Source organism: Gobio gobio (assembly GCF_949357685.1).
Source record: "Gobio gobio genome assembly, chromosome: 22".
Classification (NCBI taxonomy): Eukaryota; Metazoa; Chordata; class Actinopteri; order Cypriniformes; family Gobionidae; genus Gobio; species Gobio gobio.
Genome location: NC_137118.1, coordinates 19,862,277 through 20,101,476, shown reverse-complemented (window position 1 = coordinate 20,101,476; position 239,200 = coordinate 19,862,277). Strand labels below are relative to the sequence as shown.

Here is a 239,200-nt window from a genome sequence, read left to right as displayed (position 1 = left end):
AGAGGTTCTGCAATGGAACTGAAGCCTCGAATAAATCTCCTATAAAAGTTGGCAAAACCCAGGAAGCGTTGGACTTGTTTCAATGAATCAGGGCGGGGCCACTCCAGGACTGCACGAACCTTGCTGGGATCCATCTGCACACTGCCACATGAAAGGATGAAACCCAAGAAAGAGACAGTAGTGACACGAAACTCACTTTTCTCCAGCTTAACAAAGAGGTTGTTCATGAGCAGACGAGATAGAACTTGCCGAACGTGTTGAATGTGGTCTTCGTAACTCTGGGAAAATATTAAGATATCATCGAGATAAACAAACACACATTGGTTCAACATCTCTCTCAGGACATCATTAATAAGGGCTTGGAAGACGGCTGGGGCATTAGCTAGCCCGAAGGGCATTACCTGATACTCGTAATGCCCAGTAGGGGTGTTGAAAGCCGTCTTCCATTCATCCCCCTCCCGGATTCTCACCAGGTGGTACGCATTCCGGAGGTCCAACTTAGTGAAGATGGTAGCGCCCTGGAGGAGTTCGAAAGCTGTGGCCATCAGTGGCAGTGGATATCGATTCTTTACGGTGATGTTGTTTAGGCCACGATAGTCAATGCATGGCCGAAGACCTCCATCCTTTTTACCCACGAAAAAGAAGCCAGCCCCTGCAGGTGACATGGAAGGCCGAATAAATCCATTCTCTAGTGCCTTCTGAATGTACTCATCCATTGCCGACCTCTCTGGAGCTGACAACGAGAAAAGTCTACCTCTTGGAGGGCAAGTTCCTGGCAGCAACTCAATGGCGCAATCATAGGGTCGGTGAGGAGGAAGAGTATCGGCCCGCGACTTACTAAACACATCCTGGAGATCAACATATTCCTGAGGAACTCGAGATAGGTCAGGAGAAGGAACAACCAGAGCAGGGGGTGTAAGTTTGACCTGAGGAACGGCTAGTACCTTAGTTCTTGGCATATTAGACTCATGCTGGATCCCGAGTTGTCGTTTAGGCCCCAAAATAGAATCAGGAGATGAACGAATTCCAGCCGTTGGACATGCACACCTCCATCTGGTGAAACGGCTAGTTGGCCAGTCAATCTGAGGATTGTGGGAAATTAGCCAAGGGTAACCAAGAATAACTGGGAACTCGGGTGTGTCAATGATAAAAAAAAAGTGATTCTTGATGAGAGTCTACTTCAACTGAAACGGGAATGGTACGGTGTGTTACCTGGCCGGACCCCAGAGGTCTGTTGTCTAAGGAGGTTATCGTGAGCCGATCCTGGAGAGTTGTGAGTGGTACCTTCCAGCTCTTGGCCAGAGTACTGTCCATGAAATTGCCAGCAGCACCTGAGTCGATGAATGCAGAACTCTTGTGCCAACCATTACCCCAGGAGAAGTGCATCACCGTCGAAAAGCCAGCTGAAGATCGGGGGTCAGTTATTTCTCTCGTCTCAGCCCCCCTCTCTCTGGACGAGAAATCTCTTTTCCCACAAGCTCAAGGCAATTTGTTCGAAAATGCCCCAGTTCTCCACAATACAGGCAGCGCCGCTCCCGCATACGTTTGTCCCGTTCAGATTGTGATAAGCGGTTTTTGCCAAGCTGCATGGGTTCCTCTGTGCAAAGAGTTTGGAATGCAGGTTGAACTGGACTGAAGTTGCTTTGGGCTGTGAGTCGGTCTTGTTGTCTTTCAGACCTCCTATCCCTAATTCGGTTATCCACTCGGATGGCAACATCAATGAGAGAATCTAAGTTAGATGCAGGATCTCGGAAGGCCAATTCATCTTTTAACTCCGGTGCAAGGGCCTGATGAAATGCTGCTTGAAGAGCCTGCTCATTCCAGCCACTCTCCGCTGCCAGGGTACGGAACTCAATAGCCATTTCTGCTACACTGCGCGTTCCTTGAGTGAGTTGAAGTAATCGTTGGTCATTTCCGACTCCTCCTCCTGGATGATGGAATACCCTCCTCATCTCTGCTAGGAATTGCTCAGAGTTAGAAGTAAATGGTGAACAACGTTCCAAGAGAGCTGTAGCCCATTCCAACGCTCTTCCAGTCAGTAAGGTGATGATATAAGCCACTCGACTGCTGTCAGTAGGAAAACTACTGGGTTGAAGTTGGAAGGCTAGGGCACACTGAGTGATAAAGCCCCGACAGCCCCTGGTATTTCCATCGTATCTCTCAGGAGGTGGAAGCCTGGGCTCGAGAAGAGGAACTGCCGGAATAGGTTGAGGTTGGGGAAAAATTGGAGGTACCAGAGGTGGCGTGGGTAACTCAGAGACCTCCTGGGATGGAGGATTTTGAGGCAAAGCTAGAAGGTTCAACCGCTGAAGAATCTCTGCGAGCATCTGTTCATGATGCTGAATAGCGGTTGCTTGATTGGTGAGCTCAGATAGTATTCTCTCCACATTTGATGAAGGGCCTTGACTCTCTGCTGGGTCCATCGTTTGGTTCAGTCTTGCTGTAATGATACAGAAGCAGGAACTATAGAATGTTGTTTTTAACAGGATTAGAACCCCGGTCTCCTGGACTCAGAGCTGATGTTCTTCCTGAGTGAGCTAACTCAAGGTTGAGGATTTTGAGACCCAAGTGCAGAGGAATAACAAAAATATCAAGGAGACGAGCGGTATAAACTCAAAGTAGCTTTTACTTTGTAGAATGATAAAGAAACAAAGTACAAACAAAAAAAACTAGCATCAAAGCTTTCAATGGTCACAAAAAGGAAAACAAAACAAGCACAATGGCTCACAAAAGACTCACGGAATGCACTGGGATACACAGGTAGGTAGGCTCAAGACTGAACAAAAAACAATGACTGAAGGCAAACTTAAATAGGGCCCAACACAGGTGAGTATCATCAACACTGATTGTTAGGTACAACTGAGAGTCCTTGCCAATGGTTTCCCCCTGGCAACTGGGAGGAGGATTGCAGGCAAAAGACCTCCTGCGCCCCCTTGTGACTGGGAGCCATACCGCTGATCATGGCAGGAGTGTGACCCCTAGCGGATGGAGGTAGTATTGCTGGGTAAAGTCTTACACTTACCTAGCCGTCATCTCCCTTCCTTGTAACGTTACTTGTGATGCATTACATCCTTGCCAAAAAGTTAAATCCATGTAATTCCTCTCTTGTTATTCCAAGCATGCTTAATTCACTCATCATTTCAGCTTTAAAAGTTTAATAGATTGGGACCCGACCCAGACCCGGCTGATCATTTAAAATATAGACCCGTACGGGTCCCGGGTCGGGTCCCAGGTCCACGGGTCTCGGGGGCTCCGTGAAGACCTCTACCTCAAGGTCACATCGCCAGGAGTTTCTTGGACAGCATCTTCTCCGCATTCCTTGGGGGTTCCGCTTCCATTCCTGCCTGTTGATGTAATTTGGCGGGTTACAAAGGGTGTGCCCTATCCAGTCACATCTTCTCTTCCTGATTTCTTCTTCATCTGGGAGTTGGTGTGTCCTTTCCCATAGGTAGGTAATGCTGATGGTGTCAGGCCAGCAGATCTGGAGAATCCTTCTGAGACAGCTGTTGATGAAGGTTTGGATTTTCCTGATGATCAGCTTGGTCATCCTCCAGGTTTCAGCTCCATAGAGCAACACTGACTTCACTTTAGAGTTGAATAGGCAGATCTTTGTTGCCAAGGACATGTCTCTGGAGCTCCAGATGTTATTTAGGTGTATGAAGGCCACTCTTGCTTTGCCAATCCTTGCTTTGACATGTTGAGGCCAATGTTGAGGTGAGATGACATTGTTGTCACTACATCTGCCTTCTCTTGCATCTGCTATTTATTGTGGGAGAGAAGTACAAAGTCGTCAGCAAAGTCCAGGTCCTTGAGCTGGATACACGAGGTCCACTGGATTCCATTCCTTTTCTCTCTAGTGGATTACTTCATATACCAGTCAATGGCAAAAAGAAACAGGAAGGGAGACAACAGGCATCCTTGTCTAACTCCTGTTTTCACCTGGAAGCTGTTGTGAGCTGCCCTTCATGGATGATTCTACAAGCCATTCCATCTTAAGATTTTCCAATCAGGTTAACCAACTTGATTGGGATGCCATAGTGTCGAAGGAGCTTCCAAAAGGGTCTCTGGATCCAAGCAGTCCAAAGCCTTCTTATACTCAACAAAGTTGATATACAAGGAGGAATTCCACTCCAGAGACTGTTCAACTATGATGCATGACCTATTCTGCCGGAAACCTGCTTGTTTATCTTGAAACTGTGGGTCGACAATGTCCTTAATTCTCTCCTGGAGGATCCAATTGAAAACCTTTCCTGGTACAGACAGGAGTGTGATGCCTCTATAGTTGTCACAATTGCTGAGGTCACCTTTCTTGGGTATCCCTCCTTCCAATCTGTCAGAACCTCATCTTCTTCCCAGATCCTCTCAAACAGGGGATACAGCATCTCCACTGATCCATCCAAGTCTGCTTTCAGGGCCTCTGCTGGGATGTCATCAGATCCAGCCCATTCCCATTCTTCAACAGGGTGATGGCTTTCCTGATTTCCTCTCTGGTCGGCTTGTTACAGTTGATGGGTAGGTCTGAGATGGCTTGGTCTATGTCTAGTGGATTTGGTGGAGCTGGTCTATTCAAGAGTTCTCTGAAGTGCTTGGCACACCTGTTTATCTGCTGCTCTATCCCTTTGATGGTCTTTCCCTGTTTGTTCCTGACAGGCCACTCTGGCATGGTGAACTTTCCAGACAGTTGCTTGGTGATGCCATACATTTGTTTCATATTGCCGCTATATGATGCTTGTTCTGCTTCATCTGCCAGTCCATTCACATAATCTTTTTTATCCTTCTTAATGCTCCTCTTCACTGCTTTGTGGACTTTTGCGTGGTCTGTTTGAGCCTTGAAATTTGGTGCTCTAGTCCTACTGCTATTTACTGCTGCTATCTTCTTCTTCCTATCTTCTATCTTGGTCAAGGCCTCAGCTGTAATCTACTCTTTTTGCTGGTATTTTCTACAGGTCTGGGCATGAAGACAGACAGAAACAACACAACAATAATAACATAACTTGTGCTTCTCAGGGCCGTCCTTAGGGCTAGGGTTAGGGTTAGTTTGTTTGGTTTTGGAACCTTTTTGTGTCAGAAGCAGGAGGACCGTACCAATATCAGGTTCTTCCATTCGGCATAGTCTCCTCGAATCTTCACCCAATGCATGGATGCTGCTCTGGCCCCTCTGTGACTTCAGCGCATTCAGATGCTAAACTAGATCAAGAACTGGCTCATTTTAGCCAGATCACAAGAGCTGACATCAAGGTGTAGTTCTCGCTTATATCTAGAAATTATATTTGAGACTAAATCTAAAAAAAGAGCAATCGTCACCATGTCAGAGAACTACGTTCTGGGTGGCTTGGGATTCAACCATGATGCAGGTGCAATTGTCCCCCACTTGGGTGGATTCTATTCACACCATGGTAAGCAGTCTGATAGGGCTGGGCGATATGGAGCAAAAAATATATCTCGATATACGATATATATATCGATATCTTTACAGGAAAAATAACCCCCCAAAAACTACTGCAAAAACAAATATGCCAAATACCACAAAGTCTTTTTTTTTTATTGAAGTGCAAAGAGGTAGGCATTTCATGTAGGAACAAAGTGCTTTTGCGACATTTAAAAAAAAAAATCCCTGTATACAAAAATAATAATTTAACTGTAAAATAAAGGAAGAAATAATACATAATGCCTTCTTTTCATTCAAAAATAAAAACTAATCTCAAGTTGGCAGTGCATATAGGAACAAAGTGCTTCTGCGACATTTAAGATAAAAAAAAAATCCCTGATTACATAAATAATAATTTAACTGTAAAATAAAAGAAATAATACGTATAAAGCCACGTTGTTCAACGACGGAAATGGGTGCCATGTCCACCGCTATGAAATGCCACGAACTCGGTGATGCTACACCACCTTCTGCTCTTTCTTTATTCTACACTCCACGTTAAAGATTTGTGGAGTGTTGTCTGTGTAGTGTTTGTAGTGTGTGCAGTGTTGCCAGAGCTAGTGGGTTTAGTGGCCGGGATCCTTAGTCTGGTGCACTCCTCGTATGCGAGCTTGTGCCTTGTCTGTAAATGATGGAAAAGGTTTGTGGTGCTAGAAGCTTTGGTTGGCACCAACTTTCGGCATTCACGGTAGTAGACATCTGTCTGCTGTTCGTCCGACGCCTTAAAACCGAAGTATCTCCATAAAATGGAGCCAGTTGTAATTTTTTTGAGACGAGTTCTGTAGCCTCTGGGCTGGTTGCGGACGCCGCCATGTTCAATGAGACAACACGCGAGGGGAGGGGGAACAAAAGCAAGGAGGCGGGGGGCGAGCGAGCGGGGGCGAGCACAGCACAGAGAAGGCAAACAAGCAAAGTGGCTGAATCAGAATTAAATATAAACAATATATCAATATATATACACGATATGTCAAAATCCATATCGTGTTTAAAAAATATCTTGATACATTTTAAATATCGAGATATCGCCCACCCCTACAGTCTGAGGATAGGCCAGGAGCTTTCTGCCCGTCAATGCCAGGTTCTGACGGGTCTTATGGCTGCAGCCGCCAACGTGATTCAGTTGGGCTTGCTGCACAGAGGCCCTTCCAGTATTAAAACCCATGTTTATGGTAAGGGCCAAGCGCAGAGCACTTTGTGCCCTTTCTATCTGGAGGAGTCACTGATTTCTCACCTAGGGTCCCTCTCTCGGAGTGTGTTTCTATCTCAAGATCATCACGATGGACAACTCGCTTACGGGCTGGGGAGCAGTCATGGAAGGCCATCCAGTCTTTGGGAGGGCCCTCATCTGCACTACAACACTTCCTCCTAGACCTTTGGGGCTGTCATGTGTTGGTGCGGACGGACAGCACATCTGTAGTTTTCTAACTAAATCACCAGGGTGGACTGCCCAAAGTGATTGGGCAAACCGGTGCGATGACGGCTTGGTAATACTGTGTGGATTATCGCAAGGTGAATGCTGTGTCGAAATTCGATGCATATGCAATGCAGCAGGTTGACGAATTGCTTGATTGGCTTAGTACAGCTCGGTTTTATTCGACACTAGATTTAACAAAGAGTATTAGCAGATCCCCTTATCGCTTATATCCAAAGAAAAAATAGCCCTCACAACGCCGTTTGGATTGCACCAATTTGTTACGTTTCCTTTTGGGTTGTTTGGGGCTCTGGCCACTTTGCAGCATCTCATGGAGAGGAATCTCTGGCCGCATGCTGCATATGCCACTGCCTTTCTGGATGACATTATCATCTATAGTAATGACTTGCAGCGTCATATGGTGCATCTACAAGCCGTCCTAAGGGCGCTGAGAGTGGCTAGGCCAACCCGAAGAAGTGTGCAGTTGGGCGTGTGGAGATCAGGTATCTGGGTATCAACATGGGTACAGACAGGTTCATCCCTAAGTTAGTAAGACGGCAGCAGTTGCAACCTGCCCAAGACCGAAGACCAAAAAGGAGATGAGGCAGTTCCTGAGCTGGCGGATATTACAGAAGGTTTGTGCCTAATTATTCAGGCCTCACCAGCCCGCTGACTGACCTCACTAAAAAGGAAGCACCAGATCTGGTCCAGTGGATGGAGCTGTGTCAGCAGGCTTTTACCCAGGTAAAGGCTGCTTTGTGTGGTGGGCCGCTATTACACTCCTGACTTTTCTCTCCCCTATTTGTTGCAGACTGACACATCGTAAAGGGGGCTTGGAGTGGTCTTGTCCCAGGAGATAGAGGGAGAGTAGTGACCAGTGCTGTACATCAGTTGCAAGCTCTCCAAGAGAAAGCACAATAAAAAAAGTGTGTGGAGTGTTTGGTGATTCAATGAGCCGTTCTCACCCTGTGCTATTATCTCCTGGGACGGGAATTCACTCTCTGTTTGGACCATGCACCCCACTACATGAAAGATACCAACGTGCGGATCACCCCGGATCACCCGTTGGTATCTGGCATTACAACCCTTTACATTTCAGGTAGCCCACAGGCTGGGGGCACAGATGGCTGTTTCAAATGAGGTCGGTCTGACCTATGAGGTGCGTGGGGTGGCTTCACATCTAGGAGTCAGAGTCTGTCGCACTGTGTTATTCCAAACACATTTTGCCATCGCGCTGTGTTATTCCGAACACATTTTTGCGCATGTGAAAGATGCTGTTTTTAAGTGGATTTTGGGGCACTGTAGGCTTGCTACGATAGTCGGTGTTGCCGGTGTTACTGGTGTTCAGACTCAATACCGGTTACATCACTTGCCCACCGTGGCACCGCCCCACCGTCATTTAGATTTTTTTATAGGAATAAAATAATTTACTTCAGTTAGAGAACAGACAATACAAATAAAAACTTAACGTGTCTGCTTAATAAAGCATGATCCGACCGTGAGTCTCAGCAGGAGTCATTCATCAGGAGCTGAGATGATGGCGGAAGATTTGGTTTCAAGGCAAAACATAAAAGTGCCTATTTAAGGGAGTTTGACCGATCAATGCCTGATCAGTGCCCTGACTACTGAACTAGGGAGCTGATTAAGACGCACCCATGGCCTCACAGAGCACGCATTTACAGACGAGCTGTCATTCACGGTGTGTGCGCGCTGGGGCATTTTCAGTTCAGTTTTCAGTTGCGTTATGAAAGCCAGAGCGGTCATGTGCATGTTACTTTCGGTTAGACAGAATTAGTGATTTAAAAGCCCCCGCAGGTGATACCGGTATTAACGGTGTTGTCACACGTAGATTAACCAGTGGGAAAATTTCCTCACCATCACATCCCTAGGGCACAGGTGAAGTACAATGCCTTGTTTATGTAATAAATAATACTTTAGCATCCAAATACATGTGAATATGGAAACATTTGGATTTGTGTCAAATGAGAGAGCCGTCCAATGCCAGTTTCAGTTTAGCTTTAAATCAATTTGTTTAGGCTTTAGAATAAACGTTGTTTGTAATAAATGTCACTATAATTTGTTTATTTTATAGGTTACTTTTTTTCATTTTTGTTTTGTTCTGAATAGGCTACCGTTAAATTCAAATGATTTGTTGTGGAGTGATGGGAACTTACATGTTTATAATGTTTGTAAACATTTTGTTTGGACCGGTATTTTACATAATTTTTTTAACATAATAGCCTAGTAAAATGCGACTGAAAATCCAGTTTAATTTTACTGTTACGAAATACTTTTATGATTTATCTGTTGTTTTCTCTCAACAATGGTGCGACATATTCAGGTGCAAGTTCTTTTCCAGCAAATAAAGTCACTAACAAAATTGGTCCTTATAATTAAAAAGTGTTTTTCACTGATAAACTGTTCAGCAACTAACTCCAGAGCAGCTAAAAGGGTGGTGTCTTCACCACGTGACCAGATTTTTACCTCTTAGATGATCTTTCAGGATGGTATAAAGGGATCCTCCCGTCCTTGATACTTTCTTTTTCAGACAGTGCTCTTTCAGTTGTGTTTTTGTGTTATTGAATGATCATTTTCATTTACAATGCCACCTTACTTTACCACTGATTACCTAAAGGAACTTTTTGTACCAGCCGGCAGTGCATTTATTGCCTTTTTGTTTTGGATTATTTTCCAGTTTGTGTTTAAACTGGATTTTCAATGTCCTTGCGACCCTGGGGAAAATACTCATGTCTGTGTAGTTTTCATGACTTTTCCCGCCATCTCACTTTTCATTATAGTGATGATTGCTGACAGGCGCATGAGGAGTATTTTTTGCAGCAATGGAAAAGGAATACAATGCAAGAGCATTATTCTTTTAATGTCAATAATTAAGGCATTCACTGTAGCGTGCCTATGGATATCTACAGTACTGATTGATGGGGACTGGTATGTGTGCCTTGCAACAACTAATTCTACCTTGCCTTCTTATGAGCAAAGTTTTTGCAAAATACTCAAAACCCCAGCAGAAGCTGCAGATATCCGAACCAAACAAAGTTTGTCACGAGTAAGTATGCTTTTTATTTATTTTAAACAGAGTATATTAGGTTTGCCACGGTAGAAGGTTATACTGGTTATGAGGGAAGATATAATAGGGTAAATATTTATATTAACTCTTACTTGCCAACAACAGTTGCTATATCTATATTCTAACAAACATCACCATTTCCTTTTAGGGGCTCCAGAGCCCCTCATGTGATCTACAACAAAAACAAACAAATATACATGCTCTAGTGAACAGCATATTCCAGGGGCCAGTTTTGTGGCGGGGCCTCTCTCTGACTGCAACAGTGGGGAAGGCTTGCTACATTTTGATTGGATCTTGATGGACTAGCACAAATTTCCAATACCATCAGATAAGGATGCTAGCAAAACTGACAGACCAGCCTGGTCTCATTGTCAATATGTAGGTATTAGTATGTAACATTTACAAGTACAAAACATAGATGTATGTGCGTTTGGGTAAATGCTGAAACTTACAATATGGAAATATTGACAACAACTAAAGCATAATCATTATTACATATCTACAGCTAAAGAAACATATTGTATAGTTGTATACAATTGTAAGTTGAAACATATTGTACACTTGTTTAGTTGCACTGTATCCATTTCATAGATACATTTTTGATCTCTTGACCCTACCCCATAAACTCAAATATACAGTAACATTTACAGTTTTTCTCAGTCGCTTTGGTACATTTCTCGAATCATCCTCGACATTTGCAAAACAGTAAGTGCATTTCTCAAAACAATTCGTACAAATAGCAGTCTCTTGCTCAAAATCCTTAGTTCATCTCTCAAAAGTAAATATTTGTGTCAATGAACATGTCAGTGCCATCAGAATGACAAGTCCTTGTGTCATTGTGTACGGATAAGACAGTCAAATTGCTTAGTCATGTTGTCAAAAACAGTGTACACTGGAGGGATGTTCTGATGTAAACTATGGCGAAAGTTTTGATGACAATTAAAGTTTTTCTCAGTTGCTTTGGTTCATTTTTTTAATCATCCTCGACATTTGCAAAATAGTAAGTGCATTTCTCAAAACAATTCGTACAAATAGCTAAACACCATGATTTACCTGCAAACGCTAGTCTCTTGCTCAAAATCCTTAGTACATCTCTCAAAAGTAAATATCTGTGTCAATGAACATGTCAGTGCCATCAGAATGACAAGTCCTTGTGTCATTGTGTACGGATAAGACGGTCAAATTGCTTAGTCATGTTGTCAATATAACTGTGTACACTGGAGGGATGTTCTGATGTAAATATGGCTAAAGTTTTGATGACAATTATTGTAAATTGTAGGTTACACCTTAGTGTATGTGGGAGTTTGATTGCAAGAGACTGGACAAGATTCACATTTACGCTTTTACTGTTTGTACTGTAATTTGTTGACAGACCATGTCATTGCGATACAGAAAGGAAAAGACAGCACTGCATAGCACAAAGAGAAAAAAAAAAAAAGTAGAAATGTGAACGTCTAATGGAAATGTATAGAAATATGCTTGACATATTATGACAACTTGTTCAACCATTTTGCATGTAAAGACTTATGCTATGAACTAATGCCTAAATGTTGTGGGGGGTGAGACTATTCAACAGAGACCCATTATAATACATTTTGATCAACATGACATAAGCAATTGATAATGTAGGAAACAGCAGAGAATTGTACATAATCATTTGCATGGATGTACCAAAGTATTTGCAACTTGTTCAAAGAAATGAGAAACTACTTTTTTGATGTGCACAAGTGACACAATGATATGAAGATTGAACAAGTAGTTTTGAACGACTGAGAAAAACTGTAATAGAGAATATAAAAGAATATATAAAACATAATGGACAGAAATATGCAGGCCCACAATGACAATTTTAGTAACAATATAATTACCATTGTCTATTTTCTAGCTGTTGTAACATACTGTAATCTATCTGCTGTAACCTGTATTTCTGTTCCTGCCAAGTCTTCCTGTGCCACGTTAATATGAAATTAAGACTGTTCTGTATTATGTTTTTGTCACTTTGTTGCTCTTTAAATAAACTGAACATGGGTTCTCAACTACAACTCACCTCAATAGACTACATTACAGAAAGTTAGACCTAACCATGAACCCAGCAGTTGCCCTCCTTCGTCAGCACCAGGGGAATTGTTCCGTCAAGGATTATATGGAGGAGTTTTGCAGACTTTGCTGCCAGATTGGCTATAGTTTTGCGTAGCCAGACCTTCAGACTAACGGCAGAAGGTCTGGACTCTATCGCAGATTTAATTGGCCAAGGACCGCCTAGAGGCTGTCTTACTGACATGTAATTCAACCAATCACAGTTTGTTTTTTTCTATGTCATGCTTAGGGGTGTGAAAATGTTAAGTCGATGTCCCTTCAATAACAGACCGGCCTGCATCTATGAATTATTAATTCAAGAATGTTGTGCAAATTTACTGCAACAATGGAGCTGTGATTTCCCCATACTTTTGAAAATCCAGCGTTTAGTTGATCCTGGTAAGTGCTCATTGTCACAGTTGTAAACATGACGCCGCTCTTCTTCCACGAGGGAGTTTGGCATCAGGGCTTTGTTTCCAGGCGGACCGTTAAATAACGCAACACACATGTCTTGCAGACATCCTGTAGAATTCAACCAATTAGATGACGACTTGAAGTGTTTCCAGATAAGTGTGCCATATGTACAAGACATTCAGCTAACAGTCCGTGGGTGTGACGTTTGAGGCTGAGACTAGGTTGGCTATAATGATGTTGGCCTCAAAGGCATTTTTAGATATGGCCTAAATTACTTTTTGAATTATCTGATGCCTGAGAGCAACATTCCGGTAACCCTCGCTGCATACATTGACTATGCACTTTTGCTGAGCGGTTCTTCGTTTACTGTGTGAATTGTGGATAAGTCTAAATTTTAAATCGTAAAAATCGGCTGCAGGGCGGCAATGGCCTGGCCTCTGACGTCACACTTGGATGTGGGCCGGGTTGGACATCCACCGCAGGCTGCAGCGAGCCCCTTCTCGCTACACCAGGGTCCGTTCACGTAATGTCTGCCACACCAGGGTCCGTTCACGTAATGCCTGCCACACCAGGGTCCGTTCACGTCATGCCTGCCAAGCCAGAGTCTGTTTACGTCATACCTGCCAAGCCTGAGCCTCTTCATGTCATGTCCGCCAAAGCCTGAGTCTCGAGCCATCATGGTCGCCACGGCAGAGTCTCTAGCCATCCTCCAGTCGTCATGGCCGCCTTGCTGGAGTCTTCAGCCATCTTGGCCACCATGCCAGAGTCTCGAGCCGTCATGGCCTCCACGCCAGAGTCTCCAGCTGTCATGGCCGCTACGCCAGAGCCAAGTCACGTCCTGGCCACCATGCCAGAGCCCCCTCACATCATGAACACTCAAGTTTCCCCTGGAGATTTTTTTTTTTTTTTTTGTACCAGCGAATGCGGAGCTTGGCCCTCCACTGCACCAAGGACTAAGTCTGCCAGTGCTCCACGGCCCAGGCCTACCACTGCTCTACTCAATTTGGGTACTGAGAAGCCCCCTTCTGATGCCAGCAGCCAATCACAGCACTGGAATGGAGAAGTGCCAAATTACAATCTCCTCGTCGGAAAGGGATAAATGTACCCTTTCAACAGACACTCCTTGCTCTGACTCTCTGGTTCATACAGTGAGACATTAACAGATACACCAAATTCTAAATCTTCAGCCTGCAAAGATGAGAAAATAGCAGACAACCCGTTCTGAGTCTCCGGCCTGCAAAGGTGAGACAATAGCAGATACAACGTCCTGAATCTCTGGCCTGCAAAGGTGAGACAATAGCAGATACAATGTTCTGAGTCTCTGGCCTGCAGTGAGACAATAGCAGATCCAACGTTCTGAGTCTCCGGCCTGCAAAGGTGAGACAATAGCAGATACAACGTCCTGAATCTCTGGCCTGCAAAGGTGAGACAATAGCAGATCCAACTTCCTGAATCTCAGGCCTGCAAAGGTGAGACAATAGCAGATACAACGTTCTGAGTCTCTGGCCTGCAAAGGTGAGACAATAGCAGATCCAACGTCCTTAATCTCTGGCCTGCAAAGGTGAGTCAATAGCAGATACAATGTTCTGAGTCTCTGGCCTGAAAAGGTGAGACAATAGCAGATCCAACGTTCTGAGTCTCCGGCCTGCAAAGGTGAGACAATAGCAGATAAACCATTCTGAGTTTCCGGCCTGCAAAGATGAGACAGTAGCAGATACAACGTTCTGAATCTCTGGCCTGCAAAGGTGAGACAGTAGCAGATATAATTTTCTGAGTCTCCAGCCTGCAAAGGTGAGACAATAGCAGGTACAACGTTCTGAGTCTCCGGCCTGCAAAGGTGAGACAATAGCAGGTACAACTTCCTGAATCTCTGGCCTGCAAAGGTGAGACAATAGCAGATCCAACGTCCTGAATCTCTGGCCTGCAAAGGTGAGACAATAGCAGATACAACGTTCTGAGTCTCTGGCCTGCAAAGGTGAGACAATAGCAGATCCAACATCCTGAATCTCTGGCCTGCAAAGGTGAGAAGGTGAGACAATAGCAGATACAATGTTCTGAGTCTCTGGCCTGAAAAGGTGAGACAATAGCAGATCCAACGTTCTGAGTCTCCGGCCTGCAAAGGTGAGACAAGAGCAGATACAACGTTCTGAGTGTCTGGCTTGCAAAGGTAAGACAATAGCAGATAAACCGTTCTGAGTCTCCGGCCTGCAAAGATGAGACAGTAGCAGATTCAACGTTCTGAGTCTCCGGCCTGTAAAGGTGAGACAGTAGCAGATACAACGTTCTGAGTTTCTGGCTTGCAAAAGTGAGACAATAGCAGATAAACCGTTCTGAGTCTCTGGCCTGCAAAGGTGAGACAATAGCAGATACAACGTTCTGAATCTCTGGCCTGCAAAGGTGAGACAGTAGCAGATACAATGTTCTGAGTCTCTGACCTGCAAAGGTAAGACAAAAGCAGATATAATGTTCTGAATCTCTGGCCTGCAAAGGTAAGACAAAAGCAGATAAACCGTTCTGAGTCTCTGGCTTGCAAAGGTAAGACAATAGCAGATACAAATTTATCTCCAGCCTGTGAAGGAAGAGACATAAACAAACAGTCTTCATCCAGTGAGACAATAAGAAATGCAGCACCTCCTGAGTCTCCATGCCAGAGAGAAAAAAGTGGATTGACCCAGTTCTGAGTGACATTTGCAATAAGGTTGCTGGGGCAACTTTGTACACGGCTCTTCACAGCGGTTATAAATAGTGTTATTAGGCCTATAGCGTATAAATTACGCACACCGTTAGATGAGCCACATTACTTTAACCCCACATTCTCTTGATATATACTTCACATACGCGCAGAAAATGCATGTTACATTATTGCCTGACAAATGTATCAAATGCTCACTGGATTCCATGAAGGATCCAAGAGGACGCATGTGCAAGTCACTGATCTTTCAACACAGGCATTACTCTAATGTGTTTCCTTCATTTTGGATGAACTATTCCTGTAAGTGTGAATTAAAAATGTCCTTCATTTTTTCAGTTTCATATTTAATTAATTAACATTTAGATTTAAATAATTGAGTTCAGAATTAAGCTGTGTTGCATTATGGCAATTATTATATCGTGGCAAATCTAGTGTACATTGTAAAAAAAACAAACTAAGACCAAATGAAATATTGTGGTAGTGTTTTGATTGTAAAATCTAAATAATAACGTCATAATAAGCACATGATTTATATGTATGTTTTTAAGTTAAATATAATATAACATTACAGAAAGTATAGCTGTAGTAACTCAACTTGTGCCTGTGTTATCTCGCAATTAATTCACATTAATTTCTTTTTAAGGAGATCGCCATTTTAGTTTTATTCGGAGTAAGTGCAATTTGGACATTCTCAGCAATAAGACAATCTCACTGCATGCAACCACTTGCATATCAGTATAATAAGTTTCTGCTGGAGGAGACGGACCTCTATATAACAATGGAATTGAAAAACCTGGCTGAAGACGAGGCAAAGATAAGAGGACGGGAACAAATGGACAACATCAAATCATTTTTACATCTTAATTCTCAGCAGGAGTGTGTTGTGCTTGTTTCCCAAACATCAGAACCACAGCAGCTGGCAACCTCACAACACAATGTTGCAGAAACAAAGCAACAGCAGCCGGAAGGGGTTCCGTCAAAAATCTTGCGATCATCATTACAGGCCGCATCTGATCAAGCAAACCCAGAGCAACAAGATTGATTTTCAGACATGTATATATCGTCAGAGAATTATGAAGATACAGCTGACACTTCACCTCTACTACACGGAAAAAAGTGAAAAGATCATGTCATTTATTTAAAGTGCATTATAATGTCTAATCGGAAATCAACATGTTTAGTTCAATTTGACTAAAAGCAAATTACACTCCCAATATAGAAAAAAAATGTAAATGAACAATTTTGTTTACATCAGAGTGTAAAACATACTGGCGATTTACTGATCAGCAAAAATATTTGTTTGTTTGCGTTGGTACAGTGCATAACAGAAAATATGATGCATGTTTCCTTTGAAGTTTTTATCTATAGTAAGTAAACTAATTAAAAAATTGACTAACAAAATACTTCATAGCCTAAGTGAACATTCCACTTTCGTATTATAGCTAATTTAGCTTTTGTTTATGGTGAAATTAAGTTGTAAAAAGCCTAGAAAATATGTATTATATTGACCATTTTGGCTTATGTCTAAAGGAAATACATTGATTAGGGCCCGGTTTCACAGACAGGGCTTAGATTATGCCAGGATTAGGCCTTAGTTCAGTTAGGACATAGCTTTTATAAACATGCATCTGAGAAGTGACTGAGGGTATATCTGCTCAAGTTTACGTGTATTAAAGTTTATTATTTCTTTTATTTTTGTCATTGTTTACAATCCTTTTTTCATGTTCTCTGTGTTTGTTCCTGAACATATGATACTTCCTGTTTTCTGTTCTGTCTGCCATCTTTGTGGTCCATTTGTAGTTTTTTTTTTTTTTTTTATCCTCTTGATTATCTCCCCCATGTGTGTCTTGTCTCCAAACCCTATTCTCTGAACCAAATGCTTAATGGCCTAAACATTGTCGAATAAATCACTCTGCAAAACCTCAAAGCGGTGGTAAAACACATTCTTTTGAAGGCTTGATTGTGTTTGTGGGGTGCACTGTAACATGTGTTCATGCTTCGTTTTTAAAAAAAATCATTATTTTTCATATATTTGACCTTTATTCTACACTGCTCTGTCCCTCCTTGTAAAACGGTCTGATGCTTTCCGGGTTGTATGAAGCCAGTCCCTCAAAAATACGCAATGGGCTCAGATTGGTTAGCTGGCCCAGTGTGTTGTGATTCGCTAACCGCAGTGCACGTTTATCGGAAACGCCACACCCCTTACCTGGAGGCTGTGCTTTGGTCAGTATTAGAAACAGTGGCGTCAATAAAACCATACCAATCTGAGCCCGAATCAGACCCAGAACATTTTAGTGAAGATGATCGAGCAGAACCTGTTCAGTCCTCAAGAGTAAAGACTGCGGATCTATAGTGATCGCTACTGAATGGCACTTTTACTTTTGTATTTTTAGAACGATTATAGCCAAATATCTGTCGCAAGAACTAACCCAAAACGAACACTAAACACTGGCTTTACTTGTAAGTTAGCCAAATCACACACAGAACCATGTTTAGCATGCCTGTAGATAAATAATACATAAAAGCTCTAATCAAAGAATCATTTACACTAATGCCAAGTTCGCTGTTGAGATTTTAACGTTAGTGTTTGTAACGTTAGGTGTTCGTCGGATAACGTTAAGTATGAATGAGCATTTAACAGACTCGTTTGCAGAACAGCGTTGTCATCTGTTTACTTCCTTGCTACAACCTATTACAAGAAAACACATCGATGAAATATAAATCAGACTTACAGGTTGTGGCCCGTAAACAGCTTCTGTTTGTAAATCCAGCTTTCAGGACAAGCCGTGGTGCATATCCTGCATTGAACTCGCGAAGATGGTGGAAGTTTTCCTCTGTGAAATGTGCAGCGCGCGCGTCGTGCATCCACGCACTGGCAGTGTTTGTCTTACGCAGCTCACGTTGTGCAAATCCGGCATTGAACTCGCGAAGATGGTGGAAGTTTGTGATGTGCTGCGGGAGCCCCGCTCGCGCCTGTTCCCCTCAGTCTCAAACACACATGTGCATATAAAATGTTGCATTTTAAACGCTCTGCAACGCACCCCCGTCCCACACGGAAGGCTGAACAAAGCAAGTACCCCAGACCTGCAATCCGGATGAAAATAACAGCGTTTCCTTGGCATCGCAGCAACAACACTCCAGCCTAACTATACCACAACAGCGCCGCGATACAAAATGTCCCCCCCCCTTATTTAATATTCTCAGAGGAGGGGTTTATGTAAATATTGAGTCTGGTGATGTCACCAACCCTGGAGGAATGTCTGTAGTCGCCTGCTGGCCGTTTGTTGTAGTCCTTAGAAACTGATTTCTTTAATAGCAAATATCTCCCTTTGCTTTAAAGCTACACTGTGTGATATTTTCCCCCATCTAGTGGTGAAAAGGTATATGACCATCCAGTGAATTTTAGTTTCTGTTCCTCTCAATTCCGATTTCGTTTCAACTCCTACGGTGTCCGATTTAGTCCAAGATTAACATGGCTTCCAGGTCGACCTCGTCCACATTCGACACGGTGCCTGTGGGATATTCTGTGCGCAGTGGGATGGTTGGAACTCAACTGGCCTAATTATTCGGCTAGAAAGAACTGCAGCTAATCCAGAGTGAACTTTGATGATAGTAATGTTTATTCAGTCATCCAATTGCAAGGCATAAACAGGTTTGCGTAGATATGTACATAAATGTGGTTTCTGTGAGAGAACAAATAAGGATGGTAAATATACATACACAGTTAAGAACTGTATAACTATACTTATAAGTTACATTTGTATAATGTAACCGTAAACCAGAGCTTATTGTACCATATATAGGCGCTAAATGCAGCTGCATTAAAAGGAGCGGAGCTGCCGCTGCTGCTGCTAACAAGCAGTGTCCGGTTACAAAAGTGTGTGCGCCGCTTTAACGTTAGCACTGCAGTGCGCTCTGTATAACAATTGTTAATATGCCGATCAGACCTGATACATATTTCCATCAACATACATTACAAGCAAATATTTTCTATAAACGAATAAACATTGTTGATAACAAAATAACTGAATGATTATTCAAATAGGTGAGCATTACGCTATTGTATGTTGACACAAAAATACTTCTGAGGTGATATCAACTGAATTACGCGATGACACACTCTGAAACACATCTACAATGACAATAACTATTATTACTTACGGAGTTATTAATGCACAGAAATACCACACAAGGAAAAACAGACTTTTGAGGAATAAACAAGCCAGGAAAAATCTGTATAACTCTGTTACTGGAGCTGCTGAGATGAAAACTCTCTGCACATGCACCAGACAAGTCTGAACAAGTTGACGCGCACATGCGCGAGGCAGAGAATTTTGTACAGAGCCATTGAGTATTAAAACCGGTTTAAACGCGAAAGGCGAAGCTTGAATTTACGGGTATGTCCCTCTTTGGCTAATGTACTTTCAAGATGGAGGGGCAACATGGCGACCACCTTTAGATCCCATTACCTTATGTATTTTCAATGGCATATTATAAACTTACGAGAATACTTTATTACTTGAAAGAAGTAAATATACATTAATGAGCACATATATTTTTGAAAGAACTAAGTGTTTTTAGCTAAGAATAGACTAAAAAAGTTACACAGTGTAGCTTTAAACTTTGAACGTTGTAACTTTGCAGATGTTGTTTATGCTCAAGCAGCAACATTACACGCTAGCTAAAGTTAGAATAGTGAAATCGTGGTTTACCACCCCTTTAAACAAGTTCAGGCAATTAAACATTATCTGCAAATCTCATGCACATTCTCCCTCACTAAAACACATTTTGCGATGCACCTGTGTTGCAAAACGGTACACACAAGCGGCAAACGTCAATAAAAAACGTCAATACTCACGCTCTGCCAGCATCCTTTACCCATCTTCACGGTCTCCTCATGGTGACACCACAAAGACTCTGTTATTATTCAATCAACCATCTAGAACCTGCTATATTGCCATACTCATCTGATTGTCTTTCCCGCACATCTGCTAATAAAGACACTGCTGTGGTTTATCTGTCTCTGAGTCTGATGTTCCCTGACAGTAGCCAGTGCACGAAGTATAATCCCAGCAGATCAGGATCCATTTAAGAAGATTGTTGATTTACTTCGGCGAGTTCTCTCCACCCCAGCATCCACTACTGCACCCATAACTGCACCAACTACCTCTTCCTGTCCTGTCTATGTTGCCGGTCCCATGGTCAATCCTGCACTCTTCTCTGGCCCGGCGAAGGACTGCAGTTATTCTTACTCTAATGTTCGCTCACCCAAGAGATGGAGCCACATCAATTTCCCACCGAGAGAGCAAAGATATTCTTCATCCTCTCCTTGTTGACAGGATGAGTGCTACAATGCTACATTCTGGCAGTAGGCAGGTCCTGCAACCCAGTCACTTGACGACTGCCCATTTCAGAGAGGTCTTCAGTCGACCCATAGGGGTCTTCAGTTGGTGAGCAATTATACAATTTACATCAAGGCAAAAGTTGACTATGCTATGAAGTTTTGTAGCCCAGTGGCAACCAGTGGATGAATGATTGGAGCCAGCTCTGGGGCTGCATCTCACGGCATACAATGACTCCTTTGGGCTTGAGCGTTTCATTCAAATGTCCATCTGAGTTGCCAACCGATTAAGACTTTGTATGAAAGAGCAACAGTGCCAGCAGTCCTCTTTATACCATCTCCAGCCAGAGTTTGCCAGCACACCAGTGCCAGATCATAAGCCCATGCAAATTGATCATTCACAACTTTCACCGGCTGAGTCACAATGAAGGCTGAACCAGAAGCTCTGTTTGTATTGCGGTGCTGGAGGACATCATTCTGGCATGTCCATTCTGACCTCGTTGTGCCATGATGACTTTCATTCACAGTCCAAATGTTGAATATAGTCCACTCGCCACTATTGTACACCTTATTGATGTTTTTGTTCCAATTATCGACTTCAATGACTCTGGGTCAGCTGGCAACTTCATATCAGGAGACCTCTTTTTCCAGCTCAACCTCAAAAAGAGGTCTAACAAACCACCTATCAAGTCCAGTCAGTAACTGGAAAACCGCTCAGTCTGGGCCATGTTTGGCCATTTTCACTAAGCTAGACCTCTGAAATGCTTATAACCTCATATGGATAGGGGACGAGTGGAAGACCACCTTTGTGACACCTACTGGCCATGGCCAAGCATCGCCAGCATGTTTCAGATCTTCCTGAAGGTACTTTCCATCAGTCTTCCATTCAGTTCCTTGGATATAACATCAGTGAAAACAGAATCCAGATGGACGGTGGGATAGTGGATGCAGTAAGCACGTGGCCCATTCAGTAAAGGAACTACAGCGATTCCTGGGAATTCCATTGCCTCTCCACTCACAGGCCCAGGTCTCTGTCCTGGAACCCAGAGGCCAAACAAGCCATGCAGAAACTTAAGGATACCTTTACCAGCGCTCAGCTTCTTATCCATTCTGACCCTGAGACACCATTTGTAGTGGAAGTAGATGCATTTACAATCAGGATAGGAGCAGTCCTATTGCAGCAGTAGGGGAAACCATCAGAACTCAATCCATGTGCCACCTTCTTCAGAAAGATCACCCCAGCAGAACGTAGTTATGATGTCGCCTTCGGAACCTAGAATACCTCTGTGAGGCTAAAAAACTGAATCCCTGCCAGGCTAAATGGACCTTATTCTTCACACATTTTGATTTCAAGATTTCCTAACGCCCAGGAACCAAGAACGTAAAGGCAAATGCACTATCAGGACAACTCCTCCAGATGAGACTCCAGAGAATCCTGAACCAGTTATTCCATCTAGCCTCATAATCAGCCAATCCCGTGGTCCCTGAATGAAATGATTAATTCAGTGGGCACTAGCCACCCAGGGACCAATCAAACTCTCTGGCTGCTACAGGATCACTTCTGGTGGCCAGGCACTAGGCTTCCAGCCTCCCATTCCTGTGATATGGGGAACCATCTGAGGTACCATCAATCACCCATTGGTTCTGGGAGAGCAACAGGGTCTGAGATGCAGATCACCATCATCAGCGGGCAATGCACTGCCAGAAGGACCATGCCGATGCCTGGTGGACCTATACTCCCACCTACCAGCCCAGGCAGGTGTGGCTCTCCACACGGGACATCAAGCTGCACCTGACCAGCAAGAAACTTAGTCCCAGATACATTGGTCCCTTCCCTGCTTTCTGTCAAGTCAATCCAGTCACCTATAAATTAGTTACCCTCACAATATACAAATCATCCCACCTTTCATGTCTCACTCCTTAAGCCTGATCCCATGGAGGAACCCCCCCTTGAAGTTCATCTACATGCTCTCTTGACCCCCTAAAGTTATATCCTAGGAACTGAACAGAAGACTGAGGGAAAGTACACTTCTCTGGCTTCAGGAAGAGCTGGAACTCATGTAGGCGTTGAAGGACCTCTGAAACGTGCTGCCGATGTTAGGCCATGGCCCAGTATTTGTAATGACCAGTAGATGTGAACTCATAGACTACCAAATTTTGAAATGTTTAATGTTCAATTAATCACAGTAACAACGTTGGAAAAGAAAACAAGATAGATCAAGTCCCATTAGGCATTCTGCCCATTAGAAAACATCATTAACAGTTGCTATACAAAACCCTGGGAACATTAGTTTGTGGTCAAAAAATGATTTAAACTAACAAAACGTTTCAGGTTTGAATACCGTTCAGTGCATTTTCTTTTTTTCACGAAAATAAGACCAGTGATGGTACCTCAAAATACTTACCTCGGATCAGGATATTATTATAATATTAAACCTTTTTTTTCTCAATGAAAACCATTTGCATTTTAATAAATAAGCAAATGTTTAGAAGCATTTATTTTTTTTCATTATAAGCATTGTTTATCTCTGCTGTCAGAATCACTGGTCTAGTGCAAGTTCCCCCGGCCCACTTTTTTTTTTGCCAACTTTTGTTGGACCTGAGGCCTATGTGAAGTTACCTACTGTATTCACAAGGTTTGTAGTATTTCACTATACAATGATTTTATCTTTTATCAAATCTGAAATCAAACATGAAATATGGGGGCATTTTGGTTAATGGTTGTTTATAGCAGCAAATCTATGAAGCAAATTGGAGACAACATTGTTGAGGCACAAAGAAATTTTCACGTTTATTGGATACTCACAGACTGTAAATATGGAAATATTAACCTCAAGCAGAAAGGTGAAGCTTAACAGAACATTAATATATGCGCCATGAGTCTTTTCAGTTGTCACCAATGAAAGGATAGAAAGCTAAGTGTTGTAGACCAAAGAGTCTCAACAGGTTTATTGTGTCATCTGTGCCTCGATGGCTTGTGCCGTCCACTCCGGTGCTGCCAGACTGATCTTCTCCAGGAGATTGTTTACCTGGAAGCACAGTGACTGAATCTGCTTGTCCCAGGTGGGCAACGGCTCTCGCGCTGTTAGAAATAAGAGATGTCATATTTGTAAGCCTCTTAAATTGTATTAATGGCTATTCAGTCAAAAACCAAACTTACTTTCAAAATGGACAATACCATCTATCTGGTCAATGAATCCATTCATGCGGCCCTCAGTAATCATTTGTGACGCTATCTTTTCTGCCTGTGAAAATATGTTTATAACAGCATGAAATCCATAGAATATTACTAAAGCTCATCCTTTTCTCTATATATAAATGTTTTGAACATGTAGTTATGTATTAGAAGTTTCCTAACAAAGTCAGTCAACGCAGCTGTACCTTTGCAGGTGGAATCTCCAAAAGCGCTCCTAACTCTTCAAACGTGATATTATTGTACAGTTTGCTAGCAGACAGGAGGTTGTGCTCAATGACTGCTCGGTCTAGGATGCTTGAACCTGAAAGAATTAGGCAAGTATTATTCATTGCCTTTGCCTAGAAAAGACCACAAATGAATTGCAGTACTAAAGTAATAATCGTTCAGATTCCCAATAATAAGTAATACCATCGGCTGTGGTGGCTTTCTGATGTGGCATCAGCATGGCAGCAAACTCCTGCAGCTGGTTTCCCCGAATAATTCGATCCAGGTACATTTTTTCCAGGATGCCATAGGCGGCAAGTTGCTGACAGCGCTCATCCTTGAAGAGAGTAGCCAACATACGAGAGCGCTGCTGACCTTAAGAACACATTAAAAACTGATTAGATAATGCGACCAGCTTCAAATGAGGTTGAAACTTCAAATGAGGATTAACGGTACCTGCAGAGGCCAGTATAGTACAGTGAAGCGCATGCTTCAAGGCTTCCAGACGCTCGGTCTCATGAACGATGGATTTGTACGAAAGCTCATTGTAGCGCTGAGCTGCCTCAATGAACTTCCTCCGATAATCCAGAACCCTGGCATAGCATACCTGCAAAACATGATGGAATATATTACAGTTTCACAATAATCATAAAGCAGCCAAATATTATAGAATCACACACTGTCAAGTTAGTGATTTACAGAACTTAATTATTTGGGATAATGCAATAAAATTTTATTTTATTTTTTATATGTAAATAAAACATATAAAATGGGGGGGGGGGGTATTTAAATCACTTAAACCACTATTGCCAAATAGATTACAGTAACATCAAGTGAAGTAACTATATACGTTTAAGCATAATATATTTATATTTTAATGTTTTTATTTATTTTAATTTACCTAGTACATTTCATTTTTATTTAAAAATATTTTTATAAATATGTAAATAATTATCTATATATTTTTTTTTCTATAATTTTAAATAAATATATTTTAAAATATTTTAAATAAATATATTTGTAATACCTAATATTTAATATATACATTTTATTTATATAAATAACATTTTAAAATGTTTTCATTAATTAATAAATTATTATTCATATATTTATACTGTGTAAGTTTTCTTATTTAAAAAAATATTTTCAAAATATATATTCAAAATATATATATGTATGTGCTTATTTATTTTAATTATATTATTATAAATATATATTTAGATAAATAAAAAGACATACATTATATATATATATATATATATATATATATATATATATATATATATATATATATATATATATATATATATATATGTGCTTATTTATTTTAATTATATTATTATAAATATATTTAGATAAATGAAAAGACTTGTATATGTATATATATATGCTTATTTATTTTAATTATATTATTATAAATATATATTTAGATAAATAAAAAGACATACATTATATATATATATATATATATATATATATATATATATATATATATATATATATATATATGTATATATATATATATATATATATATATATATATATATATATATATATATATATATATATATATATATATGTATATATATATATATATATATATATATATGCTTATTTATTTTAATTATATTATTATAAATATATTTAGATAAATGAAAAGACTTGTATATATATATATATATGCTTATTTATTTTAATTATATTATTATAAATATATATTTAGATAAATAAAAAGACATACATTATATATATATATATATATATATATATATATATATATATATATATATATATATATATACATATATATATATATACATGCATACATACAGGGAGTGCAGAATTATTAGGCACGTTGATTTTCTGATCATATTTTTTTTCCAGGCACATTTGACCAATTCCAAACCACAGTAATCCTAATAAGATTGGTGAGATGGTGGTCCAGTGGGATAAACCATGGAACTGATATGCAGAAGGTTGCTGGTTCGATCCCAGCGGTCACCACCAGTGTGTACTTGAGCAAGGCACTTTACTCCATGTTGCTCCAGGGGGATTGTCCCTGTAATAAGTGCACTGTAAGTCGCTTTGGATAAAAGCGTCTGCCAAATGCATAAAATGTAAAATGTAATAACTACTATTGATTTAGTATTTAATAATGTATAAGTGATATATAATTGTTCATGAAGGCTGGAAATGAAAATCACCTTATATTCAGGTGTGCAGAATTATTAGGCATGTTTTCTTTTACAGATAAATTGAGCCAAAAAAGAGATTTAACTCAGACTGAAAAGTCAAAAAGTATTAAATGCCCATGAGAAGGATGCAATACTAATGCAATACTAGACATTGCAGTTAAGGCATGACCATTGGACAGTGAAATGCTCGTTGGGTCAGCAGGATCTGACAAAAACAGGTGGTGAAGAAAAGACACCTGTTAACTGCAAAAGAATTAAGAATTAAGGTGAAGAATTATGGGTGAAACCATCAGGAACCCTTTAGTCTCCAGCGCCACCATTTTCCAAAGCTGTAACCTACCTGGAGTCTCCAGAAGTGCAAGGTGTCAGGATCTCAGAGACTTCAGTTAGGTAAAGAATCCTAAAAAATGACCCCCACTAGATAAGAATCACAAGCTGAAGTGTTGTAAAATACATGAAGAAGGTTTTTTTATAGGCTTTATGGACAGATAGGTTGAGAGTGACTCTTGAAGGACCAGCACCACATCCTCTAGTACCACTGTTTGAAGAATTCATCTTCCAGAATCTGGCAGTACGTTTTGGGAGTTCATTTTTAGTCCATCTCTGCAAAACGGACTTCAGGATGGACTAAAATGAACTCCCAAAACATACTGCCAGATTCTGGAAGATGAATTCTTTAAACAGTGGTACTAGAGGATGTGGTGCTGGTCCTTCAAGAGTCACTCTCAACCTATAAAACCTATAAAGCCTATAAAAAAGCAGGCTATTTTACAACACTTCAGCTTATGATTCTTATTTAGTGGGGGTCATTTTTTAGGATTCTTTACCTAACTGAAGTCTCTGAGATCCTGACACCTTGCACTTCTGGAGACTCCAGGTAGGTTGCAGCTTTGGAAAATGGTGGCGCTGGAGACTAAAGGGTTCCTGATGGTTTCACCCTTAATTCTTCACCTTAATTCTTAATTCTTTTGCAGTTAACAGGTGTCTTTTCTTCACCACCTGTTTTTGTCAGATCCTGCTGACCCAACGAGCATTTCACTGTCCAATGGTCATGCCTTAACTGCAATGTCTAGTATTGCATTAGTATTGCATCCTTCTCATGGGCATTTAATAATTTTTGACTTTTCAGTCTGAGTTAAATCTCTTTTTTGGCTCAATTTATCTGTAAAAGAAAACATGCCTAATAATTCTGCACACCTGAATATAAGGTGATTTTCATTTCCAGCCTTCATGAACAATTATATATCACTTATACATTATTAAATACTAAATCAATAGTAGTTATTAGGATTACTGTGGTTTGGAATTGGTCAAATGTGCCTGGAAAAAAAATATGATCAGAAAATCAACGTGCCTAATAATTCTGCACTCCCTGTACACTATATGTATCCCTGTATGTATATATATGTGTGTGTGTGTGTGTGTGTGTGTGTGTGTGTGTGTGTGTGTGAAATGTTTTAAAAATATGACAACTGTATAAGTTTATTATTAAGCTTTAAGGAGAAATAAAAGCCATTGGACAAAATCAGATAATTGATGGTGCACCTTGTAGTGAATCTGCAGCTGTTCATTGGTGGATTCGTTCTGAAGTAAAGATGCTCGATTGATGTAGGCCTCGGCCTGTACTGGGTCGTCGTCCTCTAAATACAGACGAGCAATTTTCAGGTAAGTGTCCAATTTGTAGTCCACATTGTACTGTCTATAAAATCAGAAAAACAGACAATAAGAACATAATATTTCATCATCATTTTTGGGTGACTTGCAAACGAAAACAACGAGTTTGTTCCAAGAGAAAAGTGAGCTTACTTTTGACCTGTCTCCAATGGGATACCCACGAGAACTTGAGCGGCGTTCCTCCAATCCTCCTCTTTCTCATAGATTGTGGCTAGATGCTGTCTGATCGAAGCTACCTGCAAGTGCATGAGATTTGCTTATACATGATTCATATGCTTCCAGCACTCGGTTGAGAGCATTTGTCATGACACATACCTGTTCTTCAAATGAGATTACTCTGGGCTGAATCTTCTCCAGAGTGAAGTGACACACAGCTTTTGCCGTACCTTCTGGTAGGTTTGGAAGGTGTGAGCAAAAGTCTGTCAACAGCTGTCTGGATATAACCAGGCTGACGTTTTCATTGACCACTGTGTGAAATGGGGCACTCATCAGTTTAAACAATGTAATAGAGCAGTTCCATACAAAAACAATTTAAGATGATTCTATTCCGATTTATATTATCAGACTAGCGTACTTGAATACTAGTGTACTTACTCGCTTCAACAAACGCTTTCATTGCCTCAAGTTGTTCTGCATCAGTAAACTGAAAAGCCTTTTCTAATATTTGACGGTATCTGTCAGAAGAAACGCATTCATCAGAATATTAATTAGACGATTTTTTGGAAGACAACACAGACATATTTTTACTCATAAAAAAATAAGTTTGTAATAAAAATTATATATATTTGGCTGCCGATGTGTTACTTGCTACTGGCTAGTCAGAGGCAGGTGGTGCTGGGGGCGGGGCATGCTCATTCTAGAACATTTGATAGGACAAAACTGTAGATACGCCCCTGAATGTAAGATTAGTCATCAGTATTTTGGGGTCTTTTTCTACCAGAAAAGAATAGACTTTAAAATGTTGCGTTTGTCAGACGATATATCATATTGTCAACCTTTAGGTGCACACAAGGATATAAATAACCTCAAACATAAAAGACGTCCAATTTTGATTTCATATGGTCTTTAATTTAGTAATTAAGTGCTTCTTAAATTAACTTATTGTCATTACTCCAGCGGCCAGCACTTGCAAAATGTGCCAATAAATCCTTAAATACACTATCATACGACTATTTAGATTGTTATCAAACAAATGTAGGCATTTTGACAGGTCTCATCTGTACTGCACGCTAGCTAATGTTAGCCTGGAGTCATCTCATCTGCAGCATCACATCTTTCATATGGGAAAAACCTTCACAATAATACATCCACGCAACAGACATATAGTAAGTAAGAATACAGGTAATGACTTGAAAATACATACTTCCCAGCTAGATCTTTATGAGACCCACTAGAGTTCATCAGCTGAGCGAGCTCCTGCCTCACGCCGGACGCCATTTTCCTCGTCACTCAAACAACAACACATGCATGCGGCGGACCACCAGATGGCGCCACTCAATCACCCTGAGGGAAACTACACATCACTGACCAGTAGAGGGCCATGGTAGAGGGTCATTGTTTGCATTTTGTTAACCAAAAATGTATGTAAATTTAAATTGCAAGTTTTTTCTTTTCTTTTAGAGTTTGGGTCCTTTAATGTGCCCAGAACAGCGATTTTCGACCTTTACACCTTCCCACTCAGACTGTCAGCCAACCCAGGGTCCCCAATATAAAATATATAGATTTCCCAGTAATGCTTTTATATACCTTTCAATAATATTTTATATTAATATAATTATATAAATCTAATTCTAAAACTGTATTACTGTACAGTGATGATACCATTGTATTTTGAGCAATAAAGCTGTGAGCAATAAAGTACAAAAAAAATCTTACTCTGAAGAATCAAAATAACTGCTCTTTGGTGCCAGAGACTATTCCCGTTTTCAGACGTCGGATCATTAATCTCCTTGAGCACTGGGCTTTCTGTCTGAAACAGTTAAATGGTATAGGCCTACTTAAACCATAGTCTACCCATTTCACGTCTATGAATGATATCAAACATAAAGACCAGTGCCAAAATGCAAGTGGGCAGAGAAGGGAAACTGCAGCAGACTATAATATAATATAATATAATATAATTAATATAATATAATATAATATAATATAATATAATATAATATAATATAATATAATATAATATAATATAATATAATATAATATAATATAATATAATATAATATAATATAATATAATAATCTCTAAATTTTATTCCAACAACATGTGATACTATATTTTATCTACAAAAAAAATTATAACATTTCATATGAATTAAATCAAATACATTTGAATATATATGGTGACAATATAATTAATATAATATAATTAACATAATAATGTCTAAATTTTATGACAACATGTGATACTATATTTTATTTACACAAATAATATAATACAATTATATCGTATATGAATTAAATCAAATAAATGTTAATATATATGGTGATAATATAATTCATATAATCGAATTAATATAATAAATTAATGTTTAAATTTTATGCCAACAACATGTGATGCTATATTTTATTTACACAAATAATATAATAAAATTATATTGTATATGGATTAAATCAAATAAATGTTAATATATATGGTGATAATATAATGAATATAATATAATTAATATAATAAATGAATGTTTAAATTTTATGCCAACAACATGTGATGTTATATTTTTATTTACTCAAATATAATATAATAATATTTTATATAAATTAAATCAAATAAATATATATGGTGAAATGAATCACTTGCTGATCATTTGTCATTGTTTTTAAAATATGATACATATGGCTACATCAATATATATATATAATATAGCCTAATATAATATAATAAATATAATGTCTAAAGGTTATGCAACAACATCTGATGCTATATTTTATTTACACAAATAATATAATATAATAATATTTTATATGAATTAAATAAAATAAATGTTAATATATATGGTGATAATAAATATAATATAATATAATATAATATAATATAATATAATTAATATAATATAATATAATATAATATAATATAATATAATATAATATAATATAATATAATATAATATAATAAGCTCTAGATAATTAAACAGCCTAATTTTTTGTGGCAACAACGTCATGTGATGCTATATTTTTATTTACTCAAATATAATATAATAATATTTTATATAAATTAAATCAAATAAATGTTAATATATTTGATGAAATGAGTCACTGTCTGATCATTTACAAATGGCTACATCAATATTTCTGTTGCACTCTTCGTCCTAACACAAGTTTATTGTTTACTGTATATTTAATACTTTATGTAGGCTATAAGCTACATTGTTTGCTGATGTCATATCTTAACTCATTTGATACGGCATGTTAACTGGGCTTTTTGTGTCGTTTACTCGAACAATAACCCCGAATTTTTATTCAGATTGAAAATAAACAGCCTGACATGGTAACGCAATTTTTGGCCATAATCCGTTTAATTTTCTGCGTGCTTTTGTAGGATCCTGCACGGACGGAAGTTGTGGCCTGACGTCATTTGTTGTTTCCTTTGAAGGCGTGGCTTGATTATGGGATGTTAGAGGTGAAATGGCGCTCGGCGCGGTATTTTAAACAATCGTCTTCGTCTGAGAGCGGATGATCGACACAATGCAGCATCGAGTTGGATCTAACAGTGCGTGATCGAGTGGAAAGCGTTGAGGATTTCAGAAGAGCGTCTCGACACTCATCTCGAGCAAGTGTAAGAAGTGCTTTAAGCTCGGGTGGGTGTTCAGCGAGGGGCAATATGATCGCAGCTAGTTAGCCGAGCTGCTAACAGTGTAGTGTCAGCTGATGGCCGTCCGCGTCACTCACACACACACACACACACACACCCAGCTGTGCTCACAAACGAGCGCTGTTAATGTTTGCTGATCTTCTGCATCATCAACCAAATATAGCCAAAGGTTACTACTAGGGTTGAAGCGTTGCAGGAGTTAATAGTGGCTAAATGGTTAGCACCTGAGGCTACTAACGTTATACCTGACAGTGAATGACAGCGAGCTCCTGGCCCGACGCGCCTGTCATCTTCATCTTGTATGGATACATAGCCTCTGGTTTATTAGTACATTATTAGCACTATATTAGTGGAAGTGACTTTTTTTTATATATATTTGAATTTAATTTTTTTGTTGTTGCTTAGGACACTTCTTTTATGTTTTATGTTTGCACTGTGCAATGATTCAAATAATGAAAAGTATTTATTTACTTGGTTTTCTAAGCTCTCTTTTTTATATAAGTAGTCCTACTGTATAAATATCTTCGCCATTTAAGACTAAGAGATTAGATTAGTGTCTTTTGTTTGTTTTGGGAAACTCTTTAATATCACATTTTTATTTCACATAGAATGAAAATGTAAACTTTTACTCTAGTTGTTCAAAACCTCTATGGAATTTTCTTTTTTCCCTTTGTCCAGGCAGAATGACAGCTTCAGTCACGATTCATTTTCATTGTATATGCAGTGATAGTGAATGGTGAGGCTGTCATTCTGACAAATAACTTTTTTTGTTTCAATGAAGAACGAGTTATACGGGTTTGAATCGAACAGTGACAGATTAATAGTTTTAATTATCAAATAACGTCATTTGTTTATACTTTGCTCCCCTTTGTGCTCTAACTGTGACAAAACAATAAATCAAGTTATTTTTTTCTTCTTCTGTGTCTCGAGTCCGAACTGATGACGAGATGAAAATGGCGGATCTTTCGAAATCCAACCCGGCCTGAAATAGAAACGCAACGTGTGTTAAACTCCCTTTAACAGGACTCCGTTCAAGAGGCAAACATCCCAGTCTACAATAACTCTCGTGCTGCGCTCTATGTCTTGTAAATATCGATATTTCTATGGTAACAGAATAGACAGGAAAGCAGGCGCGTCGAATATCAACAAACTCCACCTGACGTGAAACTGACAGTCTTTCACAGAATTAACTGTTGAGGTAAAGGATTAATCACGTATTGTTATTCTCAGGCATGCACAAAGAGGCCTGTTGTTGTTTCACGGTGTTTAAAACGGCTGTAAATGTCACGTTTAACGATTAAACACATGCATAAAAGTGTTGTTTCATTGTGGTTGTTTAAGCCACAATATTTGAAGCTTATAACTGCGGTCATAATTTGAAGATTGTCCGTTTTATGTCTAGTTAATGTTAGCTGTGACAGCTGTTCTTAATATGTAACTGCTGGTTAGCTCTTGTGCTAGTTAGCCACATAGCAACTGAGCATAAACAGCTCGTCTACACTGGACGCGACGCGATGAACGCCGTCAACAGTGGAGACTGTAGAGGGATTGGAATGGGAGCGGTCGCGTCGCGTCACTCGCAGTGTGTACAGCGTTTAGTAAACATGGGCATTTGAATGGCCCGCCAGCTGACTAGCAAAATATGTGACATAACTATTAGTGATAGTGCTTGATACGATATATTGGACAAAATGCACATTTTATTCCAAAGTGCTGCGGTCTTTGTGTGGGTATTGTAATGTAATGCCATGTGAAAATGTATATTATTAACAAAGCTGGTCATTTTTTAATACTCCGTACAGTACTTTTCAGTTTTTATAAATTCTGTCTAGACATGTTTATAATGCTGAAGTGGTCCTGTTTATTATTGCATGAATGGCAAAAAAGGCATTAGTCCTGTGAAATTCAGTGGGCCTTTTCACTTTTAGAAATGTAGATCTGAATGTAAATTATGACTTACTATTTTAGTTTCCTTTTTTTAGTTAGTTCACCCCCCCCAAAAAGTTAAACATGGCTCCCTCTCACAAACTCTGTATTTCAGGGAATTTTTACAATTTGTTTTCCATGCCCATAAAATTATTCTGTAGTGCATATTTGTATTTTCCCTCAACTCTAAAATATATAGATATTATCAGTCACTTTTTATTATTTTCTTCTTCATTAAATCCGTATATATCAGGGGTCGCGTTAGGATTGTTAAAATTCCGTCATAATCTTTTTTTTTTTAATAAGACATTTAGCTTAGCTTCTGTTTTCATTCACATTTTTTATTCACAAACTTGCAGAACAAGCATAATAGGATATTTTATTTATATTATGAAAAGAAAGTCTTTGTGAATGAACACACAAGCTTCATGTCATGTCACGCCATGATTTATGCATTATCTTATGTTGTGTTTGGGCTTATTTGAGACCACCTGCTATAAATAAAAATGTGATTGATCTACTGTGGTTTACTCCTAAAGTTACAAAACGTGGCCCAAAAGCATCATGTGTATACTGTTTACACATGCGTCTGGGGCTGGGCCGATTTCATATTTTTCCTACTAATACTTGGTATAATTTGGTCTCTAACTGAAACAAAGGTAACACTTTAGTATGCGGAACACATATTCACTATTAACTCTGACTTTTGCCTCAATCTTAATTTACAGCTTATTAATAGTTAGTAAAGTAGTTGTTGTAGCGTTTAAGTATTGGGTAGGATTAAGGGATGCAGAATAAGGTGTTAATATGTGCTTTGTAAGTACTAATAAACAGACAATATCATAGTAATAGGCATGCTAATAAGCAACTAGTTAGTGAGAATTGAACCCTAAAATAAAGTGTTACTGAAACAAATATGGTTGTTGTATTCTGCTAGTTGAGACCTTTTCAACAATATTTGACAAGTCCATCTGTTATGTACTATGATTTTACAGATCACATTTTCATATAAAGTAGTTGTTTTTTCACGCTATGAAAATTGAGCTCTTAATATGTCTGCAAATTTAAAGCACTTGTTAAGTGATGGTCATATTCCCTATACTCACTGTAAAGCCAAGCTTCTAAGCTTTAAAACGACACATATTTTGTGTTGGTTAAGCAAGTGGTTAAGTAAGTGATAACTTAGGGTGTTTACATGACACCATTTTCATCTGAAAACACGTCAACGGTGTTTGGGGGCCTGAAAACAGGTTTCAAAGTGCAAGGTTTTGATGCCGATGCTTTTGCCTTTTAATTTGTGAAAACTGTGAGGTCATGCGTGTATTACAGGTTTTGTTCACACATGCGTATGGCGTGTTTACGGGGTGTTTCTTGACTAAGTGAAATCGCCACCTACTGGCATTTTTAGTAATTTTCGCAGATCTGTGCGAACGGTATTGGTTTTGACAATGTTTCTGTGTAAACATACCCTTAGCATTTAAAAGGTTAATGATTAATTGATCGTTAATTTAAACATCGATTGATTTATGGGAATTTATGCAAATTGAAGCTACACTACTGCTCAAATTTGGGATTGGTTAAAATTGCCCCCCCCCCCCTTTTTTTTGAAAGACAGAAATTGCTAATTAAATTTGACACATTGTTGTCAAAATATTTTTTAAAAATTGTTCTTCTGAACTTTCTATTCATCAAATAATCCATAATGTATCAGATTTTAAAATGTTAAAATAGAAAATTATTTTAAATTGTAGTAATATTTCATAAAATTAATTTCTATTTTTACTGTATTTTTAAATTGAATAAATGCTGCTTTGGTGAGCATAAGAGACATAAAAAGATCTTACCTCCTCCAAACGTTTGAATGGTTGTTTACTTAGTACTTCCTGTAAATTTTTACTTTAGCAGTGCTTTTTATTGTCTTTATTGCTTGTGAATGTTTCTGTTCTTTTTATACATTTTAAGAATGTTTTTTTTTTTTCCCCTCTAGTGTGTTTTGAGTATCTTTGTGCACAATGGATGTGGTGTCACCTGAGCTCAACAGCATCCTGCCTGATGAGATTATGGATACGGAAGCTATCCCGATGGAAGAGGAACTCCCTGCCGAGCACCTCGCTATTCCTCCGCCTCCTCCCCCTCCCCAATCTGAACCAGAGCCAGCACATGTTCCTATGGAAACAGAGGTGCCTGAAATTGTCAGCCTATGTCCCGCCACCACGTCTATGCAGATGACCTCCACCTCCACTGATGCTCGGTGTAGCACCAGCACGGGAACTCAACTCCTCCTCGCCCCCTCTGGCCTCATAGCTGGCACCGCCACAACCACCACCACCCTTGCCAAAACCACCAGTCCTGCAGTGACTCAAAACCTCCCCAAAATCTCCACTGTTACGGTCCCAGCCAACCACCAGCTCATCATCAACAAAGTGGCCAGCTCCCCTGCTGCGGATGGCAAGCCTCCAGGCACTGCTGTGCTCAAGCCAGAGGGCCAAAAACTCTTGGTTGCCGGCCTCAGTAAAACAGGGCAGCCCATTATGTTAGCTCTGCCCCACACTTGGAACAAGCCCGCCACTACCCAGGGCACAGGGGATGCCAAGGCCCAGCCGACGCAGATCAAAATGGTGACGGCAGTAGGGAAGCCTGTGATCGCTGTGAGCTCAGCCAGTCAGCTGATGGGCTCCTCAACAACACTGCAGGCCCAGCAGCTGAAGACACTTCAGGTGGGTGTTTATCAACCTCTCATTATTATACTGCGAATGCAGACATTGCATAACTGAAGTGGCAGACCACACTGTTTGGTGGGTGTGATATTGGCATTTTATTTTAAGACCCTAAAGAGAAACATTAATTGCAAAGATCGTTACTTTGGCTACAGTTTCTTGTTTTTCGTGGGATTTATATATTATACATAACACCGAGGTGTTAACTAATATAGAAAGTGTAACGGCTGCAGCTGAATGGTTATTAGTGAAAATACTGATTACACTTATTTTATGGTCCATGTTACTGTATATATTAACTACATGTACTTACTATAGGGTTAGGATTAGGGTGTGATTTAGGTTTAGTTAGAAGTTGCATGTAATTACGCATAATTTATAGTTATTACTACAGTAACTATGTAACCTGTTACAAAGACACTATAAAATTGAAATTTATACAAAATGTTATGCACTTTCAGGCATGGAAAGTATAGAAAAATCTTCAAATTTCAAAATGTTTTCTTTTTTTTACTATATTTAAAAAAATGTATTATTGCTGCTGTTGTTGTTAATAATTATAATAATATTTATTTATAGTGGTCATATTTTTAAATGTTTTCTATAATAACATGCTTTTTATTACTGTATTTTACATTAACTTATTATTATAATTATTTAAAGCCATTTGTAAATGCCTTTTTATTTTTATGACTTATTTTTATTATATAAATTTTTAATAAGGTTAATAATACTATAAACATGAAATATAATTTTTTATTAATATTTTTTTTTAGAAAATCTAATCTATAAGGAAATGTATTTTAAAATGAGATATTAGATTAGATTAGATTAGATTCAACTTTATTGTCATTACACAAGTACAAGTACAAGGCAACGAAATGCAGTTTAGGTCTAACCAGAAGTGCAATAGGAGCAAGTGCAGGATATACAACGGTTGCATAAGTGCAGGACATGGATATGTACTGAATATATATATATAAATAAGTATAAATAGAGAGATGGTTATTACTATACACAGAACTGAATTTACAGGTGAATATGTACAGTGAATAAATATACAGATGGCTATTACTATAAACAGAATTTACAGGTGAATATGTACTATGAATATAATATACAGATGGCTATTACAATAAACAGAATTTTACAGATAGAGGTATACAATGATATGTTAGGCTAAGATGAGGAATATAGCATTGGATTAAGGTAGTGCAATAAATTAAGATCAAAATAAATTATGATCTTTACTATAAAGCCATATTTCTAAATGTTTGTGTGTATATATATATATATATATATATATTATTTTTTTTTTTTTATAAGAATCATCAATTATTATTTTTATTGTTAATGATTATAATAGAATATTTATTTATTAATGTATTTTTAAATTGGCTGTTGTTATTATTATTTTAATATTTAGTCATGTTTTTAAATGTTTTTTTTCTACGTTTTCCACGTCTTTAAAATTCAAACACATTGTTTTCTATGACTGTACACACACCGGCAGCACCATTTGCCTTCTGTCATTTGCCATCCAGCTACGACTCAGGATGCTTTTCAAAATCCAGCCGTGCCATTTACCTAGTTTTATATTAAATTTACATTATAATTGTTTCAAATTGTGGTTAATGTACATACCGGTACTTATTTCGCCCTGTGCTGCAAAATATCTTTACCTTTTACTATTATAGTTTAACTGCTTGAATAAAGCCTAAACATAGACCTAGAGGAAAAATCTAATGAATAAACCACTTCAGCTGGACACTAGGCTATTGCTGAAAATAGTGTAGAAAAACTCAATGCAACTGGGAAATACCTTTTAATTATCTTTGACAAACCACTGATTCTGAGAGATAAAATAAAGAAATCAGCTGTGTGGATGAAGATTGCCGATGTTTTTGGATTTTCAGGTGAGATTGCGAAGTTACGCCCTGAAGTAAAATGTTCAGGCTGCAGACTTTGCAATGATTGTATTTAATTGTACAGGACAATCATAACATAGTATAGACATTTATCTTAATTTCATTATGCCTTTAAACATAACTATTGCTGACCATAAACTGATCATCATAGAATGTGCGTGTCCGGTGTGTATACCTGTGAGTTGTCCGAGGTAGTGCGCTGCGCTTCTCGTCTGGTGTGCGACCCCCTTTAATAATAAGTAACGCTTGATTAACTGTTATAATATGGTTAAACGGATAGTTCACCCAAAAATTTATGAATTTCTTTATGAACTGTATGAATTTTTCTTCTGTTGAACTCAAAAGGACATATTTTGAAGAATGTTGGTAACCAGACAGTTGATGGTAGCATTCTTCAAAATATCATCTTTTGTGTTCAACAGAATAAAGAAATTCATACAGGTTTGGAACAACATGAGGGTGAGTGAATGATGACATCATTTTCATTTTTGTTTGAACAATCCCTTTAAAGGTCCCCTTCTTCACGATTCCATTGTTCAAACTTTAGTTAGTGTGTAATGTTGCTGTTAGAGCATAAATAATACCTGTAAAATTATAAAGCTCAAAGTTCAATGCCAAGCGAGATATTTTATTTAACAGAAGTTCCCTTTCAAAGCCTACAGCGAACGGCTGGCTTGGACTACATCCTGGTACTTCCTTCTTTAATTACGTCAGTAGAGCAGTAGAACAGACTAACCTCCGCCCACAAAGAAACGCGAAAAAGGGGGCGCGGTCTTGTTGCTGTCCCACGTGGAGAAGCGGACGGTCGCGTGGAGAAAAGGAACTGTTGCGTTGAGTGTGTTTATGGCCATGTCATCGAGACGCTGTTATTTTCATCCAGGAGTCAAATCACCTTTGTTTGGCTTTCCCAGGGACGCTGTAGAGATTATTGAACGTATACATCGCTCCGTTAAGAGGCGTGACCTTTCCAACGTGCGCTAAACTGCTGTCAAATTACAACACAGGAACCGCTTTCACGTGCGCTAAGCTGTGGTCGAATCACAGCACAGGAACCGCTTGCACAATCAGAACTCGTTACGTGTTTCTGAAGGAGGGACTTCATAGCACAAGGAAATCACCAGCCGTTTTTAGGACAGTGGAAACAGCGGTACACAGATAAGTAAATTGTGTGAAAAATACTGTGTTTTTTTACACGCGAAACATGAACACATGTTATATTGCACACTGTAAACACAATCAAAGCTTCAAAAAAACACGAAGAACGGGACCTTTAATATTAATATAATGATATAAGTACCATCTTGTTTCCGGTTCAGTGTCTATTAGTATTAAGTATTGTTTCTCCTCACAGATCACAAAGAAACCACCAGTATCTACAGCTGGACCAATGATAACAAAGCTTATCATCACAAAGGCCCTGAACAGTAAAGGACTGACCAACGCAACTTCAGTGTCTCCTGTAGTGACTGGTAATCTTCTGTCTGTATTTATAAGATGAGCAAAAGTGTAGTTGTCTTATCAGCATGATTGTGAAATCTTAATTTAAATAAATAAAAAAATTTGCCAACAGGGCGCGTTGTTACCCAGAGTACCCCAGGGACACCTCCACGCACCATTACCATTGGTGAGACCGTCAGCACTGTGCAACAGAATGCGTCTGGTAACAGCAAGGTCGCCATCTCGCCTCTCAAGTCTCCCAGCAAGGTCTTGAATCTTTTAAATTTTAAAAACTGGCATCGCAACTACGTCTTTGTGATGACAGTTTATTTTTCGATGATGGCCACACTCTGGTTTCTGATGTCACCCTCTGCCTCATGTTTCTCCTCTGTCTGTAGCTGACTGTGGTTTCGGTGGCCAGTCAGTCTCCAAACTCACCCCAGAAGTCTATGACGCTGCCGATCAATGTTGCTCTAGGCCAGCAGATCCTCACGGTTCAACAGTCTGCCACCACTTCTCCAGCTAAAGCAGGAACCAGCCAGTCCACCACACAGGTACGCCCATCTACAGCCCTCAAAAAACCAAACTAGTTTGCTGTCTTGTCAGATATAGATTTGAACTGCCCCATCGTTCAATAACCTCTTTACACTGCATTAAAATTTAATTTGGTGTACAACAACACTACAAAACGACGTTTTTATGCTGTTTTCATGTGCAGACTGTAAAGCCCATGCAGACGGTTACAGTCGGAGGGGTGGGAGGATCCCAGTTTAAGACCATCATCCCACTCACCACACCTCCCAACGTGCAGCAGATCCAGGTGCCGGGCAGTCGCTTTCATTATGTGCGGTTGGTAACGGCCACCACCGGCAGCAGCACCGTACAGACGGGTGCCAGCACCAACACCAACCCCTCCATCCAAACAGGTCAGTATATCACAGGCAAACCCATGTGTAGAGATGGGAAACAAAAGAATTTAACAGTTCTGGTTTCTCTTTAATATTCTGTTTTCAATTAAGAATCATTTAGTACTTTTATGGAATAAATAATTGGGGGAAAAATGCAATTCCATTGCCTAAAAGGTCAAGTCACCTTTATTTATATAGCGCTTTTTACAATGCCGATTGTTTCAAAGCAGCTTCACAGTGTTAAACAGGAAAATATTGCAACAGAATTTGATTCGGCTGTACAGACTCTCTGGAGAAAACGGTTATGTCATCCAGCTCATTTCAATTATCATATAGTGATCAGTAATTTAGTTGAAAATGTATTTGAATATTTAGTTGAAAATGTAGTGTCCCCAACTGAGCAAGCTAAGCCAAAGGCGACAGTGGCAAAACTCCATCAGGTGGCATAATGGAGAAAAATAAACCTTGGTAGAAACCAGGCTTGGGAGAAAGAAGTTCTGCGTAATAAATCGATATATATATATATATATATATATATATATGAGTCATTTTTTTTATATATATATATAAAATGCACATCTGCTGTGTTCAGACTTAAGTTGTGTTTGATGTTTGCTACATTCAGGAAGTGTACTTTCTTTGAGCAGGCAAAATAAAAAAAGTAGTTTGTATATCTGACTGCTTGCATCGCAGTATCGGATCAAATCATTGACATGATAATCGTAATGTAATTGAATTGAATTGTGAGACCAGTGACGATTCACACCCCTAAAGCTTATTTTATATAATATCATAGAATATCATACAGCCAAGATGTTTTTTTTAGGGTGCTTTCACACCTGCCTCATTTAGTTCAGTTGAATCGTACTAGAGTTCGTTCTCCCCTTTGGTGCGGTTCGCTTGGTCAGGTGTGAAAGCAGCAATCGCACTCGGGTGCGCACCAAAAGCGGACCAAACAAGCGTACTGAGACCTCCTTGAAGAGGTGAGAACGTGATCTGACCTCGAACAGACCCAACTGCAAAAAATACAGATCAGTTTTGGACTAAGCCAGCTGCCGTAGTCAGCTGCGCTGTGCATTATGGGATGAGGAAGTGTTTGTTGACAGTTTGCACTTTAGCATGGCAGCTCGCGGACAAAGTTGGAGTAGTGAGGAGGTGCGGAGCCTCATAGAAATTTGGTCTGATGACCATTTTAGGTCCCAACTTTTGAAAACTCACAAGAACAGCGCAATCTTCGCTTGAAGTGACGAGCGATGTGCGCTCACCGTTTGCAGTGCATTAGAACGTTGTTTTCAAGCCGCATCCTCGCTTCATTATAGAAATGTATTGTTTGCATATTGTGGTGTATACAAACAATTAGGGGTGCTCCGATTGATCGGCAACCGATCTCTATCGGCCGTTAATTGCTTTGGGATGATTGATTGGCGGTCTCTAAAAAGGCCGATCTCATGAACCGATCGCATGCTGATGACACATAAAAAAACGTGCCTGCCGTGAGAGCTAGGGCATGACATGCAGCGACACCGTCTCATTCTCTTTCCGGCGCGGGTAAATAATTATAATGCTAAAGGTGAGGTACAATTCATATTTCTATATTAAATAACTTACGCAGTCATTTGAAAACTTTCTGTGAGACGTAAGTTCACAAACAGCGCGAGTGAATCACCGCATGCGCGCGCTCCCTCTTTCCCTCTCCCTCTCAAAATGCTCAAATGGCTTCACATCAGCGCATCGCATCTGCACTAAAATCAAGCTGCACAGTTGACACAGGATTTGCCACTTGCACAATCGAGGCAGTGTCGCATCGTCACTAAAGTTTATCATTTGCATTTATTTTTAAGTCTTGCCAGTGTTCAAACCGCTCAGCACTCGCGCGCTCTCCAGACCGTGAGCGCGTGCGCACACACACACACACAGGCCATCTCACAAAAAGCTTGCGAGTACAAATTGCGCTGAAATGGTCAGATACACACAAATGTATGTACTAAATTACCGTCTTGACGAGTATGCACGTAAACCCCGTCGTGACTCGCAAGTGAACGTTTGTGCAACTGCATGTAACCGTATCAGTGTTCGCTCTTAAAGTGACAGCTGTCGAATAAACTGCTGCTGTCTCTGAGTTTCTCTTTGTCTTGTGTTGTTTGTTGAACCTTTATGACACTCACTGCTCTTGAATGACTAACTTTTGCAACCTTAAGTGTAAGGATTAATCTACAACCCCAAATCAGAAAAATTTGGGACAGTATGGAAAACGCAAAAAAAAAGAAAAAAGAAGTGATTTCTAAATTTACTTTGACTTGTATTTCATTGCAGACAATATGAAAAAAAAATGTCATGTTTTGTCTGGTCAACTTCATGTCATTTGTAAATATGCATCCTTTCCTGTCATTCAGACCTGCAACACATTTCAAAAAAAGTTGGGACAGTAAAGCATTTACCACTTTGTAATGTTGCCATTCCTTTTCACAACACTTAAAAGACGTTTAGGGACTGAAGACACCAAGTGATGAAGTGTATCAGGTGTAATTTTGTCCCATTCTTCCTGCAAACAAGTCTTAAGGTGGCCAACAGTACGTGGTCTTCGTTGTCGCATTTTGCGCTTCAAAATGCGCCACACATTCTCTATTGGAGACAGGTCGGGACTGCAGGCAGGCCAGTCAAGTACCCGTACCCTCTTCCTCCGCAGCCAGGACTTTGTAATGTGTGCAGAATGTGGTTTTGCATTGTCTTGTTGAAATATGCATGGACGTCCCTGGAAAAGATGTCTTCTTGAAGGCAGCATATTATGCTCCAAAATCTCTATGTACTTTTCAGCATTAATGGTGCCTTCACAGAAGTGCAATTTACCTTTGCCAAGGGCACTGACACAATCCCATACCATGACAGACCCTGGCTTTTGGACTTGTTGCTGGTAACAGTCTGGATGATCCTTTTCTTCTTTGGTCCGGAGAACACGGTGTCCATTCCTCCCAAAAAATACTTCAAAATACTGATTCATCTGACCACAGTACACGTTTCCACTGTGTGATGGTCCATCCCAGATGCCTCCGAGCCCAGAGAAGTCGACGACGCTTCTGGACACTGTTAACATAGGGCTTCCTTTTGGCACAGTACAGTTTTAACTGGCATTTGTGGATGTAACTACGTATTGTGGTACTTGACAAAGGTTTGCCAAAGTAGTCCTGAGCCCATGTGGTGATATCGCTTATAGATGAATGACGATTCTTGATGCAGTGCCGCCTGAGGGATCGGAGATCATGGTTGTTCAGCTTAGGCTTGCGCCCTTGTCCTTTATGCACTGAAATTCCTCCAGATTCCTTGAATCTTTTAATTATGTTATGCACTGTTGAATGTGAAATATCCAAATCTCTTCCTATCTTTCTTTGAGGAACATTGTTTTTAAACATTTCAATAATTTTCTCACGTATTTGTTGGCAAACTGGCGATCCTCTGCCCATCTTTGCTCCTGAAGGATTAGACCTTTCTTGGATGCTGCTTTTGTACCAAATCATAATTACAATCACCTGTTGACATCACCTGTTTCAAATCACATCATTATTTAACCATTTTACCTCATTACTAGCCCTAAATTGCTCATGTCCCAACTTTTTTTGAAATGTGTTGCAGGTCTGAATGACAGGAAAGGATGCATATTTACAAATGACATGAAGTTGACCAGACAAAACATGAAATATTTTGTGTTCATATTGTCTGCAATGAAATACAAGTCAAAGTAAATGTAGAAATCACTTTTTTTTATTTTTTTATTTGCGTTTTCCATACTGTCCCAAATTTTTCTGATTTGGGGTTGTAATTGAATTTATTCAGGGAAGACCAATATTAATTTACATTTGATTTCTTATTAAATGTCTTTAGTATTTCTTACCTCAATACTAATGTTAGACCTACCTGAAAATTTGTCTTTAAAAACAAAAATGCACTGCATGATCAAATATTTAGGTAATATAATTATATACATTTATATACAAGAGTCACCTAAGGGGGTGATTCCCCCATTGTCAGAAATAAAATTCAGGCCCTGAATGAATGTCTGTAAAATTCCCTATAAATAATTCTACATGATAAAAAGAAGGCTTCAAATAGATTGGTATCGGTGATCGTATCTGCAGATACTGCTTCCTGTGATCGGCTCCAAAAATCCTGATTGGAGCACCCTTAATAACAGAAAAAAAACTTGCATTGTTTTGTCCTTTGTGGCAGTAGCCAGTTTTGGTGTAACAAGTTTTACATATAGCTGCCAATTATTAAATGTAATTCTAATTTTAGTTTTAAGAGGCTACATCCCATTAAGCTGATCTGATGTGTGTTGGTCAAATACAAAATAACAAAATAATTTTGTTACTCTGCCTTATTTGGGAAAGATGGCCTACATTATCCTTAAGTTATCTAATTTTCTAAAATAAACACTTGGTGGTTCTTCAAGATCTTGACTTGTCTATTTCTACAGTTTTTTTCCTCAATACAGTTAATTTAGAGTTAGTTTCATTTCTACAAATGGTGCCAACTCTGCAAGATTATAGATAAAAGATTCCCATTCCCCTGCCATTCTGTGATCGGCAATCGGCAGATCATGGTCTTGGTAATCGGTGATCGGCCCCAAAAATGCTGATCGGAGCATCTCTACAAACAATGTAATAGATTATGGCCAGGGACAAAACCAGCCCGCGCAGTCGCAGTTTAGGAAATACGCCATGGCCAATGAGTGATGTGGATGTTATGTGACTGCATTTTGGTTCGGACCAAACTAATCAGTGTGGTGTGAAAAGGAACCAAAAAAGCTGAAACATGCTCCAATGTATAATTTTTTGCCCTTGGTTTGGACCAAATGAACCGAACTAGAGATGTGAAAGCACCCTTAATCCGCTTTCGTTTATACAGTATATAAGTTCTGTTGTGTCTCACCAGATTTCATTAAAAAAAGTATTTAGAGGTGTAATTTATAAAACTCATTAATTACTTAACGACCCTAATGTCGTTGGACACCCGTAAGACCTTTGTTCATCTTCGGAACACAAATTAAGATATTTTTGTTGAAATCCGATGGCTCAGAAAGGCCTCCATTGGCAGTAATGTAACATGCACTCTCAAGACCCATAAAAGGTACTAAAGATGTCGTTACAAAGTCCATCTCACTACAGTGGTTCAATATTAATATTATAAAGCGACGAGAATAGTTTGTGCGCAAAAAAAACCCAAATAACGACTTGTATAGTGAGGACCGATTTCAAAACACGGCATCATGAAGCTTCGAAGCACTATGAATCAGCGAGTCGATTCAGCAGTTTGGATCGCCAAAGTCACGTGATTTCAGCAGTTTGTCGGTGACGCGTGATCCGAATCATGATTCGATTCGCTGATTCATAGCGCTTCGAAGCTTCATGATGCAGTGTTTTGCAACTTCATTTGTGTTCCAAAGATGAAAAAAGGTCTTACGGGTGTCCAACGACATGAGGGTAAGTAATTAATGACAGGCCAAATGTTGGATTGCATTTATGCCAAATCTTAAACCTTTTTTTTTTTTTAAGTGGAAAAAAAAGGGAATCATTCAAGACATTTAAGGGGTTAGTTCACCCAAAAATTCAAATTTGCCCGTGATTTACTCAAGTCATCCTAAGTGCATATGACGTTATTCTTCCAGACAAAGTTATATATATCTGAGTTTTATTCAAATGTCCTGGCTCTTCCTAGTTTTATAATGGCAGCGAATGTTAGTTTCTCTCTGTGTTTGTTTTTAAAGTCTATAAAAGTGCATCTGTCCATCATAAAAGTAATCCACACGGCTCCCGGGGGTTAATAAAGGCCTTCTGAAGCGAATTGATGCGTAGGTGTCAGGAAAAAATCCATATTTAAAATGTTAAGTAAAATAACTATCTTCCAGCAGGCAGCGAAAGTATAACTGAACTTTGCTCCATCCTCTGCGCATGCGACAGTTCAGTTGTTATTTTTTTTAAATATAACTCTGATTGTATTCGTCTGAAAGAAGAATGTCATATAGGATGACTTGAGGTTGAGTAAATCATGGGCTAATTTTCATTTTTGGGTAAACTATCCCCTTAAATGTCTTGAATGATTCCCTTTTTTTTCCACTTAAAAAAAAAAAAGGTTTAAGATTTGGCATAAATGCAATTCAACATTTGGCCTTAACTGTATGTTAAATAAAAATACAAAAAATGGTTAACATTTCATTTATTTTTCTGAAATAGTTAAAATGCATCATGTGTAAATAATACACTTTGAATATGAAATTGAGCGTATCAGTGACTTCAAGTCTACAGTATACAGTGAGCATATCGGCAACTTCAAGTCTCTGAGCTGTTCTCTAGAACAGTGTTTCCCAACCGGGATGCCGTGTTAAAGTCCTTAAAAAAAAAAAAAAAAAAATGTATTTCAAATAATTCTCTCTTTGTAAACTTTGTTCAATGCATGGTAGTGCTGCCGTATGTTCGAATATGACCAGTCATTTTCGCAGTCATCACCCAGGTGTAGTGCCAGAAAACGCGAATGAGAAGTCGCGCGCGCTGTGAGAAAATGTGTCTCTGTGCACTCATCCGAAAGCGCGCACACGTCTCACAGCGCGCAAATATTGAGTTCTCTTTCAAGTCTTGCTCTTGAACGGACAAACTCACACAAAAAGTATGTCAACATGTCCATGTTGATGAGTGTTCAAGCAGACATAGTCTGTATAGGTCTAAGTAAACTTTATACAGTCGAGAAAGACAACGCATATGCATTAGGTCTTAAAGGGGCAGTAGCCTTTACTGCTGTCTGTTTAATGTCAAACAACAAAAGACAAGGACATCACTCACTGCTCTTGATTGAATAGCTTTTGTAAGTTTAATAGGATTAATCTTTAATTTATACAGTCAAACATGCAATGTTATTTTACATTTGATCAATTTCTGTACCTGAAAAACCTGAAAAGCATAGTTTATTTTATTAGTATCTTTGCTCAAAAGTATTTATTGCTGCTTGTATTTAAATTATTTGTTCTTATTATTTTCTTTATTTTTCTTTGACAGTAGTCCTTTTTTCCCTGAACATAGCAAATACTGAACCGTACCGAAACCGTGAACCTAAAACCCTGATACAAACCAAACTGTGAGCAATCTGTACCGTTATACCCCTAGCGTGACGTATGCGAGGGGGTGCCACAAAATGGAGAACATTTTCAAAGGGTGCCATGACTGAAAAAAGGTTGGGAAACACTGCTCTAGAAGAACGAATTGGACTACATAGATCACACTGTATATTTCGATTCAATAAAGAAATTGGCTCATAGGAGTCATTCTGTGATCATACTACATTTCATGATAGATTAATTTAAAAATATATTATTATTGAATCAGTTGTGTTTTCGGTTCCCAACTGTACCCTGTCTTTCATAATATTCAGTTAAATATTGCCCTTTTTAGGCAGTGGTCCTTCAATATGCTGTTATCTTGTCATGCAGTATTGTTTATAGTAAATGCACTGCAGCGATCAATTTAAGATTTTGATGCTAGAATTGTATATGAATTGGCTTATATATATATATATATATATATATATATATATATATATATATGGGAATTTAAGAAAATCTAATAACATTTATTTACTATTGTATTGTTTGCAAAGCCAAGCCAGTGATGATGAACGCTGCAGTACGGATGTCTGTACCCATCGTCCCAGCACAGACCGTGAAACAGGTACACAGTGAAATGCCTAGTTCACTGCTACAGCAGTTCTGCACATACAACATTTCACACATCTTTAATTATATATATATATATATATATATATATATATATATATATATATATATATATATATATAATTATTACTTTTTTTTTTTTTGCACAGGTTGTACCCAAACCCTTGACGTCAGCAGCTCAGGTGGTGACCACCAATCAGACTCCCCAGCGTCTCATCATGCCAGCCACACATCTGCCTCAGATCCAGCCCAACCTCACCAACCTGCCGCCGGGGACTGTGCTCGCCCCCGCCCACGGCTCTGGAAACATGGGCTACGCTGTGTTGCCGGCCCCATACGTTACGCAGGTCCGTATGTCAGTGGTGGAGCAGGACGGCTGAGTTTGGTTGCTTGTTTTTGTTGGATTCTTACCTTGCTTTTTCCCATAGATCCCCCAGCCTGCGTTTGTGACTTTGACCAGCAGCTCCACCTTCTCAACGGCCACTCCCATACAGACTCAAGCCAGGCTTTCACTCAACGGGTGAGCTGAACGCCACATGCCTTGATATTACATGTTTATCAGTTGCATCAAACCAAAGATGTCATTATCTCTCAGGTTACATTCTTCATGTGCTTTATTACAGTTTATCAACGTCAGAAGCAGCGTCAAGGCAGAGAAAACCCTGCAACTGCACACGGTCACAGTGTCTGAAATTGTATGTTCCCCAGCCTTTGTTTACATTCTCTGAAAATGTAATCTGTTTCAGCTGCTACATTTGGCAATCACTTTCATAGTCTCTAAATCCAATTGTGTGATTTTTACAACAACTTCCTTCCTTTTTAACAACCTGCTATTCAGTTCTCATACTGTCAAATTCATCAGCAAGGACAGTTAATTCTGACAGACAGGAAGGTGATTATCAGAGGTGCAAATATAATTTTACATTTTTATTGCTCAAGCACTACCTGTCAAGCAGTTTAAATATTGACAAAAATATTTTTTTTAAGCTTTGCCTGTAGCATTTTTTTGTGCTACCATTCAAAGGTTTGGGGTCAGTAAGATAAAAACAATTATTTGATTCAGCAATGATGCATTAAATTGATATAAAGTGTCAGTAAAACATTTATAATATTACAAAAGATTTGTTTTTGTTTGTTACATTGAACCTTTTAATTGACAAATCTTGAAAAAACTGCATCATGGTTTCCACAAATGTGCTGCACAACATTGATAATTATAAACGTTTCTTGAGAATCAAATCATCACATTAGACTGATTTCTGAAGGATCATGTGACACTGAAGACTGGAGTAATGATGCTGAGAATTCAGCTGTGATCACGGCAATAAATAACATTTTAAATTTTATAAAAAAAAGAAAAAGATGTATTAGAAAACTGTTTTTTAAAATTGTAATTTCACAATAAGCGATGCATCAACATATCAGCCGGTTGAAAACATTAGCATATCAGCTATAGCATGAAAAGATATTAAAAAAATCTATATTTTATTATAGAACTGTGTGAAGGCACTGAGTTGCACAATATATGACTATTTGTTAAATAAATGTATAATGTTCTTTAATAAAGTCAAATATAAGTTAATGTTAAGAAAGTTTTTATGGCAAACAACCAAAATAACCTCTGAATGTTTATATATATATATATATATTATTATTTATTTATTTTTTTTTTAAATCTTTGTTCCTCTCTTATGTTGAATGTTAAATGGATCCAATCCATGTTAAAGGAAAATGATTTAATGCAGCAATAAACTAGCTAGTACACTTTAATGCATGCATTTTTATTTTTTTTACTTTGCTCATTTAAAACATGATCAAAACCGTAATCTGTAATGACAGATTAAAACAGTAATTTTAATGAGCGTACAGAGTGAGCAAGTAACAAATCTCGGTATCGGCCAATAGTTGTTTGTTAACTGGTACTGGCCAAAAAAAAATCCTATAGGTGCAACCCTATTCACAATATCTCTGTTTCTACTGGGTTTTTGATCAAATCAATGCAGCCATGGTGAAAAGAGACTTTACCGTTCCCAAACTTTTGAGCTGTAGTGTAACTCTTGGGCAGCTGAAGTTCTTTTATGAATTTAATTTTGCATTTACTCTAAAATGTCTCTTGTCTCACAGGTATTGTGATTGCTTTGCCAATGGGGAGTTCTGTAGTAACTGTAACTGTGTTAACTGCTTCAACAACCTTGATCATGAGAGTGAAAGACTGAAGGCCATCAAGGTAACAAACTACTGCCTTTCTGTAGATCTCCATTGTATCTCCCTTTTGTCTCGCTGATCAGGAAATTCTTCTGTAATGCTTTGAAGTGCATGGGCATCAAATGAAGTGTGAAGTAATGTGTTTTTTCCCAGGCATGTTTAGACAGAAACCCTGTGGCTTTCAAGCCTAAGATTGGTAAAGGCAAAGAAGGAGAGTCGGACAGGAGACACAGCAAAGGCTGCAATTGTAAGAAATCTGGCTGTCTGAAAAACTACTGCGAGTGTTATGAGGTGAGTGTTTTCACAGGTCAAAGGGCAAACACTGTGGAAGTGCTCAAGCCCTTGTCATATAGAAGATATGGTTAGTTTTCAGTTGTGTTGAGGACCAGATATAATTCTGATGTCCGTTCGCATTAGGCAAAGATCATGTGTTCGTCCATCTGCAAATGTATGGGCTGCAAGAACTTTGAGGAGAGTCCTGAGAGGAAGACGCTGATGCACCTGGCCGACGCTGCAGAGGTGCGGGTCCAGCAGCAAACCGCAGCCAAAACCAAACTGTCCTCACAGATCTCAGATCTGCTCACCAGAACCACACCAGCCATCACCAGTGGAGGCGGAAAGTAAGTCTTTGCTTTAAAGGCACAATATGTACGATGTTTGGATTTAAAATCTCCAAAAACCACTAGAACAATGTTATATTTTGTTGACTTGTGTACTTTCACTATCCCAAATGTTTCCAACAATGTTAAAATATAGAGAAATCTGCCATGTTAACCAGTGTAACGGACCGTGTTATTAGCCCCTTTCACACAGCAATCCCGGTAATTTCACGGAAAATTACTAGAAAGACTTTACTGCTAAATACACAAATATGCTGTTCACACAAGCAATATATACCGGTAAATTCTGTGATGTCAGTCATCAGAAGTTATCTTTAAACGCTGCATTGTTGTCTTCATTCACTCGCATGAGAAGCACTTTAGTTTCACTGTCTGTTCAATTTGACTGCGTCTGAGTGAAAGACATAAGGGGATGATCAAACAGAAAATGTTTTTGCTCTTAACATGAGACGTGCATTATAGTATCCAACTGCAGAGCCGCAGAGCTGATGAATGGAAAAGAAGGCTGGGTCTCGAGCGTGATGCATTGTACAAGTCGCAAGAAGTGGCACAGCGGTCAAAGATGATCATTTAGCACATATTTACATAGAAAAACTATTAAAAAGCTTTCTGTAAACAGCTGCGCAGAGTTAGGCATGTGCCGGTATCACATTTTCATGTTGCGACTAATTGCTGAATGCCAAACATTTAAATACAATACACAAATATTTAAAACCGATTAAAGTGCTAAAGAATTATAAAGAACAATAGGTAACACTTTACAATAATGTCTCACCAGTTAATGCATTAACATTAACAAAGAGCGAATAGCTAAATTACAGAAGTTATTATTCTTTGATAATGTTAGTTATATAAAGCAACTGTTAGTTAGTGTTAGCTCAGGTCCATTAAATAATACAGTTACAACTTTTGATTTGAATGTGTTAGTTAAATGTAAATTTCAGCATTTAATAAGATTAATACATGCTTTTGAAGTATTTTTCATTGTCAGTTTGTTAATGAACGAACTAATGTTAAATAATAGAGCCTTATTGTAAAGTGTGTGTGACTGAACAACAATCAGAACATATTCAAACAATATCTAGGGCATGTAATTTCGTCCAGATTAAAATATAAAATGTTTAAGTTTGAAAATGAATAGCCTTAAAGGGTTAGTTCACCCAAAAATTAATTACTTACCCACCCTCATGTCGTTCGACACCCGTAAGACCTCCGTTCATCTTCGGAACACAAATGAAGATATTTTAGTTGAAATCTGATGGCTCTGAAAGGCCTCCATTGGCACAATGCACGGTTCACTCTCAAGACCATTAAAAGGTACTAAAGACGTCATTACAAAGTCCATCTCACTACAGTGGTTCTACAATAACTTTATGGAGTGACGAGAATAGTTTTTGTGCGCAAAAAAACCCTAAATAGCGACTTATATAGTGATGACGATTTCAAAACACTGTACGATTTCAGCAGTTTGGATCGCCAAATTTCAGCAGTTTGGCGGTTTGACACGCGATCCGAATCATGATCATGAATCATTCAAAAATCTCACTTACTGTATGCGATCTCACTGTTTGAAGCACCAGTCAGGAAAATGCCAATCAATGCGTGCTGTCATAAAATAAGCAACGCGTCTTCTCATCAGATAAGGGCACGCAGTCTCATGAATAATTATGAGACACCGATGAGTCATCGCCATACTATAGTACGAGAAACATGTAAATGAAGACAAATTTAAACCTGGAAGTTGAAAATGGAGCGCAAAGGTTTAAAATGAACTATTTTTTTCCATCATTCCAAACTAACAGGTAACATTGACTTCTGTGTTCAACACGCATAACTCTTGTTAAAATCTTAGGGTTTCATGACCCTTTGACAACACGCCTTGTGTTCTTTTAGTGTTAGAAAATTGTGTTCCTGTAATGTCTCAAATGTAACTGAATTTCTCTCTAGGTTGCCGTACACGTTCGTAACAAAGGAAGTGGCCGAGGCGACGTGTGACTGTTTGCTGGAGCAGGCCGAGCAGTCGGAGCTGGCCAACCAGCCTCAGGCCGTGGCGGAGCGCCTCATTCTGGAGGAGTTTGGGCGCTGCCTCAGGAGAATCATCAGTTTTGCTGGCAAAGCCAAGACGGACTGCCCCATTAACTGCTAGATACGGGCCTGGCACAGCTGTGACTGAGAACCCTCCCTCCTGCCCGCATGGGCCCCGCGGCCCAGTGTGCTGCCGAACCTAGAGTGGGCGTCCACTGAGGGCACTTCTGCCGGCCCCTCACATGGACACATGGGGCCTTCTAATAAAGAGAGACAAAACAGAACTTCCCATTGGCCTCTATTGTGTGTCCGTCGAGCCGGAGGAACACTATATTCAGTAGGAGGACTACAGTACATGATTGTAGCCCCCCTGCAAGTGGACTTGCACTGTTTGCTTTCCTGGAAGGGGGTTTATTTTAGAACAATCGATGCAATTTTAAGGTAGTTTTGTTTTGTTTGGCAACGTTTTCCACTTTTAAATGTGTAATCATGGTATTTGTTTGTGTTTTAAAACTGGATTTTCATATTAACATTCACTGTCGTCAGAAAGCCCTTTTTTCTTGCTGGTAATATCCTCAGGATACGGCCGGACGCGGAAGGAACTTCCCTGCACATGTCATTAGCCGTCTGATCATGACTTGTATACAGTAAGTAGCCTGTACTGTAGCTTCATTTTATTTGCTTGCAGCAGATTTTGTTCCCTGAGCAGAATCAGATTCCGTCTTCACCGTTGCGTTTGTGTTCCAAGCATGCAAACATTCAGCCGGGTCAGTCTGAGGGAGGCCGTGCTTCATTCCAGACAGGACGAGGCTGAAGCAGAGCATGAAGCTGCTGATCGCGGTACAGATATCCTGTGCTCCCAAAAGTGCTTACAGCCCATATATATATGATAAGATTAGATTTAAATCTTTACTAATGAAAAAAAAAAAATTCAACTAAATAATAATCAATCTTAACTTATTTCTTCATCTCAGTCTAGAGATAAATTCCGGAACTCCTCAATGATTGTAGAAATTTGTTTGTGTTTTTGGCAGTTGATGAGCTCTGTCAGGACTCAATTAAACCAAACCTTTCCCTACATGAGTTGACGCATGTAGTCGCTGAAATGCTTTATGAAGAACATGTCCAGTCCATTTTATTACATCCCAAAATAACATTTATATTAATGAAAATGATGCATATTTTAGGACCCATTACGTTTTCTTTGTTTTTTCATTTTCACCCTATATTAATGATTTTAAAGCATTTCCCTCCAATTATCATTATGCATAAAACCAGAAAAATCGTATTACTGTAATTATAATTAGTTTATAAAGTTTTTGTTTGTAAACAATTTTCATAAACAGTTTATAATGATTCTGTATGTTGAAAATAAATGCTATATTTCTGTGCTTCTAATTACTTGGATTAAAATAATTTTATTAGTTTACTTTTTAGTACCATAAAAATTAATTTACTGTAATGAATTAAAAATGAGTTTATTTTCTTGTTTGTAAAGAATTTTTTTAATATATGATCCTCATTACTGTAGGATAATTACATTTATTAGTTTTTTTTTTTTTTTTACAGTTTAAAATGATTTTACAGTAACAAGAAACGACATATATAGGAAGTCTTTATGGCCCTAAGAAAATTAGTACAATGTTTTTTTTATCTTTTTGATTTTGGGGTGAAATATGATGTGAACATGTTCTCTTTGTGATTTCATTCTTTATGGCATAATGTTGTCTATATTAATTGTCTTTTTTTTTTTGATGGCAAGTAACAGAAACACAATATATAAAATTAAAAAAAACCCTGAACAGAAGGAAGGCCGTCTGTAGGTTTGGGGTGCATCTCAATCAGCTCCCTTGTTCAGTAGTCAGGGCACTGATCAGGGAGTCAGCCCATTGACTTATGTCCTGATCAGTGCCCTGACTACTGAACTAGGGAGCTGATTGAGACGCACTCTTGGTTTTAAGTCATGATTTGGTTGGCACAGGTGTTTAATACAGACTCTCCCGCATCATTATGAAGAATGAAGTCCATGTCTCTATTCTCAGTGCCTTCTCCCATAACCGCTTGAACCATTCTTCACTGTGCTTACTGGAAGTCATGCATTCTTAAAGGCATGACCCTAGAGGAATAATGAAAAATCTGTTGCGTGTAATCTGCCATAAATAGTTTTTAATCTGCTTTTATTCCTTTTTTTTGTAATATGCAGACAGCTAACTTTGGACAAACGTAATAATCACATCTTGCCCAGACTCAAATATGCTTGTTGAATGCAACTTTTATTTCAGTAAACAGACCATCACACTGTCATAAAGCCGTGTGTTTCTTTGACATGTTTCTGATCTCATGCAATGCATTTCACAGCTTATGTATTTATATTTCACTATTAAACAGCTGGTTAAGCGAGTCTGTGCAAGCGGTTTAATAAAAGTGTTCAATACACCTTATGCCTTAATAACCACCTCTCAGGGCTTTTTATGTACAGTATTTATCTTCATAACTAGTGTGTTAACTTAGCTGCATGACTTCAAGCGATTTAATAAGCTCTGCTAAACTACCCCTGAATCACACGTTATTGCATTATAATCTTTCAGCAGCTATACTGGCTATAGCTTCTTTGATTTTTAATATTGTTATAACTGCATCTTCCAAATAATGCATATGCCCACAATATATTTAAACACTTCTGCTAGCATTGCTTTGCTGTAGAGAAGTCTCAAAGACATGAAGATGCAGGGTTCCACTTCCTCACCTGTGCCATCCAAAACGTTCATATTTCATTTGTTTTAGTTGTTTATAGCTCATCCTTGTTCATATTTTATGCTGATGAACATATTGTGTATATATAGACCCTTTCCTCCACTATATTTCTGACATGCAAATGATTTTCAGGTTGTACTTTTGTCAAAAAAAGATAATGAACAATGAGTTCATTGTATCTTTGTATGTAGCCAGTTAATGTTATCTTGTATAAATGTAAATGAACATTAATGTTCCTTTGTACCTTTTCTGAAAATTGCTGTTTTTTTTGTTTCATAAAGTAAGCCCTTGACTAATGTGTAAATGTTTTCCTGTTTGATTTCCATATGATGAGATGCATAACGCAGGGGTGTTGTGGAGTGTTGGAGTTACTAATATTTTTTTCTGTTTGTCCTTTTCTTTTCTGTTTAACATATACCATGTCTATCCATGATTAAAACCACGCATCACTCAGAATTAAAATCCTTCTGACGATACATGGGAAAGTTGATTTTCGGTGCATTGTTCTACTCAATAAAAGACTGATGAGAACTTTAACATTTAATGCTTAAAATACGTTACATTTTTAATATTTATTATTTAACAATATTAGGCTATTACTTGCATTTGCTGTGAGGTTTCTGATATCGCTCACTTCAGTTATTTCCTTACATTTACAATGTATACTGACTCTAAAAATGAATCATTTAAATTCATCATGAAACAGAAGTTGTGCTAGTCTTTTATTTCCTGCTTTTCTAACAAGAAACGAATTAGGGCGGGACTTAATTTTGTTTATTGAATGGTTGAGGTTTGCTATTGGTTGATATCATGTGACTGACAGATCACATCATCAGAGGTGAGCTGCAAGAGGGAGGGGAAGTTATTTTGATTAAAGAATGCAAGGGCACAAAATAATTTAATAATGATGTGTCACAGATAAATCGTTAAAAAGATAAGAATTAGGCCAATCGATTTTTTTATTTCATGGTGACTTTAAAGGGATAGTTCACCCAAAATGAATTTATTGTCATCATTTACACACCCTCAAGTTGTTCTAAACCTTTATGAGTTTTTTTGTTCTGTTGAACACAAAATAATATATTTTGACGACTGGGTAGCCAAACAGTTGCTGGTCCCCATTGACTTCCATAGTAGTAAAAATAAACACTATGGAAGTCAATGGGGGACCAGAAACCAAAAGTCTTCAAAATATATTTTGTGTTCAGCAGAAGAAAAAAATTCATACATGTTTAGAACAACTTGAGGGTGTGTAAATGATGACAATAAATTCATTTTTGGGTGAACTATCCCTTTAAGAAAGGAAGAGACCCATATTGTGTTCCCCAAATGTTTTTATGTAATATTAGCTAGTATTTGCTCTGAAATGTCTAATGTATACGTCGTTCGGCTTTATATTTGCTTGCATTTACAATGTATACCGACCAACGTGCAGTTGCTCCAATACTCAAGATGGCGCTGTTCACACTAAAACCGTTGCAGCGCTACAAACTCTTACCGAAGAAAAGAAGAGAGTTGCTTTATTTATCAGAGGAGACCATGCATCCGTTTTAGGTTCAATTTATTGTTTTTACGCAAATATTTAGAAGTAGTTTCTTCTGTTCAATATTTAGATTTAGAGCAAAATGGCCGCAAATCCGCCCGGACAAGGTAAATATTGCTGTATACCAGTTGCCACTGTCAGTTCTGATATTAAGATCGATGAATATGAATATACTGTTTAAATAATTTTCATTGTAACTCCCTAAATATATCAACGTTAAGGTATACAGTGCGATGAGGCCTATCAAACATGTACAAATAAAGCTTGAATTAGACGCTGTGTCAGTAACCCACAGTGTTTATAAGATTGGCTTTAAATATTGTTATTATAAATAACATGTATTTGCTTGCTTGCTGTATATGAACTATTATATCTGTGCATGTGTTCTCGATAGGATTTCAAAACAAAAACAGGGTTGCTATTCTAGCTGAGCTGGATAAGGAGAAGAGACGCCTGCTTCAGAGTCAGTCTATGAATAATCCAGGAGCCAGGTACTGTTTCAAAAACATCACTGTAAAAATACTATTTGTATTTTGCTATATTTTTTTTTCTAAAGAATCCCTATGTTAAGTCAGTATATGTATTGTAAGATTGTCAATATTTTTTTCCATACTCAGAAAGTCATAACATATGCAATATATAATGTGTTTCCCCAGCATTCCACTCTCTAGACCAGCCGTAAATAAAGAGTTCAGGGATCAGGCCGAGCAGCAGCACATTGCAGCACAGCAGAAAGCAGCTTTACAGGTACCATAAGCGTCATGTTTAGAGTTTAAGTATTTGTTTATTATTGATAATGTCCATCAGATGAGTATTTTTCTCTGGTTTGGTTTCAGCATGCACATGCACACTCGTCCGGCTTCTTCATCACTCAGGATTCCTCCTTTGGTAACCTTATACTGCCTGTGTTACCAAGACTCGACCCGGAGTAAATTAACATCAGCTAGGAATGTATTACTGTTTTGATCAAATTTGCTACTCTGACATGGACTAGATGACTTTCATTTTTCATGGTTTTATTTTTTACATAAAATGGAGAAAAGATAACCATTATTGTGTTGTCATTTTTAATACATGATCCCACTGTAATTGTCCGTCCAATACAATTTAATGACTATACTGCACAATTCCAACTGCAAAACTCAATAATACAGCAAAATAGAGTTGTAATGCAGTTTTTATTGTGAGTATTTGCAAGCATGTAGTACAGAGTAATCATTGGAGCTGTAAAAAAATCAAACACTTTTTGTTATTCTGGTTGGAACTCTAACCTAGCAGGCAATAATAGAAGTGGTCTAAATATAAAAAAAAATTGCACATCTTCTGTGGAAGTCTCAGGACCATAAAATGTTCATTCAGTCATTGCATTTTGTCCATGTCCATTTAAAGATTATGAGGCACATGAAAAAAATAATTTATAATAAATACTGCAATATTCCATAACAATTGGAATTTGATTTATAAACTGAGACGTGAGATAAAAACCAAAAAGTAATAAAGAAATATGACTACTCTTTTTACAGGGTTGCTTTATTCGTGGTAGTATATTTTTTTCTCAGCTGATTCCTCTCATGCCTCAAACACCTTGATTTGTAACCATTTCTGTTCATAACCTAATGGTTTGTTAGTATGTTTAAGAATAAATAATATTATATCAGGCACATATGTTGAACAGGCACATATCTGTAATATATCTAACACAAACAGTATCTAACAATGTAACATCTGATAAGTGCTTACCATTTAAGAGAACAGCTACACCAACACAGAACATTTCCAAGACTGGAATAAATGAAGGATAGCAGGATTAGTTCCACTATACATTCATATGTATACGACATGTACGGAATAACTTGACTGACATTTTAACTTCATCAAATGCGTAATAGTTGCCATACACAGTAAAAACATCCAAATGCCTTTGTAATGTAATTGACTTAATACTGCACTGGATAATGAATATTTTGCAAAGACAACTGTAGTTACAATATAAACTTGATTATTTTATACATAGTTTCATACACATTGACAGAAACCACAATTAAGACTTTGCTCACCGAATAGAACAGAGCGTTGAGACAAAACAAGATGGCCTAAGTCAGTCATACAATTGAATTTAAAGCTGACGTGTGTTCAAAATACTTTCTCCTATCCTAGCTTAATGTGCCATTTGTAGACGTGTAAACACAGTGGCCCCTTCCTTGGTTGATTTGAGCCATACCTAAAGAGCGATAGCCATTAGCATTCCCAATTATCCAAATGCCAGTTGCTCAGCTGACGCAAGTATGGATGTATGCAACTTGAATTCCACTATCTTTGCACATAGGCACTCAGTTATGGAAACCGATTTGTTTCCAGATCCAATCACCTTAGCCGCAAATGCCATGTGACTAATAACTCTGGGGCAACTGGAAAATTACATTGTGACATGCTGACAACACTGCCTGGCTGATGGAACCACAAGAACCTTCACAAGCAACTATCCTGAGTGGTGACTCAAAAGGCAGCAGACGGGGGCAAATATGAGTCCATTTGAGGCTTTGAAGAGCCCTTTAAAAAGTCACTTGGCAAAGACAAAGTTATCAGAATACACAGCTTATTTTAAATGAATAAATTAAAAATTGCACTTCATATAGAAAAGATCTTTTAGCAGGGGCTAGCTGGACCCTCCTAATCATAAGAACCTAGACTCTTTTGTTTGAGCAGTCTGACACTCAACAAATGATGTGCATTTGGAGTGGGAACAACTCTTTGTCCAAAAAAAATGGAAGACGTGTTTGAGAAACTTGTTTGGAAACAGCAGATCCATTTGGTGCTACTAGTGGCTCCAAAATTACTCCTCAGCTTTAAGCAGAGTCAGTAGAGTCAAAAGAACCAGCAATGACAAAGTTGGTGCTGCCAGGATGGGAACTCCCAGACTGGGCGGCTTGTTGCCTAAGGTCATTGCAGATCAGGACTAGCTGATTGCTCTGGGCTTCGGACAAGGAGCTGCAACTCTGGTAAACACTGAAATTGGTCTTTCTCCCTGGAATGTTGCCTTTCTCACACATGGTCTTCACCATCTTTGCTAATTTGTTCTTTCCCAGAGCTTGGCAGTTGTACCAGTGCAGGGCAGCCAGGTTGACCACAGGCTTGATGGACAGATAAAAGGGGGCATCTTCATAGAGCATTGCTTGAGGTCTGCGTTGAGCAAAATCCTTGTAGTCCTGCACCGGGCAGGTATGAGGAGCATGCGGGGTAGCGTAGATGCGGAACTCAGTCGTGGACCTTCTGTTCCTGGCATTAGGGTCACTAAAATCCTGGTAGGTCCACTCCAGACACTCTAGTCCTGTTTCTGTGGTGAGCAAGCGCACATCGCCCCATTTGAGTGTGGAGCTATGGAAACCTGTGCAGTGGCCAAAAGCCTTGGTGTTGTTGAGCCACACCAGGTTGAGTAGACCCTCAGGATTGAAGCGACTTAGGAGCCCCCGTTTCCTTAAGAGCAACTCGTCAGCAAGGGTCAGCTTCATTGACTTGTGAGGTTTGTTGCCTTTCCCTTTGAACTTGAGCTCCAACTGCTTTTGCTTGAGGGCATCTTGGGATCTCTGGAACTCCCGGTCTCTTGTAATGCTGTAGGCGTAGCGATGCTCCTTTAGATAGCGTTCCAGGCCACACTGATAGTTGGCCAGGCTGTTGGGCTCATACTCCGAGCCATCCCTTTGGCGAGCATCCACAAAGAAGGAGGCCAAGTAGATGTCCAACTCTTGGCAGGGGATGAAGTATATCTCTCTGGTCTCGTTTGGATACTTAGAAACCAGGAAGTCCCGAAAGTTGCGTAGAGCTGTTTGGGTGCTGCGAATGGTCTTCTCATTCTGTTCTCGATATGCTCTCTCATCCATGTCTGCTGAAAGGGAAGAAGGTAGTGTTTTCATATATCACAAACTTTATTGCTTTGAAAACAATTACCCAATGGACCTTGGACTAATGGATGGCATATTTGATATGAGTGGAAATTTCTTTTTGAGGGATACACATGCAGTTACTATTGAGTTACTGGTTAGACCAGTAATGGTCTAAGGCAGGGGTCTCCAAACTTGGTCCTGCAGAGTTTAACTCCAACCCCAATTAAACACACCTGAACCAGCTAATCAGTGGCTGAATCCGAAAACGCCCCCTATGCCCTTAAATAGGGCACTATTTGAAGGGACAGCCATTTGTAGTGGTGTCCGAAACCATAGTGAACGTTAATGAGTGCACTCATTCTATCCCACATTGCGCTACAATAACGAGTGTACAGCCGATGAACACACATCGGCTGTCCGAATTCGCTCACTTGTTTTCATTCGCTCCTTCAAGTGAACTGTATTAGTGGACTAAAGTAGGGAATAGTGATTGAGGGTTTAGGGGGTGATTTCGGATTCAGCCAGTGTCTTACTTGGGCCTAGTGTGTTTAATTGGGGTTGGAACTAAACTCTGCAGGACAATGACCCTCCAGAACCGAGTTTGGAGACCCCTGGTCTAAGGTAACCATGCAGTGGATTTTTGTCCACTGGATTTTAAGGGCCAAAGTTTTTCATGGTACAATCCATTAAATGAACTGTTCTTATTTTGATTTGTGCTGTATGAAATATGAGGTCCATTGCCTGGTAGCAAACAGAAAATCTGCTCAGGTACTGTCTAATCTTTAGGTAAAGATTTATAATCCCAGATTCTGTATTGAATGTATTGCCTTTTGAGTTATCCCTTGTCGACATAATGGCATATTTCCAACAAAATACACAAGCATCAAGGTTGTTTGAGGTTGTGATTTTCCATTTATTTTTCACAATAACAGTCATTAAACCCACTGGTTCATACAATGCAGTGTAAGATCATTAAGCACTTTTTTCACAGTCTACACCCTGGCAATCTTGTCACATGACACTGGTATTCAGAGAGGAAGAGGTGTCCTGTCACAAAATAAAATCATGCACTGTAGTTTGTGATGGAAGTGAGCATAATAATAACTATCATTATTTAACTAATGTTTAACACTGAAGTAAATACTAGTCAGGAAAAAGGATACGGATACAAGGCATTCAAAACAATTATTTCATTTCATTTAAAAGCCAAATTGGCCAAGAACAATCACGACAACTGATTGAAAGTTTCCAAGAAGTGTGTTGCCATAAATCACTCACTTTGTGATGGATCATGGCAAAAAGGAAAGAAGAACAAGGCCAAAATGTGATGGAGAAATACAAATTGTTCATTTAGAGTGGTCCATGTCCACTGTGAATCAGATAAGGTAAATGTCATTTTCTCGTTTTATTTGCTGACAATTGGTAGAAGTTCCCCCTTTGTTTTCATGCTTTTAATCTTGGCTTTGATGCTGTCATCCATGGCCTGTCGGCATCTGACTGCATAGTGGGCCAACGTTTCCTCCTTCTCATCCCATGGAGGCAGGGCGTGGAAGACTTCAGGGGCCGCCAAGCTGAGTTCAGCAATGGCTGCTGTCCTGGAAATGGTATTGCGGTCCACACCGACTCTGTCAAAAGCCACTTTCATGGATACACTACGTCGAAACTCTTGAAGTGCAGCCATATATCGAGCAATCACACCCACAACGTTTTTCACTGAAAAATAGTAACATCCTTCTTTAGTGAAACAAAATGTTACTTGAATGACAATCAAAATCTACACCAATGTTATTAATTACCTAGAACAGGAGTTCTCAACTCTGGCCTCCGAGATCCACTTTCCTGAAGAGTTTACCTCCAACCTTGATCAAACTCATCTGCCTATAACTTTCTAGGGCTTCGTTTATGTCCTATATTTTATGCCCTTCCCTCACTAACTTCTCTTCGTCTCGTTTACTCTGATGTACGTCATTGCTTATATTGCACGAGTGCCCACTGCTGGCGGAACCCTTGCAATGTGTTTAAATGGAATACCCTAAGCCCTTGATCACTTGGAATCTGCTATGGAGCTGATTTATTATTTACAGTGTTTTTCCTTATAAATTAGTTTTACATACCATTCTATAGGCCTGTATGTATGTATAGCCGCGGAACTAGGGACTTCGGGGTGGTACTCGGTGTGTTTTGACCGCAGGAACCACTGTCTAATGAAGTTCTGGGGTAAAAATGTCCCCCTCAAAACTTCCCTGCTCGCGAGGTAGTACGTTTTCAAAGTTCAGGAACTTTCGGGGGTGGGACTTGTGCGCTGAACATGCTGATTGGTTGAGTTCACGCAACATTTTGATTGGCTGACTCCACGCAGCATTTTATTTCAACAACAACAAGTCTTTTGTGGCGTCAATAAGTCAATAAACAATGAAGTTGAAAAAATACGACCGATGGAACGACGACGAGGTTCAGGCTTTATTAAGCTTATATGCGGAGGACGAAATCCAGCGGGAACTGGAAAGTCGTGCGCAGTCCTACGTCACTGGACTAATCTTTAGGGTACTTTAGACCGCGATGGAAACGCAGACAGCAACATGTCTGGGGGGAAAAAGTTCCTGGGAAAAATTGTTCTGGGCAATTTCGGCAGAAACTGGGCATATGTATGCATGTATGCTTGGGCTGTTGGTGGCAGGGATTCCCCCGAGGGGAAGTGCTTAGGAAAGTTTGCCAGTGTGTCTAAAAGTGGAGTTAAACGCAGCCTAGTAATCCTTAAAACCTAGATTAGCTTGTTCAGGTGTGTTTGATTAGGGTTGGAGCAATACTGCAAGAAAGTGGACCTTGAGATTTCAAATTTACTTACTTCGGACACGTGTGTTCTCGCCATCTCTGCTTCTCTTTGATGAAATCTTGATGGCCCTTTGCCTGTCCAATGGGTGCAACTCCACTTCCTCAAAGGAGTCGAAGAGGGCTGGTGAGTCAAACGGAGCGCCCTCTTCAGGAATGGAGGAAATAATCTGATGCGAGCTGCCTGCCTCCATTTGACTTGAAGGAAGTGTCCTTCTTTTATCTACCAATCAGAGAAAACAAGACAGTTCTTATCCTCCTAAGTCACAACCTACTTTCTGATCTCCATGCTTCCCTTCATATCATCCAAAATAGTAATTCTCTAGAAACGGAATATATACGATTGTAGATTGCAAGGAATAGTCACCTGGGCGTAGTTGTTCTTGTAGGAAGTCACAGATGAGCTCAGCCTTCTTAGTGAGTTCCTGTTGCAGAAGCTCTTTGTCTTGTTTCAGGCTGCTGATGGTTTCACCCATCAACTCACTTTTGCTTCTCTCAGCCTGTAGTAGAGCTTTCAGTCTCTCTATTTCATACACAGCTGGAGATACTGTTTGAGATAGAAACAAAGCTTTACCTCAGGAGTTCCTACTACCACGGGAAAGATAGGTTACACTTTATTTTAAGGTGACGTAGTTACATCGTACTTACTCAAATAAGTACTGAGTAATATTACTGAACTACATGCACTTACTATAGAGTTAGGGTTTGTCACTTTGCAATTATGCATAATTTACTGTTATTACTATAGTAAGTACATGTAGTAACATGCAACTACTTCACTTTACAATAAAGTGTTACCGAAAGATATATCTAAATGTTTTTTTTTGTGTGTGCTAATCTGAGAAGTCATCTGAAATCTGATGAAAAATAAATACTTCACATAGAAAACAGAGCAATAATATAAATTAGAAAACAGAAGAGATATACGTTGCTGGTGGTGAACAGCCAATTCAAAATTTTAAATGAATCAATTACATGTTGATTAATTAGTCAAATGATTAATTGCATTACATATCTGTGGTAGACCTTGAAGCCATTTACGCAAGACATGTTTTTTATTCCATCTGCAATGTCTGTCATATTTCATGTGACATCTTGCTGTTTCCATAATGATTGTTTTTTTTTTTAGCCATTTGATTTTCTGCACTTTAACAGACAGTAAGTTATTGTATATAGGCAAATCTTGCTATTATTAACACCACAGTGTCATTTGGCATATCATGTAAATTTATATTGCGTATAATCTAACATTTTTGTTTTTATCACAGCACAAAGATGATGCTTAGTATGATTAAAGGAAAAGGATATTTTTAACTCAATTGCAAATCGCTTAGCTTGACAAAGGGGTCCAAAATATCTTTTCAGTATAGTAACATCTCAGAACACTTTTCTTTCCAGTGTTGGGGAAAGTTACTTTTAAAAGAAATGCTACAATATTACTTTACTCCCTAAAAAAGTAACTGATTGTGGTACTTAGTTACTTTTTATGGAAAGTAATCCAACTTGACGTTACTTATTCATACTTAGATATTTTGTTGTAAAAGTAATGCGTTACTTATTACTTGAAAAAGTAATCTGATTACATAACCTTACTTGTAATGCTACCCCCAACACGGTTTCCAGTAAAAGTTATTCTGATTGATTGCCATGTCATATCTTGAAATGTGATCCATTTATCATTGCTTTTGTTGTTATTTGTTGTTACTTGATGATAACTACACTGTTAAAAAATATTGTTGGTTTAACTTAAAAAAGTAACTAACCTGGTTGCCTTAAAATTTTGAGTACATTGAAATTAAAAATACAATGAAGGAATTTGGTTTTATTAATAGAAACTCAAAATATTATTGTATCTGAACCACATAAATAAATAAAAAATGTTGTGATAAATCATGAAAATAGCACAATTTGGCATGTTTCGCTGCATTATTACAAATAAAACACACAATTATGCAATATGGTTACAAAATCGTTTAATAATATTTGAATAAAGGGTGATGTTGATTCTCAAATGTTCATTGTATTAACTCAAATTTTTTATTTCAATGAACTCAATTTTGAGGCAACCAGGTAACTTACTTTTTAAATATTTTTCTTTTTTTTACAGTGTACCCTTTTTAAGGGGGAGATTTCTTTGCCTTTGTTTGGGGTAGTTTCAATTTAAGTCATCTTTATAATACTTATTTAAATGCCTTTACTTTTAGTAGGCTTTTTTATGCTACTTCTATCATGACCTCCTCAAATATATTATGCGATAACAAAAAAAACCAACATAATTTCTAAGAGGAAAAAACTAAATTGACCGCACCACCTCAAATGAATGCCAGCAAACCAGATGCAGACTGTCAAAAACAAAATTAAGAAATAAAATACACTGAATTAATAAGAAAGAAGAAAACCAGCTTAATTACAGCAATTTAGTCATACGCAAAAATGGATCACAGACAACATTTGGTCATTGATTTTATTGTAACGCATAATAAAATGACAAATAAGACCACTTAAGACACACCAGGATGATTGAGTATTTACACACTTGAAAATAAACATCAGTCAGTCTTTGTAGAAGTGCTAAGATAAGGACAAGTTCAGCATCGAGTAGGTACAAAAACAAAACACTTTTGAAACTGGCCAGATGAAGACTTCCTAACCGTTATGAAAGGATTGAAATGTTTTTTCTTTTATACTGAACATTTGTGGACAATGGGATATACCTACTAAAGTTCATAAGAAACGTAATACTTGGTTGTGAAAGGTGATCGACCTTACTGAGCCATTCAATGTTTTAAAGCCTGCTTTACTAAGCTGCTTTACATCCAAAGAATGTCAACATATATCAGAAGTTTGTGAGCCCTTGAGTGACCTTTTCACTATAGACTCATTTCAGCACCTCACAGACAGTAAGAAATGTTTGGGAATATCTTTAACACAGAAATTGTTAATTGTCTGGTTGTTTATACTGAATAAACAAATCTCACATTTCTGGCAGTCATTTTATATACCGTTATATGCGAAGTGGCCTATCCACCTTATCTTTGACGTAATGGTGGCCGCGTCCATTTGTGAATTGAATGTGTTGAGACTTCCGGGCTCATCAGCGTCAAGATATTTTTAGCTGTACAAAACAGCTTGTTATGCTGCTTGATATTGCAAATTGGTGTTACTTACCATATTATTTTAAAGGGGCTATATTTACAATTCAGAAACCCTTGTTATTAACGCCAGGCACAACGCAAGTATTTTCAGCCCGGCAGTTATCATTTTCACATCCAGCACCACATTGTTAAAAAAGCAAATGCACTCGCTTCCATCTGTTCACCCATGGTGCATTCTTGGTGCGTCGCTATTTTGAGGTAACTGAAAACGACTGCACCATTGACCAACAGAAACCTGGTCTAAAGTCAATAGCGCAGTATTTTTTGTGTTATTTAAAGGGCGCGTTAGTAATATGCGCCTATAGGCATGTGCACAACGCACATACACTCTGCTTATTACACACACAGCACACAAACATTTTTAAATATTAAAAATAAGGATTCCTCTCTGGAGAAGCGTTCAGTCTTTCCGCTCTCAAATTCTGCCATGTAAATAGCAAATCCGCCATGGTGCAAGCGTAACTGGCTTTTAAAGGGAATGGGAGATGAGACTCTGATTGGTTTACTGCACGTTACGCCCAAAAAACACCCATGACTCATTAAGAGACTAGGTACAACCTTTTGGACTATGTGCCTGGCGCGCCGTTTTTTTTTTTTCCATTGTTAAACTAGCAAAAGTGGATTCAGACATGCCCTAAGTGCACCTGCGCTTCAGACCATGCACTCAGATCGTTAAAATAGGGCCCTATTAAACCTCATTAAACCCTTTTCTTTGCATGACACATTGACATTTCTGTACAGAATAGCTCTTTCGGCATTATCCTGAACGTAAACATTATTTTCATGTGTTATAGAACGGAAGAGAGGCTCTCGGGAGTGCAAGTAAATGTCACACGCTTTCAGGAAGTCAGGGAAGGTCTTGTTTTTTAAATTTCGTTACAAGCTGTCACAAAAAAAGTGATAAATACCTAAATTCTTTCATATAGCCCCTTTAATGTATTGTCGCAATTATGAGCACTCTGGTTTGTGGCGCAAATAGTTTGACCATTTACTGCACTTTGTTATTCTTCTAGTTCTTTATCTATAGCAGCTAATGAATCGGAAGTCTCACACATTCACAGAAAACAGCAAAATAAGGTGGATAGGCAGTGACCTAGATAAAAAATTACAAATGTACGAAACATATGGAGTAATAAAACTTTGTGGGATGGTATTAAATGAGTTTCCTGTCAGTCATGCACAAGCATGTAATGAGGCTATCATCAATTTAGTGGGATGTTGGTTGATGAATCAGAGGGAAAAGGAAGAAAAAAAGGCAATTAAATAAAGTTTAAGCTGGTTCTGATAAGGTGATATTTCACATTTGTATATTGAAAAATATTGGGTACGAGTAAAAACCATCCAAACGGTTTGACAAAACTCAAAATATCTTGTTTTGATTGTTACAATGCTACATGACTAACATGAATAAGCACTAGACTATTCTAAAGTTATTATAAACAGGTTTGTGTTGTTGACTAAACGAGTCAATAGTCAGTAACTATCACAGTATAGATAATGTTGGTTTTGTTGAAACGAAAGAAATGGAAATAGTTCATTTGTCTGACCGTGAATCTTTCATCTTTTAGTGCTGTAGCTGAACTGAATCAGCTTGTAACGATTCCAAACTGAATCGTTCATGTCCAAGACACCGATCGGCAGCTTCCATTCAATCACTGGGCAAAACAGTGTTTCCTTTCAACGGTATAATAGCATTTGCCTGCGAATGGACATTTTTGGGGATCAGCAATTAGATATAAGTAGGGTCATTTTTGCCCGATGATTGTTCGTCACAAAAAATAAAGGACTCTTGAGAAGATTCTTGCTTCTTTTTCTGACCGATTCGAAGCCTGCATTTATTAATACAGGCCTTCTTCAGTTTAGATGATTCCACAGGTGTCCATCCGTCTATAGTAGAACAACGCAGAACATATGCTACAAGAGAAAAAAAAAGAAATTCTTTTTTTAATAAAAAACATTTTATGTTTTAGGAAATTAGAAAAAAAATGAAGGCTCTGAGACGAACAATAGTCACAATATAAAGTTCCAATATAAAGTATGCACTTTTTATTAAAATCAAAGTAATGTTATTTTAAATAGTTTTAATAATGTCAGATTTAAATTTCAGTAGCAACATTTTTTTATTAAAATTTAATCAGTCTTTCAATGAAATTATTAAAAATCTTCACTCGTGGTGAAATTATTTGTTTGCATCACCACTCAAAAATATCAATGCCATGTGGCATTTCACATGTATTATTTGATGAAAAATAAAAATATAATTATGTAAATATTACTGTTTATAGCTATTGTGCATCGTTATATCAGTGTAATTTAATTGTCATTCATTGTAATACATTGTTTATGGGAAAACAGTGTAGAACATCCTTGATTATTTGTTTTAAAAAAAAAATTTAAATTAAGATTTTTTTCTTTCATAAGCCATTCAGAGTGCACAGGCATACATATATATAGTTTGGGATAAGTCTGCATTGATTTGATCAAAACTACAGTAAAAGATACAGAGATAAAAGCAATATTGTGAAATATTTTTACAATTTAAAATAACTGTTTTCTATTTGAACATATTATAAAATGTAATTTATTCCTGTGATCAAAGCTGAATTTTCAGTATCATTACTCCAGTCTTCAGTGTCACATGATCCTTCAGAAATCATTCTGATATGCTGATTTGATTAAACATTTATTCTTATTATCAATGTTGAAAAAAAGTGTGCTTTTAATTTTTAAAAACTTGGATTCTTTAATGAATATAAAGTAAAAAAAAAAAAAAAAATTGTAATGTAAATGTCTTTTTTGATTAACTTTATTTTTAAAAACAAAAATCATCAGTAAGAGTGGGCCGTCCAATTTCAAATACTCACACATAATCCCATCCACTCTTCTTCTGTCCAGGATCTTTTTGCCATCAGGTACTTTTCCCCTCTTCCCAAAAGCGACCGCCCCGTTAAGATCCTCCTCGCTGAAGAAGTGCTCGAACAGCAGGTGGAAGAGTCTCATGCTGTCCTGCCGTGACTCCTGCAGCATGGACGCTAGTTTGTAGTGTGGCAGGTAAAGTCCGCTTCCTGGAAACAACTCCTGCTCTCCCAGTCTGGCCGGACTAGACAGAGGCATCTGCGTTCGCTCGTGAAAGACGAGGATCCGATCAATGACTGTCTGCAGGTTTTGTAGGGTTATAGTATCTGCAATACATTAAAAAAATTTACCTGTTGACATAACTGATGGTCCAATCAATCACAATTACATTCAACTGACATAGATGAGGTTGAATTTGCTACTATGCATTTTTTATTGGACTGCTAGCTCACCTATGCTTGTTATAAACTCTTCCAGGTGTTTTCTCTCTTCAAAATACCTCTCACTGTTTGGACTGAGATCTGATGGGCAGAACTGCTCTTCTGAACTGTGTGCAGCAGGAACCAGATGCTCTGTAATACATCAAATAAGCATTTAAGAAGCGGACGAACTTCCCTCGCGATCATTCTATTGCAATCAGCGGGCAGAACCACAACACACAACACTTCAAACCAAACGCTTTTCCCACACAACATCACAGTTCATACAATTGGCAAGTCCACAGACAATAAAGGCATTTTCATCAGAGAAATTTTATTTTATTTGCCATGATGCAAAGTTTCCTCCAAATTCATTTGCCTCATGCAAATTCATCATTATAAAAATAAATACAGAGGGAAAATTCTACTATTGTAGAGTGAATCTCACAAAACCTGTCAATAGGAAATGTATAGATTGCGCTCAAAAGAACCAAGACTGTTTGCATTGTGACATTAATTTCAGGAAAAATAAGCACGTGTTCCTCCCATATTCTCAGATCTTTTTTCTAACAATTCTCAAAAAAAAGAAAGAAATCTCATTACTATAACAGTAATGTTTTACTGAATTAAAGTAAAACTATTTTATTTTGGTAATATAATGAGTTTTTTTTTTTTATCAGTAAAAATTCAAATCCAGTACAACACACTTATTATATTTTTTATAATAATTTATTTTTATTTTATAATATAAATCTTGTGTGATATTAAAACATTTATTTTTTACTGAGAATGGGATTTATTGTTACACTTTAATAAGTATGTTGGAGGAAATGTGTTTACTTCTCATGAAAATGTCACATTGCCACAAAAAATCATTGAGGTTCTTAAAAAAGTTTATGCGAAATACAATTTCGTATTTGTTTTAATTTGGGGTAAATATGAGCTGGATATGTTATTGACGGGTTTCATGGGATTTACCCATTAATAAAGTATAATATATAATATAGTTATATAATATAAAACAGCAATACGTTTGGATCGTAACAAGTTCTTGCACAAAAAACTAACCATGGAGGGCTTTCAAAATCACAGCATAATCCATCTTCTCGTGTGAACCTGTAAACAGAATAAAATTATAGTTTGTCCACAAACAAGAGATATGAATATTATCTTTTAAGCATTTTTTAATGCATGCTTATGATAAAACACATACTCATAATCACACTTTAACAACATTAAATCTACTGACATCCATTTTTTCTCTCAGTAAAGAGAGAAAGTGTCAAGAAAACTCACCTGTTATTTTCGTTCGGTTTATTTGGAGTTAAAGAAATAACAGCATCATCCATTTCCATCTTGACTGAAATGTCAAATATCCCCAGAGTCTCTTGGGAAAACAGCTTAATGCCTTATTGCAGAATGGGAGAGGACGCGATCTCATTAACTATCTTACTAAGACCAAACAACTGCCTGTGTGATATTGAATCCATTCATAATGCCGAGAGATACCCACTTCCCCGAAAATGGGATTTTATCTTAAAATGTACTCAGAATGAAGCACCAATCTAGAATTTTAAAAACTCAGACATTGAAAAACAATATAGAGTATTGTTTATAAAGATGAAATGACAAAAAGAAACTGCATCGCAATTATTGCTCATGACTTCTTGTTATTTAGGGGCACTGGCCCCAAGCTCAAAAAATAATTACGTTTAATGAACACAGGGTTTGTTCACACTTGTAGTTTGGTTCTCTTGGTTTGTTTGTTCTGGATTTTAAAAAATAATAAAGAGTATATTTCACGACGGAACTTAATACCGAACATCCAAAACAATGCTGTGTTCTGGGCTAAAAGCACTTGTTGTATGAGCGTAGCTTACATATGATGGTATTTTGAACAGCTGAGAACTTATAAAGCTTATAATATGTGTAAAGGAGTCAAAACAGCGGCAGGAATCCCTACGTCACACACACAAATGAAGATCTGCAAGGAGACGTGGTTCTGATGCCTTTACTGAACTGTGATGGACAACATTGCAAATACGATGAGAAAAAAAAGGTATGCTTGAGCATTCTGTCCTTTTTAGGGTCGCATCTTGTGATATGTCCCGTTTTTGGTTTGTTTACCTGTCTTTGGTCCTGTGTTGCGTATATATTTCATTAGTTTGAAATACCTTTGCAGCGATATACTGTTAACGAATATCCTGATGCCGTCCATATTGACGAGAGCCGCGTTTAATTGAATGTAAATCTAAACAAGTTGTGTTCCAAATTTCAGGTTGATAGCTCAATTTCATTTTCAAGCTTTCATTTTGTCTGGGCGCAGTACCAAACATTTCCACTAGATAAAATTTGTCTTCCATTAATTTCCAATGCAGTAATTTTTAACCACGAGGAGTACAAGTGTAACACAGAATGCATTTTTGCGGTTAAAAATGCAAGACACGGGTCAGTGTTAAGAAAAAAAACTATTGAAATGCGTTTTTTTTATTTATTTAACTTCTTTTAACTTGCGTGCCGCATTTTTAGAATGCTGCGTCATGCAAAAGACACTGCAAAAGATGCGAGCATAACAGTTGAACACGTCCATCTAGCTTTTGTTTACATTGAAAAACAATGGAAAATTAGCGCAGTGGAATGGAAAAACGTGTTCTGTATGAATGACACCTTAGTCACACTTTCTAGAATTTCAGATGCTTTCTTAACTGCTGTTTTCTCACCACCCAGGGGCGCACCCGTGGGGCCCACACTTTTCCCGGTGAGAGGGTTCAACACCTGCACTTTTTCTGCAGTTTTTCCGCAGTTTTGCACAAGCGCCTTACAGCAGTCGCTTCTCCGTTTCTCTGGCCGCTCTGTGTCTGTGCTCGCTGCGGCTGCCTCCTCTCCCCACCCTCTCAAACATGACACCGGCTTTGAGTGTGACCGGCTGATGATTGGCTGTTCTGCCTTAAGTCCCGCCTCTCTTGGTGTGTTAGATTTATCGGTCAGCTCGGGCCGAGGAGGCGGGAACTTATGGATATGGTTATAGGCAAAATCGTAAGAAAAGCTTGTCGTGTACTGAAAATTGCTGAAAATCATCCAATTGTATAAAATACTTCACAGACACATTTTTTTTAATAAAAATTGTATTGTATTTAACAATTGTATGCATTTGAAATATAGAGATGGATTCTGTTTTAATGTACCCGAGTGTACCAAAAAAAAAAAAAAAAAAAAGAGTTTAATATAGACCTACATGTTTGTGGCTCTTCATTTCTTTTTAATTACCCACTTGTAAACTTATGTTCACTGTTCTTTTTTTATAAATACCTATAGTATTTGTATTAAATCTATATTCATTGAGTTGAATCGAGAATCAAAATCGAATCGGAATTGAATTGGAACATCTAAATCGATACCCAGCCCTAATTTATATAGTTATATATATATATTTTGTTCTTAATATATGTTGTTTGTATATCTGGAGTTTGTAACAAAAATAATTTCCCCCTGGGATTATTAAAGTATTTCTGATTCTGATTCTTTAGCAAGTCTACTGTTGTGTATTTTCACAACAGAAAATTTCTGTGTTCAGAGGGAGTTTTTATACTTTTCTTGTATCACTCATTTAAATGGAAAGCTTATTATATCTTGTATATTATACTTTTTGTACCCTTCTGTCATTGTATTCATCGTTTTTATTGTTAACAAGCAAACCAAATCATCACCCGCACTTTTGAAAAGCTTGCTACGCCCGTCACCACCGTTATTTTCTGTTGTATGTTTCCTTTGTTATTGAGAGGAAAGCGCGCAGCACATATTTACATTCAATTAAACAATCAGTGTGGACGACATCAGCATATTCGTTAACAGTATATCGCTGAAAAGGTATTTCAAACTTTATGAACCAGAACTTAGTTATGAATAGATCACAAAATACATGTAATTATGCATCATTTACTATTATTACTATAGTAAGTACATGTAGTAATGTGTAACTACGTCACCATAAAATAAAGGGTTTCCCTAATTATATTTATGCAGTAGTAACAATCCATTTATTCACCTTTTGAGCATAGACCTGAAAATAATATTTCCAACTTAACTGTCATAAATCTTGAATGCTTTGGAGCACATACTGAAGTTTGTTCTCTTTTTAATGACGACACATGACAGATTATTATATAGGGGGGAAAAAGCGGACTTAAAATGATAGAAGTTTAAGTTTATTGTTATGAAAAATATTTTCAATTTTATGAAATATATATTTTCCCAAGCATATTTTATTCTAAAACTGTGAGACAATCAAAGCCATACATCTAAACAAGTTGTGCTCCAAATTTGAGGTTGATATCTCAAAAAATTTGCTTTCAGTAATATTTTGTTTGGGCGCAGTACCAAACATTTCCACTAGATCAAATTTGTCTTCCATTGATTTCCAATGCATTAATTTTTTAACCGCAAGGAGTACAAGTGTATTTTTTTCAGGACCATTGAACCCTTTTTGAATCATGTCCATGACTTTTTGTGTGTTCACATAGCTATTGCCAAAACCTTTATTAAGTTTTGTACCATTCCTATGAATTAAAAAATTAAGTGTAAAACATAAAAATGTTTGTTTCCTTAGGGCCGGTTCACACAGAATGTGTTTTTGCGGTTAAAAAGGCAAGACACAGGTCAGTGTTAAGAAGAAAAAAAAAAATCGCGAAAAAGTTGCACTTCTTTTAACTTGAGCGCCGCATTTTTAGAACGCTGCGTCATACGAAAAGATGCGAGTGTAACAGTTGAACACGTCCATCTAGCTTTTGTTTACATTGAAAAACAAAGGAAAATTAGCAGTGGAATGGAAAAATGTGCTCTGTATGAATGACACCTTAGTCAATCTTTCCTTTTTAAAGAAAATATGCAGGCAGTTTTTTTTCACCCCTAGCCCATATCATTCCTTGAACACAGCATTTTTCTTTTTGGCCATACTTGAATTGCATCTAGGGTTTAAGCAACACCCAGTGTTTCATCATGTCCATTGTGTAGTGTTGGGTTACACTTCTGCGGTGTGATAAATCTAATTTATGGCCTTGACTGAGACAACGTCATAAATGTAATTAAGAAGATCAATATAAGCCAGCACTCCACCCACAGGCTCGCTCACAAATATCACACGCACAGCACTCACAGAAATACATTTAGAATATACTAACCTTTTGTGTTTGTTTGGGATTTCTATGCAAGTACATTATAAGTATGGATTTTTGTTCAGGCTATTTAAGACGCTTCTGTTTTTCACTGGGTGTGTGGTTGCGGTTAGGGCACAAAAGTGGCTTGCCTGATTAAATAATTATGCAGAACCATTCAATTTGCATTAAGCAATGTTCAAAGCAAACTGAATGTACACTTGAAGAGGTGCCGGTTTTGCTTTGCTTCTGAAGCTCTGATCTATTGAGCAATATTGCAATTTCACTTTTTACTATCATTTATAGCACCCGCATGTTCACTATGAGATCATTAAGTGGTTTTATGTTCATTTCAAGCACACAAAGGTTCAACAGACACTCATAATAATACAATGGATTCAAACACTGTACAAGTATTGTATGCCATTGCTTTAGATAACAAAATGTAAATCCAAGAGTCATTTATCAACTAACCTTGCCATGTCATAAAAATGTCAAATAATCTGACATTTTAGGAAATTTACTGTCCTTGGCACACAGTTATTGAAGGTCTGCAGGGGTCTATAATATCCTATTTTATGTTTTTCTGTATGTTGGTAACCTTGTGACTCTGCAGCAGTGCAGTTGTCATTGTTTAACTAAAACTATTAAAGGGTTAGTTTACCCAAAAATAAAAATTCTGTTATTAATTATAATTACTCACCCTCATGTCGTTCCAAACCCGTAAGACCTTCGTTCATCTTCGGGAAAAAAATTAAGATATTTTTGATGAAACCCCTCCATAGACAGCAATTTAATTACCACTTTCAAGGCCCAAAAAGGTAGTAAAAAATGGCGGCTCACCATTGGCTAGCTCCTGCGTCAGACTCAGCATTACACACATGCGTCGCCCAATGGTGAGCCGCCGTTCTGATGTAGAACTCGGAAGCGATGCACTGTATTTACAACATAAACTGGTAGGAGAGTGACGAGAAATAATTGTTGAAGTTATTATTTTTGTTTGTTTTTTGCGCACAAAAAGTATTCTCGTCGCTTCATAAAATTAAGGTTGAACCACTGGAGTCACATGGACTATTTTAACAATGTTTTTACTAACTTTCTGGGCCTTGAAAGTGGTAAATAAATTGCTGTCTATGAAGGGATCTGAGAGCTCATGGACTTCATCAAAAATATCTTCATTTGTGTTACAACGATGAACAAAGGTCTTACGGGTTTGGAACGGCATGAGGGTGAGTAATTAATGACATCATTTTCATTTTTGGGTGATCTAACCCTTTAACAGTTTTAGTTAACAATAACAACACTGCTGCAAAGTTGAGGTGTACCATCATACAGAAAAACATAAAATAGGAAATTATATCATAGACCTTCATAACTGCGTGTCAAGGAGGACGACATAACATTTGGAAAGACATGATGGTGAGTAATTAATGACAGAATTGTCATTTTTGGGTGAACTAACCCTTTAAAATCATTGTTGTTGATTGATATAAAGTTGAAAAAATACATAAAACAAATACAAACTTTTAAAAAACTAATTAAAATAAAATAAATATAAGTTGAAGTACTAAAATGACTCAAACTAAAATAAAGCTAAATAGAAAAAAAAACGAAGCAAATAAAATGACAAAAGCACAATTACTAAACATTTAAACATAATTTGAAACTGAAATTATGGAAATAAAAGCTAATAAATACTATACTAGTATATAAATAATACTAAAATAACAGTTTTGTTGATAATGTTTTGTTAGTGTGGAGAGACGTTTTTCAAATATTAAAGGAACACTCCACTTTTTTTGAAAATAGGCTCATTTTACAAGTCCCCTAGAGTTAAATAGTTGAGTTTTACCGTTTTTGAATCCATTCTGCCGAACTTTGTATCTGGCAGTAGCACTTTTAGCATAGCTTAGCATACATCATTGATTCTAATCAGTCTATTAGCCTCTCATTCAAAAAATGACCAAAGACACTTTCAATATTTTTCCTATTTAAAACTTGACTCTTCTACAGTTACATCGTGTGCTAAGATAAACTGAAAATGAAAAGTTGCGATTTTCTACACCTATATGGCTAGGAACTACTTTCTCATTCCTGCGTAATAGTTGCGGATCTTCACAGCAGTACCATGGCTGCATTATTACGCAGGAATGAGAACGTAGTTCCTAGCCATATAGGTGTAGAAAATCGCAACTTTTCATTTTCAGTTTGTCTTAGCACACGATGTAACTGTAGAAGAGTCAAGTTTTAAATAGGAAAAAATATTGAAAGTGTCTTTGGTCATTTTTTGAATGAGATGCTAATGGACTGTTTAGAACTATTTTTTTACAGTCTATGGTTTAGAATCAATGATGTATGCTAAGCTATGCTAAAAGTGCTACCGCCAGATACAAAGATCGGCTGAATGGATTAAAAAACTATTTAACTCTAGGGGACTTGTAAAATGAGTGTTCCTTTAAGTGTAGCAGTATTATTAAAAAAAAAAATTCTAAGAAATAATAAGTAGTTCGACATAATCTTTTACGGTTGTATTAAGAATTGCATTCTTTTAAAGAGGCTTTTGTCCTTTATTAGGACAGTTGTATCACAGTGGCATTTTTTTTACTTTAGGCCCCTTTCATATGCTTTTATTCATATCAAAATGAATTTTAATTCAGAAATTAAAAACACACCTAGGAGGTGTATTCTTGTATATATGAATTGCATTTATAACGAATACTTGTTTTGATTAAATTAATAGTCATGTAACTGACCCAGCAACAGACAACTACTAAAAATCACCAGTTATTTAAAGAGGCCATATTATGCCCTTTTACAGTATTGACTTAGTTTTTGGGCTCTACTAGAATCAATTTTCACATATTTGGCATTGTTGCAGCACCTGTCTTCCCAGTCTGTCAGTAACGCTCTGTTTAGTTCCTGCCTCTATGAAACCCCTCCTTCTGAAAAGGACAATGTGCTCTGATTAGTCTGCTGGATCAGTGCGTTATGATTGGTCAGTTGCTTCGAGCCTGTTTGGAAAATCTCAGCCCCTTATCATAGCCTTCAGTTTCAACACACTACTAACTAACTCAACCAGGCCTCACCCCTATATTTTTCTTATGTCTTATGAATTATTTAAATGGGAATATATTGTGACCTACTGTGAGCTAATATTGAAATATTGTTTATTGTCATTTCAGTGAGTTCAGAAACGGTGCGCACTGATATAGAGAATAGCTTGCTATGGAGTGACTTTGTGCTGACCTTTTTCATGTTCAAACAGCCACAAGGTTGCACTTTATTTTACAGTACATGCACTTACAGTGTACTTACCTAAGAAAGTACTGGTAATATAAGGTAACTACATGGGTTAAGGTTAGGTTTAGGGGTTGGTTCAGTGTTAGTACCTAGTTATTACCCAGTTATTGTAATAACTATAATAAGTACATAGTATGTACATGGGGAACATGACTGTAAAATAAAGAGCTACCAGCAACATTACACACTGATACTGATTCTGATTCTAAAGAAAGTTGAACACACATGTAAACAAACATAATAGGTGCTTTTTAAAAGCAACCACGAGGATGGCTCAAAAAAGGGACGTTCTGAGAAAAGCTTTTGCTGGATTTGTTTGCAGATGTTGCTTGCGTATGATGTTGCGTTATCTAATGCAATGACATTCAGACATTAAGTGTGACAACAACATTCTCAACCATCTCTCATCACAAACTTAAAAGACATTTCTTGTAGATAAGGGTCTTTACCTGTGTTGTCTGCTCTAACTTCTGTACTAAGTGCCTGCGTTGCTAGAAGATCCATTTCAGGGTTTACACCAATCGACGCCTCTCCGTAAGACAAAGAAGACCTGGGATATTCGTCCCGGTGTAGAACCCCCATAGCGTCAATCCTTCCAGAATGGGGTACGGCTGCCAAACTTTGACTGCATGCTGGGTTCGAGTTCATGTGCATTTTGTTCTGAGTGACGTGGAAAGGCGCACGCAAGGGTTTGATCATGGATGACGGGGAGTTGTCCAACGGCGACGAGGACACCGCCATGGAATCGCCGTCTACCGAGGAAAGCTTCTGGGACATTGAAGAACTAGATGACGGTCTGTTCTGGAGGATTGGCTTGGGCGACTGCGTAACGCCGCCAGTAGAGCGGTTCCCCTCCGAGCTGCTAGGCATCTGTGGGTTGGCCACACTGTAATAGTCTTCACCCCTCTCTTGTTTGATTTTCTTCAACGCCGGGTCAGTGCTGTCCTCAGGTCCTGGTCCTTTGCCGGCTCTTTTCCTGTGTGTGACGGAGGTGTGGTTGAACTCTGAGTCGCCATCTTCATCGGTGGCCGACGACTCGCAGACGATGTCGTACAGGTTGCTATTGTACTCCTCGCCGTTGTCGTCCATCTCGGAAGGTTCGCTGCAGTTGGAGATGTCGCAAGAGTCGTGGATCTGACTGGAATCGCCTTGGCTGGAACCGCCCTTGTTTTTTCCGGCATTGCCGAGGAAGCGTTCTGCCGAGGTGTTTTGCATGACGGCAGCTGCCTGAATCATACTGTCCGTGTTGATGCTTCGGCTTTCTTGATAGCACATCCGTTCCTTGTTTCCCGTTTTGCAGGTGGTATTGAGTGGCCAGTGGTAGGCGTGACCGGCGCTGCAGCCCCACAGGGCCGTGAGGGTGCCGTGAGAGCCCTCGTTGAGCATGTGTTTTAGGTTGGGGATTAAGGTGCAGATCGTTCCATGACTGTGGGCCCATTTCACCAGTTTAGCGAGGTTGTCGGAGGAAGTGTGCAAGCAGTCCTCCATGTTGAGCCTCCTCCCCTTGGGATGATAAACATGTGATAAACTTAAAGTCAACAAAAAAGGCAGTTGCAACTCATTTTACTTCCATAAAATCATTATAAGATACATTTAGAAAATAGGGTGAATTTTAATTTAATGCCGACTTACACAAAAGTGTAACATATCAAATAGAGTGCAACAGTGCCCACCCACTTTTTTTTAGCAGCGCTGTTTCTGAAATTATTTTTTCCATTAATTTCTCCCATAGGGATTTCAAAAAAGTCTTCATTTGCCATGAAGTCATCCTACATTTTCCAAACTTTGATTTGAAGCGAAAATCAGACAAAATGACAAAGGTACAAGACTGGGTAGCTTTAGTGAGGGAAAGAACTACAATCCAATTAAGCATTGCGAACAGCATCGAATTGAAAACGATGGAGAAATATAAAACTACGCATTTAAAAATGTTAATGACATATATATTTATACAGCAGTTAAGGTTCTGGAATCTGATTGGCTGAGAGTCTTTTCCAGCCATGCGATATTCCCCCAGTATCAGCACTGGAACTTGTATCACTCCACTTGCGGCGACTTGTCATGGCGGTCGAGCAAACCAACCATATTTTTAACAAATAGGCTACTACTGTTGTTGTGTCAGTTAACTTCAATGTAGTTTAAATAGTTTTTTAGGCGAGAATGTAGTTATTTACATCTCAAAAATGTGACTCATATAAACATAGTGCCCATTTTACAATTTGTAAAATGCTTTCGCAGATATGAGCTCCAGGCCATCAGCAGCCGCTCAAAACTGATTTTTTAAAATGGGTATATTATAATAGACATTGGGCTCAACTGTTAAACTGTCAACTTAAGATTTGAATCTGTGGCGGAAGGAAGTAGTTCTGCACAAAAGAGGGGTTTTAAAGACACTCTGTTGTTGTTTCTTATGCATTTACTTGCTTGTGCCATCGAACTGTTGTATAAACGCAATATCACACTTGTAGCCTAGCGATATGGCACTCAGGCCGCCTACGGCCAAATCACATCCGTGCTGATATACATCTATATCGCAGGCTACTTGTGTGATATTGCTCATATAACAATATAGTTAATTGCAAAATATGCAATATGTATTGAAATATTTAAATATTTTGAGTGTAGGAAGGATCGTCATCCGCATTGCTTCATGGGAGTGGGCGGGGCTAAAGAGATCTTTTGCCGTGTTTTGCTTATTTAGACTTTGATTGGTGGAATTTTCTGTGCAGCATCATGGTTAATGTAGTTTTTCACCAGGAATTCCGCTGTTATACATGATTATTTTAAAACTAAGTTGAAATAATGCAGGCTGACGACTTCAATAGAAGCAAATACCATCGATTAACAACCTCATAGCTCACAGTAGGTCTGTCTTTAAAGGTTTATAAGTTATCATTAAAACTCAATTCCCTATGGAGAAAAAGAATGGACTTCTGGAACCCGAATGTTGCACTCTATAAGATATTCATATTAAAATTTGTCTAGTTGTCATGTCAAAAAATAGAATATAATAAATAAGAAAATAGAAGCATGAACACATGTGTCTGTATATCAACATTATTTTTATCCAGTAAATTACACACTTTACTAGTGTGATCAGCTAGTCCCGTACAATAAAGTACTGTGATATTATGGTGTCACGTCATAAAATTCATATGATCAACTTAAAGTCAACATGAAATGGCAGCTGCAGCACATTTTACTTTCATGATGTTCACAATAAGATCATTAAGATGCATTTAGAAAATAGTAATAGAGTGAATCTTCATGTCATGCTGGCTTTAAAGCCAAAGGGTGACATATCAAATACTAACATATTCATGTAAAAAAAAATGTAATTCATCTTTTCACTTTAATCTTAAATTGTTAGGCTGATAATATGATTAGTTGTCAACTTGTCATACTAAAATAAATGTTTAATCGGCTAGCCACTTACAATGAAGTACTGTGACATTATGGTATAGCTTGATCAAATGAATTATTTTTAGACAAACAAAAGTCAACATAAAAAGGTTGTTGTAAAAAAAAATACTTTTATAATATGGTGTAAAAAAAGGGTCAGATTTCTAAGCAGCCAATTAAAAGCATTTTGATATAATAAATAAATGTTATAGGTTTCAATAGCTATATTTTGTATTCTATGCATGTGCGATGATTAATGTTTAAATGTGAATAAATCTGTTAATCATCTAATATGATCGAGTCTCCTCAGAATACTTGGATGAATATTCAGTTAATTCATATGGATCCTTTTTATGATGTCTTTAGGAATGTATTTTTGAAGTGTCAAAGTTATGATGGAATGGGACAGAAATCACTGGTTTCATTAAAATGTTTATCTGTGTTTCGAAGATGAACAAAAGTCGGGTTTGGAACGACATGGGGATGAGTAAATAATGACAGAATTTAATAATATTAATAATAAAGTAGGCTATCTTTTTAAATAAAAAAGCTAAATAAAAGCATTTTCTCAGGCGAACACTTGTGTATATCAACATTATTGTATCCAATAGATTACTAAACTTGTGTGTGATTGGCTTGTCACTTACAATAAAGTACAGTGACATTATGGTATAGTGATGGTTTTGAATGATTTGCATATTCATTCACCACAATATATGTACATGGCATTACAAAGTACTTCTACGAACACCATAGAATCGCCATGGTTAATGTTATAAAACAAAACAAAAACACGGAATTACTTTTTTATTAGTGAAATAACCTGAAGACACACCCCTGTCAACAACAACACCGCCCACAAGCATTGTTTACCACATTAGCTCTGTTGTGGTCAGTTTTGTGACACATTAAGCCATCGATGTCCATGTTTATGTTTTAAAACAATACGGCTGTCTGAATCCAGATCGCGCTGCCTATACAGCCCGCCGTTTTGGTCATCATAGTCGCGTTAATAACGCAGATATTCGAATGCACAGTAAAATAAATCCCAGAAATGTTGTGTCTGCAGACAGCTGACTTGGTTTGACACAGAGCCCATGCGTCTGATAATCTGCATAAACACAAAGAGCCCGACAAAAGCATCATGTACCTTCATATGGGAGAACCAACTCCGATGTCCACTCACGTATACAGCTCGCTGCCTCTTTGTTCGATAGCAAACATCATTTGTTAAAGCAAACTCTTAATTTCTCCGCGGTTCTTCAAAATTTGACAGCATTTTATACAAAAGCCATTAATTTTGCTTTTAATGGACGTGCAGCGGGTACTTCCGCCACCACCGGAAGTACGTGTCCGAGATATATGATATGGCAGGCAGTGTGCATTTATTTGTATTTCATTTGTATTTCATGTCACACAATCATAGATGGCTAAATATTTTCGTCAAAGTATGCATTCAACAATATACTAGTGGCGAAAAAGTGAACGTTGCGTAATATCTGAACGTCAATCTGACGTTTAAAATGTGTCCAAAGACCCTGTAGCAAAATTGAAACACGTGTTTAAAGCAATTTTTTTAAAAAAATGTTATTTTTGTATTAATTCCAAAGATGTTAAATGAAAAAAGAAAACCAGCTTACATAATTTGAGCCTGTTTTTATAAGATAAATGGAAGCAAAAATGCATTTTACTATAGGATCATCACACTTTAGTTTAGAGAATAACAGGCTGTTCTGACACTAATTTTAGTGTGAGGGCAGAAAGCAGAAGTCAAAAAGATCAAATAATATGTACTTTAATTATACTGTAGTTGTGCTTAAAAACATGGTTTTATAACCAGTGGCTTCCTAAAACCACTTTCAAGAAGGATACATCAAAATACATAATTAGTGTCAATGCTAGAGTTAAACCTCCATCCCTCAAATACTAGAATTATGATAGTAAAAAAATAAATAAATAGAAATGGCAGATTCTCAAAAGCTCTTGCATGAGCTCCTGTATTACTTTGGTTAATTGGTTAATTATGGTATTACTGTAGCTATAGTCATTATGGTATGTTGGTGGAAACTATGGTTATCATGGTAATTTCTGCTTTTTAGAATGATGTTGCAATAACAGTACTATTAAATAACATGCAGTGAAGAAAATGTAACTAAAGGAAAATCCTTTATTAAAATTAGTGTCAGCTGAACAACAAATGGTTTAATGAAAACAGTGATATAGAAACAAGATCATGTACATCATGTAAGGCAGCAGATTGAGTGATCATATCACAGCTTGGACTTCATCATGGCCATCATCTTCTCCAGCTTGATGGCAAGGCCCATGTCACCCTTAATCTTCAGCTTTCCAGACATGAAGGCCATTGTCGGCTTTAATTTCCCTATTGATAAAGAGCATGGTTTTCATCAATTTTTTGAAACTTCCTCTATGATCCGGTTATGTCAGTTTAGTGTGTGAAGTGCATCAACAACACATTTTATACCTCCGAACATCTTGACGAAGTCTGCACTGTCCAATGACATGATGACGTCAGCTTTGACAGGTGGTTCCCCGCTGCCGGCACTTCCTGCGGCATTCTTCAGGTCAATGAACCAGACTCCAGCATGCTCGCCTGTCGATCCAGCCAGTAAACTTTGTTAATAGAGTGATGCAGGTATGACATCAATTTGTAGGCCAAACGCGGAAGCGAGTTAGCATTTTAGCACTTCTGGTTCCCTCGTCTCAAAGTCAATGGGTTTTTATTTAAATGGCTGAAATAAGGTCTGTGGTGAACACAAGCTCCAGACACTTTCATGTTTTATTCTAAGACATAAAATACATCAATTACCCCACTCGTGATTTTTTAAAGGTGTTATGCGTCTTGAAAAAGCTAGTTGCTAACAAGTGGCTAAATGGGACTACAGAGGCTGTCGTCATTACGCAGAACAGGTCAGCTCAGTCTGCTTTTACAGCCCCATTATGCTTATAATTGTGCTCTTATAAACTATTCTATGTTCTGAGAAAATGGTAGCTTAGTGATGGTGACGTTGAAGTCGAGTGACCGTGGTGTCGTTTGTTTATAGCCTACCTTTAGCTTTTTACTTCAGGCGACTGCATTTAGACTTCATTAAAGTTGTGTTCATCTGTGATAATTATCTTGATGGACAAAACGTGTCAGTATCATAAACTTTTGTTGATCACAGAGCTTGTTTTTAGCGATAATCCAAAAGCCTATGCGAAAATCCTATTGGGTTTATCTTGAGGGAACCAGGGCGATGCTAACTGCAGGTTGGCCTACAAAATGACGTCATACCTGCACCACTCTATACAGCACAGGTGTAACGTTAAAAGTTATATTTCCTGTTAAAACAGGAAGTTGAGGTAGTACATATACGGCTTGTATCTTTTTTATTATTATTATTATACAGTTGCAAGAAAAAGTATGTGAACCACTTGCAGAATCTGTGAAAATGTAATAAGATTTTACATAATTTTTTTTTACATAAAGTCCACAAGACAAAAAATAGCTGAATTTATTAAAATAACCCTGTTCAAAAGTTTATGAACCATTGATTCTCAATACTATGTGTCGTTCCCTGGATGATCCATGGCTGTTTTTTTTGTTTTGTGATGGTTGTTCATGAGTCTCGTGTTTGTCCTGAGCAGTTAAACTGCCCAATGTTCTTCAGAAAAACCCTCCAGGTCCTGCAAATTCTTCAGTTTTTGCATATTTGAACCCTCTCCAGCAGTGACTGTATGATTTTTTGAGATCCATCTTTTCACAGTAAGGACAATTGAGGGACTCAAACACAACTACTAAAAAAGGTTGAAACATTCACTGATGCGCCAAAAGGAAACACAACGCATAAAGAGCTGGGGGGTGAAAACTTTTGAACAGGATGAAGATGTCCAAATGTTTCTTATTTTGTTTAAATATATATTTTTTTCATTTAGTACTGCCCTTCAGAAGCAACAGAAGATACTTGCATGTTTCCCAGAAGACAAATTAAGTACAATTTGTCTTTTTTACCTAAGTTTTCACAGGCTCCTAATGCGTTGTGTTTCCTTCTGGAGCTTCAGTGAAAGTTTCAACCTTTTTTAATAGTTGTGCTTGAGTCCCTCAATTGTCCTTACTGTGAAAAGATGGATCTCAAAATCATACGGTCACTGCTGAAGAGGGTTCAAATATGCAAAAGATGCTGGAAGAATTTGCAGGACCTTGAGGATTTTTCTGAAGAACATTTGGCAGTTTAACTGCTCAGGACAAACAAGAGACTCATGAACAACCATCACAAAACAAAAAAAACAGCCATAGGTCATCCAGGGAACGACATTCAGTATTGAGAATTAATGGTTCATAAACTTTTGAACGGGGTTAATTTAATAATTCAGCTATTTTTTTGTCTTGTTGACTATATGTAAATATTTTTCTTATCTTATTCAGGACAGTACTAAATAAAAAATAACATGCATTTTGTATGATCCCTCTTATTTATTTAATATTATTCACATTTTCACAGATTTTGCAAGTGGTTAACATACTTTTTCTCGCAACTGAATATAATTCCCATTTATGTTGTTATTATTATCACTGTTTGTGATAATTATAATTTACCAAAGCATGTTTTTTTCTTATGTGGCAGAAATGGTCTTCCAAAGCCTATTGTTTATTATTCAGCAGAGGAAAAAAAAAAAAAGAAAGCTACAAAACTTCAAAGGCACTCAAATGGTTTAATGTGATTTCATAACTACCTGTTAAATCAAATCTGTACACTCCTTGTGTGGTTTTCACTATATCTGGACTGAGAATTCCTCTGATTACGTTGAACATGTCAGAAATAGGTCCCGCAGCAGAATCTTTTCCACTTTCACTTTTGAAAACCGGAGAGGCACCTGAAGAGAGAGTTAAAATATCGGCACTAAATGAGTAGTCTGCTGAAGTATGCTTAAAATGAAAGTCAATCCCCAAGAAGAACAAAAATGGATGAAATGTGTTGGTTATGCCTCATAACTCACCATGCTGCTCCATTTGCTTGGCTAGATCCTCTGGCTGTAGATCCAAGAAAAAATCAGGAAGCAAAGGATGACCTAAAAAAAGGGAGATACATTTTATGTGCCGTGTCGACATTCAAAGTTTCCTGTAATATGTCATAACTGTCAAGTTATTATATACAAGGTCTAAAAAAAAAAAAAAAAAAACTAGCTTTTATACAAACAAATAAATAAAGTTATTAAAAAAAAATTTACTTTACAATTTTAACATTTACCAACCTGGCTCAACAGCATATATATCCATGTCCTTAATGCCCTCCTTTTTGAGAATGTCTTCATCAATAACAAACTGTCCTGTGAAGCTGGAGGGTTTTTTCAAGATGGCGTAGGCTGCATCAGCCATGATCTCCACCTTCCTGCACTGTTTACCAATCTTAGAACCACCCAACATTTCCATGGCAGCCGTCTGGATGGCTGAAGGTTAATTATGAATAAAAAGTAATTTAGTTGTCATTGTCAAATTTTGACTTAGGATGTGTTCACACTTGTAGTTTTTTTCGCTTGGTTCATTTGGTCCGGACCAAAAATAAGTCCTGGTCCGCTTAGAGTCCACAATGGTATTTTAACACTGAACCTAAAGATACCGAACTTACATAGGGATATGTTCACAACCTGATTGGTCAGCTTTTATTATGCATATTTCTCAATGGAACATCCAAAACAATGGTGTGTGCTGGGCTAAATGCACTTGTTGTATGTGCGTAGCCTACATATGATGGTATTTTGACCAGCTGAGAACTTGTGAAGAGCATATAAAATGTGAAAAAAACAGCGGCAGTAATCCCTCCGTCACACACACAAACGAAAATCTGGTTCTGATGGCTGTACCGAACTATGATGGGCAACATTGCGAGAAAAAACAGGTATGCTTGGGCATTCTGTCCTTTTTAGTAGGGATGCATGATATATCGGCCAACATATCAGTATCGGCCGATATATGGTAATTTTTGATGTTATCGTTATCGGCCCGATAAGAAAATTATATAGCATATTAAACCTGCTATATAATGTATTATTTCTTTCAGCTGAGACACTTCAGATGCGAACTTTTCGCCATGATGGTTTTGAATTGCTTTAAATATGATTGAAATCACTTCAAAAAGGTGCAGCACAAGTCTGTCATGTAGGCTACATAAAATTATAATGAGAACATCATATTTGTGTGCTTGGGACATGGCTTTTAATAGTGACACATGGTGTTTTTGTAATCACTACTAATCAGACTTTATTCAAATTATATAATATTTTGGATTTAGATTTATCAGCCAATATATCGGCAATTGGCTTTCAAATATATAGAATTATCAGTTATCGTATCGGTGCATCCCTACTTTTTAGGGTCGCATCTCATGACATCACATCCTGTTTTTGGTTCGTTTACATGTCTTTGGTCCATGTTGCGCACATATTTCAGTCAAACCGCACCAGAGTTTGTTTGGAAGTGGACCGAGACCCATCTTTTCAGCCGTCTCTGTCCGCTTTGTGCACTCCAGGGTTCAGATGGCAGCGTTCACACTTATTCAAATGAACCGCACTAACAGAGCAATCGAACCAAACCTGCCTAGTGTGAACACACCCTTATATTTAATTCCACAGCAAGTTTACAATATTTATCAATACATGTTGAATATCAATAAAAAGGTCCAGCATGCAACTTTGAAACAATGATACGTGTGCACCATTTGAATGGCTGCTTTCACAGAATATCTATTCAAGTTTCCTATTGTTCCTGTGCATTAAAAGCCACAAACACAGTCATCTCTTTAAAGGCACAATTCACCATTGCTGAAACACTGTCACATGGATTTACCTCAGAAGCTAATAACAAACCATGGGTCATGGAGTACATATATATTTTAAACGTAATTTCAGACATTGTATTACATCAATTATGTTATTAAGAGTCTAATTGAAACAGCAATGAGTGAAAGTGTGAAAAAAAATATTTTTAACAAGATAAAAATGGTGATGGGACATGATTTTATTCTCTGAAAATTGGATTATAAAAGTGTCTTTTATATATCCCTATAGTCTGATATTCAGTGAAACAAAATTGTCTTACTATTGCTGCGTCCCAATTTGCATACTATCCATCCTAAATAGTATTCAAAATAGTGTCTCAAATCGTAGTAAGTTAAAATGAGTATTCCAAAGATACCCGGATTATCTACTTTTTCCGGTTAGAATCCAAAGTGCAGATCCATGCACTCTAAAGACTAATATTGCCCACAAACCATTGCACGTCGGACGAGGATTTGATTAGAACTACAAACACGGATAAAAAGTATTAAACCACAAACGTGGTGGATGACCGACGGTTAAGCAGAGAAGAGTGATTAATAATCAGTATTTAAACTGACAAAAATACATTTATTCAATGTTATCCACATTGTATTTCATCAGCAACAGGATTGGAAGCTTTTATAAAATACGTTTGGTCATTAACGTTTAAATGCATCATTATGCAAACACACGAGGAGAGACTTCATAGACTGCGGTGGCAGTGGCTCAGTGGTTCATGTAGGTTGTCTACAAACCGGAAGTCGATCCCCGGTTCCACCTGACCAAGTGCCGAGGTGTCCATGAGCAAGACACCTAACTCCAGCTGCTCCCGACGAGCTGGATGGCGCCTTGCATGGCTGACACCGCCGTCGATGTGTGAATGAGTGTATGAATGGGTGAATGTAACGAAAATGTAAAACGCTTTGGATGGCCGTAGGTCTGTTAAAAGCGCTATATAAATGCAGTCCATTTACCATTTCCATTCCATATGAAAGACCCACAACTGGCAGTTCAATGATATGGTAGGAAATACAATTTAATTGAATGTTGAATCGAATATGTAGATATACATTATACAGAAGACAGAGTCAGCAATAGCTACTTGTGCATTATTCATTATTTAATTATTATTTAACTCAATTATTTAATGACTGAAGTATGAAACCCATTACCTGTCTTGGGCCATAATGCATTAACGGCAATAGATCCCCTGAACTCTTCGGCCATTCCAAGTACACACATGGACATGCCATACTTTGCCATGGTATACGCTACACAGACATAACGGAAAACAAGATTAGTGGCATTATTTGTAACCATTGTCGAATAAATGTTCAATGGTACTTTAAATCCAAAGGCCTTAAGCACAGAATGTGAGAACGCTCTTCCACTCACCTGTGTGGTTTTTGAACCAGACGGGATTAAGGTTGAGAGGTGGGCTGAGGTTAAGTATGTGAGGGTTTTTGCTCTTCAGAAGATGTGGAATACACATTTTAGACCTGTAAAGAAAACAGAATATTGCGTGTTCAAAACAAGTTATGGTTATCTGACATGATCTGTGACACAATAAAATAGCGATTTATTACAATGAGCTGTGAATCTAAAAACATGATGCTTCTACTCACGTCAGGTACGTCCCCCTGAGATTGATGCCCAGCATAAGGTCTACTTTCTTCATTGGAGTCTCCAGAGTTCCTGTTAAATTGATGGCACTGGCATTGTTGACCAATATGTCAATCCCTGTCATCAGAACCACGGGAAATGAAAACCAAATTAAAACACAGCTGAGCACTAAAAATGTACAAACGTCTAAGAAGAATAGATATTTGAGATGCTGTCACTCACCTCCAAATTTCTCCACTGCCTGTTCCACGGCTTCACTGATCTGCTTCTCATCACGGACGTCTACGATACACGGCAGTGCTTTCCCTCCTGCAGCTTCAACTATCACACAGACATTATCTGGTCATGGTCCTATCACTTAAAAAAATAGTGACTGTAAAAAAAAAGTGTACCAAAAAAATACAGTGTATTTACCATCTTTTATGAGAGAATGAACTACTCAAGTCCACAAACCATTGAGAATGATGGAATAGACTTAGTTCACACAAAAAAAGATTTACCCCATGATTTACTCAAGCCATCCTAGGTGTAAATGACATTCTTCTTTCAGACGAATATTTAAAAATTCTGATTGTATTCGTCTGAAAGGAGAATGCCATATACACCTAGGATGGCTTGAGGTAATTGTGATCATTTTAATTTATGGATGAACTATCCCTTTAATGTCGGAAGTTGCGATAGTCTTTTCTTCTCTATTGTGACGTATACGAAAAATGTAGGGCGGGACTTGATTTCGTCCATGGGAATTGATTGGATTGTAGGAAGTTGGGTGTTGCTAACTAAATGGAGGCAGATCTGAAAGGCAGTTTGCAGTCAGTTTCGAGGGGAATGAAAGTTAATGTTTCTGACTAAAGATTATGATTACGAATGAAAATAACGATGTGCATAGATTAATCATTATAATAAGCATTGCAGACATCCTGAAACAAAAAAAAAACATTTTTTTTTCCATAGTAAAAAAAACCTGTAGCTGTAGTTTGCCTTTTTTTTTCTTTTCTTTTTTGATGGTTTATTTGAACTTGTAGGGTCATTAAAAACAAATATCCCCTCTGGACATCATATATATACACAGTATAAATAGTTTGGTGTCAGTAAGGTTTTTTTTTAAAAAATAATTAATTTAAAAAAAATTCCCGCAAGGACGCATTAAATTTATCAAACAGTGACGTAGAGGCATTTTTAAAGGGGCTATATGCAACTTTTTCCCCAAAATAAACGTAACAATAGCCTTTTTATTTTACCATTTATGACTCAAACATCTCCTGATGAGTATACTGACACCTTGTCCGCTCACAGTGGGTGCACCTATAAGCCTGTATCCTATTTTTCCTATTTTCTGGCGGGTCGTTTTTTTCCCGCGCTGTCTGCGGATGTGACGTCACCACCGCTGCGAGAGCGAGCAGAAAATAAGAGCAGTTCTGTTTTTTGGCCACAGGTGTCAGTCGCGAGTTTAAATTTCAGAAAAACGCATATAGCCCCTTTAATGTTACAAAAAATATATATTTCGAATAAATGTTGTTCTTTTGAACTTTCATCAAAGATTCCTGAAAAAAAAATTATTAGTTTCCACAAAAATATGAAGCAGCACAACTGTTTTAGGCATTGATTATAATAATACTTTCTTGAGCATCAAATCAGCATATTATATATGTGACACTGAAGACTGGTATGATGCTGAAAACTCAGGAATAAATTACATTTTTAAAAATTTTCAATTTATTTTAAATTGTAATAATATTTCACAATATTACAGTTATTATTACTGTATTTTTGAATAAATAAATGCAGGCTTGATGAGCAGAAGAAACTCCTTTCAAAAACCTCAAATAATCATACTGACCCAAAACTTCTGGCCGGTACTGTATGTTCTGCATGTGTTCATGCTGTGAATAGACTTCTGTTGGAACTATGTTAGCCTGCTGTCATAAATACCAGTTTGAGACGACCTGTTCTTTGTGACATTGTGCCTGATCATGCTGGAAGAAGCCAGAAGATGGGTACAGAACATTGTATCCACGAGGTGATGCACATGCTCAACAACAAAGCATTAACAGCCTGTGGCATTCAAGTGATGAAGTGCTGGGCGATATGACCAAAATCTCATATCACGATAGAAGTGAACTCATATCAACGATATACATCACAATATAGTACCTTTTCTGTAAATTCAATCAATGAATAGTTTATATTGACCACATGGAAAGGACTATTTCTGTTTTTAGATTTTAAAGTATATAGGCCTACTCAAAAATGTACTCATTAATATGCGATTATTGTTTGTCATTGTAATTTTCCCATGCCATTGTTGTTTCTCACTCGCCATGCTGTTATTATTTATTTTTATTCACATATCTTCCTGCATCCTGGTGGTGGAGTGTAAGATTGCAGTCATTCAAATGATGAAAAAGTATTGCCTTAAACAATGTATTTTGCGACAGCACGAAATAAACGATAGAGCGCATAATATGAAACGACAGACTTTTTATTTCGACCACCCGATATATATCATCTTATACTACGGGGCCGTTGAATGCTTGAATCTGATTGGCTAGTATAACCGTAGTATAAGCGGAATAATTGACTTTGGGCCGTTGAATTATTAGAAAAATAATGCACACCCGAGGTGGTGATGCGGTCACGACGCGATTATTCCTTACATATCGCACAGCCCTATGTTTGACTGATAGAACCAACAGCCAAACGGCCATTAATCAAAGCCCCAATCAGCAGCATGAATCCATGGCCTTGTGACAACAATCCAGGCTTGTGGCAGTGGTGTGATGGTGCCTGGAATATTTGCTTGGCACACTTGAGGCCTGTTAATACCAATCTATCATCAATCCAATGAATGACCTACATCCAAATGTAAACAAATCTACACGAACAACAACAAATACAATGATCACATCATTCTCAATGCTTCATGGGAGAGAGCATGCAGGTGGCTCTCTCTTCAAGATTATGGGTAATGTAGAATCAAACTGGGAATTTGGCTATTAAAACACTTTTTAAAAACTAAATCTCGGAGCTGTGTCGAAAAGTTAAATACACAAGCTATGGACATAGTATCCATTCTGTAGTATTTAATTCTAAGGGGGCATTTACACAACACAGTTTTCAACTAAAAACTGAAAACATTTAATGCGTTTTGGCTGTTCATTTACAGGACAATGGCGTTTTGGGGGCCTGAAAACACAAACTTTTGAAAAAGGGAAATATAGAGAGTATGCATTGACTTTCCCGCCGGAACACGCCCCCTCGGCCAGACTGAGTGGCAAAAAAGCTGCTGCATGACTGGAGTTAATAGGGAAAACTGAGAAAACGTGAGTAAGACAAACGATTTTCTGTTTAAATTAAAGGTTGGACTCGATATAAGTGTTCCTTACAACTAACCAAAGATCCAGTGATCCATGGATATTCACATGCAGCCAGGAATCACGTTTCTTGACATTTATTTGTTCCTGATTTGACGCCGGGCAAATACATAAAGAAAAATTTGCCTGCAAACGCTTTACGTAAATACAATACAGGTAGGTCTAAATCCGGGTGATCACTTACATCAATGTTATATATATATAGCCCTAAAACTTTTCATGAATTGTCAATACAATATATAACAATACAATTTATAAAAGGTATGATTTTACCCCAAAATTCAACATATTGACACCAAATGATAACTGCAAATACATGTCTCGCTGCATGAAGTCCAGTTTTGTGTGTTTTTCGCAACATTCACGCTGAAAACCAATGCTGCCACTTAGGCTGTGTTCGAAATCGCCCCCTATACCCTTAAATAGGGCACTATTGGAGTGAACATCCATTTTTAATGGTGTCCGAAACAATAGTGGACGTCTTTGAGTGCACTTATTCAATCCCACCATGCACCGCAATAACGAGTGTACATTAGATACGCGCTGGAGAATATGCTTGTTCGATGCCCGATCGGCGTATGACAGCAAAGTCCCGCGAGAGCATTTCGAGAGCAAACGAGAAACAACTCCTTATGCGTTTGAAACGTTCTCTCACTCAACCAGACGGTGTACTCTCAACGCACTGAGAGTCGCGCACTGAATGAATGAACTTACCGCTGTCCGATTCGCCCTATGTACCCTCATTCTCCATTACTCCACTACTCCAAAAACGAGCCAACAAGCTTAAAGTTAACCATAACTCTTTACTTGTGTGGCACTGAACTTACTTGGAAAGGGGAATAATAAAGTAACTAATAAGCATTTAATTAAAAAAAATAATAATAATATTTGTAGTAGGCCTATATATTTCATACTTTATAGTAGGCTACTATTAATATTATGGGCGTCAGAAGCAAAAAAAATGTCGGTGGGTCCTTTAACAGAAACATTTTACTGGAGTAGATGCAATTTACAAAAAATATATTTAAATATATCGGCTTGTTTAAACGTCTGGTTGAGGAAGACACACCTACGGAAAACACAATCTTCATCAGCAGCAATAGTGTAGGGGTAAGACGCTTGACGATAAGATTTGACGCAAATTGATCAGAGGTTCGAATCCGCCTTTTACCAAACTCGCACTGATCCTTTTTTCCATCATATATCAGATCGGAAAGGAATTTATTTTCTATGAATATGAAGAAAATATTAGAGAAGTGAAAATAAAGCTACTAACCGATTTAATCAGTGTTTATCAGGGTATGTAAACAGACGTGCTCAATTGGAGATGATACAAGTGAGTGGGCCCAATATCATTGGTCTTAAAAAGTGTGTGAGTCGATGCCATCTCCTGGCGAAACGCGGGAATTCATTCAATGCACGGCGCGACTCTCACCGTGCATTATGGGTATTCTCTAGCCGTCGAGCATACATCGGTTGCAAACTCGTTATTGTGGTGCATTGTGGGATTGTATGAGTGCACTTAATAACGTCCACTATGGTTTCGGACACCACTAAATGGCTGTTCCCTCAAATAGTGCCCACAGCTGAATCAATCATCCATCCATCTTCCGAAACCGCACTGGTCCAGCCCAATATCATGCATACAGGTATAAATTATCCTTTTTAAGATGATTATTATATTGTTTGATTAAGGTTACATGCTAGTTTCCGTAGCATAGTTCAGGATAAATCTTTTCATTATTACTGGAGCTGCCAAACAGCAAGCACAAACTGCAAAATCGGCAGCCTTTCCGGCGACTTAGTGTCCGAAATCACTCACTCGTTTTCGAAGTGGACTATATCAGTGGACTAATGTAGGGAATAGTGAATGAGGGTATAGGGGGCGATTTCGGAAACAGCCTTAGTCTTTTTGCCACTCAGTGGGCGTAACCGCAGTAGCTCTGTGACATCATGCACATACCCTCTATAGACACAGTGTTTCGTTACAAAGTGACATCGCCATCTACTGGCCTGGCAGCAGAATACAGCGTTTTTTAATCGTTTTCGATGATCCGTGTGAACGGGGATCGTTTTTGATAATGTTGTCGTCTGTAAGCGCAACTTTTCATAAACGCAAAGGAAAAACGTTGTGGTGTAAGCGTAGCCTAAATGTATGTAAGAGTAACGGGAGTGCTGCGCTCACTCTCTGCTGCAGCGGTGTAGATGGTGCCCGGCAGTTTGGGGTGCGGATCAGCGGTTTTGGCAGCGATGACCACATTGGCACCATCCCTTGCAGCTTTGAGAGCAATGGCCTTGCCAATACCTCGACTCGCTCCGGTAATGAAGAGCGTACATCCAGCCAGCTTCCTAAAATGAATGCATAATCACATTATAATAATCATATCATAATCAGTGCACTATGCAAACAATAATAGATAGGCGAAACATAACTAATCAGAGATGGATATAACCGTCAATATAATTGACTTTAGATTTGATGAGAACAAAGTCATGTGACCGACTCAAATTATACAGTTTAACCTGCCATTTGTTTTGAAGCAACGTTTGTTTAATAATGGTTCCCCTACTTTTTGTCAATGTCAGATATTAGTACATATACTTGTGTGTGTGTGTGTGTGTGTGTGTATGCCTTATTAATGTGTGTATGCCTTATTAATGTGTGTATGCCTTATTAATGTGTGTGTGTGTGTGTGTGTGTATATACATACATACACACACACACACACACACACACACACACACACACACACACACACACACACACACACACACACACACACACACACACACACACACACACACACACACACACACACACACACACACACACACACATTAATAAGGCATATAAAAAGTGCCACAAATATCAAATATAAGGATACCTAACATATTTACTTATTTATTTACTATAGGCAATTGGCTTATTTGTGCCACTTTTTGCATCGCACATTTTTTGCACTTTTGTAGTCCATTTTGTCCAATATATCAAGAATAAAAGCTGTATTTGCGTTGGCATTCCTAGAACCCTGCGCATAGGATAGTAGGGTAAAGGTCAAATTATTCAAGTTTAGAAAAATACTATAAATACGGAAACAGGGCTCTGTAATCTGCAAATTTTCCTGCTTGCTGCTAGCTTTAATTTGATCTGCCTGTTTTGACTTTGACAAAACAGTCGAGCCCTCTTATGTCATTCACAACAACACAAGCTACAATCGAATGACTCAATAGGTATGTAAAAAGTTTAGGAACTAGTACAAGTACTAGACTAGTTAACAACACATTGATGTATTCACAAAACTGTGCAACACACGGTTTATCAGCAAGAACGGGAGTGAAACTCACCCAGAGTTCTGCAGCATTGTGATGTCTGAGCTGGGAACAGAGCTATATGTCTAACATTAACCTCAAGCCAAGAAAAGACCTCTAAATGAAAACGGAGGCTGTGAACTCGCCCTTTACCCCAGTAACAGATTCCACTGCGACATATACTTCATTCCACTTCCGGTAGAGTCATAAACGCGTTAATGTTATTAAAGGAACATCCGAGTTATGCCATAAAAGTTCACAAAGCAGCTAAAATTTAAAGAATGAAAAATAAAGGAGCAAGTCACATAAATAATGGAAAAAATAGTTTATTGATGTAGACTATGCCTATTATTCAAAGAGTCTCTTGTAGCGTAAAACTGCCTGCACATTATGTAAATATGAACTTCAGTTAACTGATTATAATAAAGAAGGTGTTTCTAATATACAGCAGAGTTTGGATGAATGTTTTCTATTATAATTACGTTTTATTTGCTATGTTTGAAATCCTAAGGTATTTGCATTTTTAAATTACTCTTCAAATAAAAAATAAATAAAGGAGGAAACGCAATATTAAGACATGCATGTTAACATAAATTAATATTTAGAAAAGGTTATACAAAAACAAGAGAAAAATGAAAAATGCTGCTTTACTTAATGATCCTTATAGCATATTTTCTTTGACATTTTTACAAAAATGTTAAATAAATGAAACGGCATGAATTAAAAAAAACATTGTGTTTTATGTATATGAAAATGACTCAATAAAACAATATTATATACTTATATTATAATAACAATATAAGTGATTTAATAATAATATAAGTTTGTTTTCCTTTTTTTCCCCTGGAATCAGGAAAATACACAGATCCAGGTGGTGCTACAGAACCAAATAATAAGCTCCAGCTCCACCTCTCTGAGACTGTCATGTTCAGCTTGACCAGAGCCTTGAGCTTGACCTAGTCCAGCTCCACCTCTGTGGATCTAATGGGTGGAGGTATAGAGATATGGGTTGGGTCTCTCTCTATGGCTCTGGGTTACGGTGTGGTTGGACCTTTTAGCTCCACCCATCACATCCAGAGAGCTCTCTGTATAATATTACCAGTTTACACTGTAGCGCCCTCTAGTGTGTTGGAGAGCTGTGATCGAGATAAACCTCGAATAGATTATATGTGTACATAATAGGCCTACTCAATTATTTACATGGTTTTGCATTTTTGTTTCCTAGTGCGATTTTTTTAATTCCCCTCAACCCCTGTGTCTGTTTGTCATCTCTGGTGGTTAATGATAGTTCCCTTTAAAATCACTTCTTGTAATTTGGCTAATGTTACCATGAAAATGTGCAATTGTTTTAAGAAAAATGTTTCTAATTCAATTGTTCCAAATAGTTTTAATCACAAGCGTAATGTAACCACGTTCACCATGACCTCCCCATCTCTCAGTCAAGCACATAAGGCAGTACATTTTTTTTATAGATATATAAACATCTACAAATGATATAAACCTGGGGTTTTCAGTCTTCAATAGGCCACAGACCTATCCTTGTGCGAGGGACCCACATCCTAAAATTTAAAAGGTAGCTATATATTTTAATGTGTAAAAACCTATGATAAAAAAAAACCATTAATATTGTGAAAATTTATATTATAAATGTGTACATTTTATTTGGAACATATTTAGTTTCTGTTACGTTACATTACTTTTTTTCCCTTACTCACAATAGTACTATACTGTTGTATTCTTTATTTATTTAGAAAATGTATTATTTATATATTTAAATCAATTTTATTTATTTATTTAAATCAATTTATGTTAATCAATATTATATTTGAATCAAATTTAGTTAGCGTATGTAATCTTTTTTATTTATTACGTATTTAGGTTTTACAGTGTTTTGTTTCTCCACGGACGCCCTAGCACTCCCTTGTGGCCCCCAGGGGCCCCAGTTTAAAAACCCCTGGTGTAAACGACTGTACTACACTTTCAGCTGATTCAAATTCTCAGTGCACTGGAATAGTTTACATGTAGGGCAATGAATGTGCGATTACACAGTGTTTTTTGTGTGACACGTTTCATGTGAGCACAGACTGCAGTTCAGCCGGTCCAACAAGTGTAACAAGTTCCTACATGCAGCAGGTACTGAGACGATAACATCTTCACTGCTGTCTTGATGTGATATGCGTACAAAAATAGTCATTGTTTAAAAACAAACGCTTAATTGGGTGACATTAATTAGTTAATATTGCAATGCACCAGAACGGTTCGTATGGTTGATAAGGAGTTCTCAGCCAACCGCAGAGCAAAATGAATGTATGAACTCCATTACCTTAATTCAGGGGTTTTCAAAGGGGGCCTTAAGGCGGTGCTAGGTGGGTCAGATTTTTTTTTTTTTTTTAAATAGGCTAAATAGCCTAATTATTAAAATAAAATTATAATACTTATTTAGCCTATAAATTAATTAATTAAATAACCTAGATTAATTATTTAATTAAATATATATATATATATATTTTTTTTCAGTTTTCTAAAGACTGGTCTGTAATCATAAGAGTAATGACAGTTATATTTTATGTTTCTATTCAGATTTATACGATTTAGAGTACGCTAATGGTGGGTAGAAAAAGGGATAAAGTATGTAAATATTTTCCAGACAAAATTTACAAATTTGTATTGAATGGGTCTTTAAACACGAGTGTAGTATATTAAACCCCTGCCTTAATGAATAAATATATATTGCAGGGACAAGATTATAGAGTTCCTGATACCATCATCAAATTATGGATATATCCAAAACCACGCGCTGCGCTTGAAAACAGTGAACGCGCGGAACTTGTTGTCGCGCGCAATAACGACATCTATATTGGTGCTTTCAACAAAACGTTGAACAACAACAATTATATTACGCGGTTCTTCAAAGGTGTGTCTGCTGAAAGGGGGAGGCCATTTTGTACAGAGAAGCGTCTGTACATGCATGCATGTGTGTGTGTGAGTGTGTGTTCGCGTCAGGAGCAGGAAGTGTGTGCGTGCCTTTGTGCTTGAGAGAGTAAATTTGTGTTGGGGAGTCGAACTGTAGTAACAGCAGCACCCGTTTCTTCATTTTCCTGTGCTTGCATTATTTCACCTCGCCTCTGTTTTGCTCTGTGCAATGGATGGGTATGTGAGTTTACAGTGTCTTATTTTCCTATTACGCGCTTGTTGAGTTGTTCATGTATTGAAGTGTTGGCATTATTGTAATGATAATAATGGCACGTCAGAAATGTGGGGGAGGGAGCAAACGTGTTGGAGATCTAACCTTTGCAATTGTTTTATTTTAAAATGCAAATGCAGTGGAAATATTAAGTGTCAGTCTTTTACTTTCGTTTTTTTATTGGTTTGTATTAAAATCATGATGCGTTTGTTGCTCATGGGTCAACATTAATAATCGGTTGATGTTGTTGAGATGCAAAATATGGGCGTATGGCACTGTGAATATACCATGATCAAAGTTAGATTCAAGGAAGTGCGCTTGTTTAGAATTAAATGGCGTTTTGCTTGTGGCTTTTGTTACACAATCATCTCTCGTTTGCTTTCAAACCCTGCTATTCTATAAACACGACATGAATTCAAGGTAAATAGATTCATGAAGTGGGTAGAATTAAGGAAATAAGAGCTCCTCGTGCGCTGCTGCCATTTTAAAGCCATGAAGGGGCGTTTCTGAAGCGAATCCGTCTGAAAACAGTGTTTCCTGGCGCTATAAGCGCTCCTGTTTTCATCCACCGACGCTCTCGAGTGGGTTTTATATATGAGGCTTGTAAAAGAATAACGCGATGTTCATCTTTACATCGCGATATTCTGTTTAACGACTTTTTCACAGACAACCGCTTCTATTGTACGCAGCCGCGCGTTTACAGTATAGACAGCTCGAGCGCTTTATTTATGGTTTAATTTGCGCTTTCTATATATGTGGTGTTGGTGTTGTATAGTGTGTTTAACTGTCATTGTTTACACTCGTGTGCGTGGGCAAAACTGTGGGCGGGGGACTGCGTGCCTGCGTGGTGCTCAGATTATATTTTACTCACTTATTGTTGCTTTGCTTGTCCTCTCTAGTGACTCATTTCTCCGAATCGGTTCTTTCGAACAGAACCTATTCAGCGATTCTGTTCGTCACGCGGACGCAATCCCTGACATTTTTCAAGCTTCCAATAAAGCATGTATAACTTACACGTACAATGTTGCTGTTTACGGTTTTCGATTTGGTATTTTTCAAGTTATTGAAGTAAATCGATACATTCTTATAATGTGCATTCACAAAAAGTAATGTTTTTTCTTAAAAAAAAAAAAAGGTTGATAAAATTGTCATCAAGTCATATAAACATATTTCCAGTACGTTTTATTTGTAATATTTCTGCAACATCAGTCACCGATTCTCTACTCATAAATTAATCGATCATGTCTGCTTTGGTTATATGCTAAATCGGCCCTATACTATTCACTATTCCCTACTCCACAGGCCTATAGTGCACTGAATGAGTGAGTGAAAACGAGTGAGCAAAATTCGCATACTAAGTGCGATGGAAGTGCTGTGAACACTATCCTCTGAATTCGGTGCATTGTGGGATTGAATGAGTGCACTCAATAATGTTTATTATGGTTTCGGACACCAGTACGAATGGCTTTCCCCTCAAATAGTGCACTATAAGGGTGTAGGGGGCAATTTTGTACTACATTTGTCTTTTGAACAACAGCGTCAATTGCTTCATTGCCATTCACAACTCCTCTGCCGTGGCCTCATGGGATAGTTAAGTGTTCACTGGATGCACACTTCAGAATCTTACCAGAAGTAGTAGGTCATCCGGGTACTTTTCACCTTATGAATACTATGAATTTGGACTTACTGCTCGACTCACATAATGTTTTTCACCTGCAGTATAGTATAGTTGGCATATTTGTATGCAGGGATTTAATCCATTTTAATGAACCATCAAAAATACTCAAAATGAATGATTTTTCAGGAATTGTTTGTAAAATAGGATTTAATCAAAAGGGTTTTTCCACACCTTGAATTGCGCAAGTTGGTCATGGTTTCGTTTGGTTAATGCTGAAGTGCTTCAATGTCTATATAGGCTCATGAAAACGTCACGTTGTCCACAAAGAACAAAGAACAACAGCAGTTTCCCATTATAGCTACACCTTTTTAGTGTGCTGGTTATCGTTCACACATTGGTTGTGATCCTATCAGTTAATTTTGTTGTACAGTATACTTAGTAATGCATATAAAGCACAGTTGCAGCTCTGCAGAAGCGAAAGCATTAGATAATTGTGCATTTTCACACTCCCAGGGGATTTCCACCATCAAACAACTCCCAGATCTCCCCAGTGTGGGGATTACAATCTGTTTCTGAAAGACCGAACACCCATTTTTCACTTTGCCTCTGTGTCTCTCGTTGGCTTTTAATAAATGTGGTAGCTGGAATTGTCCACCTGGATGGAGACCGAACTGAGGGGTTCAGTTTGTCATTTTAATTATAACAGAGACGTCTTGTTACGCTGAGTCTTGATATCAGACAACTGTGATGCAATGGAACGGAGCGCAGATAGACAAACCTCATTTGTTTGAGGGCTTGTTTTGGTTAAAAAAGAGAAAAGAATATAGCCTACAAATAATGTTGTTTCTGAACCTAATATGAAGAAGTGCTTGGTAAATGTTTGACAAGCAGTTAGTTGGATATGCAGCTCAAAACTGTACTCTAGTCCTGTACCTTTTCACATTTTAAAGCAGAAGTAGGAGGAAAAAAGGAAGGTAGTTGCTAAAATTCTACTTTCGACACTACTTTCAAAACTTAAGGTTAAGTGCTATAGCAAACAGTGTTGTGAAAACTTGCTTTTTTTAATAAAGGCGCACTGTGTAAATTTTAGCGGCATCTAGCGGTGAGGTTGCGAATTGCAACCGGCCACCACTCACCCCTCCCTTTTGAAGCACATAGAGAAGCTACGGTGGCCGACACAGGACAAAGATGTCGTCGTGTGAGACAGCAGAGAGTAGCTACGCTCTGTAGAGCAGTTTGTCCGTTTAGGGCTACTGTAGAAACATGGCGGAGCAAAATGGCGACTTCACTGAAAACGGTTATATATATATTGTACAGCATTTCTGTCAATAGATCCTCATTAATACTACAGACTGCACCTTTAACAACAACAAAAACAAAAAATCCTATTTTCTGCTTATTTTTGTCAAAAGTCCCTTTCTCACCAAATTGAAAATGAACAGCAGGGAGCAGAGAGATGGCGTTAAACTACCTCATGTCTCAAAAGCACATAACATTACAGTAATAATGAGCATGAACAACTTAAAGAGCTCTGACCTGTACCACCTGACTGCTGCAGATTCATTTCAGCATTGATAGTGTTGCCATTATAACGCATAAATCCGAGTGCACAAACTGCTCAGAGTATAACGTCACAGGTTTCTATCTTTTCAAAATTACAGTAGTTATGGCATGAACACAGCATAAGCTCGTTGTTTTGGTTCAAGAGAAACTGTAAAAGGCGGGTGCTATTGCTTGGTGACTGACGTAGCATAGCATGAATCGTGCGGATGGCATGTGATGCCTACGCGAGGAGGTGAGCGGAGGTAATAGGTTAACAGGCGGGTTGGACATCGTATTGTAGTCCTCGGAACGAGGTCAATGATTGGACGAAGATTTGATGGTCCTATACTTTCCACAGACGATATAAGTACATTTAGACCACTTGAGTTGGTGATTGCTATCAGGATGTGAAGTGACTTTCAACCAGCATGTTTTTGAAGCAAATCACCTACCCGGTCTTTAACCTGGAGCAAAGACAAAGTGCGCCTATTCATTTTAAAATGGCGGCTAATTGCTCTTCTCCAAAACGGGTACAAGAAAAGCCTTTGTTCCTGTTGATAATAATAAAGTAATAAAACGGCAGCTACAAGGAAAACCACAATAAGCCCGCTGAGCTATTGTCTCCATCCTGACGGGTGACCGCTATGATCAATGAGAGGACAGTTAACTCGCACGTGACTTGACAAATTTTGGTCCTTTTAGAAATGTTGTGAAACGAACCAATAAGACAACATTGTAACAATTTTAATTTCGGAACAAAATGAATGATCTGCCTGTCTATAATTTGGAAATAAATGAGCGGAATTCTGTCTGACCTGCATCAAACATTCCAAAAAAGCAAGTGTGACCTTTAAGCTTACACCGCTCTGACCTAATAATCGACCTTGTTGAAGTAATGTCCGAAGTGTACTTGAGAAATGTCCTGTGGGCTGTAAACTGGGCCGACCGGTCGTCAGCAGAAGCAGAAGCAGTGCCCTTAGCACAAAAGGGTGTGTTTATTGTGCTCAAAACAAACCAATATTTGTGGGGTTTGAGCATGAAAACAACGTGATTTGGCATTTATAAAATTTTAATCTGCTTATAATAAACCCAAATCTCACAGAATGTCAGGTCTTCACCTACAATCAAGAAACATAAAGCATAAAGAAAATAAAGGGTTTTTTTGCTAAACAAAATTAACTCAAAATAAAACCCAACAAAACAAAAAAATCATATTGAATGGACAAATAATGATTTTTTTTTTTAAAGGAAATTTTAAAATCAAATTAAATTCAGTACAACAAATACTGTGATGTATGGAATCTATGGATACTTTACAATTAAAATAATATATCTTAATTTCTTTTTATTCACATCACAGCGATTTTGTCCTTATTTTTTTCCCCTTTGATTTTAGTATGAAATATACATTTACAGTTTTGTGAGATTCATCCAAATATTTTTTTTCACTGTTGCACAAAAAAAGATTCCAGCCTTCTGTGCCACATGAATTAGAAATGATCGCTCCTGCAGTTCATTAATGCATTGTAACCCAATCACAATAGCTCCAAAATGGAAACCATGTGAGGGGCACTTTGCTGCCTCATGTGGGTGATTCATCTAAGACATTTCACTTTTAGACTAATGTTGTTTTCAGAAGGAAATGTTTCATCTTGTCAGTATCCTCCTGATAAACCTGAGCTGCGATAATTAGGCAAAGTGTGGGGAGCAGGAATAACTAGCAGCATGATAGCTGAGACTTCCCACAAACCCGTGCAAGATGTTGGGGAAGTTCCCCTGCTACATCGTGGTGAGTTACATCATTAGCTTTATGCTTGTACTTCCTTCAGAGTGAGGGCAGGAAAAACACCCTTTTAGCCGAAAACATTTCATACTGTCTATTGCAAAAGGGCTTTCACATTCATCTCAAGGTCTTGTCTCATTGAAATGTTTGATACTTTGAGGTGAGCCTCTTTTAAAAAAAATTCTTAACAGACCGAGGTGACAGACCTCCTGATTTGGAAATAGCAATAAATATGAAACATAGCTGCAAGCAGTGATTATCTGGATCCAAGCATCACATACGTATATAGATGATTCAGTGATACAATTGCTATGGATTTTTTCTTAATATAATATGCGATTTTTAAGTGTTTTTTTATGGAAATCAGACAAGGGTTTTGAGCTTCCACAAGAACCAATGAGGTTCATTCTCGTGTTACGCAGCACATTTGAGCTTCCATAAGAACCAATGATGTTCATTCTTGCGTGTTTCGCACCACATTTGAGCTTCCATAAGAACCAATGATGTTCATTCTTGCGTGTTTCGCAGCATGTTTGAGCTTCAGCAACAACCAATGAGGTTTGTTCTTGCACGTCAAGCAGGTTCGGTTGACCTTCTGTGTATTTCTTATCAATGTGTATATGTGAATAAAAGCTAAATTCATTCTGTTCATCATATAAAGTGATCGAGTCTCTTCAGAAAATTTGGACTAAACAGCTCAATTCATATGGATTAGTTTTGCGATCTCTTTATGAACTTTTTAAAGCGTCAAAGTGGTAGATGCATAGCTGTCAATGGAGGGACAGAAAGCTCTCAGATTTCATCAAAAAGATCTTCATTTGTGTTCCGAAGATGAACAAAAGTCTTATTTTTGGGTGAACTATCCCTTTAATGTCTTCTCAGATTTGACATTATTTGCTGATAAAATTTGAAGAAAATGTTAGCATTTGCCTGAAACAAGACACATTCCCATTTGATTGATCATGCTACTACTGAGTTACAAGCGTTTTACAGTTATAGTGCCACCAATGGGCAGAATTTGACCTAACTTGGCATCCTCAGGCCGTCTGGTTGTCTATGTTATGCCAAATTTCAGTAAGTTTGGACTTTGCTATCGGCAGATATATAGGTACATCCTTTACAATGTGCAGCGCCAGACCAATTGATTTACTTATATCTTCGCAAAGCATCGACATATCAATATTCTTTTGGTAATTTTTTGCCCTTGTCCGCAAAACCTTTGCTTTATTAGTGTCAGATGTGTGTGTTTGCAGCTGAGTAGTGGGTGGGATTTCTGACCATCCCACCAAGTTAGGTATCTCTACAACCTTCGATCTTCGGTTCTTGAACCCATAATGAATTGCAAACTGCTCTCAGATCCACTTTACTTAACAAGAGGTTAAGTTAATGGGGTCCAGTGTAGTTTTGAAGTCGCTGACACAATGCTAGGGTGATTTTGCCAGGGCGTTTTTACGCAGTTGCTAAGGTGTTCTGTGTGATTGCTAGGATTTTTCCTACTAATCCAAGTTAAAAGTGTCCCCCATCTCTGTGATTATTCTGGTCGCTATGAATAGCATACCTCATTCAATGCAAGTAGATTTTTTTTTCCTTCTGTCCGTTTCATTGTCTGCCAAGCAAAAATCATAAGTCTAATTGCTTAGAAATAACACACCTCTCCTCAACAAGCCGGATGATTCGAGGTATCATTCGTCAGCATGTGGGAAGAGTTAAATAGGGAAGTTTAATACAATGACACACAGGAGCAGGCTATTCAAAACAGCATCTACACCTGCGAGTCATATGGCATGGCAGGAAATGAGTGCTTATCATGTATCAACTTCTCCTTGTCCATGTAATCAAACTGTTTTGGACATGGAAGCCATGCACTGATCCTAGATCAGTGCTTTTATTGCAAGCCGATTTATTAAAACAAAAAAAAATTGGCTGTTATGTAGGTCAGAATAGAAGGTTAAAGAGGTGGAATGTACCGCTAGATCTTAGACGAGAATGGAAAAGGATCTTTTCTACACGCAAGTCTTATTTTATTAAGGCCTAGAGCACAACAGAGAAAAACATTGTCATGTGATGGCTGGCCTCACAGGGCTCAGAGACCTTATGAAGATTTATCTGAAAGCAGCTGGTCTATTTTTATTGTCGGCATGTGAAAATGGTGATGTGATTGCACTTTTATTTTAAGTGTGACGTAACATGCGTATCCTAAAGCTGACCTGTGTTTTTGCATTCGTTACCTGTATTAAGTGGTTAAGTATTCACACCGCCTGGGGGTTTTTTTTGGGTGAAAAAAAATCTAGTAAAAAACATGACACACTTTTTTGGTTTAGATCTAAAGCAGTTCTTAGTCTTACACGCTTTTACTTGAATATGCCTCTTCTGTGATGAGCATGTTTGTAATTTCTGAATTCAAATATATTTAGTGTTTTTTGAAGAAAATGGGTATTTTATGGCGCATGGTAAATCAAGTCCTGTCAATCTGAGCGATCGATCCAATTCAATCGCGCTCCAATAAAATTGGTCAGATTGGTCTCTACAGATTGTCCGTACACAACTCACCATACCCGAGATACAGTTTCCATTGGTCGAACTTTTAAAAGACAATAGAAAACACTGCGTCGGAACCCTGAAAGTCCTATAGCTTTAGCCAAGCAGCATGTCATGTCACTCCCTGAGGATTTTTCCCAAGATATGTGCTTCATGTTCTGTTGTGTGTGTGGGCTCGTTTGAATCGAGACAAACTGATCTAAATCAAGATGTGTGATTTTACTATGGTTTACTAATGTTTCACAAAGTTACGAAGCAGAATGTGGCGCAAAAGCCTGTTTACTGTTTACGTGCGCATCTGCGGCAAATTTTTGCGCCTTTACCTTATCAAATTCCGATCGGTACTTGATATTGGCTAAATTTAGTGACTCCTGATCGAACCATAGACTGTGATTATTGACCGATACCGGTCTGCGGCCAGACGATCGGAGCGTCCCTAAAAATAATGGAGAAAACATTGTTTTTAGTGAAAGAAATTAATTCTTGAAAAAACAATGTTATTTAGTAGTTTTGCATTCTTTTATTGAAATTTTTTTTTTATATTTGAAACAAAACAGCTTCATTGCTTATTATTTTTTGAAAACTTCAGTCATGTGGTGCGACCAACATGCAGAAACTTGAGGGGAAAAACATACAACCTTATGTATTCAAGATTGAAAGGAAAATATATTGTACTTAAAGGTGAACTATGTAGGATTTTTGCAGTAAAACATCCAGAAACCACTAGGCCAGTGTTATATATTTTGTTCAGTTGAGTACTTAGAATATCCCAAATGTTTTCAACTATTTGTAAATCGTGAGAAAATTGCTATTTTAACCAAGGAGCCGGGACGTGTGAGCTATGCGTGTGAGGGAGTCGCCTGTCGATTGCGTCATATCTGCGTCACCCTCGGTCTCCGGTTTTATTCAGTGAAACACTTTACTCTCACTGCATTGTGAACAAGTGTCATAGCAGCCGCCGAGCGAACGTCATAACTTCCTTTTCAACACACTCAGATATATCTAATACGATAAACAGAGCTGCGTTACCTCAGACTCATGACTGGAGAAGAGGAAGTGCCGCCGGCAACCGTGTCATAATAAAAGTCCCGCCGGCGATTATGCCATAATAACAGTCCCGCTCTTCAATCGCTCCTGCGGCCTTGCTCAGCTCCACACCACTCGCTCCTGCTCTGCTTCAGACTACAGTAATGTTAATAATCGCATCCATGAACATGATTTCTGCCCGAGTCCTATCCTGACTCTTTCCCACCGGCTGTGAGGTGAAGACCACATGTCCCAAGATTCTGCGCTCAAACGTGGCGTCATCAAACTACGCCTTTGTTTTGAACAGGCGACCTCTAGTGGACGGAAAAGTTACATAGTGTAGCTTTAATGGTTGCACCAATTGTATTTTTTAATCATTCAATTTGAACTTTTTTTGAAAATGGTATAAAACTACTAGATTTTTCCTTATCTTGGACACTCTAATTTATCATTGACCCTTTTTTAATGTCACAGGAGACATTATGTGTGTAGTTTGCCTTGAATGTCAATCACGTTTGCCATTTTCTTTAAATTACCATCATTCTCTGTCTTGCATTGAGGAATAGCCAACCTTTATGCAATTTGATAGTAATGGTCAGTTTAGGCTTTATAAAATCTCTTGTATATGTTTATAACTGCCTCCCAGAGTCTATAGTAAATATGTTTGTATTTTCACAGATATGTAAATTATAGAATAGAAATGATGCTCAGTGCCTACAACCTGTTCAGATTCAAATGCTGTGCCATTCTACCTCAGCTGGGCAGAATTTTAAAATATCCACGTTTTCTAGATTTCAGTAGGAAGGCGACATGTTTCGCCCACTCACATGTCTGCCATATGGACACACCAGCCTCATTTCCACACACACTACACCACTTCTTTCCTTTATAAAAGGCACTGTTAGAGAGAGTGTATGACGTTTATTAGCTGTTATCATCAATTACTGTTGGTTTTGTGATGGCAAGTTTGCACAATAAACACAAACAGCACTCAAATTTTCTTTAGAAAATGTACAAAGCTGGTTAATATTGGTGCTGTTGATCTGGCCAGTTTGATCAGTGTCACAGGAGACTGTACGGTACTTCCTTGTTTTCATATAGTGCATTTCCTGCTGTACGCTGCAGAATCTGAAGAGCCAATGCGCAAAGTGAGTCATTCTCTGCACTTCCTTGAAATTTGTATTGTTAATCACTGAATCACGTCAATGTCAACATAACATCAAAATTGTTGATACATTGGTTATTCCTCTTCATGCCATAGGAACTATTTAACCTTAATCTTTCATCACTTTTGAATAAGTCCAAAACAACATTATAAAGGCATCGTGTTGTTAAATAAAATCAAGTGCTGCACTAAATCTGACTTTATTACCTTGTTTTTCTCTGAAGTATGTCACATTGGGAAATTAAATTGGTTGCGAACATTGTAACACATTTGCATCAACCGAGTATGACCCCTTGACCTATTAGTATTCAGTTGATGTGCAGTGGAAAATGCTATTTTTTTTAGAGTTTGTTCATTCCACATGTTGTCTTTGGTCTCACATAGATAATCACGCATTACAATGATTGATGGAGAAAAAAATAATGTAGCAAAACCAGCTCCTGTGCTTGAGTATGTTAAGCAGGTGCTTTTGGATATGTTTAACATACTGTAAATTGTATAATAAAGCAGTATTCAAAAATAAAAATTGTTGTCATTTACTCACCGAACCTGTATGATGTTATTTCATCCGTGGAAAACAAAAGAATATAATTTAAACCGTGGAAAACAAAAGAATATAATTTAAAGGACACTCTTTCACATCAGCAAAAAAGTGTAAAAACAATATATTACAAAAAGAAAAAAAGATGCTTCCCCTAATGAGTTTGTCAACTATGTTACTGACAAAAATGTATGCCACTTCTTTTAAAAGACTGATAAGAATTTTATTTTTTTTGCAGATATTTGTGTAAAATTCTCAGCATGGTCACGAAGGACGAGAATATATATATAAAAAAAATCATAAATCTGCTTGAAAGATCATTTTGATAGTTTTAAGAATGTCACGGAAAAATCCAGTCCATGTGGATGTAAACTATACCCTGAAATAATATCAAAAGCAGCTATCTAGATATTTAAGATGTTAAAATTCAGTCAAAACATAGTTGTCAATGACAGTAACATAGTTGACAGTTTCACCATTTTGCCTCATTATTTCAATGGCAGGCCTTGTACTGCCAACCAAATGTTATTTTCTTGATTAGGTTAATCTCACGTTTGAATATTTATTTGAAATAAAAGCATATACAATTACTAACCATAACAATGTAACATAGTTGACAGGCAATTAATATACTCCCTTGACAATATGTAATTTGAGATCAAATCTAGAAAAAAGAGGATGCTTACAATAATGTGTTTAAAATATTTTGCCACTGAAGAAAAATTACATCATATGATGCTGGTCACATGGTTTTGGGATAAACTCTTTTTTTAGTTTTCTGGGGGGTGTTCGGTTAGTAACATAGTTGACAATTTTTACGGACATTAATGAAAGAAAATATTTTCTTATTTGAAAGAAAATGAAATTTAGATAAGGTATTAGATAAATAAATATAGATAATCTTGACTTTAATATTTGTTTTATTGATTATTTTGAACTCAAGTCCCACTCATTTCACAATGCAGACATTGCAAAAACTGCACAGAGGATTACAGCAAGAGATATTGTTGATGTCCGGCTTCCTGCCATTCATCATCTTCCTCTTATACGTACACCCTCACAGACCCCCCCCCCCCCCCCCCCTCCCGCTGGGCGGTGCGGAATCCCAATGATAGCCCTGCCATTTAAGTGCATTCATCTTTTTGTTTAGGAACACTAAATGACAATCATGTGACTACTTACTCTGCATTTGCAGATTATGGTGAAAGGTGAAGCACTTTACATTATCCAAACAGCTGATGTATGTGGATGAGTGTGTTGCCTTTATGAGGGTTAGTAGGGCTGTTTAATATATTATGAGCTGAATAAATAGCGTTGAAAACTGTCAGCTCTGTTTTCATTCAGTGTTAATGTTGGAACACTTATGAAAGTACTGCATTTTCACCTAGTCTCGAGGTTGAAGGCATTAACACCTATCTACAGTCCAAATTACACAGCTTACCCATTGAAGTACATTTATTTAACAGTGCGTTCACAAGCACAGAGAGAGAATAGCTTCTATTTTCGTCTGTGCTGGGTTATGAGATGAATGGCAGTTTCCCGCTGGTGGTGAAAAACCTAATCATCGACTGCAGGTGTCATTTTGGAATGCGAATTTTTGAATTTATGAAATGCGAGCGGAACAATTTTTTGCGGAAATCATTAGCAAGTCTAATTTTCATTTAACAAATTATGTTTTAAATATATTTGTGTATGTGTGTGTGTGTGTGTGTAATATATATATATATATATATATATGTATATATGTATATGTATGTATATTTCTTTTTTAAAGGTACACAATGTAATTTTTCACCCTCGAGCGGTTTCACCCTCAAACTGCTTGTATTTTACGGAAGAACATTGATTGTGCTTCGGCTCTGCGTGACTGTAGATGAATATGTTTTTTTTCTTCCTAACTAAGAGAGAGAGAGAGAGATTATCCAACTGCTCATAAAATATTCACTACTAGGCTTATGAGCTATAACTAGTTTTGAAAAAGATCTCAGGCTGACTTGCTGAAGATGTTACTGTAGCTATATACATTAATAGACACGGTACTTCCTTGAAAATAAATTCCAGCACAACGCTGCAATGAACATAATGAAATGACACTTCACAATAGATAATGCTTTAAAATGAACTCTTTTAGAGAGCTACATATGGCAATTTATCTATTCAATAATATACATTAATCAACGTTTGAGTAATAAAAACACTATCTCTGCGTCACTTTTACAACATTTCATATATCAAATTTTTCGCCATCCGAAAAACCAATGTTGATTCTTGTTTTATTGCAAGCTCTGTCTCGTTCTCTCTTTGGCAGCAGACCTTCCTCTGTTCGTGTTTGTTCAAAACGGCTGATTCCCTGGAGGTTGGAGATTTAGCAACGTTCTCACTAACCTCTGCCACTCCCACACCATACACACGTCAAAGTAACCAGAGCTTATTTTTTTCTATTTATGGATCTGACAAGACACGCATGGGCGAGTGATGCATATACGCAATTTCTCACGAAAACCATCCCAACAGGTCGAAAATATATAACACTTATAATAGGCTTTCCGTAATGAATCAGAATAAGACAAGAACACGTTTTGGAAGAATGATTGATGATGACTCTTGTAAATCTAGTGAAATTTGAACTCTGGAAATGGAAGGTCAGGTTCAGCGTATTCCATGCATTGTGCTCTGTTGTGTATTGCACATTTTAGCAAATGTAATAAGTCAAGTATTTCATGCACACAGAAAATGTACTAATTCTACACATTATACAAACTGCAGAAATAATATGCGTAGTTTGGTAGTATGCTATTCCTTATATAGTAAATGTAATTTTTCTTTTAACTGGAGGGATGCTTGAGAATGCATCAGGAGTGAAGTATGTGGCAAACACAGCCCAGAGTAAATTACAGGGACTAGATTTAGAGGGATTGGCCACGCCAGACACACCCCCGTCTCCCCCAGTGCAAATCCCTACGAGTCTGCCAAACTCAGGCAGAACAGATGCCATTTGGTTAACCAGAGCAGCATGTCTGAAGCCTCAAAACAGGTTCGCCCAATTCACTGAGCCTTCAACTGGTTTGGAAACTTGCATAAAATGTCATATACCCATGTGTTCTATTATTATGCCAATATCCCATTATTCATGAGCATGTAGTATGAAAAAAAAGAAAGCATGCATTGTCAAAACATGACTCAGCCTATTGAAAAAACCCAATGGCAGAGGATGGTGCCCTCATTTTTTCCGAATGCTAAGCTCCCTTGAATGATGGTGGGAAAATCCCAAATGCTTAGTTTTTCTCCATTTTTGGCATCACTCTAGAGCTACTCCCACCCCCCACCCCTTTTTTTGCTTTCGCCAAGAGTACACCCCATTAAATGAGAGATGCTGTCACTAGAAGTCTTTCAAATATCCTTCCAAAAACACTTTGCTGACACTATAGAATTTTCTCTTGAGAAAACCAAAGAAAACTGACACAACAACTTTAATAGTGAGTGAGGGGACAAAACAAAAAGGAATTCCAATAAACCAGCACCATATGCGAGTTAATGAGGTGTTTTTGTTTTTGTTTTAATATATTTATTCAAAAATACATTATAAATGCAATGGCGTAAAAACTTGTCATAATCGTTTGACTATTATAGGCATTATTACGCTCTTCTATTATTATTGGCGTGTCCAACATGCAGAAACAATACAGCAAAAAAAATGGGATATCAGCATTGTGGCTTCATGGTGTAAAGTTGTGCATGGGTTAATAATATCACTTTCTTCAGAAAATGTACAAATCTAGTTACTTCTCCCAACTACCAAAAGAACACTCGCCCTCCGTCACCTATTTTCTCGTGACCGTTTCATTTTAGGTTGGGTTAATTCTGTGAAGAATGCAACAATCATATGACTAGAAAATCCTGTTATTTCTTTTTACACTTCATACTCCATCAAAGTTCCCACCAATAGTTTTTTTAATACTGTAAAATCCGTTTCCATCCCCAGAATCCATCTGTATTTGTATATTTTGTGATACCTGCAAAGTCAGACCTTAAAGGTATTATGAAAAATTTCTCTCTGCTGCTTGATCATTGATCCTGTTGAGTAAATTCGCCTGCGTTTTTTTGCTATTTCAGCAGATGTCCTTCTTCCTAGTCAGCAGTTATGAGCGTGCAGGCCTTCTGTTGGCCCAGTTGTGGAAGTATTTCAAAACTAACTTTTTAGTTTTTCTACATTTTCTGGTTTTGTAGCCATGCATGACTCACTGGCACAATGCAATGGTGTTGCCGGGGTCTTGATATATGGCAGCTTACCTGTTCTGAGTGGTTTTAAGTTTGTTGCTATGCACTTTCTAGGGTGTTCTGGGTAATTTCTAGGGCGTTAGTGGTGGTTTTCTCCTGAGGCAAAAAGTCAAACACATCCCTAATTCTCTTTGATATTTTGGTCTCCAGATAAGATGCGGGACCCTCCATCAATGATTTTTTTACTTTTTATCTACCTCTAGGAAAAATCGTTAAGTGTGTTTGTAAATCGTGATCATAATTTTGTGTTAAGTATGAGTAAATGACCGTTCATACCAAGGACCATAACTATAATAAATATAAAGTTTTAATAATCATTCTAATTCTATGAGAATAGCGAAGTTCATAACACAGCTACAACAATAAAGACATAGAAGAACAATATAGTTGGAATCACTTCCAGAATGTTTTTTTCCCAGCTGATGAATGCTAAAAAAAATTTTTTGACGGCCAATCAGAATCCATTTGAACTTAAGAGTTTGATGACAAAACTGTTGCAAAGCTTATAATAAACACAACATTAACGTACGTTGGTGTGAATGCTAATATAAGCCGCATTGCCACTGAAATTACCCAGAACAATTTGACCCAAGAACTTTTTTCCCCCCTGACCTGTCGCTGTCTACGTTTCCATGGTGGTAGATTTGGAAAATTAGGTGACTTTGCCGTTCCCGCTGGATGTCGTCCTCCGCATATAAGTTTAATAAAGCCTGAACCTCGTCGTCGGTCCATCGGTTGTATTTTTTAAACTCCATTGTTGATTCGAATAGCAAACAACTCTTACTGCACGCACCGCAACAGACTTTAAAAAAAATAGTGGTTGAAGTAAAATGCTATGTGAACTCAACCGATCAGCTTGTTCAGCGCCCCATTCCCTCCCCCGAAAGTTCCTGAACTTTGAAAAAGTACTACCCCTCGAGCAGAGACTTTTTCCAGTCCGCGCATTGTCCGCGTGACGTAATTTTTGTCATCAGTAGAGTCCGCAGTCCAATTTTTGTGTCTGCATAGATGGTATGCGTGTTCAACAGCGTATGCGCATGGTAAATGTTAAGACAGAAGAGTCCACTAGGTGGCAATACTCAGTTGTGATGTACTGTGCTGTAGTCGAAGAAGAGTGCGTAAAGAGCGATAGAAAACAGTAAACAATGCAACATAATCCTTCTCCATCATTTTTGTTTTGGTTCTTGTTCTAACCTTTGCATGCAATAGCGGATCCGCTCCTTTTCTTCTTCTATCCTTCCAGGCAAATGTACTGTAAATAACACGAATGTGGAAAATGGCTTTATGTTGTTGTGCCTCCAGTAGTAGTTGTTGTTCTCTTTTTGTTTAGTTTTTTGACTGAAACAACAGGCCCAACCACTGTACAAATTAATTAGTAAAAAAAAAGGAACATATGCGACCTGAGTGTACAGAGTATGTGCGGTTATTAAATGTGGGTACTGTGCTGATGGTCATATTTACGGCCTTTAAGAACTTTGCCGTGAGCATATCGGGGCCTTTATGTCACATGTGTTATACACATACCCTATGATACACATCAAAAACCAGTGTATACTTGGGGCTTTAAGTGTTTCCATTGACATCAGACGCCACAGAAAACCTGTTGCGTGTGACTGTCCCTCATGTTGCTGTGTGTTACCGTAGAGCCTTCAGTATTTTCACTGCTGAGCATTGTTAGCGCTCTGTTGGCATTCTCGTCTCCGCTGGCGGCCTGTGTTTTGGCTAGCAGGGCTGGGAGACGGGCAGAGAGGGCTTTTGTTCTACTGTACTCCTTTGTTTCACCCAAAGATCTCCCCCTTCTTCCTCACCTCACTTCTCATCTGCGAAGAATGAGAACTATGCAGTGGCCCGGATGGACCTGGCTCCCACGTTGTTTCGCCCCATGTTTCTCTCCCGCCCTGTGAGGGAAGCTGTCTTTGCTGGACCAAAATCCACTGATTTGATTCAAAACGTGTGACTCACGGCTTGTAATGTTTTGAAATGTTTGTTTGCTAGCTGGTTAGTTCGTAGATGTTCAGTGATGTTTTACTGAACCAAAACATTTACTTTAGGCGTTTTCAGATATTGCATTTAGTTAGATGTTTACATACAGTTACTTTCCTATGCAAAAGTTGCCTCCACAATGCTGGCTACAAACACATTTGCTAGTAAATTTCACGAATAATTACGGCAAGTAACACATTGAAATAAATGTGAAATTTTGAAATTGAAATTTCATCGTTTTATCATTTTATTTGCAGCTTTGAAAAATCAGTTTTCAGTAAAAAAATAAGTGTAGGGTGTTCTGGTTGGTTGCCTTGGGGTAACTATGTGGTAAAATGTGGCGCTCGCATTAGAACAAGTTCAACTGTTTCTTTTTTTTTTCACTGCCCTGTGTCTCGTGTTTCTGTGTGAACGGCCACCTAGAGTGATCTGGATGGTTTCGAGAATGTTGTTAGGAGTTTGCAAAGTGTTTGCTTATGTCCAAAGTCAAAAAACACCCCCAAGTCTCTATTATATTCCTGACCTTAAAAGGATAGATAAAAAATGAGAACTGTCATTCTTTACTCACCCTCAAGTTGTTCCCAAAACATGTTTCGAGAAATGCCTTTTTTGTGTTCATACGGTGAAACTCAATGGGGTACAATGTTGTTTTGTGACCCCATTGACTTTCATTGAATGGACAAAAACAGTTAAAACAGTCTTCAAAATATCTTCTTTTGTGTTCCTCCGTCATACAGGGTTGTAACAATATGAGGCCAAGTAAATCATTTTTTGTGTATTTTATCATTGTTAGTTCAGCATTATTAGAGGAAATGCCACTTTCTGTTCAACTTCTCAGCGACACAACTTTGGACTTGTTTTCCTGCTTGCTCTTTTTCCCACCACTAGTTTGTTGTTATGGTCACTCATTTGGTTTGTCATTCATTTCAGGTGTGTAATTATTATCCTCGTTTGCATGTGTGTACTTAAGTTCCATTGTGTCTGTTCATTCTTGTCGGGTCTCGTCAATGTTTGGATGTGTTATGTGTCTCTCATTGTCTGGATTTGCCTGTGGATTTATTAAAGACTGCCGTATTGCCTGTGTTCGTTCACAATTTGTGACAACAACATGCGAGACTCTTAACATGTTTTGATAATCCATAAAAAGACTGAGTGACCTGTTAGTCTCTCGTGTCTCTATACAGCATATAGTTGTTTATGTTTCTGAGTGTTGGTTATCTAGTTGCAGTGAATTCATGTTGACATGCTTCAGCGTCAGGGTCAGCTTTTGAAGCAGGGCTGACAGAACATCTCAGCGTTCTGGTTTCTGCGTTCTCCCCCATGCACAGACGCTGCAGCTCAGGTAAAAGGCAGGCTCGGTTTGATGGGATCATATGACCGCTCCTATCTGGCCTGACTGTCAGCTGGGCTGGTTTCAGTTCTCCCCTCTTTATTACCTCCCTACAATATTAAAGGGAAATGGACACCGGTCTGGCCCTCCCCACAGTAACATGAGTTTGCAGTTCCTCTTTCTTTTTTGTCTTGCTGTTATCCGTTCTGTTGTTTTGTTTTTGATAGGGAGACCAAGGTTTTATCAGAGTGCAAGTTTGACTCCCTTTTGGTGAATCTCACGAAAAGCAGTCTGCGTCACATCTCCCCTTTTAAATCCAAAGCAAAAAATAATGAAAACTGTTCAAATAAGTTTTGAAAAGAATTAAGCACATTGCCATTATTTTCATGACAATTTAGGAATGTTTTACCCCCAGATTCTCATTACCGCAACGCATGCATATATTTTACTTTGCAGGGTTTTTTTTTGTGTAATTCATGTTGTTTTCAATCCGTATTCTCATTTGATTCTGACTGCTTGCAGTATCTTTGTTTCTCATTTAAATAACAATAGTTCTGTCAAACGATTAATCGCTTTCAAAATAAAAGTTTGTTTACGTAATATATGTGTGTGTGTGTGTACTGTGTATAAGTATTATGTATATTTGAATACACACATTCATGTATATATTTAAGAAATATTTGCATGTAAATACTGTGTATATATCTATATCATTTATATTATATAAATATAAATGATTTATTTATGAATATAGCACATTTTTCATAAATATGCATGTGTGTATTATATGTATTATATATATATTATATGTATTATATATATATAATACATAACAATTATACAGTACACACACATTATATACATACATTAATAAAGGAAATAAATACTACCTTTATTTATTAATATTAAACTTTTATGATAATTTAAAAACTTTTTAATGATTAAAAAATGACTGAGCTCACTCTATTCTCTTAAATATGCTAGTAAAAGCTGTCAAAAACTTTTAGCATACTGTATGTATGCTTATATTTTGGAGACCTGAAAATATTGATGAATGATCTTGCACAAAGGCATAAACAAATTGTTGTCCAATCAGATGCTCTCTAGAACTAGCATGCTCCTCCCCTTTATACCTTCATTTGATTAGCAATAGAAAGTATCAAAACTAAAGCCCATTGGCTGTTTAGATAAAAAGGTTTTTGACAGGTTCTGTTACAACATCAAAAAATTCCCCCTCGTATAAGCTACAAAACGCAGAGCAGGAACTGAATACTCATTAGCTGGTGTTGATTAACTTTCCTGTTCTCTCAGTTCTGTCAGCATCTGAGGTGTGAATGTAGACTAGATGGATATCAGTCTCTGAACTAACCACACCAACAGTGAATATCAAAGAACTTGTAGCTTGAATATAAGGACTTTTTTGATGCATTTCAGCCTGTGAATGGAGGAGCCAGGACCCTCCCTTCCTTCCTTTCCTCCCCCGGAGATCTTTCACTGCCCCCCTGAGGGCATCGGCAGGCATATTTAGGGATGTTTGTTGTGTAGGAGTGTCTATGAAGCACCAAAACAAGCTCAACTCACCTATGTCCTTGAAATACAGCATGCAATGCCTGTGTCAACTTGTTTCCCTTTTTGGTTTGTCCAGCTGTCTTGCTGCATTTCAGAGAGAAAGAAATTATTAATTGAACATGGATCTGGCTGGTTGTTTTGCAAAAATCTCACAGACAATTTTCACATTCTCAACACTAGATTTGTCAGACCCAACATGTTGCGGCAAATGCAGACATGTTGAAATATCACGGCTGGTTTGATGTTTTCCCCCGTTTTAATCAAAGTAAAATTGCCTGCCAGTGTCCGAACCCTTAAAACAATGTACCATGTACGCTGTGGTACTGTGGACCTGTATGTTTGTTATACTGGTTGCCTTTTATACAGCCCTCTTCTCCTTTCATCTAACTTTCCATTTGTTATCTGTTGTTTGCGTTCAGTGTCACACAGAGTAAGTCAGCGGCTCTTTCAGCAGCGCTGGTTAATTGGAATATTCTGTTAGCTGTGTTTGTCCAGTCGTATCCGGTTACTGACGAGGGGGCCCATCTCAATAATAGATATCATAGACAATGAAGCTAGAACACACACACTCTCACACACACACAACCCTCCCTGTCCTTCATCTCACACTCCAGCTACACTAATAGCGATGCAACAAACTACAATGCTAACATTATAATTAAGAGATTTGATACAGGGTTTATATTATATGTAATGATTTTGACGACAATGGACGAGTCACACCAGAACACTTTTGTTAAATCGGAAAAGATTGCAAGTGGTGATGCGATAAACTAGAACATTTCCATTACTGACTACACTGTTAGGTTAGCATAAATAGCCTTTAGCATCGCATATAAATATATTTCTGCCACATACAGTTGATCAGAATCCCCATCGGATCATAAGGAAGTTATTTACACTCGCTGGTGTCTGAAAGTGAGTTTAAGTGAAAGTAAAAGTGGACTTTTAAGTAAAAGTTCTGTTTACTTTTTTATTTAATAATAAGTAAACAGAAAACAAGATGAGTTGACGGGTGGGCAGGGCCTCCTCGAAGACGTGAATCCGGAAGAGAATTCTGTTGTCCGTTCACACAGAACGTGTTTTTGCAATCCACTGCTTTTACATTGTTTTTGGTGAATAATGGCAGAAATAGTTTATTTTGCTAGTATGTTGTTCCGAATTCAACTTCAAGGTGACAAACTACGCAGACAGTTTGGTTGATTTTAAGCATGTTGTTGTAGTTTTTTGCATCGCTCGCTTACGGTGTGTGTCAGCCAGAGAGCGATACAAAACCATAGGACATCTGTTCCCCGTGCGCACTCCCGCTGTTTCTAGGGAGACTGCTCATCAACCTGTTGCTCTCCTTCTTCTCTTCTTTATCTTTCCCGTTATGATGCTCACGCCCTCTCAACAGCGGTATGAGTTTACACTTTACGACATACATTTGTTTGCTTTCAGTTAACAGGCTATGTGTCCACATATTTCTTTATCTCGCTCTTTCTGTCCACGCACGCACACAGACAGCGTCCCGGTTTACAATAGGGAGCGATGGTGTGTGCACGCGCATATCCTGCCTCACACACACACACACACACACACACACACACACACACACACACACACACACACACACCATGAAACACCCTCCTCCCTCCTATTCCTCCCTCCCTCGGTTCATCTTCCCTTCTGTCCTTCTGTCTGTGTCTCTCGAACCCTCACTGTTCTCTTGAGCTCCGTCTGTTTCACTCTTCCCTTCATCCCACATGCACTTCTATCACTCTCCTCCTTGTTATACTCTCTCTCTCTCTCTCTCTCTCTCTTTCACTCTCACTCTCTCTGTCTGTCTCCCTCCCTCTGTCTGTCTGTCTATTTAATTCTCTCTCTCATCGCTTATGAACAGGAATATTCTGACATGCTGGAGTTGAGATTAAGGTACAGTTTTGCTAATTTTGATGGCCAATTTTTACATTTAGACTGACTTTAGTCATAGAGGAAATATGGCTTTTGTGCGAAATATTTATATTGAAGTGTTGACTGTTTAAATGTCATAAACCGTTTAATATTTTTAGTTTGCTTTGGGGAACGCTTTATTTTCTTAAAGTAATATTGACTATGATGTAACTAAGTAATACTCAATGTAAACTATGCATATTTACACATTTGAAGTAATTGGGTATTTTGTCATTAAAAAATACTTTTGCTCCGACTGTCATGTGCGGCATTTAAAAATATTTGACTGGTTTTATTCATGCAGGGTTTTTTACGTAATTGAGAGACTGCGTGGCTTTAAAAATGAATTTTTACTTTTAGAAAGTGGTAAGAATAGTGAAAAATGAAATGATGGCCAGCCACAGCATCTAGAAACACACTTTCTCCTACATCCGTATGGATTTAAAAGTAAAACTTTGATGCACATTAGTTTTTTTATGAGCATGCTATGCATCAAGAATAAGATTCTCAAGCTCATTTATTTTTAATAAATGAACAGTTTGTACTATTTAGTTGTACCTTTTTCTGCTTTGTTGCACTATGGACGCCATCTGTTGATGAAAGTCCCTGTTGACACCAGGTTAACTGACCCATGTGTTTCCAATATGTAAATATGGCAACCTTGTATCAAAATGTAAGTTTACCAAGCAAAAATACTTGGAAAGATTGTACGATTATTATTATTTTTAGCAGTTTTTTATCTTGCAGTTAACAGCAGTGCACCCTATACTCAGTGTTCATGAGTTGAAAGTGTTTTCAGGAAAAGTGTAACATTGTGGCTCTATCAAAATGCGCTGTTTGTCCCGAAACATCTGTTTGGCTGAGCAATGGTTGACGGAAAACTGTTTGAAAGCCATCATTATTTCTTCAATTACATTTGTTGACATTAGTGGTAACAAAAAATATACACTAAAGCTTAAAAAAAGATATTTAAAGCATTTCGAATCGGATCATTATCTCCTTTTTAGGTAAAGTTCAATAGTTGTTCATTTGAAGGTCTGGTGACAGATGCCTGACTAGACATTTCAATAAAAAGTGGGAGAAAGAACGAGGTTAAAACAGTCACTCAGGTAGACTAAACACATATTCACACACTCAACGCACATAGCAGGTCCCTCAAAGATAAAAAGCAGACAGAGAATTAATTCTCCATCACTGTCTGAGAGAGTGAATCAAAAGGAAATGATTAGATATGATGGCAGATGAAGAACACTGTTTGTTCAACAAGTTTTGACTCTACGCCCTTTGATCTGTTGCACTTACACTTTATTTTTTTCATTTGGTCATTTTGGTCTTATATGTATATCTCAAATTCAATATAAATGTGTATTCCCTTAAATTATTGACAAGTCGTTTTTAATCTGGTTTTAAGCATAAATTCATGGTTTCATGCAAACCCAATACAAGATAGCTATTCTAAAAACAAGTCTTATGTCCTTAAAGGGATAGTTCACCCAAAAATGAAAACTACTGCATTATTTACTCACCCTCAAGCCATGGTGTATATGACATTCTTCTTTTAGGACGAATACAATCGGAGTTCTATTAAAAAAATGTCCTGGCTCTTCCAAGCTTTATAATGGCAGTGAATGGCAGCCCAAAATTTGAAGCCCAAAAAAAGTGCATCAATCCATTATAAAAGTAATCCGCACGGCTCCGGGGGTTAATAAAGGCCTTCTTCAGTGTATCTATGGGTTTTTGTAAGAAAAATATCCATATTTAACACATTATAGAGTAAAATATCTGGACATTTTTTTTATTTAACTCTGATTGTATTGAGAAGAATGGCATATGTGTACACCTAGGATGGCTTGAGGGTGAGTAAATTATGGGATAATTTTCATTTTTGGGTGAACTATCCCATTATCGATCTTGTGTTATGGATGTTTAGAACTGGAAAAACAAATGAAAAACACTGTTTAATAAAAGGATTTTAGTGTACACTTTATCTCCTTTCATGCAGACCTAGAAACTGATACAGGCTGATGCACCCGAACATGCAGGTTTAAACAACTTTAATTTTTTCAAGTGCATTCTATTATTATTTAATCACACAGTTATTTGCCTGCTCTGTCAATAACACCCTAAATTCTTTACCTTTGAGATATTATTGCGCAAATTTCCAAGCCTGTCCCTGCATGCATGATGCGTAAATCCAATAACTTGAATAACAAGGCCATCAAAGAGACATCAAATGGCTGAGGAATTATTCACACGTTGTATAATATCTCCGTCAGGAAGGAGATGGTCTGTTGTCTGTCTAACGCCTTTGATATTCATTTCAAAATTGCTCGCGCTGCAGGAGAAGACCATCACTCCTGGATTTCCCTTCAAGCCCAAGCTGGGAGGCCAGGCGCTAGTTTAGCTTGTTTTGAGTCCGTCGCATGGGGAGATTGATAAAAAAAACGAAAGATCATTTCAGCCTGGCGTGCATCCAGCCTGTTCCTGCTTCGATGGAGAGCGCTCGGCCACAAATTCACTCTTCAATTCTTCAATTTGGTCTGATGGAAAATGTTATTGTCTGGCAATGCCCGTGGTAACAGGGCAATTTGGCACAGCGACATGTTGTGGTGAAACCCAGTGGAAGCGGATGGCTTGCTTGAGTCTTGAGGGTACTTATTTGTTTGCTGTCAGCTGTGTAATATTTGTGCCTTTCCAGGGAAGTAGTTTTTCTTTTACCAGACAACACAGGCAGGTATTTACTCTCTTTCGCAGGATCTGTTACAGCCAGATACGTTGTTTATAGTTAGGCTCAGCGTAAAATAGCTAATTGCATTACAAACGCTTGGTTTGTGTTGTGAATTGTAGCTGTAATTTTGGGCTGTGAGGGCAGCTTGTCCTGATATCCTCCTTGGTGGCATCGTTGGTACTGAATATTACATAAGGAGAAACCTCCCTTTGAAACCCCCCCCCCCCCCCCTCCTGTTTCCATGGTTATTCTCTTTGCTGCTTTCAACATCAAAAAAACAGAAACCGAGCATCCCACAGTGCCCACAGGATCAATAGCTCTGTCCAATTTTGGGGTTTATGCACTAAATTATGATGTTTTGAAATGGCATATCACAGTTAATCATTTGTTCTCTGTTGCCATATGAATAAAGGGGCTTTATTGTCTTGCCTGAGCAATTTTATGTTGAAGGAACAGTTCTCCCAAACATCTATGAGTTTCGTTCTTTCTTTCATGAACACAAAAGGAGATGTTTTGAGGAATGTTCATGCTGCACAACAATTGTCCATTTTTGATTTCATGGTGACTTTAAAAGATGGTTCACACTCAAAAAAAAAGTATTCGGCATAAACAGTCTTTTTTTCTGTTCTTAAAATGATTTTTATTCTCTTCGAACTCACCCCACTTATTCTAGAATTATTTATTCTTCCCAAATATAGCTATTTAAGCTGTACGATGTTACTTTTCGGTCTACTAGAGGTCGCCTATTCAAAATAAAGGCGTAGTTTGATGACGCAACGTTTGAGCGCAGAATCTTGGGACATGTGGTCTTCACCTCACAGCCGGTGGAAAGGAATCGGGATAGGACTCGGGCAGAAATCAAGTTCATGGATGCGATTATTAATGATATTGTAGTATGAAGCAGAGGAGGGCCGAGTGTTGAGGGAGCTGAGCAAGGCAGCTGGAGCGATTTGTTAATAAGATGAACGCAACACATGCCTCACGAGCAGTATGGCATAGTCGCCGGCGAGACTTTTATTATGCCACAGTCACCGGTGCCACTCCAGCTTTTCCGGTCATGAGTATGAGGTAACACAACTCAGATGTATCTGATAAGATAAACAGAGTGTGTTGAAAATTATGTTATGACGTTACTCGGCGTTCGCTCGGTGGCTGCTATGACATTTGTTGCACACTGCAGTCAAGAGTAAAGCGTTTCTGCAAAATAAAACCGTAAACCGAGGGTAACACAGATATGACGCAATTGACAGGCGACTTCCTCACACGTCCCAGTTCCTTGGTTAAAATAGCAATTTTCTCACGATTTACAAATAGTTGGAAACATTTGGGATATTGTAAGTACTCAACTGAACAAAATATATAACACTGGCCTATTTTACTGAAATGTTTTTACATAGTGCACCTTTAAAGGGTAACTCAAGCCCTGATCAGAGCCTAACTCCACCCTCTGGCAATATTTGAAAAATGCTTGAAAAGTGGACAGAGCCCAGCGGAGACAGAGGGGACGAACCAAGGGTGGGGCTGAGTGGGGGGCTTGCACCTGAGACCTGCAGTGACGGATTGATTGACAGCTGTCAGATTTATTTTTATGTATTCTTCGAATAAAAGTTAGACTATATATGGCAGCACGTTGCGGTATTGTTGTTCATTACCACAGCAATCACTTCCGTGTCAATGTTTGAAAGCGCATCTCCTGTATGAAAAGTATCTGTACACATGACGGGCGGCAAAAATATTGCAAGAAAAGCCTGACTTTATACCCAAATGTCAAAACATTTACTCAAATCAATGAACAGCACTAATAAAGCCCCAGTCTTGCAGACCATTCACTAAAAAAAGGTTGTTTTAGGGTTTAGTTACCCTTTCAAGTAATCTGCAAAAAAACAACAACTGAAAAACAAGAAATATTAGCAGGAAAACAATATTGCAATGTTGTCTTTTTCCCAATATCAAGCAGCCTAATATCATGCAGCCCTAGTTTGTGTATATTCAAATATGACGCATCATGACACCACTGACCAAAGTTGCAAAGAGCAAAGTTGCTCTCGCATGTCTTGTAACCAAACATGATGCACCAAGTTTAAATAAGCGGAAGAGAGCTGAACTATCCCTTAAATAAAAGCGTGTTTGTTTTTAGTCTACACCCTGTTTTCAGATGCTATGTGTCAAAACAATAGCTTGTCCACACTTAAATAAAAAATCCTGTGGATAACCTCCAGCAATGTGCTCTCCAGATTAATGAACGGTGAAAATTGCGCTTTTACATTATTAACTTCTGCAACCCCGACAACCTGATTTCATTTTCTCTGCCCCTGTTAATTACAGAATATCCCCCAGCCAGGCTATAAAATGATCAAACCATCATTATTAACTATCTTTAAAGCCTAGTCTTCTTTTCCGCTCCATTTTAAAAACATCATTTAAAAGTTTTAATTTCCCTAGGAGATTTTTTTGCAACTGCAACACGTCTTATGATGAATAACATTTAGCAACAAGTAGCAGCAGCTTTTTGTTTGTTGTTGCGGAAATAACATCTCCCCTATCAAGAAAACCAGTCACACCTGTGCATTTTCATTTGCATTAGCGCCCAATAAAGCTTTTGTTTAGCGAATGCTCGGAGAGATAAACAAGAAAGACTAATTTACTTGAAATTAATTAATAGAATATCACCTAGAGGAAAACAAATTAGATGACTTAGCAGAGATGCCTGACAGGGTGAACCTCATGAACACATGTACAGGTCACATTTCACCCCAAACTAAATATGCAAACAGCACTTTCTTCCACTGTAGCACATTTTTTAGATAGATTTTTTTTTGTTTGGCTTGTGTCTAATTGGATTTCATGAAGAGGGTGTGGTTTATGACCTATACTGCTGCCAGCCACCAGAGGGCGATCAAAATGCTTTGGCTTCCCTTTAAAAAGCGATACAATGTTTTTTGGCGATACTGATTATTCACAATGATATCTACACTGTAAACCCGAATAAGTTGGCAAAACTCGAAAAATCTGATGCAATCAGTTACATCAATTTTTTTATTTTGTACTCATACAGTTTAATGCAGGGCTCTCAAGTGTCACGCATTGAGCGTGTCAGTCACTCATTTCGGTCTTTTGTCACGCACTCCCGCCACACATTGTATTTCTCACGCAGAAAAACTATTTATCATATATCTAATATGCCGCCGCGCCCACTCGAACCGGGCAGGAATCAAGCGCGTCTCCCCCGGAGTTTTTAGTCGAGTCTGCCACTTATCAGCCAATCAAAAAAAAGAAAGAAGCTACACAATAGCCAATCAGAAAATAGCACTATTGTATCTGGGTAAGATTTAACGCAACAACCAATGAAAAAGGAGCATGTCCTCGTTCACCCACAGAGGAAACCGAGCTCCTGCATCACTTTGAGCACAGAGTAAGTCATGATCTCCTGTTTTAATGTACAACAAATTCACAACTTGTTTGACACAAACAATGACAACTTGACTGCTGTTGGAGAATGTTTCCCAGATAATCAGCATCAGTTTATCATGAGTGTCTGTAACTTAGCCAACAGTTTTACAGCCTGTTCTCTGACAACACCTGCTCAGAACAGTCTAGGCCTAGTTTTATTTGCGTTATCACACGATGACTGACATTTTGTCACATTAAAATACATTTTAATTAATAATTTAGGCTTAATAATTTTATTAGCACTAAATAAATTAGAGTGTATTGCATCGTCAATAGGACAAAAGGGAGAAAATTACCAGGAGCAGCCACCTACAAGAGCTCTTTTAATAATGAATGGACCGCTCTCTAAATGGCCAAAGTCTCTCTCTCTCTCTCTCTCTCTCTCTCTCTCTCTCTCTCTCTCTCTCTCTCTCTCTCTCTCTCTCTCTCTCTCTCTCTCTCTCTCTCTCTCTCTCTCTCTCTCTCTCTCTCTCTAATGAATAAATGGAAATTTAAGTATGCTCTTGATTTAAAGAAGACACTCAGCAGATTATTGCAAGATTATTGAGAGTATGAAAGTTATGGAAGTTTATATTTACTGTAAATTAAAAATACTGTACTAAATATTTTTTCTTTTACATAAAATATATATTTTACAAACATGTTTTACTCTAAAATTACTATAAAATCAAAGCCATATGTCTAACCAAGTTATGTTCCAAATTTGAAGTTGATATCACAAAAATTGAAGTTCCCATGAGATGTTGTTTAGGCGCTGTACCAAAAATAGCCAACTGGTGTCATCCACATTCCATTGATAGATTTTTTTCTGTAAATTTCTGTCCAAATATCACTTCCATAATAAAACAGTCACCAAATATGGAACCATGAGACTCAGACCTTTCCAACGATATGTGTTTTGTTTTTTATTTTGTTAAAATACATTTTGTAATATGAAACATGACACCGCCCACTAGGGGAGGAGCCCGCTAGAAGAATTTAGAGTACCGTTTCCATGGTAACACAATGTGCGATTTCAAAAGTTTTCACAGGACGAATTTTGAGTTTGTAAGCTTTCAAATGATACCCAACTTATGATAATTACTCAAATATATGATACGAAAAAAATGCGATCAATAAAAGAGCGCCAGGCGTCCCACCAGCGGTGACAGTTAAGGGGTTAATAAATACTTTGTATTTGGTTAAATTGTGTTCAGTGATCGTTACCAAACACAACAACTATATCATGGTTGTGTTTGGGTGGGGGGTTGGAGATGTCACTCTTGCCTGTCTTCAAAATTTGAGAGCCCTGTTAATGGCTCTTAACTTTAAATATTTGAGTAAGAAAATTCATACTCTTAACTTAAAATTGCACACTGCACTTGAACTGAGGCTCTACAGCAATCTGTCACATCACATTTAAGAGCGTCAAAACATTGACATTTTCTTCAGACACAGTACGAGATATAGAAGTTTTATGCCGCCTTTCAATTGACGGGATATAATCGGCCTTGATCATCGGCTGTTAAAAAAAATCCTCTGATTGCCAAAAGTGAAAATAATTAGAAAATCAGCCGATACATTGGTGCATCTCTAGTCCACACCAATGGACGCTTTGAAGTCTGGCAGATTTTGATTGGCTGCCAAATGTTTTTATCATTTATCAGCTGAAAAAAAAATAGTTCTGAATGTGATTTCAATATTGTTCCTCTGTGCTTAGAGTTATTGTCCAACGGGCCTTATGTATGAATCTTATGTTCGTTGAAGTAGGCTACTTTTTATATACCTCTTGAGGTGTGGCTTGGGCTATTCTCAGAATGATTATTAAAATGTTAAAGTTATAGTTATCATCCTTGGTGTGAACGTATGAATCTTCTGTTCTTTGATGCATATTTTCTATGCCTAGCTATGGTAAACATGTGGTTTTCTATCAAGTATTGAATATTGCTCTTTTGTTGTTGTTGTTGTTGTTGTTGTTGTTGTAACATTGCTAATTTTTCTGAATTCTGCTAAGTAAATATATCACCAAGATAAAATGATCTAGCTGGCTGACGTTGATGACATTAAAGTAATGAGTTTTTTGCGTTACGGTAATGAGTACTGGAGGGAAATGTGCCTAATTGTCATAAAAATGATGGGAAAAAATAATGCAACAGCTCTTAATGAGGCTGAAAATGTCTTCATTTCCTTAATGCAAAATATGATTTTAATTATTATTATTATTTATTTCATTTTAGGCTGAAGTGTGGCCTGGACAGATCCTTGACAGCTCCTTGACAGCTTTTGAATATCTATATTTGCAACCTTCCTTGACGTACGAAGGAGCTCTATTTATATCACGAGTGTATATACTGTGACTATTCATGAAATACCTCTAAAAGTATCAGATGATCAAATATTTGGTGAATCCAAATCCTTTTGCCTTTTTTTCCCTTTTAAGAGGACATTATTGGAAGTCAAAATCGTTTGTTTCTATAGCATTCCAGTTTTAATACAGAATTTGAGGCTGATGGGAGAAAGCCAATGAAAGCATATAATTGCAATCAGACCTCTCTCTCTTTCACTCTCTCTCTCTTTGCCCTCGACTAATTAAAGACACTCAACTGTAATGATGGCAGAGTGGGAAAATGGCATGGTGCAGTTGGCGGCCAGTGCTGACGTGCAGCGTGTGCCGGTAAGGGCGGGGTCATGTGACCTGCCCTGGCCCTCTGAGGGCGTGTTCAGAGAAATGGCGATTACGATGCGGGCGCTGAACATCAGTGTCGTGTTTCATCACTCTCAGCCAATCTCTGCGCACAAAATGTCACAGGCATCAGAGAGGGGCTTAGCTGTAAAGGGTAAAGAGATTCTATCGTTTTTGTGCCTTTTTTTTGCATATTCATAGTCTGCCTGTACTCATTTGAATTTCATCTAAAAAAAGCAAAGATAGGCTTTGTGTTCTTTCCTGGTAGGCTGAGGGGACAATAACGCTCCAATAGGGAGACAGCATGGCAGTGGCTCCGCCTGTGAAGCGAGCTCTCCCTTCCAACAACACCTGGCTGAGTTGAATAACACAAGCGCTGTGCTGAACTCATACCGGCTGTGTGTGTGTGTCATGTGTGACCCTGTGCATGAACTCATTATTAATAAGAACTGAACAAACTGCTTCATATTTCAACCATCTTTCTATTTATAGATATATATATAAATCTATATAAATATATTTATAGATATATTTATATATATTCAGTACATATCCATGTCCTGCACTTATGCAAACGTTGGATATCCTGCACTTGCTGCTATTGCACTTCTGGTTAGACCTAAACTGCATTTCGTTGCCTTGTACTTGTACTTGTGTAATGACAATAAAGTTGAATCTAATCTAATCTAATCTAATCTAATCTAATCTAATCTAATATCATTTACATTGGAGGGAGATCTCGAATGTCTGGATGACTGCAGTTTATGTTTCTGAATTGATTCAGTTGTTTATTCTATATGCGTGAGACTTAAGTTAAAATTGGTGTTTGGATCCCAAATATTGGCCCCTATTGTTCATTTGGTACGGAGCCCACGTATCCATCTTTGGTTGTTTATTTTTGGGATTTATTGATTTTGATTTTGACTGTGAGAGAGCATACAGGAAACATGGGTGGGTGGGGGGATGAATCGGATCGGGAAAGGACCCAACCTGGACTCAAACTAAAGTCTCCCACGTACACAACATGTCGGTGCACATGCTCTTCCCACCAGGCCATGTCTCTGACCTTTTGTAGCAGTTTATTTTTGCCCTGAATTCTGCAAATAATGTTAGTCAAGGCTTCTTGGAGCAAAATCTGTTTTAATTTTGTTCTGCAAGACATTTCCACCACCTCTGTTCTTTAGAATTAAACAACCAGATTTTGTTTCTGTACCTTTAAGACTTCTAAATGTAAATGCCCTTTGTTGCTATTGGCTATTTTTTTGTTTGTGAAAACTACTGGTGAAAAGCACAGACAGTGTTGGTATGTAAATGAGGTCGATCTTGTTTAATATTTTCATTACTTTAAGCAATATCACGCAAGAAGGTGTGTACGACCAAACCACAGTTCAACAGATTCAGACAAAATTCTGCCTGTTAGTTCGTATATTTTTAATCTGCCTTATGAAAATGGTTCCAAAAGAAAAAAAGGGAGCGTTATGTGTTGTCAGACAACACAAAAAACGGAATGGAGCATACAAGTTATTCATAACCCACTCAAAGCCTTCTGTGATTTCATCCGTTCCAGATCCACTCCGGATTTTCCATTTCTTGCACCAACTCACCAGTGAGAGAAACCTACGATGAGTGATACTGGAATGAGATTAAACACAAACACTCTTTCAACAAACTTTCAACAAACCCCCTCTTTGCTCCAAGCTAAATCGCACAAATCCACTTCCACTCCCCACTGCTCACAATCTCTGGTCAGGAACAGAGAGCAAATTAATGCAGTGAAACATCCCAATGATGTTAATCTAAATATAAAAACTCTTGGCCAATCAAATCCAAGGACTGAAACTAACTGTTATATAATATAGTTTATTTATTCTGGTTTTGAATTTACTATGTGCTTGACGTTTTGTTTTAGCAAACCATTGAAGTGCTTGGTGTTTAGGACTGTACAGTTTAACCCCCAAATAACTTATTAACGTGATCATGATAATTATTTGATAAAACGTAAGTTAATAATGGAAGACATTTGCAAATAAACTGAATCAAAATATAAATATTAGATAAAAAAGAAGCTGAAGTAGTAAAAGAACTAAAACTGAAATAAAAATAAATTGAATCTAAGTAGAAATATAAACAATAAAACAACAAAAATTACTAAAACTAAAATGATAATAAAAACTATGAAATAATATATGAAAATATTACAAATAAATGCTAATTTAAAATATAAAAAAGAACTAAAGTATATTAATAATACTAAAACAACGCTTATTTAAATATTTTCAGTTTTTTAATAAGTAGACCAAACATAAATTCTGAGCATTCTTTATCGTCTAGCAAAAGAAATTCAACACAGTCACAAAAAAAGTTCTAAAATTAGAAACTGACAAGGAACACAATTACAGCAGTATTCCCTGAGCTGTAAGGGCCTCGCTCAGGAAATACAACACAAATGGAGACATTTCCTCAAGATCAGGGCTGGGAAACTCTGGCCCTCGAGATCTATTTTCCTGAGTAGATTCACTGCTGCCCTGATCAAACTCACCTGCCTGCATGGATGTAGAAAACGTGTCCTCCGCACTTTTAATAAGACGTAAATGCGTCCCCCGCACTTTTTTCTGGCAAATGTGTTCACATAGAGGTCTTCATGGGCCAATGTGAATAAATCTAGATTTAAATTCAAAGAGACAAGATATTCTATGCATGACATGAAGTTATGCATGAACTGTAATTTTTTTTAAATCCAAAACGAGGCAGTGTAAGCATTATGGAGCGCTAAACATGTAATGTACTATATGTTTAATACATACTGGAAGCCGGAGGGCGCTCTCTCCCGCAGAAATCCCAAAATGGACAGAAATAATAACTTATGACAGCCAGGAAATCCCTTATTTGGACAAAAGCTGAAACTGATGAAACATGAAGACAATAAACACACGAATGCGACAATATATATGTGTTTTTCAAGCTATCTTGGGATATCTACATGACAATAAAGTATATGAATAATGCAGTGCTAATTGACATAGCCTTCATTACAGTATAGAAACTGAAATATATTTTCTACCTTATTCTGTAATAAAAACATTTTTTTTTTTATAAAATCCATTTAAGTGTTTGTAGTATATAAACCAATTAAAATTGTCAATAGGAAAATATAGGACAAAAATAAAATCTGTCAAAGGTCAGAAATAAACTGGCATTACATGACATTTCTGTCCCCCTCACTTCTGAAATGATGCCTGCCTGTAGCTTTCTAGTGATCATAAAGACCTTGATTAGCTTTGTTCAGGTGTGTTTGATCAGGGTTGAAGGAAAGTGGATCTCGAGGGCCAGAATTGCCCAGCCCTGATCTAGCGTCTGGCTACTGTATCCGAGGGCAGGATCACGTGCCGGCCATCTTGTAGCTGAATGGATTGTATTCTTGATCTGCTTGCCTCACAAACAATTTGCTGCTAATGGATGCATTTGTGTGCTTGTTAGACACCGTCCTCAAGGAATTGATGCGCTGCTGAAATTTCCCTTCTGGACTGAAAACAGTCCTTTAATGTGGCACAGGAGCTTTCGATTGGTTTTGTGTACTCGTCACGCTGATCTGTGTCATTTACTTGAGATTTTGAATGGATAAAGTCACCATCCATGTATGCCGATGACATGAGAATAGTTTAGTGAAGCATTTCATTTTGGAATACATTTGAATTCATACCCTTTATATGTAATATCACATAATAGGGTTGATTTTACAGGTTTGAATTCATTATTGATAAAAATGAAAATATAGGGTGTAATACGTATAGGTTTAGTTGCTAGGTGGTGTTTTGGGTGGTTGCTCAGGTTCCCACTTTGACTCATTTTGACTGAGACTTTTATTTTATATTCGTGTGTTTCAGTGGGCATCTGGAGAGCCTCCTGTTTCCGCCTCCTCGTGTTGCTGTACTACCATGAGCAGTTCCACTCCATCCACAGGTACTGTCTGTTCATCATCATCACTTCCATTAACAGTCTAGACACTTTCACATCAAATCAAAGTTGTCCCTGCTTGCTTTCTTAATAAATGTTGGCGTTCGGGATTCGTCAAAATGTGTTTTCATAATCTTTTGATAAAATGTAATAACCTTCTCTGCCTCTGAAATGACTTTTCTGCTAATGTAACCAAGGTTGTACAAATTGGAAAAATAATCCTTTATCCTGATTGGTCAATTACAGCACTCTGCGTTATAATGAGCGATAAACAACTTGTCCCAAGCAGTTGATTTCCTATATAGTGGCTGTTTTAATTTAATAACTCTCGTATCACTCACATAATAAAATAATTTGAATTCAAATCAATATTTTATGTCCATTTATTTATTTGCTAAGTAGCCGAGTAATAAGGGGGATAATGTACATTACAGCGAGCTGCTCATAAACCTCCGCTTCAGCTCAGCATGCCAAGGTTTATTTTGCTATAATGACCAACTACCTGCAAATGATCCCTTATGTGTATATTTCAGCTACTCTTTATTTCCTGCTGAATATTCTGATCTGTTCCGTTATCTTACTAATGTAAAAAAAAACGTTTAAAAGGTCATACTGCAAAATATAAATGGGATGCAAACATTGTTTTATTTTAACATCCTTCATACATTTCCATGTGAAGTATAAAACAGACTATTCAAACCGTTAGGCATCTGAATGATTGAGGATTGACAGATGAACGTGCATCTACAGTCGTGAGATAATTTTGCACCAACGATTAAAAATATTAGTTATTGTCATCTTAAGATCTTCATAAAGTCTGTTGAATTGCCCCTATTATGCTATTTTAAAGGCTCCTACTTTTTTTGGAGGTCTCCTACAATAGGTTTACATGCATCCAAAGTCAAAAAACACTTTAGTTTTCTCATAATATACATAGTATCATCAGCTTTTGTCTCACAGTGTCTGAAATGGTTTGATCAAGGATTTGGTCTCTCTAAAACCCTCTATTCCGCGAGCCTACTCTGCTCTGATTGGTCAGATTACCCAGTCTGTTTTGATTGGTCTACTCTGCTATGATTGTTTAGACTGCCCAATCTGTTGTGTGATTGGTCTACTCTGCTCTGATTGGTCAGATTACTCAGTCTGTTGTGATTGGTCTACTCTGCTCTGATTGGTCAGATGACTCAGTCTGTTGTGATTGGTCTACTCTGCTCTGATTGGTCAGATGACCCAGTCTGTTGTGATCATAGACCGTTAAAAACAATATGGACGACGCGACTTCATTCGCTTCTGCTGAAGTAATTGAAGCTCCGGAGGTCCGAATATGGCGCTGACATCTTGCGCAGATTTGGGACCGAGTTTTTTGCGCAGTTGTGATCTCGGGACCGGAATCTGCGCTGTAGAGAGCAGGAAGTAGAGGCACGATATCAAAAGCCTGCCCACACTCTCACTGATGCAGAACAATTCATTATGTCTGTGTGAAACAAACAGTTATGGAAATGTCGAAATTAAAGCTAAAGCTCCAATCTCCTCCCAAAAATCCAGAGAAAAGTCTGTTAGTGCCTCAGTGACAACTTCACTCAGAGAAGCCATCAATCTCATCTATCAATCATGACGTGACACCCCCGTTTTTATAGCATCAAATAACTAACTAAAACTGAAATCATCGTGATAAAATCTGCCTACAAACACAGAAACCAACTTCGGGGAAACATTTGAAGTGTAATTTAATTGTTTAGTTTGTCTCGCGTCCATTAGAAAAGACGGAGGGGTGGGGGTTATGACCTATACTGGGACCAACCACCTGGGGGCGATCGGGACACGGAGGCTTCAGTTTCTGAGAGGAGTGCTACAGGCTTGGTTGTGATTGCTCTATTCTGCTCTGATTGGTCAGATGGCCCAGTCTGTTGTAAACAAACGCCCATTACCAAATCTGAATTTTCATCTGCAGAAGTTCTTCAGCACTTGTTCCACACCAATACAAAATTTTTAAAGTCTCATACTTTAGAAGTGCATGCAAAGTGGATTTGCTTTCGCAGCACACAAAACGGTTCAGCTACAACTACAGTGTTTGAGGGTCAAAGTAGACATTGTTTGACGGCAGACCATAGGCTGGCATTATGCACATTTGTTACAAACCTATGTAGGTTTGTTCAGGAAGTGAGACTGGAATTACTGATGACTCATTGCAGGTCGTACAGAATTGGGAGACAACTCCATTTATCGAGCAATTTGATCTTTGAAACTTTGCAGACCTTTTACAGGCATAAACAGCTAATTTACACACTACATGAAAGCTAATATCTGAAAAAGCATAATAGGGGCACTTTAAATCCATTCAGTGTCATGGACACTGGCTTCTAAAATCATACTGATACAATATATATATATAAAAAAAGAAATGACTATTGCTTTTCAACCTTTTTAAAAGGACTAAAAACGAACTATGCAATGATCAGTGTACAATGGTGAAATGGTTGGCGAGTGTATTAGCTGTTATTTGAGCATCTGAATGGAGATAAAATGGAGGGCAGAATTAAATGACCCCATCATCTGCTCCCCATCTTCTCTAACCCCTCTCTGCCATTTCTTTTCTCTCTTGCTCACTCATCCTTTCCCTGGTAAACAATAATCCTTAATATGTTGTTGTGCTTTGAAAAGGGTAACAGTGTCTCTATTATTTTCAGAGTTTAAAGTGGAATGACCAGGGATAGCCTCCGGACAGCTTCTATATTTTGATATTTTTCACTTCTCATGAAAGCTCCACAGTGAGCGCTTTAAGATGTGCTTGGCATTTTAGTGATGCGGCAAAATGGTGGCTTTTAATGTGGTCTAGTGTTGAATGGCTGGTATGATTTGCGGATACATGTTGTGCTGTAACTAATGCAAAAAGGAACATAGATGCTAGTATTGTTCTGAAGATCAAGGTTTGCACAGCTCTGTTTCTGGCATTTTCCATGAATAATTGCAGCCGTGCATTTCTTTGACATAGTCATGGTAAATTCATCTTTTTTTGATTTATTGTTTGATTTGGAGACCACCAAAAGTCAGAAAACTTTTGTGTCACCAAAGGCAGTAGGCATAATTTGATTGTAAGATCAGAAAATATTTGGAGCTAGGTTTTCATGTTTTGAATATTTTGGTTTTGTCTAGCCTGACTAAACTATATTATTTGATAAATAAATTAAGAAATAATATAAGAAATAAAAAAGATTTTTTGTTATTATGCATAATATTATACAATTTTATTTATATGTATTTGTTAAATAAATAAATATTAATTTGATCATTTGGCCAGTAACTGTGTCCACTTCAGAAGTTCAAACCCAAACAAAAATGCGAAAAATTCAATTATTTTACGTTTTATGCTAACCATAACCCTTGAGTTGGACAAATTTTTAAGAAAAAAAACAAGCATGAAATTTCAAAATTGACAACCAGCCTTGTCAATGGATAATGTACAGTTTGGCTTTTCAAATATTATTTTGTGAGTGTCCGTGGTTTATCACCAGCCTAGGGTAGTTTGCTGGTCTTGTCTGGTTTATCTTGTTAAAACTATCAAAAAAGACCTGACTAACCAGCTTTGTCAGGCTGAGAGATCAGCTAACCACCTTAGGTTACACAGTTTTCCCCCTTCAGGGTCAGCAATTCAAAACCCTGTCTTTCAACCGCTCGTCTGAATTGACCGTTCGCAAAGACCCGCCCCCTTTAGTTACTGTTGCTATGTCCGACAAGCCGCGCTCTCACACCACACACGTTCTCACGTAGAGAAAATACAATGCGGAGCAAAGAGGACACTGACAACATGCCGACAGACAGGACAGAGCAAGTTACTTTTGATATGAAACAAAGTCTCAACGTTGAAATGGTCATTTTTTTAAAAGAAATGTAAACAATAAATACCGTTTTGTGGCTCTTTAATGTGTCGTGATCACTGTAGCGCCTCAGTTAAAGCTGCTCGTGAACCCATTATCTCTTCCTTCTAGTTCATTGATAAGCATGAAATAAACATGAAAGAACACTAAAAGAAATGTTGTTTCAGCCGCGGAAAGACGTCAGTACACACCGTTTTTCCAAGTTCAAGTCCACCGACGTTAATCTACTAACTCTCCTGACTGCTTTGTCGGACAAACCGGCAGATTCGGCGATCTGATTGGTCAGATCGCCTGTAAATCAAACTTGCGGTGAAGGGTGCGCAGTCATTAGCATTTAGCCAAATTAGCACAGAATAGTGAACTTGACCTCAGACATGTTTTCCCTGTTATGGAGTCAGCCGCATCATTGTTTGGGTTTCTTGACGCAAAATGGCCTTCACAGTACTTCATGGTCTTTGCAACACAAAACTAAGGAAGCCATAACAAAGCTGTGTGCTGATAGCCCAATCAACTAGCTTACTTCAAGGTCAATATAGTCCCTTCTGTTTAACACTGATAAAAATGGCTTAAAATACGTCCCTGGTGTTGTGTGTTGTTCACACTCTGTATACAACGTCATTAAGTGAATGTTAATAATCACACTAGAAGGAATATTTCTGTTGTTATAAAATAGTAGCTAAAATTAAACACTAGTCCTTTACAGTGTGAGGAAGCTACTTTGAATCTGTAAACTTGCCAAAGCTGCAAGTTAAACTATAGTCAAGTTACCATTTTAATATAGTTAGCTACACTACAAGCTGCTAACAAAAAGAAGCTAACTACATTGGAGCCATGTTTGTTCACATTGAATTCACAGTTTGAACTTTCTTGTTTAATTTATTTTCAAGATCTGAGGTGAATTATACATTGTCACTTGCTATAAAGTTCATGCAAAATGATGTTCAAACTCATTCACTTTTAAGATTAATTAAAGCACATACATTATATTGCCAAAAGGTTTGGGATGCCTGCCTTTACATGCACGTGAACTTTAATGACATCCCATTCTTAAACCGTAGGGTTTTATATTGAGTTGGCCCACCCTTTGCAGCTATAACAGCATCAACTCTTCTGGGAAGGCTTTCCACAAGGTTTAGGAGTGTGTTTATGGGAATATTTGACCATTCTTCTAGAAACGCATTTGTGAGGTCAGGCACTGATGTTGGGCAAGAAGGCCAGGTTCACAGTCTTCGCTCTAATTCATCTCAAAGATGTAATATCGGGTTGAGGTCAGGCCAGTCAAGTTCCTCCACACCAAACTCGCTCATCCATGTCTTTATCGACCTTGCTTTGTGCACTGGTGCGCAGTCATGTTGGAACAGGAAGGGGCCATCCCAAAACTGTTCCCACAAAATTGGGGGCATGAAATTGTCCAAAATGTCTTGGTGTGCTAAAGCATTAAGGCCACACGAAGTTTGGAGGTCTGTAGCTATTGGCAACTTCTGCGCACTGTGCGCCTCAACATGCACTGACCCCGCTCTGTGATTTTATGTGGCCTACCACTTCGTGGCTGAGTTGCTGCTGTTCCCGATTGCTTCCACTTTATTATAATACCACTAACAGTTGACTGGGGGATATTTAGTAGTGAGGACATTTCACGAATGGACTTATTACACAGGTGGCAACCTATCACGGTACCACACTTGAATTCACTGAGCTCCTGAGAGTGACCCATTCTTTCACAAATGTTTGTAGAAGAAGTCTGCATGCCTAGGTGCTTGATTTTATACACCTTTGGCCATGGAAGTGTTTGGAACACCTGAATTCAATGATTTGGAGGGGTGACCCAATACTTTAGTCAATATAGTGTAATCAGTACCTGAGATTAACATTTTCATACTTTGTATGTTGTTGTTTCAGCCGCTATAATATATTTTTATAAAATGGAATCCGCTGTCGCCCTTCGTGACAAAAACTCTGATTAACATGGAAAAGATACCCTTTATCACATCGCCACATCGTGTCTGGTTATGACAAAATGTTAGTTTGTTTAGTTTGTTACTCCCCAGCACTGGTCCTGTAGTCACTACTTTGTCCTTTATGGCTGTAGAACATCAGAGCTTGTTATCTGAAAAGCATGTAGGCCTGGATCCTTTTTCCCATGCGAAGCAAACCTTGTGTTCCAGCACATCAAGCATATGAGAGCCCAAAGGCTCGAAGTCATTGCACCTTGGCAAACACATGCACACTTGATTGCTGTCTACTGGGACCACTCTGCCAGAACTATACAAAAGCATTTCTGCCCTGTCAAACCTGACATACTCCCTCTTGCCCCAGGCAAAGTTGACAGTACAACCCATAACCATGAGTTAAAGCTGATCAGACATGTTTGACTGGGGTTTGGGTGTGTGTAACCAGCCTTTATCAAACTGAAGACTACTCTGTTCTTACCCTGGTACATGATGGATCATAAATGTTCCAAGACTTTTCATTGGAAGTGGTCGTTTGTGAGAGGACAGTGACAAAGCAACAGACAGGTAGAGCAGCGCAAAGGTAATACTTGCGGTGAAGGATGGCATTTCAGGAATGTCAGATATGGGAATTGTTGACGGGAAGTCACAGAGAGCTCGGTTGTGAGCAGCATTCCGTGAATTCTGTGGTGTCCTAGCAACAGTTTTACTGTAGTGGGATTTCACAGTGCAATCGCTGAATTAACTGTGACAGCAAGGATAAGATTCTTCTCTAGTCTCTTGGGTGATGCATAGACAAATATCACGGAAAACGGATGCTTTCTGCAAATGGATAATGCTGCTTCAGTGCTGCAGAAATCCTGTGATTTGCAGAACAACTTCCTCATCCTGTACTGGCTTTGCACAAACGTAAGTTTAATATTTGCCTACTGTTTTGGAGTTGTTTGTATTACTCCAGTCTTCAGTGTCACATGATCCTTCAGAAATCATCCAAATGCTGTTTAGATTATCAAGAAACTTCTTTTTTTTTATTATCAATGTTGAAAAGAGCTTAATATTTTTGTGGAAACTGTACATTTTGAAATCGACGTTTCAAAGGAACAGCGTCAAAAAAAATCTTTTGTAACATTATAATTGTCTTTATTGTCACTTTTGATTAATTGAATGCATCCTTTTTAAATAAAAGTAATAATTATTTAATATATATATATATATATATATATATATATATATATATATATATATATATATATATATATATATATATATATATATATATATATATATATATATATATATATATATATATATATATATATATATATATATATATATATATATATAGTATTATATACTTCTTGTCTACCATTAATGAACATTCAAATATAAGATAAAATCATGGATCATAATTGTATGTTTTCATGACATTCATAAATCTCCATTAAAGGAATGGTTCAGCCAAAAATTGTCATCATTTTTATTTTTGCATGAACTATTCCTTTGTAGATAATATTTATTAGTCATTTTAAAAGTTGTAATTTCTTGATAACAAAACAGAATGATTTAGCAAAGTTTGTAAAGGAGAATTATTTAAAACGTAAATAATGTGTTCTTAAATATTGTAGGAAATCTATCTAGATTTGCTAGCACAATCCATCCCATCATTGAGTTTATATATGGCCAGTGCATTTCAAAGATCCTTTTTACTCATTTCCTCTTGAAAAGCCTGTGGCATATTCGATTCAGGGATGGTTCCTCTAATCACATTAAATGCACAATAAGATTTGTTAACAACACAATGAGATGAATTGGCATGGCGAAGCCAGATGCCTTGATAGGTCATGTGTGTGGTCACCATGGTAACACAGGGTCATTGGAAAAGTGGGCCAATCATCTTCCTGTTCTCCTTGTGGCTGCTGCTACGTGGCGAGATGCCTGTCTCTAGGATACGTTAGGGTCTCATCAGTGCGTCATAAAAAAATCCCTAGTTGCAGTAAAGGTTCAGTTATATTAAAGCGAAATGTATTGAAGGTTACGCATATGAGTGTTGCATGTAAGGTTTTATTTAAAAAAAATGTCCTAAAGTTACATAATTGAGCTTATTCAAATTGGGCATTTTTATACTCTGAATGAGCCTCCAGGGTGAAAAACGGCAGACTAAGAGCTATTTAACAGCAGTGCTATATAAAAAAAAAAAAAAAAAAAAAAAAAACTTTTCTTTTTCAGCATGTAGTGCCCTTTCTGCAGTATGGGAAAATAATGTGAATACAATCTGCCTGTTCTGTAAATGGATTATATAGTTTCTTTTCTCAGTTTAACTCCCTGCATGTGGTAGACTACTGCCTCAACCTGCATTGAGTTATTCCACTGGAGGTTTTTGTTTTGTTTCCTATTTAATCGCACCCATGTTCTGTCTGTTATCAGTAGATGTCTTGCAGATGCAAGCTTGTTTTTCATTATCCATATTGCTTTCGACTGAATCTAGATGCTGGGTCTGTACTGAGGCAGACCTCGTTAGCATTAAATATGGGTTTGCATTTGTAGCAGCAGTCAGGACAAGACATAATTGGAACCCTGATTATATTTTATCTGCATCAGTATGTGTATGCATGCTTTTAAACATGGTTTATTTCCACAGTACTACAGTATAGTCTCTTTTAGTTCATTTTATGATGTCATGGAAGAATTCAATACTTATCATTGTTTTGAATACCTTAAATGTTTGCTGACACCGGCTTGCAGATGGACACCTAAAAACAGAAAGCCATCACTAATTATCATAACCCTCATAGGATTACATGTTGTTGCTTGGTACCTGTTGTTTTGATAAGGCTTCTTGCTGTAAATCCATTCTCTGAGGTGAATTTCACATAGTCACATAGGTTTTTCTCCTGTCAATGTTGCATCATAAATGACAAGTTGACTGTAAACGAAAGCCTGTAGCAGTGGGAATAGAAGAAAAAGTATATTGGGAGCATGGAAGCTTGAAGATCTGTGAGGGGTGGGTAGGTATCTGCATGCTGGGCTATTAGAGGAAGGACTGGGATAAGAGGGGATGGATGGGATCACTGTGCTGGGCTGTGAGGGGCGAGTCAACATCACTGTGCTGGGCTTAGGGGTGTGCATTGGCACTGTCCTCACAATTCGATTACAATTCACCAGGTAACGATTCGATTCAATTCGATTCTACAATGCATCAAAATTCTACTGCACACAACAAGGCAAATTTATAATCAGTCATGAGGCAATACAAGCAGTCAGATATTGAACAACAGATTTTATTGGCTGCTATGTGTGTATTATCACTCTCCTGTATCTTTGACATAAATGTCATTAAATAAAATAAAATATAAGAAAACATAAATCACTGCTTTCAGTGCTTTGAATGAGAAATGTTTCTCTTCTCTCTACTTTAGAACGATCAACATGGTTCGTGAAGGTTCGTGCTTGATTTTAGTGTGGCAGGTTTTACACACCGCGTAAGTCTTGTCTAGTTTCCCATCAACTTCGTAGAATCCGAAATGTGCCCAGATGTCCGCTTTCCAAGCTTTGGGTGCGTTTTTAATTACCTGTCTATTGCGGTCATCTCCCTTCACCTCAGCCATCTTGATTGTTGTTGTTGTTATGACCCCGGAAGTAATTGAAACTTCACAACTTTATTGTCTAACTCAAGGCCAGAAAATAAACGGTGACATAATCGATTATGGCACTTTGCCGCATCGATGCTGAATCGTGCATGCCCCGCATTGCGATGCATCGCCGAATCGATTATTGTTGACACCACTAGCTGGGATGTGCGGGAAAAGTCTAGATCACTGTGCTGGGCTGTGAGGAAAAAGTCTAGATCACTGTGCTGGGCTGTGAGGAAAAAGTCTAGATCACTGTGCTGGGCTGTGAGGAAAAAGTCTAGATCAATGTGCTGGGCTGTGAGGAAAAAGTCTAGATCACTGTGCTGGGCTGTGAGGAAAACGTCTAGATCACTGTGCTGGGCTGTGAGGGATGAGTCTACGTCACTGTGCTGGGCTGTGAGGAAAAAGTCTAGATCACTGTGCTGGGCTGTGAGGAAAAAGTCTAGAATACTGTGCTGGGCTGTGAGGAAAAAGTCTAGATCAGGGGTTTTCAAACTTTTTGTGTGTGTGGACCACTATTTGTAATCAAAAAATGTTGCGGACCACCTCATAACACACATAATAAAATATGTCTACACACAGTCCTACCTGAATTATTCCGCACCTCTAAATAGGCTTACTAGCACCAAAACTGTAACTAGTCATCACATCAGTACAACAGGCTTGTTAAAAGAAAGTTTACTGCAGACAACGGCTGCTACATATTTAATGTATTTATTCTGGCTCATAGATGCATCCGACTCACTGTCAATCTCTTAATTTTTTGTAACTTCTGCCTCTGTCTCTTTTCTCTTCAAAGAACCTGTTGCTATCCACCGATCCATACACTGAACTTGAACGTCACGGCCGAGCGCCACTAGCCTATTTTTGTTATCGCACAATAACTTGACAATTAAATACAAATGTTATATCAATATAGGCCTACATATTCTTTTTACTTTTTATTTTTTATGGGAATTTCCTGGTAAAATGAAGGTAAAAACATATTATTTTATTTTGCCTTTCCACGGACCACCTGCAGTACCCTCACGGACCACTAGTGGTCCGCGGACCACAGTTTGGGAATGACTGGTCTAGATCACTGTGCTGGGCTGTGAGGAAAACGTCTAGATCACTGTGCTGGGCTGTGAGGGATGAGTCTACGTCACTGTGCTGGGCTGTGAGGAAAAAGTCTAGATCACTGTGCTGGGCTGTGAGGAAAAAGTCTAGAATACTGTGCTGGGCTGTGAGGAAAACGTCTAGATCACTGTGCTGGGCTGTGAGGGATGAGTCTACGTCACTGTGCTGGGCTGTGAGGAAAAAGTCTAGATCACTGTGCTGGGCTGTGAGGAAAAAGTCTACATCACTGGGCTGGGCTGTGAGGAAAAAGTCTAGAATACTGTGCTGGGCTGTGAGGAAAACGTCTAGATCACTGTGCTGGGCTGTGAGGAAAAAGTCTAGAATACTGTGCTGGGCTGTGAGGGAAAAGTCTAGATCACTGTGCTGGGCTGTGAGGAAAAGTCTAGATCACTGTGCTGGGCTCTGAGGAAAAAGTCTAGAATACTGTGCTGGGCTGTGAGGAAAACGTCTAGATCACTGTGCTGGGCTGTGAGGAAAAAGTCTAGAATACTGTTCTGGGCTGTGAGGAAAACGTGACGAGAGGGTCTGAATGATTGGGCTGTAAGGGTTGGGTCTAGATCTCTGTGCTGGGCTGTGAGGAGAGGGTCTGGATCTCTAGACTTTGAGAAAGGGATGAAATCACTATGCTGGGCTGTGAGGGGGAGGTCTAGGTCACTGTGCCGGTTTGTAAGGGAAAGGTCTAGATCTCTGGACTGTCAGGAAGGGATGGAATCACTTTGCTGGGCAGTGAGGGGAGGGTTTAGATTGGTGCGCTGTGAGGGTTGAAATTAGATGCATTGTGCTGTAAAGATTTCTGGACTGTGAGGGAAAGATCGGATCACTGTGCTTGGCCTGTTCATTTTTTCAACTGTGTCTGGTCGTCCTGCTGATGGCAGCACTTTCTTTTGTGCACTGCTGTTCCTCGCTGCCTCCTCTCGTCGGCAGGCTTAACTTTGGAAAGAACGAGTTTACCAATGCGTGAGAGAGTTAGAAAGAGTTATCTCACAGTCACTCGTCCTTGCACACTACTGCATTCATCATGGGGAACATGATACCATTTTTACCCCACATACAAACTGAGGAAGATTTGACCCACATTTGAATGTGTCTGGATAATTTTCCCCTGTATTATAGTAATAGAGCTTTTAAGTTCATCCCTCATTCATGGCCTACTAATGACCAGACAAATACATAAGAGCAGAGTCTAACAATGCAAGAATTTCAGCCCATTCGTTTTGTTTTGCTTCTGAAATTACTTGGGTGAAGTGTGCAACTTTTCAGTGCCAAATTGCTTTTTCCTGTCCCAGTTTACAGAGACAATTTTAAGAAAGCAATTTGAATGTTGACTTCCTGAAGAATGAGGGCTTTCAAACATATTGTGATCAGACATGTCATCTTCTGGCACAGTGGTGTGAATTCGGGACTATATGTTTGGCCAATCAATGGGAAATTGGGCAAATTGACTGGCAAAAGTCTGCCCAGTGCCCACTGTAGTTTGTAATCTGTGTTAGTAAAAAAAATAATAAACGTATAAAACATGCACATTCTAGCATATTTTTGTATCTGACACTGAGACTGATACAAATTGCTTTGATGCCATTTTCTGCAATCAGACAAACACAAGCATTGCATGGGCTTGCAAGAATGTGAAAGCTGTACGTGTTGAAATCTGAGGCAGGCACTACACCATAGGCTGTCTCTGTTAAACCTATCACCAGCCTGTGATGTGCCCCTGGACATAGCCAAGTGCCAAACGCCCCACAATGGGTGCCATTTGGAGTCTTGACAGACTACAGAGGCCTGCTTAATCCTGCCTTGTTGTATTGTTTCGGTGGGGAGCATCAGAGATGCTGCCCACCATCGTCATATTGTCAGTTTTATGTTTCTGCCTATGTCTCTCTGTCTAGTCTATCTTGTTAAATTCATTTTAGGTCCTTTGTGAGGCCAAAATGTTTTGAAAAATATTTTGTGAGTGACCATGCCAATCAATAATAATGGTGTTTGGTGTCTGATGGGTCTTGTTTTTGTAATATCCAGGTACATCAATGCCATTTTTGGCATTTGGAAAATTGGTAAAATCAAAAAATTGATAATCTGTCTCTCTTTTTTTCCCTTTTTGGCAGCTAATGGCACTGACAGTAAAGCGTATAAAGGAGACCGATCTCCCTGTGGCCCCTCCCGCGTCCTCCACGTCCGCAAAGTTCCCATTGAAGTGTGTGAAGCAGAGGTCATCTCACTAGGAATCCCTTTTGGCAAAGTCACCAACCTGTTGATGCTTAAAGGGAAAAACCAAGTAGGTGCTCCATTAACCTATGAACACATCTGTGGCCTACCTTTTAGCTCTGTAAGCTTTCAGCAGCACGACTATTGGAACCTCAGCCATTTGAAAAACACTGATAGGTTTGAAATTTGCCTTGTGAGATTCTCAAACCTCACATTATGCTTTCAAGTTGGTTTAGCGGTGGAATTTCCAGATGAAATGGCATGAATAAGATCAAAGGAGGCCAGCGTACATATTCCCCCTGTTAAACCTCTGTGTGGTTCAACATAGTGTAACTAACATGATTTTGAAAATGTCCTCCCCGATGAGGACAATGGTGTGAAAATTCCATTGTCTTAAGGCTGGCCCACACTAAAAGATGTTTTTTCAAAATGTGAGGGACCACAAACATGATGATAAAAAAATCATAGATTTAACAACTTTGTTCCTCTAGTGTGTGGAGTGCCACGATGTGACCAAGACAGCACAACAAACACTAATGGATTCACAAACAACCACAGTCCTGACTGTGAACACGGGAAATCTCGCAAAATCTCTCAGAGTCAAAAGTGACTTTAGAGTAAACAAACATGGCGGACGACGGCCAAGAAGAAATGGAGATAATAGTGTTTGGGACGCTTTTTACAGAAAATTTGTGGTAAAAAAGAAAAAAGTTTGGGGAAAAAAAAGTGTTCTGCTTCTGTCTTCCGTCAGCTAGCTTTCTGATTTGTTGTCGTTCCGTTCCATGTGACAATCTGCAGAGCGCGTGCGTGTTTGTCCTCGCTGGTTCCCCCCACACAACAGGATTTCAGATCGTAAATATTCAACATGTTGGATATTTATGCTTTGAGGTCGGTGCGGCCCCGACGTTCTTTGTTACAAGGGGAAAATTGGGCCAAAAATAGGTGCCCTTAGGGATTTTAGATGTAAAAAATAAAGCCTATTAAGATTTTTTAATGACAATTAAGCATGTTTTCAGTAGCCTACTGTAGTAAAAAATACATTATTCATAATAGTAATATTTATTTTTGTGTACATAATTTAAAATACAATTTTAAAAGTGCTTTTCTGAGGGTGTAAGACTGTGGATGTATTTCATTTCTGCTTTTTCATGTATTACAGTAATGGGAAAGTAACCTTTTTCACATTACGGTAATGATAATGGGATTTTTTTTTTAAAGTTGGAAATGTGCATAGTTGTCATTAAAATCTAATATTCTCTTTATGCAAAATGCAATATGTGAAATATGACCCAGACATTTTTTGTCATGAGACTGACCTGTAAAACCCCATTATACTAAGAAACACCACCTCCAAAGAATCATTTTGTCTGTATTTTCTCCTTTCTAAGGGATGGTGAGGACAAGCGTCCAGATCTGTTTTCACTTAATTAGTGGTGTCCAGTGATAGAAACTGAAGTGTGCATCCTTTCAAACACATCAAGGTCCATCTAATAACAGAAGCCCTGCAAAAACACAGCAGACTCCCGCTTCCACTTGAGTGCCTTTTCATATTCAAATTGAAAATGGCATATTTAGACAATAAAAGACAGGCAGAGAGATTTCTAATGCCCCTGTTGCATAATTTGTTGTTTGTTGGTTGATTTGTTTGGGGCTTCAAAAGATTCGGTTTATTGTTAGATTCTGCATTCTCTATAAATCTCTCACACCTTGCTTGATGAGGTCAGAATAATCATTAAGACAAGCATCACTATTTTATTGCTCGTACTTAGGATTAGTGATTTGAACAAAACTCGAACTCAGAATATTAAACTTTCATAAGTGCAAAGCAGCACTGATTATAATTACTATTATTTATCTCCATTTCTTTTAGCCTGCTGATTTTTTATTTAATTTGAGTGTTGCATTAAAACAGACTAAGACAGTTGAATTAACTTACACCACATATGTGCAATTAGCTGAATGATGTTGTTATCAGGACTGAGCACTTATTGTTTGTCTCTATTTGCACTACAGGCTTTTATAGAAATGGCTTCTGAAGAAGCAGCCATCACCATGGTCAACTACTACACCACAGCCACACCCCATGTCCGCAACCAGCCCGTCTACATCCAGTATTCCAACCACCGTGAGCTCAAGACTGATAATCTGCCCAATCAGGGGGTGAGAATTACATACTGTCACTCCAATCTGCACTTTAAACCACCCCTTTCACTACCATAGTAGCGTCAATTGCAAATGAGATTATCCAAGGAACTATTTAAAAATTAACTTAAAAATACTTGTTTAAATGCATGTGCCAAGTTTTTAATGTCCGGTCACATTTGCCATTGCGCTGTGAAATGTATTGGGTGAAATCCAGTCATTTGAGTAGGAATCTACATTTCACTTGAGGGCATGATCTATGCAGATTTCGCTTGGTCACTCAAATTTCCTGTGTTGGCCAACAAAGCTGCTTGGTTTGAAAATGACTTCTGTGTGAGGTGTGCTTCATACATCTCTACACTATTATACGATAGACAATAGACCTATTTTGCCTGCAAAATTTCGCTAATGTGACTGCACCTCTAGACATGTACTTTTAGTCATTGATTTAGTACTCTCAAAAAGTCAAATGGTGTAACAATCAGTAAAAAGCAATACAATACTTGGTAACACTTTATTTTAGGGTTCAATTCTCGCTATTATCTAGTTTCTTGTTTGCATGCATATTGGCTGTTTATTAGCACACATATTAATGCCTTATTCTGCATGAACTTCCTTAATCCTACCCAATACCTAAACTTAAACGCTACAAAAACTAGCTTATTAACTATTAATAAGCAGTAAATAAGGAGTTTATTGAGGCAAAAGTCGTAGTTAATAGTGAATAATGTGTTCCCCATACCAACTATTTTCCTTAAACCTGGCAATCATACTCATTTTTTTCAGGCAAAAGTTTTTTCTATCTATCCGCTATCATGGATCAATTTCTTTTTTTATTCAATATGACAACCTGAACCAACCTTGCTATGTTTTCAATTGTCAAAAAAAACTAACTTTTTAAGAAAACTTACTGACCTTGATTCTAAGTCATGCCTACAGGTGGAAAGTCCCCCACTTTGAGACTGAAAGGCTGATGAAGTTTTAGCCTTAAACCTATGTGTAACCCTAACCCTTTGCTTTCTTTTTTGGCAAACTCAGAATGGTATCTCTGCATATATAGTACCTCCTTTATACTTTTGCTTTACCCAGAGCTATTAGTTTTACAGTAGGCTTATGTAAATTGGCTCATTACAGAGTCATTGCTGATAGTGCATTTTAGTGCCATTACAATCCGGCATACCCTCTAGCTCAGTAGAGCGATTGAGGTGTGTTTGTGTGTACTACACTGTATGAGTGGAAAGTTTGAGAAGAGTTTGGTCCGAATGCTAACTCTGTATGTCTCACTTGTAGAGGGCTCAGGCTGCTCTGCAAGCTGTCAATGCGGTGCATTCTGGGAATATGAGTCTCTCTGGGACTGCGACAGCCATTGATGGTGGTATGATGCCTGGACAAAGCCCCGTGCTTCGCATCATCGTAGAAAATCTCTACTACCCAGTGTCTCTAGAAGTGCTGCACCAGGTGAGACTACATTACACCAACATTGTGCTATTCTTTAAACGACATGTCCCTAGGATATTTACGTAGTTTGTTTGCTTGCACTATTATCAATGTTTACTCTGTACACATCCTGCTTTGTTGTCACGTAGCAACCACATAAATTTACCCTTCCACATGGTCAAAGTGTCACAAAATGTTGTGTTCAGAAATGTAATGTGGGTCATGTGAGGGTCATGAGTTGAAATCTAGATCAGAAAAGTGTTGGGAAAGCTGAAAAAAACATCTTAAACTAGCCTGAGGTGGTTTACTGGTCTCAGCGGGTCTACAAGGCTGGATTCCACTGGTCAGATTGGACTAGTTTAATGGTTTTAAAGGCGTTCTATGCACTTATAAGCCTACGGATCAGCTAAACCCACTGCACACCACCTTGGCCAGGTTGGGAGACCAGCTAAACTTGCTTAACCAGCTCAGATGGGCAAACCCTCAAGGGCTTAAACTACTCTGTTTAACATGTCTGCCTTTCATGTTCCTGTTCTCTCCTTCATTTAGATCTTCTCAAAATTCGGAACGGTCCTGAAGATCATTACCTTCACCAAGAACAACCAGTTCCAGGCCTTGCTACAATATGCAGATCCAATGAACGCACATCATGCCAAAATGGTCAGTACCGAAATAGAACCCACAACCTTTATTATCTTGTTGGTGGGATGAATTGGGTTGGGTGGGATGAAAACATGGCAGCCAGCTTTAGTATACGCTAGTTTAGTTCCTCTGGCTGTCCGTGGAGACTGACGGTTTAGCTGTGGTCATCCCTCACCAGCGCTCCGTCCCCTATAATCAACGCTTCACCGTCAATCATGAGGTCGCACACACCTGTCTTCCATCACCTCATTTTTGGCGCTCTCTGGTATTTTTTTGGTGCGGCGCCGAAAATTTGTCAAAGCAACAGGAAGACGGCTGGAAAACCAGCTCCCAGTAGACTGCACAAATCAAGCCGCCCCTGTAATTAATATGTCACCGTTGAGGTTATCTAATGAATGCCAATGCAGCTCACCAGGGGAAAAAGAGCTAGCAAGTAATTACTCCTCTGGTCTGAGGGTGTTATCTATTGTGCGGCTGCCATGTTGCATTGCCTCCTTGCACAAAGAGAGTATTTGTTAGTGTTACAGGAGGGGTGGGGACTGGGGTCTCTTTTGAAATGGGCAATGAAGCCCCCCTTCCTCCAGTTTAAAATTGCTGCGAAAAAAGGAAGTATTGTGTGCAAATGCACCTGATTTTTTCAGCGTCTTGGCTGGAAAAGTGCAAGTTATTCTCACTTGCAGAAATCCAGAACTGCTAAAACTAGATTTTTAAATTGCCTAAAAAAACGTACACTGCTGTTCAAAGTTTAAAAAAATGAATTAAAACTTTTATTCAGCGAGGATGCATTAAATTATCAAAATTGACAGTAATGACAAAAGACTTCTATTTCAAATAATGGTTTCCACAAAAAAACAGCAATACTGCTTTTCAATGTTGATAATATAAAATCCTCATATTGGAATGATTTCTGAAGGATCATGTGACACTGAAGACTGGAGTGATGATGCTGAAAATTCAGCTTTGATCACAGGAATAAATTGCATTTGAAAATATATTTACATAGAAAACAGCTATAATATTTTTTAACAATATTACAGTTTTAACAGTATTTTATCAAATAAATGCAGCCTTGGTGAGCAGAAAAGACTTTCCGACCCCAAACTTTTTGAGTGCTAGTATACTGTATATAACCATAGGGTGTTGTGGTTGCCAGGGCATTTCATTGCAGTTGCCAAGGTATTCTTAGTGTCTCTATGATATTCTAGTGTGTAAATGCGGCTTGGAACCCTCATTCAATGTAAGACTATGGTCCACTATTCAGAATTAGTATGTCTGGTGGCTTAAAGCTAATAGCACACAGCACTTCATTCCTCAGGCCACTGTCAGTATTAGATGTGATTTGCATTTGTCATCCGGGTTTAGTTAAATGAAGTAGCTCCATGGGAGAAGTTAGTTCACATTCCCTCCACCCTGCCAAACCTGCTTCAGGCCTACACAAACAATTCAATAATGAAAATGTCACACTAGGTTAAGAAGCAAACTGTTGTGTGGAGTTATTCTTTTCTTAAACTAAGCATCTAAGCAGTAATCGTAGGTTCATATATTAAAACTGACCCGAGAAAGTTTTGTCACTATAATGGCTAATACTCTGGGTTAGTACAGGAGGAGATTACTTTAAACGAATATCACTATTTGTGTTGCAAATATATTTTGAAGTTTCATGCTTGGTGAGTTTGATTTGATTGGTGTGTTGTTATTCTCAGACCTCCCTGCTCCTTCTTCCGTATCTTTTTTTGTTGTTTGGCGGTCGCAGACTTTAAGATATTGATTAACAGACAGAAAAAAACTGAGATGAGATGTTTGGGTTCCATTAAACCCTGATGTAATGAAGCAGAGCAGGTGTAATCAATGAGAATGTGCCGGAATAGTTCAATGTCCTGTGATCGGAAAGACAAACAAGCTTCTGTTACCTGTGTGACTGCGTGGCCTGCACTGCTGCGTGAATCTAACAGGAAAATAATATTTATATAAACATAATTTTTATTTATATATATTTATATATATATAAATGTTTAAAAAAAATATTTAATTTAATTAAATATAAAAATTATCATGGTCGTTTTTACTGTAATAATTATAGGAGTGCATTATATATGTAATGAATTAACAATAAATAACAATAAAATAAATAAAATAATAGCTGAAGTAGGCTACATACAGTATACACAAGAACATGCAAATTTTACTTAAACATTTTTATAAATATTATTTGGAAACTTCACTATAATGTCCCATTAGTTTATGTTGGCTAATGCATCCAGTTTTTACAGTATTTATTAGTCTTTGTTAATACAACTGATCATTGTTAGGTCATGTTAGCTTCAAGTCGATTAACTTTTGATTTTAATGATTTATTAGTAAATGATGAAATTAACATGAACTAAGATTAATAAATGCTTTGAGTATTTTTAGTTCATGTTAACTAGTGTTAAGAAATGGAACTTTGTAAAGTGTTACCAATATATAATCTTTGATAAGTTCTCTACGTGTAGAAGCCATCAAAACATAAACTCAAAACTCAAATTTCCCCCAATATCTCGTGAGCCATAAGTTTGATCATATATAATCAGTACTATAGTGAGAATGAGATCTATTTTGGCATTAATATTTCCGAAAAACGTGGATTCTAGTGGGGAAATGGGCCAAAATTGTCCTACAATAGGCTTCTTTTTATTTAAGCAAAATATAATTTGTTTCTTTGTAAGAGAATGGCGTTGTAATGTTGTATCCCTGTCAGGCTTTGGATGGGCAGAACATTTACAATGGCTGCTGCACTCTGCGTGTTGAATTCTCCAAGCTGACCAGTCTGAATGTGAAATACAACAACGACAAGAGCAGGGACTTCACACGTCTAGACCTTCCTTCAGGGGACGGGCAGCCTACACTGGACCCCAGCATGCAGACTGCTTTTGGTAAGACATATACACTAACACTACAGAAACATATGCCATATTAAGATATGCCAGTGCAAGCTCCACAGCTTTTTCAATTATGTGAAATTTCTTGGAAAGATATTTTTGCAGTTTCATCTGCAGAACAATACAAAAACACATTAAATAACAGTAAAACCCACTGAAGAGATGCATGTCTATCCCTCACAGCCTCACTTTACTTCTCGGTAAAAAAATCAAAGATGCCACTGCTGTGCATAAGGTGTATCGAACCTTTTTGGCCTAAAGTATTCTTTAAAAATTGAGTCAAGAACCTTAGAGTTCTATATAGAACCTCATTGTACCTATTTTCTTTCTAAAAGTGTGCTCTGGGTTTTTAACTTCCCCTCTATAATAAATGTATAAACTGTTAAAATCATTAAAATATATTTAATAAATGTATTATATATATAATAAATAATAATAGTTTTCCTCAATACTGCTGTCATTACCATCACACACAATACCAAAATAAACAACATCCCACATTATAACAGTTTATCTCCCATATATACATACATATCCATACACATTATTTATACATATAATACTTGCTCGAAAGGGGGTGGAAAGAAGTAGAACTTATTTTCTCCCACCCCCAATTCAATCATAGACGAAATATAATTAGAAGATATTTAAATTTAACATTTTAAATTTTTTCAAACAATTACAATAAAAAAATTGATTTGTCCAACGTTTCATCAAAGTGGAGTGCTGGTTTTTGCACATGCGTTGAAGCTGGTAGCACATTAGTGAGAAGAGACAACTTGTACCCAGAAACTCATACACACATATACATGAGCACACACACACACACCATCTGCCTTTGTCCGTGCTTATCCTCTCGCTCTGAGGAAGTTCTTGTCACAAGCTAAAAGATATCTAAATTATTTTTCATAGATACAGATGTATAATAAATAGTATCTAGACTACGGGATGCTGATTACATGTACATTTAAATTTATGGCATGGAGACATTTTGCACTATTTAACTGTAAAATATCCAGTTTGATTTAAGATTTTTCACCACATAATTTCTGCAGGCATATTCTGGGTTAAAGACACCTTAAAGGAACACGCCGACTTTTTGGGACTTTAGCTGCTGTACCATGGGTGCAGCAGGCGCAATGATATTACGTAGGGCCTGAAAATAGGCTAACTTCCGTCAAAATAACCAACGTGACAACCTGCTTGCACAGAGAGCGCTGGGGACTATTATCGTAATATCATTGCGCCGCTGCACCCATGGCACGGCAGCAAAGTTCCGTGATTATTACGCAGGTATGAGAGAATAGTTCCTAGCCATATCGGTCTAGAAAATCGCAACTTTTCATTTTCTGTCAGTCTTAGTACACGATGTAACTACACACATCACAACATGTAAATAGGAAAATGTTGGCGTTATTTTGTCACTTATTGAGCAGTAGGCTAGCTGGAGCCATTTACCTCCAGTCTTTGTGCTAAGCTAGGCTAGCGGCGGGTGCGTCAGACAGAGTTATGGCATACACGGAGATGAGAATGGTATGTATGGACTTGTCTAACTCTGGGGGATACGGTGAATGAGGTAAAGTCCCAAAAAGTCGGTGTGTTCCTTTAAAGTTGGCATGAAATGAAAGTTGTGATAGTCTTTTCCTCTCTATTGTGATTGTGATTTATCTGAGTGAAGCAGCTTCTCAAACAAGAGTAAATGTTGATTTTGTCTATGGGGTATTGATTGGATGGTTGAAGTTTGCTATTGGTGGATCTCATGTGAGTGACAGGTTGCCCCGCCTTTGTGCCAGTGAACACATCATCAGAGAAGAGAATAGATGAGCTGCAAGAGAGAGGGGAAGATATTTTGATTAAAGATTATGAGGGCACATAAATTATGTGCACGGATAAATTATTTATGAACAAATACTCCAATATTCCATATTTTGATTTCATGGTGACTTTATGCTTTATCTACCTTAAAACTGAATATCCCATTAACTTTTGTCTGTGTGTATACTGACATTTTGTTTTTTTAATCGAACCTGTCCATTTATCTAATAAACTTCTATTATAAATGATTGAAATCCCAGTGTAACACGGATACGTTCCTCACTTCCTCATTACCTGTGCGATCCGCGCGTGTTTGCGTGCGTGCGTGTTTTATTATAATGCTATCTTTTCGTTGCATGCACACTATCAAAGGGCACGCCTTATCACACATGCACACAAAGTTATGTGGGCCGGACAGCGTTTGCAGAACAGATTTATTGTGTGTGTGATTGTCAGAGGGGGCGGCAGATAACTGTGACTGTCCATCCACGCATCTTGTTGTCTCAGGCTCGGTAAATCACTTGTGCTGTTTAGAGCAAGAGGCAGTGTGGATACTGATAAGGCGAGTGTGTGTTCTTGTGTGTGTGTGTGTGTGTCTGTAAATCAGAGCTGATGAATTGTTTCTGGGCACAGGCAGGAATCTCAGGGGCACTCTGTGACGTCTCTAGACACCCGCTACAGCAATAAAAGGTGTTAAAATGGCAGCTTTTATTAGACCACTGCCCTTTTGTCAGTCTTCTACCACAACACCCCTCTTGATTTTTTTATTTATTGTTGTCAATATGATTGTTTTGAAATGTATGTAAACTGTTTGTTCTGAGCTCTATTGGTTTACATCTCAAAGAGGCTGGATAAATCCCTTTTAAACAATGGTGTCACACTTAAGCCTGTCCCTCTTGGGAATGCGAGATATTAGTAAATTGTGCATTACTTGTACAGTCATGTCTCAGCAAGCCATGATAATAAAACAGTGATGATATAGGGAGAGCAAAACAAATGTATCTGCCCCTCTTTTATTGATTGTGCTGCTCTATTGTTCTACAATATATTCCAGGCTCATACAGGGTTAGTGATTTTATGTTTTGCTATTTTATAAAGCAAATGTATTAAGTGGCAATGACAAATTAAAGTGTCTGCAGGAAAGAAAAGGAAACATCTTTTTAAATACTAGTTTAAAACACGTGACAAGTTCTTATAAAAGGACCGTTTGTGCTCATGTTGGTTTTGTGAAACTTTTGTGCCATTTTCATGGAAAGTTTAAATTTATTGACTCATTAAATGACTTTAATGACTAAAATGTAATGTGGTGTAACCATCAAACACAAATAAAAAGTAATAATAAAGAAATAATTTTCTTTGCTCCTAGAACATGTAAGTTGTTATTAGTATTAACTTTTTTTATATATATATATATTCAAAGTAAAAGTATTTTTTGTTAATACATTTATTCATTCATAAATTGCATTTTTGGCATGCACCACATGACAAAATGCATTAACCTTGCCATAAATGTTACTTTTTCTCAAATTTTAAGAAAAATTCTTATCCATGAAATAATTTCCTGTAAGCATACAACATAAACATTTTCTTATATACATCTGTTGGTCACATCATATGATTTGGCATTTCGCAAATATTAATAATATTTGAAATTAACAAAACAGTATATATATATATATATATTTCTTACATAAATTTTTTTCCATGACATAATAATAAAAGATTGTGTAAAACTACTTAATAATGTTAATTTTTCATGAATTCCATCGTTGTAATGAGGCTTTTATCTTCATTATGATATCAGAACAGATGTATAACCATGACATGTACAGTATCATTTTACGCCCCAAAGAAAAACTAAACCTTTTGCCTCAAGAATAGGTGTTTGATGCCATTATATGAATCATAAATTTTAGACTTTTCCTTAAAAAAAATTCATTGTGTCGGGCAGATACACTCACACACTGCTATCAGTATCCTGTTATGCGGTAGTGGTCACATCTTTTAAATCATTTGTTCATTGTTGGTGAACCTTTGTGTGTGTGTGTGTGTGCAGGGGCTCCTGGGATCATTTCCTCTCCATACCCTGGGGCGGCTGGTTTCGCCCCTGCTATCGGTTTCCCTCAGGCAGGTAAGCTTTCTGTCACAGTGACACAGTCACAACACATCTAAGTAATGGAGGCAGTGTCGTGCGGCTCACGCCAGCGTTCAGACCGAATAATTGGAGGTATTACGGTGTCATCACCTGAGCCACTTGCAAGGCACATCTTTAGATTGACACCAGCAAAGTGAGCAAACTGAAGAGGGACTGAACACAAACACAGAAGTATTGACGTAATATCTGAAAGCAGATTGAGCAATGTGTGCAGTTAAAAAGCTTTGCATTTTGAATTGGCTATTGATTAGTTTGCAGCCTGTTTTGACCTATGATCAATAAATCGAAAATACAGTCAAACCATAATTTATTCACACACCTTCAACATTTTCTCACATTATCGCAGTTTATTCGCTATATAGAAAATGGTAATAAAATATGACAAGAACTTAAGAGTTAAATTGTGTCAGAACAAATTCATCTTGATAATGTCAGATAACTTTGATTGAAAGGTATATAATGGATTACAATCAACCAATCAGCTGTTAAATTTAAGTACACAATTAGATAATACCAATTTAGGTCAACCAATTACCAAGCAATGCTTCATTTTGTTCAGTCTGTGGTGTAAAAGGTCGCATTAGCAATTAAAGAAAAAACACTTTAGCCAAACATGGACAGGTCAAAGTGTCTCAAATTTTTATCAAGAGTCCACTGTATGAAGAATGTTTGTCATAGTTTACTTTATTTTGCTATCCTCACTTACATAAATGAACTATAGTGTCCTGCACCCACTAGTAAAAAATTATATCTGGTGTATGAATAATTTTTGTAAGTATACCTGGTATCATATTGATCTTCAGTTACTTATTTCATCACTGGGAAAATAAAATACTATTTAATTGCTAAAAATGTAAGTATGAGTATAGTCTTTATTTAGGGGTTTTCAAAGACAACATGAAATTATATTTACATAATATAAAGATAAATATGTTAAATATTATTTATATTTAACACTTTAATATATGTTAAATAATATATACACTGTTAAATAGCTTTTGAATGTTTTTGAAAAAAAAAAATATATATATATATATATATATTCCTGTGATCAAAGATTATATTTTCAGCATCATTCAGTCTTCAGTGTCACATGATCCTTCAGAAATCATTCTAATATGGTGATTTGATGCTTTTTATTTGAAATAGATATAGATACATAATAAATGGCCTTACTGTAACTTTTGATCAATTTAATGTCCTTGCTGAATAATTTCTTTTGAAAAAAAAAAAAATCTTACTAACCTCAATTTCTTTTTAAAACATTAGTGAATTGTTTTAAATATTTACTTAAAGGAATAGTATACACAAAAATAATAATGTCATCAACATTATTTGTTGTTCAAAAAGAGAGAATTTTCTCCACCTCTGACACAGCAGTTCTTTTCTGCTGACATAATCAAGACCTCACAGTCAAATAAAAGTATCAATATTATAAAATTAAATCTCTGTGTAGTCCTGCCATACTTTATTTAGCACAGTTTTTTTAACTCAAATAAAAATACTTCTGTGCTTCACAGATTAAGCATGTTTTGAATGCTGTTTCATGTTGTCTTTAACTCCCAATCTTGGCTCCGTTTTCACACTCCTGACCCTGATCTTCTGTGCTGGCTTTATTTAAACCTCTTACTACCCTGACCATCCAATTCAATATTCATTTGAACTAAAATGACCCAGCATGCCTAGAACATGTTGATTTAATAAGCTATAAGAAGACCTTACGTTGTTTATCTGAAAGAGAGAAAAAAACAGCGACAGGTTGTAAAAATGGATGATTGTTCTAGAACGTTCCCTTCCACTCTCTTACGTTACTTCCCGTCTTCCCCATCCCATCTTCCCTCTTCTCACCGGTCCGGTCCGGTCAGGTCTGTCTATGCAGGCGATGCCTGGTGCTCTGGGACCTCTCACCATCCCTTCATCAATGACAGGACGGATGACCATCCACGGCATGACCCCCACCACCATTCACTCCGTGCTCCTCGTCTCCAACCTCAATCCCGACGTGAGTTTCCACCCCCACCTTCCCATGAGGGCCAAGCCACTCATCTTACAACCAAACTGCGACTTACCCATCTCTGTGAACTCTTCTACCACAAATCTACAATTGATTTGGCATAAAATTGATGATGTCTGTAGGAAATAGTTCAAAATTAATTTCCGGATGCCCACATGCAACATTTAGTACAGTTAAAGACACTTAATATGAAGTGGGTCCGAATTTACAATTATAAGTGCCCTTCAAAAAGCATTTGCCCTTTTTTAGATTGTAATGGATTTTCAAAATCGACATGGAATATTTTCCAGGGTGGTCTATTATTGTGACATCCTTGAATTTCCAGTAAACCGCATGAAAAAAATGAACTGGACAAATATGCTGCAGAATAAACCAGACTTTATATCGATTCATTATGCTCTGTGTTACCTTTGCATCTCTACTTAACAGTATTATGACTTGCCTAAATGAAAACCCGGTCCTCCTAGGTGTATATGACATTCTTCTTTCAGACGAATAAAATCAGAGTTATATAAATAAATGTCCTGGCTAATCCAAACATTATAATGGCAGTGAATGGGAGAACAAAATTTGAAGCCCCAAAAAGTGCATCCCTCCATTATAAAAGTAATCCCCACGGCTCCAGGGGGTTAATAAGGGCCTTCTGAAGTGAAGAGATGCATTTTTGTAAGAAAAATATATATGTGTAAAACTATATAAAGTAAAATATCTAGATTCCGCCAGACCGCCTTCCGTATTCAACTTTTGTTATGTCCGACGTCATATGTCACGTCATTCGCGTTTTTTTCGTAAGCTGAATTTGGCCTTTATTAACCCCCTGGAGCTGTGTGGATTACTTTTATAATTGATACACTTTTTTGGGCTTAATTTTGGGCTCCCATTCACTGCCATTATAAAGCTTGGAAGAGCCAGGACATTTTTAATATAACTCTGATTGTATGCGTCTGAAAGAAGAATGTCATATACACCTAGGATGGCTTGAGGGTGAGTAAATCATGGGGTAATTTTCATTTTTGGGTGAAATATTTATACTATCTCATAGTCTCAGCTCGAGGTTCAGGCTTATTTGTTCATTAATAACGTCATCAGCGACTAGTCAACGTTGACTCGACTTTCATTACATACAATAAATATACAGTCATGTTCAAAAGTTTACATACCCCTTGCAGAATCTGCAAAAATTATTTTAACAAAATAAGAGGGATCATACAAAAGCATGTTATTTTTTATTTAGTACTGTCCTGAATAAGACATTTTACATAAAATATGTTTACATATAGTCCACAAGACAAAAAATAGCTGAATTTATAAAAATGACCCCGTTCAAAAGTTTCTTAATACTGTGTTTCGTTACCTGGATGATCTACGACTTTTTTTTTTTTTTTTTTTGTGATGGTAGTTCTTGAGTCCTTTGTTTTTGATGAGCAGTTAAACTTCAGAAAAATTCTTCAGGTCCTGCAAATGATTTGGTTTTCCAGCATCTTTTTCATATTTAAGATTTTGAGATCCCTCTTTTCACAGTGAAGACAATTGAAGGACTCGAACACAACTATTAAAACAGGTTCAAACATTCACTGATGCTCCAGAAGGAAACACGATGTACTAGGGGGGTGTACTAAAGATGTACTAATTTTTGAATTTGAAGATCATTGAAGATCAATTGTACTTTATTTGTCTTCCCGGAAACATGTAAGCATCTTCTGTTGCTTCTGAAGGGCAGTACTAAATAAAAAAATGTGATATTTAAAACAAAAGAAACATTTGGACATCTTCATCCTGTTCAAAAGTTTTCACCCCCACCTGTGGTTGCATCGTGTTTGAGGATTTTTCTGAAGAAAATTGGGCAGTTTAACTGCTCAGGACCAACAAGGGACTCAAGAACCATTCACATCACAAAATAAAAAAAACAGTCGTGGATCATCCAGGTAACGACACACAGTATAAACAATCAAGGGTATGGATTAAAGCACTGGCCTTATATGTCAATACTGCCTTTAAAATGATTCATTTCAGTCTTTTGTTGCATCATGAGCTAACCCGAAGCTATTTTCATACTTCTTTATTCAGTCTCAGCAATTGATGTCACAAGACACTTCCTTCATTTAATTCTGCAGGATTAGTTGTCAGCATGTATGTTAAAGTGCATAAGGGTCAACATGTTTCACAACTGTTAATGTTTCTTGATGCATTTTACACAAACTCATTTAACCTTATTCCAGCACTTTTTATATGTTAGTACTGAGTCATGTCATGTTTCATCTCTTGCAGAGTATATCGCCACACGAACTCTTCATTTTATTCGGTAAGCACACATTTATTACTCCTCCTGTAGATTAGATGTGCAGACGGCTGTTTTTATGAAGGCAGTAGAGGATAGAGGATGAGCGATGAGACCATTTCCTTACAAATACACAGTCGGGAGATTATTTGCAGATTGTGTGTCGCGTGTCCCATCATATGAATGGTAGAAATTCTCAGTATTGCGCACACACACACTCACTGTGTGTCTATTGTCCCCACAATTTAATAACTGTCAACATCAGAGACAGACCTTAGTGTGACTGATATCCTTTAAAATCACTCTATGTTTGCCCACTCTGAGCATGTGAGCGGTTACTGTCACCCTCTGCCTTCAATAATGAAACGCTGAGATCTGCAGATAACGTATTATTTGCTGTAAATTGTGTTCACAGTGTGTTTGAGCACAAAAAAATAATTTTCTCTTTTATCCCGACAGGAGTCTACGGTGATGTTCACAGAGTCAAGATTCTGTTCAACAAGAAAGAGAATGCCTTAATACAGATGGCAGATGCCACGCAAGCCCAGCTCGGTACGTCAGGCATTACACAGAAATCCTTTTCATCTTGATATATTGTCTTCGTCCTTTGATCAGTCACCTTTATCTGTGTATTCTGTGTCTGTATTAGAGTTATATATCGGTGTGGTTGTATCTTTGGTGGATGTAGCCAGTAACATGTATGAAATATTTATAAAGATTACGTGTTTCTTCTAAATTCCTCATAATAATTCCTTGTGTAGACACACATAAATATTCTGATGCAATTTTGCAGCATTTTATAATAGATAAAAGAATCTTTCATCTATGACGGGACATGTACACACTGTGGAAGAATGGTTTTATCAACATTTTATACAGTAGTTTATTTATGAATCAATTTGTGAACTATTTACACAAATTTACGTAAAAAGGTTTTGTGACCTATTAACACAGAAATTTACATAAGAATGGTTTTAAGCTAGCCTGACAAGCCAGACGCACATCAAGACGTTGGGTCTGGGAACTCACCATTGGCAGGGCTCAATCCGAGGGGCGGGATAAACGGTTGTCTTTCAAATTCCCTCTGCACGCAATAGGATAGCGCTACAACCAACCAGAGCAACGAAGAAAGTGAAGCGGAGCTAGTTGATAGATTAAACTTTCGCCGTATCCGGTCGGCAAAACTCTGAACACATCTTCCTTTCTTAAGAATGACTTCAGTGCCGTTCTTTGTTCTTTTCTCAAAGAAAAGCTCAACTCCAAGTCTTCCAGAGTCGCGGCCAAAGCCGATTCGAAAGACCGCTGTTTGCCAGCTTCTTTGTTCACAAGTGGCAAGCGGAACCGCCACAACTCTGCCGTCATTATGTTAAGCCCGCCCACCGACTCTATACACGATGTGATTGGCCTGACCAGAGTTTGTTTTTCCAGCGCGCAAGCCAACGGAGAGTTGCTAGACAACCGTGGCTGCAAATTAGATTTGCTGCTGCTAGAGTGCGTCTAGATTACTAGGCTAGTTTTATGCATGAACTGCATACACAGAAATGTATGTAAGAATAGTTTTGATATTGATTTACCCTGAAATTAACCTAAGAATGATTTCATCAACATTTTATACAGTCATTTATGTATGAATCAGTTTGCGAACGATTTTACCAAATTTACGTAAAAAGGTTTTGTGAACTATTTACACAGAAATTTACATCAGAATTGTGTTATGCACGATTTACACTGAAATGTTTGTAGGAATAGTTTTGATATTGATTTATGTGGAAATTAACCTTGGAATGGTTTTATCCACTTTTTATGCAGTAATTTATGTGAGAATCATTTTGCAAATGATTTACACAAATTTAGATAAAAAATAAATGGTTTTATGCACAATTTACCCAGAAATTTGCGTAAGAATAGTTTTGATATTGATTTACACAGAAATTAACCTAAGAATGGTTTTATCGACATTTTATACAGTCATTTATGTGAGAATCAGTTTGCAAATGATTTACAGAAATTTACATAAAAATCAATGGTTTTGCGAAAAATTTACACAGAAATGTAAGTAAGAATGTTTTTGATATTGATTTACACAGAAATTAACCTAAGAATGGTTTTTATCAACATTTTATGCAGTCATTTATGTGAGAATCAGTTTGCAAACGATTTTTACACAAATTTACATAAAGGTAAATGGTTTTGTGCATGATTTACAAAGAAATGTACGCAAGAATGGTTTTGTGAACAATTTACACAGAAATGTACGTAAGACTGCTTTTTTTCCACAATTAATGCAGTAATTTATGTGAGAATAATTTTGCAAAAGATTTACACAAATTTACATAAAGGTAAATGCTTTTGCGAAGTATTTACACAGAAATGTATGTAAGAATAGTTTTGTTATTGACTTGTGCGGAAATTAACCTAGGAATGGTTTTATCCACATTTATGCAGTAATTTATGTGAGAATAATTTTGCAAATGATTTACACAAATTTACATAAAGGTAAATGGTTTTGTGAACAATTTACACAGAAATATATGTAAGAATAGTTTTGTTATTGACTTATGCAGAAATTAACCTAGGAATGGGAAAAAACATGTATGCAGTAATTTATGTGAGAATCATTTTGCAAATGATTTACACAAATTTACATAAAAAGAAGTGGTTTTGTGCATGATTGACAACGAAATGTAATTAAGAATGGTTTTGCGAACAATTTACACAGAAATGTAAGTAAGAGAGTTTTTTCAACATTTTATACAGTCATTTAAGTATGAATCCGTTTGCAAATTATTTACACAAATTTGTATAAAAGGGTTTTGCGAACAATTTACACAAATTTACATAAGAATGGTTTTATGCACGATTTACACTGAAATGTATATAAGAATAGTTTTGATATTGACTTATGTGGAAATTAACCTAAGAATGATTTCATCAACATTATATACAGTCATTTATGTGAGAATCATTTTGCGAACAATTTACACAGAAATTTACATAAGAATGGTTTTATGCTCAATTTACACAGAAACTTCTGTAAGAATTGTTTTGATGCAGTATTTTCTGTGATAATAATTTTGCAAACGATTTTTACATCGTTAGAAATTTACATAAAGGTAAATGGTTTTGCGAACAATTTACGCAGAAATGTATGTAAGAATAGTTTTGATATGATTTGATGTAAATGTAATGTAATTGATATTGATTTACACAGAAATTAACCTAAGAATGATTTCATCAACATTTTATACAGTAATTTATGTATGAATCTGTTTGCAAATGATTTTTAGACAAATTTACATAAAGATAAATGGTTTTGTGCATGATTTACAAAGAAATGTATGCAAGAAGAGTTTTGTGAACAATTTACACAGACATTTATTTAAGAATGTTTTTTTAATATTGTTTTACACCGGAATTTACATAAAAAATGATTTTATGTCTTATGCTTGAGTTTTTGTTGTTCAAATGTAAGAAAAAGATTTGTTCAGCGTAAGGGTGTAACATGATGTGTCTCCAGGCTAAAGCTTATCTTTAACACATTATCTCATGGTTTGTTTGTTAAGCGATGAGCCACTTGAACGGTCAGCGTCTGTATGGTAAGGTGATCCGTGTGACCATCTCAAAGCACCAGACGGTGCAGCTCCCCAGGGAGGGTCAGGAGGACCAGGGCCTGACCAAAGACTTCAGTGGGAGCCCGTTGCACCGCTTCAAAAAGCCCGGCTCCAAGAACTTCCAGAACATCTTCCCGCCCTCCGCCACCCTCCACCTCTCAAATATCCCGTGAGTGACTGGCAAACACCCACACATGGGGCACCAAATGCCAAATACAGAAAAAATACACGGTTAGATGGTTTGGTTAGATGTTGCAACAAAAAAATTACCCAATTTTGCTGGACTAACTTAAGAATAAAAAATAAAAAAAGCGGGAATTTGTAATTTTCTTATCATGTTTATAATTAACATTAAAAATTAATCAGGGAATTAAAATTTATAAATTATCATTGTTTATTTATATTGTTTAATTGTATTAAATTAAGCTATATACAAATTTATTTTAATGTATTAACTCTTTAATTTAAACCTTTTTATTTAATCTACAACAGTGTTGTCACTTGAAAAATAGACATTGACAATATTGTGATGCATATTATTAGAGTGTTGTAAAATTACTCACAATCATATATCATGGTTTTATTCATATCACCCCACCCATATAATTATATCATATAACGGTAGTTTCACTTTGAATTGTTGTTGACATCAGATAAGGTGCTATTTTTTGTCCTTTGTAAACATTATATTTTTGTTCCTTTCCTTCCACGCCCCAGTCCCTCCACCACGGATGATTTTCTGAAAGACCTGTTTGCCAGTTCTGGATACACGGTCAAGGCCTTCAAGTTTTTCCAGTGAGTTCTCTTTACATTAGTTTTCTTTGTTCTCAGCCTTCATTTATCACACGGGGGAAAGTCTGATTGTACCTTTCTCCCAAGACAACAAGGCCGATAAGGATGAGTTGTTTTGTGAAAAGTCAAAACTCGTATGTTATAAACAATGTCTCTACAATCTGCTAGAAAGAGGCAGAACCTGATTTCATCAAGTACATGTTCATGGAACAACATTCCAATCAACCAATCAGATTTGAGGGACACGTGTACAGTTTATGTCTTCATCAGTGTTATTCACCCTCATTTCCCTCTGATTTTAGGGATAACTTATGGGTAGGGTTATGATTAGGACAACATATTTGAACAGGAAACATTTGTTGACCCAGGAACCAGTCTAACTCTGAAAAAATCAGGACGTGCTAAAAAAAGAGAACAAGGATTTTAAAATTACAATGAATAAAATGTGAACATATGTGTAGCTAAACTCTGGAAGAAGGTGGCCCTCTAGGAGTAGGAATGGACACCCTCCGTATTACATTGACTGAAGTTTGTCTTTTGTATGAAAATGAAAAGATGTACTGTAAAAATAGTAATGTTCCCAAACTTTTGAAAGGTACTGTACCTTTCAAAAGTTTGGGAACATTACTATTTTTAATGATTTTGAAAGAAATGCTCATCAAGCCTGCTTTATTTGATCAAAAATACTGAGAAAAACGGTTATATTGTGAAAAATTATTACAATTTAAAAAAAAAAATGTTTTATATACTTTGAAATGTTATTTATTTCTGAATTTTCATTAGCCATTACTCCAGTCTTCAGTGTAACAGGATCCTTCAGAAATCATTCTAATATGCTAATTTTCAATGTTTATTATCAATTATCAATGTTGGAAACAGTTGTGCTGCTATTTATAACCTGTGATACTTTTTTCAGGATTCGTTAATGAATAAAACTTTTTTTTTAAAAATAACAGCATTTATTTAAATTAAACACATTACTGTTCAAATTTTTGAGGTCAGTCCTTTTTTTCTTTCTTTTTTTAAAAAGAAATTAATACTTTTATTCAGCAAGGATCTGTTAAATTGACCAAATATGACAGTAAAGAATTATAACAAAAATGAATGACTTCTGTGACACGTTTATGCACGTACATAATAAATGCTGTTCTTTTTAACGTTTTATTTATCAATGAATCCTGAAAGAAGTATCACAGGTTCTGTTTCTGAATGATATCTGAAGGATCATGTGACACTGAAGACTGGCATAATGACTGGAATAAATTATGTTTCAAGTATATTAAAATAGAAAAACATTATTTTAAATTGTAATAATATTTCACAATATTGCTGTTTTTCTTCTGTATTTTTGATCAAATAAATGGAAGCTTCATGAGCATAAGACAAAAAACATTAAAAATAGTAATGTTTCCAAACTTTTGACTAGTACTGTATACTTTATAGTTAAACCACATTGAAAAATTGAAAATGGAATAAATGATATATGATGTTAACAAACATGAATACAAAGAGTACATTTCTACATAGCTTTCTAACTCTATATGTCATTGATGTTGGACCAACTAATCCTAAATCAGGGTTTGCGATTTGGCACTTTAGCTGATCTTGAGTCGTTTCATGATCACCCAGTGTTTGATTTTCACTATCCATGTATGATTGACAGGAAGGACCGCAAGATGGCTCTGATCCAGCTGGGTTCAGTGGAAGAAGCCATTCAGGCTCTTATCGTCCTCCACAACCACGACCTGGGAGAGAACCACCATTTGCGAGTGTCCTTCTCCAAATCCACCATCTAGCATCATCTTCACTACAAACGCACCCTTTCCCCATCCTCCCCGTTCCAGCCCTTCTACCTTCAGCAGTCTGACTGTTTCATTCAGAGAATAAGACTGACTGACAAACTCAAACAAAAAAAAAACATTACAGATATTAATGGGGTAGTTTTAGAGATTTTCCCAAAAAAAGAAAGAAAAAAAAAAGCAAATAAGAGACTACTGCAGAACCTTTAGACAGTCTGAGAGTGAGTTTTACTCTCGCGATACCAGGGCTGGAGACACATGGGACATCCATGACAATGTGACGTTTCTGGGAACTTCCGCGTCAAGGAAGTAGGACTCCCTCTATAGTCTATTGGTGAGGACTTCGTTGATGTGAAACGCAAACTAACATGAGGTGAATATTCTCAAAAAAAGTAAATGCTGAGAAAGTTTCTTCACCGCACACTTGCCGATTACATTGGAGACTGACACTCCTGTAGCCCAATGGCCTTGTTACCCCAGACCCAGTGAGGGCGGAGTCTTCTCTGTGCCTCCCACCAAAACCCACACCTTCATTCTCATTGGCTGTTTCGACGGAGAGCCCCATTTCCCGTGGGATGTTTTGGACGCACGGTCAAAGTTTGAATGTCGCTGACATCATCATCAAGGTGCTGCTGGAAAAAAAAAAAATCTGTAGCGATGGCCTCAACCAATAGGCTTGTGCTTTTCTTCTGAGTAGCATTAAAATAAGACTGCTATGAATTCAAGAATGGGTGCATTTAAAATTCAATCGCAGCTGTTTCGGCTTACAAACCTTTTGTTTCTCGGCACTTTGATCGATTTAAATTGAAGACAGGCACCGTGGGGAATGTTTGGCATCCTCATATCTGTTTACTGTGCAAAGATGTATAGCCAGATGGTAGGCATCTGTGAATAGATAGTGAATGGCGTGATTTGTTTTTTTTTCTTGTATTATGGAAATTTTATATTGGACAGACCAGCCTTTTGTGGGCTCTCTGCACCTGCAAAGCTGTCAGAGAACATCTGTGTGCAATGGCGCACGATGTCATTGTCCAGTCGATCGGGTTCCTCTGAACCGGGGCGACCGTTTTCAAACATGCACGATCATTCCGGAACACTTACGGCCAGCTGTCAACCCTACTGGAACGCTCCAATCAGCAACGCCCCGCCTGATAGGAGGCTCTGCCTCCTCCTAAGTGAAATTCTCAATGTGAATGGTAAAGCCCGTGATCTCGATGGGAAATTGACTATTTCCTCCATTCTGTTCCCCTTCTTGCTCTTAGTTGAGTCTTTTCCTTTCGTTCTACTTGTTTTCTATCTTTCCACACAGGGGCAGAAGGTTCTATCCTCTGTTCTTTCACTCCTCGGCTCTGTCCACAGGTGTGAGAGTTTGCAGCCATAGGCTCTGTAGAAACCGTAGTGAAGACCATTGAGTCACAGCAAAAAAAGAGGGCGGCACTCTCTTTTGCCTTGCAGTCCCACATTAAATGCCTCTGCATCTCAGCAAACCAAATATTAACGGAAAGAGTAAGTCGGAATGACACGCCACCTAGTTCCCAAACCCTAGTGAGTTGCTACATAGGCAGCTGCCTTCTAAGGCAGCCTCCTAATCGCCATCAGAGCCCATAAGTGACTGATCTGGAATGCTCTAGAACGGACTGATAGTACATAAGTCCACAGCAAACTCGACTCCAATAGAGTCCAGACCAGAGGTTTTCTTCTAGAGTCCGTATCATTGTAAAATCTGTCAATGTGACCCTTGTAAGCCAATACAATAATACAAAGACTCTTATATCATGGAAATACTCACTCCAATACTAGCATCTCCTCCAGGAGGAAGCATTCTGATTCGATGTTTGCATGTTGCTAAAGTAACTCCAATAGCACAAATCCATATCACATTCCAATATTGAGCATGTGCTATGTATTCTTTAAGCTTGTTACAGTGATAGTTTGAGGTTAGCATGTTGCTAAGCTAATAACTTGGTACTCTAACACTGTGTCTACACCAGACACAAAGAGAACCCATTATAATCAGTTATACTGTCTATGCTGGACACAGTGTGACACGACAGACAGTAAACAGATGCCTGTTCTATTTCTAAGGCACTCCGTGTGTTTGCGCTACTTCTGACAACAGGACAAACTTTCACTTTGGCGTTCATTGTAGAAAGCCTCAACATGTTGCAGCAGATAGATATGCTGTAATAAATGTAAAAATTCCTAGCACATGCTCAATATTTGCTATTACTAATGTTGACTATCGCAGCATTAGCTTAGCGACATGCTGATATTGAACTCTACTGGAATCAGTTGATCAATGATTAGGCTAATTAGTGTTTCTTAGCCTGATTCTAACACCAAACTTTAGTCAAAATGATCAACTTTTAATGAAACAATTTTATAGATATTTTCAGTATTTAACGAATTCAAAGTATATCGACATTTGCATCGATTCACCCTCCATTTTGAATTTCAATGAGCTTATCACAATGCATTCTGTGATTGCCTTGTCCACAAAGGATACATGCAATGCTGCCTTAGAGTTTGGCCAAAATTAGATACCTTTGTGTCGGGATCGCGCCTGTGATGCCTTAAAATGTCGTCTAAGTAGGCAGCTTACTAGGTTTTGGAACATGGCAATGGTGAGCACATACAGAAGCTGATTCTATATGTATGTGTTTAGTTAGTATTAGTGTATTATTACCGGCTGCATCGGGACTCTCTAGGATATGATGTCTCCCTTACGAGCGAGGTGCTGTCTCATTTAGCGGAAATCTGGCCTTAACATTCCAAGGAGGGTCACTGTAGACCCGTTGAGTAGCATCTAAAGGGAGCAGCTTGTGTGCCTGTGCGGTATATCCTCTGAAGTCCGTTTGAAATCACAGTTATTAAACTAATCAACAATCTTCATGTTCATGCAAGGCAAGGGACGGTGACTTTTTTTTGTCTCTGACTGATTTCACCTTAAGCGATTCGAAACCTCGCTTTCACTTCTCAAAAAAAAATTGAATTTTGTTGAAGTTTACAGTTTTAAAGCAAAACTATTCAGGTCTATATATCTTAAGGATTGTCAAGATTTTTTGAGAAAAAAAAAAGTTACTTATTTTTGGTAATTTGTTCTTTTTTATGGAAGAGAAAAAAAAAAATCAAATTTGAAACCTCATCGGGTTTTTGTACCACTATAATCATTCAAGAAATCATGGTGAAAAAAAAAAATCATATTTACTGTGTATTTACCTAATTTCTTATTACGTGCCTTATTATGTGTTCATAATCAAATAGGTTTTAGAAATTTTACCTGAAATATCTTATGTACTATTTTGTGGGATTGGTGAGAGGGTTGATTTATTTTGATCTTGATTTTTATTTTATTTTTTTGTTGTGTAGTTCTAATAGATGTGCATTTTGTGGGGACTCAGTACCATGTGGTCTTAATATGATATGAGATGTAAGTTATGATGTATGGTGCTGTGAATGCTCTTATTAGACAAATGAACGGTGAACTCAACCATGTTCAGAGCATGCTGTGGGTCTCTATTCTCCCTCGCAGATGTGTGTGTGTACATATGTGTGCTTGACCCGTGTACCATTGTTACATACAGCCTATCTAGGCCAAAAACAACGTTCCTCCATCTTTGATATAAATATTTCGCGATGAAAGACAGAGGTCGCTGTAAACTTGCATATTGTTCTGATAAAAATTGTCTGAATTTATGAGCTGTTATCTATGAAAGGTTGTTTCCGCCACGGAATAAAACAATTTAAAAGATAAATGCAACTTTTTATCTCACATTTCTGATTTTTTTTCTCAAAATTGCGAGATTAGTTTTTCTCGGAATCTGAGAAACAAATGCCTGAGTTGCTATTTATTTTCTTTTATTTCACGCAATTCTGACTTTATAACACGCAACTGTGAGATTATATCTCGCAATTCCGAGAAAACTTGCATTTCTTTTATATCAGAATAGTGAGATAAAAAGTCGTAATTACCTTTTTTCTGTGGTGGAAACAAGCTTCCATAGTAATGAGCACATCTTTAAAAAAAAAAAGTGATTACACGCAAATTTCGCCTGGCTAACGATAAAGCGAGCGAAAAAATCCCATAGACTTACATTGAAGCAGACACCCAAGCTATATCTAGAGACTTGGAGTTGGGCTCTTTTTACTATGGACCAGTAAGTAACCACATAGCAACCAAATGAACACAACAGCAACGCATTAATAACACTTTGAACATCTTTGCAACCATATAGGAACACTCTGGCAACCTCCCACAAACCATAAAGTGTTTTTTTTCATGGGAAGGACCACTCAGAAATCAACAACTGCCAGTGTGGACTATATCACACTTTTTGATCTGCTTAATATCCTCTTCTAATATGATTATGATCTGTCTAAATTAGCCTGGCGGAGACCCAAAATCCCACAGCATTCGCTCTGAGTGTTCAGGTCTGCCTTCCGTTTTGCTATAAAGTGATGCTGATGTCTGAGACCTCCACCTGTGTGTGTGTTTTGGAGTATCTTATTTACTGTACCTTATATTTGATTCATTTTAGGGGTTTTGGCCTGTTTCGTTCTTGCTCTGTTGTGATACTTTTTGTTCTTTTTTTGGGGGGGGGTTGTTGATTTTCTTTATTAAGAGTGTGAAAACTGGTTCAAGATTGTTGTCTGTCACTCTGCCTCTTCACAACAGCAGTTCTGGGTCCGTAACGTCCACTGATGTGTGCGAGCGGGAGCGATCGCTAGAGGTCGGGTCCATCGGAAGCGTCCGGGAGGGGAAATATATGCAGCCGATCTGCTCCCGGCTGCGATGCTTTTTATGTATCAACAGGAGAAAAGCCAGACTCCATAAACGTGTCACAGAAGTCATTCATTTTTGTTCCTCGAAGCGAAACATGTTTCCAACCACGTCTTGACTCAGGCAACAACGTTCCGCTGTGTTGTAAGACATTTTCTCGTCGATATCCGCGCTCACTCGAACAGTTACACACGTGTATGGTTTTTTCCAGGTTTTTTACTGAAAAAGTCACAAATAATGCAGGACCAAAGTTTATGTGCCTTTCATCTAGCTTATTTGTAACTTATTTCCTGGCTGTATAACGGAAACCGACAAACTTCTTGTATTTTCCACTCTCGATCATATTACGAGTCTGTGTTTCCACGTGTCTCGGTTTGTTTCCCTCAGAAAGGTCAAGCCATATCCCCCCTCCCCCCTCAAACTAGACTCATTTACGATTGTGAATGTGTTACCGGGCCCTTATGGATTCATGTGAACAGCCTTACGCTTTCAGTATTTCATGAATAGCTCCGGATAGTCGCCACCATCTGGATACGCGGTTACACTTTTTGTCTTATTTCGTCATCAATTCCATTAAAAAGCTTTACTCTAAAACGTACAAGACCGTAACGATAAACCAACCACTGAAACCAAAGGACTTGATTGGATTGGAACTGATGCAGCACTGTTCAGACCGAGATGTTTTATTGCTTTATTGCGATGCAATTGACCCTTACAACCTAAACTTCAAATTTCAGCCATAATGCTTTCTATTCTCTTCTCATGACTAAATTTACGGGCTATGAATATGCTAATTGAGCTGTTTAATTTGCATAAAGGGAGGGGTTAGATTAAATTAGCTAACTGAGGTGTCGCTCAAGCACAGCGCACATACAGAAGTGCCTGAGTTGATCTCAGGATGCTTTGAAATACCTAATTTATAGTTTTTATGAATGTTTCACTACCAAAAGGAAACAAATGCTGTACATATGTGTTCCCTTATTATTTTATTTTATTGTTTTTGTTTTGTTTTTTTACCTGGCCAAAAAAAAAAAGGTTTTGGGGAACAAGATACAAACACACCAATATGAACTGGTTTTTATATTTATGGGAATTAACATAAAAAAAAACACACAATTTGTCTTCTGTATTTTGATATCATACCAGTACCAGCTTTCATTTGTAAAGCAGTTTATGTGACTTGTGGGAATTGGGGAGAGACATGAGCGTATCCAGTTTATGAGTTTGATGTAATAAATGCAAATAGAAGATAAACTATTAAAGAAACATATTTTCTAATTTTTGCAGTGCATGATTGAGTGGAGATTTTATTTGTATTTTTTGTAGAAAGCATTTCTTTTTTTGTTCTGTTTATGAATGGCTTATTATTATGCATAATCATTATTAGAGTTATTATTCTTATTACCCACCCTGCTGACGTTTTTTCCTAATCAACTTTAATTGTAGCATGCCTTGAATAAATGTCATGACATCTGTACTTTCCTATGTCCTCTGCGTCTTCATGTCTTTCCTTCTTGGATTTGTCCTTAATTCAGCAGACTTCCTTCCACGTTCAATGCTCTGCAAACTCGGCTTCTTCCGTGCCTGTGTTTGAAGAGAGAATATGATTTGTGTTTGTAAGAGTATTGGAATGGTTGTAACCTTCCTTTTCCTCTAACCTCTTCTGTTTATGACTAACTATCACTCCGCTATCTGTTACTCTGCCTAAACCTGCTCTGCTTAATTTGAAGGGTACATACACACGCAGTTTCTGCTAATCTCATGTTAATCTCGAGTGCCTATAGAGTGGTATTGCATCCTTCATATCTATGAAGAATCTTTAGTTTTATCATATTTATAAAAGACAGATACGCTGTACAGATTCTTTCCGAAAACAGCCGAGCCCGTGGAGGCGTGCAGTGGGCGGAGCTAAAGAGACACGAGCGCACGCACCCCTATGACACACACAATACATAATGGCATTATCCCTGGATAACTTTCGATTCATTATACGTTTGTGTTGTTTACATTATATGCACTAACGCACAGATTGCCAACAAAACACAGTTTTGAAACACATTTGTTGCAGTTTCACTCACTGCCTGCGGTTTTGACTCATGACCGGGAACAAACAAACACACTTGCAGAACTCCGTTGTTGCTCCGGGAAAACAAACTGCATCCACTGTTTCCTTAACACTGGGTTATTTGGGAATCTTTCCCTCACAACCAAAAACACACTTCTTTAGTGACATTGTTGATTTCGTGGTCTAAAAACAAAATGACAGCGCTGCCAATGGCTTCCGTAACCTGAACGAAGCTCGTTGATGGGCGCGCTCTCGCTCTGGTTGATGTGTGCATGCACTCATCCGGGAGAAGTGCCAAATTCTGCCCTTTATGACGTCATACAGGGCCATACTCAAAAAAAACGTCATACGTCCAACTCAGTTTTTTTATTTATTATTATTTTATATTATGTTTAGCATGAGAATCCAACTGTTAAAGAGTGTAAATATGTCAGAATACATACCCCCCCCCCCTTTAAATTAAGTATTACATTTAAACAAGTGGTTCACCAAAAAAAAAAAAATAAGCATTGACATTTTTCAAAATGTCTTCTTTTGTATGGAAGCTTGTGTCCACCACAGAATAATTTTAAAGGTCATTTTTAGCTAAATGTGAGTTTTTATCTCACAATTCTGACTTTTTTCCTTAGAATTCTGAGATATAATCTTGAGCTTGTGCGTTATAAAGTCGGATTGAGACATAAACTCAAGTCAAGTCATCTTTATTTATATAGCGCTTTTTACAATGCCGATTGTTTCAAAGCAGCTTACAGTGTTTAACAGGAAAATAATGCAACAGAATTTGATTCGGCTGTACAGCCGCTCTGGGGAAAACGGTGATGTCATCTAGCTCATTTCAATTATCATATAGTGACAATGTGGGCAGATCAGTAATTTAGTTGATATAGTTAATTTATTTTAGTAATTAGATTTATTTGGATATTAAGTTAAAAATGTAGTGTCCCCAACTGAGCAAGCCAAAAAAGTCACAATTAACTTTTTTTATTATTATTATTCCGTAACAGAAACAAGCTTTGATACTTTTGTGTTCCACAGAAGAAGAAAAAAAGTCTCAAACAGGTTTGAAATGACGTCAGGGTAAATTCCTACAGAATTTGTAGCCTACATTTGGGTGAACTGTCACTTTAAGGCATTTAGCAAAGTGGCTTTAGCATTCTTGTGATAAACAGTTGGCAAGCCAGTCATTTGGAACGCTACCTAGTCATAATGAATGCATTATTATACCCTGATGTAACCTCTCTAGACTTGTTTACTTCCTTATGGGAAAATAGCGTTGCGATCAGGAAGCAGGCTGTTGTAGCCTATTAGAGGCCATTAAAAGGCAGACGATGTCAATGAGTAAACGAACACAAAACATGATGGTTATATTATAGTTGATTATGAATACAGTGCTAATTCTCAGAAGAGCAGAGAAATAGCCTAAATGTCAGACAATCATCAAATGTAGGCTACAAACCCGCTTGTTAATTAATATTTCACTGTGGCAAATCATTATTAGAACAATGTGTTTGAAACTTTAGCGTTCATGTAGGCCTATCGATTAAATGGCGTACGTAGAATATATGCTAATATAAAACTTTATATCATTTAATTTTAGTAACGTTAGATGTAACAATGTATGTTATGCAACGAGAGCCTCTTTCATGTCATCATATTATGAAGGTACGTTTTATTAGACCACTAGAGGGCAGCACGCACACAGGGTTAATTCCAGCTAATTAGGGAACATGAATGAAATATACATAAAATAATTTGTTTAAAAATACATCTTAGCATTTTGCACAAAACTGTATTTGTATATCTGCTTAAGCCATCTGCATATTCAATCAAATACTGCGTAACACCAATTGCATTGTTTTCACAGGATTAGCCTAACTTACCTGAAATATTGAATATGACGTTTCAGCTTCAACTTAAATGTCAAAACTACCTGCAGAGATGCAATAAACAGCCTTTAGATAAAAAATACCTCGAGATAAAAAAACAATTAATCGCTTTTGAAAAGAGCCTTTAGCTATTTAGATGCTACTCGCGTACAGTAGCCTACACGGTTAACACATTAAAGGCACATGAGTGAAATATTTGAAGCTTGATAATAACGTATTACGGCTGACATATATGCTAGTAATTTTCTACATAAGCAACTGCCGAAAGATGAAAGAAACTAATGAATGCTTCAATAAAAGCTCACGGTTTCATTTCCTTTAAAAAATAATTTTCTCCAAATTGGCCTCCTCCATCTCTGCCACTCATACAGCACATTTATTGTTAGCAGACCAGATAATAAGGTAGCAAACATGATTTATGGTGCCTACAAAAGGAATCCCTCCAGTCCTGTTCGTTCCCTGGTGTTTGTAAAATAATATAAATTATTAGCCTATTTGTTTTACATAATTTGTTATTTTTTGTTAGAAAAAAAAGTTTGTGATCAGTGAGATCTTTTTTATTATTATTTTATCCAGCAAGGATATGGGATTGTTTAAAAGAAACCGTAAAGACATTTAACATTTACAAAACATTTGGATCGTTTCCACAAAAAAATATTAATCAGTTCAACTGTTTTCAGCATTTATAAAAACAATAAAATAAAATGTTTCTTGAGCATCAAATCAGCATATTAGAATGATTTCAGAAGGATCATGTGGCACTGAAGACTGGAGAAATGATATAGAAAATTCTTTACATAAAATCAAGCTTAGCCTCAGTTCTGGCAGGTCAAGCTCGCATCAGCTGACTGTCAGCTGACCACGTCTACCTATAGGAATACAACGTCTATCACAGCATACATATGTAAGGTCCTTCAGTGTTATCAGCAGCTATCGCGTTCTCCAGAGCTCATTTACCCTCCTCCATCCCCAGCTCCTCCTCTCATCCAGTCAGGATTTGGTATTCTGATTCCCCCAAAATTATTTTGTACATTTAATATCGACAATGATATCTGCAATGTATCATGTTGGTTCTGTTCTGTTTACCCCAAGAGGGGTTGTTGTTGCTCTCCCTGCTCTTATCCATGCTTATCCATGCAAGGCTGTCCATACCGCCAATCTAAACTGAATGCTAATAGTCAATCAATAATCTTTGACGATAGTGGTCCTGACAAAACTACATTTTAAAATATATTCCAATAGAAAACAATTATTTTAATTGTAATAATATTTCATTATTTCAAGTGGTCCAAGGGTCCAACAGTGGTCAACCCGCAACAGGGTCATGGGCGGCCAAGGCTCATTCATGCACGTGGGGAGCTGCAGACCAATCACGAAGCCCATGCTGACCCCTGTCCACCACCAAAAGCGTCAACAGTGGGCACTTGAGCATTAGAACTGGACCAATTTTCTTTTACATCACGTGGATGGCGGGTGCAAGTGCAGGTGCGTGTGTGTCGCTTACCTGGGGAACACATGGCACCAGGATGCACAATGGGAAGAAGGCAAGCCTGCGGAGGCAGTGTGATGCTTTGGGCAATGTTTTGTTGGGAAACCTTGGGTCCTGCCATCCATGTGGATGTTACTTTGACACGTACCACCTACCTAATCATTGTTGCAGACCATGTTCACCCTTTCATGGAAACGGTATTCCCTGGTGGCTGTGGCCTCTTTCAGCAGGATAATGCGCCCTAACACAAAGCAAAAATGGTTCAGGAATAGTTTGAGGTGTTGACTTGGCCTCCAAATTCCCCTGATCTCAATCCAATCGAGCATCTGTGGGATGTGCTGAACAAACAAGTCCGATCCATGGAGGCCCCACCTCACAACTTACAGGACTTAAAGGATCTGCTGCTACCATCTTGGTGCCAGATACCACAGCACACCTTCAGGGGTCTTGTGGAGTCCATGACTCGACAGGTCAGGGCTGTTTTGGCAGCAAAACGGGGATCAACACAATATTAGGAAGTTGGTAATGCCTACTCATAATGTTATGATCGGAACCAATATCATGGAGAAGAGCCCTGCGGACTAATTTTGTTAGTGTTATGATATGGGTCTTTTTTGTTGTTCTTAAAGCTTGGAAGCATCACCCACTTTCACTGTATGAAAAAGAGCAGCTAAGACATTCTTCTAAACTTCTCCTTTTGTGTAAAAAGGTGAGTATCATGACAAAATAGGTAATTTGTGAGTTCATGGGTGAATGTAGCACTCCGAGTCAATCATTAACATCTACTGATGCGATAATTCTTAATAAGAGTAGAATTACGATTCTGCCTGCAATGAGATCCTTTAACTCACTGGCCAGAAGTGTGTGTGTGGCCGGCAGTCATCCGTTGTTCAGTTCATAGCGTCTGCAGCTGCAGGAGACACGAGCTGTAAAGGAGCAGTCATATCTGACACAAGCCATCCAGCCCTAATTACAGTGACACATTGCTACAGCAGATGGCTCAGTGGGACTGCCAGTATCCAACACGTACACACATGCCATCTCAGATTTCTCACTCCACATTGGAGACAGTCGCTAGATGAGACAAAGATACCTCTATGTGTGTGCGAGGAAGATGGATGCCACACCCAGATTACATTACCTAGCTGGCTCTGTCAGAAGTCTCACCTACCCTTATCCACACGGAGATCCAAACAGGCATCCAGCTTATTGATGGCAAGGTGCAGACAGAATATGACACCTACGAGGAAAAATGAGAACAATGCAAAAAGGAAATAGGACATAATAGGATGCCATAATTGCTGCATATACCCTATTATTTTTTTTAAATAACAAAATTATGTGAAAAATACCTATTATGCCAGTGTTTCTTAACTGGTGGGTCGCTGTTTTGAGTGGGTCGTGGAGTGTGTAGTCAAAGAAACCACACAACAACAAAAAGAGTCATTCTAAATGTTCTTCTGATGCAAGACTTTTATTTTGAAAGAAATGCGTGAACTCTGTTGAGTCTTCTGTCAGATGCAAAGCATGTGATTGTGTGTACATGTCTCTCAGTACATGTACATGGACATCATTATTTTGATTAATATACTCTGATCAAGAAACTACTATGTAAACAGCGATTGCTGATCGGGCTAAAGTCAAATCGAATTCAGACATGGAGTATTACTATTTTATTCGCATTATCAAAGTGCATTATAGACATGTACACACCTACACACTCATAATTTTAATGTCGTGTGGGAGTTTTCGCCACATTTTGCGACCGGATACATACACACACGGCAGTGGTCAACCATTTGACGGCAAACAAGAGAGCATGGCTGCGTCCGAAAACCTAGACAGCTGACTTCCCAGATAGCAAAAATCATCTGGCACAGAGTTGGCCCAGACCATTCGTAAGTTCTATGCCAGATCCGCGCATCGGACTTGGGCAGGTGTCTTTTGGCACAACGGGCCAATACCGGCACAGATCCGTTTTTACTCATCCGGACCAGCACTGGGCCAGCTCCGGACCAGATGCGGATTCCTTTATGGCAATTTGGCCCAAATGTGGCCCGAATCTGCTTTGCGACTGTTGTTCCCGCCCACGAAAACCCGGCCCGGGCTGGATCCGTATTAGAGCAGTGAAACGGAGGTGATTGTAACGCGGATTTGCCGGTTCAGAGACGGATCCGGCTCGGAGTCAGCTGCTGTCTGGGTTGTTGCCTTATCAGATAATGACTTGTTAGGCATATTTTGTGCATGAAGGTACCTCACGAAACTGATTTCTGATTTTGTACAGACTTCTAAGGCAGCGTAACAGTTTAATGATCTACAGCAAAATAGAGAGAGCTTTGGCGAGAACTAAACAAACATTTAATTACTACAGTAGTAATTTCACTAGAAATAACATCAAAAGTGGAAAATGTTGATCAAAAACGTACATTTACACACAAACTGACCAGCAAACACAACTGTCGGATGCCGTTTTTTTTTTTCTAGCTCAACTGTCACAGAATGAAACGCACAGGATTGTGGGATATCAAAGGCAGTGAAGGATACATCTATGCTGCATTTAAAACTCGATCAGATGGAGGTATCTCAAGAGGCAGGAAGTGAAGCTAACATTAGATTCGGACGTGCCTTGATGCCTTCCTACCTTGAAATGTGTCAAGCCTTTTCCAGGTTTTGGATGCAGCCCATGGCTTCAAGCAACTCCCAGTCCCACCAGTCCTTACTTCGTACTCTCATCCAGTACCTCCGAGTTTGTCACGGTGCATGAATGAAATGTTGCAGAAGGAAAGTACAGAGGAGGCCTATTGCTGGAGAATTTGAATCCGGCGTCGTATATATTTGCACATATAACATGACAAACAATTAACTGCACTTGAAGCTTTCGTATATGTACCATAACGAAGACGAACTGTATGTTGATAAGTGAAACTCTGGACGGAACGTCAGACAGCGTGGCATGGAGACGTAATGACACGCCATTAATCGATCTATGTTCTATAACATGTAAAACAGGAACATGAAAGGAATATTCTAAAAGAAACTCATGTAAACACCTTAATCAGAATATTGTCTTATTCAGAATAAGGTCAATATGCACTAAAATTTAGTGAAAATGCAACTAAAATTGGAATACTTCACGTCTTTATTCGATTTGTGTTTACTTCGAGTATGACTTTAGCCGGATTAAGGTAATCAGCAATTGTTATTTACATGGTAGTTTCTTAATCAGAGTACGGTCTTAATTGGGTTAATATCGGAATATTGTTGTCCATGTAAACGTACTAAATGTCAAGTCATGAAATTATGAAAAAGCACCGGTAAGTTACATTACTGGTACGTCATGTATTAGCTGGAAAGGATTTGCTTGTTCATTCTAATCATCAGGATCATGTGTCCATGTGTTTTATTATAGTCTCAGGTTGCTCACGTAACCATAGCTCCCTGAGAGGAGGGATTGCGTGGAGCCTAAAAGCATATTTAAATGTATGCATAACAACACATAACAGTTCAACTCTGGTAACCTAACAAGGCAAACTATTACTTATTAAATAAATTAATAGCTTAATAAACAAATTCAATATAAAAACAAATTAAATAAAAAAAATAGATACCAATATCAGAGGTGTTTATGTAGGGTAGATAATTAACATATAGCAAAAATAAAATAAATACTAAAAAAGGTAATTAAATGTACTTAACAAATTAATTAAATAATGAATCACTTGGCCTAGCCTGCTATGGAGGAAGAGAATGTTACTGAATGGTACTTATCGACTGCTGTGAACTTCATTTGTTAACTTCTTTCTTGTTAGGCGGCACATTCTGAGCTGTATTTTTTGATCGCCCACACAGCAAAGGTAAAACCGCCCGCTCCCGTGAGATTCGCTTTGAGTCCATATAGGACCCACGGGATCTCAATTCCAATGCAGTATTATCCTACACTATATTATGCAACAGTAATAGTAGCAAAAGTATGCCACAGTGGTGTCCCGTGACCTCAATATGTTGCATGTTTTCAGCAAGTGGCTATTTTATGTTTTTAATCCAAATTTGTGTAAAACATTTCTTAATTATTGTGAATCACATCATAAAGGAAGTAAAATCGCTGCTGATATTTCCCTCACACTGGAATGGGAGGTGAACTTTAGCACATTATATTGTGTATACTGCACATGTCGTAGGCCATTCTTGTATTTGCATGCTTTGCAAAGGAGAGGTGTACTGTATACTGCAGAAATAGTAAGAGCAGTATGGTGGCAAGCTATTCCAAACATAGCCATAGCGTAACCTTGCAAAAACAGGGTTAATCCTCATACCAATGTAGCTAAGGCGACATGTGAGCTTGTAGGCCTGGATTCCTTACATTTTTATTCCGGTAACAGACGGGAAAACTTCTAGTACTATATGTCCCATGACCTCCATAAGCTCTAAGAAATCATGTGAAAGTCATCCTTGTGACTTGTAACAGCAGCAGCCAAGACCCAAAACCCCATTCATTCACATTACACAAGTACTCCAAAGCATTTGTTGCATACTTTCGCATCAGTGGAGACCACACGTGCATATTTACGTTCTGGAAATGAGAGAGGTGAAGGACTTAGTATGTGCTCTGCAACAGATTTTAGAGCTTAATTTGAAAGCTTAGAGTAGATCAAGTTTAGGCACGTTATGCGTTTGCATTAAATATCACAAATCATTAAAGGGGTACTTCAGCACTGGGAAGATGAATGTGTATTTAAACTGGGTCATTTATGTAGTAGAAATGTGAAATTATTTTTGAATTTGGTGCCTTCTAGACTGAGAAAAGACAGAAAATGTGTTTTTGTCTCATGTGGATGAAAGACAACAACTCCCAGAATGCACTTGCTTCGCTGCCCCAACGAGGCCACTCCCAAAGCCACGGCTACTGGTTATCACTTGCCCACCATGACACCGCCCAGACCGTCGTTTTGATGTTCATAGTAATAAATTAATTTCGTTCAGTTAAGAGAATATACACTACAATTAAAAACTGAACGTGTCTTTTCAATAAAGTGTGAGTGAGGCAAACGAAAGTCACGGCGCAAACGCAGCAGGAGACTGATTTAATTAATCACGAGAGCGAAGAGCTGAGCAGAACTGAGGTAAGTGTATGGGAGGATTTTAGACTCAAAATGATTAATAAATTCACACATACTTATCCATGAACTTGATCAAATTTGCAGACATGTTTTATTATCCACAAACAAATGCCTTTTAACTTGTGTGTGCAAAATGCAGAATTACATGAATGTGCAGCGACTTGTACAAATAGAGACATAATTGTGAATACAAAACTTTGATTTTGTATTAATGTAAGTCAGAATTTGTGCGTGCAACGAGTAAGATGTGCATTTGTGGATCCGGTGACACGCATTTATTCATTGACTCGTTTGTGAGTCGATCCTATTTGATTAATTTGGATTTTGGACTTTAATTTCACCGGTTTGGCCTTGCGCGATCCACACTCACAGCTGTCTAAGAAAACATTCTGCCACTAGATGGCAGTATTCTGCCAAAACAGACACCGGCACATCGCTGACATTCATGTAATTCCGTATTTTGCACGCACAAGTTAAAAGGCATTTGTTTGTGGATAATAAAACATGTCTGCAAATGTTATCAAGTTCATGGATAAGGTGTGTGCATTTATTAATCATTTTGAGTCTAAAATCATCCCATATAAGTGCGGCTGTCATTCATGACGTGTCAGATCATGTCTATGGATGCTTAACTTTCATAGGAATTCATTGAAAAGTTGAAACACTCACTTTGCTCCGCACTGATCCGTTATGAATGCCCGAGCCGAGCGGCTGTGCGCATTTACATTCTGTGAGTGAAATCCCTCCCCTGTGGACGAGTTTATATCATGCGGAACTAGGCTCAGGCCAAAAAAGCCTCTGATGATGCAAAATGATGTTGCGTTGACTGTTGCGTCATCTGAGGATTTTTTCCAGAAATAAAATGCATAATTCTCTCGTTTCAGGGGGACATGAGCGGGGAAAATACGATCATTCGAATATACTATCGGGTTAAAGCATTTTGCCCTCTGTCAATGGAGAGTGAAACATCCCAGAATTGCTTTTTAACACATCAATGCTATAGATCAATGCTTATCCCTGTAACTCACAAGAAGCCCTTGAATGTGGAGTGTTTCTGCTGGAGGTGATGTTGCACTAGTGTGCCACTGATATGCCGCTGTTAATTAGCTGGTCTGTGTTGCAAGAGTGTGTGGGTGAGGAGAAATTGGTTTGAAATGAGACCTACCCCTGCACAAGGGCTCCAAACACTATGTCTGTGAAAACTGATCCAACCTTCTGGAAAGTAATTTAACCCACCGACTCAAGAGCAGCTAATGATGAGGGTTTATGCTTTGGCTTAAGTGTCTGTCATTGAACACGAGTGAATATTTCACCACATTAATACTTGTGACACACACAATTGAAGACCTGACAATATTTATGAATTGCTGACAAACAAAAGGATCATTCTTTCTGTATCACAGACAGACGGATAGATGTATCATTCTTTCCGTACTATAGATTAGGGTGACCATATTTTGATTACCGAAAACCAGGACACTCGGCCGAGCAATGAGTTACTCAAATGATACTCGAAGTTTACTCAAAGATTCACTGTAAAAAAAAATTGGGGGGAAAAATTGTGTAAATTGATCATTACATATTGGCCCAATAAATGACTTCCAAATAAATATCGCCATGCAAAAAGATGCATTGTACTAATCATAGCTTAAGGTCTTCACTAAAAATTAAAATTGTATATTCGAACATATTTAATTGTGCTCAGTCAATCTATGAAGTCGAAGTGAAAAATCCATGTTGGCTGAACAAGTCCTCCGTCCGAAAAACGGTATACACATGCGCAAAATGCGCTTGAAAAAAACCGTTTGTGTGGAGATTTCAAACGCGGAGACGCGGGAGCGGCAGCGCGAGCGGAGCGGAACCAGCAGGTGCTGAAGACCGAGACACATTCCCGAGAGAATAGAGAGATATTCATCTCACAAAGACGTTGGTGAGTATTTAGCACTGAAATTATTCTCCAGAGTTTTGCTTTATGACCGGGTATGAAGTTTAAAAGACATTTTGTAGAATCACGAGTTCATGCATTCATTGTTTTCATGAGTGTGTTCTCGTTTACCACATAATTATCTAATGGTAGCCTGTAGCCAATAGTTTTATTTTCCTCATGTCTTATATGTCTAAAACAATAGGTAATAAGGAAATTAAGTCATTTGTGTGATATGTGCGGCATGCGACTATTGAACACGGTGCGTTTGGCGTCGGCCTCTTTCAGGGCTTTATTGATATTTAAAGGGGTGGTAAACCACGATTTCACTATTCTAACTTTAGCTAGCGTGTAATGTTGCTGCTTGAGCATAAACAACATCTGCAAAGTTACAACGTTCAAAGTTTAAAGCAAAGGGAGATATTTGCTTTTAAAGAAATCAGTTTCTAAGAACTACAGCAAACGGCCAGTAGGCGACTACACACATTCCTCCAGGGTTGGTGACATCAACAGGCTCAATATTTACATAAACCCCTCCTCCGAGAATATTAAATAAGGGGGGGTGAGGCCATTTTGTATCGCGGCGCTGTTGTGGTATAGTAGGCTGGAGTGTTGTTGCCGCGATGTCGAGGAAACGCTGTTATTTTCATCCAGATTGCAGGTCTGGGGTACTTGCTCTGTTCAGCCTTCCTTGGGACGGGGGTGCGTTGCAGAGCGTTTAACATACAGCATGTTATATGCACGTGTGTTTGAGTCAGCGGGGAATCAGGCGCACGCGGGGCTCCCTGCAGAGGAGATCTAACATCTAAGCACATCTAACAGAGGAAAACATCCACCGTCTTCGCGATTTCAATGCCAGATTTGCACAACGTCAGCTGCGTGAAAAAAACACTGCCGGTGCGTGGATGCACGACGCGCGCGCTGCACATTTCACGGAGGACAACACAAACTTCCACAAACTTCGCGAGTTCAATACAGGATATGCACCACGGCTTGTCCTGAAAGCTGGATTTACAAACAGAAGCTGTTTACGGGCCACAACCTGTAAGTCTGATTTATTTTTCATCGATGTGTTTTCCTGTAATAGGTTGTAGCAAGGAAGTAAACAGATGACAACACTGTTCAGATGCAAACCAGTCTGTTAAATGCTCATTCATACTTAACGTTATCCGACGAACACCTAACGTTACAAACACTAACGTTAAAATCTCAACAGCGAACCTGGCATTAGTGTAAATGATTCTTTGATTAGAGCTTTTATGTATTGTTTATCTACAGGCATGCTAAACATGGTTCTGTGTGTGATTTGGCTAACTTACTAGTTAAAGCCAGTGCTAAGTGTTCGTTTTGGGTTAGTTCTTGTGACAGATATTTGGCTATAATCGTTCTAAAAATACAAAAGTTAAAGTGCCATTCAGTAGCGATCATTATAGATCCGCAGTCTTTACTCTTGAGGACTGAACAGGTTCTGCTCGATCATCTTCACTCAAATGTTCTGGGTCTGATTCGGGCTCAGATTGGTATGGTTTTATTGACGCCGTTGTTTCTATGACCAAAGCACAGCCTCCGGTAAGGGGCGTGACGTTTCCGACAAACGTACACTAGGCGGTTAGCGAATCACAACACACTGGGCCAGCTAACCAATCAGAGTCCACTGCGTATTTTTGAGGGACTGGCTTCATACAACCCGGAAAGCATCAGACCGTTTTACAAGGAGGGACAGAGCAGTGTAGAATAAAGGTCAAATATATGACAAATAAGGCAATTTTTTTTTAAACGAAGCATGAACACATGTTACAGTGCACCCCACAAACACAGTCAAGCCTTCAAAAGAATGTGTTTTACCACCCCTTTAATATCAAACACGTCAAGCTCGTGATTTTCTTCTGTCCATTTATTCGTCTCATCCTCATTATATAATAAAGAAACTTCTGTTCTGTCTCTTGCCAGATGTGATGCAGAGGAGCTTTGTCATTAATGTTAGTTTTTATTTTTATTTGCAGGTTTTTAGCTTGCCGTGCCGTGTTTTCTTCACCACAACAAGACATCATGTTATGCAGAAGACTTCTTGAATGTATTCAGAGTTTTTCCTTATTGAAAATAAGGTATTTTCACCCAAATATCCTGTGTTGGAATTTACTTGTTAATAAAGTAATGTGATAAAATGTCAACCCTGTTGCCTGTTTCTGTATTTTGCTTAATATATTTATGTTTTTAGTCATTTTTGTCTTTTGGGACAGTGAGAAATAAACAATTGTTACTACAATTTAAAATATTTAATTTGACCAACCACACAGTTTCGCTGTAAAACATTTCTCCAATTCAAAAATTTCTAGTGACTGATCACATCTAAATTTTTCAATTTGGCCAACTAAAAAATTTAGATGTGATCGGTCACTAGAAAATTTTTAATTGGAGAGGTCTGACATTTTTTACAGTGTTGGTAAATTACATTTTTCCATTAGCTCAACATATTTCTAATTGAGCCCATGTTAACAGGCTGTTGCCACAATGGATAAAATTCAATTCACAGAAATTCAATTTGGCTAATTGAAAATTTTAGATGTGACCAGTCACTAGAAAATTTTGAGTTGGGAAGATTATAATTTTTTTCCATTGGCTCAACATATTATTTCCAATTGAGCCCATGTTAACAGGCTCTTGCCACAATTGATAAAATTACATTTACAGAATTTCACTTGGGCCAATTGAAAACTTTAGATGTAAACAGTCACTAGAAAATTTTGAGTTGGGAAGATTATACATTTTTTACAGTGATTCCTTATTAATTTCAATACATTTAAAGTATGCCCCCTCTGTATGGATAGAAAATTGCTATATTAGGGCCAGGACAGGACTTTTCCTGGGAAAACAGGACGTTTGGTCACCCTACTATAGATAGAAAGATAGTTAGATGGGTGGATAGATGGATATAATGGATATATTATAACGTGATCTCATGAATAATCAAATTCTTTAGGGGTTTGGATGGAATAAATGTTGCAAAACTCCTCTTCCGTTCAGAGGTAGACAGTAGATTTCTTAGCCAGAGAGCAGCTGGGGTTTTCTGGATCATGTCCCTAAATCTTAAGAGTGTGTTGATTGGATGATGGGACTAGTCCAACAAAGAGAAGCATTCATGGGGAGAGGAAGCTGTTGAGCAGGCGGCAGTGTTGCCTGTAGAGCTGTACTCAAGCACTTCTGTTTTACCAGCGCCTCTCTTGGCCCTGGCACCTACCCAGAGACTCTGGCAACTTAGAGGAGACGCCGCTGCCTCTGTAATACTGTAGTCCAGGATTCAGATATCCATTATCAAGAATACTGACAGACACAGACAGTTTGGGATTTTCTTTCAGCAATCAGTCAAGACAGGGTGTGTTTATCAACCAATGCTATAAGAATAAGGTTGTTCTGTCTTTATGTTTGCCAGCTCATAGTAAATTATGCAATAACCAGTTTACTATTACACACCCTCAGATGTATTTAGAGAGAAATTACATGGAAAAAGCCCTTAAGATAACATTGACAGTTTTTGTATTCCTAGTTATCCATTGAGACCATTCTGGAGATAAACTTTGGACCCATTGAAAAGCAAAGTGGGCAGCTTTCAAGAGAATCGTCTTTGTTTATAGAAATTGTCTAGATGACTTTGGTTATTGAATAACTGAGGGTGGCCATTGTAATCGTTGGCCTTCTGTCAGTGATCTGAAGTGTTTATTCATGGGGACAAACACAACTGCCTTGACACCACAATGAGTAAGCCTATCATTCACTGTTAATGGAGAAGATAATTATGTAGGAAAAAATGTTGTATGACTGAAACACTACACGCCTTCACACGTAGTAGCCGACAATGGTTGAAGGAGGACTCAAGTCATCTCTGGGGACAAGAATATGACAGCAACTAGGGCGGGACTCTTTTGGGCTTGTGAGCAGCTTCACAGAACACCCTAGCATCCACCTTGCAACTGTTAAGCAACATCTTACTAGTGCAATAACAGCCATTCAGAACAACAACGGCATAGCAACAACGTGAAAACTACCCACAACACCCTAGTTACTCTGTGCCAACCATTTAGAGCACCTTAGCAACTGCATAGCAGTACAGTTAGGGTACCATATCACCCTGAAAATCATTCAGAAGAACTTAACAACCACATAGTAAGATCTTGGAAATGCATAGTAAACCATGACAACCAACCCTAATGCCATAGCAACTCTGTAACGACTATTCAGAACACCTTAGCAATTGCTTAGAAATACCATAGGAACCACCTTGCAACTGCTTAGCAACACCTTAGCAGTGTGATAACTGCCATTCAGAACAACAACTGCGAAGTAATGCCCTAGAAACTACTTATAACACCTTAGCAACTCTTATTAACCATTTAGAGCACCTTAGCAACTACAATAGTCCAGCAATGCAAAAACAGTCATTAAGAACATATTGTCTGCATAGTGTAAGACTGGAGAAACTGGAAGAACTGTAAGAGATGGTGACTCTGTGAAAACAAAGGAAATTAACTTTTGATCTCTCTTGTGAAAATGGCATCCCCACCCGAGGCGCAGCCACACTGAGTCAATCACCTTAAAGCCGCGTTTCCACCGAAATTACCCGGAACTATTTGTACCAGGAACTTTTTTCCCAGGAACTTTTTCTCCCCCAGACCTGCTACTTTCTGCGTTTCCACCGCGGTCCACCCCCCTTACACTCATCTCTCCTCTCCACATGTTGAGATGGCCTGGGATTCACCCAGGGTCTATGTGAGTTGGTGTGAACAAGTATTATACAGTATTATACATATTTGGTATCACTTGAAACGTCTCAGTGCGACTGGTACAAAGGTGTTTTAGAGCTCCGATTAACACATTGACATTAGGTACACTTAGACTGTAAAGGTTAATAGGCCCAATGGGTTTTCCGTTTAGAGCAACAGTGTTGTTAGACCAATCTAAATAGGGTAGCCTCCAACATCTGATTATTGTAATATTATTATAACTACATATACGTGGGAAACTACGGCATGATTATGTAAAGTTACCATAAGAGGAAGTTAAGTTGGTGGCTTGGTTCTATGGTAATGGTCATGGACTCTGGTTAGATAGAGTCTTGCTTTAATTAAAGGGTTACTTCAGCGATTTAGCATTATCAGTATCAGTAGAAACCCGGTAGTATATTCGAATTATGGTACTTTCCCCCCTCATATCCCCCTGAGATGAGAGAATTATGCATTTTATTTCTGGAAAAATTCCTCTGATGACGCAAATATCGTCATTTTGCTTCATCTGAGGATTTTTTGGCCAGAGGCAAAGACTCAGTAGTAGGCCAGTAGTAGGAGCTAGTTCCGCATTTTATCAACCCGCCCACAGGGGAGGGATCTCACTCACAGAATGTAAATGCGCATGTCCGCTGACTCCGCTCGGATCGAGCATTAATAACGGAGCGGTGCGGAGCAAAGTGAGTGTTTCAACTTTTCAATGAATTCCTATGAAAGTTAAGCTTCCATAGGCATGATCTGAAAACGCGCCAGACTGGACACGCGTCGAGAATGGCTGCCGCGCTTACCTCAGCTCTGCTCAGCTCTTCGCTCTCGTGATGAATGAAATCTGACTCCTGCTGCGTTTGCGCCGTGACTTTTGTTCGGCTCACTCACACGTTATTGAAAAGACACGTTCAGTTTTTAATTGTAGTGTCTATTCTCTAACTGAACGAAATTATTGTATTACTATGAAAAACAAAACAACGGTGGGGGGCGGTGTCATGGTGGGCAAGTGATAACTAGTAGCCCTGGCTTGGGAGTGGCCTCGTTGGACAGCGAAGCAAGTGTATTCTGGGAGTTGTTGTCTTTCATCCACAAGAGACAAAAATACATTCTCTGTCTTTTCTCAGTCTAAGGCACCAAATTCAAAAATAATTTCACTTTTCTACTACATAAATGACCCAGTTTAAATACACATTAATCTTCCCAGCGCTGAAGTACCTTTTAGTATGTTCAGATCTATGGGGACTATATAATATATTCTAATGAGCAAAGTGGGGTACGGCTGTCTAGAATATTAGTCAATCGCCTCTGTCTAATGACCAAGGCTAGTGTTGTAGTACTCGGGACCGGTCTTGGTCCATTTTTTGACGGTCTTGATCTTGTCTCAGTCTTGACCACATTTGTATTCTGTCTTGTCTTGGTCTCAGACTAAGAGGACTTAGGATTTTGTTTCAAGACTGGTCAAGACCACAACTGCTGGGATATCACTAAATGTGATTGGATCATTAATGTGATTGGATGTAAAACTTACTGCTTCAGATGCAATCAATAACTTATTTCTAGTTAATCTTGATTTATTGTGTCGATTCAGAAATTAATTAGGGATTGTGTCAAAAATGTCACCAAAAATAATACAAATGCTTACAAAATTGATATTGTTGCAAAAAGTTATTGTATGAGATCTGGATTTATAACATGTGATACAATTAACCAATATCACAAGAGCAAGAGAGCTGTTTTCACAAATTTGAGCATGACTGCAAACATGATATTGCTTTAACAAACATTCAATATTAAAAAAAAACTAAAAAAAACATTATCCTCAACATATGCATTTGTAATTTACCAATTCAGATGCATCTTCTGTATCACCTCTGTAGCGCAAATATGAATTTTGTTGTTAATGATTTCATTTGATTGGTAACAGCTCTATATAGTGTCTTATTCTAATTATATTTATTATAAGTTATTTATTATAAGTTATAAGTCATTTATCAGGTGGATCTCTATGAATTTATGGAGTGCTGGTCTGGTCTTCGTCTTGTCTTGGTCTCAACTCCTCAAAGTCTTGGTCTTGTCTTAGTCTCAACACACATTGGTCTTGGTCTCGCCTTGGTTTCGGATTAGGGGGTCTTGACTACAACACTAACCAAGACTGATGAGTTTGTGATAAAGAGATCGTAATCTGGCTGGAGTGAGACTCGAAGTGTTATACAAATGACCAAATAACCAAATAACCAATCAGCATTCTATAATGTCCTGATTATGGTCTTGTGTTTCCCTGTTTTGTGTTTAAGGACTTTAATGTTGAAGTGTTTTTCTGTTCCTTTTGTTTCTGTATTCACTTCCTGATTAGTTATTGTTTCCCATGTTGCATGCCTTGTTAGTTTCTATAGTTATTCTTGTTTGTCACCATAGCAACCCTAGTTAGTTCCTATAGTAACTAATCACTTAAACCTGTCCTAAATCAGCCCCTTCTTAACCTGTGTGTATTTAAACCCAGTGTTTCTCATGTTCCTTGTCTGGTGTTGTCCTACTCAGATGTATTGTGCGCGTTTGTTTTAGTTCCTGTTGTTCCCTTGTATGGATTATCTTGTTCATTGCCTGGAATCTTTCTAGACTGTGCCCTGCTGTGGAGTGGTTCCTCCTTCACTGTGGGGGAGGTAGAGAAGGACCCTTCCCCCACCATGGATTCCAGCTCTCCCAAGTCTGGTGACATCAAGACCGGTGCTCTTAGCACTTCTAAGTCTGGTTGTCCAGAGTACGAGGGTCAATGCATCCAAGTCCGGAGGTGCGGTTCTCTCAGCACTTCCAAGTCCGGTCCTGTGTTTTGGGACACTTCTTCAGCTCCTCCCAAGGCGACGGCGACAGCATCAGCTCCTCCTGAAGTGGCAATGACCGCTCCGGAACCCTCGTGTCTGTCCTGTCAAGGTCAAGGGCCATCTATGAACTCTCTAAATAAACTCTTAAACTACGTCTGGATTCAATGTACTATTTGTTTATAAAACAGCCACGTTATAAGTAAGACCTTAGTAACGGTGTAACAACCTTTTAAAACAGCTAAGCTGCTGCCCTGCAACATCTTTGCAACCACCCACAACACCCTACCAATGTGGAAACAACCACCGACAATACCTTAGCAACTGCATTACAACCACCTAAAGCACCCTACTAATGTGGTAACAACAATTCAGAATGGCTTTAAAATGCATAGCAACACCATGTTAACTGCCTACAACACCCTAGTAATGCTGTATCAATAGCGTTGCCACCCGTCCCGGTTTTCCAGGGATTGTTCTCTTTTTTGAGTGTCTGTCCTGGAAAATGTATATTTTTTTACCGGGACACAAATTGTCTGTTTTTTTTGTGAAAATGTACTTCTAAAGTAGAATTTCCTGGCTTCAAATTAAACCGTTTCCTTATACTGTTACTGTGTTTTCTTCATGGTTATGTATTACTATTACTCATTTACATTTGGTTGGGCGTTTTTCAAAACGATACTCGGTTACTTAATGTAACCTCGGTTCTCTCTAGAAGAGGGAACGAGTATTGCGTAAGTTCCTTACGCTACGGGAAAGTATTCTTTCTTCGAGATTTCTGAAAAACCCCAAATTATCCTTAATTTTGTAACATTGTCAACGCAGTGCGGCAGCCTGGCAGACCATAGCAGGCTATTCCAGCGTGCTATTGGCTGCTCTGCTGGCAACTGCAGCAGCCTATCGGTGAGCCCGCGTGACGTGGCGACCAATGAGGGCGCTTCGCGCCCACCTGGCTTCATTTGCCTACAGGTGGGGCGTGGCCACGTGTATATAAGCAGGCTGCCGCACTGCGTTGACAATGTTACAAAATTAAGGATAATTTTGGGTTTTTCAGAAATCTCGAAGAAAGAATACTTTCCCGTAGCGTAAGGAACTTACGCAATACGAGAGAACCTCTCGTAAGAGAACCCCTAATGCAAATGAATACACCAGAAAATGATAATACCTTAATATTTAGAAAATAATAAATACTAATTAACTCTATAAACCTTCATTTGTATTTAAATCTTTACAGTTGTAGAACAATACAATAAATAATGCACATATTTGCATAATTTAAACATAGGCAACTCTCTACAGTCAATCTTTAAATGAGCCTTACACATTAAAATCGTGTTAGCAATGCCTATAGGAAAGAGCACTGAGCTCAACACCGAGTTTTCAGTAAGATGGCATTTTCTTCTTGTGGCGCCAGATCTTCATCCATTCCCTGTTCCCCTAATAATGGGCTGCTATAACAGAGCGCTGAGATAAGCACTGACAGGCATCCTGCAGGCAAGAACACAGACCAGATAATACAGCAGATAACACAACAGTAAGACTACATAAACACAGCTCCAGCCTCAGGATGCAGAAATATTTGTGCTTATGACTGTAAAACACACTGATGGAGGACTGGGAGACCATATGCTTAGTGCTGGGAGAGAGTAGTGCACATAACCTGCACACACCTCAGCAAACACAGAGCACTGACCCGCAGCAAACTGACATATTCCCTGTGCCATTATTTACACAGATATGCACCGAAACTGTGGTCTGGACAGCTGACTAAAATTAACAATGATTGGATCAACAGGAAATGAAGCAATAGAAAATACCAGCCAAATACCAAGAATTATCTACACACAAATGTACTGTTCTGGGAAAAAGAAGAACATCATCACACCCTCCTATCATTCCAAACCTGTACAAACTTTTCTTCTGTCGAACACAAAAGGAGATATTTTGAAGAAATGTTCTGTTCATACAATGAAAGTGAATAGGGTCCAAAACAATTTTTCGAGCCCCACTTTTAGTGTATTCTCTCTCTCAAAAAAACAAAACGTGTTGTATTTTTGGTGAACTATCCCTTTAATAACAATAAATCCCTTACAAAAATACAAAAACCATGGTCATTGTAGTTAAACAAATTTACCATGTGGTTATACAAATGGTAATCAATCCGCCAAAAACATGGTTACTACACTTTTACTATAATAAAACCATGGTTACATTTTAAGTTAGTTATTTTAGTCTATAAAGTTTTGAATATAGACATTTTTCTTACACAAACGCGTCACTTCACTTCAGAAGGCTTTTATTAACCCCCGGGAGCTGAGCGGAGCAGTTATATGATGGATAGATGCACTTTTATGGACTTCAAAAACGAGGCAACAATTCACTGCCATTATAATGCTTGTTTTAGCCAGGACTTTTTAAATATAACTCAGATTTTATTAATCTGAAAGAAGAATGCCATATACACCTATAGGATGACTTGAGGGTGAGTAAATCATGGGCAAATTTTCATTTTTGGGTAAACTAACCCTTTAATGGATACACAGACGGCAGCCACAGTAAGTCTACAAGACCGAAAGTGCATATGAAGTGTGCCATTTGGGACAAGGCCTAAGAAGTGAGAAGCACCCTTAAGGTAGGTCCTTTGGACCACAATACACCATGATTGTGATGTCACAGCAGATCATGCTCAATTTACCCCCACCCCACACAACAGCATGTGTCTGATATTAGACTTTTTTTGACATTTAACTGCATTTAATACTTGTAGCTACTTTAAACTGACTGTTTTTTTAAACACAGTTATAGTTCCAAGTGATCAAGGGCTTAGGGTGTTCCATTTAAACACATTGCAAGGGTTCCGTAGTGGGCGAGATGGAGGGAAGTTAGCAAGTTAAGGGCATAAAAAATTGGACTTAGGCCCTGTCCCAAATGGCACCCTAAACACATTACGGACTTCCTCCGAGTCGAAACTTTAGGGACATAACGCCGTTTTGACTGTCGGGAACAAGTCTGCTGCGGAGCTTGCTTCAGCGCGGGCTTGGCAAAAGTGCGCATCGAAGGCGCATTTCGACCGCAAAGGGGACGCTCGTGAGCACCCTTCTGAAACCTAGACTTAACGGACATGCACAAGCCACAGCCATTGTAAGTCCACAAAAGTGCATATGAAGTGTGATATTTGTGACAGGGCCTTAAAAGCAGCCCATAGCAGACTGATGGGAGTTGCCTTGGATGCCAACATGCCCAGTTCATTATGGGTATTGAAGTTTTTCAGCTTTTTCTGTTTTCCGTAGTCAGGTAGCACTCTTTTTTTTTTTGCCTTTCTACTGTATGCAGCCATGTTTTATTTAAAGCCCATTTTGCCACAGTGAAGTACCCCTTCTATTACGGTGCATAAGGGAGGAGAATCCAGTCCAAGCCTATTCAAGTCCAGCCCTGATGTACCAAATACAGCATTCTAATGAACAGTACTTTTTGTTAACGGTTTGTCATATGTGTTACAAGTAATAATTAAGAAAACTTCCCGTTTTAACAATTTTGTTCGAAGTATCATGTTTTGTTACACCCCTAATGTTTATCAATGCTGAGCTGTTCTGAGTGGGTTTTAGCACATTGCTAGCTGGTTGTAAGAACACAACCCTCAAGTCTCTGATATTCTGGTCTCAGGTCCCTCCTTCAATCTAACTCGGGTGCAGGACAAGTTAAACAGTAAGGCCCAGTTTCACAGGCGGGGCCTAGTCAGGATTAGGCCTTAGTTCAATTTGCATCTTGAGACAAAACAATGGCACTGACATATTTTAAGATCAGTGCAAGTAGCGTTGTTAAAACAGCTCAAACATACATTTGGGAATAGGCTTAAGCCTCGTTTTAAGGTCAGAGGGTTTAGAAAGCACAGCTAAGTGTCTATGAAATGAGTTGAGTTTTCTTCTAACTTCAAATGATAATACCAAGTATTAAGGTCATGCCTAGATCCTGTGGGTGATGTTGCATTTCACAGTTTTAAACATGTGATACGGTTCATGAATGGGTGCACACAAACTCACACAGGAAGTCAGAAAGAGGGCAGGGAACTAACTTGTATCAGCCTGAAAATAACTATTATACTGCTAATGCAGCTAAAAGCCAGTTTACACCATGGACAATAACATTAAAGATATAGTTCTAAATATAAAAGAATAGCAGCGTCCATCCCACGACTAAAATTAAAATGGCACAGTGAAACCACATAATTTGAATCAGTTTCAGAATGAGTTTTTTTTCCAGCTGATGAATGATAAAAACATTGACAGCCAATCAGAATCCATCCCGCTTTAAATAGCTTGAGGGTTTAAAGTGGCAGACGACAAAACAGGACAATATTGTCCGCTGGTGTGGTCTTTACAGTTGGTGTGAACGGGCCTTAAACCAAGAGATTTGGGTATAAAAACTGAGGAAACATGCACTTTTTATATTGCTTGATAAAGCTTTAATTTATCTGTAATGACACAGTTTCCAGCTGTGGATTACGCATTCAGCATCAAGAGTACAGTACATGACACCTACAAAAAAACAAAACACAAAAGATTCAAAAACTGAAGTCTGTCCAGCCATACCTTTACACTGCCAGAAAAAAAATGAACAAACTCATAGGGGAGAACAAAAATGTACAACTTGGGGATAAATTAAGCCTCAGGAAGCAGTGTATGTAATGGTTATCAACCAAACTTCATAAATAAACTGTACATACTCTTTAAAAAAAAAAAGTTAAAAGCTTTTTCCTTTGCTTTTGTCAATTTACAGCACATAAAATAAAAGCGGTGGATCACAACTAGACTTTTTTTTTGTTACTCTGATTGATGACCGTAGATGGTAGACATGTAGCAGTAGTTTTTCCTTGGTCGCTTTGTTCAACCTTGAGTCCAGGGCTGTAGTAAAGAATGATCATGAGTGAAATGTAGTTATGTTTCAATTATACCTCAGGATGAGACTCAAATTGGCTGTTTCAAAATGCAGCTTAGTAAGTCTTGAAACATAACCATATAGTTTCAGATCTTGTAATTCCGGACCAACACAGTTCATGTAGACTGTCACACTTCTTTTGACGGTAGTTGCAAGTAAACAGCGGCTGGTACTCAGGTTGACAAGTGCAGAACAGCCACACATTTTCTCATGTCCACATGGCACCATACGGGTCACCAGTCTTCTACAAAACATGTTAATCCGACATACAACTGTACACTTGCGGGGAAAAAAAAAAGTCCAGTTCCCCACAAAACTTAACGATAATACAATCCTTTCAGAATTGACATATCAAAAAAAGGCCATAAACATCATATTTCCGCAAACACACTCGGCATTCTCTCACAGCCAGGGAAAAGTCTAAACAGGAAATTTACAGTGCATTGTAGACTTTTCGTTAATGAGGTGAATTTACAAGTTACATTTTGACACAATATTTCACATATATAAAATAAGAGCCAGCAGATATGGTTGAAAGTAAAGAGCAGAACTTGGATAGTTGCAGAAAAAGCCGGATTTCCCCTTCCCTAAATAAAATTATGGTTTCTACAGTGGCGTTTCAAGTGTTCGACTGATAGAAAACCAACCCCCCCCCCCCCCCCCCAAAAAAAAAACATGTTAGTCACATGTTCATGCGAACGTACATTCAATTTTACCAGTGTTGCAGATCGACAACAAATTGGGCCTTATTCAAGAGCAGAATTCATTTTTGATAATCATAAAACCATTCTTACATAAAAAATTTTCTTACAAGCATTCAATTGTAGCACTGGATTGAATTCATGCAAGGATGGTTTTAACTAATAATTCAATTTATCAAGAATTGATACGCAAAATTATTCAACTCAATGGCAGCAATTGGTGTAATGGATAGCTGAGTATAACTGAATAATTCGTAAAAGCATTTTGTCATAAATTGTCACCTTAAAGTTTCCAATTGACAAAAGAATGGTTTTACAAATTAATTCCATGTAACAATTTAAGAGTGCATTTTTCAACGATTTTGTAAAACTTGGTCGTGTTTCATGAATGAGGCTCATTATTTGTATGAGGAACAATTCATGTGAAACGGTCAACAAAATCTGAAATGTTTATTATACCACAACTGGACAAAGAAATGGGTTTGGAAGCTTTTTTTTTGTTTCACAGCCTGAACACAGTATTACAGTTTATAATGTATATGGTTATTGCTAACTGTTAATACTTTTTTTAACTGCAATGTTACGAACAAATGGCATTCACTTTGTGGCCTCATGCACAAAACACAAGTTTAAGTATATTTCCATTAGTCAGCCCAAGTGTTCAGTAGAACAAACTCAGATGCATTCAAATTAGAAATAATAAACCAACACCAAAAACTCAAACAATGGAGGGTTTGGCATTGGGCTAAAACAGTGTTTATCACTTCCTAAATGGCAGCTGATGAAGACACATGCACACGGCTCACGCCAATGTGTTTTCCTGAATCACATATATTACGGTTTTAGAATAAGAAGGGTTGAACTTTCCAAGTAAAGGAGTAGATGAGTATCTGTAAAACAATACTGCCAGTGCTGGCATGGGTACGTCACGATCAGTGCCATGATTCATGAACACAGCAGCACATGAAGGCGAGTCAAGAAATGAGGAAAATGCAGAAAGGGCGGTTTAACAGCAAAGTGCTGGCAGTACGAAACAACACAAGCAGTTTCTCAAGATACAACTGCGGAGACAAAAAAAAAAAAATGGGAAAAAAGGCAGAGAAGAATGTCAATTGTTTCGTGAATACTGTTTGACTTGTAGTTAAGGGGATTTATGTTGTAGGGGAATTAAAAAAGCCAAAAGGCACACCGTGCGACTGAAATATTTTGAAATGTCTCAGAGTGTAAATGCAGATGTTTGCCAACAGTTTTTATAATTTTACACGATAACTAACAAAAAACAGTGTATATAACCACTCAAATTCTTAAATGACAACAGAATTTGGTTTAATTGGATAACTGAAATGGCGTCGGATGAAATGTTCGGACAATTTAGGAGGTAAATCTGAGCATTTATATCCAGTCAAACATTTGCAGGAAAATACTGACAGAGCTTCTCAAACCAACAGCGGCACGGGAGGAAACGTTTTAGCAAACCCTGATTCTGGTACGAGAGCAAATAGTGCAGAGAATGAAGCACATGAAGATAAAGTCCTTGAAGAAAAACCATGGTTTTGGCTTTGAAAAAGCCTAAATTATAACGTTAAAAACGTTTACTCTTCAAATGGCACTACATTTCTTAAGATATGCAATTCAATCGGCAGATATCATGTTGAGGATAACTTGGGCTCAAACTAGGCCTTTATACCTCTTGTTTGAATACTGCAGGGTGGCTGCAAGTACAAGCGTTGCGTCGTTTTAGGATAGTTCGACAGTAAGCGTATACGAACCTTTGCCACAATTCCCTATGTATAACCTCTACAGAAGATATTGCTCTGTCCAGTAAACATAAAATGGACCTGAGTGGATCCGTTTTGAGCATTCAAAAGTCCAAAAATGTATAAAATATGGCAAGAGTGCTGTATGTTGAGAGCAACACTGTGATAAGCAAGTGATCCATTGATGAGCTAGTGCCATTTTAAAAGGCTTCAGTCATTCTCTACCTCACTTTCGTGCTGATATAATGTTTAAAAATCTAACCGCCCATCCAAACACATGATAAAACGGATATGTCGCAATACACAGAGTTGTTCAACCACCACTAAACATAGCAAGGACCTTAAAAATGTTTTCATTTAGATGTATTTTCATCAGGGCTCTGATGCCCGCTGAAGTACCGCCTCGTTGCCAGACATCGTTTCCTCGTTTTTCTTTTCTTCACCCCTTCATAACTTTTGGCTCATCTAGAACGAGGTCTCACATTGTCAAGAGACCTCACAGGAAAAACAAAAAAAGCACCAAGGACATAAATAATCTATTCAAGCTTGCTAAAGTCACAGGATAAAAACTATCAGAAGTTGGAATAAAACCCAGAACAAAAAAAAAAAAGTTTCAGTTCATTTGTCCATCTGCGCCCATGTCTTCTCGCAGTTCTGTTTCCATGTTTACACCAGTGCATAGTCCTTGGCACACGGTGCCATTTAAACATCCAAGATTTCCTCTGCTGTACCTCCGCAACGCAATCGGTAGCGTCCCGCCCTCCAGCTGATGGTGGGGTCCCAAAGAGCGGACAAGAATATCTGAATTGTCATGGACTCCCTGATGAACCAGGCCACCGCATAGTCCAGCTTAGAGAAGGATGGAGGGCCGCCCTTTGAGAAAAGAGTGTAGAAAGAGAATTACAAAAAGGAATGTGGCAATTCAATATAAAATGGCTTTGAGGAACAACTTATGATTTTGCTTCTAAGGGCTCTTAAAAATTAAAACCATGTCTGTTTATAAATTTGGAAAGTCGAGAAAAATCCAAATGAAGTAACAACCAATTCCGTTTCTTCAGTAATGTGACATTTCTGATTAGAGGATTTAAACCCTGAAACCTTGATTTTATCCATTTGGAATTGATTGGATCATCATTAAAAATGGTTGTTTTATACTAGAAATGCAGATTTGCTGTGCATTGTTTTTTTTTGTTGCCAAACCTAGTGTCTTACCTGTACTCCTCTGAGCTGGATGTAATCAGAAATGAACCAGGCCAGGCAATGGCACAGGAAAAACACCATGATGTCCCAGCGGAACACATGGTGCGCAGCCCAGCCAATGATAAGGCTCGCCACAAAGCACTCTGATATGGGCTCAATGATGGTGGCTGGCAGCATGTTGATTCTCAGCTTGGCCCATCTATAAAGAGCAGATAATAAATGAGATGTTTATGAGAAGCTCTGCAGATTTTATGCACCACAAAAAGGGAAATGATACCATCTAAAGCCATGTGAAAATATCATGAATAATACTTTTTAAAAAAACCTATCATTTAAAAAAGAAGGACAAAATCAATCATCAAAATATTCAAGATATGATCCTAACCAGGGCTTGACATTAACACACACCAACCCGGCAAATGCAGGTGGATTTCAGCAGTGGCGTGTAACACAGTCACTCCTACTAGTCACTTTTTCAAATGTAGTCTTTTAAAAAGGCAACTGAAATGCAATGTAGTGGTCAAAATATCTATTTTACGATGCATATCAATACTGAAATATCTGAAATGCTTCCAGTACTAATTTTCCTCAGAACAGATACACAATACCAGCTGCGCTTTCTCTCTCTCTCTCTCTCTCTCTCTCTCTCTCTCTCTCCGACAGTGAGTTGACACACAAACCCGCCTCCCATCAATCACTCGTTTCATTTGCTCCGGGTGAATATTGTTGGTGTTACAGGGCTTGAATTTCACCGTGGGATTGCATGTATCGCGCATAATTTTACTCATTCCTGCAGATTTCGTGCTCACACCCAAAGTGCGCTCACATAAAGTCGCCTCGCAGTACTAAATAGAGTTATTTTTCGCTGCTTATTTTCGCTTTAACAGTCAAATACACACAATAATGTCAAGATGCCGGCCTTGGCGAGTATTCACGCAAACACAATCAGTTATGTTTTGAGTGAAAGTAAACAATTGATAAAGAAAACGCATGTGTCACAGTATAATGGGTCTGTGTGTGACAGCAGCCTAATATACCTACTGACAAATGATGAGATAATATTAAAAATATCTATAGTCAAACCAAAAATTATTCAGACACCAGATTTTACTAGTGGGTTCAGGACACTAAAGTTAATTTATAAGAGAGGATAGCAAAATAAAGTAAACTGTGACATATTATACCCAAACATTCTTCCTACAGTGGACTACCAGTAAAATTTATAAAAATTTGGGACCAAAATTATTCAGACACTTGGACCTGACCATGTTTTTTTTCTTAAATTGCTAATGCGCCCTTTTACACCACAGACTGAACAAAATGAGCATTGCTTGGTAATTGGTATTATCTAATTGTGTACTTAAATATAACAGCTGACAGCTGATTGTAATCCATTACATACCTTTCTATCAAACTTATCTGACATTATCAAGATGAATTTGTTCTGACACAGTTTAACGGAGTTCTTGTCATATTTTATGAGCATTTTCGAAACTATAGCGAATAAACTGTGATAATGTGAGAAATGTTGAAGGTGTCTGAATAAATTTGGCTTTGAATGTATATGGAAGTTTTCCCCCATATTATCGGCCAAAATTGTGGCCATTGAAAATGCTTAGTGGATAGCAACTTTGGAAAACCACTAGCCCCAGTGGCTGGTGAGCAAAAAAGTTAATGTCAAGCCCTGATCCTATCAATGCTTCGCTATAAATAAGCAGGGATCCATCTGCAACGCTATCAGAAAATTGCCAACAACAACAAAAATAACCCAGTCCCATTACTACGCCAGAGGTGGTCCCATCAGGAAAACAGATTGGTTTCACTACCGAACATAAAAAAGCTGATTGAACAACTGCCGTACCTGATCATGCGAGACTGGAATTGGGCAATGGAGTATGAGCCAGAATTCTGCATGGCTACCTGCGTTGCCATGGAAAATTTCCATCCTCTGCAAGAGAAACACCATATTAGTGAACTAGCAAATAAAGGACATTTTTGCTGAGACTGATGGTAAATCGACAGCATGAGAGATATCATTCTGGACACACATTACAGGAATATATAATTCGAAACTACAAATTTTGTCATCATGTAGTTCCACAACATATGACCTTGAGATGTTCTTTCCACACAATAAAAGCATAGGGAGAACAGACTGTCAAGCTCTAAAAAGCCCTATTAAGCCCAATGTTTTGGAACTACATGAGGGTGAGTTAATTACAGAATTTTAATTGATCTATTCCTTTAAAAGAAAATGTAATTCTTTATCAGCATGATACAAAAAAATATATACAAGATATAAGACCTGACTAAATATATGATATGCCACTAGCACTGTACTGATATTTAAACAGTCTGGCGAACCTGTCTGCGATGGCCTTGGCCATGAAGTAATCTTCAGCGATGTACTGAGCGAACGCTATCAGCCCGCCGGCCTGGTCCAGGACGTCCTTCCTCATGAGACACGACATCCCTGTGACGCACTTGATTCCTGTTACATTGGCCGAGATGTAGGAACGAGGATGTGACGTTCCAAAATAAACCTGCAGGATTTCACATGGGACATGTTTAACTGTTTATATTTCACATAATTAATCTCTAAAGATTTGATGCGCTAAGAATGTAAACAACACATTTGGCAATTATTTATTTGTAGGGCTGCTAATTTAACCTGTTCAAATATTGACTTTAAGCCTGTTTTTTAATGTTTGTTTAATTTAACAGCTCACCGATAATCGACAGAGATATTTAGTAAGGAGAAATTACTTTTGAGCTTAAAAAGCTTCATAAATAAACCAATATTGCTAGCTGTTAATGCGTTTAAATATTGCATTAATTTGGCAAAAGAGCTTTAAAGTCCAGAGGCACAGAGGAACTCCGCCATATGGTGTCCCATTTCAAGTTTGGTGTCTCTACTAGCAACAGAGCCGCAACTCAGCAGTTTTATTGCAGTGTGACAGGACAGAACACAGCCCTTCCTCATGCACACAATACACGGGTACAATAAGCAATGATGTCGGTTCACAGGCAGTCTTCACAAAGCAAGACAAAGGTCTTCAACACAGTTCTGAAAAAGAATTTAGAAGGTCAGTTGTGAAGGCTCCTGACCTGCTCCAATGTGGCGGCAAATCCTTGTCTGTCTGCTACGTAAGGAAGGCCATGAACCAGTCCCACCTTCTCCGTCATTTGATTAGCCATATCAGTTAGAGTGTCTGGCTTCACTGTTGAATATTAGTTCATGATTAGCACTGGCAGAATCTCAGAGTTGCTCAAGGGTGAATCTCTTCAAAACATGCTCATTTAAAAAAAAAAAGTAATAGTATAGAATTGTATTTTGTACAATATTCACCCTTAAGGCCAACTTTACAAAAAGGCAGTAAACTTACTATTCAGTTCTAGTGTGCAAACTTACCTCGAATGCCACTGTCGCAGATCCAGACGAGTTCATACCTTGCCCCTTCATAAGCTGGCATGAGGTTATTTATTTTCGGATTGATGCCAACTTTCTTACCTCCTAAAAAACAGAGATATAGTGTCAATAATAATGACCTTTATTACAGCTATAAGTGACTGAATAAAACAATTAAAAAATTGTGGACTTGGCAAATTTAAAATAAATATTTGTGGTTATCAATTGAATTGGCTTTTTCTGTCAGTTACAGATGTTCTCATGGTAGAATGGCATGAAAAATAATATTCTATATAGAAAGGTTTGTCCCAGACTAAAGATTTTTAGTGCAAAGATAAAGTTGACGATGCGGACTCATCCTCTTCACAGTATAGTGAATGCACCTTTCATACCGATAACATAATCAGACACAGTATTTGTTTTCATTTACAAGAAGATATTTCAAGCATTCTATAGATATATTTCTCTTGTCTGTGAGTCTGTGTCGCTGAGTTTCGGTTCATTTTTGTGACACGCTCTAGTTCACGGAGACAGAGACGTCAGAAAGCATGCCCTGTTTGTTTTCTTTATTTGACAAAAGCACAAAGTTGTGTTATTGTGAGTTTACACAAATAAAAATAGAATTATTCGAATGATGTCTTATCTGTATGACCAAAAATTGCAGAGTATATTAAGCTGTATCTGCTATTATTAGGGGAAAAATGCAAGTGATCGCGCCGGCGAGTGAGAGGCCAAGATACTTATATGTTTCAAATGATAACCCATATTTGAAAGTCGAATGTGGATTTCCTGCCCAACATACTGTAATTACCACAAGGACCCGGCATTAACGATCTGTCCTTCACGGACTGCGTGACTTCGCCTTTTTTTTTTTTTTCGACTAACCAACAACAACAAAAATTGGTTGACTAAGCCTCTTCTAGGCGACTATTAGGGGGCAGCCCTACTAGGGGTGCACCGATCCGATATTAGGATCGGATATCGGCCGCGATACTGACAAAATAGCTGGATCGGGGATCGGAAAAATGAACAGATCCACAAGCCGATCCAGGTGTTTTTTTCCGTCGCAGCAGAACCGACGTCATTCGTCAGCTTCACGTGTGTCGCATGCTAGAAGAGACTCGGCTGTGTGGAGGAGATATTTCACGCTTGCCACGCGAACTAGTTCGCAATGTCTGCAAAGTAACTTAAATGTTTCGAGGGGAGGTGGTATTACTGCAAAGTCAGGGTTTTTCCTGCATTGAAAATTTTTTGACGGCCGCCAAAGCCTAATTTGATGAGTTACTGTGATTTACGAGCGATGTAGAACAGATGCTGCGCTTGTGACTGAGTGACAGAGAGACCGATCTGAGAGCTCCTCCCCCGCGCGCGCTCTCTGGGTCTTCAAAATAATCAGTGTTCGCTCTCATATTTCACATATTAATCCAAATCAAAAGGTTGGAAGACCGAAACCATGTTGCACGTGACACATTCGGACAAATTTGTCCTTGAAATATCGCTGGTTGTGAATTGCGCTCAAAAAACATTGCCTCTTCTCTTACCAGCTGACATAAAGCATACTTTCAATAAACGGGAGACAAATTTTATTCAGTTATGAAGTGTTTTCTTTGTGTTGACATCTTTCGCGATGTTCTTACAGACGGGATTCACACACAACGTGTCTGCTAATGTCCGATTCGTGACCTGATGACTCATTTGAACAGAATCATTTTAACGACTGGTTAGAACAACTGATCTGTCCAACACTGAACTCATGAATCAGTTTATTAATTTACTCAGAACGCATCTGAAATGAGAACACAAGTGCTTACCCAATTAAGCAAGAGTGGGTAGTAAGAATTATTTTTAATTATCGACAGTATTTCAGCTTATTTCTGTTGACAATGTGTAGTAAAATAAATAGGCCTAGCCTACAATCATTTAGACAGGAGTGAGGTGAAACCAGAACAAAGTTGTTATTAGCTAGCTGATCATTTTTATTAAATTGCATATGGCAGAAAATTAAGACTATTTGTTAATTTGTAATGCTACTTTTTAATATTGATATGATTATATACCAAAACAATGATCTGTAGTGTAAAAAATGTTTGGTAACTGTCAGATTACTATTGTATGTTTGACTGTTTTTTGTTTCCACTGCTACATTTTATTTATTTAAAGAAGTTTGATTACATTCTATTTTAGATTTGAAAGCACAATTGTTTTTTAAATAAATAAGAATTCAACACTTTACATTCATCTGTTATTTTGTCTTAGTTATGTTTAGTTAGTAAAGTCTGGTGCCTTTAGTCTCTTCAAGGAAGGTATAAGGTGGAAGATATACAGTTTATTATTAATTCAACAATAGTATCGGATCGTAATCGGGTATCGACAGATACACAAAGCCCAGGCATCGGTATCGGGACTGAAAAAGTCGGATCGGTGCACCCCTAAGCCCTACAAAATATATTAGAAAACACTGTAAATTTTAAAATATTTCTCTTTTGGACCATAAGTTATGATTCTGAATCCCAGTCCACCTGAATATTATTATAGTAATTAAAAACATGATTATTCCTTTTGCAGTTTTGGATCACAATCCTCATCCCAGGTCTAAAACGTATCAGTGCTGTTTTAATTTTTGTAGCTTTATTTTTATATTTTCACTTTAATTCAGTTTTTAGTATTTTTGTTATGTGCTTCTATCCTTTTTTACTTTTTTTATATATATATATTTTTATCATTATTTTCATCTAACAATTACATTTATTTCAATCAGCAAACAATTTTTAATAGTGAATTATGTTCTTACAGTACAAATTTTATTACAATGATATATTCAATCAAAATCTATGACTGGAAATCAAATTGCACATTGGTAACAGTTAGGTTTAAAGACAATAGCTATAAAAAAAAAAAAAAAAACATTTAACTTAAATAAACATGATCAAGCAATTCCATAATAAACTGCAACAGGTCTAATGTCCATCAATAAAGCAGATCCTCTTTAAATCCCCTTTAAGGATGTAAATAAGGCCGAATGAAGATTCTTTTGTGGGTCGAACTCCTGAAGATCATTGTGACAAGGCCTCTGAGAGCACTAATGCACTCTAATGCACACTTTTCTGCCGTCTGATTGGCTGGTTCGGTAAACAACTTGGAGATGTTTAAACCAACACAACCTCGCAGACGTTACATGTTTTCGAACATGGCTTCAGGTTGATGCAAAGCAGCGGATGACATCTCCAGGACAGCCCATATCCCCTGACTGTCTGTGCGGTAACAGACTAGCTGAAGGCAGCAGGGCGGATAACAGGACCCCGGAGAGACACCAGCCCCAGTCACCAGCTGTTCCTAATGAGCAAGAATCAATATCCACTCCAAGAGCTGCATTTGCATATACACAGCTGAGTTGCGGCGCACACACGGGTCGCCGTGCTGCTCTTAAGGGACTCCTGCCTTTTCCCTGCGCGCGAATAAACTAAACCGACAAAGGGAACCAAATCCATGAGGGACGAGATGTACCTCAGCATGAAACTGCCGGATTTTTCTCGATTACTGGCTTCATTTCACATAAAAAGAGAATATCATCAAAGACTTACCTATAAAAAGCCTAGCATCAACATTCGGATATTTGCCCAGAAGCTTTTTACAAACATCAATGGCTGGATCGTCATGGTCTTGGACACAGAGCAGAATCTCATACTGTGGAAGAAAAGGCAGAAACCATTTTGAGCAACTCGGTCCATTTGTCAAAGAGAACATATCACATTAATGTCATTATGGCACAATAACACACTTAGAGGCTGAGGAATATTGAAACGTGCAGTTCAGACACTCTAATGCAGCATTCAATTCCCCACAATACAGCACAAGTACTATATTAGTTTATAATGGTGTACTGTAAAAGATTACAAATTGCCAAATATTGACTGCCGATACGTCCATCTATCACTACAGGTAAAGGAATTATATCATGGAAAAACATTATGTTAATTTCACAGAGCAAAGACGTTAGCCAATCATAACAGAGGTCACAATACCGTCATAAATTTGGTGTTGTTTTTGAAAGAAGACTTCTGTTCAGCAAGGCTGCGTTTATTTGATCAGAATTACAGTAAAACTGTAATATTGTGAAATAGTATTACAATTTAAAAGAACCGTATGGGAATATACTGTAAAATTGTATTTATTCCTGTGATCAAAGCTGAATTTCCAGCATCATTACTCCAGTCTTCAGTGTCACATGATCCTTCAGAAATCATTCTGATATGCTGATTTGATGCTCAAGAAACATTTCTGATCATTATCAATGTTGATTGCATCAGCTGCTGCATATTTTGTGGAAATGGTGGTACATTTTTGACAGGATTTTTGATGAAGAGAGTTAATAACAGGAAATAATAATAAATCATCATCATCATCATCATCAGAGTGACAATTTTCATCCAGATTCAATAAGCACTGGCCACAATTAGCTGATTGACAGAAATGTTTTTTCTTTTTGGAAAACCATAAATGAAGATTTAACCAGAGCCCTGTTGTGATTTACAGCTTAGTGATTAACTTCTTTGTGAATTAGTACACTAACGGTTTCCTTTTAACTGCCATTAAATGTAAGATACTGAATGGGTAACGTTTCAACGTTCAAGGCATTTTGGTGATTGTTATAGGCTTAATACAGTTTTTATATTGAATGTCAAAGATATTATAAAGATATTATAAATGAATCCATTCTGATATTTTTGGGGCATGAAATAAATGTCAGGGTGATACAACCATGTTATATAATAATAACAAAAATGACTCATTAAAACCATTATTTTCTTGAAAGGAAAACCTTAAGTGGTTTGGCATTATTACTATAATTATTATTTTTTATTACTGTTATTAAAAGTTTTTTTTTTTGAACTTGTCCACCAAATCAAAGTCATGTGGTGCATGTATTAATTGTGTGTCAAAGTCGATAAATATCTCTTAAAACATATGATACATTGACATTATGGTATGACAATGTTATTTCAGGTTGTCTGTCTGTTAAGAATCATTGGAGAATCAGGATCTCCATTTTAAACAAAATAAATTATTGTGAAAGATGAAAGTGATTCTTAATTTATCCAGAATTGTGCAACTGTACGACACAGCTTACCCTGTCTCCCCAACGCTCACTATTTACATCGTAATGTAAAAAGAACAGAATAATGAGCCACCCAAAATAGTAATAAACACTGGTGCAAACAGCATCTGCCAAAAATATAATGGGAAAAAAAACATTGTAAAAGAGTTGAATCTGTCCCCTATAAAGAATCATAAATTTCAAAGGAGCCACAAGCCTGCTCTGAAATAGTCACTCGATTTTCTATTGATCTTGCTCGCTGCATCTGAGCTGACAACACTAAACTTCCAGCACTCTATTGAGTGTACCAGTAAAGAAAGCATGACAGGCCACATAACAAAGGCTTTCAGGAAAGGCTGTTTGAGGCTTGGAGTCGCACCAGGGCCAAAGTGAGAAAGAACAGGCCTGCGCTCTGACAAGAGACACCAGTCCCCCCTTTAGACACCTCATAGCACTCCATAGCGACCATGTTGCCATGGCTATGGCGCCGGACACGGGAGCAGAAAGACAAAGGGACTTTTCTGTGTGTCCAGAGATGCGTATATACGACAGTAACCCCGTGCGCTGCTCTGAAAGAGTGGAAGGCTTTTATTCAATCATTTATAGACCCGTCTGGGAGCAGCCCCTCCAACTTAGATGTCATGTAAGGAATCTGATGAACTGTGCCGTGATCAGCTGATCCGGAGTGCTCAGCCTGTTCTGGCTGAATGAGGGAGCTTGTTAGACTAAACAACAGATTGCGAGACAATTTAACAGATGACAGCCAGTAGCATACTAGCGTCATAGAGATGCGAGATAGAAAATTAGGGGAAATCCAAGTGTGCAATACTGGTCTCATCCTCTAAGATCTTATCACGTGTCGAAGACAGCAAAGTGCTTGTGTTTAGGGATGCTATATTATCTAAAAGTATATAAATACAATTAAAGGGATAGTTGAAAATTACGTCATTAATTACTCACCCTCATGTTGTTCCAAACCTGCAAGACATTAGTTCATTTTCTGAACACAAATAAAGATCTTTGAAATTAAATCTGAGAGATATCTGTCCCTCCATCGACTGTCTATGCAACTACCATTTTAAAGCCCCAGAAAGGTATTAAAAGACATCATTAAAGTAATCCATGTGACTGGATTGTCACTGAAATGAAATCTGAGAGATTTCTGTCTCTCCAAAGATCTTTATATGTGTTCCGGAGATTATTTCATTGATCATTTCTGGGGAAATGATCCTTTTAAAAAATTGCCTTACAAATGCAATTCATACGATCAATGACTTGACACCTTTTGTATGATGAATATGTATTTAATTTCTGAATTAATTGATATTTTTTGGTAAAAAAATGTCAGGGTGATACAACAATCCTGGTAATACGGTTCATTAAAATTATTTTTAATATATTTTATTTAAAAAAAATCCTGATATTTGAAAACTTAAAAAAGAATAAACGTTTATACTCATATGCATGCAAGTTTTAAATTCAAATGTCATGTGGAATAACCATGAAGGAAATAGATAAGAATTAATTTTAGGCATTACATTTTGTTACAACAAAAACATTTGTTGACATTTGTTAAAACTTGGCACATTAAACTAGATTTTTAAAAGATATCTTTCTCTTTTTAACCTCAACATTTATAACGATATTTATATTAAACATACTTAGCTTTTAAAATAGAAGTGCGTTCATTAGCAAATTCGTTTTTTCTGTGGCATCCAAATTGTTACAGATAATAAAATGCTGATATTTGTCAGAGCAAAAACCCTTGTTGTGCTATTTGAATTGGCAATAAAAGAACAGAAGTCTAACAGTCTCAGTCACACAAAAGGAAGACCAAGGTTTATAAATTTAATGGAGTAATTACACTAGAAAAGGCACAGGTCACCTACGGCCATTTTCCTGACCTCCACTGTCTGTTATCATCAGCGTTTCTCTCTTTAAAAAGCCCAGAGCTACTGTCCCTCCTGGCATTATTAATTTAGAGGTCTAGGCGTCTATTCCAGGAAACTTAATTGCCAAACGAACGCTGTTATTTCCTGCTCTCAAAGGAAGTTGAATGCCAAACAGGGAGTGGATTAGATGGGTGGACATAGCAAGCAACAATATATTGTAGTTTAGGTGTGTCCTTCAACAGAATACAGAAACCAAACAAACACTGAACTAGGCAAACCACCATGACACACATTAATCCTGGCTGTTGTAATAAAAAAGAAAAACCGCCCCTCGAAACGGCAGATGACAGAGCCAACTGCAAATATTGTGTTCTTACTTCAATGAGCCATATTGTAAGAGAAGCATGTTCCTGAATTCAGAAATGTCCTTAAAGCATGCATCTAAGCCAAGATCTTCTGATCTTGAGCAGCTCTCTATTCCCATGCTGATTGGCATGGGAATGGATGTTTGTTTAAGAACAAGCATGTATGCAAAAGTAGATGGCACTTTAGATTAGCACATTAGTACACATCGCATGACCTCAAGTTTTCAGAAACAATTGGATCAGAGATTAATCGAACAACTAGCGCTTTATGGACAAATTAGCAGATAAACATAACAGTAAGTTGCACATGTACCATGGTTTGTTACCTAGTTGTATGTGATTCCGTTAAGTGAACGCTCTGACGAAATATTTTAAAGTTGGAAGAGAGATTTTAACAGCTGCACATCTGGCCCTCATGACATCCAGATACAGATCTCATTCCATTGGGTTGGGTGCGTAAATGACTAAATTCCTGGGAGCCTGGGTCATTTAAGCCCCTATATTTCAGCATCTCCTCGCAGCATTTAATAAAACAATGTCCAACAACACAAATAACTCTCTCCGAAGCAATGGGCTCCAAGGGGTTCCCGCAAGATATAAATGCTTAATACCTAATAATCATGTTAACCTGCTGCTCAGCTAGAACTTGAAAAAGCCAGCTTTGCTGCAAAGATTTGAAGAGGACTCAAATGTGAAAATATCTATAGGGACTCAAAGGACCCCGTCACTGCCATTATAAAGCTTGGATTAGCCAGGACATTTTTTAATATAACTCTGATTGTGTTCATCAGAAAGAAGAAAGTCTTGAGGGTGAGTAAATCATGGGGTAATTTTCACTTTAAAGTAAACTACTCCTTTACTGTAGTCTGGATCATATTTGGATGAGGCATGTCGGCGACTCGGCAACATGTCACATACCGTGCCACATCCTGAATCTTTCTCGAAATAGGCGAATGAGGGAATGGCTTCTATAAGAAAGTAAATCAACAGTACAGTACACAAATAAAGTACAAGAAAATAAATGCAAAAAAAGTGACGGTAGTCATTGACTTGGCATTATACAAATCACCAAGGACCACGGTTTCAGTTAAAAATCTTTTTTACTCTTCTACTGAAGAAAATTCCCACATTACAGAAGTGCATTGAAGTTTATATGTATTCTCCATACGTTGCTTGTCATGCGTTGTACATGCGAATAGCGGTCGAACCTAATAAATCATTGCCAAAACATGACATGGACCCCTTTGTACATGTATTTCTTGCACTTATAAATTTTGTATACATTTAAAGTTATTTACAACATTATCTTTATTATAATACATTTTCATTGGACATTTCCATCCAATAAATAAAATACAAATTCAAGTGTTGAATTGGTCCAAATCAATTTGACCAAATACAGTTTAAATGAAATCGAAATCTTTTTATGCTTGTCAAACTTAAGTTAAAACATTTAATTGGAAAATTAATTATTGAGTTCTATTCAGTTGTGTGGTCCATTCATCATTATACATAATGTATATAATGAACAAATAAGAAAAGACTGGTGTCCTCCTGAGTCCTGACATTAGAATAGATCACAATAGGCGCCCCTTTTCTGCATAATGGGAACCACAAAATTCTAAAACATTACAGAAAGTCCTCTAAATGTCCAACATAACTAAACATTAAACACTAACATTAACTAACAACATCTTTCCCATTACTGAAAAACACATAAAACACTTTAATCCCTAATCATTTACTCTCCTAATGCAGTCCCTTACAAAGCATGCTAGATCCAATATCCAGTTAGTTAGGTCAAAAAAAAATATTTGTGTCGTTTTAACACACATTAATTAGGTAAACTTCAGTTTTAAATACATTAGGTTGATTGCACACAATTCAATTAAGTTATTAACTTACAAAATATATATATAAAAAAATTGTGTTAGTCTAGCTCATTTTTATTGAATTAAACTGAACAAATAAATGTTTTGAGTCCATGTACACCGGTCATAACAAATATCTTTCAGTTGTTTATGAGATGGGGGAGGTGCTGGATCCGGATCCAAAAATTAAGCCCTGCCTGGGAATCGCAAAATTGCAATAAATTGTTTAAGCAATACATTATTATTAATAATTATCTTTTCATACCTTACATGCCATATTATGCCAAAAAACAGAGATTGACAGAATGATTATTCAAACAAAAATATTTTTTGTAATTTTTACTGAAATGTTAGACATTGCCTGGTAGATGATGGGATTCTAAATGCTACGTTAAATTAGGTTATCTTGGTGGGGAAAAAAAGAATAAAGAAAAGTCATTAATTATACCTCTGTATGGCCATGTTTAGGAAAGAATGATGGCGGTGCTTGTGCATTTTTAAAAGATAAAAACAAGCGCATGCTGAAAAAGATGGAGGAACAACTGCCCTAGAGGTGCCAAAACAGAGCTGACATGTTCTGACAAACACAAACTTGTGAACCACAATTCACAGCATGTGCCTTGAAGATTGAAAATGCTAAAAACTGTGCGCTGAATACAAAGTTTCATGTGAGCTATGATGCTCACTGTAGAATCACAAATCTTGCAAAGCTGGTAAACACAAAAGATGACCATCGTGATCCATTCCAAGGGTCAAAAATAAATATGTAAATTGTAGTTCTGTGGAATGACTTCCCTGCAATACCCAGGAAATGAGTCATGCTGGGAAGATATTTACTGGCATATCTGTTAAAGGCAATTCATTATTTTATATATTTTTCCTTTCCAATGCACTTGAAATTGAGAGTCTTGGAAGGATTCAATTGGACAGCATTTTTTAACGAAGCTAGAACTGTCTTAAATTTTTAATTCCTCCAGTAATTGCATAAGCCAAGAGCTTCACGGCATCTGCTTAAAACAGGGAAGCTATTTAATGTCTCTGAAGAGAAATAAAAGATGCATTTGCACTTGTTTTGATTTGATTAGGGATGAATTAAAGAACTAGAGAAAACTTCCATCTTTATATGGACTCATCCAGTAATGTTGATGTGGAATTGGCTTGTGTGGTCTAGAAGAGATATTTCACAAGTAGATGCACCAATATTATCCTGAAACATACTTAAAAAAAGACTTCAATTCATAAGGCCAGCACAGCTGATTTTTTTAATGGTAAACTTTAATACTGATAAGCCAATTACATTTTACATTTACAACCTATACTAAAAAGCGATCACATTTCGTATTATTATCTTTAAAGTAAATAAAACGCTAAAAACTAAAATTAATTGTTTAAAATGCTACAAATGATTTTGGACATTCCAACATTATAATGTACAGTACAGAATAGATAGATGTTCAATCAATCATTGACTAAAGATTACAGAACAGTGTTATAAAATAATTTATTTTTAAAGATTCAAGTCACTTCCGCTATAATCTAAAATAGGAATATAACAAATATCATCTGATAATGGATATGGTACCGATTTATTCTGCTTCCATATCTACTTTTTCTACAATAAGGAAAACATTTCCAAACAGAGTCAAATGAGGATAAATCTTTGCACGACCTTGAACACAGATAAGTTAACAGAACATTGCTTGTCCAATCAGATCAAAGGACTGAAACTACTGAATCAAAAACATCAAATATCTGCTGATTGGTTGTGATTGTGTGGCATCAATAGTAGTTTCATGTGCAGTTTGGACAGGGAAATTGTTTAAGAGTATAATTCTTTTAGGGAGTTTTTCTAGATGTCTTGAACATTTAGATGAGTAGATTTGCTTTCACAGTAGGTGTTTTATAAGCATCTTGGCAGGATTTGTTGTTCACTTGAAAAACCACAAGGAATGCTCCGAAACAGAGGAAGCACCTCTGCAACCCAACAAGGAGGAGCAGCAGAAGAAGGAGGAATCAAACATCTGGGTTGCTCAACCAGCTGTGTAATGGGAAATAGAGCAGAATATCCCATCTGCAGAGCTGCACGTCTGAATGCACCACTGCAGAAATAATGCACCCCGTCATCTCGGTTCATTCACGTCACCCCCCAAATCCCTTAAGTGGAGCACAGGGACAGCAGTGAAGGTTTATCCACCTCCAACAACACTAGAGTCAGCATTAAACTTTGATCAGTAGAACGAACTAAAGAAACGGTCTCAACCTTCATTCACACGACTCTATCTATATTTGCATTCCAAATTGCGAATTTAACTTGCGCGCAAAATTGTGCATAAACCTGGAATTTTTAATTATTGGTTGTACTATTGGAACAGTTGTACTACGTAAAAAAGCTGTGTAATATTATAAAAAACTGTTAATAAGAGAGAAACATGTGAGAAAATTAATTCTTTTGATAATTTATTCACAATAAAGCATCTATTGTTCTGTAGATATCAAGAGCATTCATTTTCACATTTTTCACAGGTTTCTGCCTTTAATTTATTAACATTCAAAAATGTTATTACACAGCTATTTTGCATAAATCACAGCTATATTACAGCTGTTATTATGCAGTAATTAAAAATAAATATCCCGGGTAAATGAAGTCTGCATTTTACGCTTGCCAGGAGCGTTTTTTACTTTGTGGAAGTTGTGTGTTTGGTGAGCTAATAAAATATTTAAACTCAAATCAATATTTTGTGTACAATTATTTAAGCGTCATCTCTCGTTTCATACAAACGCAGCTGCTGCCATTTTGCAACGATTGTTTTGTACACTGTAATGGATTATAAGATAACAAACAGGTACATTTTAAAAGTTTCAATGTGGTCCCATATCCCTTAAATGTGCATCTAATTTGAACTTTCCGCTTGCTAGCAACAGCATCTTTAGAAACGCTTTAAACAACTTAGAACATCAGTGGAGAAAGGCATATAGTTCATCATAACATACACTCACCTAAAGGATTATTAGGAACACCTGCTCAATTTCTCATTAATGCAATTATCTAATCAACCAATCACATGGCAGTTGCTTCAATGCATTTAGGGGTGTGGTCCTGGTCAAGATAATCTCCTGAACTCCAAACTGAATGTCAGAATGGGAAAGAAAGGTGATTTAAGCAATTTTGAGCATGGCATGGTTGTTGGTGCCAGACGGGCCGGTCTGAGTATTTCACAATCTGCTCAGTTACTGGGATTTTCACGCACAACCATTTCCAGGGTTTACAAAGAATTGTGTGAAAAGGGAAAAACCTCCAGTATGCGGCAGTCCTGTGGGCGAAAATGCCTTGTTGATGCTAGAGGTCAGAAGAGAATGGGCCGACTGATTCAAGCTGATAGAAGAGCAACTTTGACTGAAATAACCACTCGTTACAACCGAGGTATGCAGCAAAGCATTTGTGAAGCCACAACACGCACAACCTTGAGGCGGATGGGCTACAACAGCAGAAGACCCCACCGGGTACCACTCATCTCCACTACAAATAGGAAAAAGAGGCTACAATTTGCACAAGCTCACCAAAATTGGACAGTTGAAGACTGGAAAAATGTAGCCTGGTCTGATGAGTCTCGATTTCTGTTGAGACATTCAGATGGTAGAGTCAGAATTTGGCGTAAACAGAATGAGAACATGGATCCATCATGCCATGTTACCACTGTGCAGGCTGGTGGTGGTGGTGTAATGGTGTGGGGGATGTTTTCTTGGCACACTTTAGGCCCCTTAGTGCCAATTGGGCATCGTTTAAATGCCACGGCCTACCTGAGCATTGTTTCTGACCATGTCCATCCCTTTATGACCACCATGTACCCATCCTCTGATGGCTACTTCCAGCAGGATAATGCACCATGTCACAAAGCTCGAATCATTTCAAGTAGGTTTCTTGAACATGACAATGAGTTCACTGTACTAAAATGGCCCCCACAGTCACCAGATCTCAACCCAATAGAGCATCTTTGGGATGTGGTGGAACGGGAGCTTCGTGCCCTGGATGTGCATCCCACAAATCTCCATCAACTGCAAGATGCTATCCTATCAATATGGGCCAACATTTCTAAAGAATGCTTTCAGCACCTTGTTGAATCAATGCCACGTAGAATTAAGGCAGTTCTGAAGGCGAAAGGGGGTCAAACACAGTATTAGTATGGTGTTCCTAATAATCCGGTGAGTGTACATCATATACATCATTCACCTGATATATTGCTAAATGTACCCGATTTTTAATATCAACAGAAAAATATACCAGGATGACCCAGCTTCTCGAGACTAATGATTATGTTAATGATATGCTAAAGCCCGCCCGCACGTTGACGTGATTGGTTATAAGGTAGTTTGTAAAGCAAGAAACATCAGCCATTTCAAACCACATTTTTGAAACCACGTCTTTTTTTCAAAATACTCAGCGATGGTGTTGACATGATTTTGCACATGGTTTGTCTTAAAGCATATTAAAACTGCCTGCCACATAGACATATAAACAAGGTCTGGACTCAGAAGTGCCAATTCATGTGTGAAAATGATTCTTCATACTCCCTCAAAACCATTCTTTCAGTTTGAGCCTGATGAATCTTGACATTGTCATCCTTGAATATGGTCATTAGGTGTCTTCCTACATGGTTGTTTAAGAAATGAAAAGCTACACACTCCATCAATTAGGGTTAGAAGAACTGTTGCCAAACATATAATATGCTAGAAACATAATAATCACTGCAATAACGATCCAATCATAGACGCGCAAGCATTTGGCAATTTAAATCCAAACAACGGGCAGTAGCCGGGCAGTGTATAAATGCATTGAGATAATAAGAAAACCATTTCAAGAACCAAGGCCACTGAAAAAGCTGACAGTCACTGTTATATTGGACTGTCATAAGAACTGCTTTCAGATTAGATTCAAATTCATTCAACAAATGCAGTGGTTCTAATGGCATTACTAGTTTTTACTACTATAGCAAACCCTGCTCTCATCAAAAGAGATTGAGGACAATGGGGTTTCTGGTCAGGGTAGGTCAATGCATTACACATTATACACCAGATCTATTTCATTTTTAATTTAGAAGCACTGACAGATGACTTACAACAGAGCACGCTCATCCAATGGGAAATCGGTTATTTCTCAGAGCTGCCCCACCTGGAAAAGCTCCTCATTAGAAAAGCATCAGTGATTTATCCAAAGCCTTGTGCTCAAGTCGGGATGCAAAATAGAAACACTGTAATTAGATGGTGGCGGTGCTCAGCAACAAAGATATGCATTATCAGGGGACGCACCCTGCACGTTTCCATCATGTCTACGGTAACCTCTTCATTACTGAAGCACACAGTCACTGCTCAAACCTTAAATGAAACCTGAATGAACCTCATGAATCCTAACAAGAACACATCCAGATCATATTTCACCACAAAAAGTAGTGTTATATTTTGTTTAAAAAAAGTAAGCTAATTTAGAATTGCTGTAAAACATGCCAATTTTATGCATCATGGTTTTAAAAATATTAAGCAGCACAAATGTTGGTAATAATCAGAAATGTTTCTTAAGCATCAACGATTTCTAAAAGATCATGTGACACTGAAGACTGGAGGAATGATACTGAAAATTCAGCTTTGACCAAAGGAATAAATTACATTTTAAATATATTCAAAAAGAAATAATAAATTAGAAAAAAATAAAATGGTAATATTTCTTTACTATATGTTTTTACTGCTAAAATGCTAAAAGTAGGCTTTGGTTTCTTAATGAAAAACATGGTTCTCATTCACTACGCATGCGTACAAACAAATTTGTGTGAAATGTGTACACAAACACTTTTAAGTGCGTTTCAAAAATGTATAAAAAAATATATATATTCAAAGCACTTACTCTGTCTGTACGGCTGTATCATCCTAACACGACTATAATTATAATGAAGTTTCTGGGTTCTACGTCAAAACGCAGGCTCAGTATTGGCCACTGATTGGCCAGCTCCTGCATCAGCATCACACGCATGCGTCGTGGTGCTCACATGATTAGCATCGACCAATAATGAGCTGGCGTTCTGACATAGGATCCGGAAGCGTTGCCCTGTGTTTACAACATGAACAGTGTAGGAGACTGACATGGAAGTAGGGCTGTAACGATTTGACCAAAAATAAAAATCGATTAATTGAACATTGTACCTCGATTACGATTAATGAACGATTATTTTGCTCTCTTTTTTTTGCTTTCCTTTTTTTGCCCTCATAGTTCACTGATAAGTTTTGTACTGTAAATATTTTCTACTATTAAAAGATGGGAATTTTTTTTCTAATGAAAAAGTTCATTTCTTTGTGATTTTAAAATACTTGAAGGAAACGGTTCACTTTCAGAAGTTATTGTCTATGGGGCAGATTTCTGTTTTTTGTACATCAGATAAAGATAAATTAGCACAGTAGGCCTACATTACATTTATTTGAATGCATTTATGAGAGAGTGATTTTGTGTGTTAATTAGTCATACCGTCTCTATTAATTATGAAGCTGTGGTTTGTACTTACTTCAAAAGGTATTAAAATCTATGACGGTTGAATTTCTAAGCTACTTTAGTGATAAATCACAGGACAGCAATTGACAATGAATTTCTGCGCGCGACCTTCACGCGATGTGGGAGCTACTGTTTGAGTGTTCGTGTGTCACAATACATCAGGCATTAGTTCAACATAATACACATCTGATGGTCTAAAATCGCTTCAATGTTCAAACTGGCAGGCCTTAAAACACATACAAATGACAAAGCTTTGTGAGGACGCAAGTGAAAGTGATCTGGCGCGCGTTTTCAGAGACACGACGCGGCTCGGCTCTCAGTCTCACAGAAAAAAGCTCATGAGCACTGAACGGAGAAGTTTTCCATACCGTTGTTCTTGAATAGTGCACAATCGCTTTAAATGTTCAAACTGGCAAGCCTTTAAACTCATTTAATTGACAAACTTCTTGAGGACGCAAGTGAAAGTGATCTGGCTTCAGGGCTTGCGCGCGCCGTCTCTGTGTGTGTATCAGCGCATATAAGAACGTCGATTAACTTACGTGTATAAACTGTGTAAAACATGCAATTACCACAGCAATTCTGAGCATCTATAAACAAAGATAACTTTCCATGTGCCTGCAAACTGCACTTGATGTGACTGACGGGGCGGAGTCACGTGAAAACCGAAATAACCGACGTGGGAAAATTACATTGGTTAGAGGTTCTAAATTTTGGTTTCGATTAGTTTTTGGTTAATCGTCCAGCCCTACATGGAAGAGGAGAAATTGTTGAATAGTTATTATTTGTGTTTTGTTTTTTGCTCACAAAAAAGTATTCTCGTTGCTTCATAACATTAAGGTTGAACCCACTGGAGTCACATGGACTATTTTAACAATGTCTTTACAACCTTTCTGGACCTGGAAAGTTGCAATGCCGTTGCAGCCTATGGATGGTTCAGAAACCTCTCGGAATTCTTAAAAAATATCTTAATTTGTGTTCTGAAGAGGAACAAAGGTCTTACAGGTTTGGAACGACATGAGGGTGAGTAATTAAATGGACAGAATTTCCATTTTTTGGGTGAACATTTTTTGTTCTCCTGTGAGTACAAATATGAAATAATCCACGCAATTATTAGTGAATGAGTCCAATGTCTTATTTTTGCATAACTATGCAGTAAAATGTGACCTGGATTGGAATATCCTGTAAACTGAGAACATAAACACAAAGCAGTGGTACTTCTGGGAATTTAGTTTACGTTCTATGTAGGTAGCTTGGTACAATTCAAGCTCTGTTTTAAAACATACACTTCCTGAGTGGCCGCAAGAAAAAGAGTGTCCACATTTTTTCTGCTCTTTTCTTTTGCAACAATGACCAGCTGACTGTACATTGTGCCTTACATGGGAATAAACAACTATATATATATATATCTACATACATTTTTACCAAAACATTCTCATGAACATTGAGAGATGACACCAAACAAATCACAGCCTTGAATGGATTAATTGAAACAGACAGTTGGAACTCAGAAATGAATCAAACACGTCACAAGCTCAACGATGTAAAGACTAAACGAAATGTTAAAATACAAATTCAAACTACTCAGATTGTGTTTCATGAATTAAGAAGCAAGAAGCCTTTGCAGCCTTTCTTAAAAGGTCACACAACTGACAAGGACATGCCAGTGGTTTTCACAGGATGTGTGCAAGAACGAATGTGTAAAAATTGGTAACTTCTAAAAACAGAAATATATACTGTAATGTATAGCGTCATCTAGCAACATCATAAAGTGAAAATGAACGAGACCTTTACTTAATTTAAATATTTAATCTTTAAAAAGTAAGACCATAGCTGCATGAATATAATTGCACACCTATCCTCAAGTCACACAACATTTTAGTCTGTATCAAGTATAGTGCAGGACGAGTTAGGCACTGATGTTTCATAATTAACTCCTTCCCCGCCATTATGACGCAAAGCTTCCCTACCATTGATGGTAGGGGGCGCTATTATGCATCTTCTGAAAGAGTACAGAATCAGCGGATCAAAACACACCCGAAAAAGAAGCAGAAACAAGCAATATAACCATTGCTTATGCACATGTAAAATAACGTGATCATCAAACATTAAACAGTAGGGAAAGAGTTAAGGGTTTTTCAAACACATAATAGCAAGCAACCGCATATAATATTAACTTGAACTTGACTGTCAGCAACTAGAAACAGCAGCGCGCGCAACATGAAGGTCAAAGAGCTTAGAGGATAGTACCTTGGGATAGTCCAGCTCAAAAAACGTCTCAAGATTGTTTATTAGATTGGGGTCCACACCCTTGAGGGGCTTCAGCAGCGACACACCAGCCAGTTTGCTGTACGGCACCTTGTCTGGGGTCTTCTTGTTGAGATGTAGACGGCTGAAAAGAGAGAGAGATAGAAAGAAATGTTTTAATTCATTTATTTTTTTTATTTTTTTAAAGTCAGTTTTTAATAACATTGTGTGCATTTCAAATCCATCAGGTGTCCATCCGTGAAGAATGTTATGCTCCTTTCTTCACATTGGATGGTAAATATGCAAATATTTAGCATTTATTCTAAGATTTTTTTTTCAAGTGGTAAAGCAACTGACGACATAAAGGGTACATAAACCGATAACCAATTTTTTTTAATTTTTTTTTACTGATATTCACACTTTTCAGCGAAATCGTTTAAGGGGGGGTCTAATGCCATTTCATGCATTCAGACTTATTTACACTGTTTAGAGTTGGATTCTCTTGCTAAACACCACAAAATCAACAATGTCACTAAAGAAGTGTGTTTCTTGTTGTGAGGGAAAGATAACCATGTTCAGCTTCCCAAATAACCCAGCGTTAAGGAAACAGTGGATGCAGTTTGTTTTCCTAGAGCAGCAACGTTCTGCAAGTGTTTGTTCGTTCCCGGTGATGAATCAAAACCACAGGCAGTGAGTGAAACTGCATCAAAATGTCTGTTTTGTTGGCAATCGGCACGTTTTATAAAGATGATAAAAACTAAAGACTCTTTGGAGATATGAAGGATGCAATACTTTTCTATAGGTACTCAAGATTAACATGAGGTAGGCAGAAACTCTGTGTTATGTACCCTTTAATGATTCTTTACTATTGGGTGCATCAACATATGAGAACATGTGGTACTCTAAAAGAAAAGCACCCAAAAACCTTATCAATTATAGTAAAATCTAATTATTTATTTTTTTGGATACATTTTGAAGCCGATTATTCTCAATTGAAAAATGTGAAGCTTGACAATAACACATGGCCAAAAACAAAATAAATGTCAATAAATTTGCGTTTTTCAATAACTACAAGAGACTTTTAAATAAATATGATGTCATAAATAAGAATAAAAGATTATAATAGAAAAAACAACAACAACAATCAACCAAATCGGTTGGGTTACAAGTATACTCATAATTTTGTAATTGTGTCAAAAGCAAAAAATAGGAATATATTGGATATTGCACACTCAATCAAATCAATATTTCAAAAAACAGCAATATTGTACCTCGTAAAACATACTGTGGAATTACAACAACACACGCTTGCAAAACAATAAAATTTTCCCAATTTGTATTAACTACATGCAAAACTGCAATAATTGTACTGGTTTCTTGCTGATTCCCATGCAATTATCAACCTGTAATCATTTACAGAGAAACTGTAATAATTCAAAAATAATTCATCTGCAACAACAACCAGGTCTATGTTGCACACACTGACGCTGGTTATTTTGCTGCAAGTTGCAAATAGTTGCTTGCAAATAACCAAATGAAGGCTGTAGCACATATGCATGTATTAGGAGTAGGACGGTGTATTATTTCAAACAGTGACCTACTGTTTGTTTGCATTATGACTGGCAGCTGAAAGTTCATCTATGTACCGAAGCAAAGCAGCTGATCTGACTGGTTTAGTTTCCCCATGTAACAGCAGTTTCACTTTTACGGATATTTGTTAGCTTCACACGGCACACACGGTGCTTAATGTCTAAGGGTTCAAATGACATAATCTATTATAATTATCATGTCTAGTAGTTCACTGAACACAGATATGACTTCATGAGCACCTCCCTGGCATAGTTTCTGGGTGTAAATCACACAAAGCTTTCTGAGATGACACAATACTCGTCAAAAAATTCCTGAGAACTGTTCATGTTCTGGTATTGCTTTGATGGAACAATACTCAGGTAATGTTGAGCTAACCGTGTCAGTGTCTACAGAGGCGTTCTAATCTTGGGCAATTTGTATCAGCCATTCCGGCACCCTCTGCCTCTCAGGAACTCCACTTGTGCACTTCCTATCTGTTCTTGCCTGAAGGGTCTGGAGTCTTTCCTGACACACTTGCCAGCACTCCACAGAACTAGTGGAGAAGCTTCCAAGACGGCCACAGCCATTAAAAGCTGGAAGAAAGATTTAGCTCTCTGAGCATGTTTGCTTCTGTGAGATATTTTGTTTATCTTGACTGCCAAAACATCACTGTTGGAGGAGCTGTTGGCACTTTCATTGGCAATGTCAAACAACATGTCAAGCTCCATCTAATGGAAAGCCTGAGCGATAGGAAAAAAGGAAATTAAATGGGAGATAAACCACCATAAAATGATGTTTCTATTAGTGAAGCTATTAGTAGAAGTGGACATCTCAGTTGTTTCGATACATTTTTGACTAGAAGTATAAAGCTGCATTGTACATATGTAAATTATAGAGACCGATAATCGGTTCAACCGATATTTGTTACAGCTATTCACAATTTTCTTCTTAATCGGTTATCGGTTCTTATGTTGTCTTCCGATAAACGCCATTCGTTTAATGGTAAAGTAACCAACCTAAGTAGCAACCATTCATTCTCAAGTGAGAAATTCACAGCATTTTTAGCTTTAGGTCGCCTTTTCACTATTCCCCACAGACAACAATACATTTATTTCCAATGGAGAGTAGTCCAGGAGCTGCTTGAAGTTATGAATATATGCGTATGCGGTGCATTGAAATATTTGAACTTTTGCGGCTAGACTCATGCGACTGCCTGACCGAATATGACATTCTAATCAAAACTAGGAGTGTGAGGTGAGAATTAGCAATCTTTTGGCACTAAAATGTTATTCGTTTAACACTATTTTTGTAAAAAGGGTTATGAATAATGTCCGGAATTGTTATTTGCGTTATTTAGCCGTCGAACACCTACTATACTTCTTTCAAACGTATTGGCAATCATTGGTTTGGTGTGGTTATATTCATACATTAATTATTCATTCATTTTACCATGGTGAATACAACTAGTTCTGCGCGACTGTTGAAATGCAACAATCGTACACCAATTACGGAGATAGTGGAAAGACAGCTTAACAATTAAACAGTGTGAAACAAAGATAAAAATTACTACTTTGCATAAATAAAACGGCAATATTATTTTTTGTATGTTTATACTAGTATTACATTAAAAATGCTTGTTAAATGTTTTTGTTTAAATATACTTTTTTATTGTGTCAAATTTTTTTTATAAAAAAACGTGTTCTGCATATTGGTTACTAAACGCTTAAAAAGGATAGTTCAAAATTGTCATCATTTACTCACTCTCAAGTTGTTCCAAACATGTATAAAACCTGTTTGAACACAAAATAATACATTTTAAAGAATGTTGGTAAAACTTGCACAGTATTTTGTCCTATGGAAGTCAATGGTGCCAACTGTCAACTGTTTGATTACCAGCACTCTTTAGAATATCTTCTTTTGTGATTAGCAGAAGAAAGAAACTCATACAGGTTTGGAACAACTTGAGGGTGTGTAATTGATGACAACCTTTTCATATTTTGGGTGAACTATCCCTTTAAACATATATTTAAAATACACACATGTATACACACACCCCTTATCTAAAATGTTCATTACCTAAATTTGACCCCTTGAATTATTTTCTGATCCCATTTACCATTAAAAAAAAAGGGAAAACCATTACTAGCCCTTTCTTGATGACCTACAAAATCATATGACATATATTAGTAAAGGAAAGGCCTCTTATTCATGCATGTGTAATGCGTTTACTCAGCTCCGCACACGAGGGAATCACTGAGGGAATTTCTAAAAGCTCTGCGAGCAGCTCTTCCTCATAGTTCATGTGAGACGCTCCTGCTGGAGGTGTTGGCCTCTCTTACGCTCTATTAAATATTGGGGGGCAACACGGCCTCATCTCACTGCCTCAGACCATTAGTGGAATGGGAATGCAACACAGCCGACTGGGCTGGCCCAGTGCTCCAAACCTCCAGTAAAAAGACCATATTCCTAAGATAACAATGACTACATTTTAATGAACCATTAGGAATTCATATCCTTTGATTACTCATGGTACACGCATGCCCCAAAGGCTGAAACTCGCTTTTAAAAATAAAGCATTATTTCCTTTTAGCAATGTTGTGTTAACGCGAAAGATTTCCCCACAGAGACTTCACAACTGATTTGCCTCTTTGAAAGCTGCTTTGAAAGCGTCTTCTGTGTGAGCTGTGCTTCATATATCACTATTGAATAGACAAATAGACTAGACTATTGAAAATTTCATCCAAAATTTCCAAATTTTATTCAAAAGACTCATAGCTACTATGCCATGGGCTGGTCTTGAGTCGATAAATGAAAATCTGGTAAAACCATGGCTAAATGCAAAATTGCCCCCTAAACCCTCAATCCCTATTCCCTACATTAGTCCACTAATAGAGTTCACTTGAAGGAGTGAATGAAAATGAGTGAGTGAATTCAGACAGCTGTTGAGTGTACATCGGCTGTACACTCGTTATTGCGGTGCAATGTGGGATAAAATGAGTGCACTCGATAACGTCCACTGTCGTTTCGAACACCACCACAAATGTCTGTCCCCTCAAATAATGCCCTATTTGAGAGTATAGGGGACGATTTCGGATACAGCCCTTAGTTAGGAAGTAGGGGTGTAACAATATTCAAACCGAACCGAAAAACCGCAATACACCACCAACGGTACGTACCGCGGTACTCTCAATGCGTATCGAACGCCCCCCTGCCCCCAACTTCCCCGGCCCACTGTTAAGGTTGACCTTATTTTACCTTGTGTCACAAAACTAATTTTTCTTCCTTGACGACATTTGATTAAATAGTAATTAGGGGTGTAACAGTACACATATGCGTCCAGTAAATGTACGGTTGCCGTCTTATGTGTATGACGAATACAGCGTTGTAGCCTAACCACCATTAATCGCAATAAGCTCCGCGTTTTACTTTTTTACTTTGATAAGAAACAAAGTGTCATCTTTCAAATTCTGTCCATTTTATCATAAAATTTAAAAAAAAAATTGTTTTGACGCACTTTAATATGGCATGACAGAACACTGTATAGGCGCCTCAGTTAAAAGCGACAAGCGCAGAGCGCAGGTGAAAGATCCATCGGTAGTTACAGAATAAACAGGAATGAACACCTGAAGGTATGTTGAAAGATACAGTACAACTTACTGAAACGTATCAGATCTCGTGTAATCGCTCAGTTATTCAATGGCAGAAAGACATCAATAAAACAGCTAGTAAACAATGTGTTACGTAGCATTACATTTACCTCAGGCAAGTCATGCAGTGTCCACAGCTTGTTAGTTTCCTAGAGAAATGAACTCTTTCGATAAATATATGCACTATATTAGCCTATGTATTCAGTATATTTTACTTAACCTGTTAGTGATGTCTTGATTACTTTAAAAATGAAAACCACTGTGTAAATTATTATATTTCAACAATTAATTAATGGAGTAAAAATGTAGTTGTTTACATGGGTTGTTGTTGTGGAGCCATATGTGCAGTTTACATGTTCGTAAAAAAAAAAAAAAAAGCAATTTAATTTAGTCTAATAGTTTGTGTTCTGTTGTTAACCTTTAATATTATAGTAATGTGCAAGCAAGGGCTCCATATATAGTTCAGCATTAACAGAGATGAGCAAAATTATCCTTAAACTTTGAATTATAATTGAATTAATTTAAAGACAGAGACCAAATTAGTTCAGTAAACCACAGTATCGAACCATGACTTCAAAACCGAGGTACGTACAGAACCGACATTTTTGTGTACCGTTACACCCATACTAGGAAGCTATCAGTAATTTCTCTTTGTGGCAATCCTATGTGCACATGACATGCACAACTTTCCCACTTTATGCAAAGAGGAAAGGATTACATAAAGATTTTACTAAACAGATCCTATCCCACTGGGTCAAACGTCACACACCACATGAGAAGCACTGGTGCTGAGGAATCAGGAAATGCATCACTAATCCAAGGAGGATTCCACTTGGGCGAGGTTGCCACAGAACGAGTCTCACACGATCCCCACACCTGACTACTGAAACTCGGTGTCATCTCAGTTCTCGAACATACTCAATTACATCACTGAACCTGTATTTCTTCACCCTAACGTCTGTCTGGCGCTGACGTTGAAGAATTACCCAACCAGATAAACAATATAATAGAATGTTAATGTGTTATAACTTTTCTCCTTGATTAAAATGTACCCCATTTCATTTCTGTGGACGTTCCATGTGGATGGAAATACATTCCTTGTGATTTTAGAAGTAAATCTGGTGCATGAATCCAATTACATAAAGGAAAATACTAACAGACTCCTGACCACTTATGAAAAGATATCATCATTAGGGATGGGTACTGAAACTCTGTATTAAATGGGACACAGGGCAAAATTATAAAAGACAGCAGGAGAATCAATAAGCGCCAATGTTATTGGTTTTGTTTTGGTAAATTAATGTCAGAAAGAAACGTAGTTTGCAATAAGTCTTTTCCGCCATATTGTGAAGTGTATCCAAGTGAAACGGCTTCCGGAACAAGAAAAGAAACAGGGAATTGATTGAATTGTTGGGATGGTTGTGGTTTGCTATTGGTGAATCTCATGCGAGTGACAGGTTGCCCCACCCTTGCAGCGGTAAACCTGTTATTTTGATTGAAGGGGAAGTTATTTTTGATTCAAGATTACATGGGTCATGAATTTAAAAAAGCATAAAACAATTTTGATTTCATGGCAACTTTAAGAAAATAAATTTCCCATTGCTACAAAAACATCATCTTGCTAATATTACCTCTAATTTGCGATAAGACATTTGTCAATGACGCATTTTCACTATCCAGAATAAGTCTGTCTCTATCACACAAAACAAAAGCACCCGCTTATTTAGTGACAAAAGACAAAACGTCAAAAGTGTGGGTACACTTCACAAGAGTCACAAGTGCAACAAGACTTTTGCTTGCAAGAGAGCAAACGCACACAATCTGCTCAAACATCTCTCTGTGCTGACAGAGAAATGTTTCTGACTGCCTAGCTAGTTCATCTCCGGTCAATGCCCGATCTGCATCAAGTATGCATGTTTGCAGCCTTCCCAGATAACAGCGCATATAATCATCACATAATCTCACGGCATCGAAACAATGTTGATCTCCGACATTGAGCAAAAAGATGCTGGATCATCGAAGCCATTTGTTCTTGCCATTTAAAACAAATGTAAATCGACCGAATTGGCTTGCTTACTTTACATTAAAACTAATTTAAGTTGTGTGAAACATTCCATTTTCAACTTGTTTTTAAAATGTATAAATCAGTATGTAATGATTTATTAAACACTAATGACGTTTAGTTACCTTAAACATTTAAAAAATATATAAAATCTCTAGAGTTGGGTTGTCAAGGTACCAATATTCCAGTAGTCTGTACCAATACCAGTAAAAATGTGTGGTTCTCAGTACCAAATTTGGTCTCGTCCGTTGGTTATCTCCAAACCTCATGTGTTTTCAGTGATGTTAAGCAGATTCTGACTAACTTACGTCTAGTACCTCTGATAAGCCACTGCGTTCACACGCTCAACAAATATGATTGTGATTGATATATTAGCACTATTGGTAAGAGTAATACCATTTTATTTCATTTTATTCACTATAACTAACACAATATAGTTAAATAAATAAGGTTATGATATTTTTGTACACCATTGAAATTTTATAATTGTCACCCTCACCAATATCAATATCACAAAAAATGAATACTAGCCTAAGACAAAAAAAAAATCTCACAGTAAACAGTCAGCGATAAAATAAGAGCAAAGAAACTACTTACAAGCAATAGGACAAAGCTACAATAGAACAAAGACAAATGAAACAGACCTCCCTAAATTCAAGCACTAAATAAGAAATACTAGGCTACATAAATAGTATAAAGTAATTAAACAAAAAACACTGAATAGTCTTCACTGTGTAAAATAAATATAAATTAATTCTTATTAAAGTTACAAAACTGATTCAGTTAGAAGCCGTTTCTCTTTATCCATTGTTGTCGGCAGCAGGTATATTAGGCTGCTGTCACTTTAAGATCAAATGCACGGACCTAATATACTGTTACGTATACGCTCTCAACTATTTACGTTCACTTAATAAATGACTGTTTATAAGAATAGACGCAAAGACTGTCATTTTGACCATCTCTCAGACATCGCACATATACCAAAAAGAGTTCTCTTTCAATGCTTTTTGCACTTCTAAGTCACTTGTTTTTAAACAGCAATGCTTAAAACCGTATGCAAATGAGAAGCTTTCGTGACAGCGCAGCACGGGTATGTCCCGTAACTGCGATAGAGACAATAGTCCAAAATCTCTACCGGTTGATTGTGTCTATTGGTATAGCGCCAACCCTTACTAAATGATACCCATCAGGGTCCGAGCAGCAACAAGTGAACTACTTTCTATTACAAAGAAAGCCGTTGACCCTAGGGTACAACCTGATCATGGAATTTAGTCCTTTCATTCTGGCCTCACAACAGATCAATGTGAATGACCTCATGAATGACTCGTGGTGGTGGACTCATGACCAGCTGTGAGGCATTATGTGGTTAAAGACAGACAATAACGACCCCCATTAAAAACATCATGATTTTAGCCAGAATCCATTTAAAACGTGGATGTATCCACTATCCAGTCAAATACCAGCAACTTCAAAAGTGCTCTTCATTGCAAAGCTTTAATGAAAACACACTCATTTAAGAGTGCATGCATGATGTCTTATAACCTGCATAGGATGGTTGGGGTTCTAAGATTTGACTTGGATATCAAAACCACTGAGCGTTTTCAAAGGTAAAAATCAACAGCAACACAAAACCTCATGAGCAGAGCGGTTAAACTGCTGCCTTCTTGGAACATATTACAGTATTTCATGAGCATTTCATATAACATAAACAAAGGGAGCTGACATCTCGAGACTCGTTTGAATGAGTCGTATGAACCGTGATAACCTTCTCCCGAACCCCAGCCATTTTTGCATGGGAGGTGAATATGAACACATCATTTGGGAGTTTGCAAATGTCCAAAAACTATCCTGTAAGACACAATCCTAGAAAAGCCTCTATAATCAGTCTGACATGGATCAGAATGGGTTTTTTTTTCCTCACACAAAGTCTAGTTTTCGAAAGCCATGTGTATTCTGTAGTAGAAAAAGCCAACTCACATGACATATTGTTGCAGGTGGAGGAAACTCCCGCCTCAAAAGTTCCTTATTTACCAAAGTTCATTTCATAATAGCCTTACTATCATATGAAATACACTACCAGTCAGAAGATCAGACACACTTGACTTGAATGTAATTCTCATGAGTGTATTTATTTGTTTGCATGTGTCTTTTTATTCAAACACACATATATACACATTATTATATATATATATATATATATATATATGGGATGGGTAGATAATTATTTTATTAGACAAAACGTTAAGAATAATGAACAGCATTGGTTAACTTTACAGGAAACTGACCCTTTTACCAACGGAAACCAAACGTTGGTGAGCAACAAGCTTTCAAAACATGACTTACCTAAACAAAACCATTGAATATGTAAATACATTATATTTAAACCATACAAGCCGGTTGTCTGGTGAGGCTAACTGAAGTAGCTTTGACTCCCACCACTGAGAATTAATAAAAGACCTTTGAGAAATGAACCCCATTAATGATTTAAACCCCACGAGACTTCAAATTAACGAATAAAATAACACGGACAGTGCGCAGTAGCTATGCTAACGACCATCGCTAGCGATAGGAAACAAGATTATTGAAGGACAAGCCAGAGGCTAATGTGTGTATGATTGACATGCTATTAAAATGAGTTCTTCTCCCACCAGCCACAATATTAAAATGGTTAGATATACATCTTTTCACGCGGAAATAACGCGGCGCTGAAGAGGAAACCCGTGTTCCTGTTAGCCAGACACATACTACACCCCATCTGCACCGCGCCGCGTCAGACTACAACGCTCCCGTTACAATCAACGAATCTGTCTACACTGCAAGCTCGCGATCAGCGTCGTTGAATATAACGGAAGCGAGTCTGTGCGTCGCGTTTCAAGTCAATGATGCCGCATTCACTTACACGTAGATGATTGACACGAGGTGCATGAGCCAGAGGACGATAAACAAGAGAAATCCGAAGATGGAGAACCCTTGCAAGGCTAGATCGAGCAGGGCCATGGCTGTCCTGTGTCCGGATGCGCTGACACCTCAGTGTTCGGCCCTTGTGCTGGAAGCTCTCACACACTCATACACACATTCAGATCACTGAGCTGAGCTGAGTGGGCGGGTCTGCAGGGAATCAGCGCATAGCAGAGATGGGTGGAGCATGATGACGCAGGCAAATGGGTGCAGTGTTGCCAACTACTTTATTTTCAAAGGGAAATGGCTAAAACCTGCCCAAAAAGTGAGACACGACCAACTGCAGAACCGCAGAACCATATACGTCACTCACAACAGTCTGAGAGCAACAGCACCACACCACGGTCTCATGCCGGAAGTGGGCGGAGCTGATTTATCTTCGTATCCATTGCTCAATGCTCATGGAGCAATCATACATTGGAGCGTTTCAAACCCAAGTTTCAAACCATGTTAATAATGTCAAGTATTTTATTAATACGTTCTAATTGTAGAGAGATATAGATAGATAGATATACTCACTTTCCATTAATAGTACATAGTTAAATCATAAAAATACACACATTACACATTGAATATATATATAACGCAAGTTATATATGTAATGTAAATTAATATATATATATAAAATGTAAGTTTATATATATATATATATATATAGCCTATATATATATATAAACCCCATTGCAACGTTTTGTTAAGGATTTTTAAAGTAAAAAGTTTCTATTTATATTATGTCTTTAAAGATTATATTAGATCAATTGAACATAAAGCTTAAAACACTAAAAATGAAAACAAAGATTGAGCATTTGAACATTTATTTATATGACAAAATATTTTTTACTCAAGCATTTCAGAATGAACCTTTTTTCATAGTACATAAAACACATTACACAATTCTACACTGGAATGCATAATTCAAGCAGATTCAGATTAATCAAATCCTAAAACAACACACAAATTATTTACTTCCCCAAAGGCATCATATACTAGCTGGGGTTTGCTTTAAAAAAATACACAATCAGACCAAAGAGAATATATTGAACTAGGTTCAAAGTTATTGCACAGCAGGTACATGACAAATTAAATCAAATGAAATCTCCATAAATATACAATTAATTCTGAGACTCCTTTAGTCCAAACACTTAAAAAATACTAAAGGCTCTTTGGCAAGTTGTTGGTCAACCATTTCAGCCTGTGAAAGTTGAAGGGCTTTTTCCTGGTCTTCCTCTTTCAATTTCAGAAAGCACGGCTCCTCCACGAAACCTCTGAAAACGTTTGGTAGTTCACCTGCAGTGCAGAGGTCTTCTGTCATCCGTGGCTCCTTCATGAGAGAAGGGTACAAAAAATGGGATGAAATGTTGGAAGTTTTTTAACAATCTCGTGTGTTGAAGGATGTAGCATGTATAATAGTTTGTAAAAAAGTTTTGAAATTCAATTTTCCTCATGTCTATATTTGTGACAAATCATACCCTGTCACAAATCAAATTAATTAACCATTTTCAGTTCAAAATGTATACAGAAATCAAAGGCAAGCTTTCACACTGTGCTTATCGTCGTTCTAAACACACTTTTAACCCCGGGTAAAGTAACATTTCACACTTTTATATTTACGTGCTTTGGACAGTCACTGAAACACTGTGCATTCTATATAAATAATAAATTCACCGTTGGAGAGGAAAAACGTCAAATGCTGACAGAAAACGCAACAATTGCAGTGAAGAAGAGACCATTTTAATTATTTTATAGTCTGAAATGTCCATTCAGGATAAACTTGTAATACGAGGACATGCAAAGCTTGAGCATTTATGTAAACATATTGTGTGCAGTGTTCGTCCAATCAGTGACACTGCAAATAAGGATGTTATCCTATGGCTTAGTACAGTACAGTGTGGAACGGCAGTGTATGAATACCCAGGATTAATTGTTCATCTCAGGTAAATGATGATCAGTGTGAAACAAGATAACCCAGGATTCTGTATACCCGGGGTTTACTATTTCAAGTGTGAAAAGCCCTCATGTTTTTCATCCTAATGAAGAGAAGCTCTTATTTTTAAAAAAATGTCTTACTATTAACATGAATATCCCACAGTCAATAGAGCCGACCAACTGTTGTGGAACAGTCTAAAACAATAGAACATTATTAAGTTATTCCTGGAAAAGATGTGACAGATATAACAACACACTATCTGTATAAGTAGCTTATGTCTTTATGAGAGCCTTTTAAAACTAACCTTGTTTTTGATCAGCCTCCATTGTCCTGTGCCTGTCAAGTCTGCTTGTCAATTTACTGCAACATAATCAAACAGAAATATTATATATAATGTAACCATAAAAATTGTACAAGAGAGACAAGTTTCATTGTTCTCAAGCAAAAATGACCACTTACTGAAAATTCAGAATATAAAAGAAACTTTCAGAACGTCATCCAAATGAACAATATCTATATTTGGCAATTCATATCACATGTTTGGTTGTGTATTTGATTTGATTTTAATAGGACATATTCAGACACATGAAATATTGTTTGTATTTTGTTAGCTTAAGCACATTGTGCTTATATATAAATATATCTACTTGAAACTTTGAAGATGAGATAACATTTTTGACCAAATCATGCAGAAAACCAACTAATTCTAAAGGGATAATAAATAAATACTATTTCTTGCCACTCAAAACATTCATACCTTCATGGACAGCTGCTTTTTGAAGTGAATTTGAAGGTGTGCATTCAACTAGTGCCATCTGGTCAGTTTAAAAACACTGGGCAGTGAAAACTGTTGCAGAATGTCTTGCATTGATGAAAATGAAGTAAAGCTGAGCCTCTCCAAATCGTAATGTGCCTCTATAAATTCGAAAAAAAATCCACATAAAACACATTGGTCAGTATCAGAAAAGGTAATTAAATAAAAAATACAGCGCCAACAACAAAGTAAAATCACAAACAATAAATATGTAACTTAAAGCAAGACCATATCAACAGATGCGATCGAGACATCGTAAAGCTCGTTTAAAAAAAGATTAGAGCCACGTGCTGTATAAAGTGTTAATACAACAACTATGGATCAAAAATAAAACACAAATAAACTTGATAGATTAAAACAACAACACAAAAACAACTGTTTACCGTATTCTCTTTTTCCGCCATGCCGATTGTTTAGTTTTCGTTAACTCCGCCCACTTCCGGTCCTCAGACTGTTGTGAGTGACGTCACTGTGGCATGGCGCTGTTGCTCTCAGACTGTTGTGAGTGACGTATATGGGTTCTGCGGTTCTGCAGTTGGTTATTATTGCAAAAAGTCGCTGGCACATTCGTGACACATGCCTTCTGCCTAATGTCTGTTTTCTCACTGTATTATGTCCAATAAAGCTGTTCTTATTTACATATTTTCTGTCAGACAACAAAACGAGTAGCTATGATAGACAGTGACAGCATTTTGTTTTATATGTGTAGCCTACTTTATTGTGTTTGAATATGTGCAATGTACGGAGTCAGTCTCTAAATAAATTATATGAATTCAGAGAATTCAAAAACTTGATGAACTAAAGCTCTGAGTAATTAAGATGACCACACGAGAATAATGGAAACCAAAACGGTAAAACTAAATTCTTTAGGAGAAGCAGAAGTGATTGGTCCGTGGCACTCATGTGTAGCTCGCTCATTCACTTCTAGTCAGCTGTCGTGCGAACGACGGAATGTGCTGCTGCTCCTCTCAGCCACTCACTGCAGAGAGGTGTGACTGCAGGGGGAGAGCTGTAGACCTCGCATGACAGCTAAAAGGAACATTACTTGTCCAAAAAGTCACTTGACTTGTCGCTTGAAGAAAAAAAAAGTCCCTATGTTGGCAAATGGCAGAACTGAATGCGTGGAGTAACTGCAGCCGCGGTGGGTGGAGTCTACGGGATTGCGCCAAACAGTACAGTTATAGGATTCCCCTAAAGGCCCCATGAAATCAAATTTTTAAGTTTTTTAGCTTTTAGTACGAATATGTTAGCCTTACTGTTATCTTATAAGCTGTGCTCCTAAACAATGACACAATTCACATTTAAAAGATATAAGCATTCAAAACTTAGTCTCACACTTCTTCCAATATGGATGAATTATTTTGGCTCTGTCCCAAATGCCACACACCACTTCATATGCATTTTCGGTCTTGTGGACTTACAATGGCACTGGCAATGGTGCGAGCTCCGCAGCATACTTCTTCCCGACAGTCAAAGCGGTGTTACATCATGAAAGTGCAGACTCTAAGGTACTAATAAACACCGTACCGTACTACTATGAACCTTTTTGTGGTAAAAAAAAAAGGTACAAAGATGTCCTTTTAAGGGTACTGCCCCAGCCACAAGCGGTTGTACCCCTAAAGGTAAAATTTTGACACCCCTTTTCTCTGTGTGCAGCCTCTCATCAGATCTTCTGTCCAATCAAAAGCTCTCTATAATCTAAAGCGCTGCCCGTACATTATAAATAGACGCTGAAGCAGTGGCGACTATCAGCCACTTTCTTCATGGTTAATGGCACATAGTACACTATATAGGGGATAGGGAACGATTCCGATGTAAATATGCTTTCCATTGAGGCAAATTAAGTCTGGTTTTGTGTCATATTTTAAAGCGATATGGAGATTAGGAGATTTTATTTTTTTTAAAAGGAAGGGGCTGTTCGATATGTCCCGCCCTGTCTTCCTGTTTCAGTGGAAATTATGTCAACACATTGAATAATGCTGTGTGTTTCAAGGCACTTCGGTGGGCCTTTAACTGTCCCACCATCCATCCCACCGGTGGGACATTTATATGTATTTAAAACAATATTCAATGTCAAAACATACTGACAAACTATATATCATTTGGAAGCTTAAAATCTCTAGTTTTCTTATTTTTATACCTTCATTTTGAAGTAGCGATAAACATGAAATATAATGAAAGATTGATAGAAACCTCCGTTTGTTTAAATGTCAAGAGTTAAAAAAAATAACATCCATTCTATTTTTTGAGGGGAAAAAATGTCTGAAAAAAATCGTCCCATGTTACGACTGTAACCATGGTTCACTGA

The 239,200-nt window shown here is 37.9% G+C and overlaps 7 protein-coding genes and 1 long non-coding RNA gene across 22 annotated transcripts; 3 read left to right on the top strand and 5 right to left on the bottom strand.

Annotated features, from left to right (window-relative positions):
- Positions 1-23,225: 23,225 nt before the first annotated feature.
- On the bottom strand, positions 23,226-29,221 carry cops4 (COP9 constitutive photomorphogenic homolog subunit 4 (Arabidopsis)). Its single transcript, XM_079803939.1, has 10 exons — positions 29,080-29,221; positions 28,311-28,390; positions 28,032-28,183; positions 27,849-27,952; positions 27,588-27,741; positions 24,304-24,454; positions 24,052-24,222; positions 23,829-23,944; positions 23,608-23,692; positions 23,226-23,529 (listed from the first exon to the last, which is right to left on the bottom strand). Exons 1-10 carry the CDS (start codon positions 29,151-29,153, stop codon positions 23,396-23,398), a joined length of 1,221 nt encoding a protein of 406 aa, XP_079660065.1. The 5' UTR covers positions 29,154-29,221; the 3' UTR covers positions 23,226-23,395.
- Positions 29,222-31,290: 2,069 nt separating this feature from the next.
- lin54 (lin-54 DREAM MuvB core complex component) lies at positions 31,291-56,055 on the top strand. 4 transcript variants are annotated; one of them, XR_013815534.1, is made up of 15 exons: positions 31,295-31,484; positions 35,434-36,163; positions 39,443-39,560; positions 39,662-39,795; positions 39,927-40,082; positions 40,247-40,454; positions 48,075-48,145; positions 48,300-48,497; positions 48,579-48,670; positions 48,774-48,845; positions 50,275-50,377; positions 50,509-50,646; positions 50,773-50,975; positions 52,923-53,647; positions 53,749-53,918. XR_013815534.1 is itself a non-coding variant. In XM_079803936.1 (14 exons), the coding sequence occupies exons 2-14, from the start codon at positions 35,459-35,461 to the stop codon at positions 53,119-53,121; spliced, it is 2,397 nt and encodes a 798-aa protein (XP_079660062.1). In that variant the 5' UTR covers positions 31,291-31,506; positions 35,434-35,458; the 3' UTR covers positions 53,122-56,055. The 4 variants fall into 4 exon arrangements, 3 of the variants coding, with proteins under 3 accessions (XP_079660062.1, XP_079660061.1, XP_079660063.1); XM_079803936.1 differs by having other exon boundaries at positions 31,291-31,506; positions 52,923-56,055; XM_079803935.1 differs by having other exon boundaries at positions 31,293-31,484; positions 52,923-56,055.
- Positions 56,056-57,218: 1,163 nt separating this feature from the next.
- On the top strand, positions 57,219-58,824 carry inip (ints3 and nabp interacting protein). The gene is made up of 4 exons (XM_079804621.1): positions 57,219-57,404; positions 57,692-57,788; positions 57,954-58,044; positions 58,134-58,824. Exons 1-4 carry the CDS (start codon positions 57,380-57,382, stop codon positions 58,227-58,229), a joined length of 309 nt encoding a protein of 102 aa, XP_079660747.1. The 5' UTR covers positions 57,219-57,379; the 3' UTR covers positions 58,230-58,824.
- On the bottom strand, positions 58,458-83,636 carry kiaa1958 (KIAA1958 ortholog). Of its 5 annotated transcripts, XM_079804615.1 has the most exons (8): positions 83,440-83,627; positions 79,337-80,390; positions 71,506-71,553; positions 70,471-70,590; positions 70,027-70,344; positions 64,375-64,554; positions 64,024-64,230; positions 62,074-62,891 (listed from the first exon to the last, which is right to left on the bottom strand). In XM_079804615.1, exons 1-8 carry the CDS (start codon positions 83,443-83,445, stop codon positions 62,584-62,586), a joined length of 2,241 nt encoding a protein of 746 aa, XP_079660741.1. In that variant the 5' UTR covers positions 83,446-83,627; the 3' UTR covers positions 62,074-62,583. The 5 variants fall into 5 exon arrangements, with proteins under 5 accessions (XP_079660742.1, XP_079660743.1, XP_079660741.1 ...); XM_079804618.1 differs by lacking the exons at positions 62,074-62,891; positions 64,024-64,230; positions 64,375-64,554 and adding an exon at positions 66,460-69,076; XM_079804617.1 differs by lacking the exons at positions 70,027-70,344; positions 70,471-70,590; positions 71,506-71,553 and having other exon boundaries at positions 62,064-62,891; positions 83,440-83,636.
- Positions 83,637-84,068: 432 nt separating this feature from the next.
- Positions 84,069-97,826, bottom strand: hsdl2 (hydroxysteroid dehydrogenase like 2). Its single transcript, XM_079804620.1, has 11 exons — positions 97,448-97,826; positions 96,288-96,451; positions 90,951-91,049; positions 90,731-90,845; positions 90,501-90,604; positions 90,278-90,376; positions 87,543-87,737; positions 87,288-87,359; positions 87,024-87,164; positions 84,775-84,903; positions 84,069-84,672 (listed from the first exon to the last, which is right to left on the bottom strand). Exons 1-11 carry the CDS (start codon positions 97,462-97,464, stop codon positions 84,560-84,562), a joined length of 1,248 nt encoding a protein of 415 aa, XP_079660746.1. The 5' UTR covers positions 97,465-97,826; the 3' UTR covers positions 84,069-84,559.
- Positions 97,827-100,343: 2,517 nt separating this feature from the next.
- Positions 100,344-172,182, top strand: ptbp3 (polypyrimidine tract binding protein 3). Of its 7 annotated transcripts, none has more exons than XM_079804537.1 (14): positions 100,372-100,561; positions 134,625-134,700; positions 147,369-147,538; positions 149,482-149,628; positions 150,901-151,068; positions 151,597-151,707; positions 154,427-154,601; positions 158,479-158,553; positions 160,443-160,579; positions 162,860-162,893; positions 163,329-163,421; positions 166,433-166,649; positions 167,198-167,275; positions 168,936-172,182. In XM_079804537.1, exons 2-14 carry the CDS (start codon positions 134,676-134,678, stop codon positions 169,066-169,068), a joined length of 1,563 nt encoding a protein of 520 aa, XP_079660663.1. In that variant the 5' UTR covers positions 100,372-100,561; positions 134,625-134,675; the 3' UTR covers positions 169,069-172,182. The 7 variants fall into 7 exon arrangements, with proteins under 7 accessions (XP_079660665.1, XP_079660663.1, XP_079660662.1 ...); XM_079804536.1 differs by having other exon boundaries at positions 100,390-100,565; XM_079804538.1 differs by lacking the exon at positions 100,372-100,561 and adding an exon at positions 121,639-121,882.
- A 26,175-nt stretch (positions 172,183-198,357) lies between these two features.
- ugcg (UDP-glucose ceramide glucosyltransferase) lies at positions 198,358-234,289 on the bottom strand. Its single transcript, XM_079805293.1, has 9 exons — positions 234,093-234,289; positions 223,919-224,060; positions 209,498-209,600; positions 205,920-206,021; positions 205,616-205,728; positions 204,872-205,050; positions 204,369-204,455; positions 202,520-202,706; positions 198,358-202,180 (listed from the first exon to the last, which is right to left on the bottom strand). The coding sequence occupies exons 1-9, from the start codon at positions 234,188-234,190 to the stop codon at positions 202,010-202,012; spliced, it is 1,182 nt and encodes a 393-aa protein (XP_079661419.1). The 5' UTR covers positions 234,191-234,289; the 3' UTR covers positions 198,358-202,009.
- A 662-nt stretch (positions 234,290-234,951) lies between these two features.
- Positions 234,952-237,345, bottom strand: LOC307119013. Of its 2 annotated transcripts, XR_013815604.1 has the most exons (5): positions 237,276-237,345; positions 236,836-236,993; positions 236,383-236,438; positions 236,219-236,272; positions 234,952-235,472 (listed from the first exon to the last, which is right to left on the bottom strand). It is a non-coding gene; the product is annotated as an uncharacterized lncRNA (long non-coding RNA). The 2 variants fall into 2 exon arrangements; XR_013815605.1 differs by lacking the exon at positions 236,219-236,272 and having other exon boundaries at positions 237,276-237,340.
- Positions 237,346-239,200: the final 1,855 nt, after the last annotated feature.

Bases quoted from the DNA above. Each gene is read 5' to 3' on its own strand.
- hsdl2 (XM_079804620.1), bottom strand. The intron at 91,050-96,287 runs GTGAGCGCAGCA...TCTGTGTGATAG, and splicing joins CTACACCGCTGCAGCAGAGA to TTGAAGCTGCAGGAGGGAAA. The intron at 84,904-87,023 runs GTAGTTATGAAA...CTGGATCGACAG, and splicing joins GTACAGATTTGATTTAACAG to GCGAGCATGCTGGAGTCTGG.
- ptbp3 (XM_079804536.1), top strand. The intron at 151,708-154,426 runs GTCAGTACCGAA...TATCCCTGTCAG, and splicing joins ACGCACATCATGCCAAAATG to GCTTTGGATGGGCAGAACAT. The intron at 163,422-166,432 runs GTACGTCAGGCA...TTGTTTGTTAAG, and splicing joins TGCCACGCAAGCCCAGCTCG to CGATGAGCCACTTGAACGGT.
- cops4 (XM_079803939.1), bottom strand. From the start codon at position 29,153: ATGGCGTCCGGCGTGAGGCAGGAGCTCGCTCAGCTGATGAACTCTAGT. The intron at 24,223-24,303 runs GTACCGTTAATC...TGTGTTCTTAAG, and splicing joins TACTATACTGGCCTCTGCAG to GTCAGCAGCGCTCTCGTATG. The intron at 23,530-23,607 runs GTAAGTTTGGTT...TATTTCTAACAG, and splicing joins TGGTATTGTCCATTTTGAAA to CGCGAGAGCCGTTGCCCACC.
- kiaa1958 (XM_079804615.1), bottom strand. The intron at 70,345-70,470 runs GTGAGCTAGCAG...AATGTATTGCAG, and splicing joins AGAGTTTATAACAAGCATAG to ATACTATAACCCTACAAAAC. The intron at 62,892-64,023 runs GTAAGTAAATTT...ACTATTTTTCAG, and splicing joins CGAGAACACACGTGTCCGAA to TGAAAAACGTTGTGGGTGTG.
- inip (XM_079804621.1), top strand. From the start codon at position 57,380: ATGGCCGCAAATCCGCCCGGACAAG. The intron at 57,405-57,691 runs GTAAATATTGCT...TGTTCTCGATAG, and splicing joins CGCAAATCCGCCCGGACAAG to GATTTCAAAACAAAAACAGG. The intron at 57,789-57,953 runs GTACTGTTTCAA...GTGTTTCCCCAG, and splicing joins ATGAATAATCCAGGAGCCAG to CATTCCACTCTCTAGACCAG.
- lin54 (XM_079803936.1), top strand. From the start codon at position 35,459: ATGGATGTGGTGTCACCTGAGCTCAACAGCATCCTGCCTGATGAGATT. The intron at 39,796-39,926 runs GTCTTGAATCTT...CTCTGTCTGTAG, and splicing joins CTCTCAAGTCTCCCAGCAAG to CTGACTGTGGTTTCGGTGGC. The intron at 48,671-48,773 runs GTGAGCTGAACG...GCTTTATTACAG, and splicing joins GCCAGGCTTTCACTCAACGG to TTTATCAACGTCAGAAGCAG.
- ugcg (XM_079805293.1), bottom strand. From the start codon at position 234,190: ATGGCCCTGCTCGATCTAGCCTTGCAAGGGTTCTCCATCTTCGGATTT. The intron at 206,022-209,497 runs GTAAGTCTTTGA...TCTGTTTTTTAG, and splicing joins TGATGCTAGGCTTTTTATAG to GAGGTAAGAAAGTTGGCATC. The intron at 202,181-202,519 runs GTAAGACACTAG...CTTTTCTCAAAG, and splicing joins TCCAGCTCAGAGGAGTACAG to GGCGGCCCTCCATCCTTCTC.